This window comes from Cuculus canorus, chromosome Z, assembly GCF_017976375.1.
Source record: "Cuculus canorus isolate bCucCan1 chromosome Z, bCucCan1.pri, whole genome shotgun sequence".
Taxonomy (NCBI): domain Eukaryota; kingdom Metazoa; phylum Chordata; class Aves; order Cuculiformes; family Cuculidae; genus Cuculus; species Cuculus canorus.
The window spans coordinates 14,454,988-14,684,909 of NC_071441.1; the positions used below are offsets into that span (position 1 = coordinate 14,454,988).

General features: G+C 39.3%; 1 protein-coding gene and 1 long non-coding RNA gene across 7 annotated transcripts; one reads left to right on the top strand and one right to left on the bottom strand.

The window, feature by feature from the left end:
- The first annotated feature begins 22,246 nt into the window (after nt 1-22,246).
- Nucleotides 22,247-181,920, top strand: GLIS3 (GLIS family zinc finger 3). 6 transcript variants are annotated; one of them, XM_054055199.1, is made up of 10 exons: nt 22,247-22,359; nt 65,234-65,441; nt 70,966-72,073; nt 140,278-140,439; nt 141,829-141,939; nt 158,077-158,218; nt 163,553-163,712; nt 167,402-167,583; nt 175,208-175,390; nt 176,577-181,899. In XM_054055199.1, the coding sequence occupies exons 2-10, from the start codon at nt 65,311-65,313 to the stop codon at nt 176,711-176,713; spliced, it is 2,316 nt and encodes a 771-aa protein (XP_053911174.1). In that variant the 5' UTR covers nt 22,247-22,359; nt 65,234-65,310; the 3' UTR covers nt 176,714-181,899. The 6 variants fall into 6 exon arrangements, with proteins under 6 accessions (XP_053911174.1, XP_053911173.1, XP_053911175.1 ...); XM_054055198.1 differs by having other exon boundaries at nt 22,316-22,437; nt 176,577-181,900; XM_054055200.1 differs by having other exon boundaries at nt 22,353-22,486; nt 163,556-163,712; nt 176,577-181,907.
- A 189-nt stretch (nt 181,921-182,109) lies between these two features.
- On the bottom strand, nt 182,110-211,351 carry LOC128850515 (uncharacterized). The gene is made up of 4 exons (XR_008447930.1): nt 211,007-211,351; nt 210,489-210,663; nt 189,696-189,764; nt 182,110-182,877 (listed from the first exon to the last, which is right to left on the bottom strand). It is a non-coding gene; the product is annotated as an uncharacterized LOC128850515 (long non-coding RNA).
- Nucleotides 211,352-229,922: the final 18,571 nt, after the last annotated feature.

Consider the following 229,922-nt stretch of genomic DNA (forward strand, 5'->3'; position numbering starts at 1 on the left):
TGTAAAAGTGTTTGCCTAGTAAGTTTAAGCTCCTGAGATGTGTATACTCAGCAAAAGCAAATACAACCTGTGCTTAGATCATGTTGTGAACATCAGCGTCTGTCTGTTTGTGATTGGACCAAACTTAGACCTCTCTAATTATACGCAGTCTGTGGGGAGAAGATCCCTAGGCAATCATGCAGGGCCTAGAAGGTGGCCACGTCACAATCATATAGTCAGTATGTCAGGTGTTATTCCTGTGTGAGCAGAGATCATGACAGTCCAGTGTTGTGCATCAACAGGAATACAGAGACAAATTACTGAGGAGTCAGACATGAATGTTATTGCACTTTCAATGGTTGAACCAAATGATGTTGTGCTCAATTCCTGTCACTTCTTCCCTTGGCCTGTGAGCTTTGTGTGATGCTGCTATTGAAATAAAACGCTTATCAGAATAAACAACAGCTCCACTATCTCCTTATGATTCATCTATCTGACATGTCTTTTTTACGAAATAAACATGAAAATGTCTTTCGTGTTAAAATGCTAATGAAAACACTGAAAGTCAGAGCTGCAGACAAGGAAGGCTGCAAAATACAGTAAGTGATTGGCTTATATTACCTGGTTATTTAAGTTATGGTAACATGCTTGAATGAGAAGCGGATGAAACTATACCTTCAGTCATGAAGGTCTGTGAAACTAATACCAAACACAGTGTCACCCTCCTCACCACTTCAATCATCCAGGTCCTTCTGGTCTTGACAGAGGGGAGGTTCTCAAATGGCATTTACTCCATGCCCTTTCAGTTTTAGCTGCATGTTTTGAGGAAATACCCAAACTTCCAAAGTAGTACCATTAAGGCTCTGGCAGCTAGCCCATCATCCCTTTGTGATAGCTCATTTTTGAACATCTTATTAAGATTTTCAAGTTATGCGTCTGTGGTTTAGGCATTGTTGTTGATCCTTCCTTTGGCAGCAGTGTGAACTATGTGACCTTCTGAGCTCTCTATCAGCCCTGTGATGGTCACCTCCAGACTAGATGCACTGCTCAAGGACATGAGAAATCCTGCCTAGCTCCTTCTGGTTTCTTCTGCAGCAAACAACAATCAAGCAGTGTTATTATTTGCGAGCAAACCGCACTTACATATAGCTTTGTCATCACCTCCTGCTGTCACAAGATATATTGGAAAGTAGCATTCTATTATAGCCTGGCAGTGCGAAGAGCAAATTAGATGGCATTGCAATTCTCTTGAAGTGGCTGCAAGAGCAGAGGGTTAATATGAAGCCAACAATTGCAATATAATGTTAGTTTTGGATAATCTGCCCCTCCTGCACTAGTATGCAAACCAGATATGAAAACAGGAAGAGGCATAAGGAGAACTGTAAGGGCTCTTCCTTGTATGACTGTTAATTCTGGGAACAGAAAACAGCCTGGGGCCTGATTATTCATCCAGAGTTTTGTACTGAAGCTATGCATGGGTCTAGTTACTTAGCAAATTTTTAACACTAGGATGTTCTGTGTGCTGTCCAGAGTGAAAGATGGCATTTACATGAGTCCACAAAAACTAAAATTTGTCTTCATGGGGAGCCACAAAGCCAATGGTATATTGAGATTTTAAACATTAATTAAGTGTTAATACATTACAATGACAACTCAGAATATCTACAAAGCTAATGGAAAAATAAGAGAGGTGATGCTGCCAATGTTTGTATATTTGTTGAAGTTGTCCACTGAGGGTCATTGCGCACTGCACAGAAAAATGCACAATGAATTTGACATGCTGGGCCACTTCCACACCCACATGCTTAAAGGAGTGTGAAGGGTTTGAAAGGAGGCTGCAGCCGGGGGGTAAAGGCTAGGTATTTTTATGCTTTCAATCATGGTCTAGATGTGGTGGGGTTTGTTGCTGTGGACACCCCCAGCAAAGGGAATCGGACTACGCAGTTAGCTATAATCAGGGCAGTTCCTGACTTCAGAGTACTTGAGATTTACATCTCAAAACCCTTTTTGATGTTGGGGTTTCTTTGTTTGCTGAATTGGCCCATAATGTCACATCCATGCCACAAGAAGACATGCTGGAACCATGTCTAAAAAGGAAACAGAACAGAATAGCAATAGACTGCACTGTGTTACTGTTAACACTGATTTTAGATATTTTTATAGCTATTTTGTGAATTTCCATCTTTATCACTACTTGTATTACAAAACTCTTCATCTTTGCGCTGATTAGCACAAAAGCAGGGCAGTAGCAAACCGCTAAGTCATGCATTCTGTACCCCTGTATGGAACAATTTATCCACAATATTCATACTTCACATTGCAACACATAACCTTCCAACTTATATCCCTGCTGCATTTTCTCATGTATTATAAAAAACTATATAATATTTAACTGCATGTGACTAATGCATGCTAGGAAACAGTCAGAGTCGGGGAGAAGCCTGTTTGTCTCAATGCAAAGTTACTCATCACTTTGGGAGAATGCATACAAGCAGCCTGGCATCAACTAAGCACCTGGTCTCAAAATTTTCATCACTGTTTTCCAGAAATGGCTGCCAAATCTCCAGCCGGAATGTAGTTACTTCCTGGCTTTTGAAGGCTTGACTCAATAACCTAATATGCTGCTTTTTTTCAGTAGATTTGTGTAAGGTATTGGTTCAAAACAGGGTGCCTGAAGGCTTGGATAAGACAGTCCTTATTTATACCAATTTGTTTCTTTGAAAAGGTTTGTTATATACAACTGGTCTTTATCAAGAAGAATTTCATGAAATCTTGATGCATGTAAGAAAAATGTGCTTTCTCTCATGTTTGCAATAAAATGCTGTCGTGTTAATAGTGTGCAGCATCACAGACTAGTATGCTATCTCCACGTAATTTCCCTGGGGAATCCCTGTATTACAATCTTCACCCAACCTAAAATAAGTGAGCTATAATTTCTGAAATGGAAAGAAAGATGAAAGATCAGCGGTGGCCTAGGAACTCACATGTGGAATGTCAGGGATATATGAAATGGCTATTTCTGATGGGCCTGCCTGCTGTGTCCCAGCAGCATGCTCCTGCCTTTCCTGCCCATTCCTGATGGAATACAAAAGAAAAAGCTTTGGTATAAGAACTCTCAGATGTACTACTACTGCTTGGAACCCCCAGAATCTGTGGAGAGTACTTGTGCCTTTCTAGGTCTCACTTCTGTTATTTTGTCCTTTAAGTGCAACTGCAAAGCCACTTGCTTAGTTGCAAAGCCAGAGTTTACAATAAAGCCACAACGCAACCTGCACCAAACCTGTGTTGTAATGTCTCTGAAGACAGTGTAGTCCTTCTTACTCACTGCAATGAAGTTTAGGGTGACCTTTATGAACATGAACAACTTCCCTGCTGCACACACTAAACAGAAGGATAAAAAAGGAAAAGTGATCTTCCTGAAGAAGCAGGCATTTTAAGCTCTCTCCACAGACAGCAAGTTTTGAAGCCAGTATTACTATATTCATAGCAAATTGTAGTGGCTGACTGCATGTTGCCCAGATGGTAGTGCTGTTCCTTGCCTCAATATGCAGCTAAAGCTGGAATGTGAAAACCGCCTCATTACGAAAATCTGCTCACTGACTAGGGAATGTTTGTTGCAGGGATAACAGATATTTTCCAAGAACTTGCTTGCACAGGATCTCCAGGTCAATGGTCTTAGATCATGGTTCTAGAAGGGACTACTATGCCGTCCAGCCAAAATTTCTGTTTGGACAGATGTACACACTACTGCATACTGAACAGGCAAGGTAACAGTGTTATTCAATGGTTTTGTTTGTTTATTTTTCTTTGATCTGTTTTCGACAATATGGGTTTCTCATCCTTTTTTTCCTGTACTAAATAATCTGAAGTACTCTGACAGTAGATCACAACAGGAACACCTGAAACAAACAGTGCTTGTAATGTAAATGCATAGAAGATATCTTTGGCCTTTTGTATCATATTGTTTCACATAAATCTAATATTACATTTGGGAAGACAGGAAATATTTTGGACTGAACCACTTCAGTTTGTTACAAATCTTTGGGTGTGGTATCATCTGGTTTAGCTGTTTGAGACAGGGACTCACTTTTGCAAATGACTGGTTTTAAAATGCTGTTGCCATAGACATCAGCAGGCAGCATAGTTAGACATGTATCTTAATTCTTTTTCTTAGCATTGAACTGATAAGAAACACCATGGTTTGTTTTTCAAGGATTATGAATAGACGCAGCTTTGGATGAGAGTGGGCTATCCTACTAGTTAGAGAATTTGTCCTCCCTGTCACAAGTATTTATTATAGAGCACAGCTTTGAAGCAGAATTGGATATTGATGTCAGGTAGGGGGAACAGCTGCAGGTGACTTTTAAACAGTTACATAAGGACATGTGCATTATCAATGGAAATTGCTCTGTATAGAAGTCACACAGACCCACCCCTCCCTGGTTCTTCCCAGCTTGGGAAATTGACTACAAGAGAGGGAGACAAAGGGCCTCCAGTTGCTCTGTATGCCAAGTTTCAAAACCAAAAAGTTCTGGAGATTCTATTCTGTAAACAAACCACAGCAAAAAGCAGTATCAGTCCTGGGGTGTAAAGACTGAGAGCCAGATCCACATGTCTTCCTCTGACAGCTCAATCCTTGCACTGGAACCAGCTCCCACCCTGGCTGAAGCTGCAACTTCCCCCTCCTTCCCTTCTCTCATCCAGGTGGCAAAGGACCCCTTATGCCTCTGTGGAGCAAATGCCCGGCCTTGGAAAGTGCACCGGGCAGCTGTGGAAACCTGAGGCTCGCTGGTGATTTGCACCCCAGTCCTGCAGCTCCTGCACAGACTGGTGCAGGATGAGACAGGGCTGAGTCTCCTCCTTCTGTGTTGTTCAAGGGTCTGGAGGTGCTGGGACAAAGCACGCTGAGCAAATCTTAGGAGGGGGACACCACTCTGCATGTCTCTTGAAATGTCCCCTCAAGGAATGACACTGCTTGGGAGCACACAAATCACAGTAGTTGCACAGAGAGCAGCAAGTCCTCATTATTGTTTTTCCTCGTAGCCAGGTCCCACTCCCAGTGCCCAGCAGAGACGTACAGAGACAGTGAAATCCCAGGGAACATGACTGACAGTCCCCAGTGGGGAGGCTGTCTTTGGGCTGTGCTGTATCTTGACAGCCTTTGGTCATATTTGCGTGGGCAACGGGAGTAGCACCTCACTCCAGGATCTTTGGAGAGACCAGCAGTATCCTGGGAAGCAGTGAGCAGAGGGCAAGAGCAATGAACGCAAGAACACAATGGGGCACACTACGCTCCTGTGCAGCCAGGAGTACAGGCGTGACTGTGCCTGTGGGCTGTGCTTGTACTCAAAATGAATTGCATGTCAGGGAGCAGACAGAAGTTTTCCCTGCCCAGGAAAGAGGAAAACAGCCAGCCAGTGGCAAGTATCTAATATCCTGCTCCAGAGTGAGGGCTTTCAAGAAATCTTTTTTTTTTTGCCAGTTCTGCAGCCTCCTCCCACCCTCCCCTACCCACACAGAAAAGAGACAATCAGAGCTGAGGCAGGGAATTGGGATCCAGAAGGAAAATCTTCTCCACCCACCAGTGACCAGAGATGGTGGGCAGGAAGGTCTGCTAAGCCTCTTTCTGAGGGCAACTGCTCTTTTCTAGGGAGCGAAGCTCTGTGTGATTCCTCAGGTGTCAAGTAAGCGGATCTGTGCTGTGGCCTTAAGCAATACCAGTACCCTGAAGGGAGACGTTTTCAGGCTTGCCTTCAACCTTAAAAGAGACAAGAGAAGGAGCACTGACAGCTTCTGTTACTGTACCTGCACAACGGTATCCAGAAGGGTGGAGCACACAGGAATCAAAACATCCTGCAGAACCATGAAGAACTGCTGGATGGTTTCTTCATGTCAATGGCAGCCCCTGAAGGGAGAAGAGAGCAGCTGACTGCAAGGTGTCCCAGGTTAGGAGATCCTGGTGGATGCAGTTGACTTCTAAGGCTGCCTGCCAGCTCTGCATGCAGCACTGCACCCTTGGATGTGCCCCAGGGAAAGATGGGGATCCTTGTGCCCAGTGATGATGTCTCTCTGCCAGCTGCACAAAAAGAAAGTCTGTGGGTGCTGGGACACAGCAAGCCCCCATGGGAAAGGCTGCAGACCCAACCCAAGGTCCCATGGCAAGGACAACAGAGAAGGAGACAGCCATATGCTTTCATTCCCCAGGAAAACTCCATGGAGTGGGAGAGGGCAGTCCCTTCCCTCCCCTCCCCACTTGGCCTTTTATTTCTCCTTCTGACCAACAAATATGAATACAGCTACATTTAAAAGGCTTCTGCAACTTCTCTCCTTGTCAGCCTGGTCTATGAAGTCGCTAATTCTAAGTAAATCATTAAAATTTTGTAGAGAATTCCCCTATATTTTAGCAAGGCTTGTTGAAGCCATCCCCAGAAGTCACTGGGGTGTTCATCTGGTTCCTGTCTATACACTTGTACTGTAACGCAATTTACTCCTAACTTGCCACATGCTCCAATTGTTCCTGTTAAGTTCCTGAGTGCCATTTGGCACCTAGTTCTATCTCAGGCATGACTACACTCTTAATTTGGATCATTCACTGGCCAGGAGTTTCTATTCCCTCTGACTCATTGTGCTAGTTCTGCATCCTTATTAATTATTTTTTTTGTGTTCATCTGGCTGAAACAACTCTTCTGACAATATCTTGTTACCTTACCAATTTGGTTTGTACCCAGTGCAGATGTTGGAAAACAACTGAGCATGTCTCTCAGATCTTCTCTTAAGTCCAGCATTTTGATTCCCCATAAAGCTAAGTTTCAGGGATTCCAGGACTGGTTTGTAAATACATTCGGTACAGAGAGAGGAGGGTTGGCCCACCCTTTTTGACTGCAAAGCCATGGAAATAGTCACTATGCTAAAAACATATGATAGATTCTGGCAGCCAGTAAGGTAGAAGCAAGCGATAAATAAAATAAACAACTGATTGGTCATGAGGCATATCAGGTTGGGGAGGCACTGATGAAGGGTTATTTGGAATATCAATATCTACTGTCTTAAATTGCACCTTTAGCAGAGCATCTTCCCTCCCTTGATTTGGGTGTGGTCATTCCCAAACCTAGTTAGTCCAAACATATCAGTAATACCTTTGTTCTGGAAATCTTTCTTCTAGATGGTGGCACAGAAAGGTCTATTTCTGTTGGTCAAAAATCCCCTGTGGTGGCTGCCATTTTGAGGGTTTGTCTCCTTTTGACAATTTTTTAAAAAAAAATTCTGACTATTTTCTAGAATAGCCTTCATGGAAAGAGATGCACAGAACCATCAGAAGCTGTTTTGCAAAGTACTTTCCAAGAAGGATGATTTAGATTCAAAACCCTTCAGAGGGAAGTGTTGTAAGGACTGAGGCTTGTGATTGGATATGGTTAAAGTATGGAAGAAGAAAAGAGTTTGGAGTAGATATAGAACAGCAATATTTGCATTCCTGGCATTCTCATTTTGTTGGTTTTGCCTGCTGCAGGTGCAGGTGGAATAAGAAACCTTCCCTTCAAGTCATTTGATGGATAGTGCTGGGGACAGGGTCCTTTTTATATCCATCTAGAATTAATTTATACTATTTTCCCTCTTTTTGTAAAAGAGAAAGATAAATGGAGATGTCTGCCACTAAAACGATTGTGATGATGACTCTTCATAACCAACAGCTCTGTAATTGAAACAAATGGGTAAGAGATGTTTTTTAAACTTAATGCTCTTATTTCATGAAATTTGCTCCCATTTGAGAGCAATATAAGAGGAAGAAGGGAACTGTGAAGAGATTGACTGCTGGTCCACAACCTTATGTCTTCATTATGTCTTCTTCATTTTGCTAACACGATGCAGGTGTAAAACACTAGCAGATTAGAGAGATAATGTTAAACTGCTGATGTAAACTACTTAAAATGCTAGATGTCAAGCAGCAACTTCAAACATAGCATAGATCACTTAAAAAAAAAAAAAGAAAGAAGTACTACAGAAAAAACAGTTCTTTCCTACTGTGAAATTACTTTGGAAATCCTCCTAACTGACCTCAGACTCTTGCATACAGCCAGTACTAAGAAATAAATTCACTGACAGAGCACACTATGTTCAGGAAGAATATTGGCTACTCAAAGAACTGTTACATCAACATTTCATCTTGAAGCCATATTTTAAAAAGTGATAAAAGGATAAAACAAAATGAAGAAACTGGTTTAGATGCAAGCAACAACTGTAAACTAAATCCTTGTTCAAACCAAGCAAAAAAAATATTGTGTGTGGAAAGCGGAAATATCAAGTATTACAAAATATGTCACTGGCTCTTACGAATTTTATGTAACAATGAACTGGTTTGGAGAGTTGCTTAGAATACACTGTGTAATGCTTCTCCATTCCTCGACCTGCTTGCGGTAAGCAAATCTGTTTAGTTCCTACACCTCATTTCTCTTAGAAAATACTTTAAAACAAGCAAACTCAGCTAGGAATGTGAATGTAATGGACATAATGGACTAACTCAAGGGCAAGAGAAACAACTTCAGCTCAAGGTTGAACAATTTCTTCAACTCAAATTTGAAGTAGGAGAGAAGCTGATACTGCACCTTCTCTTACACCAGACAAGAAGTCATGAATTTCACATCAATCATGCTGTTTCACTTTGTCCATGAATTTAGGTGCATATAGCAATGTTATATGTCAGTCTAACAAAAATGTTACATGCTTTGTCTTCCTCTGAAAGAAGGAGCAAAATTTCTCATTCTGTTCTTTACATATAAGCTCAGCTTCTGAGTAAGTGGATTTCACAGTCCTTATCTTACTTCTTCATTCAGGAATATCAGAGAAATTACTGCAGAACTTATTTCAACCAATAATGGCTGAGGGCTTCCTTTTAGTCAAAGCTGATAAGAAATGACATTGTATCGACATTTGTTGTACAGGGTGTGGATGGGATTTTCTTCTTTCGTCACAAGTATATGTTAATGCTGCATCCAATTATTGACTTTTTTGTTACTTTGGCCTCATGTTTCAGTTACTGTCTTCTGGTATTCTTTCATGTGTTCTGTTTCACTGCAGATGATAATGTATTAATATTTTACCTTCTGATGTCAGAAGCTAGGAGAAAGACTGGGCACAGAACGAGGCTGAAAGATCTCCTTTCTGATAAGTATATACTATCAAGAAGATATTTATCTCATCAAGCCTCCATTTGGCAGCTCCATCATGCGAATAAGGATGTAGAAACAAGTCCCTGAATTCTCATATTCAGCTTCATCCTAAACAAGCAGCACAGAACTTTGAATATTGGTAATTAATACATTAGTAAATCCTCTTGGCAGAATTAAAAAACCAGTAAAATTGGTGCAAATAAAAAGAAAAGACCTCTTCTTTAACAGTTTTATCTGTAGAAAAGGGAGAATATTTCTGCCTATGTGTATTCATCCAAGCAGAATGCGGTTTGTTTTACTAAGATGAGTTTGTAAAAGGATTTCCTCTTGGGTAAGAAGAAAATACAGAGAGGTTGGTGACTGCTTAAGCCAATGCCAAGAATTGTGTTAGATAATTGATTGTGGAGATTTGATCTGAGAGTTTTGCATCCTTCTCTGTGTCTGCCAGTGATGTCAGAAAAAACTCTTTTTACACAATGCATTCTCAAAAATGAGATTATTACTACTTCATAATGAAACTGGCAGCACTGGTGAGAGGCTTGTGCTTTGTGGTATCTGTATGTACAACAAGAAGATGAAGCAGATGGAAAAGTGAGGGCAAGACAGTTTGACACCAATAGAATATACACTCCTGTGATGTATATCCACTCTACACTACCCAGGTACTTGTAATTTCTGCCTAGTTAAACAGTGTGGTCCTGAATACTTAATGCTTATAAGTTACCAGTGGGCTTTCATGTTGCTCATACTTTCATTCCACTACTAATCCAAATGCAATTAATTCCAGTATTGCTAATATTAATAGTATATTATGGCCACTCAAGACCCCATCCAACCCAGCCTTGAACATTTCTGGGGATGGGGTATCCACAACTTCCCTGGGCAACCTGTGCCAGTGCCTCACCACCCTCATCGTAAAGAATTTCTTCCTAGTGTCTAACCTAATACTTCCCCCCTCCAATTTAAAGCCATTCCCCCTTGTCCTGTCACTACATGCCCTTGTAAAAAGTCCCTCCTCAGCTTTCTTGTAGGCTCCCTTCAGGTACTGGAAGGCTGTTATAAGGTCTCCCTGGAGCCTTCTCTTCCCTAGGCTGAACAACCCCAATTCTCTCAGCCTGTTCTCATAGCAGAGGTGGTCCAGCCCTCTGACCATCTTCTTTGTAGCCCTCCTCTGGACCTGTTCCAAGAGCTCCATATCCTTCTTATGTTGAGGATTACAGAACTGGACACAGTACTCTGGGTGAGGTCTCATGAGAGCAGAGTAGAGGGAGAGAATCACTTACCTCGACCTGCTGGCCTCGCTTCTTTTGGTGCAGCCCAGGATACAGTTGGCCTTGTGGGTTGCGAGTATGCATTGCCGGCTCACGTTGAGCTTCTCATCAGTTGGCACTCCAAAGTCATTCTTTGTTGAACCTCAAGAGGTTCACACAGGCCCACTTCTCCAGCTTGTCCAAGTCCCTCTGGATGACATCCCATCCTTCTGGTGTGATGACTGCACCACTCAACTTGGTGTCATTTGCAAACTTGCTGAGGATGCACTCGATCTTGCTGTCTTCATCATTGATGAAGATATTAAATAGCACTGGTCCCAGCACAGACCCCAGAGGGACACCATCTGGCATGGTGTAGTCAATGATTACCTTAATGGGATATGTCAAAATGCACCACTGAAAAATGTTTCATACCTCATGCCTAAATTTTTCTCTAGGAATATGCTTTGCCCTTTCAAAATTAACTATAGAAAAAAAATAATCTTGTTTCACTTCACAGCATCGTCAAAGTAAATGTTCAATGACACAAAATGCAGCTAAGAGAACATTTCTACTTAGAATTGGAGGCAGATGGGAATCTGTTTCCCCTCATAGCTTACCAAGACCTCTCATGTGCCTGAATCTCTTGAACTCCTATTTCTAGAGTCTTTCTAGTTATTCTAGTGTTATTCACAGCAACGGCATCACTGACACAATGTCTATGTACCCAGGACGAGGCATATATAACAAATGCCATGTTCATAATCATTTTGGCCTAGTAAACAGGTAACACTGATAGACGAGATTTTAGGAAAATTATACTTTAGTGTACCACCCATCACTCACCACTATAATAAAAGTTCTTGTTTAAAGAAGCTCAATTTTTACAACGATGATGACTTTGACAAGATGTGTATTTTGTAAATAAGGTTTGTAAATACCGTTCCCAAATAGTAAACTTGTGAGTTATTTGACACAGTGTCAAATATCAATTTGACACTAGCGCCATCTTATGGTAAATTAAGTCATGGTAAATACCACTGTGGCTTTTGCTCTCCTCACTGCAAAGACACGCTTACTGCTGTCTGATAGAGTTCTGCAACTGATAAAAGTGTAGTACTGTGTAACTTCATACTGGCAACGTATTACACATTTTAACAAAACTAGAGTAAAATTGGTTGAAATCACTGGCAATAAAAAGCCGCAGCCAAGCATCTTGGTATGCTTTTTTTTGTTGTTGTTACATATATCATGTTTCAGCTCTTTCTATTGTCTGTGAATCCTTGTAGTCAATTTCTGACATCTATATTAGAGAGCACCCTACAGTCTTCTCCATGTTTTTGAGTTTTTTGGTAGTTTGTTTTTGTTTGGGTGGGTTTTTTTTTTTTTTCATTCCAGAATAAACAACAGAGAAATATCTCTGTTTAGTGGAAAGTAACCAAAACTAGAAGCTCAGATTTATCTTTTCTACAATTTGGGGTTTATTTGGCCTACCTTTACTCTCTTTAATCCTCACCCATAAGCTCTGAGTTCGGTCCTCATCCAGGCACTGTAGCTGCTCCCTCACATAAAGGGCAATTCCCCCCTCCTCATCTTTGCCTATATGACTTTATTTCAACACTCCAGTCATGGAAGCCATCCTGTCATGTGATCCAACAAGACCGTAGCCCTGCAACTGCACATAGATCTCAAATTCATTGTGTTTACTCCCCACGCTGCATGCATTAGTATGCACTTTAGAGAGGCGACCCATAATGTTCACTATCTAGAAATGGTTTTAAGGTTTTCTCCATAATTATGCCTTCTAGGCACTTCCTTGCTTACGTGCAAATCCTGGAAGTGAACCCACTTAAACTCCGTTTTGTTCATTTTAAAGCCTTCCTTAAGAGGTCAGCCATACTATGGGCAAAAATAGCTTTGATGGGCTTAGTGATGTGAATCCCATCTATCCCAAGCAGAAACTGATCTGCAAACAGATTTCCGTGGTTGTAGAACCCTAAACTCTGATTCCCACACCAGTTCTGCAGCCAATTATTGGCAGGTACCTTCCTCCCCACATCTTTTCCTTTCATCAGCAGGACTGAGAACATTATCTGAGCCCTCAGGCCCTTGATTACCACTCCCAGAGCTCTGTAGTCACTTTCAACACTGTCCAAGTTTTCCCTAGCGGCATCATGTATTCCCCAATAGCAGCTGCAGGTAGCAGTCAGAGTTGGACAAGCTTCAGCTGTCCCTACACAATATGCTGGATCCAGGCCCCTGGCAGGCAGCAACCCTTTCTAATTGATAGGTCAGGTCAACACATGGGTGCCTCTGTTCCCTGCAGCAAGGGGTCACTTATTACAATTAATCACTGTTGTTTCCTTGTGGTATTGCATTGTTAAGGGTCAGGTGGACCAGATCCTTTGCTTGAAGGGACATGAGGCTGTTCTTCAACTTTGAGGGTAGAGAACCTATTTTGCAGTTGCAAGCCCTTAGGTGAGGTAGGAGCTTTTCTCTTTGTGACAGAAGTCACTGGCTTCCATTCTTTCCATTCCTCAGAGGCTGTATTTACCTTCATACTAGGAGGGGACACTGCCAGCTTCTCTGCTGCAGTTGGGAGTGGTGGCTTTTCAAGCTATTGAATCTAAGAGAAGATCCTTTCTGCCTGCCTCCCTTTTGTCTTTCCTGATGCTGTGCTGCCTGCTTGCTTCCTGCCATAACCCCTCCTCCTGGCGGCACAGGTTGTCCAAGAAAGCATATCTCCTGCAGGAAGAGAACCATTTCACCTGGCATCAGAGAGAGACTTCAGTCACTCTTCACAGCCTTGGAGTGCTGCATCCACTATCCAGAACACAATCTGTGTCAAAGCCTCCCCTGTAGCAGGGACAACTACTCCAACACCTGCTGGGGAAAGTGCTCTGTTGCACATTACTACAACACCTGAGGTGGTGGTACAAATTCAGTTGAGACTCCCTCCTCACAAGCTGCTGACCCTTGGGATCTGTAGTCTGAGCCTGATTCTTAATATGGGCCTCTCCTGAGCACTAGCTAAAAAGCTGCTTAGCCCTGCCTAATTTAACAGACCAACAAATTAACAGTTAACAACTGTTAATTAACAACACTATTAGTTAATTAGCAACTAACTTAACAGTTGCAAAAAAGGCTTCAGGCACACTGGGTCAAGAGCAGCTAATCATGTCCTTGGGATCACACCCTTGTGGCTTCCTTCTCCTTGCCTGACAGCAGCTCTCGGAAGCTGCAGAGATGAAGTTTTACAAAGATAGAACACTGAGAACAATAAATAATACAAGTTACCCCACATATGGAGTTAAGCGTTTCTCTTACGCTATTTACACCAACAGATACCACAGCAGTGTCTCACACCGTGCCATTCAAAAGGGAAGAAATGTCAGTAACTTGATCACCTGCACTGCCTAGGAAGGACTTTTGGATTAAGCTCAAAATGTTTCCAATGTCAGAGCAGCTGAAAACTTAGATTCATTTCTGAGCAGTTGCTGCAGTGGTTAGCTGCTCTTTGCCCTTCTCAAGAGGCAGGGCAGGGAAAACTCCGCCTAGACAGCAACTGGACAAAGCTAGGTACTAGGTATTTTCTTTTGGGCTAAGTAAAAGAGCTAGGACCTAGCAATAAGTAAGGAATACCTGCGTTCCTGTTACTTCTTACATAGAAAAGAAATGTTTCTGAGGTTTTTAGTGAGAAATTTCTAACTAAATGGTAGATCCTGGCTGTCCTCTGTGTCTCTCTTCTCCTCCTTTAACTAAAAAGAAAACTCTTACCTCCATCCTCAACTGTTCAACACTTGCTTTCTATCAAGCTTTGTCTTCCTTTCTTCTTTTCCAATTTTATTTTTTTTTATTTTTATTTTAAATCTGTGAAGGGGAGAATGGTAAGAAATTAAAATATAACAAAGGAATTTTGACTGAAGCCTACTGAATGTCAGGGTAGCTGCTGCAGTACAAACGTGTTTTCAGGCTGGACGTTTTTGCCATCGTATGCTATAAAAAGGACTGTTTGAGCTTCCAGAAGTGTCTTTCCCATCTTAGATATCTCAAACTCCTGACACTGCATGTTATCACTATTTGTCCATGCAGGGATCCTCATTCATGCCACACCTAAGATGTAACTCTATTTCTGTGTAAAGAAAATTTATTGCCGTCTCTAACATGTTCATGCAAAGACAGCCTCGTCTTGAAGCCACTAAATCAGTGAAGAACTTCCATACAAAATAAGGAAAAATAAAGACTAAACCAAGTCATAGAAACTTTTTATATTAAATGTTTGACAAGATACAATGATTCTTACACAGATCTGGTGTGAAAATGAGCATTGAGAGCAAGATTGACTCTGGGAAAAATAATGCTCAAGAAAAGTCGCCAGTGTTTGGAGAAGGCTTTACTGCTGTCTCAAGAGGCAGTTTGAAGCAGCAGAGAGACACCTTCGTGAAAACACTGTTTTGAGACATCTACAGGTATACCATATAAATATTATCAGGACATAGGTAGGGGTCACACTTGAGATACTTGGCCAAGTAGTCCTACTGATTTTCTCCAGGGTTGTAGGCAGCCACTCAGAAGTGAGAATGGGAACCTGATGCGAAAAAATGCTGCAGGATCAGCTGAGTGGTTATTTCACAGTGGCAACTTTGAGAGAGGTGTTGCCTAATCTCAGATACCATGATCACCACAACCTGTTTGTGAAGCATTTCTACTCGAAGGCTATTTGAATGTCAAAGGAAGAAAAACCAAAGACTTAAGATTTTTGCCCCTCAGCTGTGGTAGGATAATATATTGGTGGATCTTATTGTTCTAATGTGGAAAATTATGCTCAGAGATCTAAATTCTTTTCCCAAAAAGCTCCTGATCTGCTGAGTAACTTCATTTTATTGATGAAAGAACATTTTTTGTTTTCATCAAAAGAAAAGGAGAGCTCTGGAAGAAATGGCTTTTAAAATTCAATGGTGTGAAAACAAACTAAAGCAGTATCTGTGAAAGTGATTGGATCTCTGAATTCTACCTCTTGCACTATTATGCTTATTGGGCTAACAGATATTAAGGTTATGGTCCTGAACAAATAAGCATTTCTCTGTCCACATTTCTTTTTTTTCAATCACACTTCTATTCTAGTGAGAATGCTTTAGCTTAAATAGGTGTTCAAATTTGAAGCCTTCGAAGTCTTCCATGCCACTCTAGTAAAACCAACGCTACACACTATACAAGGCATCTTTTGTTGTGGCATATTGTCCTGCCTCTATTTCACTAGTTCTTGTGGCAACAAGGCCAAGTGCAAGGTCCTGGACCTTGGTCAGGGCAACCCTCAGTATTGATGCAGGCTGGGGGATGAAGGAATTGAGAAAGCCCAGAAGAAGATTAGGGCGTGCTGGTGGATGAAAAGCTGGACATGGGCCAGCGATGTCTGCTGGTGGCCCAGAATGCCAACCATGTCTGGAGCTGCATCAAAAGAATTGTGGCCAGCAGGTCGAGGAAGGTGATTCTGCCCCTCTGCTCTGCTCTGGTGAGACCCCACCTGGAGTACTGCATGCAACTCTGGAGTTCTCAGCACAGGCAAGATGTGGATCTGCTGGGTTGGGTCCAGAGGAGGGCCACAAAAACAATCAGAGCAGTGGGACACCTCTGCTATGACGATAGACTGAGAGAGTTGGGGTTGTTCAGGCTGGAGAAGAGAAGGCTCCAGGGAGACCTTACTGCAGATTTTCAGTCCTTAAAGGGGGCTCATAAGAAAGATGGGGACAAATTTTTTAGCTGGGTCTGTTGTGATAGGACAAGGAATAATGGTTTTAAACTAAAAGAGAGTAGACTTAGACTAGATATAATGAAGAAATTTTTTACAATTGGGGTGGTGAAACCTTATGGTAGTCACAAATGGTACTTTGGTGTCTAAAGGCTCCAGGGACCTATGCAGAGGTCTCTATCACACTGCCATAGCAAAGTTTTCAAGCACCCGGGTTATCATAGGTTGTCAGCGATTTCTTATGCTGGTATGGGTAGGCAGAAAATCTGTATTGTGATTAAGCTGGAGAAGCTGCAGCTGTATCCAGCATGATTATGACTTCCCAAAAGCCAGTCCGGAGCATGAATGCACTCCGTCTCAGGTCCGTCCTACAGAGGTCACTACAAACCCACTTCTGAGACAATAGCAATGCTGTTCTGCAATACCATTACACTGAGTGCAGGCGGAACACTTTTTTTTTTCTATAAACAGTATTTATATCTCGTGTTTGTTTGCACAGGGACAAATAAAATGTCATGTATTCTTCACGGACAGACTCCATGTAACTGTGAGAGCAAGTTATTAGCATGCACTGTATTTTTACTTAACTTCTCAGAGTCAGTTAAAAAAAACCCTGTAGGACTCCAGGTCATTCGACGTTTTAAAGATGGACCCTGAACTCTAAGTTAGAACAAAACTCACGCAATCTTGAATTTCTGATACACAGCTGCTCTGTACTGATCTTAATAATCATAGGAACCTAAAAATCACCTAATGATCTTATTATGCCCTTAACAGAAATTATCTTAGGAGTTGTGATTGCAATATGGCAATTGAAGTCAGAGGTGTCTGGGGTTTTATTGCCAGTTCTCACTGACACACAATTTTGATTTATTTTAATGGGTACAGGTTTGCATTAGACATTGATAGGATTACTTTTGATTGGATTATTGAGTATGTGTGCATATATATATATTCTCTCTAGAGATATGGTACCTCTTCTTGAAAAAAATAACTTGTGTCAATGCTTTTGGTTGCTAAAAGGAAAGAAAAAGGTGACACAATAATTTTTGAAGATTAGTATTTATTTTTCCTGTTTCTTTTTGGTATTTTCCACAACAACTCATGCATCCCTAGGGTATGCAACATTATGTGTTGTCAGAAAAAAAAAAAAAAAAGAACGATTTTAGCACATATTACTCTTTGTATCTAAACCAGAAACAACAGGCAATCTGAATTCAGCTGCACAAAAATTAATTTACATGAGTTACTGAAAGTCAGGACTCTTGTCTTCATTACAGGTGTAACTGGGAACCTAGAAAAGGTAGGAGGTCTCATTATCACAACACTTCTCTGGAGAGCTTGCAAGATTTTTCTCCTAAAGCTAAAGTTCACCAGATTTGTTTCTAATCCTTATACAGTAGACTTTTTCTGACAATAAGAAAATGTTCTTAGAGATGTGGAGAAAATTGATAGAAATGTACCTAAATCTCTTAGTGTTGCTTTACACAAAACCAAGACTGGACTCATGATGTAAGTTTCTAATCCACTATATCCCTGTACTTTTTTTAGAGCTAATTAAATGTGAAGATATGTGTATAAAGTTTTATGAAGAGGGCTGGGAATATGAGTGTATACTGTTATAAGGATAAACGCAGGGAAGTCAGTATTTTGACACTTGGCTAACATGTAGACATCTTTCTTAATTCTAACTATGCCTAAGCACAAACTTCTGAGAACACTGTGTGACCAGCCCTATACGTGGATCTTAACTTTATATCATATAGGTGTCTTTATCTGACCCCATACAGGGAAATAAATTTTGAGAACAACTCTGCAAAAACAGAAGACATGAGAAACAAATTCTGACAGTAAAATACATGATCCTAGGAAAAAGTTAAGACTTCCAATCTATCAGAATGAGTTGCATGAGTTAATTGAAGAAAAAAAAGGATAGCAAATTATTCGTGTTATTTTTAAATTGTATATCTTCCCACAGTGGACACATACTAAACAACATAATTAAGAGTGCCTGAGTGATTATCTTGAAGATGTGGTAGAAAGTATAAAGTCAAGATGCCTTTTACTTGGGTTTTAGCATTGATTGGACAAGTCTGAGAAAGAATGTTTATTTATAATAAGGATAAGCTCTTCTTGCCCTTAACTACCAAGAAATTTAATTTTATAATGTTTACATTTTACATCCATCAGACTGGATGATACAGCATCACCAATTGTACTGACCTATACGTTACAAACATCTTCTGATCCTACAGTCAGACTGAATATATCTTAGACAATGTGAAAGTAGCATAAGAACTTTCTCCTGTTGTCAGCAGGCAGACTTCTGAAGCTCTGGGGCTACACCCCAGCTGTCAGCGTGCCTCTTTGTGAGGATGACATTCAATTTAAAAAAGGGTTTAGAGGAGGGACATCCATGCAGCTATTGCTGTTGTGTGTATATTATTGCCAGAGGAAGCCCATTACCTGGAATGAGGCAATAGATCTCTCCATGATTAGCCACATATGTGGCTGTTGCAGGTTTTGGGTGAAACATTCAACATCTGATTTATTAAGAACCTACTTTTTAATGTGATTTGCACAGTATTTTCTGAACTACATTAGTTCCTTGGGTGGAAATCCCAAGTTATTATAGTGATGATAGCTAATTACATACATGTAGATATTTATTACAGGGTATGAAGTATAATTCAACATTAGAAGTCAGTGTTAAAGTGAGTAGGTACAGAAACGAGTAGGATAAAAACTGCAGTGGTACGTGCATATCACAGAAATGATTAATAAAATGCTTAGCCTCACAAACAAGAAAAGTGAGTTTCAACACTGCACTTATCAGCTGTTCAATCTTAAATTGCTGGAGCCTACAGAAGAAATCATTATTAATATCAGAAGATCTTACCGTAGGACAAACAAACAGTAGCTGCACCTTATCGCAGCATTTTCTTCTAAGGTTTCTAGGTGGACTGTGGGAAATTTCCTTCTTTGCTTCTTACTTGACCCTCAATTAGTCTCCTACCTGGAATGCTATTTCTAGCACTGTCAGTCATCAGTAGATACTAGGGAATGGAATGGATGTCATGCCAGCTCTTGACACTGAAATATCTTATACTCTCTGAATGGAAATTAGATTGGTTTGATTTACTATAGTTTAGTCCACATCAAACTCAATTTGACTTCAAATTCTGTTCAGGCACGAAGACTGAGGTTCCCAGGCAAATGTGGTCTCTCCATTCTGCTCATGTATTTGAACCCCAGTGTATGAAATATGTAAAGTATCAGTTAACTGTTGATATCTAATTATGTTAGCTAAACTATATTGCTGCTTTTAAGTCTTAGCTCTCTGATGAAATTTTTATGAGACCTGGAAAATATATCCCACTTATCAGTCTCAGTTCTAGTTTCTTCAGGTGCATTGCAGGAATCCTTGCAATTGATTTTCATGTAATAATTTTAGTTTCTGAAAAAAACCGACCTTGACCTTAAAGGCATGGGCACATGAGTTGGAAGATAAAACAACACAGAAGGGGATCTTTCCAGGTAAAAATGCCACTCCAGTCTCCAGTGGGCAGTTCCCCAGAGCAGATGGGCTGAGCTTACTTCTGATCCTCTTGAAGAGCCTTCTGGTTCAGATTTATAAGAAATTAGTAACAAATACTATGACAAGGATTAGAGAAGCCGTGCCTCCAGCCAGATGGAGGAAAGGGACCACCATATTTATTGGACTGTGTGGATTTGATGGCCTGGCATATCAGATTCACAAGAGTATAAGGCTCTAGCAGACACTGACGAAATGAATATGCTGTAATACCATCAAGGTATAAAGGGGCAGAACCCATCTCTATTTTTTGATGGACAGGAGGATCCCAGGAGGAAACTGAATTGGAAGCCAAAATGAGTCTAACGGGGAACAAGTGGCAAAACCACCCCATTGTGACTGGCCCAGAGACTCCATACATCCCTGGCATAGAGCACTTGAGCAGAACGTATTTCAAGGGCCCAAAAGGGTATTGGTGGGCTTTCAGTAAAGCAGCCTTGGAGATAAAGGAAATTAAATTGCTGACTACCTTACCTGGTCTCTCAGAGGAGGTTTACCTGGGGCTAAATCATGACAGACAACAAAGTTCACAGCTGTTGCAGTGGATTCTGATACAGTGAACTTTCTGAATCCTTTCTGATCCTTTTCTGAATCCACTACCTCTACTGGACACATGCTTCTAGCTAGAGGGAATAAAACTTGCAATAGAGAAAAACAAGTTTAATGTAATAAAAGACAGTAGTTTCCTGAAGGTCTAAGGCACAGCCTTTTCATCGTGAAAATGGATGCTTTATGTGTGAAATGAGTATGGGCTCATACTGATTGGTATGATCATGCAATGGTGCATGACATGTATGAAAATGCAATTAGTGTTACCCACGAAGAAAACTTTAGATGTACTCACTTTCAATACACTTACTAGTCTCATCCCATTTATTTTGCATGAACTTCACTTGCTTCTTCAGCACACAAAAATTACACCAAAACACTTGTCAAAAATTGATAGCCTTTAGACATGAATCATAGAATCATAGAATCACCAGGTTGGAAAGGACCCACTGGATCATCGAGTCCAACCATTCCTAACAGCCCCTTAAACCATGTCCCTAAATACTTCATCAACCCGTTCCTTAAACACCTCCAGGGAAGGTGACTCCACCACATCCCTGGGCAGCCTGTTCCAGTGCCTGATAACTCTTTCTGTGAAGAATTTTTTTCTGATATCCAGAAAACTCAACTCATGATATCCATGAGTTGCAAAGCCTAATGTTAACTTCAGTAGTATGAGATCTTCATTGTCCTCTTTCCTCCCTGCTCAATATACTTCTCAGTGGGCTTCAACCAAAACTGCAAAAACTCCCATCCTGTTGGTTAAAAATTGCCTATCTTCATCTCATTTACACCCTTAATTCACCAGTCACAGCACAAGGGAATAAAACTGACCCAAACTGAAACAGCCAACATGTCCCAGTTACTGGGCCACACATCCCATGGTAGGAGACTTCTGAACAATAAGTACGTTTTGTGGCATGTACCTCTGGGCTCCAACTGCTTCTGCAAGAGGCTGGTCATCATTTTAACCTGTAGGCTAAAAATCCCTGGTTTTTCTGTGTGAGGGGATGGAGGCAGCAGATTGGCCTGAATATTCTTCCAACTTTCCTTTACCTCATTTCCAGTCCTCTGACCTTTGCAAGCAGGATCCTCACCTTATAGCAGCGAAGAGCTCCTGCCTTTAAGCTGCGTTTCTAAGATTTGTACAGCAAAGCACCACGAGGCATCAAGCCTGTTCATGCTCTTTCTCACCTATAAGGCACCGTCCCCTCTGTTTACCCACTCCTCTGCCATGACACAGTTTCCCACGGAGCCCACAGACAGACCCCCTTACAGCCCCCTACAACTTCTGTTGTTGCATGCGGTCCCATAAAGCCCACATTGCAGCTCCCAAGCTCCCCTCCAACCGGCCCGCAGGCCCTGGGAAGCTCCTACGCATCCCCCTCCAGCCCTCCTGCAGCCCTCCAGCTCCCCCTCACCCCTCAGGGTCCCCCGCGCAGCCACCCGCGGGCTCCGGGCAACCCCGTCCCCCTGTTCCCCGCAGCCTCACGCCCTCCGGCGCCCGCGCTGCCCCCCAGCATCCCCAGACCCCTCCCCGCCGCTGCAGAGACGCCCCACCGACCCCACTCCATCGCCTTGCGCACCCCTAGTCCCAACCGCAGCGTCTACGGAGGCGGCCTCAGCCGCACGGGTTCCGGCAGAGAAACCCTCTCCGCTTCCCCGCCTGTCGGTGAAGGCGCCTCCCCGCCGGGAAAGGCAAGGGTTAACGGCGGGCCCCGCGGGCGCATGACGGCCGCGGGGCACGGTCAGCCGCATCCCGGCGGCGGGGCTCCCCCCTCCCCCGGCTGCCCGCGCGGCTCCTCCGCGGCTCCGCTCGCCCGAAGCTGTCGCGGCGCCTCCGCCGCAGAGGGTGAGTCGGCGGGTCCCGGCTTCCGCGTCCGAGCGGGGACGGGGGGAGGAGGAGGAGGAGGAGAAAAAGCGAAACAAACCCTCTTGCGGTGAAGTTACCGCGGAATTACTCACCTCGCCGACCACCCCGCCGCGGAGATGAGGACGCAGCGCCGTCTGGGAGGCCGGGACAGACACCCGCTCGGGAAATTTGTCATCCCCACGATGAATAAGCGGAGATAGGTACCTGCAGGAGACGGCTGCGGAGCGGACAGCCTGCCGCCCCGGCGGCGACGGGAGCACGACGGGCAGCGCGGAGCGGTGCGGGGCAGCGTGAGCGGTGCGGGAAGCGAGGGGCGACGTGAGCAATGTGAGCGGTGTGAGCAATGCGGGCAGTGCGGGGAGCGGGGCAGTGTGAGCGGTGTGAGCAGTGCAGGTAGTGCGGGGAGCGGGGCAGTGTGAGCGGTGTGAGCAATGCGGGCAGTGCGGGGAGCGGGGCAGCGTGAGCGGTGTGAGCAGTGCGGGCAGTGCGGGGAGCGGGGCAGCGTGAGCGGTGTGAGCAATGCGGGCAGTGCGGGGAGCGGGGCAGCGTGAGCGGTGTGAGCAATGCGGGCAGTGCGGGGAGCGGGGCAGCGTGAGCGGTGTGAGCAATGCGGGCAGTGCGGGGAGCGGGGCAGCGTGAGCGGTGTGAGCAGTGCGGGCAGTGCGGGGAGCGGGGCAGTGTGAGCGGTGTGAGCAATGCGGGCAGTGCGGGGAGCGGGGCAGCGTGAGCGGTGTGAGCAGTGCGGGCAGTGCGGGGAGCGGGGCAGCGTGAGCGGTGTGAGCAGTGCGGGCAGTGCGGGGAGCGGGGCAGCGTGAGCGGTGTGAGCAGTGCGGGCAGTGCGGGGAGCGGTGCGGGCAGCTAGGGCAGAGTGGGGCAGCGTGAGCAGCGTGGGCAACGCGGGGCGTCGAGTGGTGCGGGCAGCGCGGGTCGACGCGAGCACCGTGAGCAGGGCTGGGTAGTGCGGGCAGCGCGGGGCGGTGTGAGCGGTGCGGGCAGCGCGGGGCGGTGTGAGCGGTGCGGGCAGCGGGGTCCCCGCAGGGGCAGACGGGCATGGGTGCCGGCAGGAGCGATGCGCGGCCATCGGGGCTGCCCCGCAGAGGCTCCTGGCCCTGATGCCGAGTAGTCCGTTGTGTGGGGCTTGCTGTCACCCAGGCAGTGTCTCAGTCATGTCATGCCCGGTAAGGTGACAGCTCTGCCTCATCTGTGGGTTGTATGCTGCTAGCAGTTCCAGCCTCTTAAACTTACTAGACTTGAAATTCATGGCTTTTTACTTTGCCCTCTTCTACTGAGAGAGGAGGCTTTTGGCACCGTTAGAGGCTGCTCATGCTTCAGCTGCCAGGTCTGTGGGATGAGCCACGGTTGTGATAAGGGTGGTGGTAGGCATCTCCCAGGCCGTCTGCTCAGCAGCACGCGGTGGTTACCCGCACAGCCCCACGAGTGGCAGTCACAATGAAAGCAGCAAAGCAGGGCAGCTGCCCGTGGCTCTGCCTTTGCATTGCCAGTGGCTCACATTGGGACATTGTTGGTGTTTTCAGGTGTCCTGCATGCACTGGAGCTTTTATCATTGCTGATGCTGCAACATTAGAAGTTGTGGCTGCACCCCTGGGAAGTTCAAAGTCGTTATAGGCAAAGATAGAAGCACTGCAGCGTGAGTAAAAGGTGCACAAGTCAGGGTCTGCAAAAGTCCTTCATTACTGGGTAAGGATGCTGCAGCTATTGAAAGCATGTTGGAAGGCATGCTTCCGACTCTGGTATTCAGTGCTGCCAGATTTGCATTGAGTATTTCATGCAGTTTTTCTGAGGTTTATAGCTAGCTTTAGTGAGAATAATGTTGGTCTTGCAAAGCTCGTGCTGTTCTCTTACAGCAACCACTTGCAGTACCAGAGCTCTGACACGTACAGTTCTAGCAGAGAAAAAGATCAGGAGATCTTAATTACCATAATAAAAAACTGAGAAGGCTTTTCTGGCAGAATGGTAATAAAGCTTGATCCCAACCAAACTAGGATATACATCATCATGTCCACTGATAACCGCTGCCCTTTTGATGGCAGTTGCAGCCATATCAGCGATTGTGCTCTCCTCTGTGTTTGTACAGTCCCTCACACAAAGACTTCCTTTCTGTGACTAATCTTCCAAGGAATTATAATGATGCAAGTAATAAGTAATTAGTATATTTTGTTATGCTAGCTCTGAGAAACTCAGTCATGTTTAGGGGCTGCTTGTCTCACAGCACTGTAGAGGGTCTTCTTTAGCTTTCATTTGACTTATTCGTTGATGTTGTGTGACAAAGGCATGCTGCTGGTTTTTGAAACTCGCAGATTATGTGAGGCTCTTCCAGTTTTCCTTGGCTGACAACCTGGGCCTAAGAAAACTGTGATATTATGAGAGTATTGTAGTTTGGAGTGAAGCCCCCTGTGGTAGTTCAAGAGAACAGTTGTCAAGAGATGGATAGAAATAACCCGGACAGTGGATGCTAATGTGAGGTATTTGTTATTCTCAGTAGTGTATGACTTCTGAGATGTGGTCTGGCATGAAGAGTGGCAAGAGCTTACCTATAAAATGAGTGGAAAGCTTGTTTTATAGTTTCAGTTTTGAACTCACATTGTCTTCCTTTATTACAGTTGTGATTCTTAATATGTGTATTGTTTCAAGCCTAAGTTCAAGCTCTCAGCTATTATTATTTTTTTTCCCTAATTAAATCTCTGTGTAGTTTTGCTTCCCAAAAATAATTTACTGCCATGCTTTGGTCTGTAGGCTGTAGCCAGATAACTGTACAAAAGCTGTAATTGCAACACTTCCTATGTGTGTGCGTGCTTTTTAGAAAATGAGTTAAGTTGGTGGCTTCACCTGTGTTAGGGTGTGTCCTTGTCCCAGCAGCTGAGAGACACAAAAACCTCTGAGGCCCCATTTCCACAGACATTGATGCTGAGGTGTGGCATCCCTGTAGCTTTTGGTGGCTGTCCTTTCATCCTCTTCATCCTTGTCCTCCAGACTACCCAGACTGACTCATCAGTGGTGGCACTGACTTCCGACTATTTTGCCACTGTGCCACTGACAGGTGATGCTGCAAATAAGATGGGCATGCAAGGATGGAAGGGCTGGCAGGGAAGAACAGAATTTAAAGGGCAAGATTTTAATGAAGAATATCTTCCTAATGTCTTATCTAAATCTTCCTACCTTCAGCTTAAAGCCATTCCCCCTTGTCCTATCACTACATGCCCTCGTAAAAAGTCCCTCCCCAGCTTTCCTGTATGCCTGCTTTCAGGTACTGGAAGGCCAGTGTGAGGTCTTCCTGGAGCCTTTTCCAGGCTGAACATCCACAACTCTCTCAGACTGCCCTCATAGGAGAGGTGCTCCAGTCCTCTGATCTTCTTTGTAGCCCTCCTCTGTTCTGATGGTTCCATATTCTTCTTATGTTGAGGATTCCAGAACCTGACACAGTACTCCAATGAGGTCTCACAAGAGCAGAGTAGAGGGGCAGAATCACCTCCCCCAGCCTGCTGGCCACACTTCTTTTGATGCTGCCCAGGGTATGTTGGCCTTCTGGGCTACGAGTGCACATTGCTGACTGATGTTGAGCTTCTTGTGAACCAGCACCCCCAGTCCTTCTCCGCAGGGCTGCTCCCAATCACATCATCCCCCCATCCTGTATTGAAACCGTGAATTGTCCCATCCCAGTTGTAGGATCTTGCATTTGGCCTTGTTGAACCTCATGGGGTTGTCACAGGCCCACTTCTCAGCTTGTCCACATTCCTCTGGAGATGAGGGAAGAAGGCACTCAGAGTCTTGGATTGCACAGTCAGGATTAACAGTAGGACATTACAGTTCATGCTTGATTTCTGCAGTGTCTGATTGCTGTTGTGAGGGTGAGATGTCTCCTGTGGAAGAAGAGAAAGGAGAGACTGTACAGTGCATTGCCTTTCAGTTGTCTTTGGTGTGGGATAGTGCTTGCTACCCTATGCACGAAGTGCCAATGTCTGATAATTTCTTTTGTGACAGTGTCTCTGAGAGAATTTATTACAATCCCTTTAACTGATCTCTGTAGCAGAGTAATTCAGGTTTTATTGAAGTTGAAATGTATTTTACCTCTTATTTCAATGGGTGAAGCAGTAAGCCAACTCTGATTACTTTTCAAAACTGTACTGTAAATGTAGACTATATGTCATACAGTGCTGCAGCCAGATTTGTGAATTCTTCTTTTGTTTTGCTCCCTAAAGGATTAGTATTCAGATTTTCAAGGGCTTCAGCTTGAACTTAAATTTTACTACATGGGTTTCTGACCGTTAATTTATAAATCATTGTTATGGATTTTGCGTAATTATGTTGTTGTGCTGTTTTTGATAGATGCGGAGTCATAAAGCTTTGAGTAGTGTCAGCTTAAAGAAAAAGGAGGCTTTGGAAGCAATGGACATAATTGTGTTTCCATTAGCTTCTGGGGGAGCATGATAAGGTTACTACAATATCTCACTGATGCACAGGAATATTTCCTTGAGAGGTGGCAAATGCTTGTGTTCCTTTGGTAGAACAAAAGAATTTGTCAGCACAGCCATTCGGTCTCGGGACAGTATTATTTTATGCATTTTTTTTGGTGTATTTTAACATAGTACTTTAAGCTTCAACCCTATTCAGGATTTCTAAGCTTATTTCTAAATAAGCTGTTGTAGTAGGTGCTGTAATCCTACCATTTCCAAGATAACTTGGGTTAGAAATTTATGGATTTGATGCAAAAGTCAGTTATACTTTTAGAATATAATTCATGTCCAGTTGGCATTTAGACAGTTATATATGGTTTATTCACGTCTAGGTAATGCGTTGTTTTGGTTTTAACCAGTTTGCCCACTCAGACTTTGACGTGAGAAGTTCCTTACACCATAATGGAAGGTGATGCTAAACAGACTAACTAATAAAGAGTGACTCGTGAATAAGTAAATAATATTCAAAATGCCACAAAATAATAATAAAAAACTGTGAAAACTAATGCTCTGCAAGGTGCTTTAATGTTTTAAAGAAAGGAAGCATTGATTTGCATGTTAATGTAATGTTATACTTTTTCTTCATAGAATCATGATGGAGACTGGGGGGGAAATGTAGAGAAATTACGTGATTTCTTTCTGCTTTCATTAGAAGAAGATTGTTCTATTTGTACTTTCAGGGCATTAATTCAACATATAGTGTAGTAGCATAAAGAAAGAAAACACAGGCCTGGAGGTCTTTCTTCAAGTGTGAAAAAAAGCCATACCCAACCCAGAAGTAGACAATGATAAAATTGAGACATGGTAGCATAGAACACTTCTTACTCATTGTAGGATAGACTATTACTGGAGAATAGTACACGAGACCATCCTCCTAGCAACTGAAGCCATATGTTGACCTGGATTTTATAGGGCTGGAAAGTGTGTGTAAGCTGTGCAGAAATATTCTTCTGTTGATTAAACTAAAGGCTTTTGTTGAGTACAGCTAATGCATTTGTCATGTCTAATCTTCTATTGATTATATTATAACTTTTCTAATGTAGTGAACACTGCAAACGGTTACTACAGACAGGAATGATTTTTATTTGCAGCCAGTTTATGATGACATGGTGTATAGCCTTGCCAGCAGAACAACTGCCTTTGTTAGTATGTACTTTTTTAAGGATCTAGCCACCTGTGTTAGGGTAATGTACATTCTGCTTTTAAAACAAACTCTGAGAATTTAAGAGCAGTCAGCTCTCCTGCCCTTGGTTGTATTGCAGAGAGTGGTTTTTGCTTCAGCCAGGCATGATAGTAAATTATATTGTTTTTGATTGGTGTGCTTCACAGATTTCATTTTATTTATTTTAATATAAAAATGCAACAATAAAAAATAGTATGTAGAATAACTCTTTTATGACCATTTAAGTGTGGTTGGGGCATCTCAATGTCAGTTGGGATTTTGCTCTTGCTTTTGAAGTTAATATGCTTAGGCCTTTCATTATTAGTGAGTTTTAACTGGAGAGCGTGTGTGAATATTTATGCATCTAAGATTATGCAGATACTTAGATACCTCTTAGAAGTGTTCTATGAGTGCAGTTTTGCTAAACAAATAGGTGTTTGTTTTTTTGTTTTTTTTTAACAATTCACAGATGGAGATAATTGAGACACTGCAAAATCATAGTAAACAAATGGTTGAGTATGAACATTATAATCTTATTGGCTTCAGTGTTGAAAATTTCATGAGCTGAAGGTAGAAGTTGTGGTTCAGTGTTTTGCTGCAGCAAGATCATAATGCTTAATTCAATGAAAACTGTAATTGAAGTTGTACTTCAGTTTTATTTCTGCCAACTTAATTTGTTTGTCTGAACAAGTTAATTAGGCACTGAGTCTATGACTGAACAACCTACTTATACGTGTGCTTAATGTTAAGCATATGAACCTAATGATGAAAGTTGGGCATGTACTGTTCAGCTGAGTTAGGGCTGAAATTAGCTGATCTGTGCTATATCTTAGCCCACGGATTTACACTGACAAGTGCAGCTTTTACCTACAAATCTTTTTTATATCAGGAAATATTTAGGTGTAGTTGATTCTGCCCTGGAGTAGGCTGTGGCTGAGATGATTTTTCAACCCTCTTACCAGTCTTGACTTCTAAGATTCAAATAATGGGAAATGTAAGTGATGAAAAGTCAGAGTTCCAAAATTATCAGTATAATTTGAAAGATGCCCTTGAAAATTTGCTGCTGTATGATTACATTTAAATTATGGCATATCTCTAGGTTTACAGTAAGCATCCACACTTTAAGTGATTGCAGTTACTTTTATGGATATTTCTGTGCTGTGCTTTCTTGGAATACTTTTCTCTGTGAAGTGTCACAGAGTTTGAAGGACCATAGAGGCATTTCTGTGGTTTTGGTGTTCCCTCTTCGTTTTGTTGTATGCACATCGTTTAAAACATGAACTGCTAAATCTTGTTTCGTGTATATCTGCATAGTGTGATTTTCAGCACCATTTTAATTAATAGAGTGAGGAGATGCCAGAAAAAGGGGGGATAGTCATTTTTACCCTAATGAGAACTCCCTATCAGAGAGTTTTTTCACTCTTCACTGCCTTCTTGCACTTGGTCAAAATTCATTTAATTTCATGGCTGGTTTAGCTAATGTGAAGGCAGCTGACCGTACTGCAAACTTCAGCTTTTGAAGGGGCAGGTTTTCTCCGTGTTAGAGCTCTAAGTTATTGCTAGGCTTTGTTATGTCTCTCTGACAGACCATACAGTTCTTTTACTTTGTTTCTTGTAACAATAATGTCACAGAGGTATGTGCAGTCCTCTTTCATGTATTATTTACTTATAATATAAGTTATTTTTATTTATGTATTTTTTTAAACAGGCATAGTACACAGTGGATTACTTGCTGACTTTGGATTGATATTCATAGCTGTGGGTCTGTTAAACACACTTTGATTACATTAACTTCTTAAAAATGAATGAGTGGTCGTGAAGTAGGAGCCATCAGACAACAGGCATTCCCCATGGACCTAGGATGAGCAGTGGAGAGCAGATCCCACCTATCAGAGTTCATGCAGGAATGCCCTGCCCATCTTCAAATAGCAGCACCCTAAGCCCAGCTATTGGAAGCTTGTCTGCCAGCCTACACTTAAAGGTGCCCCTTGGAGGAGGGGTAGCTCCTCAGAGCAACATTATTGACAGTGCTTTTGACCTTCCTGCTCTAAGTGCCAGGAAACAAGTGGTTACAAATGGGAAGCCTTTGTTACAAGTCCCACAGCCCGCAGGACTGCCACTTCCACAGTCTTTAAAGCCAGAACAGCAAGAGTTTGGAAATACTTTCTCCGTAGGCACAGGTGAAGGTAAGACTCCTTTTTCTATTGCTATTATTAGTAGCATTTCTTCTCCAATATCAGATGCCTGTTGGTACTGGTGTTAGTAGGTGGTGTCTCATCCCTTCTTTACCACTCTTTTACTGAAACAAAATGTTTTGCTCTTTCCTGCAAAAGTTATTCATCGTTTGATTATTCCCAGAGGCTTTGTATTACACAGCATTTACTCAGAATCTCTGAGCTGCCCTAAGGTGCTTTATAAACAGCGTACTTTGCTTTGCTAACCTAACCTCTTGACTCAACAAATCCAGGTAGTCATGTTCTGTGGCACTAGAAGTTTGTGAGTACTATCAGAAATACTCCTTACTGGATGCATGAACACAGCTTTCCACTGGTGACTAAAAGCTCCTTACTGATGAAAGCAGCAGTATAGTCCTGCTTTTTAGAGTGCTTAGGCTGGAGAAGATTTGAAGGTCTTTGGAGCATGTGTCTACCATAGATTTGTAATCTATTTTTGGGAACCACTGTTTGTGCTGTAGAAAATAATGATGCATAGACCTCACAAAATTTGGAGGCTGGTCCTCTGTGAGTAAGTGCTTGTGTATCAAGAGTTTTACTTATCTCTGAGAAAGTACTTGACTATCTGCTCTTGAGTTCTTGAAATCAAACCAGAACTTTTATGTTTTCAGTATTTCTTGACTCTGGTCATGCTGGAGATGGGGAGACTCTTCTGGAGGAGTTTTGGTGTCATACCTTTAAAACTGAATGTGCATAGACTTGAGAATTTAATATATAGAAAATAATTAAATGTCTTAAAATACCAAGGAAATCTTGTATTGATATCTGAAAGTGCAGAAAAGGCAGACATTCCCCATTTCATTCCAAGTGTGTTGCTTCTTCCAGTTTTCTGTTTTTCTTCACTACTTCCCTTTAAAAACTTAAGAAGTCATCCCTCTTCAGCAAGGCTTGCAGGCTTGAAACCAGTATAATTTCAGGAAAAGTTAAAAGTTAACTGCATGCTTGAGTGCTCTGCTGAGTCAGACCAGTGGTAATGCATGTACATATTCATTGGGTGACCTCTGAGATCACCAGTCTGGTGCTTGCTTTGGTGGTGGTGATAGATGTCATTCACAGCATATATTAAGCTCCTGCTACAGTGAAGAGAGGTGGACTCACATGATGAGTTTTGGAGAAACTTTTCTCTCTCTCTTCCACTACAGGCAGATCCTAATTCCTGCTGTCTTCAAAACTGCGTACCTAAAACAAGAGAGTCCTTGTTGAGATCTCTAATATAGCCCTAAGTAAACAGCTAATCCTTCTGTAGTATATGTTGCAGAACTGCAGCATAGAGTGGAGAGTCTCCTAGTTTAATGTCCTTGTTTGGGGATTTGGTCTGTTGCCCGACCACTATGCTCCTAGCTGCTGTTATTCCATCTTTACTTCTTGGCCTGATTAGCTCACACGTATGTAAAGTAGTCTGCTGTTTTGTGGGGCAGCAAGAAGAACATTCAGATGAAGCAGTGGCATTAGGGAAGCTTATGTATGAACAGTGCTTGTTAAACAAGATACTGCGGACTTATGATATAATGGGCTTCAGATTCTGTGTTTCTGTGGATTTGAATTAGTAATTCATGCTTTAGAGTTCTGGTTATTAGCAGGACCATTTACAGAGCTGAAGATTGTGTGTGCTGGTAATGTACCCACAGTGAAAGAGCTTAGTCTCATTCACTTGATCATATCTAGATAATTCTGTAAGACTTTGAACCTTGCTATGCTGTGTAAAGCACAGCATGTATATGAATAAGACTGTAAACCTTATAAAACTACTCATGCAGTTTATGGTTGTGCAGCTCTTTTCATATTTTGTCCTTTTTTAGTGGCAGCGCATGGAGGAAAATGCCTTTTAGTAGGTACTTATTTTAGTTAAACCTTCATCGCAAGAAGATAAGTTTTCCTTTTACATTTGTCTAAGTATTAGTTGTGGAGGATTGCACTATTGAAAGTTGGGTTTTTTTTTGTGGTTTTGGTGTTTTTTTTTTTTTTTGTTTTTTTTTTTTTTTACTTTAAAACCCATAGGGTAGTGAAAGGAAGAGGTAGAACAAAGTGATTTTTTGGTCATTTTGGAATAGTTTCCCTGCTTTCTTTCAGTAATGGATAAAACAGTTTAGAAAAAACTCCAACAAAACAGGAGCTTCAGTTTGGGGTGGAGGAAAGAACAACATATTTAGGGGCAAACCAATTATCTGCCTTGTTTGTTACAGAGGGGATTTTTTTTGACAGGAGGTGGTGCTGAGTGCTCGAAAAGAGAACAGTGATCTACAGTAGACAACATGCAGAGAGCCTTTACTTTGCTTGAAGACTTTCTTAATCTTGTATAAAGTTACAGAGCTTTGAAAGGAGTTGATTTTTAGAAACTTTTTAAAATTTCTCTTAGTGTAATGTAACTGTTACGCTTTTGTGCATGATGAGAACCTGAAGAACATATTGCTGTGTTACTCTATGGAGGGAAAAAGCAAGTCTGAGCACACACCAGTCTACATCTGTGATCTCAGTTACTTTACCTCGTGTGTAGTACTGATGGTATAATAAGATTTCCAGTACTGCATTGTGCATTTGAAAAGGAAAATAGTATAATGGTGGATTTTTTCCAGTACAGAAAAATATGCTAGTGCAGTCATCCTCCCTTCCCCCTGCTCCCAGTTAGGAGTGAACACTTATGTACCCATATTAGGTATTTTCACATAGAAATTAGGTGCAAAATGCAGTCTTAACAGTACACATATTTGACACTGGAAATCTACAGTCTTTCTTTTGTTTGGTATGTGTATTTGACCACTTCTTGTGAATAGTCAGTTTCATACCTTTTAGATTTACTCAGGCCTAGAAAGAGATCTTTACTGACTGTATTTGCTGAGGTGAAAGTGAGTTGGAGACACATCAGGCAGGAATGAGCAGAAGGGAGAAAAGGGTGAGGACAGTAAAGGAAGACACAAGACCATAACCTAGCCAGCACGGGTCTTCAACTTCTTTCATCATTGCAAATCTTTTGACAGAAGTCTTGGTAATGAAAAATAATATTATTTTTAAAATAGAACTTACTGCTGGGTGTTCTATTAAGAAGGTAATTTTTAATACGCGTGTAAATGTCAAATAGTTCAGATTAGAGCTGTGATCTAATTTTAGTGATGTCCAGAAGTTACGTATTTATTTTATTTCCAGCATATCTGCACTTTATACACATCTGAATAGTATTTTATTTTCTAGAAAACGTAGTAGCTTTTTTTACTGCTTGTCTTATTTACTTTTCTATGCAGACAATGGACTTGTGAGTATGAGCTGGACTACGTTTGGGCACATCCTGAGTGTTCTCATGTCTCATGTGGTGATACAAATCCCAAATCTTTCTGAAAACAACGCATATTTTCTGAAACAAACAATCTCTTCAACACCTATACTGGCTTCTCTCACTCAATGCATGAAACATGTTTTTAAAGTCTTGCTGGTGTAGATAGTTGCAGAAACTGTTTGTGGGAGTAATTTGGTAGGCCACCTTGCTTTTCTCCCTCAGCGTTATTCATAAGCACTACCGGGGCAAGCATCCTACTGGGGGAGTTTGCTCTTTGGTCTGCGATGCTGTGACTGTATTTAACATGCTTATAAGAGTTCATTCAAAGTTTAGGAGTGGATTTTCCTGTGAGACAAAATATTGTTGTCTTAAAGCAGCTTGAATTTGGCTGATGGAGAATTTCCACTGTGACTGAAATTCTGCGCTGAGGTGCTGTTGGTGGAGGTGGTGCACCTTCTGTGCCTCCAGCCAATATCTGCATAGCCTGGTGGAGAAATGCAACATGGACATGGGGAGGTGAGAGGCAGCCTGTTGGCCTCGCTTTTGGTCTTCCCTGTTGTGATTTGGTTGGAGCTGGTCTGTCTAGCAAGACTTTCTAGGGATTGTGAACAGCTCTCAGTCATGAGAGCCGTAGCCATCTCCTTGTGTCCTCCATTCTCCCTGGCAGCAAGTGACAATGCACTCATGAGGAATTCAAGCCTTGACAACCATTCCGGACGGCCTTTCATTCCACTCTGACTGCTCTACTAAGACCAGTGTAGTCAACATGTGGGTACGTGACTACGAATATGTTACAGTGATACAGAGCTGACCTGGAAATACTTGAGATGGCATTTGAAAAAGCGAGTCTGGACATTTGTTAGAAAGAAATTCAGAAACTTCTGCAGATAAACCTCAACCCCTTTTGTTCTTCTTTACAGCATCATTGAAAAGAGAGTTGTTAGCTTCTATTTCTGTGGTTCCTGCAGAGCTATGTTTGTTCCTTGACATAAAAAAAAAAAAGTGTATTTTATTTGCTGTCTTCTTGCAAATGTGACTGTAAATTTTTTTAGCAAAATTAGTTAGCTAGTATTCATGTATCAGATGCATATTTCCTGATGGAGATTATTAGGGCTCTTCCTCATCCTGGAAGTAGATGACAGGCATTAAATCTTGGGATTGGGATTTTATTTTTTCCCCAGGGGCTCTGGAAGAATAAGCAGCTCCAATGCTGCTAAGCTGTGTGAGAACTGTGAACTTGGACAGACAGGCTCATTTGTCTCCAGCTGCCAAGAGAGCCTTGTTTCACTTTTGAATAATAACCACGCAGGTCTGTTGAGGAGTGTTACATTCAGAAGTGTTAATCAGTAAGCAGCTTGAGCCACACTTGAAATCTCTTTAACATTCTTATTTTGCTCTCTAGTAGTGTTGTTTTTACGTGTCAGTTGGCACAATCTGAAAAAAGATGTTCATCAGTATTCTGTGCAGTTCCTTACACAGAAAGCTTGACTCAAGACTGACTTTCTTTTTCTGTTGTTTTCTGTAATCAATTGTCAGGAGTTTTAAAGACTGGTTATTGATGATGTTTAGGTACAGCAAAGTGATTAAGTGATAATGATCTTTGTTTTATCCTGCATGACACATTTTCCAGCTTTGCATATGCTTCAGTGATCTTAACATACTTGAAAAACAACACAGGATCCATCAAGGCGAGGAAACCATTACTTGCACCTCTGGTAGTTGTTGGGGAAATGCATCTGAAGACAGTAGGGATGGGCCTCAGTGGATTCGTTTGTCTGGTCTAGGACTTTCTGAGAGAGAACAGCTGAAAGCAGGACACTCCCCGAGTTTAATACTACAATTAGTTTTAGAGGTTGGATGACCAGCAATCCTAGTCAAACCTAGTTTGAGAAGATTTATCTTCACTGGTATGTGTCTCATAGAATGCACAAGAAGTTGACTTCATTTTTATGTAAAAGGTGATGCGCAGATTACTGTTGCAAGATACTTTGGAGTGCTTATTTCAGGTTATTTTTTTTTGTCCAATCTGTCATGTTTCAGGCATGGTTCAGCTCCTGAACATAAATGTGTTCAGGCAACTCTTGGAACACAAACAATGGCAGTGATTTATATTGACTTTGACTCTCTGCTTTCAGTGTAGTTATCTTAAGCATTCAGAATTTTGTTTAAGAACCAAGTATTTAAGAAAATAAAAATGACTGGTGTTAACAAATCACATGTTGGACTATGTGTTATAAAGGCCCCAGGCAACTTACAGAAAATTCCCTGAAGAGTGTTAGGCTTAATGCCAAGAATGATCTACTTTAAACTGTAAAATCCCTCAAGACTATTAGGCATTTTGCCAACACTTACCCATTCTGTGTTAAAAGTGTAATTTAACTTCTCTCATACTCAGCCTTATACCTTTATCCTCTGCTTTGTAGGCCTGGACAATGAATTGCAGCTATCCAAAATACAGTATAGCGAAGGGGTAGATTTAAGTAAAGCTTGTATTTTATGTTTTTTTTCTTATCAGTTATTATTCTTTCAGACTGAGACAAGCCAGTTGAAGGTGGTGGGGTGTATTTATCAACAGCTTTATGACACCAGTTTTCACTGTGATGAGAACTTGCTGCTGTCAGTAGCATCCAAAGAGTATCTCCGACTGGAAGGCTGCATAGAAAGCATGGGCAGGCTGATTGATGGGGAAGGCTACACCAAGCTCATGACCCGATGGGAACTAGCTCGTGTGGATCTCGGTATGCCTTTGAGTGTGATCCCCAGAAAAATTCCCAAATGATAAAGAAAGGCAGCTGTACCTTCCTGTGAGGGTAGCTCTTCCAAGAATGTAGCTTTTTTTTTTGTTTTGTTTTCTCAGTTGTCACTGATTAAAGGATGCCTATGCATCTGCACTTATGTCATCTGAAAAATGGATAGTGGATTTAGTATCTTCCTTCATGTTTACAGAGAGGAAAATTTGGTGCCTCAGGTCAAGCCATCGTAAAAAAGCAAACCAAACCAGGCCAAACTATTGTATTTTCACTTCACTGTTTGAGAAGCTTCAGTTTAGTGCATGATTTTTCAGTTCTGTTTTATCACCAGGAGGTGGCACTAAAAAAATCTGGTTTTATACAGAGAGATGTGTGTTTCAGCCACCTTTTATAGAGGAAATTTGGAGTAAAAATATTAAAAATCTGGTTGAAATATGAAAGTTCTGGAAGTTTTGTGCCTGAAAATTCTTGAAAACTGCATTGGGGTGACTTTTGCCTCTGAGTGAAGTAAGATTTGAGTATTTTGGTGTGATATGGGTAGGTAACTTAAATTTGCTGCATCTTTATTTTTACACTTCTAAATTTTGGATAAGTTATTTTACATTTGTACAGTGCTTTGAGATTTCCACCTGAAGTGCAATTTATTGATGTCAATTTATTGACGTCGAACACAAAAAATAATTTCAGGGCTGCGTGTGCACCTACAGAGAGAGAACAGGTTGGTTGTATGTTTACATGGAGGAGCAGAGAGCCAAGAAGCAGCCTGGTGCACAGTTTAGCACTGATGCGTGCAAATGCTGAATTTTGGTCTTTTTGCCTATTACCACTGTGTTTGTCTTGAACTTTATTGCAGTTCTGAGCAGTGCTACGATGTGATCTTCACTATGGTAATACGTTCCTTTGTTTGTTCCCTATTACTACAAACCCATTTGTTGATGGTGAACAAGAAACATACCAATGTCTTCCTTTCCAGATGCTCCCTCCTACACCTTACCTATGTAAAATAATGAGAAGGGAAACTATTCTTCTGATGTTGTTTCTGTTCATAAAGTACAAAAATAGTCTTTCGTTTACTTTAAAGTTTCTCGCACAGTTGTAAATACCTAGAATAGTCCTGCTAGGGGTTGGATTCTATGATCCATATGGGTCCCTTTCAACTTGATATAAGCTATGATTTTATGATTCTGTAATTCCTCTGTGAATAAAAGTAGCAATTGCCAGTGCCAACGAGATTTTTTTTCTCCTTTATTTTACTTGTGGCTGGTCTTTCTGAAGCTGAATTTGATAATTAGGTCTGTCTCCAAGTTCAAGGAAGCTAGAGGAACTAGCACGAGTTTTTTTAAATGACCATCCTTACATATTTGAACTTTGTCGTAGGTTGGACAATAAACTGCCTTTAAATGTATCTGACCTGTTTCTAACTCAATTATTAATAGCCTGCACATGTTTCTTTGTGTTTCTGTACCAGGTATCCTGTCCAGGGCAAATTTCATCACAGGCCAGTGGGGTGTTTGCACGCATTGCATGTTACCTTACGCTTTAGTTTGTGGAGTGTGTCTTTCACTGCTAGTTCTAAGTGTGTAGATCATCTTTTCAGCAGATTTGAGATAACAGCTCAATATGTATTGGATGCAACAGCTGGTGCTCTGGGCAGGGAATGCAGAGATACAGATGTAAAAACATGGTTTCAATTGTTGTTGCTGTTAAAACTCGGTAATTGCATCAGCATGGCAGAATTTCATTTTGGTTCCTACTGGGTACTTGCTGCTGAAGCTTCTTAAACTATTGTATCCCATTTTAGCTGTACTAATCCACGTGCTCTTTCCCCATTTGTCATCTCTGAATTTGTGGTAAAGAGTATGTATTCGCTCAGTGATAGACACAACCGCTACTCAGTCTCTAACATTACTGCAATGCAAGTCACAATAACGTAATATGTAATGATGGATGTAATGTGTCTATAGTAAATACGTATATGGGGATATTATTTTCTATTGAACAAAAAATTTTTAATGTGATATTAGCTTTAAGGTAGTAGAACAAATATATTGCCATTTAATGCTTACTATAATCTTTTAGACTGTATTAATATGAACTGTAACAGCCAACTGTTTTTTTAAATCTTTTTATCTCCCATGGTAAACTTCTTGGATAAATAGAATTATGGCAAAATAGTCATAATTGACTGCTGTGACCTTACCAGTGAGACTTCTCAGTGGTAGGGTCGTATTACTTCTGTATTTCAGCAAAGAAACATTGTCAGTTTTGGTGGCTTTAGTTAATATTTTGATTTTCTAATTTCTCTTTGGTAGTTCATCTTGCAGAACCAATAAACATTTTCTGTTCATTGTCTTGACATAAAAATCTACATTATTGGTAAAGGGAGAATATTTTTGAGACTGGGCGAACAGCTAGTGAAGTTTATTGTCTGCATTTACCCATATTATTTATGAGGCTAAGTGAAATACTGCCATTTTATACCACAGTTTGTGAAATTCTGCAGCTGTTTGACGGCCAGTGGTTTTAGAGAGACTTGGGAGGCAGAACTAGTTGTGTTTGAGTGTCATAGGGCTACTTTTGCTGATGAAGCTGATTCACTCTTGAATTGTTTCTAAAAGTTGTAAGGCAGCTCCGTAGTACCCCCAGAATTGGAAGCGCTTCACATCATGAAAGGTCAGATGGACTGAGGCAGAAGCAGGGATTGAGCTTTTTTGATAGCTGAGCCCTTTCTCTGTCTCACAATACAGGACACAGCTGATATGTAGGCCCTTACGAGAGAAATAAAAGAAGTGCAGACAGACGATATTGTCCACTTGCAGTTCTAAACGGATGAAACAGAACTTTCCCTTGTGATAGAAATTTCAGTTCATCGGGGTTTTATGTGGTCAATTCTACGGATACCGTATGGTTGATAAAATCAGTCATTTAAATGGTTTCCAATGGGCTGAATAGAGGAATCTATCCTTGTTTAGTCTAACCATTTTGACATGTTAATAGACAGAAACAGAATATGGTTTACTTTTGCTATTGCTGTCTTTTCACACACAAAAAAACCCCCCAAACATTTTAAAAGCCTTTTATGACAAGTTGGTCAGAAAGAGGAATTTCTTGCCGAAGCAATCACTTTATTCTGTGGTGGAAGCTGTTCTATTTAACTCCTATCATGAATTTTATTGTCTATTCAGGCAGAACCAGTGTTCGGACAGTTCGGATGTTGGCAAATGTTTCGTTAATTGAGTGTCTTCTTTTTTTTCTGTGTAGATGCATTTCATTCAAATTTCAGTGAATGAATGGATGGATAAGAGCACTTCAGTACATTTCTTCCAAAAGGGTATTTTAAGTAGTATAAATTAGCAGTTGATGTAGTCGATTATCTTACTTGCTCTGTATCAAGGCTGTACATTTGTACACATGACATTTCTAGAGACTGACCTTCAGGAGAAATTAAGTTTCTCAACTAAATGGTTACTGAGAGGCTTCTGAAGAAATGAAAAATGTTTGCATTTTTAATTGGTTCACTGATCTACTCCTGTGTTTTTGAACTCATTGTCTTCCTACATCTGTACCCAGAAATATCCCTAAACTGTTGCAGTGTAATTTTTCGAAGCTGAGAGCTAGGTTTCAGATGAAAACTGTTCTTGTGCAAACCTATAGCTCTTTGCTTGCAAACTGCATTCAGATGCTGTGTATGCCAGGATGTAATTGATTAAAATTTCATATATTTCATATAGTGGATGTAACTGCAGCACGGAACATGCATTTTATATACATTGTTTTAAAATACAAACACATAGTTTTTATACTTGCAGCATTTGTTTGTTCTTTTTTTTTGGGAAGCACATGTCTGCAGTTCTGTAAAATTTCACCTTAAAATTAGACATGTTCTTTTGGCCTCTCTATGGGCGACTGAAAGTAGAAGAGCGCTAGAGCGTATGAGAAATGTGCCATCAGGCAGTCGCTGTACCTCTGGCTCTCTTGACAGTAGCAAACATTTGTCATGAAAAATCATACAAGTGTGTGTAATACTAATACTAGTACTAGTCTGAGTGACTCACTGCATCTGTCTGCTATAAACCTGCCAACTTTTATCTTCCTGTATAAGAAGTTTCAACTGATAATGAGAAGCAAGCCTGTCCACACTGGGTTGTTATGCTTTAATGAGCAGACATGACCATCTCTTCAGATTTGCCAGTTTAAACAGGAATCTGATGTTTTGTCTGAGGACAGCACCAAGCTGATAGGTCAGCAGAAGATACACACCTTCCCCAGCTTTAGTTGCTGGATAACATTTCCTTTGTTAAAGCTCTGCAAAGAATTTTGGCAAGACAGATTGCCCTGCAGGTGTTCACATACATGGCAGGTAGCATCCAAGTGGGACATCTCCAGGGCACGAGTCTCCTCTTGGTGCTTGGGGTGGGTGAAACTTCAGCTGTCGAGACGAACTTGTGTCCTGGGTGACCCATTTTGGTATTTGGGTGAGGAAACGTTGAGGAAAACTCTTTTTTCCTTGCTACAGTCCCCCTTGTGAGGAATTGCAGTGGTGAAGAAAATTCTGTTTCCTCAGTTCACTTTCTCCCTGCAAATGTGTCCAAATCTTGTGGCAACCAGATTCCTATTGAAATCAATGTTCACAGACCTTCAAGTTTGTGCTCTAATAAGGGATTACTTTGTATATTGATGTAGCTCTTGTCTGCATGGTCAGAATTATTTTGCAGAGCTTCCCTCTTCTTTGAGAGGAAATCAGTAGAGTAAAATGTAATTTTCATTCAAGAGGCATTCCTTTATTTTCAGGAAAGGTTGCTTTTAGTGGCTTTACCGTACTACTATTTATTTTCTATGAAACAAAACCTTAAAAGATAAAGATTTTTATTTGAGATGAATATGTAGAGAAGATATTTATACATTGGAGGTACTTGACCTTTGCTATCTGGTCATTATCTCATCTTCAGGGAAATAAGCTTCATTAGACCAAAATTTGTCCCACTTTTTGGGGGGGGTCTCAAACAGAGCAGTGAGATAATGGTCTTTCTCTGCTGTCTTCTGGATCTAGTATTACTACATTTGCAGGAGAATCCAGACTATTCTGCTTTTACAGTATTTTTTTTGGTCATTACTGCCTTGTGTTTGGTAAAAATCCCTTATAGAATTGCGATGTGAATAATTAATTACTAAAATATTTAACAGTAGATTAAGAAAACGCAATAGATTAAAATTCACAGTATGGCTAAAATAAAACACTGACAAGTATTAAGGGCAAACATCAACTGGAAGTGACACTGCTAAGGTCAGGCTGCCACAGCTTTGTTCCACTTTCTGAAGCTGTGGAATTGAAGAACTGTAAACCCCTCTAGGAGCTTCAAGACAGAAGAAATGTTATAATGCCATTTCAAAAAAAGGGTTTCTATTCAAATGGAGAATGAATTTTTAGGCTGGATTATGTTTTATTAGCATTATAATGTATTTGGGTTTTGTTGGTTATGAACACCAAGAATGGTGATTTCATATAAGGAGCAGTGACGTTATACAGGTTCCTCTGTTTATGTGGTATTCAGTATAGTCTGGACTGAAGGTAGCAATACAACAATGAAGAGGTTCTCTGTCTACTTTTCAGTATCCTCAGGTCTTGGGGTTTTAATGAAAAATGTTTCTTGTTGTTTCAGCTGAATGGATCTTTATTTCATCTCTTTACGTCAGTGAGGAATCCAAGGCTAAAGAGAATACTTTTAACTGGTGTTATATCCAGCCTTTTACACAGAAAATTTAGGTTTACTTTATAGTTTAGGGATATATTAGGCAACCCGTTTCTGAGACTGAAATGAGATTTGGCCACTGAAAATGCTTTGGGATTACCAAGAATTCTACCATGAATGGTCTGGAAACATCCTAAGTAACTGTTTTGACCTCAGAAATTTAATAACTAATTAACTAAATATTTATATATATATATGTGGTTTAATAATTTTTACTTAGAAAGGTAAAAAGAAAATAGATACGCTAACTAAAAGGACGCTTGAGAAAACTCAGAATAAATTTCAATATTTACCTGAATTTACAATTCATGCTTTATTCAAATACCAATATAGAATGACAGGCAGTCATCATCATTACTGACATTATCAACAGGAAGTTTACTTTGGCAGTGAAATATAGTTCTTAATTTCATAACATGCACTTTAACATCCTTGTTCTGCTTTACTGAGATATTTTCTATGGCTTATTTCGGAGAATAAGTCAAGAGTTCAGCAATAGCATGTTTGATTTAGATTGAACTTACATTTGTATTATACTGCTGTTAAAACATCTGTCAATAAGTCTGCAGTTGGCTTTCAAGTTCCAGCTAACCAAACTATAATTGGTCTCTCAATCAACATTCCCAAATAAATGTACTTCTAAAGAACTACTGACACAGCATTGGTATAAATTAATTAGGGAAATATATCTTCTAACGCAATCCAGACTGCTTCTTATGAGTGTTCTGATGCTTTTGGGAGTAAGAGAGGACTGCTTGAATATTTATTTGCCTAAATAAATGTATCTAGTAAAATGAGTTGGTTTTCAAGTAAGAGGAAATGTTTTAAAAAATCTTGTGTAATGTAAGATAAATCATGTTCATTTTGGGACCTTGAGCCCTGCTGGAAGTTCACTTTTGAAACCCTATGTATGCTTCCTGGCGCACTCCTGAGCAGTGGGATAGTTAGTGCTGCTTGCTGCCTGACAGCTTTGTGCCTGCTCTAAGAAATACTTAAGAAAACATCTGTCTAGTTAGGTACTGGAAAACATTTCGCCCATGCCTGTTCCTTATAGCTCTGACTGGTGGTTGCCAGAGGCCACTGGTACCCACTGGTTGTGATAGTAGGTAAGTTGTGGTGCCCCCAGCATCACAATTCTGTGTCCTTTCTGTTTATACCCACTCTGTCCAAAAGCCTTGTGTGCCTTGGAGCTTCACCGTGTACCTCAGATAAGCCTGTCTTCCCCTTCTCTTTCATATCTTTTCATCACTCCTCTTAACCTTTCTGCATCTCATTCCCTACCAGTTTTGTCGAACAGCACTGGTGGAAAAGGAAAACTTACTCATGTGAAGGGCAAGTATGGTAAGTTGTAATTTTGTGAAGTGGAGAAAATGAAACTTGGGCTTGCAAAAATTCTTTCTTTCACTTGAGGGGAAAAAAACCCCACCTAATTCCCCAGTTTAGACTGATGAGTCTAATATGAGAAATAAGTCTAAATAGATCTTGATTTTAAATTTTGCTTTTGACAGATGTAAATATTATCTGATATGTTAAACGTGTAGTGACAGATTCTGAATCTCTTTCACCTACTAAATACAACCCTGGGAGGGTTAAAGGCTAATGAAAGTAAGGGATCATTGTTTGGACCATAGAAGACGAAAATGTCAACAAATGTAGGACAACTGGGATTGAAATTTGAAAGTGTTAATTCAAACACAGGTATAATTCTGTTAAGAACACTGCTCAATTCAAATTTAGCAAGTGCTTGTGCACCTGTGTTGATCGTAAGTACACACTGACATTGGCTTCAGTTCTTGTGCCGATTTGTATTTCCATAGCTTTGAATCTTAACATTCTGTAGATTGAAAGATTTATTTAGATATGGATTTCCTTATCATTGTGCTCTGACATTTATAAGGGGAAAAATTAAGGTTCAGGGTTTGTTTTGGAAGGCAAATGGCTGAAGTATTCTCAGCCTCCAAACCTGAAACAACACGCAAGTCGTTCTCTCAGAAGAAGGAAAAGGACATTGCTTTCTGTGCTTTCTGTAGAGAACAGTCACAATCGCTTTTAACTGTGGTACTAGGAAAGTGGACTGAGGAGAAAATATGGGCCTTCTTGGGCTGATGAAAAAAGCCTCTGAGTGGGAAGATCAGCCACACTGCTGTCTGAGACAGTTCTGAAAATACGTGCTGGGAAGCTATTTCTACATGTCTCTGTCCCCTGTTGGTCACAAAAGCAGGAGTTTGTACGTTCTTATTAACAGAAAATATTGCATGAGTGTTCACTGACTCCAACATGATTTTCCTCTTTAATCTGGAGATTTTTTTAAATTAACTGCTTCTGTTGGGATAGGTGGTAGGGTCTATGCAGTTGGAAAAAAATTTCTTCTAGATAGCAACAATTTCTCTCTGTCAAAGGGTGAAGTCTAAATTCAGAATGAAGGTTGCTGAAGCAGTTTATTTTTTAGCCTTTGTGGACATGTTGTAGAAATTTTATTAGAAAATGCTAGACTTATATAGGATCTAGTGGAAAACTATGTCTATACTGCATGTTTCTGCAGAAGTGTTAAAAGTGAAGGAAAAAACTTTATATTAGATCTGGAAGTTTAGACTAATCTATTTATTTAATTCAGATTAAAGAACCACTTTTAAGAATACAATGAAATAAAAAAAGGTGGAGGACAGTGGTGACTATAACACTTGCTTTTCATCTCTCAGTGATAACGTTCTTGCTTCCCATCTGTCTTCTCCCTTTGTCATTGTGCTTTGGTTATGTCCTGAACATTGCTACCCTTTATTCTTGGGCTTCTGACAGCACTGTTAAAATTCCCTCTCAGTCTCCAGTTTCTTTGTACGGTTATGAAGTATTACTGTGACAGCACTTATAAGCAACAATTTTCTAGTGTTAAAAAACTTACTTCGCATACAGCTACAGAAAGACATAGGTATGGACCAGGTAGAGCTACAGTGTGAAGTGTCTACCGTGTGAAAAACTGAAGTCATCTTCTTGCACAAGAAAGTAATGTTTTTTAATAATGCAGATTGCTCTTATTACTTTGCCTTTTGCTTCAAGTAAGACTGATACTGATTGAAGTTCATTTGGGTTTTGGAGCTGAGAGTGTGTGAAGGGTGTCTGAAGGAGGAGGAGGGAGAACGAAGTGTACGTCTCCATATTTACTTAACTACAATATAATTCTGCCAGCTGGACAAAGGGAATATGCTGTTAATTGCCCTGCTGCACGCCCAGGGGAACACCAAGGACCAAATCTGTGTAAATGAAATTCAGGTTACTGGAGAAGTTTTGCAAAGCTGTACTTCTTGAGGGAGAGACCTGGGAAGCATTGTGCCTCAAAGCTCACAGGTTTCACCCTAAAGATGCAGTTTTGTTTTACTTTCTTCTCTATACTTTATTGTTTTTAATCTTACTTCACTACTGTCTTCCTTTGTCGAGACTTAACTTAAGGATCAGTCTTGTTGTCCTGTTCTTGAACACTGAGAAGAGCAGAGATGTGTTACTTTGGTACCACTTGTTACATCTTATCTTTGCTCCTCTGAAATACAAACTGATTGTTTTATGGTCTTATACGTGAAGGGGGAATACAGATTACTAAAAACAAATTGTCCAGACCCAGCTTACTGGACATGATCCTCTGTAGCCTTCAGAAAAAAAATGACGGCAGTTTCTATATGGAAGCTAAGAGTAAAGAAAAAATAATGAAACAGTTTAAAATCTTTGCATTACAAGAAAAAAGAAACAAACAAAAACGTGACACAAATAAACCCCAAACCCTCCTGCACTACTTTTATTCATTTTAAACAGCATAAAGCACAACATACTCTGCAGACAAAAATCTAGGTGTTACCACACATTGCACAGTTCTTAGTCTTATAGTGTAGAGGATGTAAAACCACCTAGAAAGTATTTGAATTTCTCTTATTTCTTTTGTTTTCACAAAAGCCAGGAAAATCAAGTCTCAAAACACTGACTACATGATGATGAGCTTGAATTTGCTATAGGTGTTTGAACATTTCATTTAAGGACTTTTTTAAAACCTTCACTTTGATTAACCCAGAGGTCCGAGTGTAGTGGAGGTGAATTAAAAGACAATATTGGCACTTCTTGAAAATCTCATTTTACATTTACAGAAGTAGAGGTGGACATTGAGTGCAGTGCAGGTGTGAGACGATTTCATGGAAAAATGCTGCTGAGAATGGCTCTAGGTAGGGAGCTGCACTGACAAAGTTCCTTACTTGCTCTTTGTAAGCAGCATGTGTCTCCAGTGGTCACATTTAATTGGGTTCTAGCACTGCAGAGCGTGGCTAAGACATCCTGATCTTTGTTTTCAAACATTGCCAGCAGGTAAACATGAGCAACTCTTAAAAGAAAAATGTATACAATAAAGCACTGTGCAAACATTAACTAATCAAATAAATTGTTTGTATAATTTTATATATGAACAAAATGGTCCTATTTGCTATTGTTTGCACTGTGCAAAACTGAGTAAAGGTACTGCATGATGATCAGTCGATTATGAGATACCATGGAAAGAATGTTTTGTGAATACTAACATTTGAGTTTTTAGTTAAAGAAATTAGGGATAGCTGCATCAAAACAAGGTTTGCAGCTGTAGGGTTTTTTTTAGCAATTTTCAGATTTGTCCAGTGTCTGCACGTTTTGATGTAGAATCATAGAATCAGAATGGTTTGAGTTGGAAGGGACCTTTAAAGGTCATATAGTTAACCCCACATCAGTGAGCAGGGACATCTTCCTCTAGGTCAGGTTGCTTAGAGGCCCATCCAAGCTGACTTTGAATGTTTCCAGGGACAGGACATCTGCCAGCTCTCTGAGAAACCTGTTTCAGCGTTCCACCACCTTCATCATAAAAAATGTGTTCCTTATATCTAGTCTAAATCTATTCTCACTTAGTTTAAAACCATTGTACCTTGACCAGTTGCAACAGGCCCTGCTAAAAACTTTGTCTCTTTTCTCCAGGATCTGGGATTCCCGAGGGTCGGCGGTAGCAGTAAAGACCGAAGCAGTTCAGTATTGCAGTCCCTCTGGTAGTGCTGTCTTTTTATCAGGAGTTATCCTCAACACACTCCAGGAGTCTCCTGGATTGCCTGCAGCTCTATATGCTATCTTTCCATTGGATGTTGGGGTGATTGAGGTCCCCCAGAGAATGAGAGCCTGTGAGCGAGATGTCTCCTGTAGGTGGTGTAATAAGGCTTTGTCAGTAGGCTCCCCTTGATCAGGCAGCCTGTAGTAAACACTAACCACGAGGTTCGCTTTGTTGTCTCAGTCTCTAATTCTTAGCCATAAGCTTTCAGCCTCCTCGTGGCTGTTCTTCAGAGACAGCTCTTCACGCTGTATCCATTTCTTGATGTAGAGGTAAATGCCCCCTTCCCTCCTTCCTCACCTGTTCCTTCTGAACAGCCTGTATTCACTGATAGCCACACTCCAGTCATGGGATTTGTCCCACCGAGTTTCAGAAATGACATCTGAATTGTAGTTTTCTAGCAACACAGTGGCTTCCAGCTCTTCCTGTTTGTTGCCCATCCTGCATCCATTGGTGTAGAGGCACTTCAGCCGGGAGGTTCACCATGTCATCTCCTTAGAGGTGCACCCCTTAATTCCTTTGAGGTGTTTCGCTGGTGTTTCCATCTCTGTTCCTGTTGCCTCCAGAGTCTCTGGGTAAGACTTCAAGTGTGCTGCAGTGTAGCCAGGACTTCTGAAAGCAACAAAGATGTTTTCTCAGTTTAGACAATGTTCTGAAGAGCAGTGCTGACATTTGCCTGCAAGAGCTAGAACTGAGGAAGAAGCTCTTTTTCATTTAACTAGAATTGAGGAGTCTATTTTTTCACCAGTGGCTTATCCACATCAGGCACCTGCAGATGTGTAGTGTGCTCCAGGGCGGTGTGTCCCTGGTGAGTCTAGACCTGCTGTGTTTCACACAAGTAGCTCAGCATGCCAAGACCCCTCTCAAGTTCCCCTTCTGTTTTGCCTCCTGATGGCAGGTGGGGAAGAGCACAAGTAAGCGGGTAAATACTAAGTCATAATTCAAAATGAATGGGAAAGCGTGCTTGGTGTTGAGGATGGAGGGCAATCAATCCCTCTTAGCTTGCCTATGGAAAGAAAATGTACATAAGTACATTTACAGACAGCTCAGTGGTTGAAAAATGTTGATCAATGCCAAGTCATTAATACCACTTGAGGTATGCAATGCCTTCTGTCATTTCTTCTGTGTATAATGAGTAACTCAGCAGAATCGTCAAGAAAAAGATGTTTGTGAAACTATGTATGTATTTTTAGGAAAAAAATTATATTTCTCAGCTAAAATTTTAATGCGGTGAACAATGTGTTCAGTGTGGTCTTTTTTTTCTTCCTAGTTTACGTTTATAAAAATTGGCTTGTATGGAGATGTATTGGTTTATAAACAGGATTAGAAGGGTTTGAGAATACAAGAAAAATATATTCCCATTCTTGACTAGTAAAAATGCTCTCTTAGGTGCTACTATTAGTCTAATTTTGTACAGGCATACATCAAACATTAGGGTGTGGATTACATGCAACCAAAAAAAAAAAATCATTGTTAATCTTTCATTCTGCATTTCTTCTTATATTCAGTTTTGGAGAGTCTGGTTTAAGAGAGATTCTGAATTCCTCAGTTGCTGGGGAGACTTAAGAAACTTTGTAGTGTGCTAAAGTAGAAGGACCCAATCCGTGTTGGCTGAATTTAAAAACAAATAAAATGTTCTGCAAAACAGGAACAAATAGTCATGAGTAGATTCTTTCCACATGATTGCTCTTGTCATTAATTCTTTCACCTTATGCTAACTTATAAGTTCATTAATGATCAAACTGAATTATTTGAATAGTTATTTACCCACAGATCACTAAAATAAGGTTTTTTTTGGTTTTTTTTTTTTTTTAATTAAATGCTGGAATCTTCTAGAAGTTAGAATTTTCTAAAAGTTGAGAACAAGAAAACAGGGGCTAAGTTACAGTCCTAACAAACATGTTCTTGTTAAGGCATCTTTCATTGTTTCTTTAAAATAGAAAAATTGGGTGTGGCTAATGAAATGTATATGATTTAGTTGTTTAGGTTAATAACATGTGTAGGTTTACTCTGATCGCAGCTATGATCCAGTCCCATAAATACTAAAGAATTTACACATCTTTACTGATGTGAGCTACCCCCCAGAGGCTTTACTTCACTGCATGTGGTCAAGCTGTTCGGTTGTTCATCCATTTGGCCAATCATATTTTATCTTTTCAAAATAGTGTCATGAAGATTGCATAGTGGGTTCAGTGAAATACCCTGCTTCAGCCCACTGATAGCTTTAGAAATATTTCTGTATTTTTCTGGCCCCTCAGCTGCAGCCTTTTGAAAATCATAGTGGCAATCAACTGAAAAAAAAGTGTGGTGACCATAAGAGCATTAGAAGAGCAGAAAATATGGAGAAGACCAAAATATAGTCATGAAGACTTCAGACTTCATAGGTGTCTATGTCTATTGTCTATAACAATTTATGAATTGTTAATTTAAGAACTGGCAAAATTAAAGACACATGGGTAGCTGTACTTTTGCCCCATGTATGAATACATTAGAGGGTGTATCATGCTTATCGGTGATAAATGTGATGTGGTTTAGTTGTACATGCTTTCCTAGTAGAACCTTGGTATAGTACCTAAAAAGAAATGACGACATCAGTGACATCAGTAATATAGCAGATATTTGTTATCATAGAATCATAGAATAGTTTGGTTGGAAGGGACCTTAAAGATCATCCAGTTCCAAACCCCTTGCCCTAGGCAGGCAGACCTCCCACTAGATCAGGCTGCCCAAGGCCTCGTCCCATCCAGGTGTGGGACATTGCACTTGGCCTTGTTGAACCTCATGATGTTCTCACAGGCCCGCTTCTCCAGCTTATCCAGGTCCCACTGGATGACATCCTGTCCTTCTGGTGTGGTGACTGCACCACTCGGCTTTGTGTCATCTGCAAACTTGCTGAGGGTGCACTCGGTCTCGCTGTCAGTATCATCGATGAAAATATTAAACAGCACTGGTCCCAGTATGAATCCCTGGCGGACACCACTTGTCATGGATCTCCATCTGGACATCAAGCTGTTTACCACTACTCTCGGAATGTGACCATCCAACCAATTCTTTATTTCCTGAAAAATCCACCGATCAAATCCATATCTCTTCATTTTAGAGAGAAGGAGGTTGCGAGGGACCATGTCAAAGGCCTTACAGAAATCCAGACACTGCTTTTCCCTTGTCCACTGATGTGGTCACCCTGTCATGGAAAGCCACTAGATTGATCAGGCAGAACTCACCCTTGGTGAGCCATGCTGACTGTCTTGAATTACCTTCCTGTCTTCCATGTGCTTTAGCATAGTTTCTAGGAGGATCTGTTCCGTAATCTTCCCAGGCACGGAGGTGAGGCTGACAGGTCATCTTTTCTGCCCTTTTTAAAAATGGGGACAATATTACCCTTCTTCCAGTCACCAGGGACTTCTCCTGACTGCCATGACTTTTCAAATATCATGGAGAGTGGCTTGGCAACCACATAGTCCAATTTCCTCAGGACTCTGGGATGCATCTCGTCAGTTCCCATGTACGTGTATGTGTTTGGGTTCCTCGGATGATTGCAAACCTGATCTTGCCCTACAGTGGTACAGGCTAAACACCCCTGGTCTCCATCTTGTTCTTCATTGACCCAGGATGGGTGAGGAGAGCAGTTGCTAGTGAAGACTGATGCAAAAACTTTGTTGAGTACCTCAGTCTTCTTATCTGTTCATAGGAGGTCGCCATTTTCATTTGTTAGTTGGAGTATGCTTTCTTCAATCTTCCTTTTCTGGTTGACGTACTTGTAGAAGCCCATCTTGTTAGTCCTCACTTCCCTTGCCAAGCTCAGCTCCAGCTGCACTTTGGCCTTCCTGACCCCATCCTGACCCCAGCCCCACACAACCAGGCAGTGTTCCTAGACTCTCCCCAGGTTCCCTGTCCCTGCTTGCACTGCCTGTGCAGTTCCCTCTTGCTCTTCAGTTTGAGCAGCAGGCCTTGACTCAGCCACGCTGTCCTCTTCCCTTCCCTGCCTGAGTTGCTACATCTGGGGACTGAGAGCTTTTGTGCTTTATGGAAAGCATCCTTAAATATTTGCCAGCTCTGTTCTGCTCCCTTGTCCCTGAGGACTGTTTTCCAGGGGGTGGGGCTGACTACTTCCTTGAAGAGCTGGAATTTGACTTTCCTGAAATGTAGGGTCCTGACTATACACCTTGTCTATCCTGTATCCCATATCCCTCAGGACCTTGAGCTCCACCAAGGCATAATCACTGCAGCCCAGGCTGCCTCCCATCTTGACATCACTGATGATCTCACTTGCATTGGTGACCATCAGGTCCAGTATTGCATCCCCTTGAGTAGAGTTGTCTATTAGCTGGGTTAAGAAATTATCTCAAAGCACTCTAGTAGTCTCTGGATTGCCTACAGCTTGCCGTGCTACTTTTCCAGCATATGTAAGGGTGGTTGCAGTCCCTCAGTAGGACAAGAGCTGGAGTGTGAAGCATCCTATAGCTGGAGGAAGAAGAGTTCATCAGTAAGCTCCCCTTGATCAGGTGGCCTATAGTATACACTAATCACAAGGCTCCTCTTCCTACCTTAGTCTTTTGTTCTAATGCATAAGCTTTCAACCTGTTTGTGGCTATTCTTCAGGCAGCTGTGAGAGACCATGGTGTGTTGCACTTCTTGTGGAATGAGATTAAACAATGACCCAAGAATTTTATTTCAAGATAATTTGTTGAAAACTTTAATCTGATTAACGTAAAGCAAAAGTTAGAGTTGAAACTGACCAATACCTCTTTGGGAACAGAAACCAAAGGGACCATTGAGTAGGTTACTGATTATGGTTAGGGTCAAAAAATCACAGTCAAAGTTATGTAGGTAGGCCTTAAGATTTGTTTGTTTGGCATTGCAGAAGTGCTGCTGATTTCCAGATTTCAGCACTTGACCTTTAACAGGAAGAATTGTAAAGGGATCTACAACCTTGTTTCACCTGACAAATTTGGAGTGTCTCCTACAGTTATTAGGCCCATTGAAACTCTCTCTGGATATGTGCTTTTGGCCTTTTCACGTAGGAAGCTAAATAGGAGTTGTATGGCATGTGAAGCAGAAGGAGCAGGGCAGTCTCAGCTCTAAAGGTTTTTTTCTGATCCTGAGAACAGTCAGGAAGACCTACAAAAATGAAGGATACCTGTTGGTGTGTGCACCTAGTGCTTTCAGTGTTTATATGGAAGTAAAGCCAGACCTAAAGGGAGGATCTCTGAGCAACTGTTGGAAGTTTTATTTGAAGTTCATTTCCTGGCTTAATTTCCCTCACAACATTCCTGTGAGATAGTTATAATTCTGGGCTGTTTGCTTCATATCCTAGTTTTTGCTCCTCTTTCTAAATTTATGTGAGATAGGCTGACACTTTACAACCTGTGTCTGTATCTGTGGTGCAGAGCTGAAGTCCTCCTGGAGCGACCAAGAGTAAAGGCTGTGGTTGGGCTCCTCCTCTTAGTCCTGAAGGAGGAGCGATTTATGTCACTGTTTTTCATCCAAGCATTGCATTTGGCCCACTGCCCTGATTCTGAGGAGCTACTGTCCTTCTGACTCTCTGTTTCAGGGCGTGTTAGGTAAGTAACTTTTCCACATCCAAGTCATGCCCACCTGAGAAGAGCAGGGGAAGGAATTTTGGTCGTATAGTATTTATAATTTCTGAAAAGGGTGTGCATGAGGAAATGGGATCACCCCTGTGGTGCCTGTGACACTTAGCTCTGTTTGCAGTTTTGGCTGAGACTTCAGAATTCCTCTTTGCTTGGATTTCTTAGGCAGAAACATAATTTTGAAAAAAATAATTGCTGATTAAAAAAGCAACAAACTTTGTGTAATAGTGATTTAAAAGCAGAAATTGTCTTTTCAAGACTCATTCAGAGTGAAAGTATTCATATTCAAAGTTCATGCTTTTGTCTGAAACCAATAAGATGTGGTTATGAAACTAGTGACTTTCTTTCCTGAAACTGTAAGCCTTGTGAAGTCCTACAGCTACATTATTTAAACAGAAAACTGAATGTTTAATACCTATCCAATGTTCAATTTTCCTTTTTCTCACATATTTTAAAATAGTCACAAAAGCATTTGGGTTTTTTTTCAAAGTAGGCTCAATGTTTTTAGAAGTACATTCAAAGTTTGGAGTGATCCCTGAAGTCCAGACTTGCACTGGGAAGTGCTTCCCCTCCTTACTCCTCTCCACCTTTCTGAGCTTGTTCTCCATACATATGCCTCTCCCAGAGCGGTCTCCTGATGTTTCTTTGAGTTTCTTCCATGTCTAGTATAATGGGTCTGGCTGCATGGAGTTAACTTTCTTCACAGCAACCCATGTAGTCCTGTGCTTTGCGTTTGTGACTAGGCAATGTTGATAACGCAGCAATGATAACACACCACTATTTTGGCTCTTGGTGGGTTGTGTTTAAACAGTGTCAAGGCTTTCTTGGGTTAGCTGACCCAAACTGACCAAAGGGATATTCCATACTCTGGAATGTCATGCTCAGTGATAAAAGCTGAGGGAAAGGACAAAAATGCAGGGACGTTTGTGCTGATAGTATTTGTCTTTCTGAGCAGCTGCTCCTTGTACTAAGGCTCTGCTGCTCAGACATTGGCTGGACAGCTGCCTGCTGATGGGAAGCAGTGAATACATTCCTTATTTTGCATCGCCTCTGAATGCAGCTTTTGATTTTTTTATTAAACTGTCCTTTTTAGCCCAGGAGCTTTACCATCTTGTTTTCTTCCCCTGTGCTGTTGATGAGGGTGGGGAGTGAAAGACTGGCTGAGTGGGCATCTATTAGCCAGCCAAGGTTAACCTACAACACCTAGGCATTGAAAACTCCCAAACCCACACTACAAATCCACACGCTTTCTTCATTCAGCCTGCCTGCACAGGCTTGATTCTTGAATGTCGCTTGAAGAAGAGGAGCTAGTTATAAGAAGGAAAAATGCTATAGCCGTTATTCTGCTTATTGTCTTTTCTTCAATTATAAGCATTTTCACTACTCTCTTGGCCTTATTTGGTCTTCTGGGGTCTTTTGAAAGTGTAATGGACTTTGTTTTGCACCTTTAGCATGCACTTCAGAAGTACTTCAAAAGCAAACGTGTTTTGTTAACATGAGGTTTTACAGGCCGTAGAGTAGAGTGTGTATTTCAGTTACAGTGAAATACAACCACAGCTGACTGCAAGAGGTTCTGATTTATATCCTATTCACATTAACTTCAGGGAATTGCAATCCCTGAATTGCAGGGAATTCAATCCCTGCAATTTCATGAAAATCACGCCAGAATAATAAAGAAGCACACAATATTTTGTATGAAGAGGAATACGAAAACACTTGCATATGACAGAAGTTTGAAAAATTACCCAAGCAGCTCATAAGGCCAGGTTCTGTTTGTAAAAACTACTTATGTACTTGGCATTTTAACTTTACTGAAAGTCAATAGGATGAAACCCTCAGAAACCGCATAATCAGTTATGAACATTTTGCTCTTATACAGCACATTCTCTCCATCAAACTAATGTAAAGATGGGTACCGGTGGTTTTTTTTTTTTTTTTTTGAGAGGTATGGAAGAGAAATACTTATTTGGGATGACTACCTTCTTAAAAAGATTTCATTGTCTGTCAGGACATTTGTGTGGGTTTCCAGCCTTTAAGAAAGATCCTTCAGCACAGCTGAGCACGTGTACATTTGCTTTTTTTATGCCTTTATCCATGAACACTTCTTTCTGCCCTTCAGACAGCCCTAGCAGACATGCACACACCCCATTGCGTTGGTATGCCAATGTGGTTTCCTGTGTCTTCACATTAGACCTTACTGAGTAGACAGCTTTGGATGCCAAACCCTGCCAACACAGCAGCCTCCTCTTCACAAAATAATACCTGTGGTTAAGATGTCATTCTCCATAAATCAATTTTGGCAAGGATGACAGGTAAGGACAGGAGCTAGAATTACCATTACAGTGCCTAAGCCATTCAAGTGGCCATAATCCTCCCTCTTACTACCCTGGTTTTGTGGAAGGCAAATGGACTCACTTTAACAAGACAGAATGAGCTTTATTTTGGTCTTTTCTTTTTGGTCACAATGTCTCTGTATAATGGAAGAATAAAATTGAAAGAAGAATATCTAAAGCTTTGAGAGGAGTGTCATTCTAGTGACAATACAGATTTAAAATACTTGTGGCTGTTTGTGTAGTTTTCACAGGGTTTGCTTCTCATTGACTTAAAGAGATAAGACTGGCAAGTTGAAGGTTTTGTTTGGACCATGATGTAATAACATTTCAGCTTTCAAGGAGTCTAAATAATCTGTAACATGAAGGATGCTGATAGTGGCCTCCTTTAAAAGTCAGCTTAAATAACAGGAACTAATATAATTTTATTATTGCAGTGCATCTTACTGACCATCTATTCCATGGAACAAGATTGCATCTGTAGATCGTAGTAGAAATTTCCAGAGAAGTCATAGTAATCATGCAGGTGTACATTCAAGGAATAATTTCTCAGTCTGGAAAATGTTCTTCTAAACTGCTCTGAGGTAACTAGTATCCTGAATAGAGAAAATGAATACTCTGCATAAGTAAACCTTTATGGTAGGAAAAAAGTATTCTCTTAGCCCTGAAAGTTTCTTTTTGTGAGTGGCACTTGGCTTTTGGCCTCTTTATCTTTGCAACTATTAGTTTCATTGATCATTATGCTTCCTTAAGGACATAACTTTCTGATGTTTTGGCAAAACAACCACAACTACTGAATCCGCGATGGTTTTGAGCTGATAGTTGTGAAGATGGAACAACCAGAGATCAGTGCAGAAAATTTTTAGTTATGAAAATAACGTGTCAAGCCATATTCTTGACAAAGTAATTTTGTTTCAGGCAAAAAAAAAAAAAAAAATTCCATTGCGTGTGGAATGAGATTTGCATAATGCTTTGAGAGACTGCTACTGTAGCAGTTCAGACTTTGACAGTGTCTGATAGACCTAGAATCATAAAATGGTTTGAGTTGGAAGGGACCTTAAAGATCATCTAATTCCAGCCCCCCTGCCATAGGCAGGGACACTTCCCACTAGATCAGGCTGCCCAAGGCCCCATCCAGCCTGACCTTGAACACCTCCAGGGATGGGGCATCCATAACTTGCCTGGACAAGCTATGCTGGTGCCTCACCACCCTCGTTGTGAAGAACTTCCTCCTAATGTCTAGTCTAAATCTTCCCCTCTCCAATTTAAAGCCATTCCTCCTCATTCTGTCACTAAATGCCTTTGTAAGGAGTCCCTCTCCAGCTTTCTTGTAGGCCCCCTTCAAATATTGAAAGGTTGTTATATGATCTCCTCTGAGCCTTCTCTTCTTCAGAGTGAACAACCCCAGCTCTCTCAGCCCGGGATGTGCTCCAGCAGCCCTCTGATCGTCTTTGTAGCCCTGCTCTGGACCTATTCCAACAGTTCCATGTCTTTCTTATGTTGAGGATTCTAGAACAGGACACAGTACTCCAGATAAGATCTCACAAGAGTGGAGCAGAGGGGCAGAATCACCTCCCTTGACCTGCTGGCCACACTTCTTTTGATGCATCCCAGGATACAATTGGCCTTCTGGGCTGTGAGCACGCATTGCCGGCTCATGTCAGCTTGTCGTCAAGGAGCACCCCCAAGTCCTTCTCTGCAGGGCAGCTCTCAATCACATCATCTCCCATCCTGTATGGAAACTGCAGATTGTCCCAGATGCAGGACCTTGCACTCAGCCTTCTTGAACTTCATGAGGTTCACACAGGTCCCTCTGGATGACGTCCTGTCCTTCTGGTGTGTCAGCCACACCGCTCAGCTTGGTGTCATCTGCAAACTTGCTGAGGGTGCACTCGGTCTCGCTGTCAATATCATCGATGAAAATATTAAACAGCACTGGTCCCAGTGTGCATCCCTGAGGGAAACCACTTGTCACAGATCTCCATCTGGATATCGAGCCGATGTCTGAATATGACCATCTAACCAGTTTCTTATCCACCAAACAGTTCACCCATCAAATCCATATCTCATTTTAGAGAGAAGGATGTTGTTAGGGACCATGTCAAAAGCTTTACAGAAGTCCAGACAGATCACATCCTTTGCTTTTCCCGTCTCCACTGCAGTGGTTATCCCATCATTGAAAGCCCCCAGGTTGATCAGGCAGGACTTGCCTTTGCTGAAGCCATGCTGACTGTCTTGAATTACCCTCCTGTCCTCCATGTGCTTTAGCATAGCTTCTAGGAGAATCTGTTCCATGACCTTCCCAGGCACAGAGGTAAGGCTGACAGGTCGGTAGTACCAAGGGTAGTCTTTTCTATCCTTTTTAAAAATTGCGACCATGCTACACTTCTTCCAGTCTCCAGGGACTTCTCCTGACTACCATGACTTTTCAAATATCATGGAGAGCGGCTCGGCAACCACGTAATCCAATTTCCTCAGGACTCTGGGATGCATCTCGTCAGGTCCCATAGACTTACATATGTTTGGGTTCCTCAGGTGGTCCCAAACCTCATTGCCTCATACAGAGGGAGAGGCTTTTCCCCCCTGGTCCTCTACTTGTTGTCTGTTAACCCAGGATGGATGAGGAGAGCAGTTGCCAGTGAAGAATGCTGCAAAGAATTTGTTGAGTACCTCAGTCTTCTCGTCTGTTGATCGAAGTCATCATTTTCATCTGTCAGTCAGAGTACACATTCTTTAGTCTTCCTTTTCTGGTTGACATACCTGTAGAAGCCCTTCTTGTTAGTCCTTACTTCCCTTGCCAAGTTCAACTCGAGCTGCACCTTGGCCTTCCTGACCCCATCCTGACCCCAGCCCCACACAACCAGGCAGCGTCCGTAGACTCTTCTCAGGTTCCCTGTCCCTGCTTGCACTGCCTGTGCAGTTCCCTCTTGCTCTTCCGTTTGAGCAGCAGGCCTTGACTCAGCCATGCTGTCCTGTTCCCTTCCCTGCCTGATTTGCTACATCTGAGGACTGAGCGCTCTTGTGCTTTATGGAAAGCATCCTTAAATATTTGCCAGCTCTGTTCTGCTCCCTTGTCCCTGAGGACTGTTTTCCAGGGGGTGGGGCTGACTACTTCCTTGAAGAGCTGGAATTTGACTTTCCTGAAATGTAGGGTCCTGATTATACACCTTGCCTATCCCATATCCCTTACTTGTATTGGTGATCATCAGGGTATCGCATCCCCTCAGGTAGGGGTGCCTATTAGCTGAGTCAAGAGATTATGTTCAATGCACTCTAGTAGTCTCCTGGATTGCCTACAGCTTGCCGTGCTACTTTTCTAGCATATGTCATGGTGGTTGAAGTTCTCCAGTACAGTGAGAGTTTGTGAGCATGAATCCTGCTGTAGCTGGAGGAAGAAGAGTTCATCAGAAGGCTCTCCTTGATCAGGTGGCCTGTAGGATACACCAACTACAAGGTTCGTTTTGCTGCCTTGGTCTTTTTTTCTGACCCACAAACTTTCAACCTGTTTGTGGCTACTCTTGGAAGACAGGTCTTCACACTCTTATCAATTTCCTGATAAAGAACACGATGCTTCCACCCCTCCTTCCTGGCTTGTCTCTTCTGAACAGCGAGTAGGCATGGAGAGCCACACTCCAGTCATCGGATCCAAGTTTCAGTGATGGCAACCAGATCAAAGCTTTCTAGCAGCACAGTAGCTTCCAGCTCCTCTGGTTTGTTGCCCAAGCTCTGTGCGTTTGCATTGAGGCATTTCAGCTGGGCTATTGGCTGCATCACCTCTTGGTGGAAGACCCCTTATTTCTCTTGAGGTGTCCTGTGGGAGTTCCCTTCCTGGCACCTTCTACCTCAGGAGCCTCTGACTTATCTCCACAGGACTCCCCAGGGCAGCAGAGGGCCCATATTGGCACCCTGTCCCTCCAGCACCCACATTGTGTGTCCTCCGCAGCTTGTCATAGGCAAGACTGATATTATCCACCTCCCTCTTCACATTTAATTTAAAGCCGTATCAATGAGCCCTGCGAGCTCCTGAGCAAAGACCTCCTCCTCCCCCCCACCGGAGAAGGGTGGTTTCCATGTGATACTTGTAAACCTGGTGCCATGTAGGCCATCCCATTGTCAAAAACCCCAAAGTTATTATGGTGACACCAGCCATGGAGCCGTGTATTAACAGAGTGGACCTGTCTGATCCTTCCAGTGTCACCATCCATAGCTGGAAGGAGGGAGTAGAAAAATGACCCGGGCTGCAGATTCTCTATTTAGCCATTCCAAGGCCCTAAAATCTCTTTTAATCCGCTTTGGGCTGCATACTGCAGCTTTGTCACCTCCAGCATGGAAGAGTAGTAACAGAGAGAACAGTAAGAGAAGTCTGAGGGCTTCACCAGTCTGGGAAGTTTCCTAGCAATATCCCTTAGCTGGGCTCCTGGGAGGCAGCAGACATCTCTGTGTGTAGGGTCTGCTCAGCATATTGGACCCTCTGTTCCCCTCAGCAGGGAGTTTCCTACAACTACAACTCGCCGTTTCCTCCTCGTGGCGGTTGTAGTAATATGGGGTATGTGTCGTTCTGGTCTTGGCCCTTCCTCTGATGTAGTGGAGTTATCACACACATTTTCCTCCGGTCGGTCTTCCACATCTTGAGCCTCTTATCTATTGTGTAGAGGCACCTGAGGATGTGTGGGCAAGGAGGGGGTTCGATTTCTGCCCTGTTGGTGGACTTCATTCCACTCACTACATCCCTTTATATCCCTGCCTATATACCATTGGGGGAGGATACTGAACTGGTTTGATGAGGGACTTTTTCTGGTGGCTGTCTCTGTTCCTGTTTCAGGGAGCTCAGGGTGTGATTCCACCAGTCTATCTCTAGCTCACTCGCCGTGATGCTCCTTAGCCTGTCTGCTTCCTCTCGCAGCTCTGCCACCAGACTGAGGAGATCTTCCACACCTCACGCAGCTGTTGCCCCTGCTGCCCTCTGTTTCCAGTGCCAGCTGGGGGCATGCCGTGCAGTCTGAGACCTGGACAACTGGACATGCTTGAAATGTATACATCAGCTAACAAGATTATAATTTGAAAAGACAATTGTATTTTTACTGAGAAGTTTTTTTAGGTGATAAAATACATTGCTATTTAATGAAGCATGAAACTTTTAACTGAACCATGAAAGCAACAGTTAAACTAATTAACTGAGTATAAAACCTCCTAGAATACGTGTTATGCATGCTGTATGCTTCTTATTTCTGCCTGGTTAAACTGACAACTAGGACAACATTATTATTATGTTTTAAGAGAAAGAGCATTACATGGGGTCTTGTATTTAATGCAAGGGAAAAAAGTTTGTTTGTACTATCAGAAACTCGGGGACAGTGCAGCTTTAAAAATTACCCTTCAATATCCTTGAACAATGGACTCTTATCTGGGAAACAAAAACATACCGAATGTGATTGCAAGTTACTTACATTCCTGCTTGCATACTGCAAAAGCCAGTTTCTTTCCATGTTATTATTTGCCATCTGTTCTTAATTAGTATCACTATTCAACAGGTTGGCATTTATTCTTCTTTTCTCCTGCTTATGGTTTCCATCTGCTAAAGGAGTAAAGACGCTTTTCTGAGGGGCAGTGGTCAAGTACCTTCTGTAAAGTTTTAGAAACGTAGCCTCACAGAAGATTACAGTTTAATATTGAACAAAGCCTTTATTGTATGCTTCTTCGCTAAACGAATGTCTCTTGCTGGTTCGTAACATGCAATGCAGTCTGGCATCGATGTGTCATGGTGCAAAGACTGAGATCTGGTCCATGCTGGAAGTGGAAAGTAACCTCCTTGCTCTTCTGTCCTTTACTAAAGGCTCCTGCACAGCTGGTGGCGTGATTTATTAGGGAGAAGCGGTCATAGATCCTTTGAGTTAAGGCAGCATAAACCTGATGTCTCTTCCCTTACTCTTGGTGCTCTGCTGGATGGTGCTAGCATGCCTGCATATAAGTTGGTGAAGGAGACTAAAAGATCTTCCTTTTGCCTGAGGCCTGGAGGAAGTACAAGATCTACTTCTTTCTTCTCAGTATCACTCACTGGCCATACTGCCAGGCTGACAGGAGGAGCAAATATAAGGTGTGCATGAGGAAGGTTGCCTTTGTGTTAGATAGTAGTCTGATGGACACAGCAAGTGATCAGAAGTTACTGTGTGAACAGAGGATACGTTGCTATGCTGACTTGCTTTGTTAAGTGGAATGATAAAGTCATTTGCGTAATGGATTTGCACTTGCCCGTGATTACAGATAGCAAAGCTCCTACATGGTATTTTCCAAAACCATAAGGATATTGAGATAAGAAAAATTATCTGATCTGAGCATATTTGAATTAAAATTGAGGAAAAAAAAAGCCTTTAATAGAAAAAATACTAGAAAAAGTGCTATATATGTATATCTCATATGAAGAAAAGCATATAAATGTGCAGTGAAACTTAAACAGTGCTGAAAGCTGTTGTAGCGGGTGAAGTATTAGAGTCTAGAGAATTATTTTTCCTAAGTGTTTTCTTATTGCCCCTCCACAGTTGTCTGTTCTTGCATAGGGAGACACTTCTTTCCTTTCTAGTTTGGTGCAGATTCTACAAAAATAGAAAGTAATTTAATTATTTCCAAAATTATTGTTCAGGGCAGTGATTGATATGCTTTGTAACACTAGTCTCTGAATTGTTCAGTGGTACAATTCTGCATTTCAGTGAGGTGGTATCATCAAAGAAGTATTCCAACAACAGTGCAGGAATCGATCTGCTTATCTTGCAGTTGAGCATGACACTGTTTAATGAGCAAAGTGTTTTCCTATAGATTTCATTTCAGTGCTATAATTCATAATGTAAGAGGAAGTTTTAACAATATTATATTTTGGTTTGTTCCTCAGTAATGCCACTTGCAAGTCAATTGAAAAAAACAATCTGTGTTGTCACACACATACAGATATGTGTTCTGTGTTCATTTAGATCAGATTCAAACAGCAATTTCTCAATGGCATGGAACTAGAAAGTATTATCTCTAATTCCAAAACAGTTGTCATTTGTTCTTTCAAATATCTGCATATTTCCAATTTGATTATACTAATAATTTTTTCTCTATCTGTATTGCAATGGTATTCTAAGGAGCTGGCCAGTACTGAAAATCAAAGTGTGAAACTTATTTTTTTTAGTTTTTCACCTGTTATTGTTTACCATTAGATTAATATATTGGTAAAATGAATTAATATGTTATTAGTGGAGTTTATGCTTATGCATACTAGTTATTTGAGAATAATATGAGGCTTGCATAATGTATTCATTGTTCAGAAATACAAACTGAACAGTCAGGTTAAGTTCTGTAGACAGAAACTTAACAGAATGTTGTATAAGTAACTAATACTATAGAGAAGAAGCAGCCTAAACCAAAGATGTAAAGCTGTATGTTTTATGCAGTAAAAACACTCATACTGTATATTTTCCTAACAAAGACAAAAGCAGAAGTAATCTAATGTCACTGATAACACAGTTACACATTGCAGCTAAAACATTTATATTTTAGTTCGGTTAAACATTTACTGGTCTGTGTGGTAGTTATCAGTTAACTCCTTACTTTTTATGTAAAATAAGGAAACAAAGTAGCTTTCAAAATAGCTATTTAATAAGGCCTTCCTGATAGAAATAAAACTAATTCAAAATTAATAGGATGTGTTATAAATGTCTGTAGATCTAATTGAAAAGTTCTGTTATATAGCCTGTGTTTTCTCCTGGAAGTTTCCTGGACCTGACTGTTTCATAATATATTCTTGGTTTAGTCATTACAAGACCACTGTTTTCATTTGTTTAAATTTAGTGGTTAAAGTGTTCCATAGAAGTAGATGATCTCATTGCTGTCTGCTTTAAACCAGCTAAGTTAATCACCTGTGAGGTATTGTTTTCACTGGTCAGTTCTGGATAATTTTTTGCCTCGGTTCCACTTGAAGGGAGACATTGTTTTACTTTGTGCTTTGTCAGTCTCTTTTGTCTCACAGTACAGTTGCTGAAAGTACGTACTTGATTACTTCATACAATGAATGACAAGTAGCACTGGAAATTAGTGCAAGCTAATTTATCATGTGCACTATAATAGTAAAGAAACCGCCTTTCCAAAATTCAAAGCATTTAAAGTGCATACAGATTCAAAGCTTTTAAAGTGCATACATTGCATTTTCTCATAATACAATGGTCAAATAATTCTGTTTAGTGTGTTTCCTCAGGCTTATTTCTCCTGATTGTGAAGGTTAAGTCTCTGCAAACAGTTAAGAATATGGAAATTGCTAGTACTCGTCAGATTAATGGCCTATCTAACTTGTTCAGAGTAGACACTGCCAGAGGCTTTGGAGGAAATTTCTTTCTAACAAGGCATTGCTAATTGTAAGTCTTAAGACCATCATAAGCTAAGATCATAACTGTCAAGTTAAAAACAATAAAGTTTTACGATCTCAATTTCAGAACTTTCTCTCTACCTAGCTTTGTTTTTTTTTTCTAATTTCATTTTTTTTAAGAACATAAAGACCAAGAATCACGGTTTCAGTTATGTGTAGTGTCTGTGTGGTATAATATAGTTGAGAAACTACTCTGTTTAATAAGACTTGCAATAAAAAGCATTATCTGGCAATCTTTTGAGCCATAATTTAGTAATTTACTTGCACCCTAAAAGATTCCACATTGCATGCTATGAAAAAACTGCTTATAACTAATGTAATATTGACTGAGTTTTTGTGTAGTTCACCTGCAAGTGACAAGGTCTCCCAAAAAAGACTTGGGCTCAGAGGCTGATACCGGTATGAAGAAGCCCACGTTCCCCAAAAGACACTGATTTTGGCGGAGTCCTATAGAAGTGACAATCTCTTCAGTACTTGCCTTCTTTTTCTCCCCTTTGAAGCTCCATTTAAACACACTTAATGAGGGTTTCTAGAGGTTTGATATCCACCACTGTGCAACTGATGTCTCTGCGTAAAAAGGTGGCATGCAGTAGTGCCTCTTATCTGGCTGTAGAAACAATAGGAAAGTGGCCATTGTGTTTAAGGACAAGTGCTGGATTTCTAATAGTCTTTAATAATATTACTAAAACCAGTGGAGGGAAGCCTGAAAGGTTTGCCACCCCCAAGGGTAGAGGGATTGGGATATTTCCCGTCTGGAAACAAGTCTTCCAAGCAAACCTTTGAGCTTGTTCGGTCAGTACCTAGTCCAACTAGGGTGCCAACAACTATAGGGTGGCATATGGCAAAGATACACATGGTAGCTGGGGACTGCCACATCCCAAAATTTCACCGTATCATGGAAAAAGACAAATTTAGCTTGAAAAGGGTATGGTGACTTATGTCTGTATGTCTGATCTACATGAAGAAAACATTGACGTGGTCTTACTTAATGCTTTGGTCTTTCTGTCCTCTTTAATACTTACTGTCTTACAAAATACTTTTTCAGATGTACCCTCTTCTCCCATTTTTGGTGGCTACAGAGTCCACACAAATAAGACTGGAGGCCAGTTAAGAAGGAAGCATTAAAACTGACTGTTTACAAAGCTCTCACATACTGTATGTCAACAAAGAGGACCCCTCCCCCAGCAAAATTACTTTTTTCTCCTTTGTTGCAATTCTTTTATATCTAGCTGTTATTCTTACAATAACGTCTGGAGAGATTTTCAGATAACTTAAATAGCTTTCTTTAATACTAATTAATGTCATTATTGAAGAATTTATTGATCTAAGAGATGACTGAATTTGATCCGGTATCATGTATGATATGTTGTGCATTTCAGAACACCAAACAATGAAAACTGTTATTGCCTATAAGTTTTTGTTGTATTATAATTTATACATGGGAAGTTTCATTTTGTAACTCTCTCCTTATGGGGAAACTGTGCAGCCTGTGGGCTTCCCCACACCAGGCCTATGTCAGTGATCGCAATTTGCATGGATGCTTGTAGTGCCTGTGCTTTTTGGATGGCTAGTGGTAGGAGTGATGGAAAGGTTTGCAATGGCTTGGAGCTGTGGAGTTTGGTATGATTCAAGGCATTGTGGTGTTCCTGCAGCCTCCTTGGGTTCTCCTCTCCTTCTTAAGAGAAAGGTGCACTTGGGGCTTGGGTGTCTCTCAGCTGAGGAGTGTTCCTTAATCTGGACTCTTCCAGTGTCTTTTTTTTCTGGAGTTTATCAATAATGCCTGGTCTTTAATTTGTGTAGTTCAGGACATATTTTAAACATGCATAATCTATTCATTCTTTGGAATATTGCTTTTTGTGTTTGGAGAATTTTGCAAAATCCTTGCATTGGTCCCATCTTTCATCCTCATCTGAAGATACTTGGTTCCAGTAATTTTTACTACTTTGCAAAGTGATGTGAGTTCTGTGGCCTCATCGTGGGTTCACAGGAGATGAACACTAATCTACCTTATTTATTTTTAGGAGCTCTTGCTTATGGACCCCAGTGCAAGTCCATTGGAAAAGACATCTGCAACAATGTGATAGTCACCAGCAATCCCATGACAATTCCACATCTGGGACCTGTTTCACGTCCTACTAATCAGATTTCAACAGCATGCAACCAGATCAGTCCTAGCTTACAGACGTCCATGGATGCTTCCACCCTGAGTGCTTCCCCGTCAGATTCAAGGTCCTGAGTTACTTTTTTATAGTCAGTATTTTAAAAAGAGGATATTTCACCTCTCCTAACATTCAAATGCAACCTTTCTGATGATTAAATTGACTAAATGATGCTGTGTTATGCCACAGGAAATCTAATTCAATGCAATTTAATTCACATCAGCTATAATAATTCTATTTTGATCATTCAAATCATGGGTGAAATTTGGCCACAGATTTTCTATGTTGATAGAGCTTTTTTGTTAGGATAAAGATTTTTATAGTCACTTAACTGTATTTTTTGCACTAAGGTCAGCAATTGTTATGGAGGATGAAAACAGAAATAGTCCACGTTGTACCTTCAGGGGCAGTGACCTATTTCAAGCTTGCTGTAGTGCTAAAAGTGTTCTATTGGTGCCTGTCAAGTAACACTCATGTCCGACAAAATAAACTTAAATGCCCTACTAACATTCCTCTCGCCCTGTCAAATACCCTAGCTTTCAAGTTGCTTAATTGTTTACATAATTAAATTAATCAGATCAGTAGTTCGAAGCCTATGTTGAGCCGGCACTTAACTTCATCTGTGGTAGACTTGTGTCCCTGAAAGTGTGTCCATTTTCCTAGCTCCCAGGGGTAGTTTAACACAAACTGTGGCCTCTCCCTGGAAATGTTGCCTTTCAATGTCACTAAACCATAGATAAATATTTGTTAATTAATTTTAAATGCTCAAATAACTTTTGAGATTATGAGACAAACATGAATGAAGGGAAAAGAATCATTTGACAACCTCCATACAAATACATTAAGCACATTCCTGAATATTAGTTAAACATACATTGAGAAAACATTCTGGTGTGTTTTCAGAAGCTGTGTTCCCATTTTTGTAGATGTGACTTGAGCAGCAGTTGCCTACTGAGTTGAAATGTAACTGTTCTTATTTATAAAAGGCCACAAGAGTCTTTATTATCAAAATAGTTTACATTTTACTGTATGACTTTATTACAAGCCAAGGAACATGCCTGGAAGAATTAAAATTGGTACTGTGTAACTGGAAGAAAACCTTGCTTTACTGTCCTATAAGATAGTTGTTGACATTTCTGTCACTTTGGTTGTGAAGACAGAGACTCCACACCAATTTACAAAATTAGTTATGCTTCTTGTGTCAGGGAAAGTAATTCAGTGCTAAGATGATGACAAATCATGTATTCAAAGACATGCCTTTGAGACAGAACAAATGATGATACAAAAATATCATTAAGTAATTATTACTTACTTAGTAAGTTTTAGGTGTGCCTGTACTGTTCCAAACACTTTTATTTTTACCAGAATGTGTGGTTGGGTGTACTATGTCAGTACTGAATTGCACATTTTTTGGTTTTATATTAAAGAAACATTTACTAAGGGTGAACTGAAGTTGAAACTCTGTCAGAATTGAGGCTCTAGTGTCTTTAGTCTCTTTTAATGATTTATCAATGAAGATGTTATAAAGTCAGTTTGTCACAGATTTAAGTCACAGATTATCAAAACGCTCTTTTTAATTGCTTCAGCAGTAAACTGCATTTGTTTAAACTGGTTGCCTAAACTAACTCTGTATTCTATCTCTCAAGCATCATGAACTATGCTCTGGCAGCTTAATCCAAACCAGATTATTTGCTGAATTGACCCAAACCAAAACAATTTTTCTTGATTTTTACTGATGGAAGAAAGAAAAAAGTTAGCAAAATTGGAGTTCTGCTGCAGATAACATCAGATTTTGGTAGATACACCCTGAGGGATAAAACCTTCTTCCATCTTTTTTGAGAGTTTCCCAAAAACGATTTCAGGGTTATGCTTCTTGAAACTAAATGTAATACTGGCATTTACATTGACGCAAGTCAGAAAAGAACCTAGGAAAGAGCAAAAGATTCTTAGCTAGTAAAGCAGAAAACCATGTGAAAAGATAAGAGAACACAGTTTGCACTCTTCCGTGTTTATGTTTAAGATTCTGGGTTATACTTGACACTGTGGCCTCTGTATACAGAGGGAGAATGGAAAATAATCGTAAGAGTCTCTTGTAAGTGGTCATAAAAGAGCTGGACCAAACTGACAGGTGGTTTAGATTACAATAAACCAATGTGCCAATTAACACAGTCTGAGAATCTGGCATAGTGGTCTAGCTGGCCCTTCATTTGCATAGTAGGTGTCTTTAATTTTCCCCCAGAAAACTACTTAGTCACAGTGTGGGATGAGTTTTAAAGAAATTTTCTTTGTTTTGGGAGCTGGAAATCTTTGTTACTTTTTAATTTAGAGGCTTGAGTGAGGGCCAGACTTCTTCAGATTATCTGGCTGTTGTTGCATACTTTCAGTTACGGGCAAACATTTTATTTTTATCTTATAAAGAGACTTCTAAAATGCAGTTTTTCTTCAGCTTCACTGGTGTGTGTTCCTCTGTCTTAGGCATTAGTAGCTTTTTCAATTACACTGGTCCTGCTATGTATCTGATTAGAATTCTTGACATTACAAAAATAGACTTGTTGTATTGATGCATTATTTTTTTTCCTTATAAAAGAGAAAATAAAAATTTAAATAATCAAACTGGCAAAAAATCCTCTATTTATGTTTTCCAGATATAAATATGTATAGCCTAGAATGAAAAAAATGAAACTTACTTTTCTTGCTCTCTTGAGGAATGTGGATCTGTATTTGGGTCACAGCATGCTAACGTGATTTGACTACCCTATAATGAACTATGCTTTAACAAAGCCTGTTAATAGCAGACCAAACAGCCTGAATCGATTTTTTTTCCAGAAATAATTATCCGTTTAGATCTAAATCTTACACAAGATTGGCCTGATATAGCAATCCTATTTTTCTCATTTCTCTCAATTGTAGTCAGCCTGTTAATTGCACTTTCCTTCAGTGCTCTGTATAGAAAGTACTATTCAAACCCTGATAGAGTAGTGTAACCTCCATAAGAGTACCCTACACTGACATTGAATCTGAATAGAATGTTTCTTATTCTGATACAGCAAACCAACCATCCATTACAATGCAAGTATTTTGAGCAAGAGAGCATTTACCCATCCATCCCATAGCTCACTACAGCAAAGCTGGATGATACTTAGAGCTGCGTGTTCACTGTTCGTGAGCTATCTGTGTGCACAGACATAGTGTCTGGACATTGCTTCCACTCTCCGTCAGCCTGTGCCAGCCTTCCTCTCTGGATAAAAAGGGGCTGAGGGGTTAGCCAAAGTGCCTTCAACACCAATTCCCCTCCTCCGGCTCTTCAGCAATGTCTGCACTGTGTTCTTGAAGTGTGATCCAGCCCTTAAACCAAAGACTCTGCAGAGCAGCTTTTGTTTCTTACCAGTTGATTCTCAGGTGGTGGAAAATGCTGTAATATGAAGTAGTAGGAAAAAAACTATTACTCGGGGACTTCTTGTGTGATAGGCAGAATAAAAGAACAAAGACACAGATTTTTCAGCTTTAACCTCTGAAGCTAGAACTTAATGTGAAAGCTGTATTCATTACTCTTGCTAGAATGACTTTAGCTAGTGTTTTCATACATTCTTTCAACTTCGTCTATGTAACGGAACGGTAGTTCATGGATCTCAGAAGTGAAAAGCCATTTTGCCAAGCAAAATCATGGATATTTGGTAAACATTGCCATATTCATTGGGATTCTATCCAGAGCCATTGTTTAGCATCTGTTCTTGCTCTCTTGGATTGATTGTTGTTTTAAATGGGATTCTGATCCTCAGTTTTAGCTTACCACCAATTCTCAAATTAAGTAGTTTCATGTATCTCCACCAAAGCTGCAGTCACTGCGTTAGGGCTGTGATGAAAACATACAATTCAACTGTGAGCCTGAAGAGATCTGTTGCATGGATCCTTGTTTCCTGAAACATTGTCTATAATAAAATGCTGAAGAACTCAGAAGCAACTGCAATAATGCTTACCCTGACTAGACATCAAAAGTTGCTTCACTCTTAGAAACTAAAAGAAGCAAGTAAAATAAGTAGAAGTGCCTCCTCAAAGGTGCTTCCTGTAACTGTTTTTGTGTCAAGAAAGAGAGGACTATTTATTTTTATTATTTTTCTTCATTGTGCATATTTTCTCTTTTAGATATTTGGAGCTTGTAGCAATATAAAACCATGCAGTAAAATAATGATAAATAATTGACTATAGCAAGTTAGCTTTGTAAATAAGCTTACATTATTCCTTGCCTACATGGCAGTTCTTTTGCTTACTGCCTGCAAATATTTCATGTACTGTTTACTTAGAGCTGTGATAAAGATGTTTTCAACATCTTGTATTTAAGGTACCTGTTAGCACTTACTAGCTATCTTTTTTTTAAGCTAATTTGACCTCCGGAAGCCTTTGTGTGTTCTGAAGAACTATTACGTATCTTGTTTTTCATATGAGAAGCTGAGGAACAATGATTGACTCGTCCACCTTCAGCAATGCATTTTAGATATAGAAGAGAAACCAGATTTCCCATGTACTTGATCCACGCTTGAAATTCTATTGTTATTTGAAAGTGTTCTGTGAAAATAATAAACCCAGAAATTAAAGCCCAAAACATAAAATGCAGAGGCTTCTGTATCTGTGAGATCTCCAGGTTCATCTAGACAAATACCTGATTCTTCCTGCTGTTAGAACCCATTAAAAGTAGAATTTAATATACATGTAGCAGCCCTATTTGGCAGGAAACCCAAGTTTGCCATGAGGTGAACTGGAAACATAAAGACATAAATCCAGGTGGCCTCTACCCAGAATTTGCAACTAGATATCAGGGGTCCTAATGTCCTTTTATACCTTTCTGTGGGAAACAATATTGTTAAGACCTTATGAGGCTGGGGTTTCTTTAAGGTACCTGTAGGACAATTGCAGCATACAAAAGTTTCTTAATATTTCTGTGAAAAAGCAAAAATAACTGCAAGATTACACTTCCATGAAAAATTATGATTGCTGACTTGCAGGCAGATACATCATCGAATCAAAACTAACTAAACCCCATCAACCAGTTCTTCTACATTATTCATTTATTTTGTTTGGTTTGTAAAGTTAGATATTATCTATATTTTTAAACTTGAGCTAATTCTGTAGGGAATATACTATTTGTATGCATTACAATTGACAGAATCATTCAGGTTAAATATTTATTACAGTTTTCTTGCTGTTGTTTGGCAGCAAAAATAATAGTCAACTCAACTCAATATGAGTTTCATACAAAGCAGGAGCATAATGCTCTGGCTTCAGAAGCCCAAAACTGTTTACACCGCAGCTGATGAAAAAATGTGTATTGATTTCTGCAGTGATATTTCAAGAACGTTTACAGCAACTTTTCTTCAACATCTTATAGTTTTAAAGTTGATGTCTGTCCTAAGTGACCTCATTACTATGTATTGCCTGTGTATGCCTGCGGGTGTGTTAGCTGAGAGTGCAAAAGTTGAGTATGTAAAATCGGGGAGAATGTTTCTCACATTAGTCTTTATTTAATTTTTATGTGATGGTAGAAGAAACCCTGCTCAGTTGTCCAACTTCTTACCTACTTTATTGTACATTTATTCCAGGTTGCTCTTGTCACATGAATCTACAACATTAAGCTTGTCGGGAAGTCAGTCCACTTTGAGTGTTAAGCAAGAGCAGTCGCATGGGTACAGGATACTTCCTTCTGTTCCTCCTGACAAAGGTTTGCAAAACAGCAGTGAGCTGGGGGACTTACTAAATTTTTCATCTGGAACATCTGTGTCCAGTAACTCTGTCTCTAACTCATTGCCATCCTACTTATATGGCATGGAAAATAACCATTGTTCTTACTCTAGCCCTTGCCATTCCTCAGCCCGGTCTCAATTAGCCCGCTCCAAAAAGAGAGCACTCTCTCTATCTCCTCTTTCTGACAGCATTGGGATTGACTTCAATACAATCATCCGTACATCCCCAACGTCTCTCGTGGCCTACATCAACAGCTCCAGGACATCACCAGTAAACGTCTCCCCTCAGCCTGAGGTCTATGGACATTTTTTGGGAGTGAGAGGAAGCTGTATACCCCCAAACTGCTCTATTCCAGCTGCCCAGAAAGGCCTTCTCATGGCAAATGGCAACATCACCTTCCCAGAGCATGTTGAGAACGGGACTGGTGAGTACCAGCGGATGCAGCAGCTGGAGCAAGCTGGCTTGCAGATGGCCACCGCAAGTAACATGGTGATCCAGCAGGGTGTGCTGCCCACAGAGAGTCAGGTGGTGGGTGCCCTGAAAAGTGAACAGACGAGTGGCTTCTTGGACCATACTGTTGACATGCCTCCTCCACCCCTGCTGCTGCTGCCTCCTCCACAAGGGCCGCCCCCACCCTACCATACTCATCAGCACCGGCATCCACACAGTCATATTCACCCACTGCCTGTGCCTCCATCTACCCCAAGCTCCCTTCTTGATGAAGATGATGAGCTAGATGATTTCAGTGGCAGGCATGGCTGTCGCTGGGTTGACTGTGGTGCGCTATATGACCAGCAAGAGGAACTTGTGCGGCACATAGAGAAGATCCATATAGATCAGAGGAAGGGAGAGGACTTCACTTGCTTCTGGGCAGGATGCCCACGAAGGTACAAGCCGTTTAATGCCCGTTATAAACTGCTGATCCATATGAGAGTTCACTCAGGAGAGAAGCCAAACAAATGCACGGTAAGTCTGAATTCTGTCTCTTTTACCAATAAAAGGCTGTCTATTGCTCATGAAGATACAAAGAAGTTGTAATTCTGCCTTTGGTTTTCCTAGTTAATGGTGTACATTTTGACTAGTATATGTGAAGGAATGATCTTTCCACCTAAATAGGAAAAGTATTCTTTAATTTGGTACGTACTGACAGATAGGATTAGACAAAACTTTATTTTTTGAATTTACAAACTTTTACTGTAGACTGCAGAAGTGACGTGGTAGACTTTCATAAAGCAAAACTTAAGTACCATCAGCACTTAAGTAACTGCATGAAGGATACGTGCGGGAAAAATGCTGCACAATAAATGGCCCAATTTATCCTCAAATATTCTTCCATCATAATGCTACCATGATAAGCTAGGAAGTGTGGGCTATTTGTTAAGGTACTTGTTTGTTGCATTACTAACAAAGAACAGACTCACAGTCTTGTTTCCATGAATACAGTAGGAATAAAACACATGACAGTTTCTCTGTTAATGGATTCTAGCAGTGAGCATTCAACCTACAAAGTCATGTTTTTCTTGCTCTTTTTCTTAGGGTCACTGCAAATCAGTCTCACACATATGTAATCACATGGGGTGGCAATTGAACCAGTAAAACTTAGAATCGGTTTATGTTTAGACTCCAGTGAACCATCTGTAGTCTCTGTAATTCAGGTTCTTGATGTTGCATATAGTCTGTATTTTGGATGACAATTAGCATACCCTGAGTAAGTGCTTGTTCAGTGTCAGCAGAAAGCAGCTTCAGCAATGCTGTTTCCACTCCTCAGCATAACCTAACAAAACAGTGAATATATAGTTCCTGGGAATAACTGCTGATTATTGTTCACTTGAAAAAAAACCCCATATTTTTTGTATGTTGTGAACTACAAATCAGTACTAGGGTTCTATTTTAGCATGTGCCTAGTTGAATGATTTTCTTACCGTGATGTAGATGTTTGCTTGTACAGTATATAAAGGAAATTATTTTCTTTCACTTTTGTTACTTCGAAGTAACAGCTCTGCTTCAGAGAGAGCAGATATCTTCCTAGATTTCTCTCTTGACTTTAAAGAATGTGGTGAAGATTGTGTCACAACACTGGGTAGACTCTTTGTCCTTCCCTTTTGTCACACCAGAACCTGAACTTAGGCTCTTTGCTGTCTGGATATTTTTTTGAAGTTCCATAATATTCTCTTTTATGCTTTTCAGATATATTGGATCAGAGTTTACTGCTAATTTTGGTTTCTCCTCAGGGATTTCTTGTCAGCTTTGTGGGGAGAGAAAGAGGAAAAAAAAATAGGACTCAAGAAAGTAAGGTTTTAAGGGAATAGCACTTTTTCAATGGTAAAAGCACTGAAAGAAGAATAATGCAAGTACCTATGGTTTTCCCAGCAGGAGGATTCTGATGAGGGATCCAGGAAGACTGGGTCTAATAGTGCTCTATACTCCTTGCGTTATCTGTTCAGAAAGGTTGTTTGCAATGACCTTCTTATGATTATCAGGCCTCCTTTTTGCTTTCATAAACATTAAAAAATGTGATTAATTTTACTGAGCTTCAGCAAGTATTGCTGGATAGTGCCAAGAAATTTGCATATCAGAAAAAGCAGCCACATGCTTATCTTAATTTAAGGTTTAGAAATGTAATGAGATGTTGAAATACTCAGGGTGACACAATAACCTTATTAATGTGGCTGTAAATCTGGAACGTAGGCCTCCTTTCTAGGGACAAGCATGCAGAAATGGCATTCTTTAGCAGGGTTTGAAAGTATCAGCTTGCTGCTTTCTTCCTTTATCATTTCACAAGTGATGTGAATTTGAAGAAACATATTCGACTTTCTAATGCTAAAGGCCCATGGTCTGGAAGTCTATATATTTAGGAAACTGTACTTCAGCCAAGGTTCATCCCTTTCTTTCCAAGCAGTGAAATTTATAATTGTATCAACTCAGTTTAATGTTTTAAATTGAGATTTTAAGTGAAGTGTTAGGGAGGACACTTTGGGCAAGATGATAATGAACTATGATTTCTGTAATTAACAAAAAACTATGCAAAAGAAATATGAAACTTTTCACCAAACTTGTATGAATTTATGCATTGACATGATAAATTAAAACAGGTCGTTCATTTTGCAAGAGACAATCTCCTTCTTAAGCATAGACTGTGATAGGTCGTAGTCTCTTCATTTATCATGCAGTACTTATTTCTGTGTAGTGGACTTTTAAAAGTGTATTATGTGCTGTTTTGTGTATCCCAATGGATTGCTGTGATAGCTCAGCAAGTGTTGCGAAGTTTTAGTCATACAGGGTCAGGGTTACTTCTAAGCTGTAGTATTGTAACACTAATAGGGATAATGTGGAATCAAATGCACAACTAATTACAAGCAGAACTTCATATAATGATTTTATTCTTCTCTGTTATATCTCTGTAATGATGAAATCATATATTTGAGAGCAGTCTTGAAGAACAGCTAGAACTGCAGTACTTTATGGGCTTATAGTTAAAATCAGAGCAATACCTCAACATTGTTATGCTACATCTGAACTAGTTTCTATTAATCTATGTAACAAAAATTTGAAGTGATAAACTGTAGCTACAAGCAATACTCTGTTCCTTAGTTCCTTCTTGTTCTGCATGAGCAGTCCTTGTTTCTGGAAGATAAACATGTTGTATACAACATCAGATTGCAGCGCATAAAAACATGTGACTATCGTGATAATCAGGTCCAAACTTAAAGACAAGCATTAAGGTCAGAACCCCAGAACATACTTGTCCTTCTGTACAAAGGTAACTGGGGTAGAGTGGAAAATAATTGTCTGCTGGTCTTGATAGATTTGTTTCATATTGTTGTTTTACAGTGAGTGAGGTTCTTTTTCCAGCTTTAACTGAATTTGCTGCTGAAGATGCGTGTTCAGATTAGGTTTACAGCTATTTGATCCAATATACTCTCTCTGTGTACTGAAAAATCGTGGTGTGTTTTTCATTCCTGCCCATTTTCAGAATATTGGATCTTGTTTTAAAATACAAACTTTAATTTTAATAAGCATGAATTGCATGAAGTCCTGCGTTTTGTATTATACAGAGAAACAAAGTAGGTGGCTATGCTTGGCCTCACTTTATTACATGGAAATTTGTGAAGTTGAGGTGTACTGCATGCAAAGGGCCTCACCTGAAGTTGACTTGTTTGGAATAGGCATTCATTCAGTAGGAGTTCAGCTGTTAAAATGTTTGGTCTCTTTCTTCATTAAAACATCTTCCAGGTTGTATTCCAGTTTACTGTATCTAGAATGCAGCCTTCTTTTCAGTGACCTTTTTTAAAGAAGAAAACAGTTATTCATGACGTGGTAATATACATTTAGTGTCTATTCCTAAACTTCTTTATATAAAGTAGGTATGGCATGTTCAAATATGTTGTCCTTATTTGTTAATCTATGCATTAGCTTGAACTTTGTAGGAACAAGTTAAGGAAGAAACAGTTGAGTGAAAAAATTGTATTGAAATGCAAGCAGTTAGTACACCAGTGGTTGAGATAAAATCTGCAATGTTTGCCAGCAGTTACCACACAATGATATCTAAGGTTCCCTCAGTTTTTCTCTGGATTAGAAAAAAAGAGAATTCCTGGTAGCTGTGGAAACCACAGTAACAGTTGGCAAATGCTGACCTTTTGCTTTCTTTGGCTGTACCTGTAAGCTTATTTTTTAGTCAGTGTTCCTTCTTTTATAGTGATAATTTTTTTTACATCTCTAAGTCAGCTTATTGGCCTTATTGTCATGGTATGCAAACAACAATTTATGGTGTAAATAGCAACAGCATGTTGTCAGAGATAAATTTGAGGGCCTCTCTTTGCAATTTCATTCAGGTGCACTAGAAATGCTTCCCCTTTTGAAACTGAATTAAATCTTTTTGCCTTCTTTATGTGCTGAGCTATGCTTCAGCACAGTGCCATTACTGTTTTATAGTATGGGATAGTAATACATACACTGCACTTTTTATCATATTTCATTCATGCGATTTAAACCAATAAAATGGGTAGCATTCCTGTCAGATTTGAAGCCACATCCATTTAACATCTGCTAAATATCAAAAATTATGCACAACATATCAATCTACAATGCACATAAAACAGAAAGTATGGTTAAAAAATAGAACATAAAACACTTGTATAATGTTTTTTTGATAAACAAGTGTCCAGAGAAGAGCAACGAAGCTGGTGAAGGGGCTGGAGAACAGGTCTTATGAGGAGCAGCTGAGGGAGCTGGGGTTGTTTAGCCTGGAGGAGAGGAGGCTGAGGGAGACCGTAAAGGTATTAAAAGACAGGTAGATGAGGTGCTCAGGAACGTGGTTTAGTGGCAGATAGGAATGGTTGGACTCAATGGTCTTTTCCAACCTGATGATTCTGTGATTCTATGATTCTTTGGGTGAACATGAATATTTAGATAAATGTGCTTGGAAGATGGTGTTCAATTTTACAATACAGAATATGAAATTTCTGATTTTATTCTTGTTCTTCCAATGAATGATTTGATTTTTAAGTTAAGTATTTGAACCAGCTTTTTTGCCTTTTGACTTGATATTTGGAAAATTTAAGACAGATTTTTAACGAACTTTTTCAAACACACATCTTATTAGTTGCACTGTAATACAGAACATGACTGTGAAGAATCCCATAACAGTGAACATCCTAATTGCATAAACACTTATGTTTGTGCAGAAAGTGTTCTAATTTATTACCTCTTTGTGCTTCTAGGTAAGCAGAAAGATTATATTACATTAGATTTATTTTCATCTCCCTCTATCATGATTTTAATGGAATATTTTTGTATTTTTTTTCATTGTTGTACCAAAGTATAAATAAGTGGTAAACTAAGAAGAATGAAGCACTGTTAAAAAAAATCATCTGTTTGAAATGTAGCATCCCATATCAACCTTTGTATCTGTTGAAATGTCAGTTTAGAGAATTTAGAGATTTTTTTTGGTTGGTTATTTTTTGTTTTGGTTTGGTTTGGTTTTAATATGAGGATTTTAAACTAGAAAATTATCGGATTTCAAAGGTGGGAGGCTAATGCTAAGGCTGTGGGTTTGGACCATGTCTGTGTGAATTGTTTGGAAATCCAAACCATAAAATAATTTTAAATAACTTCTACTCTTTTCTGCCAATTTTACTTTGCATTTTCAGCATCCCTGTTTGGTTGATGGCTAGACCTTTATCAGGAGCAAAGTAAGTAAATTATGGAGCTTTCCATTTACTGGTAGAGAAGTCGAACAATATCTGCAGTGAAAACACAAAATGCAAGTTATGACACAGTTGCAACAGAAACAGGCAGAAACCATTCCCAGAAAACATGGTTCTGTTTTAAAGAAAGGAAGAGAGAGGTAGAGAGAACTAGTTAATAGATCATACTGTGCATTGCACTGTTGTGTCTTCAGAAAGGAAATACAGTTTTAAGCAAAGGTAAACACACCATCAGCTTTTATTCAGGTGATTGACACTGATTTCCTGAGGATTAGAGGTTTAAATAATGCTTCTGGTGCTTTGTGGAGAACTTCCCAGACACTTTAGTTTAATGAAGATAGTCTTTAAAAACAAATACTAAGAATTAAGCATCATAAATAATAATTTGATTATTTGTACAGAGTAATTAAGAAATGAAAAAATGCCACGTGCCTTTTTGTGCACAGGTGATTGCATTAGTTAAATACTTTGCAAACCACATGCAAGTATATTCTGAAGCATTTGAATATGCTAAAGTAGTCTGACATTTTTTCAGCATTCAGTTTTAGTTTAAGATATTTTTACTGACTTAATGTTTTAACACAACTCAGTGATTCCACCGATCTCAATGGCATGTCTTGAACACACATTTATACACATATTTACATAGAATCATAGATTCGTTTATGTTGGAAAAGACCCTTAAGTTCATTGAGTCCAGCCGTAAACCACTGCCAAGCTTTCACTAAATCATGTCCCTAAGCACCATGTCCATACGTTTTTTAAATTACTCCAGGGATGGTGACTCAGCCACTTCCCTGGGCAGACTGTTCCAATTCTTGACAATCTTTTCAGTGAAGAATTTTTTCCTGATGTGCAGTCTACACCTGGCACAACTTGAAGCCATTTCCTCTTGTCCTATCACTTAAAACTTGGGAGAAGAGACTGACACAAGGCCTCATTACAACCTCCTTTCAGGTAGTTGTAGAGACTGATGAAGTCTCCCCTCCGCTACAGGCTCAGTAGCCCAGACACTGGGGAAGACAAAAATCAACGCAGTTGCCTCTGATCCCTCATGTTCATCTGTGTTACTACCATTGTAGTCTGAATTAGACGAGGTGGCATTTAGCAGATGCTAAAGGCTTGTGTACTTTTACAGATAGATATTTGCAGGGTAGGTTTCCAGAGGACTTGGAAAGGATAAAGATTAAGCACTGTTCAGAACATGGTTATACCGGACTGTCCCTATAATTGGTTGAAATAGGCTTCTTGGACAAGGATATTGCCAGTATAGCCAGTGAGTCCTCTGTTATAGAAATGCAAATGGTGTTGATCTTGTGTTAACAGGGCATGAACAACTGCTGAACAAACCTTTCTGAATGAGGCTGCTTGGAAATGGGGAAGTCTTTTTAGAGGTAGTCACTGTGAAGATGCAGTCTGTATCTGTGTAGAGCATTGAACTGACGGAGAAAAGGAAATTCAGAGAGAGGAATTAGTGAGGATACTGTGACTGTTTTGTCTAGAATTGCCATGGGACTCTGTTAGCTTTGTTCAATGCATCTGATTTTGCCAAACATCAGTATAGTCACATTGTGATTGCTTGCTGATATCACCTTTATTGATTGAGCATGATTGTTTTTTCTGTCTACTAAGGACTGTTGATTTAGTTTTGATACTTTCCTACCTTCCTGTTTAAGGATATATAGCAAATTCATTCCATGAGTACTCAGCTTTTGAGAATTAACATGCATCATTACAAAGTTAAAGATCACAAGTGAATATTTTTATAGAGATGTCACTGTGCTAAGAAATTCTTTCTTAAAAGCTATTTCTGCATGAAATGTTGAAATGTAACGTTCCTTATCTGTCCAGGAAGCAGTTTCCTTGATACAAAGAGATGTTGTAAATACTATCTCTCCCTTTCTTTTCTCCTTCTTTGAATGCTTTCTCCTGGTCATCAGCTGGCACAAGGTCAGGGAAAAGATGACAATGGGCCTTTATGGGCACTCTTGGTACATTTCTGTAAATACAATCAAACAAAATTAAATTGCCTTGGCTCTTTACTGTATGTTTTTACAGTTTAACATTTGCAGAATTGCCTCCAAGGTTAATCAGATGTAAACACCAAGCAATGACCCTGTTCTTCCTCAAGGCCTGTCATACTGCTGATAGATGTATTTTCCTAGTAGCATTTGAATTTCTGTTTTAAGAAATTACAGTTATGCAAACAAACTTATCTGGGTTGACAATAAAAAATTTATTCTAATTAGGAGTCGTCACATAATAGAAAAAGACAATGCTTGTTTTGTTCTGTGGAAAACAGTACTTTGCCTGCTTGCAAAAATGGCTTTCTTACCAGTGGCTTTACATAATTGGTATGACAGAGTTTGAGTCCTGTGATCTTACAGTTTCCAAATGATTCAGACACACTGGTCAAACCTTGTTTAAGGTATTTGATGTTAATCTGTTACAGAAGTTGGTAGATAGCATGAACATGAGGTTAGCTTTGTTTGTTTAAAGGCGTAGACTATGCATAAACTGAATTAAGGAATGTATGTATTGAGACTGCTGGGATTATTGACACTTTTTTTTTCCCAAAAAATGAGCCACTGTTGAGAAACAAGGCTGCTTAGCTCTGACTGACTTACAAGGACTTTTGGCTTTTGCATGCCTAGGCTAATGTGGTCTCAATCCACTGTGTAAATTACCAATGTGAGCTACTAGGTTGTGAGACTGATTTTATGTCTATACCAGTGAAGCAGGTCCATTGTCACATAACTTGTCAAGGAAAGAGACATACAGATTGAGTAAATACTGTGGAAATCATTATAATTGAGAGCTCTGCTGGAAGAGTGATTTAAAATATAAAACATATCGCCAGTTAAACTTAGATTGATAAACTCAGTTAAATCAATCTCTGTGAAGCCTGGATAGGGAACATGGCACTTCAGTGAATCAATGGAGAGTTTGGTTCCAAACTAAAAGCAAGCCATCTGCAAGATTGTTGATCTGCTTTAATTGTGATAAGGTTCTCAAAAGTCTGTCATGCATATTTGTGGGAGCTGACATTTCCTCTGAAGATAGAGGTATGCTACTTCTGCTTCTGGTTGTCAAGAATTACTTAAGGCCCACTGAATGCAATACCAATCTCAAATGCTGAGTCTGAATCATCACTCATATTGAAAAATTTTGATGGCCTCCTTGAAAACTTATCTTCTCCCCTCATCCTTCAGTCACACACAGTGAAAAGCTTTGGAGCTATTTTTTTAATCTCTTTCACATCTACCAGAGGAAGATGCACAGTGGTCATGTGTTGCGGGTAGTCTTTGTGAGGCCTGGAAGACAGCAAAACTAAACTCATAATAGCAGGTTCTGTTCACTAACTTCAGTTCTTATACTTCTTTCATCACACCAGTATCTTTGTACCTTATTTTTTTCCATTATTTAAGAAGGTATGAGTCATTGAATGTTTCATTTGTATTCCCAGAAGATGAAAAAGCTAGTAGATTGTCTGTCTCTCAGGCCTTATCTTAAGATACTGTTTTTTCCTTCAATAGCATGTGGTATAGCTGAGAAGCATGAAGTCTTTAATGGCTCAAAGCACACAAGGCAAGGTTGCAGCAGCATGAGGCAGCTGCATGTTCCCTTTAAAATGTAATGGGTCAGTCATGCCTCAAAGAGCATGTCGGGGGGTGTTCCACATCCACAGATGTGGAACATTTCTGTAATAGACTATACTGGTGGCAGAGGCTGGAAACAGATGCTGTGCTGTGTCTTCCTAGACAACCTGCTGCCTGCATGGAGTGTTTCTTGCTGTTGCTGCTTGTCTCACTGGAGGATGGAGAGGATGGACTTGGGTGTGTGGGATGACTGACATACTATCACAAGGAAGAGGAGAAAATTAGGCTAGCAGGCTTTATATCATATGTGATGAAAGCAGTACACCAGCTTTGGCTGTTCTTGTTTTGTACATATCTGCAATATGCACGTTTTCCAATTTTTAACCTTTATTGATTAGATTAGGTTAATTTTGCATTAGTCGTGAAGATTTCTCTTCACAGTCTTTGTGAAATTCTGTGAAGTGGGAGCAGTCCACAACAGTGATAATGAATATGCAGTATTTGGATCCACTCTAGAATGTATCCAGTAAGCTCAGAGTTCAGGCAGAGTGAACTCACTTCAGTCTATGAAAAGACGATATAGGTATGACCTCAGTGATCTTGAGAGCCTCCCTCAGTGGACTAGTGACATGAGCCACAAACAACAAAGTTATCTTTATTAAGTTCTGAAGAAAATCACAAACTCAATTGTGCTGTTTTACCTCTAGAGTGACACTGGAGAAAATAGAAGGAAAGTTCTGTCGGTGCTTTAGAATCTGACTTATATCTGTGGGTTTGGTATATATAACCTGTGGTGCTATGTGTTCCTTAACTTTTCATTTTATAGAAAGGCTTTTTTAAAAAAGAATAACTACTTTTAAAAATCCGTTTGTATGGTAAGAGTGAGCTGAATTAAATAGCTTGAACTCTTCCAATTTTGTAATGATACCTGGAATTCTTTGCATTAACTCATTCAGTATTTTGACTTGCTTGATCAGTAGACTTTCCAGAAACAGCATGTTTTTCCTTCTGAAGTTAAAAGTTTAGATAAAAAAGGCAATTTATTTCAATGGACCATGGCCTTAATTTATTAACAGATAGGCTTTTCTTTATATGTTGATTAAAATCTTTACAAAGAAAAATGTTTTGACTTAAGTCCCAGAAAAATAATTGTCCATTCTATAAAATAGCCGTAATTTAATTTTTTCAAGGTCATGATCTGATGGAGTATTGTGTCATTGCCATAACATTCTCCTCCTCAGTCACCACTTCAAAACAAATGCAGATGAAGAAAATAATTTAAATGTGTTGCTTAAAGTTACACAGGAAGTTGTGAAGTATTTGACCTGTATAGAAAAGGCACATGTTTTGTGAAAGCTAAAACACTAAATGAAACACATCTGTCCCTGGTATTTAATGAGTGACTTTGTTTTCCTTGAGTATTTTCGGTTTTTTAGCCTGCAGGATAAGATAAAATGTTCTGGTTTGAGAGTCTGTCTTCTAGTTCTGATCATACTAGAGTTGCTAGCAACACTTGGTCATCTAAGCTTTTTTGAGTATGTTGATATGAAGAGCTGATGAGCAACTTCTTAAGTTAGGAAAAAATATTGTAGTTTTCTTCATTTCCTGATATAATTATATAAAAGATTTTGTAGTATCAGAAGATGAACTAATCTCTGGATATGCGCATTCAATTTCAAATGGTTGTATTGCCAGATCTTTGCATGTTACTGGCTGCCTGTAAAGCCACGATAAATGGTAATTTCTGAATGCTTAGTCTGCTATAGCTTCTGAGGTCAGAGATGCATTTTATTTTGCATTTGGAATAGACTGGCTATATATACATATGGTATACTACAACTCAATTAATAAGAAGTAACTTGTGAAATATTAGTATTTTGGTGGCTTGCAAGTGTTCCTGTTGACTGTGTATGAGAAGGAACTGTCGTAATTGTAAAACATAATGAGTGGTCTTCAATAAGCCTGATTTTTAAAATGTTTTGAACTTTTTATAGGTTAGCCCCGTTTTTTTTTTTACTGGAAAATTCTGTAGCATATCATAATTGCTAGTTTATCATGATCTTATGAAATGCACTTGAATCAATTTAGTTCATACATTGGTTTCCATGATGCAAAAACTGAACCTTGCTAAAAGTCACTTGTTGATCATGGGTAAGAGCTTTGCAGCTGTGGTATTTTGCAACAGATGAGGTAGAAGGGTGGGGAAGCAGCAAAGAGCTTGATCACTGTCCTTACAATAAAGATATCCAGGGTGATTCTGCTGTATTTTCTGTAGGACAGTGAGCGCTTCACAGTGAAACACCTGACTGTCCTTGAATGTGGCCTCTTGGAGAAAATGTCATTCGCACTTGGAACAACTTATTGATGGTATTTAGGAGGATAGGTGGATCTTATCATGCCATTGTTTCATTTTTCAAGAAAAGTTAATGAAATGCATCCCGATAAGCATGAAGCTGTATACTAAGCGGCCCATGCCCCTGTCTCACAGGGGGTCTATCTGAAAAATAGTGAAGTTTTAGCCTCATTGGCTTTACACACAAGAGCATGTGTTAGAATTTGGAGCTAGTTGAGTCACATTCTTTGTAAGGAAGGTAGCTGTTTAAAACTTGTTTTGCTTAATTTTCCTTCATAAGGTGTACGTAAACAGACATTTCCATTTTTGAGAACTGGAATTTCAGAAATCTCAATTTTTGTTTGTTATAAATATCTCTTCATAAAATATGTCTTATGTAAAACACACTGACTCCATTTGTTGCCTCTTAGAGCAGGAAACAAAATATCTCCATCTTGGCTGCTTGACTAGTATATTCTTTGTTGTTTGTGGTAGTAAAAATATGTCAGCTTTAGTGTGGATGCCCTTTGGTTGAAGTGATGATGTTTCAGAAGATCCACATGTTGGGGAGAATCACCAGTTCTTTTCTCATCTGTTTGAGGAATTGTACCATCTGGCATATGGATGGCACAACATGTATTAGATTCCTATAGGTGTATTGAAAAGTAAAACAGGATTAGGCCACTATAGATAGCTGAGTTGCAAGACACTAATTCTTTCGAAGAAATAGCAGATTTCTTTTGAGAAACTTGGATGATTCAGAAATAGCTGAACAGAAATCAAGTCCCAAGTATTAACCCGTACCCTCTAAGAATTACTAAAACTGACTATTCTAGAGCTGTAAACAAGACTTTAATCTTGTTAAACTTGCATCCAACTGGCAGCTGGGTTTGAGCATTTTAAATAAGGCCAAATTAACAAAGCAGCACGTGCTGTCCTGTCATTTGATTTTTTCCAATAAAAATGACTTGTTTATTGCTTAACATTACTTTTTCTTATAAAAATCTCAAGCATCTGCTGAACAACTTTGTTTTATTAAGATATTAGACATGTATTTTCCTTTTTATAATATAAAAACTGTCATGAATGATATAGAAGTGTTCTTAAACATAGAAACTTTTTCAACGTTGCTGTACAAATGGTAGCCTTCTTTTAAAATGTGTTTTTCAATTACTTTCAAGTAGAAGAAAATACCTCTGTTTCTTAAGGCCTAATAAGCACACAAGTAGAGACCAAAACTGACTTCTGACTTTGGGCAAGAGACCATCAATGCAAATGACAGCAGCATGGATAAGTAGCTTTTCCTCACCTACCAGATTACAATGCTAACTGCAAAACTCAGCTGGCTCAGAAGTAGTGTTGATTGCTGACTTTTTTAAAAGGCATGCCTACATTGTGTTTTGTATGTTGAAAGAAATGCTCTAAAGGCCTTAGATTGTAGTCAATTAATCTGCTAGAGTAATTTGTTTGTCTGATCATCATTTGTTTGCCAGATGTACTGTCCAGGTACAAGCCACTTTTTGTGGTGAATAAAGAGACTTGGCTGATAAAGCAGTATATTATGTTTCTCTCCTGTTAAGTACATTGATCTTGCTCACGGAAAATGTTAGTACTTTCTCCTTTGAACCATACCTCTATTTTTCTAGTAATTGTTGTCTGTGACTTAGATCTCATTAGGATTATGCCAAGGTCACTGAATGGCGTGTCAACTTAATTACAGCAGCTTTCAAGCTGAACAGTTCTGACTCACAAATAGGAATTCACAGTTAGGTAAATGAACAATCTGAAGTCTCTGAGCTGCATACCATGTGATGCTTAGCTCTTCGCAGTAAGATGCTGAGTGAAGACAGTATTCCTTGGATCCAGTGAACTGCAGCTAAAGTTCAAAAGCCCTTTACTTGCAACAGGATTGAGCCACTTGAAGGGCTGGTTGTAAGTTGCTGGTTTTAGCCATCTAATTTTAAGCAGTTCAGAAATATTGTAGAATACTGATGAGAAGTGTGAGACATCAGGTATCTGTTAACAACAGAATGACTTGTCCATTGCAAACAGTGAAGTATTAAGTAGTTATAAGCACTCCACAGGGGAAAAAAAAAAAAAGAAATAAATTAAAAAAAACAATAATGTAAAGCCATCAGGTTAAAAATGTGGTTCTTAAGGATAGGCATAAGCAGCCTGAACTCTTTTTGGCCTACAAGTATCCATGTGTTGAAAACAATCTTTTTATAATTATGTCAGGGCATGTATCATTGCATGTGTTGTTGCTCCAAAATCTTACATCTTTCTGCAGCTGGATGATGTGACCCACATAAGAATTCTGTTTGAAGTGAGAGGCAGGTCTCATTTTTAGTGGTCTCCTTTTCCTTTTTAAATTGTGTTTTACCAAACTAACATCCACGTATCTTGTAGATCAGACTACCACATGCTTTTTAAAGCAAATATAATTTGCTCTATTTTGCACTTCAGAGTTTTTTTGTGGTGGTGCTTATCTACACGAACATCAGGTGGATCTAATAAAAAATGTCAGACTACAGAGGAAAACAGAATACAGTAAGAAACAGAATATTTTTTCATGCATTCCTGGGCGGTTACATCAACAATATTTATAATTTATGCTTATAGTCTCAGTGTTTATTCATATTTGAGTAGAATTAACTCAGGTGTTTTTTAGTACAGGGAAGACAAGGGAAAAGTGCTTTTTTCCAGTTTTTTTAAAAAAAAGTAACTTCCATATTGTCCCTAAAGTTAAAATACTTGAAGTGTCTAGGAAATATTGGCCATAGACATTGTCGATTCTAGTGGTCAAACCTAGACAATGGTCAACACAAGAGTTGGGTATCATGATCAAGGTTAAATTATGGTCCAGATCAAAGAAGCCATTAAAAAAGTCTTTCAAAAAACCTTGTCAAGAGTGTCCAGCAGCTGAAAGCAGCAATCTGAGAAGCCTGTGCTGCAAATTTGGGTTTGGACCTAAGTAGACCATGGGCAAATGGTTAAAAAGCAGTAACTTGTAGAGAGTACTAAGGACCAGTGATCCAAAGGACAGGATGAAGACTGATGCAGGGCAAGCAGGGATTAGGACTGCACAGTGAATGAAAATCTCTGCTGTATCCTAGAGGCTGTATCTGATAAGCTGTGTCCTGGTTGTCTCAGGCTACTCTGTCAGCTTCACTGGCTTGCTTTTCATCTTCTGGAATATTGATTGATTGAAGCACAGCTGTGGCCAGCTGTATCTTGCTTATTTTATACAGATTGGACTGTTCCTAATTTTAAAAGAGACATCAATTTCTTATTAATTGCCTGGCTGGGACAGATAAAATCACTGACAGAGAAAAGGACTTACTGAGATGCTCTTAAGTTTTCTGACAAAGCATAGCATTCACCTTGGCCTCACTTTGTCAGGATGTCTGAGAATCATGCTTTGCTGCAGTGTTTTGCAATCTCTTAAGTCCAGAGAGAGAAAGAACACTACAAGGCATGTGCCTTTCCCTTTGCACAGGTTTGTGTATTGCCAGTGTGATGGGTACAGTAATATATTGTAGGTACAAGACCAAATATAATAAAAATCATGGATCTTTTTAATGGAGGGAGAAGGAGAAGATGGGCAGGTTCTGGTGCTTTTAATTTAATCTGTTTAATTCATTTGCAGTAATTAAACTCATAGTCTGACTATAGAAAGGAAAAGAAAGACCACAAAATGGAAGACTTCAAAATGCGCATGGCTGTTGGCTCAGATTTTTAAAATGGAATTTTTTTTTTCCAGCCACTTTCAGAGATGAGTTCTGAGTTTTTCTTAGGAAGCTAGCAACAAAATGAACTGCTAACATGCAAGTCATTACAGTCTCTTTTATCAAGATACTATGCCTTGATTTCATTTTCTGTTGAATTAGATTGATAGATCTAAATCATTGATAGATCGTAAAATCATAGAATGATTCGGTCTGGAAGGGACTTTAAGGATCATCTAGTTCCAACCCCACTGCCATGGCCAGGTGCACCTTCCACTAGACCAGGTTGCTCAAATCCACGTTCAGCCTGGCTTTGAACACCTCCATGTATCCACAGGTTCTGTGGGCAGCCTGTTCCAGTGCCTCACCATCCTCATAGTGAAGGATTTCATCCTAATATCTAATCTAAATCTACCCTCTCAGTTTAAAACCATTACCCTTTGTCCTGTCGCTGCATGTGCTTATAAGAAGTCCCTCTCCAGCTTTCTTGTAGGCCTCCTTTAAGTACTGGAATGCTACTATGGTCTTCCTTGATCTGCTGGCCACGCTTCTTTTGGTGCAACCCAGCCCAGGATACAGTTGTCTTTCTGGGCTGCAAGCACACATTGCCGGCTCATGTTGAGCTTCTCATCCACCAGCACCCCCAGGTCCTTCTCTTCAGGGCTGCTCTCAATCTGTACTCCACCCAGCCTGCATTTGTGCTTGAGATTGTGGTGATCCACATGCAAGACTTTGCACTTAACCTTGTTGAACTTCTTGAAGTTCACACAGGCCCGTCTGTCAAGGTCCCTCTGGATGTCATCCCTTTCCTCCAGCATATCAATCACATCACACAGCTAGTGTCATTGCTGAGGGTACTCTCAATCCTACTGTCTGTGTCTTCGATATAGATGTCAAGCAGTTCAGTTTTAGTGCCAGTTGCAGTACTAGTCCCTGAGGAACGCAAGTTGTCCTGGTCTCCACTTGGACATAGAACTATTGACCATAGCTTTTGAGTGTGAGCATCCAGCCAATTCCTTATCCACTGAGTGGTCCATCTGTCAATTCTATGTCTTTCCCATTTAGAGCCAAGGATGTCTTATGGGACTGTGGCAAATGCTTTGCACAAGTCCAGGTAGATCATATCAGTTGCTCTGAAAAGTCACACTTACTTCAGTACAAATTAAGTTAAAACTCCTACTTAGCACATCAGATATGAATGGTTATTTTGAGTATATACTGAGTATATTTTGCTGTGGTTGACTTGGCAATTGACAACACTAATGCTTACACAGAGACTGATGATGGTTGACCCTAATCAGCTTGTACAGTTCATTGTGACCTGATGCTTCCCTGGACACTGATCAAAGTCTTGTGACTCTTTCTAATGCAAAGAGTTATTCATTATACTCCTCAGCATGTTCTTTTGAGAGGATTGTCAGAAGATTTGGGATTTCTGTGATAAATGTGAGGGACATAGAAGAACCTCCAATCAGAGGTGGTAACCTGATATTTCTGCATAAAGATTCTCAGGAGCCTAGTGCCTAAAGGCTTCTCTCCTTTGAGTGTAGGTTTATTGGTAATTACAAGGTTCATTTTGTTGAGGGTTTCACTTTTGAATTCTATTAGGCTTTTTATTTGAAGAAAAAACTATGCAGCATTTTGGTTTTATTTATTATATAATGTGTTTTGGGAAATACTGGAAAGAGTATGTTGTAGGTTAGTTAATTGATGCTGACAACCAATTCCAATTTTAAATTCCAGTTTGCATCTGACAGCCAATTACACAGGGAAATAATGACTTTTCTGAATTTTGTCAAGATGTCATCTATGATATGTGCTGACCAAATTAGAGCATATGGTCTTAGCAGTCTTTCCAAAGGGTAGAAATACGGCTATATTACTGGTTTAGGTGGTTTCATTTTTTTTCCTTCATTATATATACATAATTGTATATAGCAGTCTGGATTTAAAAAAATTGTTAACAAAAGTTGGTATCTCAGGAGTATCTTTCTGAGGAGTGCCTATGCAAGGATTTTAAGAGGCAAGGAGAAGCAGCCAACTGTGCTTGCAGGATATTCATCAATGTTTTCCTCTCCATTGTTTCTGACTCAAGATTATGAAATATTACATCAGGAATGAATATTCTATAAGAAAAAAATCTGAGCTCTCTGCAGTACTGTCATTACACCATGCAGTTTGAACATGTTTCGCTCTAGCACATAAACTGAATAATTTAGGACTCATTATGCAAGTGATGAAAAGAACAGGATACATAATTTTCAGAATCTCTTCCACATTTTTAAAGTAGACTGCCTGCGCACTGAATGACAGCACTGGGTTTATCACTTTAAGGGAAAGTTTGCTGACATCATTTCTAAAAGTTGGCTAAAATTAGATGACTTTCCAGCATGTACCTTCTTCTCTGCCATTGTTAGAATTTTATATTTAGAGTAAAAAGAATACAGTCTTTTGTAGGTCGTGGGGAAGGAAAGTCTGTGTGTATTTAATCTGAGGTTTTATTCATATGGGCAAAAGGGATGGCATTAGAGCTGCATTGACATATGGTATTCCAACCATGCTGTCACAGTTGCCCCTTGACAACAGACCATGCCTTGGGAGACAGCAGTCTTCCTTGTGGAAAGACTCAGAAAAGATTTCTGTGGTCCTGAGTAAGCTCAGGAAGTCTTGCAAGCATAACTCCCTTGAATGAGCTGTAAACAGGGTAAGATTTGCAGCCAGGAGGCATTGTCTCTTTGCTAGTGCTTAATTCTCTGGAAGAGACTTTGTCCTCCAGGCCATAACAGAGGTCTGCTGTCTGCAATATTCTTCTTCTGTGTACCTCGCACCTAAAACAACAACAAGGTTATTTCTTTAAGGCTGAAAACTCAGGCTCAGATGCCTAAAAGAACTTGAAGTCTATGTTAATAGTGCCATCTGGTGACATTTTATGTAACCCTCTACTATTTCTGAGGCAACGCTGTATTTTACCATGACTTTTTTTACCTGTGTATGTGAGAATCTGCCATGGTAAAAAAAAGTTCTAGTGAACTAGATCCTCGAGCATATTTTGCTTTTCTTCTTACAAAGTGCTTTTGAGGCTGTTTTCTCAACTTGAAGCCAACTCTTTAGACACAATGACACGATGAATGTTCTGCAGTGTTGTCTTGGCTTGGTATTCCCCACAGTCAGAGGGGTCTTGGACACTATCAAATTGACAGCTGCTATTTAAGAAAAAAAAAAACAACAAAAAAACCACAACCAAAAACCCTCCACAATGCTTCTTGTAACTCTTGGCTGCTGTATTCTTTGCTTCTACAAAACCTGGTTAAGTGCTGTATTAGTTATGTGAGGAGAAAGCCAAGATACACTTTACTCTAATGAAATACATTAATAGAGATGCACATGTAGTTATGTGCGCCGAAGAAGAGCATACACGGCACTGGAAAATTTGCAATGCAAATTAAGCTGCAACACTGAATTAGAAACCCATAATTGAGAACATGGGTGCTTTTTAACACATTTTTGCTAATGTGGCTAGTATATGTACATGCCCATTTGTAACGGTCTCAATTAAAGCAGTAGCATTGTTAAAATCAATGTCTGCAATTGTACATCATAGTAGAAATCAGAAATGCCTGGATTTAGCAAAATGGATGATGACTGTGGAATTGCATTTCTTCATGCCTAACATGTCTTTTCCCCCCCTTTTTTTTAAAAGAGGAACAAGACTGAGATAGATTTCCAACATGCTTAATGTGTAGTGTACTCCAATGGTCTGAAAGAAAATAAACGTCTGAAAGCATAAGAGCATAACAATCTGAAACTGTGGAGGGGGGATGGAAACTAAGCCCTGTGTTAATATGTCTCCAATATTTTAAATTCTTATTCTCCTTAAGCACGTAAAGAAGTGTGTAATCTTTACCACATAATGAACTGACCCATTCTTGTTAACATTCAATGAAACCTGGAAACTATCCACAAACAAGGATTTTTAGTGAGATTAGGAGTTCAGTTGATGTGTTGAGTAAGTTCTGATGAAGTCTTGTCTCTGTGGTACAGTTGTGACTCACACGTGTGAAGCAATACAGCAGGCTCTGAAATGAATAAGTAAATATTTCAGAACAACAGAACAAAAGGACGTATCTATTTTTGGTGAGAGGAACTTTATTTTAAGAGGTAGTGCTAGTGGGACAGGAGTAGAGTGAAAGCAGTGTGTTACATATCTGGTCCAACCATCTACTGAGGACTTGAGTATTTTTCATGCTTAAACTTTCAACCAATGGCTTATGGATAATTGGAATACCTCCTACAGAAATACATCTAGTGCTGAAAACCTCAGGAAAGAGGAATCAGTAGTTATGCTAGTAACTTGTTTGCATGGTTAATTAAACTTACTGTTCAAAAAGTACTCTTTTTCTGATTTTTATTTGTACAGTGTCAGCTTTTGGACATTAGATTACTGCTTTTTCTACTAAGTAAACCAAACAAAATAATAAATTAAGTGTACTTTAAACAGCATGTAATTATTTCTGAGAACTTTAGATCACACTACATGGTTTTGTTTTACAGAGATATGAAATAAGCTTTGCTGAAGAAAGCAAAATTTCAAGCAGTTAAAAGGCTTCAATCAAATAAAATATGTGGGCTACAGTCTGTTATTAAAAAGAGAGTTTCTGTCATTCCATGTCTGATTGTCTTCACTTTCAATAGTATTCTTCTGAAAATATTTTAACATCTGTCTAAATGTTATATTAAGCATGGTTTAATAATGTTCTATAATTACCTAAAAGGTGAAGTTTCAGTCTGATGCTTTGATCTCTGAAGCAATATTTAATAATCAATTTTAAATGTTCAAAAAAAAAACTAAGTGATCCTGAGGTGTACTTGTAAACTGTGTCAAAGATACCACGGGCTATGTTGCTAAGGGCTATTGGGAGCTTTACAACAGACTGTTCAGCTTTTTGACAGCATGGAACCACACTCTAAATGCTCCCAGTAAACCCATTGACTTCTATTATAATTACATGATTTCAGTGATGTATGGCTCTGAAGTGACATTCTTAGTTGGTGTGGTTAAATTTGCGTTAAAACTGCCTTACTATTTAAATCATTTGAGGTTAATGGTGGAGTAACAGCATATTCAAGGCAAGAAATTTGCTGTATGTTTACTATGCAAATATATTAAAACCATATGCTGTTACATCAGATATTTTCTGAATTGTTTCTTGTTTGCCTAGTAAGAGATTATGTTCAATTGCTTTAATCACACAGTTTCTGTTTAGGATGCCTGATGACGATGTAGAGAAGTATACAAATCTTCATTGTTGTCACTTGATAGAACTTTATATAGACATAGTGACCTTCCTTCTTTTTTGACATATTGGATGGAAGGTTTCCATATCAAGACCCCTTCTGTAGGCATGATCATTAGATATATCCATAACTGAAATTATAATCCATAACTCTATTATTATTCTGTGCAATTTAACTGCTTGTGTTGCTGCGCAGCCCAGACATACTGAGTAAAAATAATTCACCAAAGGATGTGGTTTTTATTTGTTCTGCATGTTGACAGTAAGTAGAAAATCTTGCATTGGTTTTGTATTTACTAGGAAAAGAGTATACTAGGGTATATAGCTTAGTGAGACTTGTCACTAATTTTGGAGTGAATTATTACAAAATCCTGACTTGAGGGGCTAAATATGTCATTTCTCATGGTCAAAATGGTAATATTATGTTCATTGTTCCTGTTGAAGGTTTGTGATATACCATGACATGAGATGTGATTTATCTGAAGGAGGACAAGGAGTCATTCTGTTTCCCTTAGCATCCTGTAAGTGGCATTCAGTTTCTGTAGAGGTCTCACAAGGCAGGCTGCCTGTAGGATTAGCACAGTCCCTAACTATCCATACTTAGCTTTATGGCTTCTTGATAATGTTCCCGGTACCAGTCTGCTTCTGTTCCTAAGGATGTAAGCTGTGTGTATTGAGTACCTTTTCTGAAGCATGTTGTTGCATTCTAATTGCATTCTCCACTGCTGTTTCACTTGCCAACTAATTTACTTGTGGCTTCCATGATCTTTGCATCCATAAACACTACAGATGTGTTTGACCCAGTAATGTGACAGATATATGCATTTCAAGTTCTTTCTGTAGAAGTGGCATCATGAAGCGGAGTGTAGACACATAGTCTGTTCCTTTTATGTCCTCTTGGATTGTGAAAGCAGAACTCAAAACCACTTTCTTTGTGTACTAACTGCAAGGCCAGCAACATTTTTCAGTGACTACCTGCAGTGATGGCAAAAGTTACATCAACAAACCCTGCTGTGGGAAAGTGAGCTCTGACACTTTCACATCTTTGCTGTGGCACATATCCAATGTTGTAAGTCAATATTAGGTAGCAAATAAATAACAAAAATGTGCCATGAGGTATTCCACCTTTTTTAAAGTAGAATTTATGATTTCATTTCTAAAGTGAATTAATTTGGAAATCAAAGGGAAAAATTATTTATTTATATTATTCTTTAGACTGATTTTCCCTTTGATTTCCAACATCAGCACTGACATTAGATGGCTTTTTAAAAACATGTTTTCTAGTTAAATTATAAGTTAATGAACTATGTAAAGTTTTCTTACAAAGTGAGTATTAATAATTTCCTGTACTCAAGAAATAGTTGGTTGTATATTGAGTTATTCAGGATGTCAGTCTAGATGCAGGTTATTGTCGCATCAAGTTTTTAAAACTAGGAATTGCTCAACTAGTATTCAGGTGGTGCTGTAAACTTTTAAAATACTAGTCTTTGCTTATATGTTCACACATGCATAAAAGGAGTTGGATGGGTCAGAAATTTAACATTCAGAGTACCAGTATTGAAAAGTTTATCCCTGTGTGTATTATGAAAACATCCACATAAAGTGTATAAAACTCAGCTGTAGTTTGGATCTTGTAAAATGTTTATACTGAATGCTGAAGTGTTTTGTTAATTGCACATCTTCAGTTTGTTTCCTTATACGTGATGGAAAGTACTGGCAGCAGAAGGAAATGAGAAGTTTAACAGTACTGCATATAAAAGTATTCGGTAAGAATAAATAAGAACCCTGCCTGACAACATGTCAGCATACTAGGAAGCAAAATTAAAAATAAATGGACAGTCACTTTTGCAGAGCAGCTGAAGCTTCCAAATAATTTATTTAGCCATTGCTTCCACAGAGCTGAGATTTCAGCTTGGGCCACCACTTGGTATTTCTACCCTGTGCAGTGAGGAGCAGTAAACTGCCCTGCAGTCAGCCAGTTTTGCCACATCAGTCTAGGAAAAAGATCATGCAAATAAACCCTGGTTTTTAGATTGAGGGGACTGTGCTGCTTAATACTTGCAACACTGTCCTAGTATTGCTGTTGAACTTGATTTGATGTTGTTTGCCGCTGAGCTCTCTATGTATAAAGCTGTGCTGGCCACTTTTTGCTGCAGAAAGGTGTGCTCCTCATAGCTGCAGACTTGTTATTTCTGTAGATTACTTCTGGTCCTCAGAAGACAGACACAGATTTCCACAGAAAGCCAAACAATTACTCTGGTTGTGTATAGGACCATGCAACAACCACAGCTACTTGAAATCACAGGCACGCCCCCAAAATACAGGGACAGGGAAATAAGACTCCTAAAGAGCTGGCCTGTTTAAACATACTCTAATCTTGTATTTTCCTCCCAGCTAGAAAAGACTGTACTTAAAATATCCCATCAGTGCTCAATGATTTTTTAAACGTCTGTGTTCAACTGAGTTAGATTGTGCAATACTGATAAGTAGCTCTTTCTGCTTGATGGACAAGGTGATGTGGTTTTTTTAACTTCTGAAAAAGTATACATTAATTTTGTTTTGCCAATTTAATCAACTGTCAATGACTACATAGAAAAGGATAAGAAAGCAGTTGGAGTTCTTTTATATCTCTTTCTGTGCTCTACTTTATCAGGTGTGTTTGTGTGTGTGTGTGTCTCTGTACATGCATGCTGCTGGCCCCCCAGTTTTTAAACTGTCTCCTCCTGTCTCCCAGGAAGCTGAGGACACATTACTCTTATTCCATTGTGCTGCTTCTATGGGATTTTTAACCAGGACTTTGTATTCGAAATACTAGCATTGTTCATTTCTTCCACAGTAGTTAAAATTATTTTGCCTTTGATAGATTTATCCATCAAATCTGATGTTGCTACTACTGTTGTTACAAGTGAACTGGCAGAGGTTTTGGCTTTTCCCCTTTTAGAGAACCTTCCAGACTCTCCCAACTGACATCACTATTTTGTTTGTGTAAATATACCTTGCTCCTAACAATGTTACCTCAAGTGGGAAAGTAATGTTAATAGAACTAATCAATAGATGTCAGAGACCTGCTGATATTACACAGTTGAACAAATATTTTAAAAAAATATTGAATACTATTTATGCTGTCTTTCCAAAAAAGGCTAACAAGTTTCCAAGCCAGTTTCTCCCTGACCCCTATGTGATGTGTGCTTTTGTATGGGAAGATCACGAACAATCTGTTCTTTTGTGTGCTCTGTTTAAAGAGCCAGCATAGCTGTAATACTAGAATAACACACCTAGGGAATGCAGAAAGAACAGTTAAAAGGATGGAGCAACAGTTGTACCCTGTTTCTTCCTAAAATCATGGTGGGAGAACAGGATGCTCCCCTCTAAATTTTCCAGGCCACATCTGTCTGTTCTTCTTAGCCAGAGCTGATTCCTCTTTGTGTAACATTCCTTCCTTCTGACTGATACAGGTGAGCTAATCCAAATACTGTAAGAGAGCAGGATTTGACTGGAAATCAGATGGATCTTATTTAGTTTTGAGGACATTTTGACTTCTTTTGTGCCGTTTCTGAACTATAAATGGATATTTGAAAGTATATAATGTCATTTTTCTCTCAGAATATCTGGCTCTGCTACACCGAGGAAGCAATAATGTAAAGGAATTTACATGGCATTGTTCACTTTTTGTGGGACTTCAGCAGTGAGTTAGAAAGGTAGAAACAAAAATAATTATGTGCTCACTCATATGCAAATAGGTAAGTGTTTTTCCATGGTTCAGAGTCAGGGAAGCACCTTTTCAGGAAGGATGCTGAGGCATGTGGGTAAAGCACGTGCTTAATTGTTGTATCAGTGTCATAAGCTATGATGGAAGAGTCCTTGTAAGTTATTTGTACACCTGAAGCTCTATGGAATTAAAGAAATTGTTGAAGTTCAAGGAGAGGAGGCTGTTTTAGCCTAATACCACCATCTCTGTTTAGCAGATCGAGTTGTTTTCTCTATTTAGTTTTCCCTTCTGGTTTGGGGATGGAATGAGATTAGCCCTCTTCTGCTGAAAACAAGAAGTACAACTGTCTGCTTGCAGTCCTGTGCATCCTTAACGAGTGGAACAATTGTGTTTGTCTTGTAAAAAGTAGACTTATTGCAAATAAGTGTTGGTGCAGACATGAGTATCCCTAGGAAACATTTAGCCATTCAACCACAATTTCTCTCACCTTTCTGGTAATGCATTATGCTCCTGCTTGCTACTGGCTATAAATACTCAATTTGCTTTGAAAACTACTGTAGAAGCTCCTGACTCACATTTCCCTATCTTCAGCTAAGCCTGTGTGTGCAGAAGTACAAACAGATTGCAGTGTCTGTCTTTGTTACATTGATTTCTTCAGTCATTCCTGTGCCTAGCTGCTACGGAAATAAAGAATAATTCTGGCAGAGTTCTTATTGTTGTGCTGTTTTAAAATTCTTCTTACTCAGTGCTTACTTCAGAAAAATTTTCTTTCTGTCTTCAGGACATAACAGGACTTTAGGAGGGATGGTGTTTCTGTACTCTGTGCTCCATTCAAGGGAATAGGCCTGGATTTTTTTATGAAAAAATATGCAGAAAACGCATTAGAGTGTCAAAGAGGCTTCTAGGCTGCCATCTTGCAAAGTTCAAATATCATGGTGTTGCGGCTGCCAGTCCAAAGTGGAGGGAAGGAAGACACTTCAGTGCGGAATGGAAACTTTCAGCAAAAGCTTAGATGAAAAAATGTAGACAAGGGAATAAGGAAATCACCTGGCTTGCAAGTGGTGAATTCAGTCATACTTCCCAAGCAATGACCACAAGTTAGTCTGCCTTGGATCCAGCTGCAGGTACTCCTTATCTTTCCAGAAAGACAGTACCTCTGCTTCTCAGCACCTGCATGGGTGAAGACGTCAACGCTGATAGGAATGCTTTGATGAGATGCATGATTTTAAGAAATTTCTGACTAGAAAAAAATATCAGCCCAATCTGTGGGTTTTCTTTCGCTAAATAAATAAAACCAACTACAGTAGAGGTTTCAAAGTTTAGTTAAAGCCAAACAAATGTATTACAAATCATTATCAAATTTGTTATGCAGCTGTGCAGGTATGGGTTACAACAGATTAACCCACTAAGATGATTAACTATTTTTATTATAAACTTTAGAGGTATTCACAAAGGGCATTCTCAAAAATGTAGAAAATATTAAAGATTGTCAGCTGTTTCTGTGCCATGAATACAATAAACTCTTGGGTAGCAACATTGCTGGCTGAAAAGCTTTTGTGAATAAATTAGTCACCATACATTTGCATTTATGATTTTGACATCCTAATGCCACTCTCATACCAACAAACATTTGTTTGACATTGAATTAGATAGCGTGTCCGAACTGCATCAGCCTGTCCTGCCCCAACTCTCTAGCACTTTGATTTCCTGGAATTTCAGTCTAGGAAGAATCTGGGGCACCTTCTGCTTCCTCACCTGGGAACCTAGGTCTCTCTCCTGGTTAAGAGAACAGGATGCTGTGATGTGCTTGTGTGCACTTGGGCACAGCCTGTTCTGGTGTTTTACTCTTCTGTTGGTGGTGTAGGAAGGATAAATATTACTTAACTGCTTGGGCTGCCTTGGCTTTTCAGTACCTAATTCAAGCCTCTTTTAAGAAAGTCTTTTATCATAGGATTGCTCTCTTGTCTTGTGGAAATGGGGATAATTTGAGATTACTCAAACTGTACACCAGAAATCAACAGTGACTTTGAGCAATGTTGCATGATTTTTTGCACAGAAATGCCTTTGTTCTGGTAGTACCAAGAGCAATTACTGTGTTGAACTGGCTTCTAGCATATTGTGTAGCCTGTCTAAACTTATGTTATGTATGCCCCAATCTTATAGTGAAGCATTATCTCAGATGATGTTCATTTTGCTTGCTTCCCATCTCATTCTTTGCTAGCTGAGGCTAGGTATGGCCTCCTGTGTAGCACATTGCTCCCCAGCAACAAAAACACCCAAAACAGGTGCAAGTCAGACTAGTCTGTCTTGCACAGCTGTAGATAATAGATAACAACATCATTCAGCCTTTTAATACTATCTTTTTATTGAGAATTTTATAACTCTTTACCATATCCAGAACAAATTTACTCCTTTTGCTTGCATGAAGATAGAATCAGGAAGAACTGAAAAGGAAGACTGAACATGATTTAATAACAAGACAGTGTGTTCCTGAACTTCCCTGACATAAGTCCTTTAGGAAACCAGTGTAGTCTTTTGGTTGATCAAATGGAAGTTTTACAGTCAGGGCTGATAGAAATTAATATGCCAAAGAAGAGGTGACCCTTTTGGCTTCTTATAAAGGAAGCTAGATCAAGTATGAGGGGACAGTAATTTAAACATGATAAAAATCATCACTGATCAGAACATACCCAGTCTTGTGAAATGTAGAGTCTTTTAGAGTCTCATTTTCTGATTTTCCATAATGGGATTTCTGTGAGGATTTTTTTCAGCGTAAAATAATTATTATTTTGTTCCTTGAGTGAGGAAAAAGAACCTGGTACTTTGCAACATAATACCAACTACTTGTCAGGAAATAAATTTCTTGAGTTATTTCTGCCATTAGAATAAACTGTTGTGTTTGAAGCTAAATGAAATATCTGGCGTACGTAACAGTAAAAGCAACAGCTTACAAAGCAGCAAAATATACATTTCTGTGTGCAAAAAGGGACTGGCTTTCTACTCAGAATATGCCATTAATTTTATGAAAACTTAAGGATGACTTCTTTAAAAGCCTCTTTTTAAAGATTGTTCAATACAATGCTATTTCATTGATGGATGTTCCTAAACAAATAATTCAAATAGTCTCTCATTACTTTTGCATTCCATCATTATTTCCTCTATAAATAGATGCTTCGGGTAAAACATGAGTAAAAGTCTGGATATCACACTTCTGATCAGATGTTATCTCTTCTGTAACATTTTTTCCATTTTCTTAACTATTTATACAGTTGTAATCCTTCACTGACTCATGTAATTAGAGATTTCCATGAGTGTAAACAAAAGTAATCTTTATTGTTTGGTAACGAGCTGTGTAGCTCTCTTTTGGATTTGAAGAGAAACAATCACTGAAGAAATAATGTTTATGGAATGTCAAAACTGCAAGATGACTGTATGTTAATCACCTCAAAAGAAAATACTCTTTTTCATAATTACATTATGACAGATCTCATTTTTCTAAATGATTTCTTAAGTCTCATTTTCTGATTTGGAAGGCCTAAAGTGCTTTTCAAGGCTCTTCTTGGGTCCCACATTCCTATAGCTACCATGATGATCAAGCTGCCCCAGCTTTCAGCCAGGGATCTAAGCACCAGGAATTAGAGGCTTACACTTCCCATAAAATGTGGTTAGCATCACTTGGAAGCAGGGTGGGTTAACCTGATAAACAGTTAGCTGTCAGCCTCTATTGTGTGCTACCAGGCTGAGTGGGTGCTGTGCCTCCCCGTGCTCCTGGTAAGTTAATGTTGTGTCGTTCCATTAAAGTGAAGCAGAACTTATTCTGTTCTCAAATAAACACAGAAATGTACCAGCCTGTCGGCAGAAGAGAAACAACATAATTTGTAAAATCCACTACCTGTTTGGGCAGAGATGTAAAAGTCCAAAAGCCTGATTTCTCTTTCATTTTCTCAGGAGCAAATGAAGAATTACCAGTTTCTCAGTAGGGCCACTCAGCTGTTATAACAGGAAAGTTTGTCTATATAACGTTGTACTTTCCTAGGGCATATTTGAAGCAATGAATAATGAAGAAAACAGGTTTGCCTTTTTTGGTTTTCGGCAAGGTCTTGATTATCAAAATCATATTACATTTTAAAGACCGAAAGGAGGGTTCAGAGGATACTAAACATTAGGACTGTAGCATTTGTTTCTCAGTGTGATTTGAAATTAATGCACAGGTTCTTCTACCACATTAGATTTTTCTTATTAGTTTATTTAAGTTTTAAACAGTGTTTCGAATTTGAATAAATTTGTAATGTATCAGGCAAACTCCAAACAAACTTGAAATTATACCTCTCAAAATATGTTTTAAATAGCAACTTTATGTGCAAATAGAAACAATACTGATGTTTTTCCTCAGATATAGATATGTGTGTACTTCGGCCTTTCTCCCAGGCAAGTAAAAAATATAGTGAGTGATTTTTTAAGCCCTTTTGGATCACTGTTAGTAGATGAATCTTTCCTAGAAACAGCATCAGTAGTTTAGTATACTTTAAAACCTGTTTATAATTTTTATTTGCTTATGTAGTTTGAAATCTGTACTTGTTAGCAACCAGAGCTCTTGCATTACACAGATGCTGAAGAAAGCCACCATGAGGGTGTGGACTGTGTCACGTAGCTCTCTGCATTTGTTCTTGGCCTGTTGTAATTTCTACACTCCAGTGATGGAATTCATCTATACTCACCAAGTTGTCCAGGCTCTTGAAATTGGGTAGAGGGAGACACATGGGCAGACACAGACATTTCTGAAGGGGCAATTCATCTGACCCTAGAACAGTCATTGTAACATCTTGAGCTTTCTGCAATGTCTCTGCTGTCTTTTTTCAGCAAAGGGATTGATAGAGTTGATGCTGGTTGCCATGAACTGGTAGCTTTTTGAGGTCACCTGTTGCTATAGGATTGTATGAGCATGATACAGAAATAACTATCCACAAACCGTTGCTCCTGCACTGCCCACAGTAGCATTCAGGTTCTCGTGACCGCTTAATCTTACCATGGATGCTTCAGTGTTTTAAAAGAGAAACTGCACAACCAAGAGGAAAACAGTCCTTAACATACGCTTTTTTATTCTAGACCTTTCTTCTTCTAACAAAGTTTCCATCCAAGCTGGGATAAAAATACTCAGGCACAGATTTTCTCTGCATCTTTTCTTGTTCCTTGTTTACTGCTGGTGTGATGCAGCCATTATTAATTCAGTGCTGCTGCCAACTTGTAAAACTTGTTTCATACTAATTAAAACAACAGATTTGAAGTGCTGGAAGGCTGAGGCCGGCATTTATGTTTTTCCGAGGGCTGCCGTCACTTGCAACAAGGACTGATCTGGGGAACACTGCAGCACATTGTGAGCCTTTACAGCTCTTTACTAAGCTCAGTTCTTTAATTCCGAATCACTCTGTAGAGGGGGTCACAAAGGGAACGTGCAACCCATACTGACCAGTTGGTTTTGTACTTCATAGTAATAATTGAATGGAGGCTTGCCTCATTAAAACACATGAGCTCCTGCAGAACTGAGTGAACATCCAGCTCCTCAAAGTAAGGGTTTGACGGTCCCATGTCCTTTCTAGTGCACAAAAGGGATCAATAGCTGCAGTGAGTCACAAAACACTTATTTTGGCTTGTTTTACAAGAATGTTTGACTTAAATTGTATCCCCTGTCTCAGAAATGAGGAAAAAGAAAAATATATCTTGACATACTCATTAAATTGTAATGTGAAATAGGAAGTGAGGATAGATGAAATATCGGTTTGAAAAGGGAAATTAACCTACACTAATGAAGTGAAAAGTTAAATGCTTGGCATAAAAATTTTGAACTAAATAAAATTAATTTTTTTACACCTGAGACAGGTATAATTAAAGAAATGCTGAAACCAAGTTGAATTTTTAGAACATTAAATCATTTATAAGAAAAAGATAAAATAGTTGACAATTGTCCAGTCCATGTTTTATAAGTAATTTTCCCCTCTTGAAAGATTCTGATAGGTTGGTTTTTAGTTGCCATGTTTCATGTTATCTTGTTTAATATGCACACCTTTTGCATGTGTCTGTGTGTGTTTGGGAGGGGTTATGGGCTCCCAAAGGTTTAACTCATTTTTTTTTAGGGACATTTCTAATAAGTTAACTGTAGTAAAGACTTTAATCACTGTACTCAGTTCAGAAGTATAGGGTTTTTGCTCATGAAAACATCAAGTCTTTTGTTAAAACTGTGTGTAAGCTATTTTGTGCAGTTGGTGCTTACTTTGCAAGTTGAGGGAGAGGATCACTATTAACAGATTCCATATTCTCTCATCTTCATATGCTTTTTGGTGCCCAGGCAAAGCTTTCTTGATAGCTCTAGTGAAAGGACAGATTGTCATGGAAAGACAGATTTGGCACAGAATGTGTTGTAGAAGTAGGAATATTTACTTCAGGTAGAAGTAGCTGAGAGTTCTGTAAATGTGGCTTGTAAGTGGGGAAACTGCATTTATGTTATTCTTGGTATCACTTTGTGTAAATATAATTTAGTCTCTTAACTCTTTGCGCATGTAAACTAACAAACATATGAAAGTCTTTGGGGTTTTATATGCCTTTCACCCTTTCTTTCTTTCTTCGTGTGGAATATGTTGGAAAGTTTGCTTATACATGACCTCTTAAATTCTAATGCAGTGATAATTAATACAACATTCACAGGACTATATTTTTTTTTGACCAGCTGAGGAACCTGAACATATATAAGTCTATGGGACCTAATGAGATGCATCCCAGCATCCCAAGAAAATTGGATTATGTGGTTGCCAAGCCACTCTCCATAATATTAGAAAAGTCATGGCAGTCAGGAGAAGTCCCTGGTGGCTGGAAGAAGGGTGATATTGTCCCCATTTTTAAAAAGGATAGAAAAGATGACCTTGGGAACTACTGACCCGTCAGCCTCACTTCTGTACCTGGGAAGATCATGGAACAGATTCTCCTAGAAGCTATGCTAAAGCACATGGAAGACAGGGAGATGACTAGTGACAGCCAGCATGGCTTCACCAAGGGCAAGTCCTGTCTGACCAACCTAGTGGCTTTCAATGATGGGGTAACCACAGCAGTGGACACGAGAAAAGCAAAGGATGTGATCTCTCTGGACTTCTGTAAAGCCTTTGACGTGGTTCCCAACAACATCCTTCTCTCTAAAATGAAGAGATATGGATTTGACGGGTGACCTGTTTGGTGGAGAAGGAATTGGTTGGATGGTCATGTTCAGAGAGTAGTGGTCAGTGGCTTGATGTCCAGATGGAGGTCCGTGACAAGTGATGTCCTTCAGGGTTCTGTACTGGGACCAGTGCTGTTTAATATCTTCATCAATGATATAGACAGAGTGCATTCTCAGCAAGTTTGCAGATGACACCAAGCTGAGTCGTGCAGTTGCCACACTAGAAGGGCGGGATGTCATCCAGAGGGACCTGGACAGGCTGGGGAAGTGGGCCTCTGAGAACCTCGTGAGGTTCAACAAGGCCAAGTGCAAGGTCCTACACCTGGGTTCAGGCAATCCCCAATTTCAATACAGGATGGGCAATGATGTGATTCGGAGCAGCCCTGCAGAGAAGGACTTGGGGTGCTGATTGATGAGAAGCTTGACATGAGCCGGCAATGTGTGCTCGCAGCCCAGAAGGCCAACCATATATTGGGCTGCATCAGAAGAAGCACGGCCAGCATGGCGAGAGAGGTGATTCTGCCCCTCTATTCCTCTCTTGTGAGACCTCATCTGGAGTATTGTGTCCTGTTCTGGAATCCTCAACATAGAAAGGATATGGGGCTATTGGAACGGGTCCACAGGAGGGCTACAAAGATGACCAGAGAATTTCTTCACTGTGAGAGTGATGAGGCACTGGAACACGTTGCCCCGGGAATGTGGATGCCTCATCCCTGGAAGTGTTCAAGACCAGATTGGATGGGACTTTGGGCAGCTTGATCTAGTCCTTGCCCATCGCAAGGGGTTTGGAACTAGATGATCTTTAAGGTCCCTTCCAACCCAAACTACTCCATGATTCTATGATCTGTCACTGTATTATTAAATAACTGGAGGGTTAACTCCTAAGCCTGACTTCTGAAATGCCAGCTTTAACACACGAATGGAGGAAAAGGCAGGAGGGAAGCTATCTCTCTTTACAGGTTGGAAATGCTGTGTCAACTTTCAGTGCAGCTATGAACCATTTGCACAGTGGCACACAGCATTATTAGGGAGCAAGTCTATGTCTGTTACAGAGGAATGGTGAGACGTAAGTGGCCCAGAGCAGAGGAGGAAACCCTGTCTCCCTGTTGGCATCAGAGTCCTGAAAATCCTTGTTAAACTACTGCCTGGCTTTTGGCCTTCTTGATCTTCAAGTTTCTTGGGTATTTCCGGTTTAGAATATGTGCAGGTGTTTGATGTTGACAGAGCTAAGTGGCTGTTTGCATTCTTGACTCCCAGTCAAGTCCAGAGAATAGATGTTCTTCTTTCTGTTCCTTGAGGACTCAACCATACTTTTGAGGGGTGTTTTTGGGGAATACTAATCATATCTATATGTGAGTGTGACAAAAATGCAATGGTAGCTGCAGCTTTGGCTTCCTTCTTTTCCCTGTGTATTACATGCAATGAGAGATGTGAAAAACTTAGCTTTGAAATTGTTAAGGTATTTATGTTCCTTCTTGGCTTTAGTACTAAGTGACTTGGTTGGTGTCCAATCATCATTTATTTGCGAGGTTAGGATTGATGATATTTTGACTTTTGACCTGTGATCTCAGTATCTGATCACATTGTATCTACCTACCTCTTCAGATTCAGCTAATGACTATTTCTGCTAAGGAAAAAAATGCTACGGAAGATCTGAGATCTGATTATTTTCAATGGATTAAATTCACTAGTGTATCTTATTTACAGTCTTTATGGCGAATGATAATATTATTCCTAGTAAAATATATGAAAAATAGTAATAATTCAAAGATAGCATGATTCTTCATTGCTTAGGCTAATGTGTTACTCTTAGGCACACATCGTCTTAGTAACAGTGTGTGTGAGAAAGCAGAGTTGCTGAATGCCTTCTTTGCTTCATTCTGTACTGCTAAGGCCAGCCCTCAGGAATTCGAGACCCAAGAGGGAAGAGAGAAAGTCTGGAGAAAGGAGGACTGTCCCTTGGTTGAGGGGAATTGGATTAGGCAAACTGGACACTCACAAATCCATGGACCCCCACTGGAGCATCTTTCTTATGAGGAAAGGCTGGGTGAGCTCAGTCTGTTTAGCCTGGAGAAGAAAAGACTGTGAGGGGATCTTATCAATGCCTTTAAATATCCAAAGGGTAGATGTCAAGATTATGGGGCCAGACTGTCTTCAGTGGTGTGCAGCGACAGGACAAGGGACAATGGGCACAAACTGGAACACAGGAAGTTCCATCTCAGTGCAAGGAAAAAATTCTTTACTGTGAAGGTGATGGACCACTGGAACAGGTTGTCCAGGGAGGTTGTGGAGCCTCATTCTCTGGAGACATTCAAAACTCGCTTGAGTGTGTTCTTGTGCAGTCTGCTGTAGGTGAGACCTGCTTTAGCAGAGAGGTCAGACTGGGTGATGCCGAGGGGTCCCTTCCAACCCCTACCATTCTGTGATTTCTGTGTTTCTGTGGCTTTGAAGCACTCAAGAGGAACACTGTTTGAATGGCATAGTGTTTTCTGAAGACAGAGAAAAAGCTCTCTCTCTATTCTTCTCATCACTCAAGTCTAGGTAATGTGACTGTAAGAGCAAGCTGCTGTATCATATTTCTTCAACAATAGAAGTGTTGCATGTTGAGAATTGTAGTTGCAGATGATATATCAGAAAATGTCCTGAGCCACATTGTCCACCATAGAGACCTCAACCCATCCTCCCAGTGTTTAAGTGTTTCTGTGTGGTGGTGGTGGTGGTATTATGTGACTATCTGCCATCCAGTGATAAGGTTGTCATGGCTTTGAACAATGGCATAGTCTTAAAAAAAATTAAGGTACTTGACAAATAATAAGTGGCAGTATTCTTCAATGTTCCATTTAGTAAGGAGAAAGTTATTTTAGCACAGCCGTGTGGGGGCATTTTAAAGTCCGCAGAACTGCCTAACTCTCAGGAAGGATGTTTAGTGCTTACATTTGGGGCTACAGTGTAATGCTGCAAATCTTCTGCTCGGGTTTTGCTGTCTTTTTGCAGAATACATAGGTAGTGATTTTAGGAAGGCTTAACTTGGTCATCCAACTCTTCTGTGTTTAATCCTTGAGCACGGAAAAAAAACCAAACCATTAACTACAGATATTTATTTCTTATATAAGAAGTCATTCTGGCCTTACTGACTAGGTCAGTATGAGAGAGGCAGAGCTGGAGCAATGGATAACAACGGGCTAGATGATAGCAGCAGAGAAGAGGAGGAAGAGAGTCCTTCCTAGCAAGACTCAGAGAAGATGTTAGAGAGATCAGCTGCTGAAGCCTCCTGCTGTGCACAAGGATGCCACAGAACAAGCTGAGGCCAGGGCATATAAACACAGTAGAGAGCACAGATGCTGGTGCACTTCTGGCAGATCAAAATTCTGCAATTGGATCACTGCACACCTGTGCCTTTTAGGTTAAATGGGAAATTATCCTTGTTCCATCTGAAGAATTGGTCCCAGAACATTCCTCCCAGCTGCACCTTCCATTTTCCCATGAAGAAGGAAGAGATGGCGGAAAGCAAGACTTAGATAGGACATAACGCTTGGGCTGAGGCCTGTATTCAGCTGTTTATGGGGTGGATTTTTATTTTCATCTTTTGGTTAGCTTTACAAACACATATCATTTGACTTAATTTACAATCCTGTGTATGCTGAACTCCAAGCCTTGGCAACAAGTACAAATCAGTAATTTACTACATACGTGTATGAAGGGATGTTCATTAAAATCAAGATGAATTGGTGAAGCTTGATTAAAAAGTCTGAGTTACAGGATGCTGTTGAAATTTAAATCTAACCCAAAACTTGGCTTCTCCTACACATGTATAAATTGTAAGTACAGTGTATTAATTTTCTCTCTTGCACTGTAGATTCTAGATGTTGACTATTTCTTTACGTTTGTCAGTAGCCTAACAAATCTTTGTGTGTCATGAACCTGGTAAGTACATCTCTGGCCCACAAAGTAAATAGAGTAATGAAATTTGCAAATTCAGATTTATTTGGTATTGAATTGAAGACAGCTCTGGTGTAACAGTGATGTGTGACAGTGCATTCCATTTTTATGTGGAATTTGTTTCCTCATCGGGATTCTTAAGATTTTTCTAAGAGCTTTTTGGTGGTGTTCTTCTTACGTAGGATGAAGTGGCAGTATGCAATCTTAGTGCGTACTTGCTTTTTCAGGCCATGGTTGTGATTTTTATAGCACCTATTATTTAATCTGTTTCGCAATCCAGTAATTCATCACAATGCTGCCAAGCTAGGGGAGCTTGGCATTTGTTTTTGTTTAGCAAAGTTTGCACAGGTGGAAAAAATGTTGTGAGTCTGGGCACAGCAGAGCAGCACAACCTCTTCAGAACACTTCCCATGGAAACTAGGTTTGAGCAGAGTGATCTGGCTTGAGGTGTGGTTCTTACGTCCACATCTTTGACAAATATAGTCAGTGGTTAAGCTAGTGTTTGGGTCCACACCTATGTCAGGGTAGGGGCCTGTACTTAGCTCAGAGATGGGGGCTGCCTGCTATTTGATCCCTCCTGTTGACTTTCCAGGTCAGAACTGTCTTCTTAGTCATATTCTCTGCCAGACATAACCTACAGCAGCACAGTCACTATGATTAACCTACTTGCAATTTGTGACTGAGATGACAGAGCTTACACAGTTTAGCCAGTATTATGTATGACCTGGAAATATAGCTTAGCAGCCAAAAGTGTGTCTTGTTTACACAAACGATACAATACAAAATCCATTATGATCTATGACCACAGCAAATTAAATGGTTTTGCTGAACAGCTGCCCCTAGACTTTAGGTGGAACACTTAAAATTCAGTAAATTGAATTTTTTTAAACTTCTAAACATTTCTTCTGGCATTCCCATTTACATGTATAATAATTTAATAGTAAACATTTTCAAATTGAAAACATGCTACAAGTATACAGAAACAGTAGAAAATCTGGAAGAAGGGTTTTTCCACATAAGCATTTAGTCAGACGTGCTTATTCTTGTGAAAAGTTTCTGTTTTGGCTAGTCTGACTGTTTTTTTTTTTTTTTCTGTAATGTTCCTGACCAGGCTGGTTGTAACATGAGATACAGCAACAACTTTCAAAACTTGCAGCATGTAAGGCTGAAACACAAAGTCAACATCCTTGCTGAAACAGCCTTTTCTACTCTCCCATCAGTGGTTGTTTTGAACCAAAATGTAGATGACTATACTGAGTATATATTTTAGAGTCTCCTACCTGAAGAAGTCACTCATCCACCTACCCACGTAGCAGAAAATTTGCCCAGCCTAGACTTGAAGGCTATTTTCAGACAGTTGCCAGGAAGAATGGCTCAGAGAGGAGGCTGAGAAGTCAGCCATCCCACTGGCTGGAGAAAGCTGTGCTACTTCCTGAAGTGCTTCACAGGCTTTTCATCATTCCAGAGGACCTAGGTATGCCTTAGTCTGTCACAGTCTCATTTCAGATTTAATTTAAAAAAAGGACAAAAAAACACCCAAACAACAAAAATAGAAGTTGGGTATTTTGAACATCTGGTTCACTTCAGGGAAACCAGTGCTTCTTTGCGTTGCTTGGACAGCAAGCCTGTAATCACAGGCTAAGGCGGTGCCCCAGGGACCACAGAGCCTGGGGCCCCTCATGCAGAGCCGTCACTGCATGTCCACGCCTGGGTGGTGGTGCTGTAGATGACTGGTGTGGTCTCAGGCACAACTAGGCTTCCCAGATGCTGCAGTGTCAGTGACTATGGCATACGGCACCTACTTGAAATCCCCCACCTTTGTCATGTACCTCTATTGCATTTGTGTATTTGTATTATGTTAAAACCTGTGGGTGCTTAGGGCATAATTTTACAGGGTTGAGTATGAAGTAACAGGTGCGTTGCTCTTTGCTGGGCTAACCTTACAGCTCACATGGTAATGTAAGAAACACGTATCGAAGTTTCTCAAAATTATCTGGACAATGCCATAGGTGAGACTTAATTATAGCACAGATTTCAGGCAAGTAACTAAAATTGGCAAACATGTTTTTAAGCAGTGTGAAGAACTCATGGAGTTTAGATAATGCAGTCAGGAAAACACTGAGGATTGCATAAGCACAGTTAAACAGCCTGCAGATGTGTACTGCTGTTTATGGGATTTCAATCTTCGCCTTGAACTGCTTTTTCCATGCTGAGTTTATAGAAAGTTGTTACAGTAAACGATCTGCGTTATGCTGTTTCTGATACCTTTGCTAGGCATTATGCCCCATTCAAAAATTATTTTTTTTTTTCCCTTTGGGTGTTCATGTTAATTGTGTTCAGCATCTCTTCCCTCGTAGAGAATTACAGAACTACAGCTCAATGACTGCTATGGTCATGCTTCAGTTTATCTTTTTTAATGAACTTCCTTGTAGCCCTGTCAGTTTTCTAAACTAACTTCATTAGCATTCACTGTAAGCTCTTTTTCTTGTATGCCTTTAGGCCTCAAATAGTCTGATAAGATTATCTTGAAGATCTGCAGTTCTCTGCAATCGGGATCCCTTAACCCATGGTCTACTGTTATTCTCATTTCCACTGGCATTTTTCTTCAACCTTTGAGAAATCTTGTATCTGAGCTTGGACTCTCTTCTTAAATTAACAATGTAGCATATGATTATTTAATTCTCTACAGCGTAACTTCTTGGTCATTAACTTACCTTGTAATATATTTGAGGTTGTACTGTTTAATGTATGGGCCTCTTGATCTTTACATACATAAAAATAGCAGTTTATTTCAACCTCACAGGCAGATGTAGCTTTCCAGCTCTCATACAGATGAGTTTTCTCCTGAGATGTGTGTGCCCATGGTTTGCAAAGGTCTTATCTGGGTCTGTGGAATATATGGACCCTTACTTCATTGAATTGTGATATATTTATTTCAACTGTAAACTGTCTGCAGTAAATGATTGGTGCTGCAGTTTACAGTAGTCAATTGCAGGTTCAATATCTCTTTTCTTCTTATAGTGTGATTGTAAAGTGAAAAGTGCCTGGATCAAGCCTCTGATACCACAGTTTCAGCCACGACCAAATTAGTTGGAAACAAAAGATTACTTCATACAAGGACTGCAGTGTACAAAATTGGGATTTAAACCTTGCGGTCAATTCTGAACAGCATCAGTGCTAGACTTCAGCCATAGTTAGTCTTAGTATGAGACAAGGCTTGATAGTGTTATTTGCATTTGACCAATGAGCACCAAAACTAAGGAAGATGAAAAAGAGTTTTGTTTTTACAGTTTCAGTCCCTGTGCTTCTGAAGCTTTAGCTAAAAGGAAACCAAACCAAACAAAAAAAACCCAATACATAAATAAATGCAGGTTTAAAACTATGCATCATCACATTCATTTATGCTGCAACATGACTAGGGACAGTCATTCTTGTCTTACAGACCATTGTAAGGTCCTTTCGAAGGCACTAGACGTGGATATATTTACCATAGAAACATTAACTGGTCAATCAAATGACATTTTGCTGTCCACAGGAAGTTTTCTTTGACTAAATGTCCTTAGTACATAGTGGTAGGTATTTCCAGTTGGTGTTAAGCATCTGAGTTTTTAATTTTAAAACTTCTTTCTTAAAAACAAAAAGAAATATGCTGAAAATTTATGGGGTTCAAAAATACATTAGTAATTTGACATGGGATAGTTATGCTTTGGAATAAATTGAAAATAGGTTTAGAGAACTTGATTCATACTTAGTCACTCTGTATTTACTCAGACGTTAGATGGTGAGGTAGGAAAAAATCCCGAGGGCGTGAATAATGTGGTAGCAGACTAGACGGACGAGGAGGCAGTAGAGGTTATCGCTACAGACGTGAATACAGTTGAGCTGGGACTTCAGGAAAATACAGTGAGTAGCTGTAAGGGTGATGCCAAGTCAGGCTGCATGATTCAAGTGATTCCTTTCCCCACAAATTCCTTAATCTATGAGTCAGTGTGTGCAAATAAGGACTGCAGTCAGACAAATCAAGAAATAATTTGGATTCTCTCAAGTGAGCAAAGACATGTCCATCACGTCATTCTTGTTCTCAAATACTGGCTCTGTTATTAAAGGCACAGCTTCATTCTAAAGAGTTGCTAAGAGCAATGGTTTGTTTTACTTGTTGGGTCTTTTTCCTAAGCCCAGTGCCACTTTGAGAGGACGCTTGTGTGTTCATAGATGCTATGACTGTTCTTTATGGCAGGTTTTGATGCTTGCCTGTGATACGCATTTTAATCACTGGAGAAACATAATCATAGAACTCTTGAAGAGTGAATGCACAGAGTGAGTAATCCTGCCAAAGGTACCCTATCAGCAAACCCTAATGATTTGTGTCAGAGGGAGGCATATATCTTGAGTGGGCTTTCACAGTGAACTGTCACATCTAGTCATTAGTGTGCTTAACTGTCTGATGTGTTTATTCAATTTGCAGATGAAGCTGGAAGACTGTGTGTATCCTGAAGAATTAGGATCAGAATACAAAGCTATCTTGAAATATTTTTTCTAATTGGTACTCAGTAAGAATAAATATAGAGGATTGTGATTAGGCAGGAGTAATGAACTTTGTTAGGGGCCTAGTAACATTTGGAATTGTAGCCAATTTTCAGGGAAAAAAAAGAATACAAGCTAAGTATCATTAAATAGTGCTGTTCTGCTGCAAGTGAGGCTTTTATAACACAGAGACTTGTAGGTAAAAGCATTGTCTGTAAGATGCTGGAGATGCCTGATCTAGTGGGAGGTATCCCTGCCCATGGCAGGGGGGTTGCAACTAGAGGATCGGTAAGGTCCCTTCCAGCCCGAACTATTCTATGTTTCTGTGATACCACCTTGTTCTTGGTCCAGTGATGATTTGTCCAGTTCAACACTGCAATTCAGGTAGACATGATCCAGTTGAAAAGAATCAACCCTGCAATCCAAGATGACCAATGTGAAAGATCACACATTGAGAAAACATGACCTAAACAACGTGCGAGGGCTGTCTTAGCTTTAGCTAAGCAATGGAGGACTGAAGAAGAGCAAAAAGCAGGTATAAGTTCTTTACGTGCACAAAATATTATTGAAAAAGATTAATCCATTCTTCATGTTCTGTGCCTTGTGGATATAAAGACTTCTTTTCAGGAAGGGAAATCGTTAGGGAAACCTAGTATTAGTGAGAAAAGTACTGCAGTGCATTTCTGAACTAGGCTGCCAGCAGAAGCTATGCAGTAGTAGATCTGGAGGCCTTGGAAGAAGATAGCTAAATGCCAGTCAGCAATATTTCTCTGGTACGAACATGACCTAAATGCTCTCTGTAGACACCTTCCATGATTTCTACCACTTGTTCTTTCATCCACTGAATAGAGTACACTGCTTGAAGTAGCTGTTCCAGGCCAATCCTGGCTGAAGAAATCTCATGTGCTATTCATTACACTGACACAGAGCTTGAACATGGCATGGAAGAAAATGCTTAAAATGCTGTATGCATTTCTGAAAACATGCCTTGCAGTGGAGAATGATGCAGAGCACATGACTTGACAGTGAGAAAGGAGGCTGAAAGAACACAGCTAGAAAGAATATTAAAATGTTGCAAGATCACTTCCTGCAGTTATCTCTATGAATAAATATTTGACATTACTCAGCGGGCAAGACTCAGCTGATGGGTTAAAAACCTCATACCTATGGAAGCCAACCTTAAATGAGTCATTAATGTGACTATGAGGACAAAAATGTGATGAAGTATTTTACCAATAAGCACTGTAGCTTCCAAGTAGTACGGAGAATTTAAATCACAGTTGGATAGCTCCAAAAACAAATGCCTGTTTCAGTTCATAATTTTCTGGGCTTGATACACAGTATAAAGTTCCATAGACTATAAGTAACCAAAATGGTTTTAAGATGTATGCATCCTAAAGGGTGCACATAGGAAAACAGATAGATCTAATACTTACATAAAGTGTAGTTTCTTGTACATACACGAAGTAAAGTTTCATGAATCTGAAAGCAGACTGAACTTCTGATCCTCACTCTCAACTTAGTTTTATTTTAACTCTTCAGTAGAAGAAAAGATTCTCTGTTGCATTTATTGTCCATCCAGAGAAGGACCAGGGAAGGCAGGGTCTGTTCCGAAGTGCATTTGAAGATCCTGTGGCTGCTGGGAAAATTGGTGACTCGATTCATTAAGAGCCCAAGTTATTACTTCTGTCAAGGAAAAGAGAGGTATAAGGCATTCATTCAGACTTGTAGAGGCACCGTGTCCTGTCAGTGCACTTTTTTCAATGTTGCTGTGCCACAGGTTGCCATTTGTTTCGCCAGTGGTGATGGGCAGATAGTGGGAGGGACCTGGGAAGGGCTGAGGAGGTGCGTCAGGGTAGACGGGAGAGGAAGGCAAGGTGGTCACAAGCACATGAAGTAATACCTGAAGTGCTGAGAGGAGAGCGGCGCTGTGTGTGAAATCTGGGGTGAACATCCTGGTGAATGAGGACACTTATATGCAAAAGCACTCTAATGGTCTGCCTCTATGGGCAGTAAATTTTTGTTCTGTGCTGTTCCCTCCATATCCCAGACTCCTGCCCGCAAGCTGCATACTTGTCTTCAGCACTGTCGCTATTTTAATGTCTCCAGGTTAAATTATTACAAGGCCATGAAGAATTATTCTGTTTTCCCATTAAATAATTTTCCTCAGATTTTTCCTCAGCTTGATACCAACTATAGAATTCAAAATGCAATGATGATAAATTTATATGAAATCATAATTTTAGGCCAAGATATGACAGCATGCACTAAGCTAAACTATGGAAATTTGTTGTGTTTTTCACTTTAGATTACAAATTATGCTTCTTATTGATACACTTTGATACACTTCTTACTTTTAAGTACAGCGTTATATATTTATAAATCCTGCAGTTGCAATACAATGTGATTTTTTAACTAAAGAGACTAGACCTCATAACATTTTTTAGAAATAATATCTTTTGTTTTTCTCTTTTTTATAGTTAATAAAATGTTAATTTGTGTATTTGTATCATTAACAAAATGTAAGCTGAAGAATGCAGTAGATATTTTTTAGTTTTATGAATAGAAACACAAGGGCACCCCCAGCACAGGAGTTAAAAGGTAGAGAGCTGATGGCACTGAAGCAGATCAGTATTTGGGCTAAAGCATTCTTAGCTGTGCTTTGGGTAGCGACTGGAGAGATTCTTGGAATGCTAGCAGTGTTGTGAATCCAAACTTGATGCCTACAGTACTTCAAACTTACACATATAATGTAACACCAGCAAAGTCTCTCCAGAAAAGAAATTCTGCTGCTGCTAGGAGCTTTCTTATGATTTATGGTTTTTACTATTTCCTGAATCAGTTTTGTACCATGAATGGAAGGTGAGGCCCACAGAGACGAACGAATAATTGGTCTTTAGTCAAAAAAAAAAACAACACTGCAAAAGAAGAATGCAGTAAATCCATTAGTATAACAGAACATGTCAGCTTGCAAAGGTTTAAATGTTTCACTGCAAGAATGAATGGCGCTTTAAGATTCTCTTGGAGTGGGCTGTAATTCATATGGCTTTTTCTTTTTTTATCCATCAAGATACTATAGTAAGCATTCTTATTTTGTTATTTCTACAGTTGTATTAATATTCAGAGTAGTCTTACCACATGCTGTGAGTTTTGGAATACCATGTTCTTTTCTGTCTGCGTTAGCAAGTAAATACAATACTTCTGCAACAAAATGAAGGAAATAAGGTATGTTATTCTGTGAAGTAGTAATGAACTCACAGAGGGTAATTCATAATAACTTTTTTTAAAAGGCAACAGTTGTATTGCAGTTGAAATGAAAATTCAGGTTTTTACATGAACCCATTATCATTAATTCAGAACAGCAGGGCAGTGGACCAAAACTCCTGGAGTGTTAAAAAGCTGATCCTTGGTGGATAGCAAATGAAGAGCTGTTCTCACATGGTGCATTTTGGGAATGACTAAATGTGGAGTCTGTGTGGTGATGAAGGAAATGCAGACTCTGCAGCTCCTCTCTAAATATACTCTTTTAATCAGCACAGTGGGCAGAAGCAAATATTAGCAAATCGCACTAGCTCCTCTTTTTCAGGCAAATCTATACAGCTCTCCAATTCCTGAACTATGAAGTCAAAGAGGATGTTTAACATTGCTCTTTTTCGGACCTACACTTGTGACTGTTTTCGGTCACATCCTCACTCCACACATCAGGTGGGTTTTCCCAGCCTTCCTTTCTCACACACTTAAGATTCACTATCCCATGTGACTTGTTCAGAACACGTGGTCTTTTAATCATGTTCGTTCTTATATATTTGGTATCAGCTTCATACTTTTATTTTAATCTTGATTAATCTTCTATATGTTTGGCACTGCTCCCACAGTCTGTTCTTGTAATCATTCCCGTACTGATTCTGCTAAATTATAATGTCCAAATGTAGGATGTTTGTACCAAAGTTAGACCTGTATCGCTGACTTTTTCCATCTATGAAGACAGTATTCCATTCATGTGAACTGTTTGCAGCCTAAGCTGGATTTATATTGATCCTCTTTTTCCACAAGTGTTTCATAAATATACCAGAAGTGAAACCTCTTTCTTTCAGTCTGTCTCAGTTATACTCGGGTATGAAGAAGCATCCATGATGTATGAACTCCTTAACGCTATCATACTAAAGATATAGGAAATAAACTGCAAGTGTATGAAGCTTTCTTGTTCAGCATGATTACAGAAGTTAAGATACTCTCAGGGATTCTGTACATTCAGACGAAAGAAAAGCAAATTTCTTTTCCTTAAATAACTGAGTACTGACATATGATACTGACATATAACAATAATATTTATTTTTTAAAAAGGTCATACCAATTACCCTGAAATTATTTTGGAAAATTTACAGTAGAAACATTACTGTGACTTGATAAGATTTCCATGATAAATTGGTTTTGTTATCAGCCACATATTTTGGACAGCACAGTGTTCATTTCATGTGCAGTATGTTAGAAGAAAGAAAAACAGAGTATCACAATAAGGAATATGAGAGAGTGTTTCATGGCAGGAATACCATTAAGAACACTAATTTTATCTCTTTAGAAGCATAGGGGCTCTTTTTAAATGGTAATTCCAAGAGTGATACTGAATCTGCATAACAAATGCTCATGATCAGAGCATGTAAAAAAATTTATTTAGAAAAGCTGTTCAAAGTTATATTTTCTGTCCAAGGAACAAATCAGAGGAACATTGTTTAGTTTTGTGACAAAGAAGGAAGAATTTTAAGGACTGAGATCTCATTTGTTAAGCTCCAAAATTACTTGTATCTAGACCTTAATCAGAAATGATAAAATGCCCAGGAATCTGATGAAAAATTTGGGAGTGGAATGTTTTTCTTTTCTTGACTATCCTGTCTCTTAATATTATTGTTTACCCGCTGTTTTAAAGATTTACAGAGGTGCTTTCAAACAGTACTGGGAAACACCGAGTCAGACCTCAAAACTGTAGGCAGCATGTCTGGTTTGGTGTATCTGTGATGATACATAATAAAAGGCATTGGATGTGAACACCTCACAGAGTTCAGAATCTAGAAATCTGATGTCAGAGGGCTGTGTTTCCTAATTATTTTTTATTCAATTGAATGAGATACTGTGCCTGTCAGCACATTGGTATCTCTTTAAAACTTCTGCGGTGTTTCGTTGTGTGAGGTCATGTTCACTAAATTTTGTTCTTATTTATATCTGATTCAGGTTATTTTGCTGATTGTGTCCTTAACACTAAATTTTCTAGGTTTTTAGTCTATGTTTTTTTGGATAACACTGTTTATCATTCTTAGCTTTCACTAATTCCTATATATGATTTGCATTTGACTAATGATAATTATCTAGGAATTTGCATCGTAACGACATATGAAGTTTAACAATGCTAAGCTTGTACTCACTTGTGGAAAATACAAAGCATCCAGATCATGAATTTTTCTGTTCCTAAAAAAAAACTGTTAATTTGTCTGCGAACACCCTTTATAGCCTAGGAGGAGGTTTCCTGCCTCATGGTAATCTTTTTCTGCAACAGGTAAGAAATGGTGATGTTATCAGCCTCCTTCTACTCTGATTTGTGATCCTCCTCTTCGTCAGTTTATGAGTTGTTGTCCACCCTCATTGTGAGCATCTGCTCTTTGTCCTTTGAAGGCTCAGAGAGTTCACCTCAATTCTTTCGGTCACAAGGAAGGAGATATTGCAATTATTAAAAAAAAAATTAAGAAATAAAAGCAAAAGGGTTTTGGTTTGGTTTTTTTTGTGAGAAGTAAATTACAACAATTTAAAATAGGTTTTAATAACAGAAACACACATTCAAGCTTAAGAATAACATTTATTGTGTTTTAACAAAATTTCAAACACATGTTCATACTTTTCTTCCAATCAGCCAAGAGAATTTTTAAAATCAGGACTAAAATTATGGAGTTTGGTCCAGTCTGAAGTAAGCATATCATGTTCTCTGACAATGTTTTGTTTTGGCTTTAGTTGCAGAGGGAGTTTCTTCAGTGTGTTCTATACCTTTCCCAAAAATACACCAACAGTCTTTGCAATTAGTAATTGTAGTAGAAATCCATTTCTGCTTGGAAAAAAACAGTAATCACACTTAATAAACCAAGTGAAATCCTAGCATAGGCTATGTCAGCATGAAAAAAAATTTAAGAGAGACAATGTTGCCTCCAGAGTAGTTTAGAAAGGTGAATAAATTCTGTGTTGATATGAAATATATCAATACATGTTACTGTCCCATGTTCCAGTGGACTTCTCTTCCGAGAGAAAATCAGAGAGGAGACCTTTTTCTGTGTTCTGTGTTGCACTTAATACTGCTCTGTTAGGTCTGAAAGAATAGCAGGACATTGTAACATCAATGCTACTCCCCAACTGGCTATAGTTGTCACTCTACGTACTGACTATAAATTATTGTTCCCAGATTTTATTTCTAGCTAGCTTTCTTCATACAGGATATTTCACAGAAGCTACCAGGAATTCTGTTTGGTTTTCCTCCCAGAACTGCCACATAAATTCAGTTAGAGAGTTCTCAGTTCACTTTTAAATAAAACTGTGCTTTTCTAGAGAGACTGTCCAGCTAAATTGGGCAGAAAACTAAGGCAGATTTTACGAAGCTCAGCCATCTGTTAATGACCTGAGTATCCACAGCAGTAGACCTTGGAAGAAGTTTTTCTCAGAGCCAAACTCTTAAAATGTATTTATGGGGATTGGTAAAGTAGTGGTGAACAAGAAAAACTAAGAGTATTACTTGAAGAGACAGGACTACATGTCTTTCAGCAACAGCAGTATCTTGTTGAGATATAGCCTAGATTTGTCTTCAAGGTGACAAAATATATATATATCTTAATATATATATATCTTTCCCCATAGAGATTTGTCCTCAAGGTAGTGATTTTATTACCTGAAATATACCAGAACATCAGTGCACAACCCATTCCTGTTACTGGGAGCCCTGTTTCAAGAAATACTCTATTAGTTTGTTCTCATTAGAGAGAGAAAAAGCAGTGATTTGCAATCCAGCTGCATAAATAGCCATAATAAGAAAATTTTGCTGAGTCTTTGTTCTGTTACTTGTTACAAAATGTAAATGAGGAAAACAAAATATTTGTATGTTATTATAACATTATATATGTTGCTTGTTTTAGTCTTGATTTTCCAGATGTCTTTTGAAATTGGACAAATAAATACTTTATTTTGCAAGAAAGGGGCTGCAATTAATTTGCTCTAGGGAAGGTGAAACTGTTTCAGTAACTTACATTCTTATGGTCTTATCTTCTTGGGTTTTTTACGTCAGATGTATTAAAGTCCTGTAAACTGAGATTCCAAAAACTCATTTGCTTGCAGTCTGCATTCTAGCTTTCCATAGATGAAAAAAATTCTGACTTGTTCTTTTAAGCTGTATAACAATCTTATTCTAAATTCTCTGTGAACTTTCTGACCTCCCCACTGCTGCAAAAAAAAAATGTTTTCACAACAATGCGAATAATGCTGATTAACTTTGGGAGAGTAGCATAAGCCAAATCTGCCTGCTAGTAATTAAAAGAAATACAGTTTTTCACTAAATGCATCAGCTATGTCAACAGTAGCTATTAAATAGGAGTTTTCATTAGAAAAGAATTCCTTTAAAATTCACTGTGTGACAATGGCATCCCTCATTAATGGTAAAAGGGGAATCAAAGAAAACTTAGCATTTGCTGTTAACTGTCTCATCCCATAAGGGGAGAGAAGACCAAAGTTCATTGATCCCCTGGTTAGGAATGTGATGAAAAAGCAATGAAGTTCTGTAAACACAAAACAATTTATTGCTAATATGTACCCACACTACTTAATCACACAGGTAAAATATGCAGCCTCAAACACAAACACAATACTACAGATGTGTGGCTCTAAACACAATACTACGATATAGGTGTAAAATATGCAGCACCAAACACGATGTTATGATAGGCCATGCATTAATCTAAAGGAGAAAAGGAGAGTAGGCCATGCACTCTGTTCAAAAAAAGAGAAAAAGAGGGAAAAAAAAGAATGAGAGAGTAAAAGATCACCAGTCCTGGTTCCAGTGTTGATCCAGCTGCCTGGACGGCTCACTCTGTAGGAGCACTCCACCTGAAGTTTTCTCATTGCTGGCCTCTATTTTTCTGCTTTTATAGCTGCAAGATTCCGTGGCTCAACAGAATGTAATTGAATGGTTCTTTAATGTGTTTGAGACAGGTAAGACCAAGAGAGCCTCCACCCTTTGTCCTTATCTCCTTGTTAAGTACTTTCAGGGGGCACATCATCTAATCAGTCTCAGGAGATTAAAGGTTGATGGGACTGTCAGGGTCTCTGTTTTGTCCTGGCCTCCAACACCAACCCTCAGCTCGTAGACTCCAAGGTCGTCTTCTACTGTAGTAATTTGTATGTAGTGGATAGGAGAGGAAAGGGAGGATAGAATACAAAAGATCATGCATCTGACTACTGCCTATCATGAGAAACAAGAATCCACACGATATCATGAGGGCAGTGTTTACAAGCAACTTCCGCACCTCAGGAGTCCAAGAGATGCAATCCATGATCAGGAGGTCTATCCATCAAACCAATCCTTTGGCTTCGTTGCTTAGAAGAGTTTGCTGGTCTGTGCTGCCACCTCCCTCACCTTCTTTCATGCTTCTTCTGTGGTAGTGATAGCATTGTGTATGGAATGCAGCATCTGCTGGACTGCAAAGGTCCCTCCATGACCGGTTTCAGCAAGATGTGGAATTAAACATTCAGAGGAGGACATATAGAGGGGAACCAACAGAACGCTGTGGTCCTGCCATTTCCTACCTATTTAACTGTGAATATGATAACCTTCCATTGGAGCATGCCCACAGCATTCCTTGAGGAGCTGGGTGTTTGACTTGGCAACAGTCAAGTGGATTGTCCAGAGATACCTCAAGTCACATTCCATTAGAGCTCCAGGGTTCCTTTGATCTGGACTACCCATGGTTGGAATGCCACAGGAAACTGTTATTTGGATATTGTCAAAAGCACAGTTACATTTCCTACATTGCTTTTGATAACCATAATTAGGATAACACTGACAAGTACAGGTGTCTCAGATAAAAGTTCTTAATTCCAAAACCTAACAAGTCTTGAGGAAGTTACCTGCCCTAGTGGAGTACTTTAATATAAGGGAAAATTTATTAGGGATTTTTTTTGTCTTTTTGTTGTCTGGGGAAGTACTTGTACATGTTCTCCAACAAAGACTTTCCGTGACAGGTAGTCTGGATGATCACACTTCCCCACACCTCTCTCCTACATTGATATTGTAACTGTCTCCATTAGGGAGAGTAGAGCTCCACTCTAGAGGGAAACAGGATTTGAACACCTTTGTCAGGGACAAGGCTCATTCATACTTACTGTGATTATCAAGATGTGGAGTTCCAGGTTTATCAGGGATTTGTCTATACTGGTCTGCACTCCAACGCGTATTATAATCTTGTTCAAAATAACTACTTTCATGGTACTATGGTGCAAGAGACAGGAAAAGTGCTGTCATCAATAGATGTATAACGTGTTTGATTCCATAGATTTTTCCCAAGTGGAATTCTCTGGGAGTAGATACAAGGCTTTTGAGTAATCTACTCATTACTCGTTATTTCTGCCATGTTTTTCCTTCTTTCTGCTCAAGAAAGAAACACCCAGCTGCTCCCCAGGCAATGTTTTCTTTGGTCTGATTAAGATTTTTCAAGTAATTTTCCAATATTTTTGTAAACTTTATGTTAATTATTGTGAATTTGAATCCTTTGGCAGCGGAAGCAGAGAAGCCAATGTATTTTGTCTCTCTTTGGTTTGTTTTATTCCAAATAGGCATAAATCCTTGTACCAGCTCTGAAGTCACACCGGATAAGGTGCTCTCTCTGTGCCTTCAAGAGTCATGGGTGCTAGATTTCTGGTTAAAATTGTGACAGTAATCTGAGCTACTCTGATTCTTTCCCGTTGGATACTGGAGCAGTTATGTGTTTTGGGCACATTAGGGGAGTTATGAGAAGATGACTGAGAATTATTGTGATGAAGATGGTTTATTGTTCATCTTTTGCATGATGCTTCTTTTTCTCTTCTTTCTCTCTGATACTTGCTGTTGATCCCTCACACCTATTGATGACATAAGGTAAATTACACTTAGTATGGTAAGAATCTGTATTTAGTGGGTATAGTTCAGAGAATAAAAAGTATACTGATTTTTTTCTTTTTCTTTTCCTTTTTATGAGAATCCTTAAAAAAAAAAAAGAAAAGTCTGCTTTGCAGTATAAGGAACTCCTTTCCTATCTTGGAGCCTTCGTGGAACAGTTCACGTACACTTAGCCATTATTCTTGCATTGAACTTTGAGTGCTTTTGACAATCATAAAAGGTTCAGAATTAAGCTTTGCAGATGTAAACTAGAAACTGGACTCATCCGAACACATTGACATTGTACAGTTTTGATAGACATCATGTCAGAGCTACAGTTTATCTGGCTGACTGTGAATGCTAATCATTAAGTAAAACAAAAGTTAAAAAATAACTTTCCTCTTTCTCAGCATGTACCGACACTTAATATCAATGCTGTTCCATGAAATAAAAGCATCAAGAAATAATGCAGTTTGTTTTAAATGAGGAGTGTCTTCCTCTAGGAGTGATTACTAGTCAGAGAATATGAAGAATGCTGTACCCATTTCTTTTTTTTATTCTTACTTTCACTCTGCCCTATTCTGATTGGTTCACCCATGCCTTATTTTAGCAACAAAAGATTCTAGTCAAAGAATGTGCGTATTTTTAAAAGCTTTCATTTGTGGTGCTTTGCAAGTAGCAATATTTGGCAGTTCCCCGGTTATTCATACCATGATGACTATTGCCATTATTTATTTTTCTGTCAATACAGTTTTGTAAGACCTCATCCCAAATATAAGTTAAAAACAAGCTCAAAATAATGATGTGGCTTTTTAAGCATTTTTTTTTTTACTTGTGGCTACTCTCTGTGTCCAGGAGGAAGGGATAGAGAAGGCTAGGGAACAACTTAAGATTCATATCCAATCTTGGCTTCAAATGCAGGGCTTTGTTAAAGTTGAATTTGCTTTCTTGCTGGAAGGAGAGGAAGAAAGCTTCTTGTCAATGAAGATTAAATACTGAATGACATCATTAGGACTCAACAAAATTCTTGGTTTCTGTGCAGTAATGTGCTCCATTTCTTTCTTCTTTGTCTCTTTTGCTCTTTTTTCTTTTAGTTTTCCTCTCTTAAATTAGAACAGTAGTATTCAAAGCTATTATATTGCTGATGAACCACCACTCAGCCTTGTTTAAATAATGTGTAATTGACACAGCCAAAAACCAGTCATTTTCTCTTAAGACTGGATCTTGTTTGCTGAAGTGTATTGCATCTGCCTGTTTTCATTAAAGACGTAACTTTTCAAAGGCTTAGAAAAATACTTCTTTACATAAAGTATGGAGAAAAGATGATTGCATTTGAAGGCTTCTGGGGGGAAACCAAACACCTTTTGCTGTCACTGTATTTTCAGAACTTTTCTTGCGCTGCAGGGTAGCATACAAGAGAAAAGGTCCTGACAGTGCAAAGATTTTTATTCTTGGTGAGGTTATGACAGTACAAGTCATCTTAATTTAACCAAGCAGACCTCTCAGAGTATTGGAAATTAAGGTACTTCCAGAATTGGTGCTTCGAATAGTTAGGAATATGCTGAGAGAAAGTGTTTCTCTGAAACTCTTCCCTTATTTTTTCAAGTTTATTCTCCTGTCAAATACCCTGTAGCAACTGAGGAGAGGGTGCTAATTCCAGGTTACCCCATTAAACTGAATGTAATTGCAACAGTGAAGGAAAGATTAAGATCAGGTTATGTTTTGTCACCAAAATAATATAGTAACAGGGATAATTAGAAGGGATTAACTCCATTATAAGGCTCTTACATCATGTACCTTCAGTGAAGCAAATTCTAGGTGTATGCAGATATTTCTGGGACAAATTTTACCCCACTGTAGTTATGCGTGAACTGATATGAAGTAGTTTGTGGCTAATACTCTGTCTGGTGAAAAACCTGCCTCTGCCCTGTTTCAGATGTTACTTGGGTGGTCAAGAATTCATAGAGGATTACGCAGTAATGATACAATGGATTGGGCTCAAAGTGCTCCATTGCCAGCTGCTGTGTCTGAGCAGCTTTCCAAAAACATAATCTGGGTCAGCTCATAACTTATTTAATAGAAGTTTGTTTCAGAATTAGTGACTTTCGTAATCTCTTTTTAATCAAAAAGAAAAATACCCAAAACTTTATCCTCATTGTAGGTCACATACTGACTTCAAGTGTCCTTTCAGTTTAGCTGTTTGGGGCTTTTTAGACTTACTCTGCAAAATGATTAGTGGTGTTTGGTGACCCTGTGTCATTTAGCTGGTGCTGTTTCCACCTCTCATGGGGTCAGAAGGCCAGACCGTGGCATACAGTAAGGGTGCTTGGTGGGCTCTGATCAGTCATTTACTTTCTTGTAACGCAAAGGCCTGTTTAGCTTGACAGTTGTGCTGCTGTCAGAGGCAATGAGGGTCAGCAGTTGTGATGACAAATTAGTTTTGACAAGCTTAATGACTCCAATGAAGGAAAGTCTGCAGCCTTGATAGCAACGGCAGAATAATTGGTTAGCTCAGCCAAACAGGGAACATGTTAATATCCCAAATCCTCGCTAGCAGACCAATTATGCCATTCAGCGAAAGAGGTGGAAGGTTGCCATCAGCTTCTATAGTGACACAAAAGCATCAACAGGCTGTATTTCAATCAATTCAGTTTTGTTTAGTGGAACATCAGGACACTGAAGGCAACAATTGAGCCTTTCAAGCTGTTTTTTTACTGTAAGTTGAAGCAGAAATCAAAGGGAAATCTTTGTAAGAGTCCATTAGACCTTTATTGACAATAGTGGCTTGCAATGTTTCACGTAAGTGTGTATATATACAAGTATGTATGTTGGATTAGCTACGTGAAAAAGACTTAGCTTTTCCCCAGGTTTTCAGACTGTAGGACAAAGCAACCAAAGTCAAGTACTAAAGTAATGTAAATAACAGAGTAACAAGTGGCAGGCATTTAGTGGAGGGTGTTTAATGATTGATCTATACGTAATTTTCATAAAGACAATGTAATTACTATAGGGGCATAGCCTTGATATCAGGATCCCTTCATGTATATTTGCTTTGGAATGACAGTATCGTCTGTTAATCAGCATCAAAAGGTCACTGATAGCAGGATTAGCAAAGGTGGTTAATTGTGGGGCATTCTTAGGAGTAAACAATAATAAAGGAAAAAAAGATCTATAGCATCATCTTCTTACCAGAATTATCATCATTACCATTATACTAATTCATTGCTGACATCTGGTTCCCCCTCTTAATGGTGAAAATAAAAATAAATAAATGAAACTCTCACTTTTTCTGCAAATGTTCAGTTTTCTAGAGGAAATAAAAGTTCCTGGTGCAATACACCCAGAACTTCTACTGAGCTCTCCTTGAGCTCTGACACTCAAAGGATCTTTACAGATAAACGACTCCAGTTTGAATGCTTTATTTGTGCATAGGATATCAAGAGATATAAAGAATACACATATCACAGATTTTTTTCATGGTGCCACTGGTATACGTCCTGAGATCACCCATTCACTTCAGTTTTTTGATTCTTCCTGATTTCTAAAACCATGCCAGTTTTCCCCTCATTCATCATTCCCACCTTCTCACACGCTCTAAAAGAAGTTATTATCTGAAGATAAACAGGGCTTGGTAGGAAGCTCTCAAGAACAAACACTATCAGATTTACCAGTGTGCCTAAGAATATAATACAGTGCCAGATTTGCTCACGCTCCATTTGGACACCTGTCCAGCCCGATGTTGACTTTTTCAATAACAGTCTAAAAATTATTTTGAAGTAGAACTACAGACAGGTAAAGTGCAATAGAGCTCTATTCTGCTGTGTTTTCAACTGGTTTTGTGGTGCGCATCAACAAGCAGTTTTAGCATTGCATTCAATCAGCAGGTGGGCATAAATCCAGACAGTTAGTCTTTTGTTTCCATTAGCTCACATAAGCTTCATTTGCTGCTCATTTTCAGTTACACTTTGTGTTGTTTGCTTATCTGTATTTTTGTTATCTGTCTTTGTCTTAGTGGTACAGACCATTAAAACAGAAAATAAAGTGTTCATTGGCAAAAAAAAACCAAAAACCCAAACATGATGGTTTTGGCCAACAGTGCAAAAATAGCTCTATTGTATGTTGTAGCTACTCTTAAGACATTCTTTCACAGTGCAGAGAGATTAATTTCAAGGACTATTGAATGCTGTAGTGATTCACAGTGAATGATGTAAATGTTAGGTTGCCAAAGAGAAATACATGCTAAGAAGTGTCTAACAAGAAGGGGAGAAAAAAGCTGTTAACTTAATACACTAGTGGTATGTTCTAGAAATAGTTATTTACTGAGTCATCCTTTTATTTTTCTTTGTTGAAATTCAGAGCTTCTTACACTTGCACTCAGAAAGTTGCACAACTCATTCCTTACTTGTGCCTCTGATCCTGCAGGTATTCTGGGGGTTGTTCTTTTTGGCTGTAACCCTGAGCAGTAAAAAGTAGGCACAATCATTAATCTGTAAACCCTTCAACTCTTCCCTCAAAAATGACACCTGTTGCATGATAGGAACAAAATCATTAGCTTCATCAAAGCTTGGGTTTATTTCATTAACACCCTACATTTATTACTGATTTCCTCTATCTACTCTTTCTTGCCCTTGCTCTGTAATGATCACTTCAGATTTATACTACCTTAAGCTCCAGTTGCATGGTGGGAGTCATTGTATGTAAGAAATATAAGACACTTATCTATTTATACATTGAGAGGAAAGAAATGCATTGCTATACAACAGAGAAACTGTTATATTTCCAAATTAATTAGTAATTTTCTTTTTTGCGTCACTGTCATGCCTCTTTTCCCAGGAGCCCCCTTATCCTCTGCTTTTGGGAACTTGAACCTTTTTGCACAGCCTTTGAGCGGGAGGGAAAAACAATCCTGTAGTGAATGAGAAAAGAATGGCTATGGCCATTGCCCTAAGGCAGAAGCTGCTAACTGCTGAACTTTTTAGAAAAATAATGTAGTGTCCCAATCACATTTTTACAACCAGCAAGTACCAGCAGCTCTGCTGGTTATGATCCAGCTCCGTGCCTTGCTTAGCCCTTCAGGTTGTGTCCCGTATGCTCAGACGTTGCTCTGAACTACTAGTTCTTTTTATGATACGCAGACACACCTGTTGACTTAGCTGTGGTCCTGCCTGTTTCCAAACCAGAACTCAGCCCTAATATATGTACTCCCAGATTCTGCATCACACTGTTATCTCAGGCATTTGCCTTAATTCAGTGACGCTCAGAGTGCAGTGACTTCAGTTTGTCCTGACTGCAGCCATTGCCTAACCCAAGCTCACAGTCTTACTCTGAGCAGAGCTTGCCTGCTGTGAGGGATTCCTGCAAGAGGCTAAGTTTTGTTGAACGCAGAAGTTGAGTGGCAGGTGAACTCGGTTTGTTGGAATTAAGAGATAAGCTTTTGTGACGTTAAATGAGATGTCAGAAAGCTGCAAACCCTAACCATTATCTGAAGATCACAGTGCTTCCTTACTCTTTTCTGACATTAAGGAGCGGGAAAGGGAGGAACAGGAGCATTGTTTTCTTTCCTTTTGTATGCATTTGTACGTATTGCTTCTTCGCACTATGGTACAATGCACCAAAAGGAGGAAGATAACTTCCAGAGTTTTCTCTTGGCGTTGTTATCACTGGCTGGGGGTCACGGCAAAAATCTTCACAGGCAAAGTTATTTCTTGTCCTAAAAAGAAGATACCTCTTTCTGCTTTTAAGATTTTCCTTTGGCTTCTGTTTTTTTTAATCACATTTTATTAACTTTCATTTTAAATTTAAAGCATAATAATTAGATTTCATTTAATTCTACTGCAAAGAACTAGTAAATGGTAACCAATAGTTTACCCTGTCTGGCCTCTTCCATGAGTTTTCTCATTGCTTACTAAGTCATACCTATTTGTCAAGTCTGTTGGTAATTTTGAAAGTTATTTTCCTTCTGAGGCCACACTGCACTGAAGAACTGTGTTGCCAGCACTTAAACTCGTTACTGTCTTCTTACAATCACAGCTTGCTTGTTTCATATCCACATAGTTGTCTGTCTTGCCCTTTTGAATCTGGAGATCTTGCTTGCCAGGTGGGTTTCTGTAAGCTTCCCCAGCTCTTTTTATACATGCTAATAAGATGTGAGAGTATTTTCTGCATTGTCATGAATTTTGAGATTTAGTTCCAGATAGTCAAAAGCACATTTTCAGCTGAACAAATCAAATGAAGTAAAAGTGCTCCATTCTACCTTTACTCTCATTACGTTTCCCAGCAGGGCAGAAGATTAAAGAATGCATACTCCAGATTTGAAAAGATTTTCTAACTTATGTTCTTTCCCCATAAGATACAGGTCTTAATCCTCTCTTTAGAGGGGTTTTTAATTTTAACTAAATAAACAGAACCTAATTGGAAGAAACTGAGGGTGCTGAGCAGGCAAGAATAGAAAACCTTTCATGAGTTGGGAAATTAATTTTGAATGTTGCTGGAAATTTGCATATGGTTAATTTGTGGGATAAGAAAGAAACATCCTCTGGCTATTTGCTATTGTGATGGACTCCCACTGATTCCAATACAAGTTCTTTTGTCTTATTTTCCACACTTGTCCTTTCTAGCAGTCCATTTATCTTCAACTATGAGTTGAATATTGTCCTGTGCTTTGTCTTGAAAGGAGAGCTGCGTAAGCAGTTCTGCTCAGGACAAGGGAAAGGTAGGATTGAAAATGCTGATGTGTATTATTGATTTTCCGTTTAGCCGGGGACAAATGGGGAAGAAGAGGTAAGGTTACATTGCTGAACAGCTCAAAATACATTTCACTCTAAACTTTTGGATGTGTAGTTTGATTTACTTATTACATACAAGAGTGCAAAAGCAAGGTCCTGGTGCGGTTTTTAAACTAAATAGTAGACTCCTACTGTAATGCCCTAAAAGGTACTGCAGAGTGGTTCAGGCAGCAGTCTTTGTGGCCTAAGGATTAAGAAAGTAATTCTACATTCCTTGTATACCCAAAATTCTCAATGACATCTGTGGAAATGGTACATATTCAAGGAATGCAGAACTGGGACCTCATTATTATGACAGAACTCTTATAGTATGGGCTGACAGTAATATAGCCATGTTAAGGTGGTTTAAAAATTCACATTTCCTCTGCTTTCATTTGCTTACATTTTTTGATGAGTAGTAATTTTGGGAAGTTTTCTGGTCCATATTTTTTCAGTAGCTGTGCAGATACTAATCTGGACACTTTCTAATAAAGCGTCAATTAGTCTGATTTAAAACTAGTGTGCTTATTACTCATTTTTAGTTTGGAGGAAAACTGTTTGGCAAGCTATGTCCCACTTTGTTGTCTGTAATAATTGCTGTTGCTGTTTCTCAGCCGGTACTTTTGATGAATATTTTTATTTATTGGTAAATGCAGCAAAGGACCTGCAAAAGCGATAAACAGATTAATGACAAAGTCGACACATCCCCACAGCTGAATTAGTAAGAGAGCAACAAGGAAAGTCTAAACGTAGTTTTCACACTTTCAGTATAAGGCTTCAATTTTTGTTTTGCAATAGCACATTTCTTCTGAAAATTGCCAGGTTTTCATTTACAATAGTGTTGAAAAGATCTGAAATTCCTAAGTTTTTTACATTTTTGTCTAGTTATGTAGTTTGGGGGCATGTGAGCTGTTTCTAAAATACTTCTGGATGCCTCAGACCATTCAAGTGAGTGCTGTACAACTATAAACCCAAATTAACCAGTTGAAGTGTTAGAAAATGCTAAATATTCACTGATGAATATGATCATGAATGTAAATTCTGTATGCTTTACATGACTCCAAGTAGTTAGAAATGTCACTAGGTAACATGTTCTTGTTTACATAACAAGAGTTGTCAGGATTAACATTTTCTATGAAAAATCACTGAGATGGTGTTACTATGATAGAAAGCAAGTATTATGAATCAGCAACAGAAAAAAATAGTGAGTGTCACTTCTATTCCCAAAATATGGAAATTCAAAGTTAGAGGACAGCCAAGTATCCAAGTATAGTGGATAGTCATAGCTATGAGTTAGCTACGCTCTCTTCCTTTTTTGCACTGTGCTTTTCTGATTCAGGCGTTTAAGTTGAACAGCACTTCACATAAACAAGCAACCAATTATGCCTTATGCTTTTTGTTTAATAAAACCTCCTTATGCACACCATTTAATTAACATCAGAGTCAGCTTGTCAGAATTGGAGCCCTTAAAACTTTTTATTCTGTGATGACTTAAGCACATAATTTCATTGGACACAAAGTTAGTTTTTATGGACATATTCTACTGTATTCTAATGTAGTCTCTCTAGGCAAATGCTGTGCTTATGAAAAAAAACAAATGCATCTCTTGCTGTCTGTTTTGCTCTTGGCAGCAATCCATTTTTCAATTAAAAAAAATGTGTAAGAAATATGAATTTTGGCTCTGTAAATAATAAATGGAATTTATTAAGGCAGCCTATGCCAGCTAGCAGGTGGACGTGTGGCACTGGAGGTAAAAAGAACTTTATACCCAGATCTGTTGAAAGCTGTGCTGAATGCTTTCCAGTGTCAGCTGTGAGCTATGTGCCTTAAATGTAAGTTTAGTCGTACTGTAATCTAGAGGGTTGTCTTAGTGCTTTCCTGTCTAATCTAATTGCATCTGTGAAAATAGCAATGGAGTGATATATTTTCAAATAACTGTAAGAAGAAATGCCTCAGTAGTATTTGTAGAACACCTTGCATGTCTATTTGACTTTTTCCATCCCAGTTTAAGTTTTAGAGATGGGATGGGATGGGATGGGATGGGATAGAAGAGGAGAGGAGATGATGGACTAGAACGGAATGGAATTTTCCTATTTCTATTTCTGTTTCTGTTTCTGCTTCTGTTTCTGTTTCTAGAAGATAGAATGAATCATGAATAATCTGACTTTGGCCACACAGTTTGGTGAGGTAGAACCCTCTTGCCTCACATTTCCTTGCCATTTGGGCTGTGGTTTCCCTAATCTTTATGGTTACCTAAACTTTTGTTCCATTTTTTCACCTAGTGCAATAGAGATTCAAATTTAGTCCTCTGTAAAATTCACAAAGAGCAAAATGCTCTAGAACAACAGAATCTTTCCAGTGAGAATATAATTTGCACTCCCTCATCTTCATGTTTGAAAGCCTGTGCTCTCAATTTGTACCATATCTGTGGCATGAGATCCTGTAGAGATCTGAACTACAGAATTGAGATGTAGTTACATGTTTGAATTTGTATTGATGGGGAAATTAGTGTTTCTGCATGTATTTCTTAAAATACCTACAAGGAAATAATGTTTTTTACTTGATGAAAGCTAATTTAGTTCTTGCAAGTGTACTAGAAGGCAGAACTATTCAAATCTAGATATCTTCTCTGGGGTTTAACAATAATAGTAGCTGCTTTAATAGTAAGCAATTTTAGAATTGTCAACTTCTACTAGAGAAAGCTGCATGAATACAGCTGGTGACTTCAGTTACAAGGGCACTGTCTTCCGAACGGAAGCAATGAAAGAATTGCCAAATTGTGCATTTTTTTGGTAATGGTTTCTGTACCATATGGTTTTAGAATCAACAGCGGTTGATACGTTCAGTAATAGTTTCTTTTGAAGAAACTTGTCATAATATTTACCTTCTCTCTAGCAACAGGAATAGCTTCTAAGGCTGAAATGACCATGCTTACTAAAACTAATGAAAACAAGAGACCGTTCCATGGTGAAAGAATCTCTTGACACCATTATTTCAAGGAATAAATAGCATTCAATATACTTTGCTTCATTTCAGCTGAGGTATTTGACATCTTCAGGCATGTGCTACCTAGGCAGTAAGAGTATACAGTGTGGTACAGATCTCTAAAATGTGTGAAGTGTGAAGATTTCCAGGGTGCTGAAATGAAAAGGAGAAATGAGCATGTTACATTTATAAAGAACACATAAATAAAAAGAGGCATCTGTAAAGATAGTTCACACAATAGAAGAGTGTTGTGGGTGGGAACAGTTCCTTGCCTGTTTTCCTCTTCTACCTTTGTTGTGGTTTGGTGACATCCTTAATCCACTGTTCCTGTTCATCTCATCAGAACTGGCACCTGAGTGTTCTGTGTGAATGCTGATCTCCTTGGAAAGGAGATTGAAATTAAATTTTAATGAAAAGCTCAAGTGATTTGTCTACATATGGAAATATTCAGCCTAGTATGTACACTATGACTGGTAAAGTGAGATTTTATTCCAAGAGAATGCTAGAATCTAGTCTCCCTTCTGTATATGTCTGAAAAATAGAGATTCAATTTCCCATGTTAACGAATGTTCTATTTTTCACTCTGCATTAATATGTCCTTTTCCCCCCTTGATTTTACTGAACTTTTCAGCTATAGCAGCAGTATGTAGCTTTACTGACTGAAAATATATACAAAGAGATGGATGTACTGAAAAATTAGAATATGGTTTATTAATCTTAAACACACACACATGCATGTGCACTCCCATGCGCTGTATAGTCCCGTAAGTCTTACATCTCACTCAGATTATGAACTTTTTTGTGCCTCTGTTAAGTATAATATACCTTTAGCTTAAAGTAAGAAGTACGAGTAAGTAACAACTTACTTTAGGCTTTGTCATGGGCTATAATTATCTATTGTTTGAATTTATACTTACGCAATTCTGTATCCTAAAATTTTAAGGAAATCCACCAGAAATACCTGAAGTGAAGATAGTGCAGCGGAGGGAACCTTCTTTTGTTGAGAGCGAAAGGAAAGCCTATTGACTTCAATAAGCTTTGGACCAACTTGTCATTGCGTAGTTGGGCAAAAAAAGCATCTACTATAATCATATACAACATATATAAACATAGTCTGTCATTGTTTACTGGAACAAATAATTCCAAGACATTGTATCATTTCATAAGCTTAACTGTAAAATAAGAAAACAAATCCCAACTTTTCATAGCTTTGAGGAAAATATAGCCTTATATAAGCACTGCACATCCACCAAAGTAGTCAGTCACTGTGTCACAAAATGTATTCTGTTCACATAGAAATGGTTGCACTATAATGAAGTGCTGCTCTGAATGCTATATTTTTCCCCATTTAAACACTTTAAGGGTTAAAAGCACAGCACTTATTTTACATAAAGTGAACCTGGGCTTTTAAGTCTCAGCTGTGGCATGCAGCTTCCTTGTTGGTGAGCACCTGATGTTAGCAGTTTGAATGATGTTTGACAGTAATTATGTGTCGTTCAGAAGACTGCCAGGCAGGAGTGTTTGGGACAATAAAATGCTATTTAAAAGGTTTCCTATGAGGTCTTACTTTCAATTTTTTTAAAGCTCTTACATCTCTGCAGAGCAGCACTGTGCTAATGCTGTTGAGGAAGGGAAATGCTTTTGAAAAGACTGTTAATTAATGCTTGAAATGCATTCTTGTTTTAAAGCCATATGAAGCCATATAAAGAACAGCTTTTACATCTGTCTGTGTGATAAATGCCAAGCTAAGGAAAGACACTTTGTCCTTGTCATACCACTTGCCTTGGTACTGACACAGTAGAACCTACCTGGTCAGCATATCAGAGCAGTCAAAATTAATTGACAGATAGACATAAAATATTGTTAAATAATTAATTTTCCCTATACCTGCTAATAAATCTTCCTTAAATCCTGCATGAATACTGAACAATTTGAAGATTTGGTTTGGGGCATTACATATATGCTACTTTGGACTTATTTTTTCTTCTAAAGTTTTTAGGGATACCATTTGCTGCATTTGCATACAAACATTCACATGTGACATCATTCCCTAAAATTCAGAAATAGCTTATATTTGTATTCAGATAAGTTTCTCCAAACTTTTAGGATTTTAAAACTTTTGTCATGCTTATGAATATTACTAAATTAAGCAAGTTATGCAGCTTGTCAAATCAGTCTCAGACTGAAACTTGCTGTTGGGAATGGGTTCAGGTCAATGTCCAGACAGTACATCTGCATAAGGCAGAGGCATGTTTTATACTGTCTTTAAGCAGGCACACTTATACCAGTTTGGATCTTTCAGTGTATGTTCTCTGAAGTTATCTCACTCTGTTTCCAAAGACTTAGAAGGCTACTTGAAAGATCTTGGAGTCCTTCTTAGCTTTTGTAGAGTCCCACTTGTTTCATTTTCTTATCCCACAGCCATCAGCTATTCAAGGGAGCATGTGTTCTCAATCTATTACTTCCACAGTCTGGAATGGTAGAAGAAAACAAGGTAGAAAACTAGTACTATGTTTCTGTATTGATATTTTACTGAAAAAAGTACTAAATAAAATTGTAAATTATAAGTGTAGAACAAGCTGTTCCAGTGCCTTGTCACCATCATTGTGAAGAAATTCTTCCTTATGTCTAGTCTAAATCCGCCCCTCTCTAGTTTATAGCCATTGCCCTAGTCCTATCACCACAAGCCTTTGTAAACTGTCCCTCCCCAGCTTTCTTGTAGGCCCCCTTCAGGTATTGCAAGTTCGCTCTAAGATCTCCTCTGAGCATTCTCTTCTCCAGGCTGAACAAGACCAACTCTCTCAGCCTATTCTCATATGGAAGGTGCTCCAGCCCTCGGATCATCTTTGTAGCCCTTCTCTGGACCCATTACAGTAGTTCCATATCCTTCTTAAGTTGAGTATTCCAGAACTGGACACAATACTCCAAGTGGGCTCTTACAAGAGAGGAACGGAGAGGCGCAGAGTCACCTCCCTTGACGTGCTGGCCATGCTTCTTTTGATGCAAACCAGAACACGATTGGCCTTCTGGGCTGCAAGTGCACATTGGCGGCTTATGTCAAGCTTCTCATCAACCAGCACCCCCAAGTCTTTCTCTGCAGGGCTGCTCTCAATCACATCATCCCCTGTCATGTACTGAAAATGGAGATTGCCTGAACCCAGGTGCAGAACCTTACACTTGGCCTTGCTGAACCTCATGGGGTTCTCAGAGGCCCACTTCTCCAGTCTGTCCAGGTTCCTCTGGATGACATCCCGTCCTTCCAGTATGACAACTACAACACTCAGCTTGGTGTCATCTGCAAACTTGCTGAGGGCACACTCAATCTTGCTGTCAATATAATTGATAAAGATACTAAACAGCACTGTTCCCAGTACAGATGGCTGAGGGACACCACTTGTCATGGGTCTCCATCTGGACTTCAAGCCATTGACCACGACTCTTTGAATACCAGTTTCCAACCAGTTTCTTAGCCACTGTACTGTCCACCCATCAAACCCATATCTCTCCGGTTTAGAGAGAAGGATATGTGGGGGACCGTGTCAAAGTCTTTACAGAAGTCCAGATAGATCACATCTGTTGGTTTCCCCATGTCCACTGCTGTAGTTACCCCATTATTGAAAGCCACTACGTTGGTTAGACAGGACTGGCCCCTGGTGAAGCCATGCTGGCTGCCACTAATCACCTCCCGGTCCTCCATGTGCTTTAGCATAACTTCTAGAAGAATCTGTTCCGTGATCTTGCCAGGCACAGAGGTGAGGCTGACAGGTTGGTAGTTCCCAAGGTCATCTTTTCTACCCTTTGTAGAAATAGGGCACAATGTTGCCGTTCTTCCAGTCACCAGGGACTTCTCCTGTTTGCCATGACTTTTCATATATCATGAAGAGTGTCTTGGCAACCACAACTGCTGATTCCCTCAGGACTCTGGGATGCATCTCATCAGGTCCCATAAGCTTACATATGTTCACGTTCCTCAGGTGGTCATGAACCTGATCCTCCTCTACTGTGGGAGGGGATTTACCCCTCTGGTCACCATCTTGTTGTCCCATAACCCAGGAGGGGTGAGGAAAGCAGTTGTCACTGAAGACTAAGGCAAAGAAGTTGTTGAGTATCTCAGCCGTCTCCTTGTCTGTTGATTTGAGGTCACCATTTTCAACCATCAGTGGGGGTACATTCTCCATGACCTTCCTCTTCTGATTGATGTACCTGTTGAAGCCCTTCTTGTTAGTCTTTACTTCCCTTGTCAAGTTCAGTTCCAGCTGCACCTTGGCCTTCCTGATCTCATCCCTACACAACGGGACAGCGTCTCCCTATACACATCCCAGGTTCTCTGTCCCTGCTTGCACTGCCTGTGCAGTTCTGTCTTGGTCTTCAGGTTGACCAGCAGATCTTGACTCAGCCACACTGGTCACTTCCCTTGCTTGCTGATTTCCTGCGTCTCGGGACTGAGCAATCTTGTGTTTCATGGAAAGCATCTTTAAATATTTGCTACCTTTTTTCTGCTCCCTTGTCCCCAAGGACTATGTCCCAGGGGGTCCTGCTGAGTAACTTATTGAAGAGCTGGAAGTCTGCTTTCATGAAATTTAGGATCCTGACTATACTCCTCACTCACCCCATATCCCTCTGAACCTTGAACTCCACCAGTGTGTGGTCACTGCAGCCCAGGCTGCCTCTGATCTTGCTGTCACTGATGCTCACTTGTGTTAGTGACCGTCAGGTCCAGTACTGCATCCCTCTGTGTGAGGGTCTCTGTTAGCTGGACTAAGAAATTATCTAGCTGTCTCAAGGCCCTAAAATCTCTTTTAATCCTCCTTGGGCTACGTACTGCAGCTTCATCCCCTCCCACATGAAGCAGCAGAAACAGGTGGTATTCTGAGGGCCTCAACAGATTGGAAGTTTCCTAGCAATATCCCTTACCCGGGCACCTGGGAGGCAGCAGACTTCTCTGTGAGTAGCGTCTGCTTGACATATTGGACACTCTGTCCCTTTCAGTAGAGAGTCTTTTATAACTATGACTATCCAGTCCATCCTCATGGCAGTTGTGGTGATACGGGGTGTGTGCCGTTGTGGTCTCAGCCCTTGCTCTGATGTAGGTGCATCATCCCCCACGTTTTCTTCCAGTCCACCCTCCATATCAAGAGCATTGAATCTGTTGTGGAGAGACACCTGAGGAGGTGTGGGCAACGAGGGGGTTGGTTTTCTGCCCCGTCGGTGGACTTCCTTCCACTCACAACTTCCTTTTGAGCCCCTGCCTACAACAAAATAGGAGGAAGATACTATTTCCCTTTGATCCTGGGCTTTTTTCTGTGGCTGATGCTGCTCCTGTATCCTGGAGCTCAAGGTGTAGTCCCACCAGTCTATCTCCAGCTCACTCTCCCTGATGCTCCTCAGCTTCTCTGCTTCCTCTCACAGCTCTGCCACCAGAGTGAGGAGGTAGTCCACCTGCTCACACCTTATGTAGCCATTGCCCTTGCTGCCCTCTGTTTCCATTGCAAGGTGGTGGCACTCCGTGCAGCCTGAGACCTGGATGGCTGCGTGCTTTCTCGGGAGCTCTGTCTGGACTGATGTGTCCCTTCTGGCAGGTGCAGAAGAAGCAGCCTTTCGCCAGATGGACGCCATGGCTGGGCTTCCTCTCACCAACTGAGCTCGCCTTCTGAGCATGGAGACTGCTGGCAAGAGGAAGTTTTCTTTATGAGCTTTGTAAAAGTTTCAATTTGCATGCAACAGTAAAAGTTCAGTAATAGTGATTTCTGTATTTCAGTTTAGGAAAACGTTACACAATTAATTCCACAGATTTCAAAAAAAATGTGGCTTAATCAGGAGTATATCCAGAAGTGTTAAACAGCTCCAGAATGCCAAATGCATGCCATGTACTTAAGTGACTAATTGTAATAAAGGTGTTACATCCTCCTATGCTGCCACAGTTAATAACTGAGAAAATATGAAGAGGTCCATTTCAAATTACAACTACCATCTACGTGACTTTTTTCCCCACAGATCATCATGTCTTGTCTGGAATGCTTCCACTGAAATCTTGTTGTCAGGGAAAAAAATGTATATTCTGTGCTATTGGAAAGAATATATTTTCATTCGTTTTATCTTAAGAAACAGGCTTCAAAAAGTCTGGAGTTTAGAGTAAACATAGTATAACTGTTATGTAAAGATGGTATTTCTAATAATACTGGCTTATAGTTTCTGTGTTTTGCTAGAATGACCTTTCCTGCAATACACATCTGTATAGGCTTGTGAATATGACACAATAATTTAGAGCTGTGGATGGGAAAAAGATCTTCAGAGTATTTTCTCTGCTTCCAAGTTATGATCGGCAAAGCAGGAGTCCTCAGAAATCATAATTTAAAATTTGTAAGATAACATTCCTCAATTCTACTCAGCTAAACATTTTTGCCCAGTTAAATTCAATGCTGATTTTACAATCATACAAACAATTATTTACACTTCTAATTTCATTTGCGAGCTTGAAGATTCAAAGTTTAATAACTTGTGAAATAAACAAAAACAGAGGGACTGCTTTTAGAACTTTTTCACTGGGCTGAGTTTTACCCTATGAAATTGAAGGCTGCTTGAAGACACTACAGTTTATTTCATACTTACATACAGCTTAGTTGCTGTCATTAGAATGATTAGTTTTCTTTTATTAATTTAAGAAGAACTAATAACTTGTTTACACAAGAAAGGCTAGTCAGCAGGTTTCACTTTTATTTGAACATAGCTGCTCTTGAATGATTTTGGTTTTTGAAGGCCATTTGTTATATCATTATTCTAGCTCTTACGTTTTTTATACGTTCTCCGTTCTTTAAAAGTAAAAATATATTTACACTTGCAACAATATTTTGTTTGAATACCAACCCTTCATAAACATAGAGGCACCATTATATATGTGTGTATATATACGTATATATGGACATGGAGAGAGAGTTTAAATTAAATGTTTAGTGATCAAAATTGGGTAATCTGAAAAGCTTTGTAGGTTTACTTTGAATAAAAGGGTGGGATCTAAATAAAAAAGCTTCATGAGTTGAGAAATTTTCGGAAACTGATATATGTATGTGAAAGATAAAACTGCACTTATAGTGGGCAGTAATTCATCCTCTTTCCTGAGCTGTAATTTCATAAACTTAATTTTAATATTGTTATTTTATAGGTAATGTGTACTTTCTCCTATATACTATGTTTTCCTGGACAAGAGTCAGTGTATGTTTCTTTCTGTTGCTAAAAATAACCAAAAACTGTTAGGTAGTGCTGCACAGAAATTCAGCTTCCCTGTTTTGTTTGTGAAGGCTGAAAGTATTTTTTTTCTTTGTTTTCTCCCTGTACTTTATTCTTTGAAGTTTTAAGTCTCTTTTATTAATCCAAGAAACTGAAGTACTTAAAATTAAGTGTTGAAAATTTTATATCCTGTTTTTTCTCTTTTTTGAGAGTCTTAGAGATTTTTAAAGCAGACATGCTAATTAAGATAAGAATTATGTCAGTATTTTCCTACCTGTGCTTTTGTAAACAAACATTATATATAATATATATCACATATATCATGTTTATAATATGTCCGAATGATATATTATAAAATTTACTTGTGTTATCCCAAAATCAGTGAAAAATGGTCTCTTCCTTATCACATGAGTAAAATGAATAGGAAGAAAAATGGTGGAAAATTTTGTGTGAGTATTAGATATCTTTGACAGCTCTGTTAATGCATTATTATTTTTGTACTATTTTTGCAAGTGTACAGCTGCAAGATATAATAGCATGTGATGCAGCAGATGCTTTAGATGTTGTACAGTGACATATGCAGTAGCTAAAACTAGTGAAAGTAATTGTTCTTTACTGATAGAATTAAAAATCCTGTACTGCTAACTAATATTGATAAATATTCAGGTTGAATTGAAATCAAAGGTACATAATAATCCTGTTATCAAATAGAACCAATGTGTTATGCTTTCCTTTGGGATGCAGTATACTATGGGAACATGTTAGACGGAAACAGGATTTCTGCTCATATAAACATAGATTTCTCTGCAGAATCAGTACTTGATTAGGTGTAGAAATACTGTAACACGTGATTATTGGCTGCCCGTAGGGATTAAATCCTATTTTGATGAGTTCTCATTATTTGAAGCACCTCATACATTTACTCATTGCAGAAAGGTAAAGAAATAGTTCAAAAATCATTTTGCTTTTTACATTACCATGAGCACAGTAGAGCAGACTGACATTGCCCTCCATTATTTTGTTGTTGCTCTGTAGATTGGTCTGGTACTGAGAGATGCTTGTGTTCAGATCAGTTGCTAATATCCAAACAAGGCTAGAGCTGAGATGAGGGTAGCTAGCACGGGACTTGAGAACCCCAAAAAAACCATTTTTCTCTCTGTGTGCCTTTGGGAGGATCAGCTGGGGCTGTGTTACCCAGACAGGCTGAGTGGTGCTGCCCTCTGAGCTGACTGATCTCTTGGTGTCTCAGTGGCCCATCCGTACAGTGGGGATAGGACATAGGTTCTTAATTCATATGCAGAGAGGATAAATACATTCTTATAGTCTAAATGGTTCAAACTCTGCAGCAATACCCACACTGAGAAGCTAGGCTTTCCTCATGTGTGCACAGGCATCCAGCCACAGTGGGTGGGGTTCTCTGCAAGTCCTCTCATCCTCCTGCTCAGTGTTTGTTGTTGTAGTTCGCTGTTTCTGCTTACCTTTCAAATATTTTCTTTTTTCCTTTTCTAGTTTGAAGGTTGCAATAAAGCCTTTTCCAGACTAGAAAATCTCAAGATTCACCTACGGAGCCATACAGGTGAAAAGCCGTACCTTTGTCAGTACCCTGGCTGCCAGAAAGCATTCAGCAACTCCAGTGACCGTGCCAAGCACCAGAGGACACATTTGGACACTGTAAGGAAGCAGAAGTCCTATTGCAGTCCCCTGTACATTAGACCAGGTGCTCCTTTCCTCCGGATTGGTGGCAGCAGGTAGACCGTAGAGACAGGAGGGAAAAGTGCTTGATGAGGCTATTTAAGCTGTTTCGGGGTGATTCAGTAATGTAAGCATGGATGAAGATGGGCCAAACTAGTTTGATGAAAAGGCCATGACTCCATGGGCTTTGCTGCAGGTAGAGGCAGTAACTTTCTCTCACTTAGGTGATCTTTGGGGAACCTGAAGATACAGAAGCCATCAGCAATAATAACTGCCACTCCCTTGACAAAAACTCAGTGAAACTTTATGCTGGAATATGTACCAGAAAGTCAAGAGAGGAAGAATAATTTTGTAAATCTAAAAGTTTTCATGCCAACAAATTGTTGCTTGTGAAATTTCAGTCACAGCTGAGATTTGTGTAAAAACTTCCATTGCATAATAAAAGACAGTATTAGAGAGAGGCGGCTTCCACAGGGCAGAAGTCCAGAAAGAAAACAAGAACAATGCCACTTGAATTCAGTGGCTATCACAAATAATTATCCATTATGAATAGCTAATGGTATGGCTGGTGAGTTAATAATTTTTACAGGGTGTTTTTGGAAATGCTTTGTGAAACAGAAATCGCTGATTTTTAAGACAGCTAATTTCAGCAAACAGTTGGACCTAATGTTCAAATAATACTTCGTATGGTGGACCTGTTAGTCTTCAGGGAGACAGACAGGTTAGAATAGACATAAGGAGATAATTATTGAGATTTATATTTATTTGGTGAGTGGCATTTATTTGGCTTGTTTTAAGAAAGCTATAACGGTAATACAGAACTGGTACCTTTCTAAAATGGCACGTGTTATTAGAAATAGTGAGCTGTGTGTAATACTTTTCGAAACTTCGGTATTCAGTGCTTGCTTTGGATTTTGCTTGCTCTCTTCTTAATGTAGTAAACTAACAATTTTTCTTGTTCTCTTTTTCTGAAGCAGATTCTTCTATAATCCTAAACAATCTATCTGGGCATTTACTGCAGTTTCTTTACCTGATTCACTAAAGAACGTAATTTCTGATTAAGTCAAAGATTGCTCTGAGGGTACAAGAATTGTAAGTATAACTAGCAATATTCATTGTATTAATTACAAAAAAAAAAGGTAACTATGAAAGGTGCCATAATGAAAGCTTTCCTTTGTTTTTTCTTCCTTACAAGCCTTGTTTTCCTTCTTTCTAATAAATTACTGAGCATTCTGCTTGTAATAATGTACAACATTTGTGTTCTGTAATAATGTGGTTTGCAGCATCCCAAGGCTCAAAAGGGATTATCTTGAGTTAAAATAATCTAATGATATAACAGCTGCTTTATCCTTTTTCATTTTGACTTAGAAACCCTATGCGTGTCAGATTCCTGGATGTACTAAACGATACACAGATCCAAGTTCCTTGAGAAAGCATGTGAAAGCCCATTCTTTCAAAGACCAGCAAGTCAGGAAAAAGGTAAATTTTCTACTGCGTTGACTGCTGTAAAGCTTATGTAGAGAAGTCAGTGTTCAAATTTTAGATGTTTCAATGAATCTTCAAGTACCTGTTCTGCTTTCAGACTGCTGATTAGAAAAAACATTAATGGGAAATAATAGATATGGTTCTTATATAGATGATAATTTCATGTTTGACTTAATGAGGCTGCCTGCTTTAATGCTGTTTATTTTCTAATGTGATGATTAATCTTTAAACATACATCATGAGGCAAATAAAATTAATTTTTGAAAACAGATTTTTTTTTAAAGATCTGCCACTTGTTAAATATATACTAATAAAAAATCCAGCTTACATGGCCAGTCTCAGATGGAAGGATGGATTTTAAGGGTAGATGGACGGTATGTGAGATTAAGCTTTAGACTGTATCTCCACATGCTAGACATTTCCAAATACCAGGATATTTTACAATGCAGGTTCCCTGTGGATGTCAAGTCTGTGAGTCAACAGTTGTTTTTATGTATAAGCACATTTCTGAAAAGATAAGTTGCAACCTAAGAGAATGATTTTTTTCCCCTGAGCATTTTTAATTATAACTCCTCATTATCACTGACACTATTTCATTAGATTGTTTAGATCATTGAGGATGAAAATCTGAGCTTTCATTTTCAAGGCGACTGGTCCTGATAAAAAGGGAGCATGCATGAATTGGTGTGGGGATAGATAAACCATTGAGATGTCAGCTGTCTGTAAAACAAGTTATAGTTCAGAATTTTTAAAACTAAATGCACAGCCCTTCATAGAAAGCAATACAGTTGCTCTGTACAGCAGTGGAAGCTCTGAGTGGCAGTCTTCAAAGCTGCAGTACCTAATCTTGAAGAGTACGTTTTCATTCAATGGTTTGTTAATGTCAGCCTCTAAGGAATTGGCCAGAAGTTTTCTTGAGGAATTTCCTTTGAATTTATGAGTGCCCATTCCTGTATCAGAGATAAAGTAACTGAGCATTCATTTTCACCTTAATAAGTAGTACTTTGATGCCCTTGCTTCTGTACATGCTGCCCACAGGAAGAACTGCTGAAGGAGATCTGTAAGCCCCGTCCTGCCTATCTCTGGAAGCCAACTCAGCCACCCAGACACCGTCTTTTACAAGCATGTAAAGTAAATGCTGATCAGGTCATTGAATTTTGAGAAATTTGTGTGTGATGCCTCAACTAAAACTGGTATAATGGACCTAAATACAGCTATTAAAGTGCACTATAACATTACTCTCCTTGAGAGTGAAATAATGTGTTGTCTCTTCTCTCACTTTTGTCAGATTGCAATACTGTGTGGCTATTTTTTTCCTGCATTTCATTCATGATTTGATTTTGCTCATTTGCTTCCTTGTGCCAAGCAATTTAAACCTGGCCCTTTTTACTCCTCACTTGACTCTCTGTGGGCACATTCAGGACATAAAATTGTTTGGTTTTTTTTCATCCTTGTTTCATAAGGATTTATTTATGCTTATTGGTCACCTGAGATATATTGATATATGGAAGAGGAAATAAGCCAAACCTCCAAAAAAAGAAAAGAAAATTTGTGACATCTATAAGCATGATAAAGTTTGCAGTGCGTAATGTTTACAAGGTAGAGCATGGTTACTGGACCTTTGAGAACTTACAACTGCTAACTAACACATGCTTTGGTATTTGAAATATTTCCTGGCAGTAAAAATAATAAAAAGTAAAAAACAATAAACCTTTTAATACAGAATTGAGGTTATTTATGGCTTTAATTAAAAGTGAAAATTGGCTCGATGTCAAAAAGGTCTTTACAAAAATGTGAATTCATCAAAAATAACTATAAAAATTCCAAGGTGATAAAGGCACAGTGGAGTAATACTTCCAGCCCTAGGGATCTATTCTTTTGAAAAGAATGAAACCCTTTGCTGTCACACCCTGTTAGTCATGGATTCATTTAATATATCGTGCCTGACTGCATTTAATCCTCCTTTTAACCTCCCCCTACACACCAAGGGACATTATTGTGGTGTTGCTGGCTCTCGAAGACTGTACCTGCAAATGTGTCTTTGATGTTGCATAGATTTAAAATAGCAGAATGAAATATATTCATAGCAGCAGAATCATCTACTCGCTGTGCTAAACATTGCATTGAGTCTTCAGCCCAGATTTTCTAGATCTGTCTTCAAAGCCTTGACTCTTTCCTTGGCCCTTTGAGATGGGGCCAGGTTATTATTAATGTAGTATAGGTACATTTCCATGTCTGAATTATTTTAAGCAGCTTTTGTTCATATACTCATACAGTCTGTCCTTTTATTTTGGTGGGGTACAAAGCATTACTTCCTATTATATTTGAAAAAGTAAAAATTGCTGGCTGTGTCTGGATTGCATTTTCCCTGGGGGGAAGACGGCCGGAGCTCCTTCTAAGCAGGGAGAACTAGATAGCACCCAAAATGAGGGCATAAAGTGATGCTGAGAGGAATTCTAATGCCCTTGGACTACAATGACTTTTCAGATCTTTCCTCTTCTTGCTCATCTCTTCCTTTTAACTTGGAAAGTACAACAAACTTAAAAGATTTTTTTTTAAGTTGAGCAGGTTCCAAGTGGGGCTTGTTACAACAACATATGAGTACAATGTAAGCCAAGAGCCATGTAGGACTCCAAAGGGACTGGATATTTCTCTGGGCAATGAGACAGAGTTAAAAAATAAAATGAAAAACAACTGTGAGATTTGCAAAGGATACCAGTGCTTTGAGATCATGCCTCAGGACAGAAGTCAGCATAGGGCTGAATAGATTAGGAGAAAGTGTGGTTATTCTATACTGCTTATTTGCAGTTTCTCACTCTTCCTCCTGAAATGCCAGCTGCTAGTAGACAGTGTGCATAACTTAAAGCAGCCTGGATAGATCATGAATCTCATCTAGAAGAAGCATCTGCTTCTAAAGTGATACTTTAAAATAACCTTTAGACTGCTTATCCTCAATTTATGTATTCTCCTTTTTTGATTCTCCTGTTCCATTTTTATAATCCTTTTTCAGTTTCCTTTCTTATTTTATCTTGCACCTAGCTTAGGGTCTTTAGGATATGCAACCCAAACTGAGAATCTGTAGGCAACTGAAGTGGGTACGCCATGGTAAGACCAGTCCCAGTACTTTCTTGTGCCCCAGATAGTCCTATATTTCTCTCATCTTTCACCTCATTTCCTTCATTTTTTTTCCATACGCAGAGTTAAACTAAATTGTCAATTTAGAAAGCATATTGGTGCCTACAGGCAAATGCCACTTAAACTTTTGACATGCTGTCTGTTTGCTAAGCTTTATCTAGCTTGGACCTCATACTAATTTAGGATCTTATGAACCATTTACCTTTTCTTTATTCCTCACTTCAATAATTACACAACAACTGTTCACCTTTTTCAGTCTTCCATGCAAGTTCAAGGCAGTCTAGGATCAGAAAGAAAAATTTTTGGGAAACCCTAAAATGACAAGAAATCCAGTTTTTAGTTACATCACTTCCTGAAGTAATGGCTTTTATGTAAAGAGGGACTTAACGACCTAAACTGATTGTTTCCCAGAATCGGTGGTAAACATGCAGGATTTTCAAAAGGAAAGGAAGAAAAATTCATAGGTTGAAATGCTATTTCATTACTTCTTTCAAATATCTAGTAAAAACAATATATAGTTGCTTGGCTTGCTTTGTGGAAGTGCAAAGAATCAGAAGAAAAGTTCGGGAACACAGAAACATCAGTGAGGAAGGTATTTGTTTCAGGTAATCTTGGTATTATTTCTTCTTCTTACAAAGTACTAACACTATTTTCTGACTTCATAAAACCTGAAAACCAGTCACACATTGGTACTTCTTTCTCTCAGTATAGACTGGCTCTGAAAATGCCTGATCTATAATGTCAGGTGCAGCTGTTAATGGTAAATATTGTCCACATGAAGTCAGAGTGAATCGTTACGACTATTAGATCCTATAGTTCTTACTTGTAGAACAGCTTTAATAAAGAAGGATACAGTTGAGAGCTTTGCTTTGGTATCTTCAAAGGGATGAATAATTATGTTCCTTTAGTCATCCTGTGGAGTCACTGGCTATTTAAAAAATAGTGCAGTACTTGACAGAAGTAAACTTATTTTCAATTGCTTACACTTTGTGTTTTCAGTTAAAAGCAAATTTCGTTCATCTATGAACTGATGATACTGTATTTGAAAACATGAATTGTAGCTTTTTTTGGTTCATAGGACTTTTTCGTTAAGGTAGTGAAAATGACATTATGCAAAATATCATTAACAAAATCCAGAGCCTGCACTGTTACATATCCAGTGATTTGAAACCAATGTAGAAGACAAATCCTGCCGTCATCCCAAGTAACAAGTGATAGGACAAGAAGAAATGGCCTGAAGTTACACCAGGAGAGATTTGGGTTGGATATTAGGAAAGATTTCTTTACTGAAAGAGTAATGAAGCATTTGAACAGGCTGCTCATGGAAGTGTTGGAGTCCTCATTCCTGGGAGTGTTCTAAAAGTGTGTAGGTGTGGCACTTCGGGACTTGGTCTAGTAGGTATGTTGCTATTGTGTTGATAATTGGACTTGATGATCTTAAAGGTCTCTTCCAGCCTTAATGACTCTGTGATTTTATGATTATGCTTTTTATTAAAATCTGTTCATTGAGCGAGCTAGTGCTCAGCCTTGTACAAGTATAAAAACATTATTTTTTTCATGCAAGTATACCATGAGAAACAACTTGCTATTTAAGCAGGATCCTTGCTGAAGAGATCTGTATTTCTGAATCTAAAGAAAATATTAAAATCACTTTGAAGTTATTACACTTTTAAGTATTATTAAATCCCACTTTGAGTGGACTGGACCCTCCATGGCTCTTGTGTAGATCTTGTCATGAACATCTGCAGATGTCTAATGCCTCTTTAAAAGGTTTTTCTCTTTTAAAAAGTGCATTTTCAAATAGGAAAGAGATAATTGTTTAAAAAATGAGCAAAGCATTACTTCGATGTCATACAGCTGTTTGGCAAGGACAGGATCAGTTTAGTAACATCTACCTTATATCTGAATGATGCAGTGGTTATGCTTTTAAATATGATTTTAATTTTAGCCATAATTTTACCAGTGAACAACTGTTGTCAGGTATAAAAGTTTTGTAAACCAGTGTGTCCTGCCAAGAAGAAACGATTTGAAAGATTGTTTCAATTTAATTAAAGGAAAGTGTAATAGGTAAGGATACAACTGGCTAGCTCCATCTTTCTGGAAAAAAAAAGGAAATATAATTTCAGCACTTCAGATAAACTGAAATAGCTAAAAAGAAGGCCTTGAACTGAAAGACAATTTATACCAAATAATTTCTTTCAGCTAATCAGCCTTTAGTTCTGTAGCAGTTTTAATAGTACCGAGACCATGTCTTTGACGTTGTGTAAATTAGTTATGGATCAGATAGATTGTTTTGAGTTGCAGAATATATGGTACTTTTACCAAATCATTAAGAAATTAAGAGGGTAGCGAGACCTCAGGAGATGAGGAATATGTGCACAAACTTCTGGTTTGGTTCATTTCTGCCTAATAATCTTCCATTATGACACAGACTGGCCAATTGTAAAATGATGGCTGAACAGTGGCTTTGGAGAGGGTTATCAAACATTCTCCCAATTAAGATGGATTCTTCATTGTGTTATTTGGTTGGAAGGAGACCTTTTTAGGTGTTATTATGCTGAGGAGGAAGAAAGGACAGGCAGTCTGTGTCTCCCTACTCCTATCTATGCATGGTTCTTCCACATTTCATCTATTACTCTTCCAATCAGCTAACAATGGATGTAAGTTTTTAGAATGCTTTCCCTGTTTACAGTAAAGAAAAAGGGTACTGCACTGCACTGCTGAGATGAAGCAGGCTATCTTACACCTCAGCTATATGCACTCCTACTTTGTGCTGTAGCAGAGGCTAGTAGAGCAGAACAGTCTACGGTAAGCGTAGAGCATGTTGGAAGTAAAGAAATAAGGATATGGATCATCTGGTCAAAGCAATTCCCATAACTGCCTTGCAGAGGGGCCTGTGCTGGCCTTGACTAGGGTTCCCATCTGAGCTGAGGGGGTTTTACAGAGGCAACCTGTAAACACATTTAGCAATGATCCTGCAGATGTTGCTCTTCTGCCACTGTGCAATCCCCGTACTAGCAAAAAGGGGACACAAAATCTCCACCTTTAGAGGCAGATTTTAGTGAGTGAATTCTTCTGAAGCCTGATCAGCTTATCTCCCTTTTCTCACAATTCACCTGTCCTATCTCAGAGCCCTTTTATGTACAACGTGTATAAAACTGTCCATCTTACAGTGAAAATCTGAGAGAAGTGGAAAAAAGAAAAAGTGCTTAAAGATGCAAAATCCCCCTATTGAACAATATTTCTCTGGAAATAAAATGTACAAATGTTTTAATTACAGGTTAGCATGGAGTTTTCTATAAGGTTTTGTATTTTGTAGATCGTACCAGGAAATGCGTTATTCCCTCAGCAAAGTAATATAGAGATATCACTTCTTACAGTGCTGCATAATTGTTGATTGTTCAGTTTTTACACTGTTTTAGAGTAGAAGCAGGGATTTTTATTGTGACTACACATTCATTTTACATCAGAATCAATGAGGCTACCAGTATTTTAAGATTTTGGAATAAACAGATTTGACACCAGCATTTAGATTTGGTGAAGAACGTGAATAGAAAAGAGTGTCCGGTGATTTTCTATAGTATTTTTTGTCTATTTTATTTTACAACACTTATTTCCAGTATTCCATTCTGTTTCTTTTCATTTCTCAGTATTTGAACTAGACCTTTTTGTGAATGAAGAAACACAATGTTTATGTGTTTCTTGCAGAAAAGAAATTAACTTATTTTGGTTTTTTTTTTTCTAACACAGAAGAAAGAGGGAGCCCCGGAGGGTTAGAGCATTGCGTCATTGGTATTTCAGCGGATTATTCAGCCACTAAGCTAGTTTCCAATGTTACTGTCCACTATGTTAGCCTGGAAAAACTGCTCTGTTTGTGAGTGCCTGCCTTATGAGGGCAAACACCCATATATACAGTATGAGCCCAGCTTACTTTTGCATCCTTTAGATTTCACTTGCCCTAGTTCAAACTCTTAGTTCAAATTTAATTGTTAAAACTGAAAAAGGAAGAGAAAAGATTGAATGAGAAGCAAATCTATTTTCTTGCTTTAAGGGCAGTTGAACATAAAGGTATTTTGCCTCATTTGTTCTCTGTGGAGTCCATTTGAAAGATGTCACTAATGCAAAAAGAAGTGCATTCAGGGGCTAAGGGTCAGTGAGCAGTGCCCATGGCAACTGAGAAACTATTCTGCTGAAAAAATGCAGTAAAGAGTAAGTGTTTTAATCCTCAACTTTAATCCCTTTTCTTCCTGTTTTCAAAATTAAATATAAATCAGGCACCGTGGCGTGCAGCAATTTTTCCTGAAAGGGATATTGGCAAAAAGGGATTAGGAATGGACAGCAGTATTTAAGGAATTTAATCATACAATTTGTTGGAAATGTTTTGAGACTACGAATGACCAGTTCTTTTGAATGTGGTCAGTGAGAAACAAGAAAACAGACCATGAAAGTGATGGAGGACTGGCTGTGGCTGACCACCCCGCCAGCTGCTGCAGTGGGAGCAATGCACACAGTGGTGAGATGAACGAGGTGTGCCTCAAAAGGAAGCTCCATCATGGGGGTTATGCCTTGCTAGTGGCACATGTAGAGACCTGCTCTCCAGGGAGGAGGACACATTGAAACACCCCTATGGTTTTCGTGGTGCTCTCACAGCTGTGGCAGTTATAACCAGGAATTTGTTGGTTTGCTCTGATGTTAATATTTGCTGTTTCACATCATATACCTTCCCTGCACTTCATTTCTGCCCTGAGCTTGTACTCCAGTGATGTTTGGCAGCATGATGTGTGGAAAAGTGCACCAGAAGAAATAAGTGCTGTCATCCTCGTTATATTGACAGACATGCTAAGGTGAATCTCCATCCTTTACTAGATATCGAGGGAAACACAGTGACAACGAATGAGGAAAAGGCTGAGATATGTAATGCCTTTGCCCCAATCTTTTACAGTAAGACAAGTTGTTCTTGGGGTGCCCAGCTCCCTGAGCAGGAAGACAGGAGCAGGGAGCAGAATGGAGTCCCCATAATCCAAGTGGGAATAGTTAATGACCTGCTGCGCTACCTTGACCACACAAGAGCTGGATGACATCTATCCAGGGGTACTGAGGGAGTTGGCTACAGTGCTCACCAAGCCACTTTCCATCATTTACTAGCAGTCCTAGCTAACCAGGGGGGTCCAGTTGACTAGAGGTTAGTAAGTGTGACATCCATCTTCAAGAAGGGTTGAAAGGAGGATCCAGGCAACTACAGGCCTATCAGGCTGACCTTGGTTCTGGGGAAGTTTATGGAGCAGATCATCTTGAGCGCCATCACATGGCATATACAAGACAACAAGGTGATCAGGCCCAGTCAGCGTGGGTTTAGGAAAGTCAGGTCCTGGCTGACTAACCCGATCTACCTCTGTGACAAGACGACTCGCATAGTGGATGAGGGAAAGGCTGTGGATGTTGTCTACCTGGGCTTTAGTAAAGCCTTTGACACAATTTCCCACAGAATTCTCCTGGAGAAACTGGCTGCTCATAGCTTGGATGGACAAACCCTTTGCTGAATAAAGGACTGGCTGATGGCCAGGCCCGAAGAGCTGTGGTGAATGGAGTTAAGTCCAGTTGTCAGCCAGGCACAAGGCGTGTTCCCCAGGGCTCAGTACTGGGGCCAGCTCTATTTAATATATTTATCAATGACCTGAACAAGAAGATCGAGTGCACCCTTATTGAATTTGTAGACAACACCCAGTCAGGAAGGACTGTTGATCTGCTCGAGGAAGGAAGGCTCTACAGAGAGATCTGAACAGGCTGGATCGATGGTCCAAGGCTAGTTGTATGAGGTTCACCAAGGCTGAGTGCCAAGTGCTGCACTTGGGTCACAACAGCCCCATGCAATGCTACAGGCTTGGGAAAGAGTGGCTAGAAAGCTACCCGGTGGAAAAGGACCTGGGGGTGCTTTTCGACACCATTTGACAGCTGGCTGAGTGTAAGCCTGCAGTATGCCTGGTTGGCCAAGAAGGCCAAGAGCATCCTGACTTGTGTTAGGAATAGTGTGGTCAGCAGGAGTAGGGAGGTGGTTGTCCCCCTGTGCTTGGCCCTGGTGAGACACCTCAAATACTGTGTTCAGTCTTAGGCTCCTCAGTACTAGAAAGATATTGAGATGATGTCCAAAGAAGGACATGAATCTGTCTTATGAGGAGCAGCTGAGGGAACTGGGATTGTTTAGTCTAGAGAAAAGGAGTCTGAGGGGAGGAGACCTTATTGCTCTCTACAACTGCCTGAAAGAAGGTTGTGGTGAGGCAGCTTTCAGTCTCTTCTCCCAAGTAGCAAGTGATAGGACAAGAGAAAATGGTCTCAAGTTGTACTATGGAAGATTTAGATTGGATATTAGGAAAAAATTCTTCACTGAAAGGGTTGTCAAGCTTTGGAACAGGCTGCCCAAAGACAGATTCAGTCACCGACCCTGGAGGTATTTAGAAGATGTAGATGTGGTGCTTAGGGATGTGGTTTAGTGATGAACCTGGCTATGTTAGGTTTATGGTTGGACTCAATGATCTTAAGGGTCTTTTCCAACCTAAATGATTCAATGTTTCTATAGTTCTGTGATTCTCATTATCCAGCCACACTTCAGTCTGGGCTTTAAATGTGCTATTCTGTCTGTGGTGGTACTTGAGCATCAGTGGTGTCTAAGCAAGCGAGATTAAAGCTGTGTAAAGAATGCTTAAGAGGTTGCAGGTAACTGCCCTGACAGCAGCCCAAACACCTTTGAAGTCTTTAAGACTGTCCTCATTGAGTATTCCTGTTCCAGGCTGGGACTTTCTCTGCATCCATTGTTGGCATGCAGATTTCTCACTGCTGGGGATGGGTATTGACAGCTGCCCTACATTGACAGGTACTGATTTTGGAGTCCTCAGCGCTACTCTTGGAGCTATTGTATACTGGTTTTACTGGCAGTCCCTGTACGAACAGAGCCTTCCTCTGCCCATTTGTTTCTTCCCTGTGCTGTATAGCCGTGTCCCATGTGCTGACAGTTGTTTGTGAGACCGCACTGTATGCTGAATTAGAGCTTTAGGAACAAACAACCCAACCTGACACAGAAATGCCCCACCATGAATGTGAGGCTGCAGCAACTCTGAAAGTTCTCAGTACCAGCCCAGCCAGCACATCACATCATCTGGCCAGGAAAGACTAATCGAATAACTCACAGACATTGGATGAAACTGTATGGGGATGTCCTAAGGAACCTTTGCGAGAAGAAAAATCTTGAACACATACCTCTTACTAGCAGGGCTGCCAAATTTTTTTCAGTTCTAGTGTTAGGCTCCGATGAAGGTACTATAACAGATGATATCTCCTTGTAGGAACAGGAACATGGACTCAAGTGCCAGTGCAGATTAACAGCAAATCAAATATTTAAACTGAAGGCCAGTGTTATATAAAAGATGCTGTGGAGTTCAAAAAGAAATCTGGAATTGTTTCTGCATACAAACAGTTGCTGATGTTATCTACAGATTTTTCATGGCAATTTCTGCTAGCCTGTGGTAGAAAAATATGTTTGCGATAAATAAAGCACCAGGTGGTTGAGTACTTATTTATTTTCCACATCCTTCCACTCATGAAGTGAAAATTTGCCACAGATGTATTTTCAGAAAGGAAAAGCAAATCATTCTGTGGTTTCTTTGTCAGGCTGCATTTACTATAAAAGTTGATGTTTAGCAACATCATGCTTTAGCTACATCTCCAAATCAATCTGGCATAAAAAAGTGATTTTCCCCCTCTCCCCCCCCAGTTTTTTTTAATGTCATAGCTCAGCTCTTCGATTGCTATTCACGGGAAAAGCAGCTACAAACCTCTTAGAATTGCAAGAAAAGCGGATGAAATAGGAGAGGTCATAGGTATAATGTAGCGTTTTTTCAGATACCGTACAATCTGATATGGTACAGGGAATGATTTGTTGTAATTGTGTGAGTACTTACACATTCATCTGCATCAATGCTTTCTAGTTCTATGACTAGAGTGAGAAAAAAAGGAAAGCAAAATCTGTGGGAATGTGGACTTCTCCAAGACAGTGGATGTGACAAAATGGAGCATCTTTAGGAGTCTTGTGTTGAAACACATTACTTCCAAATACATTGATAAAAATAATTACTAGTTTGCAACAGAACTTATGACCAATCAGTTTTGTTTATTTTAGAGAATGGCCACTTACAATACATCTCACTCTAACTGTGCTGTCTTCTTTAAAGTAAGGTTCTCGGTTTGATTTTTTTATTCAAAGTTTCCTTTCAGATCTGTCCCAACTGCAATTTTCTCCCTTTAAATGTTCTTGGTGTACTGTATCATTTTAATAAGGAGATAATCCAAACTATTCCTTATAGTAGAATAAAACAAATTGAAAGAAATTTCTCTGTTCTATATATGATATGGAAACTCATGCTGGAGCAGCTCATAGAGGAATGCAGCCCATGGGAAGGACTCGCACTGGAGAAGTTCGTGGAGGACTGTCTCCTATGGGAGGGACCGTGTGCTGGAGCAGGGAAAGAGGATGAACAGTCTGGGCTGCATCAAAAGAAGTGTGACCAGAAGGTTGAAGGAGGTGATTCTTCCCTCTACTCTGCTCTTCTAAGGCCCCACCTGGAATACTGCATTCGGTTCTGGAGTCCTTAGCACAGGAAGGACATGGATCTGTTAGAGCAAGCTCAGAGGAGAGCCACGAAGATGATCAGAGGGCTGGAGTACCTCACATACAAGGACAGGCTGAGACAGTTGGAGTTGTTTAGCCTAGAGAAGAGAGGGTTCTGGGGAGACCTTACAGCACCCTTCCAGTACTTAAAGGGGACCTCCAAGAAAGTTGGGGAGGGTCTCTCTATCAGGGACTGTAGTGGCAGGAAGAGGGATAATGGTCTTAAGTTGAAAGAGGGGAGATTTAGATTAGATATTAGGAAGAATTTTTTTCCTGTGAAGGTGGTGAGGCACTGGAACAGGTTGCTTCGAGAATCTGTGGATGCCCCATCTCTGGAGATGTTCAAGGCCAGGTTGGATGAGGCTCTGAGCAACTTGATGTAGTGGAAGATCTCAGTGCCTGTGGCACTGTTGGAACTTTGGAACTAGATTATGTTTAATGTCCCTTCCAACCCAAGCCATTCTATGATTCTGTGATTCTGTGAGCTAACCCCTGAGCAGCAAGGAGCACTACGTGGGACTACATGGTTCTTTGTTGCCCTTTGGGGCTAGCAGCCACACGGCTCTTTGTTGCCTGCTGGAGGGCTCCAAACTATGACAGTGTCTAAAATGTGCAGGAGGAGCATTTCCATCCATTGTTCAGAAAGCTGATAAATATTACTTGGTTGTCACAAGAGTAAAACAATGTAACTCATGACTGACAGTGATTTGTTTTGTATATTAGAAAAAATTGCCACATTGACATAATGGGAATGCCTTAAATTTCCAAATATAAAATTGTACAAGTCTCCTGTACAACTGAGGAATTAAAACTGAAAATCTACTACTTATAATTAAAAGAGGGACGTTATAAGTGATCTGAGCAGTTGGTTGTTAAATTGCACCTTGGTCAGCCATAAATTTAGTCCACATTACAGCACATAGAAAATGTCCGTGCTCAGCATGGCAAAATTGTCAGTTACTGTTTTCATCATTCAGCAAGGTAACTTTCTAACCTTACTGTTTTCAAAAATAGAATAGCAAGTTTTCAGTCCCAGTGTGATTGCTTTGGTGCTCAGTCGAGTGATCGTGAGGGAAGCAAGGTATTGCGGCCAGGATTCTGGGAGATTTGTGCTGGGATATGATTTATACAGAAGTCAAAGAGAGTGTCAGCTGTCTTTTACAGATGGTTGAGAAGTCTGCAGTCTTGGCTGGAAAAGAAATGCATCATCTTTAGAGCAAATCACAAAACAGGCTCTAGCAGTTACATCTGGGCAATTGTTATTTGTCCTTTGTAGTTTTTTTAGCTGAAGATAAAATTTTATGGATGCAACACATGGTTAGTTAATTTGTTTGGTTTTAAGATCATCCGTCTTTTCATTGTCTGTTCTGTGTTTCTTCACATGCTAAAGAAAAATCATAACTCTGATTTCCCTGCTTTTGACGAAATGCAAAATACTGGTTTCAGTTAAAACTTTTTATTAAGTTTTCTGTAAAATAGGCAGAAATATTTGAGATAGAGCAGTTTCTTATCTGAATGTCTTTACAGGAAGAAACAATGCCTTGATCAGCTGTATTTGGATCAGGATCTGTTTTCTCTAGTCTGTTGTGTTCCCAAAAGGCCACAGTTTATGCCAGTCTTAATGGTGCAGAGGAAAGGTATGGAAAAACATTGCACAGAGGATGAGCTTTAGATAACAGAGGAAGGTAAATCCAGCAACCAAGGCATGGCTACTGTCTCTTCCAAAAGAAGATAGTAATGCTGAATGGAGTTTTTCAGAAGCTGTGTCTAGTTTCGGAAGCAGCTGTGATTTAATGGATGATTCTGCTAAAGGAAGCTTACTCATTTTTAGTCTTGCTCTGCTAAGCAGCAGAGAAGAGGTCCTCTACCCCTTGCTCACTCCCTTTCCCCTGTGCAACAGTATTTACTCTCAGAAAGCTACATGCATGCATACCCTGCAATAAATTTGTTCCCAGCACTTATTATCTGGTGAGGCTTCATAGAAGGACTGTGGTAGTGTTTTGTTTATATCCCTTGTAGTTGTAAGTATGAATCAATAATAATCAATGCATGGATTAAGAATTGTTGTACTGTCTTCAGAAATTGATCACTGCTGTCTCCTAGTGTTTGTTTTCACTATTTTTGGTTTTCTGTTGCTGATCCTGGGTTTTGTTTGTTTTTATAAGCATTGACTGGTGGGCAAGCCAGAAAATTTGTGTCTGCACAAGTTGTCGTAATAGATTTGTTCTCAATGTCAAAGGATTTACAAATGCAAAACAAACCTCCTGAAAGGTGCAAAATGGAAAAATGTGTTAAATAGGCAGTTGCTGCTATTAAATGCTTTTAACTAATGTCTAAACACTTAGCTCTCATTTCCTTGTTCTGCTCATTGTTTCATCCATGAAAGTGTGGTCTGATCGTAGAAAACTCATCAGTTTCTTACTCACAAAAAAATATGTGCAAACGTACGAACAGCTTTACACAGGTGACCTCTGTAAATTTGTATGGTGTGATACAATTCTGGTTTTTTTTTAATATAAACATGTTTTTCATATTTATTTTCATATTAATTTCCATAGAAATTTAAAGGCACAAAACAATAATAACAGAACTGATAAATTTTAATCTCTGTGTATCTGGCACTTAATTTCACATGCATTTAATTTCATGAAAAAGCCATGTTACTAGTGACAACAATAAAAGCAGGAAGATTAGTGGATAATAGCATACAACCATACATCCCACACAGGGAAGAAACATTTGGACTTAATAACAGTTTGTAAATATGAATAGTAAATGGAAAAGCATTTGTCAGAGTATTTCTCCCTTTCTTTCTCCCTTTCTCCCTTCTCTCTCTCTTTTTTTGTCCCTCCTCCCACTCTCCTTTCCCTTGCTATTTGTAAAATTCTAGAGTAACAAGTTCTAGAATATCAAATATAGCTCAAAATAGTAGTGTACCTTGGGTTTAATAATGGTTTACTAAATTTTTAAGAGAAGGAAAAATGTAGAGCATGCACAGTCCATGCATAAATGTGATAGGCTATATAATATTTCTTTCTGCAGTTAAATTCAGAATTAATTCACTCTGACTCTTTTTACTTCATTTCTGAGTACAGGATGGACAGAAATTTTGCTCGTTGTTGCTGTTTCTCCCATTAGGCATTTGTCAGAAGGGCTAGGTTATATTCTAGCTACTGGTACCTGTTCACATTTCATGGCACCAAACAGAAAGGAAAAGCCTCAGTGGCATTTGTGAGATATGCTTCTTGGGACTAATTCATGAGTGGAGCAAATCCTACTGCACTAGGTCAGATTTTTGTTGATCATGCTCTGCAGTGGCCCACATGCCTATGAGCACAAACCCTGTTTTTTAATGCTTTTGAATGGATACACCTTCCCATGAGCCAAGATGGCTGTAAGGAACAAGGAAATTTTTGTTATATATAACAGTAACATCAGGCAGGGGGTGGGATAGACATCAATCACAGAAGTCTGCAGCAGTATCCATCTACTGGAAACATCAAGGTGCAGTTTTGCAATACAGCTGGAACAGCCTTGTTTCAAGGAACTGCAGTAGAATTTCACCCTTTTCCATCTTATAGTTTTGGAACTCTTTTTTAATTGTACTTTTTTTATTGTATTGTAGCCTCAGGATGAGATTGTTCATTCAATTTCAGGCAAAGAAAAAGTCTTCTTATGAAACTCTTTATTAATTGTTTGCAGAGTAAATTTTCTGTCAGATCAGCCAGGTAAACATACTTGCTGTTGTTGGATCAGGTACCAAGCAAGTGGCCATGCATGCAGCTGGAGAACTTCCTTCCTGACCATCTTGAATGATACCACTGCTGGCTGCTCATTCCCAGTCCTTCATTTCCACTGCCAATAACATCTTTGCTTTTCTAGTCCATTAGTGAGCCAGTTCAGGGCACTGAACCAGCAGTAAATATTTGATTTTTTTTTATACTATCCCTTCACTGATATAAGAGATGTCAGACTTTTGATAAATCTCCGTTATCTATGAATCGGGACACTCCTCTCTTTTGTAGTGTGTGATGAAAGAACACACATAAGTCCCTCTGTCCAAGACCCTACCTGTACAAGTAGTCCTTGTCCTGAGTGCGGATTGTTAGTCATCTGGAAGAGTTTCCTTCCTCATATTCAAAACATGCCTGCTATAATGGAAAGATATTAGCTAGGACTTAGATCAGAAGAATTCTGTGTGTGCTCCATTTCTTTCTCTAACCCCTCAACATTTCTTCATTATAATTTTTCAATGTCTAAAGTATTTTTGTGATTTATTTCCTTTTTTTTTTGTCCATACTATATTCATTTCTTCTTTTTTATCTCTTGCATTTCAGTTACGATTGAGCTCAGACCTTGCCCAGGACATCCTGAATGACTGCCTCACAATCCAGCCTGCCCAGACAGCCCCATCACCGCATAATGCTGCAGATAATGCAATAAGATGCTCCCCAGGGCCTGGTCACAATACTTACCCAGGTATAGAAAAAGACAGATAAACAGTGTGCTGTATTATTGCTCACTTGAGATTAGAGATCATTTTGCAGAGCAGGATGTACTCTAAAATCTGAAACTATCTCATGGTAGAATCTGTAAAGTAATGTAAAATGGTTTTTATGCCTTTTTTTGGAGGAAGACAGGTGAAGTCTGTGAAAAGACCTACTACAACAAAGAACAATATTTTTGCTCTATAGGCATTTGACTTCTTCTAGCAATTACCTTCTACCATTCCTTACAGACATCTTGAATTCATTAAGCTTCATTTAAAATCCAAGAATATCTTTCCTTTTCCTTATAAATGGATCAGATACAAGTTTTCCAATAGATTTCCATTAATGAACTTAAATGCTGCATTAGGAGCTCTCATATTATGACTATAAATATGCCAATAAACTCATTTATGCTTTAAATGTGATGATCCTGTTTTATTATTTCAGCTAGGTGTCAGATATTTTTATATAAAAGTACCTAACTCTTTCATACTTACCTAAATAGGCAATTTTTGTTTGCATTTCAGCTAAATTTGAATAATTTGATACATTATAAGCAATAAATACATCTCAAAGCTCAAGACAACGATGGATGGGATGTTAACATTTGCGAGTACAATATTTTAATAGTTGTAAAGACATCTGTTTTTAACTTTCAGGCAGAATGCATTACATCTTCTAGCAGTTCAACTATTAATTGAGCCAGCTGTAGGAAGTGAAAGAATTGGCTGAATGTTATGTGCGCTGCTGAAAATGGCATTATATGAAGTGGCCACTTCAATAAGTATTTTTCTTTTACTAAAAGGCTTGTAAACCTATCAATTGTATGATGTGGGGTTTTTTCCAGACTGTTGTGAGCTGCACGTTATTTGGTGTTGATGTGGGTTAATATGACAAAAATCAGGAAATTTAAAGCTGTAATTGACTGTATTCTAGTTCATAAAATAGCTGGTATTACTTGTATCCTGTTAACTTTTAAATGCGTTAGGCTGAGTATAGGCTGATTGTGGCATCTGTTATTTGAAAGCCAGAGGAAATTTCAGGTTTTAAAGACCTTATTTTGGCCTGGGATCTTCTAGCAAGACGGTGTTGGTAACCATTGCTTATTTTATGTTGTACTTTGGGAAGAATTTGGATACTGAGGAATGCTGAAATTTAGCAAAATATTTACTGACATTACACAGCGTAATGCACAAAAATAAGACAGAAAATAAAGGACTTGAGTTTTCTTTTCAAGTCCCTAGAAATGATGGAAGCTGGGCAAGGACAATGTGTCAGAAGAGCTGAGACCAGGTTTCCAGAAACTGAGAACATTCTCACAGGAGATTTCAACTGGGATCTGTTGAGCACTCAGCTCTTTTACTAGTCTAGCTTCCAGACTATGATTAGATATTAAACTCAAGGTGCTGGGTCAATCCAAACCTGGACTGATAGGAGCCTGGACAAACTGCTGCCCCAAGACTTGACAGGATCCTAAGCTGAGTAAAGTTATTGCCTCCAGCCACACTTGTCTGGCAATTGTCTGCGGTCATGATCTTCTGTAGACAACTTCTGAGACGGTGGCATTACTTTTTGTAATCTCATTACAAAAAGTAATGTCCCTTACTACTTGGGGTAATGCGGCACTGTTATGAATTTTATTTGATACAATTATTCTGGGTTGTTTCTTACTTGGCACTGCTTCCTATTCTGCAGCAGTTTTTATAGTGTTAATCAACCTGCTTTTATCAGTGCTATTCTTTTCCTAACTAATAAACTGTTTTCCCTTACAAATGCTCACAGCTATCTGTAACTTGGTAAATGTCTCTTAGTTTTATTCTTATGTGTTGTTTTACATCAGTTAACTAAGGGTATTATGTCAAGAATAGATGAATCCGTGCCATTTTATTTTTACAACTACCCAGTGTAGTCAAAATGAATTGTTTCATTAAATACTCATCAAGGCTGATACATAGTAATACACTGTGAGAGTAAGCGAGATAATTGTAATAGGGAGGGAATAATTTTATTGAAATGGCAATATGAAAATTATTCATGCCCCAAGGAAAGAAACAAAAAAATGTAGAAAAGCTTAGGTAGAGAAGCTTCTCTTGCCATGGAGAAGCTACTTGTCAAACTTCTGTGAAAACATTTTTTTCTAAGTACAAATTAAAACTTTGAGACTTTTGTGATAAATAAAATACGTAATTTTTACTGGGAATTGTTAGAGGCAGTGTATTAGCTGAGATGTCTGTGGTATTTTTCGAGTAGAAATGGGAACAGAGTTCATCTTCTAATAATTTGTTCCTATGCATTATGAGAATGCATGTGAATTTAGCTTCTCAGTGAGAAGCTTTTGCAGATATATTTTCGTGGAATATTCTTTTGTGTTGATAAACTGATTTGTGATGAGACCCCAGAAATGAAAACATGGCTTCTCCCTTGCTGTGGCTGAAACTTTGTGGGTGTAATCCAATCCAAAGTTCACATTCAGGATTAGTAGCTTATATCCATCTTGTAAATCCTGTTATAGATTGGTCTTTTTAAGGAACACAGAGGAACACAATCAACAATTTGTTTGGGGGTTTTGTTTTGTTTGTGGTTTGGTTGGGTTTTCTTTCAGCATATCTGAATATTTTTAAAATTAAGTATGTTAGTTTATCTGGCACTGATAGAGAGAAAAGCCATGTTGTGGGAATCCTTTTTGTTAAGTAATACTTACACTTAATTCTCCATCTTTCTGTTTGGGTCTACCTGATTGTGTATTGGAGTTGGTGAGCAAGCTGATTGAGCATTTGCTGGGTTTCATACCTTTCAAATCAGATGTTTAATAGGATCAGGCACTGAAAAGATGTTCCTTTGTGTAGATATTTCCTGCCAGCACTTGGAGCAAGGAATTCAACATTTAATACTAGAAAAGTTTGCCATACACACAGCTCCCAGGAAAAAGAGGTCTAGTTATCTAGTAGTTTCTTAAATAGTTCCAGACTTTTCTATCAGTCTCTTAAGACTAGCTTTACTAGGTAAATGAGCCATCACTGACAATATTTGTTGATTGCCATTAAGCCTATAGACTGCCAAAGGCTGACAATGTTTCCTTTCAACTAGTATTTACAAGATTCAGGTAGTAGCTTGGGCCAATGCCATGTCTACACTAGGAAGGTTTAATAGTAGCATTTCCACTAGAAAGCATCTGCCAGCACTGCAGTTTCACTTCACCAAGTGCCTACAGAGGTGCTTTTGTCACCACAGAATCTCTATGCAGCAAGAAGCTGTACTGACAAAAGATGTGTTCTGCTGCCCACGGGTGTTATGTGGTTTCTCACACTGTCATTCATGGTTCTACTGTTGGAGGCGTCATTACAAGGCGTTATGGGAGCCCAGGTACACTCTCCTGCCATGATGTGATCACTTAATATAGCCTGTGTGTGGCTATATTTTTGCAGCTAGTATGTATGCTTTTTCTTCCTTAAATACCCTACCTGCCGCTCTAGTCCCTGCCATAATTACCTCTTCCTTTACACTGTCTTTTCATGAGAAACACAAAAACAAGACAGAGAAACTGATGGGAAACCTCACCATAAGGTACCACAGCAGGAGATACTGCTATGAAGGTGAATACTGCAGTGGGCTTTATGTTGCTCTGTTTCAGAGAAAGGGCATTTTGCCCATGCCTGGCTGCAGATAATCATTTCCCAGGACCAGAGTCACTAGGTCTTGGGCAGTGCTGTGGGAGACTGTGCTACCACTTCTAAGTGGATCAGCTAGAAATGTGCAAGCACAGCTTAGAAAATACTTGCCTGAGATCCTTATCATGATTGTCTTCCTGGCCTCATAGTAGAGAAGCTTCCACTCCACCGGTGTTGCCCACCAATGTGGCTCATGCCGACTTTCTCTAAACTTTGACATCGCCTCTGCAGCATCCACACTAGATGGTTTTTACTCACAAAGTGGTTTCCTAGCTGTTGTCTTGTGCTGTCTGTCATCTCTACCAGCTGAAAGATGTCAAGGACTTCTCTTTAATGAGGCTACAGCATAATTAAACCCCTAAGCCGTTCCTTAACTCTGATTTAGCTTGGTGAATAACGAGTGTGTCTAAAAGGCTGGCTTGCAGAGATGAATAGAGGCATCCGGAAACAGGCAGAAGACTTCAGAATTGAGGTGGACTTTTCACCCTTTTAATACTGAGTAGCAGTGTTCAAATTGTGAAGTCGTTTCCTTGAAGACAGGTCTGTGATGGGGTCACTCCTGAAGGAGTGTTTGTTCTGCTTTGACTCCAACATCCATGCAGGTATTTTAGCCTAGAAAGATCTTTTAGTAGTGACTATGTCCTTTGGGGAACTGGTTTGTATTCTAGGATTTTATCAGTAAATTTGAATAATTACCTCCAACATATTCGCTGATGTAACATAAGTTTTTATAAGTAGAATTTTATTCTGTAAACTAAGCCTAAGGAACACTTTTTTACGAAGACGACCAAACAATGATAGATCACTTTTATGTTGTAAACAGGCTATCTAGTTCATTCTTGGGGTTTGTGAAATATTTAAGAGTATGTATTTTGCTGCCATTCAGCATTGATATAAACTACCTGACACAGATGTATGGTAAAAATAATTTAGTAACTGGATTTTCAGAGGGATTTGGTAATAAGTGTCTTATGTTCTGACTGACTTAATTTAAAGAACTTCTGAAAATGAGGTCACGGGATTCGGAGTAATTAGGATATTTGGAGGGAGTCCTGTATTTCATTTTGTTTAGTCATCCAGAATCTTTCCTAACTTGGAATGTATACAAGAGCAACATCATAGAAAATTATGAAACGGTTAATCTAGTTTAAAATTTTTGTATGCATTACTGGGGAGCCGAGGGGCAATAGTAGCAATATTTAAGTTTGGGTTAAGCTCTTCAAGGTTAAGACATTTGGGATTTTTGCAGTGGAGGGGGAAATGTAGAAAATATTTCACTATTTATGAAACTGTGCTTTCTGTTCACTAGCTCTAAAAATACATATCTTAGGAACCATTTGCCATATCTTCTACACCAGAAAGCTGTAGAAGACTTGCAGCCCTATTCAAACAAAATTCTCACGACACGGATGACAGCTATGTCATGCTGGTTTTATGGAAGTGTCATTTGGGAGCAGCAAAGATTATTTAGTTAATTTTAATGTGGGTTTGGTTTTTTTTTATTTCCCTTCAGACAGAAAACAGTATTTCAGGAAGAATTGTTAGTTGCTAAGAATTGGCATTACTGCTTAAAGGGAGGTATTACTTGTTAGTATTTGGTCACTCATCAATGCTATCACATGCCTGATGAGCGTTATTTTTCTTTTTCCTTTCAGCAGCCATGTTCCCCAGCACACAGATAAGTCGAAGTGGGGCAGCCGGGGCAGTGCCCTTGTCCCATCTCAGCAGCCACACCTCCCCAGGACATAACATACAGAGTAGTCCTCTCCATCCTCCCACGCAGTTACCTCTTCTCTCAGCTGTGGACTCAGAGCGGTAAGACCAGTCACTGCTTTTTCTGTGCTGAGCATGGGGCAGCACTGTCTTCAGAGCTGCCAGGATAGGTAGAACCTGAATTGTCAGTGTGTATAAAGTCACTAGTGGCAGGCCCAGCTAACAATTGCTCTTTGTATGGGTCTACAGAGGAAGGAGAGAAGAAAGGGACTCTGTTATCCCAGCCTGGGCAACAGGCCTTTCTATCCTTCACCAATTCAAGGATTTCCTCTGGTCTCTTATTGATCTCTACTGATGCCCTGAGCAAGAGAAGTCATACTGTTTGGACGCTAAACTTCAAAGGAGCCTAGCTGTGCCTTACAGAATGGGGGCCCTGAGATTCTGTTTCCTTGTGGTAAAAGAGTCATGTTCTGTCAATATTCTCTCGATACTAAGTATTTCTGCAGGAACTTGGCTTTTGGGTTTTTTCCTTGCCATTTTATTAAGAACAAGAGATAATGAAAGAATTTTCAATTCATGTTACCATTAGTGCTAAAACCAATAGTTTGGAAATTATGTCTCAGATACCAAATCAATGTGATTGGCGACCAAATTATACACTTTTTAAATGCCTGTTTAGAATTTTTGTCTGTATTTTGACATGTGAGTTCTTCTTATTACTTCTTTCCACCATATGTATATGTGCATCTGTGTGCATGTGTAGCATTAGAGTAGCCACTTCTTGATTTCCTCAAAGAGAAGATTTCTAACTCCACCTTTCCGTTGCTGTCATGGTTCTCAATTCTAAGTCTACCTTGCAATCAGTCATTCCCCGGAACTGCCTCTAACATGCAAGTCTCTCAGCCTTTTCATCCTGCCTGTGCTCCTCACTTCTGCAGGGTGAGTTTTCAAGCTTTGAGGGAGAAGGACAGAAGAGCAGAAAGCTGCCTTGTGTTCTTTCTATTTCCCTGTTTCCTCATCTCCTCGGGGTGGGGGGGTGGAAAAGCAAGAAAGCTCAGCCTCTGGTTGCACTTTGGAGTTGCTGTTCTCTTTCAGAAGGTGGGTGAAGCAAGTAGTAAGTCAAAAGGGTTTCTTTTTACAATCATAGAAGTATAGAAATAGTGTGGGTTAGAAGGGTACGTAAAAGATCATCCAATTCCAACACCCCCCCGCCCTCACTCCCCCTAAGGGCAAGGACACCTTCCTCTAGATCTGGTTTTTCAAAGCCTTATACAACCTTGCCTTGAACATCTCCACTGCTGCCCTGGGCAACCTGTTCCAGTGCCTCACCACCCTCACAGGAAAAAATTTCTTCCTGATATCTGATCTAAATCTCCCTTCCTTCAGCTTAAAAACATTACACCTCGTCCTACCACTACAGTCCCTGACAAAGAGCCCCTCCGCAGATTTCCTGTAGACACCTTTTCAGTACTAGAAGGTCGCTATAAGGTCCCCCTGGAGCCTTCTCTTCTCTAGGCTAAACAGCCCCAACTCTCTCAGTCTTTCCTCATTTGTAAGGTGCTCCAGCTCTTGTATCATCTTTGAGGTCCTCCTCTGGACTTGCTCAAACAGATCCATGTCCTTCCTGTGCTGAGGTCTCTAGAACTGAACGCAGTACTCCAGGTGAGATCTCACAAGAGTGAAATAGAGGGGAAGGATCACTTCCCTCAGCCTGCTGGTCACATATCTTTTGATGGAGCCCAGGACACAGTTGGCCTTTTGGGCTGCAAGAGCACATTGCCAGCTCCTGTTGAGCTTCTCATCCACCAGCACCCCCAAGTCCTTCTCTTCAAGGCTACTCTCAATCCATTCTCCACGCAGCCTGTATTTGTGCTTGGGATTGCACCACCTGGCACCTGGCCTTGTTGAACATCATGAGGTTTGCAACGGCCCACCTCTCAAGCCTGTCAAGGTTCCTCTGGATGGCATCCTTTCCCTCCAGTGTGTTGGTGAGGCCACACAGCTTGTTTTGTTGGCAAGCTTGCTGAAGGTGCTTACAATCCTACTGCCCATGTCTCCAACAAAGATGTTAAACAACACTGGTCCCAACACTGACACCTGCAGAATGCCACACATCACCAGTGTCCTCTTGGACATAGAGCTATTGACGACAACTCTTTTAAGTGCATCCAACCAGTGCATTTCCTTATCCACCAAGTGGTGCATCCATCAAATCCATGATTCTCCAATTTAGAGTCAAGGCTGTTGTGTAATGCTTTGCACAAGTCTAGGTAAATGATGTCAGTTACTCTTCCCTTATCCTCCAACACTGTAGCCCTATCGTAGAAGGCCACCAAACTTGTCAGGTGTGATTTGCCCTTAGTGAAGCCATGTTGGGTGTCACCAATCACCTCCTCATTTTCATATGCCTCAGCACAGTTTTGAGGAGGATCTTCTCCATCCATGATCTTACCGCGAACAGAGGTGAGACACTGGCCAGCCTGTAAATCCCCAGGTCTTCATTTTTCCTTCTTTTAAAAATGAGAATTATGTTTTTCCTTTTCCAGTCAGTGAGAACTTCACCAGGCTGCCGCAACTTCTCAAGTATGACCAATAGTGGTTTAACAACTTCATCCACCAGTTCCCTCAGGATCCACAGATGCAATTCATCTGGTCCCATGTACTTGTGCATCTTCACATTCCTTAGATGGTGTCACACCTGATCTTCTCCTACAGAGGGCGATTCTTTGTTCTCACAGTCCCTGCCTTTGCCTTCTGTGAACTGGACAGTGTGGTGTGAGCTCTTGCTGGTGAAGAACAAGGCAAAAAAGTCATTGAGTACTTCAGCCTTCTCCATATCCTGGGTAAACAGGTCTTCCATTTCCTTCTGGAGAGGGTCCACATTCTCCATAGTCCTTCTCTTATCACTGATGTACTTATAGAAGCTTTTGTTGCTGCTCCTGATGTCCTTGGCCAGATTTAATTCTATCAGGGCTTTAGCTTTCCTGATGTCATCTGTGGCTGCTTGGGCAATTTCCCTGTATTTCTGTTAGGCTACCTGCCCTTGCTTCCACCCTCTGTAGGCTTCCTTTCCATATTTAAGTTTGTCCAGGAGTTCCTTGTTACAAGTGGCCAACCAGTGAAGTGATGAACCACTGTGGCAGCTGCACCACCAAGTTCTGTCTGTATGCTTCTGCTCCTCCACCAGGCTTTTAGTTTGTACTTGGAGTCCAGATCAACATTTTGACATGATCAGACTCTGCCCACCCAGAAGCAATTTGACACTTTTCTATAATGTAATATATACATTATATTGACTTCAGATTGTTTATTTTCAGATAGCTCTATGTAACATACAAAGACTTCTAGAACTTGAAACCTGAACCTAGAACTGAACCTAATATCTAACTCCTCAGTTTCCAATGACCAGAACTGACCATTTGCTTCCAGTGAGGACAACTGATTATTGGCAGATAAAGCTGATACAAAGCCTGGCAATTAATAGCTGGCAGTGCCTCAGAATTCAGATCCCCCATGAGCTCTCTCTTCCTGCTAAGACTTAAACCCACTCACAGAAGTTAAATGTTTTCCATTATGAGGATGCATTTCAGCCTTTTCATTTCTCAGTCATCAAATCTAATGATGTGTCACTGTTCGAAAATACATCTTCTCTCTATGTGGGCTGCACACTGTTCTTTTGAAAGTCTGTATCTATGCAAACTGCTAAACATTTTAGTGATCTAAGTAACATAGAAACCATCTTGGGACTTATCTGTTGGAGATTTTACAGTTTTGTGTTTTTGAACTCCTAGGTTTGTTGCTCTGGTTCCTTCTCCTCACCACATCAGCCCCCAGAAAATTTCAGTTACACATCCCATGATGCAGAGACCGACTCCACAACCTCCCCACCTTCAACATCCTGCAGGAATGCCTCTAAAGACATACCAGCCAGCAGCAACTCCTTCTTGTCAGCCAAGTAGCCTCCACGTCCAAGGTAAGAATGAAGAATCTTGATCACTGGTGTGAATTATTGGCTTCAAATCAAGTGCCTTAGGGGCCAGCACTGGTATATTTAAGGCTTCTTTCCTTTTGAAAGACTATGGGAAGTCAAGACCCTGCCTTCAGAGTTCCATAAAATTCTTAACTTAGCTAATGGTTATTCATCTTACTATGAAGTAATGGGTTTCTCTTCAGACTGATTTTCAAAGCTGAACTTTGAATAGAGCTGCAAATAATACTGCGTTAGCCTCTCCTTTTGAATTTCTAATGTTATGCTGATTTTTCACATAAAATGTTATCAGGTTTTCAAGAGGTGGAATATTTTTCTCTGTTGCACTTGTGGACCAATGGACCTCTTATTTTCTTAGCATAGGTGTTTCTTATAGCTATGTTTACACTTGCAATGTGTAAACAGCTTCTAGAAGACTTCTCTCTCCTTCTTTGTTCAATCAAGTAAAACTTCTGTACCAAGAAGAAAATTGACAGTAGCTGAAAACAATGCTGGGTTGTTGGCGTGGGGGGTGGTTCTAGTTGGCATGAAGTCTGAATTGTAATTACCTTAACTTTTCAGAAATTTGTTGACAGCAGTCATGCTCTGTCCTCTCAACAGTTTAAATATGTGGTTTGCCATTTTTACATATACAAGGTACATAGCACACTGGACTTCCCTAGGCCTTCAGATTCGTCTTTGTGGTCAGGCTTCCTGAGAATTGTCACAGTAGACATCATAGGAAACATGTCTTGAGAAAACCAAGGCTTCTTTTATTTTCTTCCTCTCACGGATGCAGTCTTCCTAGGCAGAGGGATGAGACAGACACTGAGGCATCTGCTGGAGTTCATGAGTTTGAAGGGGAGAAAGGAAGGTGCCAGTCCTGTTTTGTTCTTACTATGCTAGACCACATGTGAGTAGGATATGAGCGAGATGCTTTTCTTCCAGGAACTGATAATACTGTACGGAATTGATTAGTAGTAGAACATGAAACTTACCAGTTTACGTAGACAGTGATTGTTGGCTTTCTGTATTCTGTGATTAAAATTTCACTAATAATATAGGGCCAGGAGAAGATAGGATGAGATTTATTTATATACTGGTCATTGTCATGTAACATATGCAAAGACATGCTAGAGCAGGTGAAATAAATTCCTAGCATATGGAGCATGAAGGGGTCAGGTTAGGTTCCTGTTTCCATAGTACAATACATTTTACGCAATTCTTTTTTTTGGTGGATATTTGGCAAGAATTCATCTTCCAGAAAGGCATCTAGACATTGAGGTCATCTTCATGCGTGGAACAAAAATTGTCTTTGAGTGCATAGATGTCTTTACCACCCTCTTCCTCTCAGGGTCATGAGAGCTTCAGTAATTGTAGAAGCTGGGATTACAGCCAGATGCTCCAAAATTGAACAGTTTATAAAGAATCCTGACTCCCAGAGACTAAGAGTTTACCTTGGATTAGTTGCTGCTCCACATGGGCTTGTACTGGCTGGTGCAGCCAGCTCTGTATCTGCTTGGCTGTCTTCTCTTTAAAGCAGACAAGCAATGCTACTGTGTTCCCATCTCCCCCATTCACAGACCAAAGAGGGTTTAAAAGGACGAAAGACATGAGTCATTGAAACCATTGTAAGAAGAAGTCCCAGTGGAGACCCTCTTTGCAAATATCATATATGGACTGAAGCTCCATTCCACATCCAAAGTTAGAATAGATAACCTTAAGGGCTTGGACCTTAAACCAAATCTTCGCTTAGTTCCACATTAACATTATTGTGTTTACTTCCTTGTCCTAGGAAAATCTATGTTGAAAATGGAAATTCCTGAGAGGAGTGATCTAATCCTAGATAGCAATTCAAAGTTGCACTTGTAAAGATTTGACTTTTCTGATTTAAAGTGCTGTAGTTGTAGCCACGTCAGCTCAGTCTGTCAATGATGACATTTTTTTCTCAATATGTAGTCTTAAACTTGTCAACTCCATTTAAATTGGCTGTACCGAGGAAGAAAGAGTTTCATTGCCTTAAAGCTTTATGAAGAACTAAACAGATTCCCTTACTGAAAGCCTGAGCATCTTAAAAGCTCATGGAGATCTGAGCACTATCTTTTAGAAAGAAATTATGTAGGAGCTCCAAGATTGACAAGCCTGTCATATCTAATAGCTAGTTGTATTGTGAAACTGCATTTTCTTGGAAGAAAATTGTTTACAATTCAAATTTCAGTATTAGTTCTGAGTGATATTCAGCATCAGACACACAGTAATGTCAGAGAGTGCTTCTTATTGCCTTCAATAATACTATACAATAGACTAAATATTCCCTTTACTTCCTTTTGTGAAATTCTCAATTTCCTTTTCTGCATGGGGTGTTTGGAAGTGGTGATGTTAGACAACTTGCTGAGCTGCGGAAACAAAGTGCATCCATTCCTTTCATTAGACTGTAGTATCTTTTATTGGATTACTATAGACAGTAAATCTGAAACTGTCCTGAACTGGAGACTGGAGTGACAACTTCCGAACTTGACACCTTTGCACCCCTTTTGTGCTATGCGTTTGTAGACAGAATAGAAGACAATACAGGTCTTGGAAATCTGTAGCAATTGTCCCAGGACTTGTATTGTGCTGGCAAGTCTTTTCAACCAAGAACAACTACATGGACCTCAGCAGAGATACAGACTGCAAGACTAAGGCATTGTTCAGAGGCAAGTCAGTAGAGATGCATGAGGTGGGAAAAAAAAAGAATAGCAGTAGAAACTCCTTTCTTCACAGTGAGGAAGTCTATTGTACTTGTGGTATAGAGTGAGATAAAGCTCTTTTAGGCACGAACATAGCTTTTGGATTTTGCTTCTGATATTGTGAGCATTTTTGCACTTTAAAACTTTGCCTGTAACTCATGTCGTATGTGTTTGTGAGTTACATTGTGGACCAATGCTGGCTGAATGGTGAAGAAAATAGAAATGACATGCAAAATATTCAGAAATAAAAAAAGGTTGCTATTTAAAAAAAAGTTAGCTTATATGAGTTAGCAATACTAGCGTATCTATACGGGCAGCTCTACTAGTAAGGGTTATCTTTTAATTACAAATAATCAGATTTAAATAAATAGAAATGTTTCTAGTGTTTCACATTTGCAAGTAAGTCTGACAGTACAATATATGACTCATATCTCTGTCTTTTTATCCCCTGTCTTTTTGTGTTGTTCTTCACACTCAGGTGGTACCAAATGATTATCTGATGCTTGTGTAATTCACATACTGGACACTGTAGAAATACACTGCAGAGCAACACTGTTTTGAAGCAGTTCAGGCCAAAGACAATTGGATTTTTTACATACAATAGCAGTAACTACTCACCCACGTGTATATTTCTTAGTCACAGTTATAATGATTTTCTTGCAAAAATATTCTCTCTTTGTGGTGCCAGGCAGAGAGCTGACTAAGGATGAAGTCAATGTCTCTCATAAGCCCTAATACCAAGTTAGGAAACTTTGCTGTATCGTGTTTTGGCTCCAATTCAAAAACCTCTACACTATGACCTGATGAACTGCAGATGTGGACAAAGATATTTAGAATAGTGCTTATGAACTAAGGGGAATAGAGTTATGTATGCATTATTCTGCTCTTTCCAGTTTATGGCTCTCCATTTTATAAGATGGATATTTATGACACTGAATCATGAGAAGAACATATATCTAGGAAAGCTGAATTATTTTCTGTGCTCTGTTCCCATGTTAAAAAAATTATATAGCGGGGTTATCAGTTAATGAAAGTGCTTTCTGCACTTCCCTGGTTCTTTATGCAATGTAGTGATTAACATACCAAAGCGTCAAAGCTTGTAAACTTTGGTAAACAATATTCTTTTGCTTAAGTAGAGAATGAGCAAACACAGAGGACATGACTCAGAATAGCTCAGCCCCAAGGTAAGTATTTTTTCTGCCAGACTTCAGCTAGCAATACTGCCAGATTGTTCTGCATCAGGAACAGGATGCTGCGAGTAAGTAACGAATAGAGAACGAGCACAGAGCAATGTGAAAGGACATCTCAGCATGTGTCTTCAAGGGTCTTGCCAGCTGGCTCAGATGACTATAGGTTTAAATGGTTGTTTCTGGTAGCTAGTCTGACCGAACAGTACGTTTTCACAGTGTGTTGAGGGAAAAGTAGATTTAAAAAGTTTTTTCTGAAGGAGGCAAAAACTGTTAATAGCTATGTAGCTTCTACGTCAAGTTTTGGATGGCTATTAGTTTTTTTTTCCATTTCATTTATTTTACAAGAGTTAATTCTTAAATGTCAGGACTAAACATTTAAGGATTGTCAGGTTGTAAATTCCTGACGTTCTTTGCAGTCTGACTCAGCATAGTTGCAGTTAAACTTTAAAAGAAAATAAAGACTGAAACAATTGTCTTACAGATAGAACCGTGAAGTGCTTGCAGTCCCTGCAAAAGACAAAGAAATCTACGAGTGCTCAGCCTCTCTAGAGTGAGACCAGAGTCTACAAATTGTGCTTGTTGTGGAAGATGAACTGTGCTTCCCCTTTTTATTTTTCTTTTTTTTTTCTTCTTTTTTTTTCCTTCTTTTATATGAACTCAAGATTCTCGCACAAGTTTTCAGACACGACACTAACTATTGTGTCAGTGTTCTTTAGTGTAACTGTTTGCTGATCTAAACTCTTGTTATGTATGTGTAAATTAGGCATTAATTTCATTCAGTGTACACAGAATTGTCTTGCAAGACTACTAAATAAAATGTAGAGACTTTCCGTCATCATTGTTTCCTAGACCTCCCCATAAGCATCCTTCTGTGTTCTGGGCGCGGGTTCTGACTGTCTTTTCCTGTCCATAGTCCTGGCCTATTCCAGTGCTTTTAAATACTGAGTTTTCTGTTTCAATTCAAGCATATTTTATGTGTGCTAGCATTCGTAGGTTTCCGCATGGAGAGCACAGAAATTAGCCTCAAAGGAAAAATAATTAGAACCATAAAATTCCTATATGATGCATCCTTCCTCCCACTTGGTAGAAAACAAGTTATATGACATAAAGTGATGCAGCATGTTTTCCACTGCATCCTTCTTTCTCCATCCCTGTTATTTATGAAATGCCTTATCTGCACATAAATACTCAGTGCAGCTTTAGCAAACAATAGTCCCATTTGCACAGTTTTATAGGAAACGTAATGGAAATACTGCTATATCCTAGCCACAATCCAGAAAAAGTTTGCCAAGTGCCTGATGTTTATAACATGTTTCTAAGCATAGACTGTCCCTGTAAAGGGATTTGATGTTGGAAGGTTTGTTTAGATTGCGATGTGGAACTGCACCAATATGATTTTTTTATTTTTAAAATAGTTTTTATTTGTAAGTCCAAACTAGATGCCCCATGTGAGGCATTTCTAATTAACAGTAATGAATGAATAGGCCAATAGTCATGTTCAGGTGTCATATAATACACAAGATATTTAGACATGTCTTTTTTAGATATCAGTATCTGTGATTCCAAGGTGGTGATTCCATGTTTCATGCTTCCCATAAAAGGATTGCCTCTGCTTTTAATCTCCTGTTGTCTAGGATATCCCCGTGATCCTTTCTGAACTGTTGAATGGTACATAAGGGCCTTTTGTCACGTGCTGCTCACCCAAACATCTCATTACTTTTGGGAGGGAGCTTTTAATCCTGTCAACTAATTTGCTTTCTACTCATGGTTTGTTACTGCTCATGGGCATCAGTAGATTCCAGGCATGAAAGCTGAAGGTTTGGTGTAAATGTTCTTTCCTAAATACACAGTGTGGATATACTGAGGCTAGTTGCTGTACCCATGGAAGGGTGAACCTAAGCTTGCTTGTCCCTGTAATTATCCAGATTAGGTTTCCTTATTCCCTCTTAGTACAAAGTGCTCTTTAAAGTAGAATCTATGAACAGTTATGATCACTGAGAGGAACAGGGATCTTCCTTTTTTATAATATGTAAAAAAACAATAAACAGATTCCTAAGGAGAGGAGAGTGATTGAAGTTCTTGGATCGTAAGCCAGTATCTGCAGTATGGAGTTTGTATACAGAAGATGCATTAAAAAATGGGTTTCAATCCTTATATTCTGGGGTTTTTTTCCCCCTTTTTTCCCCGATGTTGTTGTTTTAAAGGCTTAGGAAAGGTTTTGTTGTTGTTTCTTTTTATTTACCTTCCTACACTAGAAGGAAATTCGGCAGGAAGGGCTTTGCCGTATGGATATTGGTTAACTAGACTGGCTAGAAGAGGCAGCCCTGCACATCAGCCTTTTCTATTGACAGTAATGTCTCTGGAACAAACTTGAGACAGAGGAAAACCCTTAAGATGCTTTCTGAGGTAGGGGGTCATTTTCTTGACAGTAGCTTTTTTGGTATGACTTACCACAACATATTCATCATCAAAAGAATAGCACACTGGCCCTTAGGAAGTAAGCTGTTCTCTAATAAAATCTTCAGAACCTGTATGATTCATGGCCTCTTTTTGGACAGTCAAGGCCTGCTATTTTTATGTAAAACTTGGAGGTTATGCACTGTGGTTTTCCATTTTTTCTATTGTGCATGGAAAGAGAGTGGTGAGAACAAGGAGCCGCAGCACTGGCGGAGAGGAACCTGAGACAGCTTTTCTATAAAGGACAAATATACATATATTGTAATACTGAACTTATAATGGCTTTATTTTGGACATATACTCTAAGAATGTATTATAGAAACAGAAATAAATGCACACCACAGTCTTTAACCTAAAAGAGCCATCCTTCAGACTCTGAGGAAAAATCTCCAAAATACAGACTTAGCAATTTTTTGAGAAAAAAATATCTTGCTTCCATAAGAAAAATCTGCAGGCCAACTTACTGCAGAACATCTGTCTGTGCCTTTTACATTGCATTTGTGTCCCTGTTTACCAGGAAGCTTGATCTTGGTTATATAAATATATATGTTGGCATGGACTTGAATGTGAATTTACCCAATGCTTATATGCCTCTTGCAAATACCACTTGAGGAGCAAAAAACAACTTAAAATCCAAAAACATTGGTGGAGATCTTTTATGTCACGTGGCATAATGATCTTGGTTCTCTTCCATGTAGACTCATTGCTGCTGACAAGTGGGTAAGACTCTCATCCTGTTCTTAGAAACAGCAGACCCCAGAGATCATCAGATAGCAGACCTTTTGAGTCTTATATGCATGTACCCATTATCAACCATCTGTGATGGCGTCAGTAATAGACCCTCAGATTTTATTCAGACCTTACTTGAATAATCTTCCTTTGTTTTGAATTAAGCATTTTCTTAGATTTTTCATGCAGGAGTTCAGTGTGAAATATGGATGGTGCCAGTTCAGACAGCAGGATGGCAAAGCAAAGGGAGAAATTTGCTGAAAAATTTTAACTTCTAGCCAGTCAGTGCCTCTCATAATTCATGCTGGAATCAGGATGTCCATGAAGCAGATTGTGTTTGGAATTAGTAGCAACTGGAGGAAGTCTTAAGAAGCTTCATGTCACAGCTACTTTATTGGTAGAAAATAATTTAAGCCCTAATGCTACTGCAGTTGAGGAATTTATCATACTTGTAGCCACTGTTCCACATGCTATCTCTTGTGTCTCTGTCCAGGTCTTTTACTGACCACTTTCTTCTCCTTGTAGGTTTTTATGGACAGCTTCAGACTTTCTGCCCTCCACATTATGCTGACAATCAGAAGAATGTACAACATGGTGTTTCTTGCAGTATGGTTCCTCCTTTTGAAGACTGCTTAGTTCCCACATCAGCAGGCCAGCCAGGTGTTGGCCTTTTCCATCGATCTTTTACAGCTCATTCTGGTATTACAGGTAAATGACAGCTGGGCGCTTTGTGGATGGTTGTGTACGGTTTGTGGACTTCGACAGATCTGCTTGAGCTGTGTGTGTGACTGGGACCTGTCATGACAGACTCTTCCCAAAGAGGAGATGGTTTTCAGACCTTTATGGAGTGTTTGGCATTGGGAACTAGTCATCATGGGTCACAGTAACGTGTGGTGTGTGCAGACTGCCCACTGTTGAGGACTTCTCCAGGTCCTATCCTCTGGCTGTCAGACAGTCCCTAGCTCATGTATTTGCTTTGATATGCAGTCCATTGAGCCCTGTGTGATATTTGCATAGCCACTCCACCCTGCTGTAAGTATTGTAGCAGGGACCTGAGATGATTCAAACCATTGATTTTTCTTTATGCGTGTTTGATTTTCCTTAGTCTTGAATTTTATTTATTCACATTTCTATGACAAGAACTGCCTGGGTGCATACCTTTTTGTGCACACTTGACCTAGTCTGTGCCTAGCTGAGAAGGAGATAAGGGGCTTGCATGCTGCTTTGGAAGGGAAGAAGTTACCTCTGTGCAGAGGATCAGCACAAGAGAGTGAGCCTAATTTTAGGGTCTAAGCGCAGCGGATGCCCAAGTCTTTTATTGTCCTTCTGCATAGAATGATTACACTTAACATTTGTTGTGCTTCAAAATCTCTTAATCCTTTAGTAGTACGTTAAAAAGCCAATGCACCTGTAACTTCCAAGAGGCATCTCACAGTATGAAAAAACATAATCCAAAAGGTGGGGGTTTTTCTGCAGTTACTCTTATGCTTGCTGCTATCACTTGTAGAAGTTAGTAATTTCTGTGCTGGGATCTGCTTTACAGTGAATGAGTTCTACAATATTTTATTGCGTCTTATCGTATGTTGGGTATGATGAAATTCAGTAAGCAAGCATGAAGCTTACTTTTAGGATAATCACAATTTTAGTACCCATTAAATGGGCAAGTGTTAGTTGTGATTAAATACATGGTACTTCAGACTTGATTCTGGCAGCACTGAAATTCCTTCCATGGTAAGCAGTGAGTTTTGTACTTACTAATTTCGTGTATATGTTGAGTTGTCTGTTTTGTTAGTCTGATTGGTTTAAAGCTATTTCCAGTTCTCTGCATAAGTATAAGGACGTTCTCCATGTTACAGTTATCCTAGTTAATTAATTATTTTTGGTTTTTTTCCAGTTTATGACTTTCCAGCAGGGTCCACGGGTATCTTTGGTGATTCAACTCGCAGCATGCCAGAGGATAGTAGTTTCCTACAAGTAAATGCAGTGGATCATTGCTCTAGCCAGCTTTCTTCTGTCTACACTGAAGGTTAAATAATATAAAACTTGATTTCATTTCATCTTGCCCTTCTGATGTTTCTCTACAAAGTTTTTCTCTCCGTGGAACTGTCATGTATGTATGGGGATATAGGATAATATACATACATAATGGAGAGGAAAAAGCAATCACTGAGCATTTATCGTGTAATCAAGCTGTCGACTAAGAAAGAGAATGTTTGGAGAAAACAGGCTTTGCCAAAACCTTAGCAGTTGTTTCTTTTCCTTCTATCTGTGGCACAGCAAGTCTACTTTTTTTTTCCTTTTTAATGTCTCAAAGGGAATTTGCAGACTGAATAAGAAAACTTTTTGACTGTAATCCTTTCAAGCTGAATGGGTGGATTTACTCAAGAACAAAGATTTAGAAAACTCCTTAAAAAAAAAAATCAAAACAGGAAAAGAAGTAAATCCAGAGCATACTACAAACGTTTCAAGGCACACAGCTTTTTGCACAACCTATTTGAATGTGATGCTTCCAAAGTTAAATACGCACCAGCATCAAAAAGGGAGAGATTAGACATATATCCTGGCACTACCAATGAGAGACAGCAGTGTGGCTACTTTTTGGAGCCAAAGACTGTTGGTACTGAATTTCACACAGGTTTAGGTTTAGATGTCTTTCCTTGCCTCTGTATTTTAAGCAATATAATATGGCCATTGCTATTTTTCCAATATTCCTTCCAATTCAATACTTTATGCAAAGGATAAGAAGGGTTAAATGCACTACATGAGAAGGTACATGTCTATATTTAGCAGAGCTGCTAGATAAAAATAAATATGTTTTAACTTTCTGTTGATTTTTAATTATATTGTAGAGCTTTATTGCTGTATATGCTGTAGTACTCTGTAAGAAGGTTTATAATACCCTGTAGAAAAGATATTCTTCCCTAAATTCCACAGATTTTTTTTTTTAAAGCAATCTGTACTAAATTTTTGTTGCCCTAGAATTTTTCATTTCCATAACACATTTTCAGGAAGAAGAGCTTCTTTTATTTTTATTATGTTCTCTCTGGTTATTTATAGATGTAAAACTGAACTGTTTTGGTGGTCTTGATTTTTCTGCTCAATGTCAGTCTCTGTCCTTGAATTTAGTCCAAGATGCAAGCAAATAAGGTTGTCCTTCATGAAAGCTAGAAGTGTGAGTTAGAAAAAATATTTTTTCAGTGGAGTTGTGGCATCACTGTGATCCTACATACCTTGTGAGCAACTCTTACATTATGTAAGACTGAGCTTTTAGGTTATTAATCCCTGCTCATTAATTTTGTGGACTTCTTACTGTGTACTATGCATCTTTAATATTCTTATGACCTGATTTAATGAGGACAAAAATCCAGAATTCATTCTTACAGGCTAGACCGTAACTATGCTCCTGAAATCACTCATCTAGAAAGATGAATTAAAAAAATGTTTATGCAGACATTTTCTTATCCTGAGAAGCTTTTGAGAATTGTTGAGTACAGTTTGGGTCAAATTCATAAGTTAATTTGCCATTATGTTGCACAGATGAATTTATGCCCAGATATTTATAAACATTGGCAATCTTTTGAGCTTTATATTCATGAAGTGTATTCTTATATACAGGCATATGTGCTTATATATTAATGGAGAGATTTTCATCCAATAAATGCAAGGTATATATGGATAAACCATGCAACTAAATTATGTACAATAAGAACTAATATGGCTTAAATACAAATAATTCTGTTCTAAATTTTTCCCCCTTTTATTCTGCTTCCCACATCACAAGTGAATGAATATGTCCCTCTGCTTCAGCTTGCAACAGGAGGTCATTGTTACTATATGTGGTTTGCATTGGGTTAAATGGCATCAGGTCTCCCTACACAGCTGTACATGCACAGGCAAAAAGACAGTCCTTTTTGTATTAGTGTATGACCTGGCCTAGTGCATTGACAGTGAGTTTTGCTTTTTAATGAAGCTTTCATTTTGTGCTACTTTACAGCCCTTTTTGTGGTCACTGCACATACATAATTTGATTTAGCAGAAGTAATTAGGCACACCTGAACACCTCAGTTTAAGATGTATAGGACTATGTTTTGTTCCACCGAAGTCAGTAAGGGCAGGATCAGGCCCAGTGTGTACTTGTGCATATCTATGTACATAAATATTTTTTTATTTATAAATCCTTGAAGGTTGTTCTAACCACACGGTTGTCCAGAATTTGTCAGTTGCTGTGTACAAAACTGAAATACCACTGCTGACTTCAGATCTGTACCACCTTGACTTTTAGATCTTTTGAAGTACTTTTTTCTGGTTATCTGAATATACAAGCCATCCAGTAGAGAGGAGGCTTATACAGCATGAAAGAGCCCGACCAAAGCAGAAGTGGGAAGACAGAATTATAAAAAGAGTATCCATAATTTGGGAGTTCATCAGGTACGTTTCAAAAAGGAAACTTTTGCAAGTCATTGATTCTTTCATATATATATATTTAATATATATATATTTACAGCTTTCTATGAGCCTTATTCTTAAAAAGAAGGCGCTGAAGTACAGTGATATTAAACACATGAGAGTGGGTACCAGTCTATACAAAGATATGCCTGTGTTTACTTCTGTATCAAAGATGAAGAGAATTCTTCATGATTATTTCATTATTCTCTTTGGAGCCAGACTGATTTAGGGGATCAGCTTATGTCACTGAAGGCAACTGCATAAAAAAGAACTGTTTTATCTCATGTAGTTTTGATATTTAAATAGGGAATCATGTTTATCACATTACAATGAAAAATGGTGCTTGTGAAATTACATAGCATAATGCCAGTTACTGACTTATATGCAAATACCTGTGCCTCGTGATTTTTGTGTTGTTTTTCTACTTGCTGGAGTGTTAACTTTCTAAAGGGATTCATATCTAAGAGATGAAGTTGTTTTAGGCTATGGACATTAAACAATATTCTAATGAAATTATTTACAATCATTCTTTTGTACAATTATTTTGTTTTCAGACTCAAATGGTCTATTTTTATCTGCATTGCAAATGGGTCTACACTGGAGTTTAAGTTACAGGTTCACAGTGCATGTGTACATGTGTGAGTATATGTAAGTGCACGTGTTCATTTGGATCTCCCTATATATATACACATACACACACATACGTATAGGCATTAATGGTTTACTAATACTGAATGCTGAAGTATTGCAGGGCTAAGGCCATCTGTCACATTATATTTTGGTTTCAGCTTTCTTTGAAGAGGTGTGAACGAGTATAAAAATTACATTTTTACATTTAACCTCTTTTCCCTGTGTAATTTTATAGCAGATTTTTAAGCAGCACTTTTTTGTTGTTTGTGTGAAATTTTGTTCAGGGTTATTGTTTCCTAGGAACAGATAAAGCAAAAGAAAAAGACCACAATTTAGAACTAGCCAGGTGGGGTTTAATTTAAGAAAAAAAAATAATCCCTTTATTCTATACATAAAGCAGCATCTTCTGTAATATTTTTTACACAAAGCACTTTGTTGAGGAAAGAAAGTGGGAATGTTTTTCCAGAACCTTACGGAGTATTCTGTGAATTTATGCATGCTTACACATACAGATATGAACTCCATTTGCCATACTGTATATCTGGCTGATATTTGTTCTGAAGACATATTTATTGCATACCATGAAGAATAAATTTTCAAAATAATTAGTTACACTTTTTTCACTATTAGTGTGTAGAATTCTGTGATATATTACAGTTATCTTTCATATAATCTTAAGTTATTTTTGTCCTGTTTCATAAAATTCTTTTTTATGTAAAAGGTAAAACTGAAAACTGTATTTGTATAGTACAAAATAAAACTGGAAGATTATAACTCAGTGACATGACCAGTACAACATCTTACTGTGAGATGTCTTTAAAGAATGCTGTTCCAGACATTATTCTTCAACATAAAACTACTTGTATTTGTATGTATTGGTATAATTAGAAACAGAAGTAGAAAAAATATTTCAGAGATTTTTCTAAAAAACGTGTGGGTCAGAGTTTTAAGTCTGGATTTAATTATTTTTATAGAGAGGCTAGGAATTTGTAGAAATAAAAGAATGCCTCAGTGTGTGTTTGCACCCTGGGTGAAGGCGCAAATAAAAGAAGAATATCTACTTACATTTTTGTGCCGTGATAATTTTTATTGGTTTCCTTGTTCATGTGGTTCTACAATACAACCTGTAAAAATATTTCTCTATCTGATTATTGTTTTCTGTCATATTCAAGCAATAAAGGTATTATTTCAGGGTATTTAATGTAAGAAAAAAAAAGTGTATATTTTTATTGTGCACTAGGGCAAAATGCTAACAAAAGATGGACACAGAAGTTGATGCATGCTTATGTCCATCCATATTGTCCAAAACGCATCCTAAGAATCCAGCATGGTTAGGAAATAAGATACCTTTTATCACAGCAAATTAGACTAGAAGCCTAAGAACAAAATACAAACTAATAAATTATTTTAGTGCAAAAAAAGTCTTGTTATGTGTTTGCAAAGAAGCTTTTGAAAATAATTGTCCAAGCTCATTTTACTATGAAATTATTGGCAAGGTGGGCTGAGTTAATCATGAGCAGAACAAAAGCTAGTAAGTTCAAATTCACTGACTGGTGTACATATGAGCTTAGTAGAGCTTTACTAAAAATGAACTTCACTTGCTGTATTTTTATTTATAGTGCATCTTAATGTAGGCAACGTGCCTCATTGTTTAGCAAATACTGTTAGTGAATCCAGTGAGCCACCAAGAAGACCTGAGAGTTGCTGAATTCAAGTGGCTCAGAATTCAGTTTTACTTTCTCATGGAGAGCCCTTAAAATGAGAAGTATGCAAGTTGTCTATGCAACGGTAGTAACACGGCTTGAAGTACCTCAAAGCAATGTGCTTTTCTCTGTGTGTCTGAGCTAGGTCAGTTTTTCATGATGTCCTGCAAAGCCTCCTGTAGGAAAACAGTGAATTGTAGTAAAGAAATCATGTAACAGCAATATTCCTCCAGAGGACATAATTTCTGATTGAAGCTGCCTGAACTTTTTGTTCTGTAAGGTATTACTGTTTGTTTGTTTCCTATTTCAGAACAATTTCTCATGAGATAGAAAATGGGGAAGAAGGGGCGGTGGTGGTGATTACTATTTTGTTGCTTTTATATCGCTATAGGAGTTTTCCCATGTATCTGTGCCAGAGCCACGGTATATTACTCACCTCATTTTTTTTTTGTTCCACTCTTACTGAAAGAGATAGCTGTATAGGAGTTGGTATAAACTGTATTCTTCTATTCTGAATATGAATCTATTTATAATCACTGCTCCTAATTATAAAATACTTTATAATAGACTGACTTTGTCTGGAAATACAGATATGCATTTTCCTAGGGCATGATGCTCAGGAAAATGCTTCTTTACATTCAGACTTGCTGTTTCCTACCTTGGATCATTTTATCACCCCAAGTAACATCAAATGCATTTTGAATTTTAAACTCTGTAAAGAACTGTAAATAAATCTCAAGAAGCAGCTTTAAAAAGCCTCTCCGTAGTGGTCTCAAAGTGGGCGATTTCTTTGTGACTGTATATACTCATTCACTGCAATGTATAGCTTTAGGAAACAGAATCGTAAAATTAATACTACAGATCAAAAAATGTTAGCTTTTTAAGATTGCTCTGTCTCCTTCCAAAATGTCATATACCTTCCTTGGAACTATAATGTTTTCATTTGAAAGCTAAGTATGAAAAATCATTCTACCACATCTTCCCATGCCATTTATAGATTTACGACCGAAGTAAACTTAGCCAGCAGTCAATGCCATTAATGATTCACAAATAAGATGGGCTAGTTCAGTGAGCTGTAACAAAGAATGCCTTTCTATGTGTCTAGTTAAAAGTTCCAACATACCTTTGTTATAACTAGGTAATGCAAACCTCATGCATGGTTGAAACTGGGTACACAGGATAAAGCATTACAAGTGCATCTAGGTAGACGGAAGTAAATGTAACCATTTCCTGAGTATCATGCGTTTTTGCCTTTTGACCAAATCAATGAGTACACTACAGGCTTGGCTATGTGTGTAAATTATCATTCTTCAGCTATTCCAGGAATGGACACAGTGTGGTCGGTTAAGCTCGTGAAAACCAGGGTGTCCTGACCTCCACAGAACCTGAAAATTCTCAGAAAATTCCAGCATGAATCTGTTGGAAAAACAGAAAACAAAGTTTTTGCTAGAACTGTGGCTGACATAATCACAATAATAAGACTGGCAGCATAGTGATTTTACTTGTTAACACACCACTTTGCATAGCACAGGGCTGTAGTTATGCTGTATCTGTCTTTGGTTGGAGGAAGAGGAAAGAAACTTACTTTAATGGAATTTAAATTATTAGTGCCTGAGTGATGATCCAAGGTGAAAATTAAAGCAGTTAAACTGGACCAACTTATCTATCAAGGAAATAGTAAGAAATAATGTTAGATGGCATCATTATTGCACTAAACTTTTGTTCATGATCAATTTGACTTACACAATGAGGCATCAAAATATTTCTACGAAATGGGGATTTTTTCCCCTGGAAGCTTAAAGTCTGTGGAAGCTGCATTCTGTCATATACAATTTTTTTCAATTATTTAAAAGGCAAGGAAAGAATGCTGTGTAAAAGTTGTCTAGTTTCAATATCAATGTTTTCTTTTTTGACTTTGTGAATACAGTCCACGAAAGCATTAAATATGGTAACAATTTTGTGATCTGGATGCATATTGATTAGAAACAGTATTAAAATTATTAAACTAATTTTAGGGAACCTGCTGAAATAGAATTTGCATGATACCAGTAATGTCTATCATAATTACTCAAACCAAAGCTTAACCAACATTTGCAGTAAGGTGTGGTTAACTAATGGAGATGCCACTTAAAGGCTGAACCAGAAGAAAAAGAGTGACACTCAAATTCACCATGGTACTCATTGCTACAATTTTTCTATTACTTGCTGTTGTGTGTCTGGATTACTCAAGAGCCCTGTTTCACTGTAGGGTTGGTAGATGTAGAATTTGTGCTTACAGTTGTGTTTTTCAGCTTTGTTGGACTTCTTCCTGGAAACCACAGGCTAATACATTGCTGAGCAAACTTACGTTGAGTAAAGATGGGAACGGTTGTTTGTTTTTAGCTAAAAGGGACTTTTAGTGGCTTCATTGCATTTACTTTATACTTTCTTCTTTGATCCCTAACCCCAATGTGACAGTCCGTGAAGTTGTGCTCAGTGGCTCAAAGAACAAAAATAATTGAGCCACTGTTCCTCATTTTACTGTCACATCACTGTGTGACCTTCAACAGGACATATGACATACAGGAACAACTGGAAGCCAGACTGCTTGGTCTGATCATTTTTTCATGCTTTTCTGATGGAGTTGTTACTTCCGCTGTATTAGTTATGGCCTCATGCAAGACTATTGTTGAAGTAATTACACTCAATGAAGGCTGTTAGCAGAAAAACATAGGCCTTAGGGGAAATTAGGGCTAAAAGTGATCTTCACATTCCTTTGAACCAAGGGATTGGTGGTGGTGGTGGGCCTGCTGGTCATGCAGATGGCAGGACTGTGATGGCAAAAGTTTTGCTAAAGCAACTGGAAACTAGTGTGGCCCAGGGCTGACCACAGTCTGTGCATCTCCCAGACATGCTCTCTGTACAGTTCATTGGCTTTGGTGACTGTGCCACCCGAGAATCCCACCACAGAAAGGAAGGCGACCCACTGGGTTTTACAACGGACTTGAGACTTTCATGGTTAATGAGCAAAGCCAAAACTGCTGGATGTAACTGACTACCTGTACTAGGGATAAGCTGAAGGTGAAGCCTGGTATCTGGTTTAGCCAAATGAACACAACAGATTGCATCAAAGGGATTCCACAGGACGATTTGACATGTATCATTATTAGTGCTATTTATTTGTATTTAATGACTTTCAGATATTCTTTTATGCTAAAATCAGTATCAAGAAAGGAAAGTGAAAAAGCTTTTCCTGTAATATCTTGTCTGTAATTCAGAAAATCTTCCTGACAAAGTACACTAAATATTTGACTCATTTTGAGGCTGCCCAAAGGTGAATGAGGGTAAATTTACCCTCTCTGCTTGCAGAAAAAGAAAAGTAGGGTAACTGATGCTGCCTTAAGTTATATGTTCTGCCTGAGAATCATACTCAAGTCTAAATTTTGGGTAAAGTTTGGGTTTAACCTGAAAGTAAAAAGAAATCACTGACATGTTCAGGCGCATTTTGCCAGTGTGCTCAAAACATACAACAACTAAGTCACCTGAAGGCAAACATGGAATTGTGGAATCAAATTTAGACTGCTGTTAGAAAACCCCAAACACAGTGAGCACTGTTATGCTACTCTTCCCAAGATCCACTTGGAAACAGTGGTTCTGTGAATGGAAATACTACATGTCTTTGCTTGCTTCATATGTGAATTGTGTTCTAATGTGTTATAGGATGCAACATTGCTCTGGTGAGAATGAAGTCAATTGTAAACACACATGTCTTTAAAGAAATAAAGGGCAAAGGCAATGATAGATACATAACCTGTTTTTTTGCTTGAAAACAGTAACAATTAGAGTCCTAATTTTGTTTCAATTGCAAACAGAAGTATCATAGCAAGCTAGTGGTAGCAGGGAACTAATCATGGGCAATTGAAACTAATTTTAAATGTTGATTCAAGACCCTCGCAGGCACATTTTTTTCCGGAAAAATTGGTGAAGGAAAGAATAAAAAAGTCATAGTACAATATACATATAAACTATGTGAGTGCAGAGACACAGGAAGGACATGCAGGAATTGACAAAAGCTTTTTCCTTTCAAAGCTCTTGAGACTCTTTCAAGAAAAAAAAAAAAAAGAAGAAAAAGTAATTACCTTCATTTGGAGTTGTAGGTGCCAGTAACATTTATAATACCATCAATTACATAGTTTCAGTCCAGGTCAAACTATTGCTAACATCACGAAAAGCAGAAACTACTACTTATTGGAAGATGTAGTTTGTTTATAATCTGGGAGACCTGCTGGTGATGGTTTGTTGCCTTCTAATCTTACCAAACTATACCACACATTCACTGTTCCCTCTTCCTTTTTTTTTTTCCCCATCTCTATTCTTATTTTCCTGGGGTTTTTTTGAGAGAAATGATACCAGATATCATTCTACCTTGGTATTTCCATGGCAGTTACTGAATATCCGGAGATTCACTGTCAAGTTTACTCTACACGGGAAGTAGCAAAAATCCCCCCCTGAAATCTGAAAGAAAATCTTTCATCCTCTCTCCCAGTTTTTCTGCTGACATGGGGAATAATAGTACAGTCTATAGAAGTGTGACAGTGAAATGTTAGATTCAACTCAGGCCCGATTTGCACTGAAGTGAATGAAGAGTGGTTCTGCTAAAGTGTATAAAGTAAGAGCATGTTTTGAGCATAACTACCAAATCAGGCCCATTAGGTATCAAAAATACTCATCTAAATTTCATATACTTGTGTTTTGATGGAAAGAAGAGAAAAAGTGAGTAATGTATTTGTTTGCTTCTGAAGGGTCCTCCTTGCTAGACTATATGTGGGTCTCTAAAATGTTGGAATTAATCCTATAGCCTTACTTCATCCTGCAGACATCTAACAAAGGCAGCGTTCTTGAATGTTGAGTTTCAACTCATTATCAGAAGTGAGTGAGATAAAAAGGGAACAATGAGCACATGACATGATGCTGTGTACATATTATACATCTAGGATAATGTAAGTTTTCTGTACCACAACATTTCATGAGGTCCTGAAACAGGCTCTTAATTTTCAGCAAAGGTGATGAACTTGGTGAAAAATGGCAGCTAATAAATATCTTGGAACTATGCAACCCATTTGTACATCATTTAACTTGCGTAGGGCTATATTTCACATGCAAGATTGGGAGATCCTTTGATTCGCTGAGCCTCCTTACATCCTCCAGTAATTAATCCTGGAAATTGTGCCTTGGAATTCCAAACATGTTTCTTTGCGCAGTGACAAAATGTAATGGGGTACAAGGGCAAAAAAAGATACCAGAACACGCTTTTCCAAGAGGTCACATTCTTAATGAATTCTCTGCATAGCATAAATGTGATGGACCCTGAAAATATATGCATGCCATGCCTTGAAAAAAAAAAAATGAAAACCAGAATCAATTTGTGCTCCTGAGCTTGAGAGCAAAGAGGACTCCCATTTGTGGGTCTGTGTTTATTAAGTAAGAATACAGTGGAAAGACACGTTGTCCAGATTATCTTCTGGACTCAGTCCCTTAATACAAGGTCATCACCATCAAACTGCTCTAAAAACAACAAAGCCATCTTTTAGGAGCTGCTCATTTTACTACAAGGTTAGAAGCTAAGGAAAATTCAAGGGAAGTTGGTGAGCATATCAACTACTTTTCAGTGAAGGTAAATAAGTTCTGTTATGGCATAACATGATGAAACCTGCTGCCTAAAATGCGGAAGTCAAGTGAAACAACCTTGAGGCTTTATCCCCTCCATCTGGCTGCAGCAACAGGAGAGCACTGATAAAAGCAAAAGCCAGGTTCTGCCTAGGCTTTACATTTGCTGAGGAGGGATCCAGGCCCTGTATCTGTCTGTTCCCTTACGGTTGCATGCTTCTAGAATATTCTTAGGAATGCCAGAAGAAGTCTCATTGTGCCTTTTTGAATTCCAGGGGCTACTACTCTTTGTTCTGTAAAACAATTTAAAAAGCATCCACAACAAAGAGAAAAAAAGCACCCTCTGAGCCAATATTTGCCACCAGGTTACTTCAATACCATCCTGAAAACAAAAAGTGAAATAAGCAACAGGCATGTTTCCAGCAGCAGATTGACTGCAAGCGTTTGTTTGTTCTCCCATCCAAGGGATTTTATTACTTTATATAAAAACAAGAAAAAAGATGTACACATCAGAAGAACAGCAAATAAGGTCCCTATCTGTTTCAGAGCAACAGATCTGGTAACACACGTGGCAGTTGCACAAGACATGTGAAAATATCTAATTTTTTTTTAAATCCAGTCTTTAGCCAAACCAAATAACCTTGCTGAGTCATAGGAGTCTAAGAAATCACTGCTGAAACTGTTGACGTACCTCATCTAATTGGTATGTGATTTTCTGAAATTACTGACCCTCTCAGTCCTGAGTACAGCTCAACAATGCTAATTTTGTTTGCTGACTTCCTCCCTTCATGTTTGATGGTCCTGATTTTGAGCAAAGTTACCCTAATTTTGCAGTAGTGTCACTCCATCTGTTTCCATGGAACTAGTTCTATGCTTATGCTGGGAAGACTTGGATTGCATGTGTTTAGCAGAAATGTGCTGTGTGCTTTATTGATATTTGAAAGGTTGCTTTGATAAACTGAGCGATCACTTTTCTTTTTCCCCAGAAATGAAAGCAGATTGGAGCAGAATAAGGGAAGATATAGTCAAACTGTAGAAGATATCTTAAAATGAGCTCACAGGATTTTTTTTTCACTTCCATGTTAAGCTTGTACCAATCATGTGTGTACTTGCTTAATGAGGGCAGTTGTTACACAGTAGTTTCTCTGAAGCCACTGGAACTAGGCTGACATAAATCAGTATTAGTAAAGTCTCAGAAAGTGACAGCTTTCAACTGTAAAAATATTTAAAGGAATTTTAGTGTTTAACATGACTGGTAGCAGTTATTCTTTGCTCTGAAATCTTCTCTGTAATGTTATGGATAACAGAAAAGTGAAAGAATAAAGAAACTTCAAACTATCTTCAAAGAGATGCATAGAAATTTGTCACTAATGTTGTGACCTTTACTTTCCAAAAGCAAACTTGCCATGGAAACATGTGGCAACGTGAGTTGACCTAAAAGTGACTGAAGTGAGAAATTTGTTGCTTAGGAGACTTAAAAATTGAGATGAAGTGGGGATACTAGGGGCTCATTTCCACAGTGAAACTACAGTGAAGTCTGGACTGATGTAGATAGAGATCCCTTACCTTATATATCTTCTCCTATGTTACACTAATGGAAAAACACCAGAAGAAAGCTTCATACTCGTGGGTAAACATTAATCCCATTTTTGTGTTCACTGTATGACAGTACTGCTTTGTCTAAGTAATTTTCGTGGAAATGCTGAGAGAAACTATTTGCACTTGGCATCTTTCATCTTTGTCTGCTAGCCATTATCTGCAAACTAAGAGGATTTGAAAATGCAGTGCCAAATCTGCCAAAATGTCTGTAAGAGAGATCTAGAGAGAGACGTAGAAGATGATGAATATTCAGTTCATGCATCTTGCAGCAGAGTTCAGCAGAATTATTTTTTCTAAGAGCTGTTTAGATTTAATTCCAGGTATATTCTTGTACAGTTTGTACAGTAAAGCAGTGGAAATTGGCTATATGTATTTGTAAGATGGCTGCAATTGGAAGAAGATGCAAAGATAAAAATCTCCAGTGTGACAAGTGATGGAAAAATTATATCTTTTTTTCGTAAAATTGATGACTGGTTTTACTCATAATCAGCTGTAGTAAAACTGGGTCCGGATTTCACAGTTCTTTCATTATGCATTCTGACCCCACTCCAAAACTTCCAAGAAATGCTGGGGGTTTATTTTATCCTATTATATAAAAACAGTAAAGCCAACTATCTTTCTTCTCTGTTGTAGTATTTGAACATCTGTAACTGTTCGTGAGCACATTTTTGCAAATGTTGCCCAAGCACAGTATTTTTTTCAGTTATGAAGGAAAGACATCATTCAAGTTGTAATGAAATAGTTTTCTTTTTTCACTGGCAAAAACCTCACAGAAAATTTTGAAGTACTTTACTACCATCGGTCTGTAAGCATAACTCATGCTAATTAAACACCAAGAGTAAAAACAATGCTAAATTTGTCTAGTTTAATTGCAATGGCCCTTCCCTTGTGATAGTTCCCTGTATTCTGTTTTCTACATAGTGATTTTTCAATGTTTAGTCACTTAAATCACTTGAATGTAAATTATACCAGTTGACTGTTTTTCTTACCTGATTTTTCTTGGTGCGAAACCTAAATCTTAATTCCTTCCCATGTTTACAGTTTCCTACAGAACAAGGCTGTTGAAAACACAGTTAGTGGAATAATAGAAAACAAAACAAAACAAAACTAAACTAAACTAAACTTAAAAATGCTGAGAATTAAATCTGTAAACAATTTAGTACTGGAATACATCTAAATGTTTAAAAAAATATATCTCCAGTCTTCGATATGCATAATCTATGTCATACCTGATGATTACAGCACATAAACACATAACTCAAGAAGCAATTTACTATTCACTGGCATTTTTTGGCGTGGTTGACTTTACACAGAGAAGAAAAGCATGAGAAAAATAAAACTTTGTATTTTCACATAAGACTTACTTATTGTTAGTTTTTTGAAAATGTTTTTCTGGTATGATTTTATGCTTTATGCAGACTGGCAATACCCTATGGTTTGATGCATGGTTAAGGTGCCAAAACACATTGATACAGATCACAGTTTAGTGTGTGAAGCGCTTAAGAAGGAATGCAAGCTACCTTAAAGCTATGTAAACTGGTTTTTCTACTATTTTGTTGTAAGTTGAAAATGTCTAGTTTTTCCTTAAAAATGAAACAAACCATCAGTTTGCTTGGTATAGCTCTGCTGTAATATTATTACACCTACAATAGGCCCAAACAGCCTTCCAAACACACTGCTTCCTTCTAATGTGTTCTTTCAGCTGCTGTAGAGCACCTCAGAGAGTGGCAGTGGACAACTCCTTCGAAGCGGAGTCCATGGTGACTCTACTTCCTGTCACTGCAAGACCGGAGCTTGGACCACTTGTCAGTCCCAACTCATTCAAGTGATCAGTGGCAGACAGATACCACGTCTGAAGGTAGTAGATAATTTTGTCAGGACCCCCAAGTCAGAACATATTCAAAATGCTTGAGTATTCCAAATTATTAATTACAATTGTATCCTAAAAATATAGTGTTATTAAAATATGGAATAAAACCTTTACTGGATTTGAGAAGTGCCCTAGGCTTCATGACACTCACAGAAGAAGGCAGGGTAGATCCAATGCAATCAGAAAGAAGTGTCAAAGTGGGGAGTTTTCTGGTTGAATAAGCTAGAAGTTTTGTCAGTTGGTGACAAAAAACAGAGGTACAACTTCTAAATGGAGAAACACACCATGTGGCTAGCACACTCTAATAAAGGTGCCAAGGCCTGTTTCTTCCTGTGAATTATAACTCAGCATGCTGTGATGCTCCTTCCCCTTCCATGAAATAAAAACTGGATGACAGTTTTCAGGTAAGCAGGCAGCTTTCTTTCACTGAGCAACTTTACAAGCTTAACTCCCAGTTGTCAGTATGCAACTCCAGCTAAAAAGTTTGTATCTTTATTCTCATTCCAGAAGGTCAAGTTTATCACTTTTTCCTCCATTGTATCAAAGGGGAAACTTCTTTATCTTTTCCTTAATTCTAGTTTTCTGCAGTTTCTAGTTTTCATAGACAAATGAATCATATTCCCACATTGTTGAAGATATTACTAAAAGTTTTGGCTACAATGTTGTAAAATCTTGCTTATCAAGTTTTTAATGGGCAAGCTTGCACTATTTAACACAACAGGGAATTCTAGAAAGACCTTAAACAAGAAAGCAATCCATTTTTTAAGCAATAATAAATGCTCAGTGTAAAAGAAAGCAAAATCCTAGCACCCTGTGATCCCTCTGTAAAAGAATTTAAACATCCAGAACAAACCAGTGCATTGCCTCAATCACAAGGAAGTAAAAGTAAAAATACAAAGTTAAAAGCTGGGGAAGGTGAAGACCAAGATTGAGATTAGGGAAGCATTGAGAGCTTTAGACAATAAGAAGAACAGGAAAATCACCCATTTTTTTAATAAGCAAAATGTCAGGAAAACTCTTTAAAACACAATAAACTAGCTGAGCTGAAGAGCAAGCTAGAATTTTGAACTAGAAAACCTTTAGCAATATTTAGAAAAGAGACCACTGAATAGTCAAAATCTGTCAACATAGGCATTTGGGCTTGATGAAAGCATTTGACAGCCTTTATCAAATTTCTGGACAACATTAATAATATCAAGGTTTTACGTACAGCTACAGCAAGTACTTTTAAAGTAAACACAGTGAGCTTTCATTGTAGTGTTTGGTATCGAGCTTCCAGTGTCTCCTTTTCTTACTTTTGCCATTGCATTTATTATGAAAAATGCTTAGACAGAGTTAACACAAACAGTGTTTGACATGATAACAGCCAATTACGAAAGACATTTTGAGTTTCCTGATTAGCAGTTTTTTAAAATACGGGCTCCATCAGCTAGTAAGAAAAAACGAAGTCTTGGAAGGAGAAGAACTAAAAATTGTTTATGAAAAAAAAGCAAATCTATTGGAAACTCCAGCATATTCTAACTGAAGCAATACTTAAAAGCAAATAAATAGAATCACCTTACCATAACAGTAAACTGTCAGTCAAGGAGGACATTTGGAAGGGAACAACAGCACAAGCTAGAAAGGTACAGCTTAATTCAAAATCTAATGAACAAACTACTAATCTTCGATTATAAATGCATTTCTGCCTTGGAAGTCAAGTGAAGAAGCAAATAGATGCCTAATGCTTTTGAAAGAAAATGCCTTAGAAAATTACTTTTAAATAAATTATGAGAACACAAGATCTGTCAGAGTTCAACGACACCTTGTATTCAAAGTTATATGGACAAAAGGTAAGGATGTATGATGCATGTGTAAAAGTTTTGTTGGGTGTTTGACAGGTGATAGTAGTTAACTGAAGGTGTTCCAGTACTGGATAGCACTTAATGAGGGGAATTATATGGCACTTCAATCAGAGAACGTGGAGATGATAGATGGCAGAATCCAGCACTAAAAATCTTCTCTCCCTTCCTCTTTCCACCTTTTTTTTTTCCCCTGCTCCAACACATAAATGTTTATTACTCTGAGAAGTGCACAGAGATTTACACACTCATATACACATTTGTGGAAGGATGTAAATGTTACTTAAAACTTGTAACAGTCTTCTGAATCTCTTACCTCCAAGGCGGCAGGGAATGGTAAACCCCAAATCAAAGCATCCTTATGCCTCGAATTAACAACTTCAGTATTATCACACTGCATGTCTAATGGGTAATCCAAAACTTAGGACACAATGTCTGCAACTTATCCTATTATTACGATGAAATAGCTAAGTAAACCAATAACACTGGTTGTAAGTCAGCATGCTACTTTTGTCTTTTTTACGTTTTCATAAGTGAAAGGGAAGTAAGGGAAAACTGCCTGCCTGTCAGGAAAGCAACGGCACCAAGAACAACAACGCAAACATCACACCCACTCCACACCCACCCAAACCTTAAACAAGATTCTCTGTGTGTTTGTAAATTAGGAATGCTTCATAAATGTCCATACATATGTTAGTAATAGGTTGTCTTGAGTCCTTCCTAAATCAGAGATCAAATTTCTTGTTCCAAATTAGCTATCTGAGAGATGATTCCAAAGATTGATATGAAGTTCTCCCTAAAAAGAACATGAAGTTATCTGTTAAAAGATTTTTTTTTCATGAGTTTCCTTTCTTCACTGAATTTGAATGCAAGAAGATGTGAGAAGGGAGTATTTCACTGAGAATGGCTGTTGAGAATACTGTGCAGCTAGACTTGTAGAAAGTCTAGCTTTCTAGCTATTTGGTCATTCATAATATTCTTATTCTGAAAAATATTTTCCCACATTATGTATGTAAAAAAAAAAAAAAATCAGTTTAAGCTTTGCTAGATTCAGCAGAAGAAGCCAAACTGTATGGTGAGCCCAGAGGCCCTGCCTCGAGGGATATCTCAACCACTCCTGGATCCGTGGTGACTGAGAGTTCAGAATGTTATGGGTACAGGCCTGGTGTCACTTCTCTTGACATGACTGGTGTCTCAGCCTCTCCTGGACCCAGGAGTAAAGGAAGTTCCAGAAGTCCTGCAAGCTGTGGGGGGACTCTCTACATCCAACACCTGCACTGTTGGCAGGTCTGATGCTGGATCCTGGACTGGTAATCTCTCTGTTTTCTTCTTTTCTTTTCTTTCTTTCTCTCCCTCTTTTTCTATTAAGGTTGTTAAGTAACTAAAGGTTTACCCATATTTCCATTAAAGCTGCATAACTTAGATAGATAGATAGATAGATAGATAGATAGATAGATAGATGGATTGGTTTGTTAGATGGTTGATGCATACAGTGTATCTGTTCCATTTCAGTCAGTTGCTGTTCAGAATCCATTTCCATTCCATGGAAATTTGCTCTTGAAGTTTATTGTTTATATATGAGACTTGTGTGTTAGTCACCTTAATCCTCAGTAAGGGAATCTACAAATCCCAATCACCTCACCCCTTTCCTGAGAATAATGACTTTGATCCAGAATTGGGTAGGAATCTGGGATGTGACACATACGTATCCATTAGAATCATAGAATCATAGAATCATTAGTTGAAAAAGACCTTTGAGATCATCACCCCCAACTGTACCTATCTACTACTAAATCTTGTCCCCAAGCACCTCACCTACCCACCTTTTAAGCATCTCCAGGAGGGCGACTCAACTACCTCACTGGGCAGCTTGTGTGACCCTGTGCTTGGTGACCCTTTCTGTGAAGAGATTTTTCCTAATGTCCAATCTAAACGTCTCCTGACTCAGCTTGAGGCCATTCCCTCTTGTCCTATCACGTAACATTTGGGAGAAGAGACCAACACCCATCTCTCTACAACCTCCTTTCAGGTAGTTGTAAAGAGTGACAAGGTCTCCCTTCGGCCTCATTTTCTCCAGGCTAAACAACTCCAGTTCCCTCAGCCACTCCTTGTAAGACTTGTTCACCAGCCCCTTCACCAACTTCATTGCTCTTCTCTGGACACGCTCCAGGACCTCAATGGTTTTCTTGTAGTGAAGGAACCTGAACTGACCACAGTATTTGAGGTGTGACCTCACCAATGCTGAGTACAAGGGCAGAATCACTTCCTTGGTCCTGCTGGCCATACTGTTTCTGATACAAGCCAAGACGCTATTGGATTTCTTGGCCACCTGGGCACACTGCTGGCTCATTTTCAGCTGGCTGTCAACCAGCACTGCTAGGTCTTCTGCCAGGCAGCTTTCCAGCCACTCTTCCCCAAACCTGTAGCACTGCAGGGGGTTGTTGTGTCCAAAGTGCAGGACTCTGCACTTGGCCTTGTTAAACCTCATCCCATTGGCCTCAGCTCATCGATACAGGCTGTTCAGATCCCTGTGTAGAGTCTCCCTTCCCTCCCTTCGAGCAGATCGACACTCCCTTCCAGTTTGGTGCTGTCTGCAAACTTGCTAAGGGTGCACTCGATCCTCTCCTCCATGTCATTAATGAAGATATTGAACAGGACTGACCCAGCACTGAGCCCTGGGGGACAGTACTTGTGACCAGCCTCTAGCTGGGTTTAACTCTATTTACCACCACTCTTTGGGCCCAGCCATCCAGACATTTTTTTACCCAGTAGAGGGTATACCTGTCAGGCCAGCGGTATAGCCAGTTTCTCGAGTAGGATACTGTGAGAAATGGTGTCAAAGGCTTTACTAAATTCCAAGTTCACTATATCCACAGCCTTTCCCTCACCCATCAAGCAGGTCACCTTGTCATAGAAGGCAATCTGGTTAGTTTGGCAGGACCTGCCTTTCATAAACTCATGCCTAGTGGGCCTGATCACCTGATTGTCTTGTGTGTGCTGTGAGACAGCACTCAAGATGACCTGCTCCATGACCTTCCGTGGCACTGAGGTCAGACTGACAGGTCTGTAGGTTCCTGGATCCTCTCTCCAGCCCTTCTTTTAAATGGGTGTAGCATCTGTCATTCTCCAGTGCAATGGAACTTCCCCAGTCCCAGATGATGGAAAAGGATTTAGCAAGCACCCCCGCCAGCTCCCTTAATACCCTCAGGTGGATCCCATCCAGCCCCATAGACTTATGAATGTCTAATTTGTTGAGCAGGTCTGTAAACATTTCTTCTGGGATCAATGGAGCTTTGCTCTGCTCTTCCTCCCTGTCTACTGGTTCATGAGGCTGAGAACCCAGAGAGCATCTTATCTTGCTGTTAAAGGCTGAGGCAAAGAAGGCATTAAGTACCTCAGCCTTATACTCATCTAGTTCCTCTTGTTTATTGCCCGTGCTGTGTGCATTGGTGTAGATGGCACTTCAGTTGGGCTGTTCATCCCACTATGCTCGTAAGGGGAATAGTTCCTGAGGAACTACTCACTAAATTATCTAAGCCTTCTCTGGTGCCATTTGAAGTGCTATCCCTCACTTCCTGTGAGGTGGTAGACCAACGGTCCTTGCCAGCACACCATCACTCAGAAATCGGAGTGCCATTCCCAGACTTTTTACAGTCAAGCCTGGTTATGTCCCCCTCCACAACTAGTTTCAAGCTCTACTGATAAGCCCTGCTGTGTTCTTGGTAAGTCTTGAAGGATGTAGATGCAATACAGCTTTGGTTGTGCTGTAAACTGACACTATTGTAATCTTAGTGAGCCTGATTCTGTAGCCTGGCATGCCTGCATATCTGCTCCTTGTCCATGGAAGTTCTCCAGGTATAAAATGAGGCAGAGTAAAGACCTGAGCTGAGTGCAGATACATTGGTAGCTTGCAGCTTTCTCCCTATCCCCAACTTTTGCAGCTCAAAGTCACAAAAAATTAGATTTATAAACATGTTTTATAGCTGAGCTGAGCTGAGCAAGGCCTGCTTACAAAAGATTAGACTTAGCAGAACCTTCAGATATCTAATTACTGCCAGTATTTCTCAAGAGGCAAAACTGCTTCACAATTGTATAATGAGTATTGACACCACTTCAGCTTTTCCCTTGGTATTGCCCAATAAAAATTCTTAGATCTGTGAGATAAAACCAGGTAAGAAACTGCTGGCAAAATAATTTTTCCTGGTTGTGGTTTTGGAATATCCTAGTGCTATTCTCTCAGGCTTACTGTAAAAAACACTTAAGTTTACAAAGTTGGCATTGTCTATCAACAGCATCAAAGAAACACCAACTCCAGATCAGCAAAGGCATTAAGAGTATATTAACAAGTTCTCAGGAACAAGAGACTGTATTGCCACCTTTGGTAGCTATACACATGTATGAAACATAAGAGGGGGATTTTCTGTAGGTCAAGAGCAGACCAGATGGAAAATTCTTAGGGTATATTTATATGCATTCAGTGTGTTTCATGACAGCTGCTCAGTCACAGAGACTGTATTTGCTGAATCCTTTCTAGCTTATAAATATGATGACGTACTTATTCCGTACTAAGACAAATGAAATTAGAAACAGGCAAGGTCTACATTTTTATTTAAATTATCTTTTATCATCTTTCCAACAAAATTGATTAACTGTTGGTAAAAGGTATTGAAATTAGTCTCGAAAGTGAGATTTAACAGCGTCAGTGCTAATATTTTACTCACTGCTGCATCCTCCTTCTGTTCTCTTACTCTTGGTAAAGACCACTAAACAGATGCTTTTCTTCTGAAAACTACTTAGCACACTGTCATATAATGGACCTGCTAGGTCTTCTGGATGGCAAATACCAAACACGGTGAGTTTGGAAAAGGGAGTGGTTTCCAAAGTGAGTGTTTCAGTAAACAAATTTTGCTAAAACTGATGGATCATGTGGTGGTGTCTCAAGTAAGCTGAGTGACACCTGGGGTGAGGCAAAGGCCTCACAGCCTGGTGTTGCCTCAATTAAGAACAGAAACACCCCCTAAAGCATGTGCTGATCTCTCCACCCCAGAGGTGAGATGAACCACGGAGATCCTGCTTCTGACGTCACAACTGGCCTTGCCAAGAGCCAATCAACATGTAATAATTGACTTAGTTCCAGTTCACCAAGAGGCACCAGAGTTTTCAAAAAGTATAAAATTGGCACCTGAAAATCCTATCGTTGGGAAGGAGTCAACAATCACCTTAGCTGACAGACAGGTTGATGGGCCTGCACCTCCTTCCCCCCTCCCAGGAAGGGAAAACTTTTTGTGTAAGAATCACTCACTTTTGAATTTCTTAGGTATTCCCTTGGGAAAATAACTACTAACTCAATTTTCAATTATTATTTCTTATATATGTAATATATATATATGATTATTTTTAACTGGTTATAAACATCTACTCCTACTGCAGCAAATTTATTTATCAATGGCAATCCCAAGATAGACTCTACCTGTTTCTTTAAATAAATATTCTCACACCACTAACTCTGACTGGTGGCTAACTCCTATCCACATAATCCTTTAGTCATGAGCCATCAATCAAGTTAGAGATGGATCCAGCTGCACCTAGACTCCTCTCTGTGTGGAAGTTTAGAAAGCAATGGGGTCTGTCTTGAAACTCATAAATCAACAGGAGGGCATCCTTCAGCCCCCTATCAGAGCTTTGCCTATTTAACATGAGGCATACCATCCAGAAACAAGCAGTTAATAATATTCACTAAACAGACCTAAGAATTCTGTATTGAATTAGGAATAGTTAATCACTAGGCCTAAACCAATACTGCTGCATTAATCTCAGCCGAAATATGTAAGTTTTCTGACTGGTTACCCTCAGTCGGTCACGAGCATCCTGGTAAATCAGATATACCAGTAGGTCAGTTTTTTTGAGACTTCGAAAGAATTCCATAAGGCAACTTACAAAACATATGGAAACAATGTTCAAAAGGATTTTAAGGGTTTTATACATATTTTAAATATTCCTTTCCACATGGCTATCATATCTTACCATTTAAATTACCTTTTCTCCTATCAAGCTTCTCATCATAAAAGCATTTGAAGATTTTAGTGATGATTTATAGACAAAAATATACATTAACTGCTAGATAAGGACAGAAACATAAAGTGTCAGCAAGTATTTATATGGCAATTGTCATGAATGTGTTACGAATGAGAACACAAAAGTGCAAAAAAGATGAGTGTAAAATTTCCCTTTCAGGCAATGATGTAGCTGTGTTAGATGTCTCTTTCTTCAGGAGTCTTTCTGGGGACTAATGGCAGCACTGTTTTACTTTTCTAACTTAGCTATCTATAAACGTTCCTGTCAGTCAGGCATCTAATGACAGATTAATGTTGGGACATTTATTTCCACTTGAACAGTGGTCTGTCAGGATCATAGAATCATTGAGGTTGGAAAAGACCTTTAAGATCATCAAGACCAACCATCAGCCCAACACCACCATGCCTCTTAAATCATGTCCTATGTCTACATACTTTTTGAACATGTTTAGGGATGGTGACTCCATCACTTCCATGGGCAACCTGTTCTAATGCTAGACCACTCTTTCAGTAGAGAAATTTTTTTTTAAAATCTAATCTAAACCTCCCCCAGTACAACTTGAGACCCTTTCCTCTCATCCTTTTGCTTGTTACTTGGGAGAAGATACAAATACTCACCTTGCTACAACCTCATTTCAGGTAGCTGCAGAGAGCAATAAGGTCCTCAGCCTCCTCTTCTCCAAGCTAGGCAATTTCAGTTCCCTCAGCCACTCCTTGTAAGACTTGTGCTTCAGCCCCTTCACCAGCTTTTTTGTCCTACTCTGTACATGCTCTAACAACTTGATATCCTTCTTGTACTGAGAAGCCTAAAACTGAACAAGAGATTCGATGTGCAGTCTCACCAGTGCTGAGTACAGGGGCTTTATCACTTCTCTAGTCCTGCTTGCCATGCTATTCCTGACACAGGTCAGGATGCTCTTGGCCTTCTTGGCCACCTAGACACACTGCTGGCTCATGTTCAGTCAGCTATTGACCAACACACCCAGGTCCTTTTCCACCAGGCAGCTTTCCAGCCACTCTCCCCTAAACCTGTAGCATTTCTTGGGGCTGTGACCCAGGTGCGGGACCTGGCACTTGGCCTTGTTGAATCTCATACAGTTGGCCTTGGCCTATTGATTCAGCCTGTCCAGTTCTCTCTGAAGAAGCTTCTTGCCCTCAAGGGGATTAACACTCCTGCCTAATTTGTTGTAATCTACAAATTTACTGAGGGAACACTCAATCCCCTCATCTAGATCACTGATTAAGACAGAGCCCTGGGGAGACAGCTTGTGACCAGATGCCAATTGAAGTTAACTCTGCTCATCACAACTCTGTGCCTAGCCATCCAGACAGTTTTTACCCATCGAAGATTACACCTGTTAATGCCACCAGCCTCCAGCCTCTCTAGAAGAATGCTGTGGAAAACATTATCAAAAGCTTTACTGAATTCCAGGTAGATAAAATCCACAGCCTTCGTGTCATCTTCGTGAGTCACCTGGTCACAGAAGGAGATCAAGTGGTGAAGCAGGAATTGCCCTTCATGAACCCATGCTGTCTGGGCCTCATTCCTTGGCTGACCTGCACCTGCCTGGTGAGTGCACTCAAGACGAACTGCTCCACAGCCTTCCCCAGTACTGAGGTCAGCCTGACAGGCCTGTAGTTCCCCAGATCTTCCTTTCAGCCCTTATAGTAAATGGGGATCACATTGGCAAGTCTCCAGTTGGGGAGACTTACTCTGTTAACCAGGACTGCTGATAAATGATGGAGAATTGTTTTGCAAGCTTCTCCAACAGCTCCCTCAGCACTCTTGGGTGGATCCTGTCTGGCCAGTGAGGGAGACTGTTTTCAGTTTATGTCCAAAAGTCTTTAAAGTTGACAGGGGGCATACCTGATCTGATATTTCAGTATTGACAAGTTTTGTCCAGGACAATAGGTACTTCCTATAGTGTTTTAGTGGCCCAAGCCTACAGATAACATGAGTCACACTGATGTTATACTGCGTCCTTTACCCCCAGCAGTACACATTTCACCCAGTCTTGAAAAAAAAGTAAAAGTGCTTCATTATGAAAATTCATACCTGCTTTCTTCATTGATGCTGCTTTTGTTACAGGCTATAATGTAGAGAGGTGTGAAAAGTCTGATTTCTCTAATGTCTAGACAGCCCAGAATTTAGTGGAAAACCAGATTGTACCTAATACAATTTTGCGACTTTATCCCACCTTTGCTTTTACAAATAACTGCAAGGAGTAAAGAGCTGGTTTGGCTTCTGCATTTGCTAATATGTTCATTTAGATATCACACAAAGGAAATGTAAACTCACTAACAGAAAAATGATACTGTGGAAAGAAGTGACTCTTAGACTTATTTGCCTGCCAAAACCACTGCTGTGATCTTAAATATTTGAAGTAAGTCTTCAGATTGCGTTGTCTAGCTATCACAGACTGAGCAACAGAACTATAAGAGGGTACACGAACATTTCCAAATACCAAATCCTGAAGAAAACTGTGAAATGTCATCCTTCAGTTCATCTCAGTAGACAAAGAAAATCCAGACCTTTGATGACCCCTGGTGAATAAACTAAGCACTGCATTGAAATGAAAATTGAAGATGTACTGGAACAGTCCAGTCAATTCTCACTAGTATCAAAAAGCAAAGAAAAGTTATTCCAGTGAAAAGCACATGGCTTTCTTATGGCATGCCAAAGAAAGCAGCTTTTCTGCAGCTGGACTAGCACCAGACCTGAAAGTTGTACAAGATTTTAAGCTATTTTAAGCAGATCTATAGCTAATGAACAACATTCCTGCATCCCTATCAAAAAAACAGGTCAATTTGTCATATTTAAGTTATTTTACTGTACAATTGTACAAGTACCCTATTTCTTTCATGACTCCCAGAGGGAGAAACTTTAAACAGTGCAGCAGTCACAAGGAGATTTGTGAACCCAGACACTTCTGCACCAGTAGACATTGCTTAGAGTGCTGAGAAGCCTCTCAGTTTCCCTGTCCATCCTAGCTATTCCTGTCTATGCTAAGCCTGTGTTAAATTCTTCCTTTTGGACTAGTTAGTGACACGAAGTTTTTCATCAAACAGACTTAGTGATTGTAAATAAGATCGTGCATTTTTCTGCAAAATAGTTAAGTGAAACTTAGCATTACAGAATTACTTATCTCTGACTTTTTCATTAAATATACCAATTCCTACAATGACTAAAATAACACAGAATACAAATGAGTCTTTAAAAGTACAGCATCATGTATGTTATTGCCTCACAAACCGTTCTGCACAGGCTGTAGTAAACAAGGCATAGAATTCAGAACTTTTTACACTATGAATGAAAAGCTGAATTAATCCAAATTTATGAAGAAAGAAGCAGAAATGTGAGAATTAACTGCATGGTGTAGTAGTTTTGTCATGGAAATGTGTATAAAGTAGAAGATGTTTAGCCTAGACCTGCTCATAAAAATCAAAATTATGTCTGTCTCATATTGAATATAATTTATTTTATTCAAGCAATATATTTAATTTTTGACAAGTCCCAAACTCAAGTATTTGATGCAAAACACAGACCAGACATTGACATTTCTCAACTATTCATGGTCTTTAGGCAATGAAATCTAGCACATGTGTAGAAGACATAAGATCAACTGCTAATTTAAAACTGAACTGAGGGACTCTTTGCAACAGAATAAAAGGGGAAACTCTAAAGTACCACAGTTTAACATACACTTCTTTGTTGTATAATTTGTTGCATAATTTATCAATAACATTCAACCTGGTAAAGGGACTGAAGAATTTCTTAATGTGTCAATAACATCTTTGCAGGCAATTTTGTGTTTTACACATGATATTAAATTCACTCTGTCTTCTCCATTACCTTAGGCTCCAGTCTAACAAAGCCAGAGAAATTTATTTCTGATCAGGACTTTCATAAATCTTAAATCTAAGGAGCAGGCTATGAGACTAAACAGTTTGCTTATGACAGCAGGAAATGACAGTAAAATCAGCAGAGATACAGGTCTTTGCAGGTTTTTTATACTAGTAAAAAAAGTAAAAAGTAAAAAAAAGTAAAAGAATTCTAGATACATACATAAGAAAAGACAGAGGGATCCTGACCAGATCTCATTGTTGTCCTCACCAAAAGATCTTTCCATTTTAAATTAGAGAAGCATTGCAGCCTGATGTCATGAAATAAGGTCCCTAAAGACTGGGTTATCTTCAACAATAAAAACTTACATATTTCTTTGATTTGCATATGTCCACACATAAATTTTCTTTCATGTACCAAACACACTGTGATTTGACATTTATACATACTGTTTGATATTTATAAACAAAAAAGTACTGATTTCAGTTACTCTGAGAAACAATGTGATGTTTCTAGCAACAGAAATTAATATTATCTGACTTCTCAATAAGGTAGCCATCCCCTTCAAGAGATGCTTGGCCTCTCTTACAGCTAGGAAGAGTAATCTCACGGCAGGTTTATTGAATTAAACGTCGCCCAAGATATAAGATATTTGTATTACTTCCATATGACTTGTGTAGATCAGGTTTAGTGTTTGCCTTTACAGCCCACTGCAAAAAGAACAATAGCATTCTCTCGATTTCTTTTGTAGTATGCTCTGCTTGGTGAAGAAAAGGACAATTTTAATATTTCAATCATATAGACAATTCCTCTCTCTGAAACTTCTGGAGAATCAAGAGTGGAAAACCCATTATTTTTGCAAATGGAAATCTACTTACCTTATCAATTTCCGTCCTGTAGGGCAGTGTAATTTGACCTGATACTTACAAGGATGTTTAGATGTGAGAAGTTTTTTTTCCTGACCTCACAAACAGAAAGGGATATTGTCAGATGGTATTTTTAAAAATCCTTTGTAAAAACCTCCATAATAAAATACCTTTTATTTGCACCACTTTTGCCAGCTCTCCTTTTTTTTTTTTTTTATTCAATACAAACAATAAAAGCACAGCAGGCAGCCTCATTTTTGTGTGTATTCATTTTAACACGCTGTCTCACATGTACTAATACAATATTGTGGCATTTGAGCTGAAATCCCCTGTAGGAATGTGTTTACTTTCAATACACTCTACTGTTACAAACCATTTTTCAAACATTCAAAAAAATTAAATACAAATTATAATTAATCCCCAAACAGTAATGTATTTTTGTTGCGAGTATCATTGAATATCCTTTAAACTACCAAAGTGAGAAAAACTATTTTTCGCTATTGTGGTATATTTTATCCTACTTTATTACTTTGTTTTCCTCATTATTGATTTCGGTTTCCCCTGTTGATTGTATGGAACTCGTACAGAGTATTTTAGAAGCATAAGAAATTGTTATTGCAAAACTACAAGAATTAGTGCTGCTTGTAGTACCCAAAACTGCTTCACATTTTTTTCCCCCTTTTTTAACTCTTTTTAAAGCTAAGCCTCTCCCATGCCGTCCCTAATGTATCTGGATTTTTTTACATAACACCTAAGTGGCAAGTAATTTCTTACAAGAGAGACAACCAATGCAACTTAATAAATATTGAGACAGTGTGGTAAGTTTATGATTTTTTCTTTTTCTTCTACTGTCAGCCGCAACATTCTGCTTGCAGCTCCAGGACAGAATGAAAAGTGACCTGTATGTCATTCTAAAGTGATCAGTAAACTTGCATGTGCGAAACAATATGGTTTCCTAGTATAAGGCCATTGCTCGTGCAGAAGGCACCTTAATAGCCACCCACAATATCCTTAGAATGAGAATAATAAGTTGTCTTGAGGGTTTTTGGAACATTGTTATCTCTCACAGAGAGATCATCAAATATGTGCTTTTATGTGATGCATGCCATGCCAGTTTCTAAGCCAGGTTCTCCATACATTATCATAATGCTTTTCAGAAATCAACTCCCAAATTTGAAGGGATGTTTTTCTAAAACAAGAACATTCCAGAGGTGCAAAACACTGTTCCAGATAGATGTTTATCATTTAGAAAAATATCTGGGTTTAGCCTTAAGCCTACTTAAATGACAGAATCATATAATCATTCAGGTTGGAAAAGACCTCTAAGATCATTGAGTCTAACCATAAACCTAACACTGTCAATTCCACCACCACACCATGTCCCTAAGTGCTACATCCATACATCTTTTAAATACCTCCAGGGATGGTGACTTGCCTGCTTCCCTGGGCAGCCTGTTCCAACTCTTGACAAACCTGATGAAGCCGCGTTTCTTAATATGCAATCTAAACCTCCCTTAGTGCAAATTGAGGCCATTTCCTCTCATCTATGACTTTTCACTTGTGAAAAGAGACAAACACCTGCCTTACTACAACCTCCTTTCAGGTAGTTGTAAAGAGTGACAAGGTCCCCCCTCAGCCTCAGTTTCTCCAAACTGAAGAACCCCAGTTCCCTCAGCAGCTCCTCATAAGACTTGTGGTCCAGCCTCTTCACCAGCTTTGTTGCCTTTCTCTGGACAAGCTCCAGCAGCTCAATGTCTTTCTTGCAGTGAGAGGCCCAAAGCAGAACACAAGATTCAAGTTCATCAGGGCTGAGTACAGGGGGATGATAGATTCTCTAATCCTGCTGGCCACACTATTCCTGACACCAGCCAGGACACTCTTGGCCTTCTTGGCCACCTAGACACGCTGCTGGCTCGTATTCAGCCAGCTGTTGACCAGCATCCTCAGGTCCTTTGACATCAGACAGCTCTTATGTCATTCTTTTCCAAGCCTGTTGTGTTGTATAGTGTTGTTTTGACCCAAGAGCAGGAACCAGCACTTGACCTAGTTGAATCTCATACAATTGACATCAGTCCATCAATCCAGCCTGTACAGATCCCTCTGTAAAACCTTCCTTCTCTCAAGCATATTAACATTCCTGCACAACTGGGTGTCCTCTGCAATCTTATTGATGGTGCGTTCAGTCCTCTTATCCAGATCACTGATAAAGATATTAAACACAACTGGCTCCCGTACTGAGCCCTGGGGAACACCACCAATTCTTAAGTCAAGAAGGGCTGGGTCACAGTAGAGGGAATTTTTAAGTCATAGAAGGTCTGGGTCATTGTAGGGCCAGTCCTTAAGTCATAGGAAATCTGTGTAATAGAAAGGCTAATTGTTAAGTCACAGAAGGGACGAGTCATGGAAGGGAGAACTGTTAAGTCACAGAAGGGACGAGTCATGGAAGGGAGAACTGTTAAGTCACAGAGTATCCGGGACATAGAAATGCCAGTTGTTAAGTTATATAAGGGCAGGGTCACAGAACAGCGAATTATTAAGTCATAGAAGGAGGAATTATTAAGTCATAGAATGTATGGGTAATAGAAGGGTAAATTCTTAATCCTGTAAGTACCATGTCACAGAAGGGTGAATTGTTAAGACTTAGAACGATGGCATATAAATTCAGGTAATTGCCCAGTCATAGAATGCGAATGGTTAAGTCGTAGAAGGGTGAATTTTTAAAAAACATAGAAGACATAGAAGGGATGGGTCATAGAACAGCAAATTCAAAATTCATAGAAAGGCCAGGACAGAAAAGAGCGAACTATTATATTCTAGAAGTGCTGGGTCATAAATGACCCACTCCTCACTTCTCCAAGAATTGAATACTTTTACATTTCTTGATCATTATGCCCAAGGTGGCCTCCAGCCACCACATCACCCACAAGTCCTTCTCTGTCTGCAAACAACGTGTCCAGCAGGACATCATCCTTCATTGGATCACTGGCTAGCTGTGTAAGGAAGTTTTCTGCCACACACTCCAGGAACCTCCTAGACTCTGTTGTTCTTCTCTGTTGTATTCTATTTCCAGAAGATATCCAGTAACTGAAGTCCCCATCAGGATAAGGGGAAGCAATTGTGAGGTTTTCCCAGCTGCTTATAGAATGATTCGTCTGACTCTTCACCCTTATTGGGTGGTCTCCAACAGACTACCACCATGATAATCTCTCAGTGTGTATAACAATTCTTTTTAAAGTTTTCCTTTTTTCCCTCCTATTTGCCATCACTCAGGTTTGTATGCATGAAGTTTAAACCTTAAAATATATAGTAGATGGTAAACCTAGTTTGAGAATTCACTACAGACTACAGACTGTAGAACAAGTTAAGTGCTATAGGTACAACCTACCACTGTCACTGTAGTACATTGTCTTTAACAGTATTAATTTGCATAAATTATAAACGTAAAAGGATCATGCTGTGATAATAGACTAGGAAGATATGAAAACTGAAGGTACAGCTGATGAGTGGGGCTAAACCTATCATTTGAATTAAAGTAAAATTCTGCTCCCCGTCAAAAAAAACTTTATTAAAGACAAATCAACATATCTTAGCTTTTAGGGTAAAAAAAAAGAGAACATCCCTCAAGCCCTAGATTTCAGATTTCGATGAAAAATTTAAATTTCTCTGGGAAAATATCTCTTTCCTCCTTTTTGTCAAATCTCTTTGCTCATCCTGAGTTTCTATCATAAAGCTTTGATTAACTTTTTTTTTTTAACTCATCCTGATTTTTAACTATCATCAAGCTACTGTGTTGCTGTGTGCTACCTGGAGTTCTATTATCTTTAACATTAAATCTTTTTTGCTAGAGATATGCTTTAATTTTAAGTGAGTTAAGATTAATTAGCTACCTCAATGTAAAATCCTGCAGGAGACACGACACAGGCTGTCTTTATCACAGTTTAGGCAGTAGGTTAAAAATATCTTCTCTTAATTAGGATTTACATATAGATGTCAACTTGTGGTGCTTGGTTTTAACACAAAATATGCCTTTTTCCTAGGTGAAGGCAGTCTCATTCATCAAAGATTACACTATCAAACTTGAATAACTATGCCATATATTTATATATAAAAAATATGTCAGCTGATAATTTACTGTTACAAGAAGTGACAGACTGTACTCTGAAAGCTGAAATATCTTCATCATTAACAGAGTTCTTCATGTGTGCATCAGCCCTGATTTGGAGGAGCTGATCCTCACTGCAGCTCTTTTCTGTCTGGACTGCTAACCCTTAGACATAGAATCCAGAATAAAGCTGGGGGTTGTTTACTGAAAAGACTGGCACTTGTGGATTTAAAACAAATGTCACCCAAACTGCAGTTGTTAGATTTAGGAGCAGTTGCTGGTAAAATGCATATGTTGCAACTGACTGAAATCACATCCCTGCCTGTTTTTTCTAAAACAGCGTGGAGTTTCAGTGAGGGTTTGTAATCCCATAACGGAAGACCCAATGCTATCTAGGCCATAATCAACTGTTCTCCTGTTTCAGGTCAACAGAAGAAAGAAGGAGAGGTCTAATAAAGATACTTAGACAGGGGTGCAATGTCTAATCTAGAGATCTCTGTGTCTTCCAAAGGACAAATGTGAGGTGGAAGAAGCCTCTCAAATTCAGGAGTGACGTTAAAGAGGGAAATGAAATACTACTACAAATGTATTGTTTCACACTGCAGAGATCATGGCTAGATCCCAAACCCCTCCACTTCATATTTTGTCTACGAAAAGAATGCAAAATAAATTCTACATTCTTGTTCCTCGAGAGATTACTCAGCAAACCAGATAATAGACAAGACAATTACACAGCATTAAAGGCTCAGATTTATTTTTAAGACTTTCAGGCTCTATTTAGAAAAGCCCTTTGCTAACTTTTGTGACTCTAAAAAGAATTATCCTCACATATTGAACGATGATGTGACTAATGGTGCTAAAGCTTAATAATTCCTTATTCTAAACGAGTCCACACAATAACTGGCTAGAGTGTTTCTGCAACACAAATAGAATATAACAAGACTAGAAGGGTTGTAGTGCAGAAAAAAACCCCTCAATATGCCAGAAAAAGACATTTGTTGTGCTCTCTGCTCTCATTGTGGGAAGTGACAAGGGAGCCCTGAATTTTCTCAATGAGCTAACGTGCATTAGGAAGTTAAACACACTTCCCCTTGCAGGCAGCTCACAAGCTACCTTTTTGCTGCCGTGGCACAACAGAGGTAATGTTGGTTCAGGGCAAGAGCTGAGGAGATGAAAGCCAGGTGGATAATTAGAATCATAGAGTGATTTGAGTTGGAAAGGACCTTAAAGAGCACCTAGTTCCACACCCCTGCCATGGGCAGAGTACCTTCCACTAGATCAGATTGCTCAAAACCTCATCCAGCCTGGCTTTGAGCACATCGAAGGAGGGGGGTATCCACAACTTCTCTGGGAAACTTGTTCCAGTGCCACACCACAAGCACAGTAAAAAATTTCTTCCTCATATCTAATCTAAATATACTCTCTTATAGCTTAAAACCATTACCCCTTCTCCTATCACTACACTCCCTGATAAAGCCCAGGATATGTTTGGCCTTCTGGCCTGCAAGCAAACACTGCCAACTCATGCTGAGCTTCTCACATCCTTCCCTATATCCTGGGCTGCATCAAAAGAAGAGGGACAAGCAACTCGACGAAGGTGATTCTCCCCCTCTACTCCACTCTTGTGAAACCTCACATGGACAACTGCATTCAGTTCTGGAGTCCTCAGCACCGGAAGGACATGGATCTGTTACAGCAGGCTCAGAGGAGGGCCACAGGGAAGATCAGAGGGCTGGAGCACCTGCCCTGTGATGACAGGCTGAGAGAATTGGGATTGTTCAGCCTAGAGAAGAGAAGGATCTGGGGAGACCTTTTAGCAGCCTTCCAGTACTAAAAGGGGGCCTACAAGAATGATGGGAGGGGCTCTTTATCAGGGAGTAGAGTGACAGGACGAGGGGTAATGATTTTAAACCGAAACAAGGTGGATTCAGATCAGATATTAGGAAGAAATTTCTGCTGTGAGGGTGGTGAGGCTCTGGAACAGGTTGCCCAAATAAGTTCTGGATTCCCCCTCCGTGGAAGTGTTCAAGGCCAGGCTGGATGGGGCCTGGGGCAGTGTGATCCAGTGGAAGGTGTCCCTGCCCATGGCAAGGGGGGGTTGAAACTAGATGATCTATAAGGTCCCTTCTGACCCAAATCATTATATGATTTTACAATTCTACGATTGTCATCCACTAGCAACCTGAAGTCCTTCTTTTCAGGGCTACTTTCAGTCCCTTCTCCAGCGAGCCTCTATTTCTAAATGGGATTGTCCCAAGCCAGGTGCAGGACTTTACATCTGGCCTTGCTGAACCTCACAAGGTTTGCACAAGCTGACATTCTGAAGCCTGTCAAGGTCCTTCTGGATAGCATCCCTTCCCTCCAGTATGTTTACTGTGCCACACAGCTTGGTGTCATCAGCAAACTTGTTAAGTATACCCTCAATTAATTAAAAAAATAAAAATAGACATACAGAAATATTTTAGATGTATACTCATATACATATCTATTAGTAAATACTATTTTATATTTGTGTGTGTACATCCATTACAAAAAGCTAGAATGCTTGTGCTTGACTAAATACAGTAGATGGCACAGTGTGGACAGTAGCACAACATATAAGAAGTTCTGTTTCCCTTCTGTTGTTTGATGCTTGAAATGATACAAAAATTAAAATATTTATATTCAGTTGCATTTTTTAAACCATGAATGACAAAGGAAAATTCTGCAGAGGTTTTTGAAGATGTCCTTAGTTTTAGCATTGTATTTGCAATGGAGATCAGACTTAGATGTTTACTGAAACTTCTTGCTGAGCATAAGGAAGTATATGAAAATGTTTATTTGTATTTATAAATAACAGACAATAAAAGCTCCTACTACTGGTGGACTAGAGGAAGGAGAAGAATTCCTTAGGGAGAAGAAGTAAAACATAGGAGTTAAGACTGCATGAAAAGAAAGATCAATATTTCATGTTTGGTGAGAGAGAGAGAGACATATCCAGAGTGTGGCACATCACAGGGAGATGATTAAAACTGCAAGTTAGTAGAAGAGACTTTGCCTTAGCAAGCTGAAAAGATATTAGTGGAAACAACATTTGCTTTGCTTGGAGTGAAAGGAGTGATGATATAATTACAGTTGAAAAAGACGATGGTACTGAGCCCTGAAAGACGTTTCTTACCTGAGTGGATAGATAAGAAAGGCCTTACCTCATATATTATTCGGGAAGTATCTGGAAGAGTTGGTCACAACAAGAATTTGGGGGTCTAGACAAAAGACTATATAAAAGATGGTGCTGCATTATAGACCTGAATAGCAGTTGGTATGACCATTTGTTCTACAGTAATTAAAATGGGTATAAAGAAGAGCTTCTCTTCTGAAAGGCTGCAAAAACAGTAAAAAGAAATCAATTAGAATTACCATGGCAACAACCAACAATCTTATGTGCAAAATGGAAAAAAATAAAACACAGAAACAAAACAGAAAATCAAATGAGAATTTAAGCAATGCCAACTACAGGCTTTGGGACATGTACACAATTTATATTGTGGTTCTCTGTCACCTATTTCAAACAGGATTTCAAATTAAAGAAATTATTTTCATGTTGGTGGTAGTTTAAAGATTCTGAAGAAACTGAGATCTTGCAAAGTAGAAGTATGAAATAAAACCATAACATCGTAGGTCATTTTAGGAAATGAGAGGAGGAGAGAAAAGGAAAAAAACTTACTTTTACAAGCTTGTGCAGAAATAATTTTTATATCCTCATGTTCTTTACATGTCATACAATAACCCATAGGAGGTAAACTTATCAGTTTTAGTCTTCATTACTTCTCTGTGCCAAATCCCCAACAACTTCAGGAATTGTTCACAGTCAATGACGTAATGGTATACTTTCCTGACCCTTTCTGGTTGTTAAATCAAACTGCTGTAGACAACAGACTACTGTCTTCATTTCATGATAGTCTGTAGCAGTGAGTCAACACTTTCTTCTGGAGCAGTATTTTCCAGGGCTTTGTGGACCTATAGTAACACTGTGACCTAAAAATAACAGAACAGAAGCCAACAGCAAAATTCAAGTTCTCTTAGACTAAGAGAACCCTCTTACTAAGACAGAAGAGGAAACAGTAACATTACACAAGAGAGGAAGGGGATGAAGAACTGGAAGGCATATAAGAGGCAGAAAGTGAATGAGAAAGAAATCTAAGGGCACTCATTAGATCTGATTTTTCTAAAATTACTGTGTGTCAGATTTGCTAACGTTCATATATCAGGAAATTTTTAGAGATCTACAGGAGACTTCTGTTTTGAACAAAAACTAATGACACAATTTCATAAGATTTGGTGAAAAATACTAATAAAATACATAAAAATCATATCTTATTGAGCGCTGGTGTTAGCAGACTTTACACAGATGACTACTCCGGGGAGAAGTCAATTTTTTTACCTCTAACTCCACATTTTACCGTTATTTGCATAACTTGCCTGTCTATAATCAAACTCTGTCTTCCATTTTAGCACCTGCATTTAATCCCGTGTTTCTTGACTTGGATCCATTTTGAAATCATTCTGAATATCAGCCTTGCTTCTGTGAAACTGCTTAAAAAATAGAAAAATGGAAATTATGCCTTATCCCACTGGAAATGAAGGCTTTAACTCAGTTATTCAACTGAATGCATTTATTGAGCAGAGACATAACTTAATTGTAGAGGACTTTCAATATGGTTTTGCTTAATAACCTGACAGAGATTGGACAAAATTGTTCTGTTTTGGGGACCCACCATGTTCCCCCAAAAATTTACACTTATAGAATCATAGAATCATAGAATCATTAGGTTGAAAAGACCTTAGAGATCATTAGTTCCATTCGTACCTGTGTACTACTATATCATGTCCCCAAGCATCTCATCTACCCACCTTTTAAACACTTCCAGGGATGGTGATTCAACCACCTCCCTGAGCAGCCTGTTTCAGTGCTTGATAACCCTATTAAGAAATTTTTCCTAATGTCCAATGTAAACTTCTTCTGATGCAGCTTAAGACCATTCCCTGTTGTCCTACCGCCTATCACTCGGGAGAAGAAAGGAACGTTCACCTTTCTGCAACCTCCTTACAGGTAGTTGTAAACAGTGATAAGATCTCCCCTCAGCCTACTCTTCTCCAGACTAAACAACTCCAGTTCCCTCAGCCACTCCTTGTAAGACTTGTTTTCCAGTCCCTTCACCAATTTCATTGCTCTTCTCTGGACATGTTCCAGGACCTCAATGTCTTTCTTGTACTGAGGGGCCCAAAACTGAACACAGTATTCCAGATGCAGCCTCACCAGTGCTGATTACAGGGGCAGAAGCACTTCCCTGGACCTGCTGCCCACTCTATTTCTGATACAAGTCAAGATGCCATTGGCCTTCTTGGCCACCGGGGCACACTGCTGACTCATATTCAGCTGGCTATCAACCAACACCCCCAGTTTCTTCTCAGCCAGACACCTTTCCAGCCACTCTTCCCCTAGTCTGTAGCGCTGCACAGGGTTGTTGTGTCCCAAGTGCAGGACTCTGCACTTGTTCTTGTTAAATCTCATCCCATTGGCCTCAGCCCATCCATCCAAGCTGTTCAGATCCCTCTGTAGAGTCTCCCTACCCTCCAGCAGATCAACACTCCCTTCCAGTCTAGTATCGTCCGCAAACTTGCTAAGGGTGCACTCGATCCCTCCTCCCTGTCATTAATGAAGATATTGAACAGGACTGGACCCAGCACCGAGCCCTGGGGGACAGCACTTGTGACCAGCCTCTAGCTGGATACAACTCTATTTACCACCACCCTTTAGGCTCAGCCATCTAGCTAGTTTTTCACCCAGCAGAGGGTGAGCAGTGGAAGCCAGTTTCTCAAGTGGGATACTGTGAGAAATGGTGTCGAATGCCTTGCTAAATTCCAGGTTCACTATATCCACAGCCTCTCCCTCATCCATCAAGTAGATTGCCTTGTTATGGAATGTTAGTTTGGCAGGACCTGCCTTTCATAAACCCGTGCTAAGTGGGCATGTGTAATTTGTGTCCTAGAAAAGAGCTGGAATCACATCTGCATAACAAATAAGTACCTATTGTTAATTTTATATTGTTGCAACACTTTGACCTTGTACTATAATGAGATTTTCTTGTGCCAAGCACCCAGTAAATTGTATTCCAACACAATGATGAAAACAAAGGAAAAGCCCATTCCTCCCTACAGGAAGTTTGTACTCTGCTGCTACCTGCTGTCTTTAAAACTTTTTCTTCTGTTTAGTGTGTGAACCTTTAACCTGTTTCCCTGGACTCACTCAGAATTTCTCTAATTCTGCAAAGGCTAGAGTTGTTCCTTAAATCTAGCCTCCATTAGTTTATTTCTCTTTTTCTCATCTTTATCCATTCTTTTTCCCCAGCTTCTCCTGGTCTCTGACTAGCATTTTCTTTCTCCCTCTTAAAACACCGCAACTTTTTGTAACTGCAGACCTCAGATATCCGCAGCTAGAGATGTGCTGCTCTGCCATTTCTCAGATATTGGCTGAAGGTTCTTCTGTAGTAAGATCTTCTGCTGCTAGTTAAACTCTTGGGCATCTGCTCTCAATCTATAGGACAGTTTGCACTTTTGATCTTTATATATATATATTCAGTCTGAGATCTTTGTTTCTGGATGGAAGTGGGAATTATCCTAGTGGAAAATACACTCAGAGCTCCAGATTTTTTTCATGGTCTGTCAGGCACTATTGTTTTTCCAGCTAATACTTACACCACCATATTTGGCACGAGCATATTTTGTTGTTTCTGCCTTTGCAGTTCTTCATCACAGCAAGCAAGGTTCTAACTCTTGCGAGATATGATCAACAAGTCACCACTAATTGCCTGTTTTAGCCAAATAACCATCTACCAGATATTTTATGGGACTGATCAATGCATACTTTATTCCTAATGCTAGATAAACTAATTTTCACCCTTTGTAAGTGTGAATCAGACTCTGTGAAGAAGACAAAATTAATGAAAGACAATGTACAGGGAACAAAAATCATCAAGGCAAGCTTGTTTCAACTTAGTAACTTTTTCAAAATTAGTGATTTAAGCCAAACTACTCAAAATTCTGTGAAATCAGGGAGCATGGTAAGTGTGTCATGTAGAATTTAAATATCTTTTTCCCAAGAATGAGATGTGTGTGTATTTCATATCAATACTAGTATCCCTCTTCCCCAGCCTCCCCCAGAAAGGTTGCGTAAGTACATTTCCTATCCACTCAGTCAGCAGAAATCAGGTCAACCCTACTTTATGGCTACATTAGCATTCAGATCAAGCTCGTTTAACTCTCATTCCCATCCAAACCAGTTTAGGCTTTTCATGGCATAACAGATTTTCTCATTGTTTCCACATTTGGCCACTTGAAAGATGTGCTTTCAGTTCCTCTGACTTGCATTACAGCAGCCAGAAGCAGTCCTCACAAGGTCATGGACCAAGTTTTGCTCAGAAGTTGTGACTTATCCACATCCAAATCCTAATTTCATCCAAGAAGACTGTTACTCACCTCGATGGGGTTGAGCATGCATTAGATACCAACACAAAAAAATCCCCTTTTAGCACCTTCCACTAGATCAGATTGCTCAAAACCTCATCCAGTCTGGCTTTGAGCACATCGAAGGAGGGGGGTATCCACAACTTCTCTGGGAAACTTGTTCCAGTGCCACACCACAAGCACAGTAAAAAATTTCTTCCTCATATCTAATCTAAATATACTCTCTTATAGCTTAAAACCATTACCCCTTGATGGATCAAGTGCAACACTGTTGCATTGGAAACAAAAGTAAAAAAATTTGCAGTTTCTGGAAAAATCCTTTGAAAGACACAATATGCTCTAGGATACAAAGATAAATGAGCACTTGCAACACAGAAAAATATCACTTGATCAAAAGTGAACAGCTAGATTTATGCTGTTTCAGGGCAGAGCGTGGTTAAAATCAAACCCACACTTCATCTTAAACACACTAAGGTACTGCTTTTGATAGATCTACTATCAGAAAGTCAAGTTTTAAGAAACCATGAATCTATAAAGTGACTGAGATATTCTCAGCAGAAAATACCCTAACCTGGATCTCTAGATTTAAAGCATAGGAATATCTTTTCATTGTTTCTCGGAAAAGCATTTCCACTGGTAAATGAGACTAGATGCCACTTTTGAGTAATTCCTCCACCCTTTAAAAAGCAGATAGACAGAAGTGTCAGTAGTTGGAGCTGTCTTTCCCACAGGCGTTAGAGAAGTTTCCCTGCTGAAGCTAGTTGCATTTGGAGACACACAGATCTTCCTGGTCCCTGGCAGATGGTCCTCCAACAAAACATGAACAAGCAAGAATGCAGCTTTTACATCATGTTATCAAAGTGCACAATGCAGGAAAAGACAGAACACAAAACTGAGTGTTTCAGTGTTTGTCATCACAGGCTCTTTGTTTCTTCTTCTTCTTCTTCTTCTTCTTCTTCTTCTTCTTCTTCTTCTTCTTCTTCTTCTTCTTCTTCTTCTTTCTTCTTCCTCTTTTGGCTTTCTTTTTTTTGAGGGGGGGGGATGTGCTATTTGTTTGTTTTTCCCAGTTGTGAGGAATGGTATCATTTAAAATGATACACTTAGCTCTTAGCTCCACAGCACCTTGTATGCAAGAGTAAAGCACCCTATTATTCATGCTTGGACTGAAGGTGGTGCTAATGTACATACATCTATTTTCGTCATCTTCAGTGTTGAGATATGTGAAGTACATCATTGCAGATGACAATCAGGCTGATTGTCATTTTTTCTTTCATTATTATTCTTGTGAAATAAATATGCATATCATCTATTTATTACTAAAGATTACTTCACCATCATCTCTACTTGAAGTTGTACAGCATAGATAAAAGTGTTGCATTGTCTTTATTTTAAAAAGGAGATTCATGTGTCTGACTAACGGAAAGAATGCGTGTGGTATGAAAAATTCTGAGAATCATTCATATAAGGTGCAGAATAAACATGTCAAGAATTTACGATACATGTCTGAACAGCATTTTATTTCATATGAAGAATTTCACACCTGCTTTATTTCTGAGGCCTCGAATAAGCATCCCAAGGAAGATTCTTACTGTCTTCTTCAAGTTTGGCTCTGGCTGAGTGACTACAGTTCTTTTTTTTCACATGGCAGGCCACACATTGAAACTTTAATATTAGAATGAGTAATTTTGGCTATGAGTAAGGTGCTGGTCCTGCCCTGGGATACCACAGTAAAATCCACTCCTGTGAGCATTTACAAGGCACATAAAACACACGTCATGTTCTGATTTTATATGTCTCCATATGGCCGCCTACAGCATTCTAATGTCTAATCTTTTCTCCAGTATGCCAAAAAAACCTCAGAGAAGCTGATTACCACATATATGACCATCTAATATGCTTTACAAAGTTAGCCAGTCAAAATACTTGAAGATTTTTATGTTGTTCCATGGTAAAGGTAAAATGCAAAAAAGTGTTTAATTTCTGGCTGCAGTGAGCAAACATCACAGAATGCTACTTGGTTTCACTGTATGTCTTACATATATAGTTCCTTTGGGCTCAAGTCTTATGATACCTTTCTCATTCCATCGGCTCTAAAACAACCAAGACAGACATTTTTAATGAGCACCTGGTATACACATCAATGTGTCAACATATCGTGCTTGAAAGCAGCTCTGAGCAGAAAGGCACTGCAGTGCTCAATAGACAGCAGAGGTAAAGGGTTGGTACACTGATCCTCAGGATCAGACACTGATCCTCATTCGCCTGCTTGAGCCTGGGAAATGCAGTAAGCCACCTTCCATTTGTTTTGCTGCAATGAACATTAACGTGCAACACTCCACAGAGAACAAGAAATAGAAGGTGACTGTGCCAGTCCCTGCAGGACAAATCTGAAAAGCACAACAGAAAACAGGAGCCCATAGGTCCAGCAACGCAGTGCGTGACTGCAAGACCTTCCAGTAATACACCCTCTCATTCCCAAATTCTGGCCTTGTTAAGATCAGAACGTGGAGACAGCCATGAAAACTATGCAGCTTTGATATCTTTTCCTACAGCTAGCCTCTATGAAAAGCAAACTGATGCTCCTGAGCTACTGTTCTATATGCATTGTCACAGCTGCTGAGAACTGGTCTTAGATTGTCTTCATTGTCTCTTAATCATATCAGGTTTTGGCTTCTCTTATGAACACCTGAGAGTCGAGGCACCTGCTTCCTTCATCAAAGAGTCTCTAGCCACTCAATATCAAGGAGATCGGTACTTATGTGGCTGATTTTTCCTTCCAGCCCAGAGATAAAACTTTTTTTTTGTTGTTTTGATGGTTACTCGAAGACTTGCACTCTTTTGTGAAGCAACTTCTGTTCCACACATAAGCTTAATCCAACTAGTAGTTACTAGAGAAGTATTAAGAGGTCAAGGTTGTTTTTCAAGGCTAATATTTGAGGCTGCTGGTTTACCACCTTCAGTTTGTTTAGTTGGTTATTTAATTTACATGGATAGTCTGTAAGTAATACCTCTTTTCAATCTCAGGTCTTGCTTGGCTGTTGGTTATGTGTATCCCTGTGAACTGAGAATCTTGCAGTAATGTCCTTGCAGCTATTAATCCAAACTTTGGCAACAATTTATGAGAAAAACACAGGATATTTTTCTGCATCTCTCTCTGTTTCCTCTTCTGGCAGGAAGAAGCTGGACATGGCACCACAGTTCACCAGCTGATATCAGGATCTCTGGAGCACATGGCCCAACCATCTCTGTTATGGTGTGATAATACACAGGCCTTATTTAAAGTTCTGTCAAATAGCACCTCTATTATTCAAGGCAATCTCATAAGAATACAGTTTGCAAGATGGGATCAGCACCAAAGGAGATTTCAAATAAAGAGATTTCAACTTTAGGATTCTAAAAACATTTGTTGCAAGGATTGAAGTTGTACAAAATCACATTTTAATTCCCATTCAGATTTGTTATTTTTGTTTTAACAATTGGGAAAGCAGATGGGGAAACATGTGAACTCTTTATTCATTATTGTTCAATAGCCAAGTCTTCTTTGCAGATCTGTTGTCTTGCCAAAAGTCAACTTTAAGCATGTAAATGAAATGTTTCAATTTTTTAGTGATAAATATCTGAAACAAGGGTGAAATTCCATAATACATCATTGATTTGCTTTCCTTTTATGAGAATTTTATGTATGATAGGAATGTAAGATCAAAACCAGCATACCATCCCATCAGAAAAAAACAGAGAAATTTTATGTTGATATCCCATATTTGAGCAGCAAGAGTGGGCAGAAGGCAACAGCTCCATGAGGTTTCCATTTTAATTGGCTGGTTTGACTGCATTAATATAGAACACTAATTTCTTAACTCATTGGTTTGTGTTTATATCCTACTTTATAACAAAAGCTCTACTTCTACTACTATTACCAGTATTCCATGAGGAAAGTGAACAGCTTCCAGCCCTATTGAATGTGTTTATTCTGAAGTTATCCACTGTGGTTACTTACCTTTCCTTTAACATTGTCATGAGTGGAGATCATGACATAAAGTGAAAAAAAAAAAAAAAAGAAATAGATGGGGGGTGGCAGATAGGAAAAATAATGAAATAATGTTTACTCCTAATGAAAACTCCTTCAGCTGGAGGTCCTGGAAAGCATCATGTATTATAACCTTAGCCATACGTTCTTCTTTTTTTTTTTTTTTTTTTTTTTACTCTCCATTCATTAACTTGTGCCAGTAATTTACTTTCTTCTAATGAGTTTTCACCTTCATTTTCTAAATGGTTTTAATTATTTCAGTTGGTATGTGTGATACAGTAACTTTCATGAAGGCTGAAGGAGATTTCATCTGACCCTTTTGTGTAGTTTAGGAATAATGTGCACTAATGACAAAGCCAGTAGTTGATTTCTTAAAACATGTTTGGACTGTATTTTGTTATACATATATCTTCCAAAATGCTAAGGAAAGTCCATTAAGTCTTATTATATATCAATATGTTCTAAGATGGCTTCTTTATTTACTGCACAGTATCTTTGGTTACATAACAATTAGAAAAGTGTAAAATTTTTTCCTCATCATTGCTCTTCAAAGATATGACAATAAAGCAAGATAAACAGAAATGAAAGAAAAGATTTTACCTAAGTAGCCAGATTCCAAATAAAGTCTGATCTAACTATTCCTTGCTCTCTAGACTCTGCTTTAGAAATTATACCTGTCTCACTGTATTAAATGCACAAGAGAGTATCACTATACCTTTAGGTCCTTTGTAACAAAGATCAGAAATGTTATAATGTCTTACATGCAAACCAAAATCCACATTAATTTAGTTGGGTTTTAAATATCAGTTGATGATTTTTGCAGGTTTTTTTTTCTTTTTTTCAGACATGTCTGTGTCTAGTGTGGGTTGCTATAACAGGTAACTCCCATGTTTAGTCTTGTTTAGGTATGGTTGCATGAAATAAGAATAATAGCTCTAGTGGTGTGCTGTGATAAACATGATACTATACTTTTATAGCAGAATTGAAGATTACTATGAATACTTACAGGATAATTCTAGAATCAATTACAGATGTCCAGAAATGAAAGGAATTGCACTACACATATTTAATGAAAGAGACTAAATTACAATTTAATTTTGCTTTTTCACATGGGATAGGTCTTGCTCTCTTACAAATAAACCAAAAATCCTAAAAGAAGGTGAAGGTGCCATTGGGTCAAACTAGATAATTAGTAAAGACTAAAAGACATATTCCTTCACTTAAACTGATGAAGTTTCCAGTGACTGAAAAAAGGGGAAACAAAATTCTGTTTTCAAAATGGGAAAAAAAAGAAGAACCAGAGAACTACAGGCTGGCCAGTCTTACCTGTTTGGCTGGCAAGATCATGGAGGAGATATTTCTGGAAACTATGTGAAGGCATGCAGAAAATAAGGAGGTGATTGGTGACAGCCAACATGGCTTCACTAAGGGCAACAGGTTACATCATTAGTGGAAAAAGCAAGAGCAACTGACATCAACTACCTGGACATGTGCAAAATATTTGATACTGTCTCACATAACATCTTTGTCTCTGAAAAGGAGAATGGTGGATTTGAAGGGTGAATCATTCCAGGGATAAGGAATTGGCTGGATGCTTGCACTCAAATGTTGCAGTCAATAGCTTGATGTAAGGATGGAGACCTGTGAAGGTTGGGGTCCCTCAGGAGTCTGTACTAGGGCCAGTAAGATTTAACAACTTTGTCGGGGACATGGACAGCATAATTGTACACACTTTTGGTAAATTTGCCGATGACACCAAGATGAGTGGTGTGGTTGATGCTTTAGGGGAAAGGGATGCCATCCAGGGAGGTTTCACAGGCAGGAGGTGTCAGCCAATGTGAACATCACAAAGTTCCACAAGGCCAAGCGCAAGGTCCAGCACATGGGTCAGGGGAATTCCAAACATGGATACAGGCATGGATACATGGATACAGAGTGGATTGAGAGCAGCCCTGTGGAGAAGGCCTTGGAGGATGAAAAACTGTATGTGAGTGGCGGCAGCCCAGAAAGCTAGTTGCATGGTAAGATGCTTCAAAAGAAGCATGGCAAGAAGGTTGAGGGAATGGATTCTGCCCCTCTACTCTTGTGAGACCTCACCTAAAGTACCGTGTTCAGATCTAGAGCCCCCAGCATAAGAAAGATATGGACCTGATGGAGTCCAGAGGATATGGAAAGATGCATGGTAAGATGCTTCAAAAGAAGCATGGCAAGAAGGTTGAGGGAATGGATTCTGCCCCTCTACTCTTGTGAGACCTCACCTAAAGTACCGTGTTCAGATCTAGAGCCCCCAGCATAAGAAAGATATGGACCTGATGGGGTCCAGAGGAGGGCCACAAAGATGATCAGTGGGCTGATGCACCAATTCTATGAAGACAGACTAAGACAGTTGGGGTTGTCCAACCTGGAGAAGGCTATGGGTATACCTTACAGTAGCATTCCAGTACTTAAAGGGGACCTAGAGGAAAGATGAGAAGGGGCTTTTTATCGGAGACTGCAGTGACAGGGTAAGAGGTAATGGTTTTAAGCTGAAAGAGGGGAGATTTAGATTAGATATTACGAAGAAATTCTTTATTATGAGGACAGTGAGGCACTAGAACAGGTTGCCCAAAGAAGTCATGGATGACACCTCTTTGGATGATTTCAAGACTGGGTTGGATGAGGCTTTGAACAACCTGATCTAGCTTCCCCTTGGCCTGAATTTAACGTTATTTAGTTATTATTAGAATGCACAAAGTTTGCACCTGGATAGGCTCCAGCTTTTTCCAGGGCATCCTAGATCTTTACCTCAATTCATTCATTGTTCATTTATTATTGTTCATTTATTTATTTTAACATGAATAACAAACTTTGTAGTGTGCATTTTGAAGTGTAACAGGTAATGCTCAGCAGACTGCTTTTATCCCCCCAAATGTCTATGGATTTCCATTACTTTCTGCAGGGCTGAAATCAACTGGAAGAAGAACACGTATTCTACACATTACTCTAAAATAGTGCTTGTTTTCTGATTAAGTCATGCAAGCTAGTGCAGTTCAGCTGAAAATTCAGATTGCAAAAAAAGCATACAGATTACATATATAAACTGAACTGAAAACTATCCCAAGTCTACTTACTGCTCTACTTCTGAGCCATGATGTCTTGATACTGCTCTGATAGGTTAAAAGCAAAGCATTGCTTGCCCTGAAACAGAGAATATTCATAGACACTTATGCATGCTAAATTAGTGCAGAGTTGCATTTGCACTACACAAGCATTCTTAGAAGTTAAGTTGGATCTAAGGTGCTCACTACATGCCTTTGTTTTTAATAAACTAATTATAAAACAAGCTGCAATTACCAGCACCAGCCATCATTCTGTGCATGGGGGAGGATAGAGGATATGAACAGGGCACTGTGAAACACTGTGAAGAGGTAGAAATTGTGAGGAGCAAAAGAGATATCGGAAAATGCACACTGGAAGCCTAAACTGAGAATAGAAGGTGAGTAAATGACATACAGGAGCCTAAAGTAGAAAAGACTGACAGGTTATTAGAGACAAGACCAAGTGAAATGCTGCAAGAGACCCACCATGTTTGAGAGGATGGAAAGGCAGCTCATTAGTCTTGAAAAGGCTGGGGATTGAAACAGTTATCCTTCCGCAACAATAGGAAATATACATAAATAAGGATGTATTTTGACCTTTAGAAGTTACTTAATTTTAGGGAGCTTGTGTCTTAGGAAGAATACTTGCAAAGCTAAACTGCAGCTGCAGAAGCATGGTCTCCTTAAAAATCTTAAACATTTCAAACCCAGTCTTTTTTTGGAGTGCTAACTAGTTATTTTCACTTGGCTAGGTGAAAATACATTAGCACCTGTGAATGCCATTATAAGGACAAGCAGCACGTAAAAGATCTGAAAAAGGCATTTTCTTACAATCTGTTTCTTTCACTTCACTTTTTCTCTGCAGTTTGTGACATTGTTACTCCCATGAAAACAGAAATATTACTACTAAATTAATGTTCTCCTGTAGCAGACATCTTCTGGCTGGTTAGCCTGTTAAGAAAAACATCATGATATACTGTCATGCCGCTAAATATTTCTTCCTGCATCACTTTCCAAAGGTAAAAATAGATAAAATTGTTCAAGCAGCATCAGGGCTACTGAGGTTTAGTTTTCTGCATAGTTTTGCTCGAAGTCTCTTAAACACTTTGCCACTAGTTATTTTCACCTCGCACTGCTAGCATATAATTGTTTTACTCCTATAAATGCTGCTGTTGGGGGCAAACAGGGGTCTGGCAGATTGTACAAACACTGACCCGCCAGGTTGTGCCTCATGGCTGCTGGCCTTGACAAATGGGAAGAGTCAGGACTGAGTTTTTCCCAGTTTCTCCCAGCAGAGGACACAGTAGAATCCATAGATCCATTTTTCAAGGCTAAAAGAGCCATTATCAACCTCCTTGTCTTGCCTTTTTCCCTATTCTGTCATTTGATGGTGCTGATCTTGACTACTGTAACATTATTTTTTCGTCCAGCTGTAAAACAGGTGTTTCTTATATTTCATATATGTCCCCAGTCCGACTTTTTGGACAATACTGGATAAGTCAAACCCCTGCATTTTTGGCACTAGCTAGTGTTCAGCACCACTATTTCCTTAATGTGTGTATAGTACAGACACTCGCAATTTACATATATATAGGTATACACATAGGAAGTTTAAAATACCAGAAAATGACGTGTATTACTTCCTTCTTAACCTGCAGAGAAAAGTTACAATGTGAGTTTTCAAGGGGGAAATAAGGCATTATGCATTCAAAATTTCAGTGCAACTTTTCGTTCTCAGGCACTGCCAGGCAGATTTACCCACCCTCCCTAATACAGCTGTCTGCAGTGGTAGCGCCATACTACCACCCACAATTCAGCAGCACAGCCCTTCAGTATCACACAGGTACTTTCCTCTTCTCCTTTTAATTATTTCTAATAGCTTTTAAATGCTACACAGCATCTGACACTGTACTCACCCATGCTTTAGTTGCCAATGTCAAAATGTTTCCTAAGAAGGCATAAACACATGCCAGCAAGGACAGAAAGCCCAGGAGCACTGGAGAAAGTCAGTTCCTGGCATACTACCTTCTGCAATGGCTAAATAGACCCAGAGCTGGCACCACGCCATTGGCTTCCTCTTTAAGCATACAAACAAGCAAACACTGCAAAATGTCCTTTAATCCTTTTCTCTTGTGGAGGAACAATCACTGACCTCTTCTGACAGTAAAAGCACAGGAACTCCTACAGTGCTTGGAGGTATCTGAGAAGGCTAGTTTTACCTACTCCATTGTTTGGTTCTTCCCCCAACTCCATGCTGCTTCTGAGATCTCCAGGGTGCATGCCTCATCTATCTGTGCCTCGCCTATACACGGAGTCCTTCTCTAATAAAAAAAGGTGCCACATTATGTCGTCACTTTTCAGATAAGTTTGTACTATAATTATTAGTAAAAACTGGAATTTTATTTGGTGTACAATGAAAAGATCATACTTTGAAATTAACTATGGTGCTAAGTAAACTAATAACTTCATAGATTTCCTAAGAATGAAGCCTAGAGACTTAATCAAAAGGGCCAACACCAGATAAATTACTTTTTAGGTTTTGATTAAATCTATTTGAACCCAGACAAGGAAATGCAATATATATTGAGAGAAGATTCCGATAGAATAACATTGATTTTGCATCATATTAAAATTAAAAAAAAATACATGAAAAAGAATACATGAAAAATATATTTTCAGCTGAAATTGGCTAAAGATGAATAATGCTAAGATCTCCAAGGAATTCACATACGTACACAGATGCTTTCTCCCCCACACCCACCCCCCGAAAAGGAGAGCTAGGATAGAAAAAAATGCAAAGTAATTATAAAGGAAGAATTATTGTATGAGAACTTGTAAAAAGAAAACATTCTAGTATTGAAAACATGATGTTTTCCATTTATAAGTAAGTACACAACAGAATTAATATTTTTTTAGTTGTTGTGTGCTAGAATACCACTGTTAAGTATTTTCCCAAACTACTGAGAAAGTACATAAACATGTAAAGTAAATTTTTCTAAAAGCCTCCTCCTGGTTCTTTGGGTTTGTAGACAAACTGAGAAGTACATAATATTATTTATATATATGTGTGTGTGCGTATATGACAACAGAATTGCCTCTAATGCTTATTCTTCTACTGTTCCCTACAAAAACTAGGTTGAAAGAGTATTAAATTTGTGAAGTTATGCTTAGAATTCCAGATATGCCAGAATAAAATTCTAATATATAATCACCATAGCGTCTTTTCACATTAACAGCAACATGCAGTGTCGGCATCCTGCAACTAAGGATAGCACACAGCAGAATTGTACCATGTACCAGAAGAGGCAAAAGCTAGCAGGCTATAACAGGTAAAAAACTTGTTACACATAATAAAAAATAAAAAATTTACTTTCTTCGTTTATAGTCTTTGACAGGTCAGGTTATACCTGCTACAAATCGTCTGCCAGGATCCTCACCGTTAAAAAGCATTAGACCTGCTGCTGCTGAAAGCATTTGACCTGCTGCTGCTGAAAGCATTTCTTCTCGTCTGCTTTTAGGCTTTGCTTTAGGACATATTCTTTCACTCCTCCTACAGGCCTAATTTGCAGAATCTGGTATCTTCATGCTGCTTTTTCTCCTTCTCCCAGGATTTTATTCTCAAATATCCAGTGAGTAATGGTGAGCAGAGGGAGTCAGTCATGTGCGTCGTGGCTCTGCTAGTCCATATTGCCTCTTTCCCAGGATGAAAGGCTGAAGTGCACAACACTGAGCCATGCGTGGGCTGAAAGCTGCATGGGTTTCAGCTTTCAGGAGGAACAGCGAATCCCTCCTAAGGCAAATAAATCTTCCTGTGAACTGCATGGACACCCTTCAGTAGGCAAGCTAGGAACCCAGCTTCTGCTTTTGGTAGATACTGCACTCTTGCTTTTGCAACATTTATGCTCCTATGTGGATCTAACTGAAAATGTCTTTTCTTCCACCACAACTTCTTTCTCATTGCCTGGACAAGAGCTGCCCATGATTTCAGCCAAATTCCTTCCCTTCTGTCCACAGTGAGACTATGAATGTATAAACTTGTAAAAGCTGCTTCTTGTCTCTCTGCAGCCACCGAACATAACTTGTAGGTTGTATGCTATGAATGGCCAGAGAGATAATAACAGTGCTTGATTCTTGATACCCTGAAGCTCAGAGAAGAACTTTGCCACAAAATGCCTGCTTTTAAGTAGTGCCTTACAAACTTGTGTAATAAGTGTCCAGTTACAGGTGAAGTTAAATATTCTTACCAAGGTGCAGAACACAAGGATCCACATTTCTTGATCTCTCACTAGCTCAGTGTGTGATCCTGGAAAAACCTTTACACTTCCTCATTCTTCTATCTTCCTGTCTCCAAAAACTAGGTTTGTTCTTTGCATGATAACATTGTATTTGAAAAGACATTAAAGTTGGCACTGAGCAACTTGTACAATCTAGATCTTACTGTTCCCACTACATCTTGCCAAAAATAAAAGATAAACCATGCTACAGTTACTTTAAATAACTTCTAATTTGTGATACATCTACTTAACCACGGTCATTTTAAAATGTGTTCATCTGAAACCTTGCATGAAATTCTGTAGAAGAGATGTCTAAATTCAGAAGTTATACTCTTGTTTTTCTTAAATGTGATGTAAAGTAAGGCTGCACACTTATCGCTTATACTGCATTTAATACCTTGTGAAATATGGTCCAAGTATTGATGTGCAATAGGATATCTGTGATTCACAAAGATTACGAAAAACCGCTAGCCATTGTAAGAGTGCCAGTTACTCAATGCTAAAAAGCACCATTATGCAATAAATATGATGCCTGAAGCAAGAAATGGTGATCAGACAGAATGTTGAGATAGCTCAAACAAAAGGGGTGCTGCAATGGGCAGATGCAGGGTCTGTAAGAAGGACAGGCTGAGAAGGTGAGCAGGGGATATCATCTTTTATGTGAGAGAGCAATAGGGATGCATGCATCTCTGCCTTGGGATGGATGATGAGGTGGCTGATGAGTAAGGATTAGTGGGCAGACCCTAATGTTAAGAAATGTATTTATGCAGGGTTAAGAAAGTTAACTCTGATGAGGCATGTGAGGAGAAGAACACTTTCTACAGGTACTTTGCCAGGAAAAGGAAGACGAGAAAATGTGGACCCACTGGCAAATGGGTCAGGGATCTACAAGTCACAGGTATGCAAAAGGTTGAGGCAGCCAATGCCTTCTTCACATCAATCCTTAGCAGTAAAGCAATCCCAAGTCACTAAAATCAGTGGGAAAGAACAGGCCAGGGAAAACTTATCCTTGGTGGAAGAGGGTCGGGTTAGAGAAATTTTAAACAGACTGGATATTGATACATTCACAGGACCTGACAGCCTTCAGCCGCAAGTGCTGAGCGAGATGGCACATGCCCTTGTGAGACCACTCTCAAGTATCTTTGAAAGGTTGCTGCAATCGGGATAAGTTCCTAAAGACTGGGGAAAAAAGGCAAATGTCATCCCTATCTTCAAGAAGAACCCAAAGGAGGATCCAGAAAACTACAGACTGATCATCCTCACCTCAATCCCAATGATGACCAGAAGCAAATAATCCAGGAATGCATTTCCAGATATTTTGAAGAAAGAAAATAACTGGGAGTAGTCAGCATGGATTTATCAAGGGTAAATAATGTGCGACCAACCTGATAACCTTCTATAATGAAATTAGTGGCTGGATGGATGAGTGGAAAGTAGTGGTTGTTGTTTATCTCAGCTTCAGCAAGGGTTTTGCCATTGTGATCTGTAATATCCTCAGACAAACTGATGAAGCAAGGACTACAAAAAGAGAGGTGGACTGAAAACTCGTTGAACCGCCAGGTCTGAAGGGTTGTGGTCACTGGTACAGAGTCCAGGTGGTGTAGGGTGGTCACTACAAGTACGCTATAGGGATTAAGACTGAATCCAATACTGTTTAACAACTTAATAAATGGCCTAAAGGTGATGGGACAAGAGCAAAACCTTAGCAGTTCTATAAAACTGAGATGAGTGCTTCTATTCAGAGAGATTGGGACAGGCTGGAGAAACAGGCCAACAGGAACCTCATGACATTTAAGAAAAGAAAATGCCAAGTGCTGCACTTGGGGAGAAATAACCTCCCACACTAGCACAGGCTGAGGGCCAACTACCTGGAAAGCAGATTTGACAAAAAAAGGCCTGGAGGTCCTGAAGGATGAGTAGACCGTGAGCCAGCAAATGTACCCCTGCAGCAAAAACCAACACCCTCTCAGGCCGCATTAGGAAGAATGTCACCGGGAAACAGGGAGATGCCTTCCTTCCTCTCTGCTCAGACCTGGTGTGAGACATCTGGAATACTGTGTACAGTTCTGGGCTCTCCAGCGTAAGAGAGACATGGACATACTGGAATGAGTCCAGCAAAGATGATTAAGAGACTGAAGCATCTCTCATAGAAGAAAAGGCTGGAATAACCTGGAAAACAGAAGGCTCAGAGAAATCATATCAATGTATACAAATACTTAATGGGTGCAATAAGGAAGATTAGACAGAAACTCCTCTCAGTGGTCCCCAGTGACAGAAAAGCAGCATAGAGCACAAATCAAAACACACAAAATTCCATTTTAAACATAAGAAGAAACTTTTTTTTGCTGTGAGGGTGGTTGAACACTGGAACGTATTGCTCAGAGAAGCCAAGTCTCCACTGCCGGAAATAAATAAATTTGACTGAACAGGGCCCTTAGCAACCTCCTGCTGACCAGTTCTGGGTAGGCGTGGGACTGGGCACTTTCCAGAGTGATACTTCTGCCTTGATACTTCTGCCAGTCTGTTACTGGAACCTTAGTGAGACTCAATGGTAGCACAGCGCAGTTGTAGAAACAAAATTTTGCGACATTTTGCTGCTGCCACTGTGATCTTAGCAAGGAGAAACAGGATCTGAAAATTGTATTTAGAAATTATCAGAAGAACATAGACTATAGACCTGTAATCTTTAATTTAATACATCATGTGCTTTAAGCAAACTCAGACAGCACTTAGGGGAAAAAAAGGGTTTAGCCTGAAGAAGAATGGGATGAAAAATTCTTTGCCTTTATCTTCTAACTGCAGTCTGAGCCATTCTTTTAACCGTTCACTTTTTGCCCTGAGGTTTGGCCTTCATCTTTCCTGGTTACTGTGCCAGGGGACACACTGCCCAGGCCTCCGCTGTGCTGACTCACCTGCTGTGCTGCCACCCCACACTCCTGCCTGGCAGTCCCATGGCCAGGGGCCTGGTGTGGAGGCTCTGCACACCCAGGTTGCTTCTGCTTCCCCTGGCCCACAGGTACACAGATGGCTGGTCCTGCACTGCTGGGAGCCCTTTCTGAGTAAGGTCATGCAATAGTCTCAGCAGGGAAGAAGTTCACACGCGTGTTTGTCAAAGCACTGGAGCCTGCTTCACCTTAGGCTGATGAGACAAGGTTATGGAGCAAACTGCTGGCAGCACCTGCACTTGTCCTGATTATCAGGCTGTTGGCAATATTACTTCTGTTTTCTATTTCCTCTCGTTTGAAACAAGCATCAGGTTTGCCACAGCTCAGCAGCTCAAGTCATCTGCAATAGCCCTTTTGGGCTGTCACAGCCCATCTTGCTTGACTACTACTGCTAGGACAGACGTGTTTGCCTCTATTTCACAGCCCTACAACCACCACCAATAGACACAGCCAGCATCTTCACCTGCTCCCCAACTCCACAAACAAACACATGCCTGGCTTGCTGCGGTGCAGCTCCCAACCAGCAAGGAGCTGCAAGGGCTCCCACAAAGGCTGATTGTGCCCAAAGCCATCCCAATGTCAGGCAGCGTGTCGTAGCACAAGTATTTGCAAGACAGCCTACAAACCTGTGGTTTGGGCACAAAGCAGTCATGCTAGCTGTGAGCATCATGCAGGCTCAGCTTCCAGAAGAGATATCACAAGACAGTGAAAATTTGCTGAGGAACCCCACAGAGCCCCAGTCGAATAAATGGGACTCTTGCCTGTGCAGAAGGGGCTGTGCATGCACTTCTGA

Bases quoted from the DNA above. Each gene is read 5' to 3' on its own strand.
- GLIS3 (XM_009566287.2), top strand. From the start codon at position 29,655: ATGAGCAGTGGAGAGCAGATCCCACCTATCAGAGTTCATGCAGGAATG. The intron at 141,940-158,076 runs GTAAATTTTCTA...CTTGCATTTCAG, and splicing joins ACCAGCAAGTCAGGAAAAAG to TTACGATTGAGCTCAGACCT. The intron at 163,713-167,401 runs GTAAGACCAGTC...TTGAACTCCTAG, and splicing joins TCAGCTGTGGACTCAGAGCG to GTTTGTTGCTCTGGTTCCTT.